Below are 248087 nucleotides of genomic sequence, written 5' to 3'. Positions count from 1 at the left end.
TGGATGTTTAATGAAAAATTCCTTGACCAGACAGTTCCTCAAATATGAGATAGTTATGCTCTCAACATTCACTCATAAACCTTTTGGATGGTGTGGTGGTTAGACCTGGGGACAGCCCACAAAATCCTCTTGGCTCGTAACATACCTGGAGACCTGGCCCCCAGCCCGGGCTGCTGCCACGAAGACAAGGCCAGCACGGGTAGAGCTTGGAAGGCCTGGAATGCCTTGTCCCTCTCCACCCCCCAACCCACCGTGACCCCGTGAGGGAAGGGCCTCCTGGCTTCTCTCAAAGGCAGGAAGAAAACAAAGTTTCAAGAGATGAAGGTGAGTGGAAAGAGAATTTTCAGGAACAGGATTGGAGGCTGCTTTAGGGAGAGGACTGAGCGCTCCAGGGATGGAACATTCTGTCATGCCTTTCCCATGGGCGTGGCGTGGCCTCTGCCTCCCTGGCCACACGGCGCCCCGTGCCCCCGGGACCAGCTGGCTCACCCCGACCGCCAGCAGCCTCCGGCCTGAGCCCCAGCTGAAACCGGGCACCTCAGATCGGGACTTGGACCCACGTGCCCGGACTCGAACCCAGCCTAAAGCCAGATTAGGACTTGAACCCGGCCAAAACCCACAGTCTTCCAACTGAGATCACACACCTGGTTTCAGGACTTAACGAAGCTCAGGTTCTTGATGTCTCATCGCAGAAAGAACTCAGCGGGAGACAAAGTGATCGGTTAGAAGTGGATTTATTTAGAGAGAAACACCCTCCACAGACTGTGGGCCGTCTCAGAAGGTGAGAAAGGCACCAGGGTGTGGGGTTCTCAGTTTTTATAGGAGTGGGTAATTTCATAGTCTAATGAGTGGGAGAAGGATTCCAGCTATTTTAGGAAGGGGCGGAGATTTCCAGGAATTGGACCACTGCCCACTTCTTGATCCTGACGGTCACGGTCGGTCTTGGAACTGTCATGGGGCCTGTGGGTGTGTCATTTAGCTTGCTGATGTGAGCGTATACTGAGGCTCAAGGTCTAGTGGACGTCGACTTGTCCGCCATCTTGGACCCATTTGGTTCTAATCCGTTTACGTCATGTCCTCGGGCTGTGTCATTCTTTCAAAGGTTGTGCCGTGCCTCCTTCCCTCCTGTTTCACAAGACAGAAAGCACCCCCCTCCCCCCTCCCCCATTCCCCAGCCTCTCCCCCAAGCAGGCACCGCCTTCTGGGGTTTCTCAGGGCTTCCCTCAGGCAAAGATGAGGAGACCAAGGAAACTGGCTTCGGGGCCTGCCTGAGAGATGAGCCTCTGGAGCTGCTGGGAGGGAGGGGGAGCCCAGGAGGAAGTCTGTAAAGAGGAAAGGACAAAGGGTGGAGGCTGGGGGAGAAGGAGCGCTCCAAGGACCCCGGGTCACCTCGCGGGGGAATGCTGCCCTCCTGAGTAGTGTGGGTGAAGTGTAAGCTGGGTGCCTAAGGGAAGACTTCCCATTTTCTGTGATGATGTTTGACACCTAACTGCAGTGATAACTTCCCTGTTTACAACCTGGAGAAAGCTTCCTGGTCCCTCTTTTTCGCTTATGGGCAAGTCTGGCCTAGAGCAGGTCAAGAAACCCACAGTCTAACACAAAATAATGTTAATTAAAAAAAATTAAAGCCACCAAAGGTTTAAGATATGAATGATGGCAATGATGAGGTTAAGATAATGTTTAAGAACCCAGAATCTTTCTAGCTACGTGAGAACCCAGAATCTTTCTAGCAGATCTTTCTAGGTACGTGAGAGGGAGAGACTTTATCAACCTACTCCCCATAGGACCCAGCCTAACCTCCAGAAGAACTGGGCTTTGTGTGGGGTTAGGCAGGGGTTGGTTTCTTTCCCCAGGCCTTTAAGAGAGCAGAGGCTAGAATACTGACCAGCCAATGGATTTGTACTACTCACACAGAGGAGATAACGAAACAAAATTAATGCAGTCATAGGTAGTGTGAGAATTATCCCAAAGTGGGTATGTTCATTACAATTTTGTGAGTAGATTTATTTTCCATAACATTAACAACTAAAAGATAGAATTTCCTACAACAAACCGATTAGACAAGCTTTGCCAAAATCTAACCTCACAAAGGTTACACGTTCCACAGAATTTAATTATAAAGACTTTGCAGAGAGCAGAATATGACAAGAGAACATCTTGCTCTTTGCAGTAAAATATTCAAAAACTCAATTTTATGATGACAAGGTACACTATAAATTAAACGTTTACCTTGATACAGATCTTGGTCCAACATGGCTAACACTTTCTAATTAGTAACTGGAATTACTAGAATATAAGTTCTTCAGCTTTCTCTTTTTTTCTTTATAAAAAAAGAATAGTGACCAGCCCAGTACTCTGGATTCTCTACAATCTTACAGCTTTCAAAGGATTCTAACTGCATTGTTGTCTCATTAAGATGGGGATGGATTGACCTATAGGTATAAAGTTCCCCCAGTGGCAAAGAACACAGAACTAAACTTTGCCAGTTACATAAAGCAGGAGACACACAAGCTGCCTGCTTGCTCCCAGCCAAGCACAGCTTTCAGAGCTTCCTAAGTTCCCCACAAGAACCTAGAACCAGCAAAGATTCCATCAGGTGGAAGAAGCTATTTTTTTTTTTTTGCCATTCTCCTGGTTGTTTTTTTTTTTTTAAACCTTCCTGACCCTCTTTCCCACCTGACACTTGAAGCTTTAATGCCCTGCCACCAAGTACAAAACACCCCAGTCGTCTTCTGAATGCATGTATTTTCACACACCATTGGCATGCACCTTCATTTGACCCAAGGGACATTATGTCACAGCCTAAAATAAATAAGACAGTTAACACTTGCATCATTTTAAAAATCAACCAAGGCATGCATGAAGTACTTACATTCATCTGATCCCTCAGCTTCATTCCAGAGCTGAACTTTACCCCGTCGCCAGTTCCTGGGGCGTAGGGTGTTGGGAGGCGGTATCAGAGGGGTTTGCAGAATAACAAGGAGGTCAGGGACAGGGGTAAGGGGCAGCCTCAGGAATGGGAGGGATGCGGATATGGTGCGGGACGGTGTTTCCGCAGTACCTGGGGAAGCTGAGTGTATGCATACCCCGTGAGCCAGCAGTCCCATTTCTCAGATTACACGCTGAGTGTATGCATACCCCGTGAGCCAGCAGTCCCATTTCTCAGATTACACGCTGAGTGTATGCATACCCCGTGAGCCGGCAGTCCCATTTCTCAGATTACACACAGCAGAGATGCATGTTTGTGTTCATCAGAAGACACGTGCAAATATGTTCATGGCAGAACTACTTATCATAGCCCCCAACCAGAAACATCCAAGTGCCCAACAACTGTAGAATGGATAAAGAAACTGCAATTTATTCATAATACTAGTAAACTATACAGAAGTGAAAATGGATGTTCAACATAAATGACTTATAAGGATTGAGCAAAAGAAATCAGACGGACACAAGGGAATTCCCTGACGGTCCAGTGGTTGGGACTTTGCCTTCCAGTGCAGGGCGTGTGGGCTCGATACCTGGTCGGGGAGCTAAGATCCCACATGCCTTGTGGCCAAAAAACCAAAACATAAAAACAGAAGCAATATTGTAACAAATTCAATGAAGACTTTAAAAATGGTCCACATCAAAAAAAAAAATCTGACACAAAAGAGTGCATACTATATAATTCCATCGATGTGCAGTTCAGAACCAGGCAAAGGAGCCTGTGGCATTAGAAGTTAGGATAGTGGTTGCCTTTGGGGGTGGGGAGAGTGACGGGAAGGACACTTCTGGATTTCTGAGCATGCTCTGTTTCTTAATCTGGGATGTATTATTCACTTGGCGAAAAATTCATTCATCCATATGCTTATGACTTTATCCACTTTTCTAAATAGATGTTACATGTTGATTAAAAGTTTACATTAGAAGAAAAGAAACAAGGAAAAACTTCCATGGTGCCTGTGGTAGTCAGATTAAAGGCTCCCCCAAAATACCCACATCCTAACCCTGAGAATTTGTGAATATGTTATGTTACACAGCAAAAGGGATTTTGCAGATGTGATCTAGTTAAGGACCAGGATCGAGATCGGGAGCCTATCCTCAATTATCCAGGTTGGCCGATGCAATCACAAGGGTCCTTATCCAAAGAAAGCAAGAGTCAGAGTCCAAGAGGAGGGAAGCAGAGGTTAGAGACGTGCTTTGAAGTTGGAGGCAGGAGCCACAGGCCAAGTAATGTGGGCGGCTAGAGGCTGGAAAAGGCCCGGAAACTCACCCTCTCCCAGAGCCTCCAGACGGAGCACAGCTACCCCCAGCATCTGGGCTTTGACCCATTGAAACAAAATTTTTTTTTTCTTATAAATTTTATTTATTTATGTTTGGCTGTGTTGGGTCTTCGTTGCTGTGCACGGGCTTTCTCTAGTTGTGGCGAGTGGGGGCTTCTCACTGTGGTGGCTTCTCTTGATGCGGAGCACAGGCTCCAGGCCCACGGGCTTCAGTAGTTGCAGCACGCAGGCTCAGTAGTTGTGGCTCATGGGCTCTAGAGCGCAGGCTTAGTAGTTGTGGTACACGGGCTTAATTGCTCCGCGGCATGTGGGGTCTTCCCGGGCCAGGGCTCGTGTCCCCTGCATTGGCAGGCGGATTCTTAACCACTGCGCCACTAGGGAAGTCCCTGAAACTCATTTTTGACTTCTGACCTCCACAACTATATAAAATAATAAATCTGTGTTAAGCTACTGTTTGTGATCATTTATTACAGCAGCTATAGGTGCCAGAAACAACTTTTAAGATCCTAATAATCAACTCTAGTAATGTAATTAATAATTTGCCAAGTTACATGAAACTATTTAATTCATCATTCAAAAATTCCAGACTCTGGAAAAAATACCTCTCTCTTCCCTCTCAGCTTAATTAGATAATTCTCAAAAGTAGGTTCAGCTGTGACTCCAAGGTATTTAAAGATGAATGATCAAGTTATTTCCATCTGGCCACTTAGTTGTTTTTCTGTTTTTTGGTTTTTTCTTTGTTTGTTTGGTTTTTAAGTTTGGGCTTCTATCAATAATCGGGGTTCGACCACAGAAAGCAAACGACTGGGTACGTAACAAGGATCTGACCTTCTGCAATTGTGGAAGCTGGTTAAACGGTCTCTGTAAAGCTATCCTCTTGCTTTCTAATGCTGGAGCCTGACGTCCACAGGGCAGGCAGTCGGAAAGAGAAAAAAAATGTACGTAAAGGGGGTAGAAGGAGGACAGACAAATCCACAGAGACAGAGGGGAACCGATGTCAGCTCACCGCCAGGCTCCAACTTTGAGGATGTGGTGTCCTGCGAGAGAAGGTAAAGCACTCTTTGTCAAAGAGCTAAGTCACATCTGGAGCATCTGGGGCGAGAAAAGAGTAGCTCCGGAGAGGCTGGGCCAGCAAGTAACCCGTGCAAGTGAACTCCAACAGCACCTGGGTGCCCTGCATAGGCCTGCTGAGTGTAAACCACCACAGGGCTCTGGCTCCACCCCGCCCTTCCCAATCGGATGCAGAATGTCTTTTGTAGCCCCCCCTACCGCCCCCCCCCGCCCCCGCAATGGAAACACACAGAGAGGAGAATTCTGGGAAATGCTGTTCAGCTCACCAGGTCGGCCGGCTCATTACAAAGCCACCAGTGGCTGTGCTCTTACTAGCTGGCATCCCTTGGGGAAAATCCCTTCACTTCATCTGAAAGATGGAAACTGTAATAATTTCGCATGGACCTTCTTGAGACTTAAAAGAAATAATATACGTTCTAGGCACCATGCCTAGAATATGACACTCAAATTTTTGTTGAATGAGTTCATTGATCCTATTACGAACTTAGATGCTCAAAGAATGTACTTTTGGTCTAAATGTACTTCTGGTCGCTCATAAAGATAATTAGCTCTTTGAAATGGTAAAAGAGAATTATTACATGCAAATTTAAGATTAGTGATAACATCATAAATCTTTTATCTATTTCTGTAGGACAAAAAGGTCAGAGGACGTGAATTTGACTCTGGATTCCACCTCGTACTAGCCATGTGAGCAAGTTAGATGAACATGGTGACTGTGCTGTTAGTGAAAGATGAAAGTGATAGTCTCACCTCGCAGAGTCGTGTTATCTTAGAAAATGTGGGTACCTGGCACGTAGCAAAGTGCACAATAAACCCTTCTTTTTCCCCCACAATAATGAAAGACTATTTTTGTGGGGTCAAATGCAATATGATGTGAAAACATTATTTTTTTTTTAAATTAATTAATTTATTTATTTTTGGCTGCGTTGGGTCTTCATTGCTGCACACGGGCTTTCTCTAGTTGCAGCGAGCGGGGGCTACTCTTCCTTGCGGTGCACGGGCTTTTCATTGCAGTGGTTTCTCTTGTTGTGGAGCACGGGCTCTAGGCGCACGGGCTTCAGTAGTTGTGGCACGTGGGCTCAGTAGTTGTGGCTTGCAGGCTCTAGAGCGCAGGCTCAGTAGTTGTGGCGCACGGGCTTAGCTGCTCCGCGGCATGTGGGATCTTCCCGGACCAGGGCCCGAACCCGTGTCCCCTGCATTGGCAGGCGGATTCTTAACCACTGCGCCACCAGGGAAGTCCCTGAAAACATTATTTGATCTTAGTATTTTCTTGTGTTTTTTTTGTTTTTTTTTTTTGTTTTTTGGCTGCATTGGGTCTTTGTTGCTGCACGCGGGCTTTCTCTAGTTGTGGCGAGTGGGGGCTACGCTTCGTTGCAGTGCGCGGGCTTCTCATTGCGGTGGCTTCTCTTGTTGCGGAGCACGGGCTCTAGGCACGTGGGCTCAGTAGTTGTGGTGCACAGGCTTAGTTGCCCCGTGGCATGTGGCATCTTCCCGGACCGGGGCTCGAACCTGTGTTCCCTGCATTGGCAGGCAGATTCTTAACCACTGCACCACCAGGGAAGTCCCTGTTTTTTTATATTTTTAATTGAAGTATAATTGCCTTACAATATTTTATTAGTTTCAGGTGTACAACAATGTGATATTTTTATGCATTACAAAATGGTCCCATGATAAGTCTAGTTGCCATCTGTCACCATACAAAGATTTTACAATATTATTGAGTATATTCCCTATGTTGTACATATATTTTGTAACTGGAAGTTTGTACCTCTTAATCTCCCTCACCTATTTCACTCATCCCCCCCAACCCCTCCCCTGTGGCAACAACCCGTTTGTTCTCTGTATCTGTGAGTCTGTTTCTGTATTATGTTTGTTCCTTTGTTTTGTTTTTTAGATTCCCAGAATAAACATTTGCTCATCATCATCATCATCATTTTTACTAATGTGTAGAAAACAGCCTGGAAGCAACCTAAATGCTATCCTCTGTGGTGGCATGTCGGTGGCTCTGTTTTCTTCCTGGTGCTTTTCTATGTCTTTAAAATCATCTACAATAAACTTTACACGTTATTTTTGAAGCAACCTTCCCCCCCAATAAAACCCCTTGTCTTTTTTTCACAAGCCCTTTCCTTTGACTCCATTTACATAGTTTCCATCGTGCTTTCTGCTCCTCCACATGTGAAAAAATACTTAGAATTAGATCCTTTCTGTGTTCCCAAGACCAAGCATGCATCTCACCCTCTCCATATAGTTTTTATCGTTACCCCATCTGTTAGATTCCTCTAGCTCCTCCTTTCCATAAGAGGGACAATTTCTGTCCTAACTCCTATTAGGTAAACAGCAAATGTATCTTGTGAATAGTTGTACTGTAAAATTCAAATATGATTAGCATAGGGAGAACATTTTCTTCTAGCCAGTAGGCAGGGCACACCCTGCCAAAATCAACTCTACCTTTTCAGCATCTGATTCAAAGGGCAAATATTTCTCCATGGCTACCCTGTAATCTAAATTTAGATGCTTCAGCAAAAATATCCACATTTTAAAAATATTTATTTCAAGATTCCAAATAAATGCAATGCCAAGTTTAACAACGTCAAAGCGCAAGTGTTTCATTAACCAAGTGATGCTCTTCTTTTACTGTTGTTTTGCATTCTTCCCCCTCAAATTTTTATCTTGACACTCACCAAGCCTATAGAAAAGTTGAGAGAATGGTACTAAAGAAATCTTGTATATCCTTTATGTAGTCCATCAATTGTTAACTTTTTGCCACACTGGCTTATATTTATTTCATCTGACCCATGTGAAACAAGTCATACACATCATGACTTTTCATTTCAAATAATTTAATATGTACCTGTAACTGGCTGCTCACCACTCAAAAGCCAATAAAGAGGCAAGGGTGGTGGAAAGGAAAGCTTGCTTCATTTTGGATGCCGGCAACGGGGGACCGGGGGAGGGCGGATGCCTTTCCGAAGACCGACTTCCCCCACTGACAATCAGTGGGCAAGAGCTTTTATAGGCTGAGGGAGGGGCTACATGCAGAAACAGCACAGGCAGCTCTGACGGTCATCTTTTTTTTTTTAATTTTATTTTTATTTATTTTTAGTTGCATTGGGTCTTCGTTGCTGCACACAGGCTTTCTCTAGTTGCGGCGAGCGGAGGCTACTCTTCGTTGTGGTGTGTGGGCTTCTCATTGCGGTGGCTTCTCTTGTTGAGAAGCATGGGCTCTAGGCGCGCGGGCTTCAATAATTGTGGCACGTGGGCTTTAATAGTTGTGGCTCGAGGGCTCTAGAGCACAGGCTTAGTAGCTGTGGTGCACGGGCTTAGTTGCTCTGCGGCATGTGGGATCTTCCTGGAGCAGGGCTTGAACCCGTGTCCCCTGCATTGGCAGGCGGATTCTTAACCACTGCACCACCAGGGAAGTCCCTGACAGTCATCTTGAAATGGGTCGTCGGTGGTCTGATCAGCATCATCTTGCTTGTTTTAAGTACAGTTAGTCTTCAGTTCCAGGGTCGGTTTGTTCCCACTTCCTTGAGGCCAATTCTTGGAACTGTGGCAGCTTATGTCATAGCTACAGTCTGGTCATCATGTAGTTAACTTCTTCCACCTGGCGGGGGTTTCATTATCTATAAGACAGCTCACAGGACATGGCTCAAAATATTATCTGTAGCCCTTAAGAAGGAACTAAAGTGACTATGTTTAATGACTACATTATTATTATTTGGTCTCTGACTCTTTTCCTTTGTTTCTGCATTTTCGCACTTCTCTGATTAAACTTATTCTTTGGCTAAAGTTTTTCCACAGACAAAAGGTAGGCAGAGGGCATGGGGGGCAAGGACCATAGCGTCCTGCTCCATTTCATACCTACTAAGAATAAGGACATTATCCCACATGATCACAGTACTTGATGACATCCAAGAAAATAAACAAGAATCTTCCAAAGTTATCTACTAGGCAGTGTATATTTAAATTTCTCCAATTGTCTAAAATTGTCAAGTATAACAATTTTTTTTGATCCAGGATCCAGTCAGGTTTCATGTACTATATTTGGTTTTATTTCTTTGGCCTCTAGAATTGTTCCTTCCCCAACCTTCTCCTCTACCTTTGTTTTGTTTTTTTTTTTTTCTTAATTGAAGTATAGTTGATTTACAATATAAGGTAAGTTTCAGGTGTACAGCATAGTGATTCAGTTCTCTCTCTCTCTATATATATATATTCCTTTTCCATTCTTTTCCATCATAGGTTATTACAAGATATTGAGTATAGTTCCCTGTGCTAAACAGTAGGTCCTTGTTGTTCATCTATTGGCTCCCACGTTTGTTTAGAAATGGACTTTTTGCAAGAGTCCAGGCCATTTGTCTTCTGAACTGTTTCACATTCTGAATTTGTGCAATTATTCTTCATGATTAGATTCAGGCCAAACATTTTGGACAAGATTGTCTCATAGGTGATACCATTTAGTTTTCACTGCTTCATATTAGGAGGGGCACAATATCACTCTGGATATTGTGAGGTGATGCCAAGTTTGATTACTTTTTTTTTTAAGATTTAATATTTTATTTATTTTTGGCTGTGTTGGGTCTTCGTTGCTTAGCGTGGGCTTTCTCTAGTTGTGGCGAGCGGGGGCTACTCTTCGTTGTGGTGCACGGGCTTCTCCTTGTGGTGGCTTCTCTAGTTGCGGAGCACGGGCTCTGGGCACGTGGGCTTCAGTAATTGTGGCGCACAGGCTTAGTTGCCCCGAGGCATGTGGGATCTTCCTGGACCCGGGATCAAACCCATGTCCCCTGCATTGGCAGGCGGATTCTTATCTACTGCGCCACCAGGAAGTCCCTGTTTTTTTTAACATAAATAAAATCATGCAATGATTAATTTGCTTGAGATTAAATGCAATTTAATTATTAAATTAATTTGCTTCTCTCTCTCTAACAATATTTTGAAAATCTTTGCTTTAGTAGATCCCCTGTGTTTTTCATTTTTTAAACTGTCCCGCTATTCCATAGGGTGGTGTATTAAACACTTGACAAGATCTGGGATGTCTCCTGATATAGACTGAGTGTTTGAGTCCCCCCTGTCCAATATTCCTATACTGAAACTTTACCCCAAGTGTGATGGTCTTAGGAGGTGGGGCTTTGGGGGGTGATTAGGTCATGAGGGTGGAACCCTCATGAATGGGATTAGTGCCCTTATAAAAGAGACCCCGAGAGCTCCCTTGCCCCTTCTGCCACCTGACAAAACAGCTAAAAGATAGCTGTCTAAGAACCAGGAAGTGGACTCTCAACAGACACCAAATCTGCTAGCACTTTGATCTGGACTTCCAGCCTCCAGAACTCTACTAAATAAATGTTTGTTGTGTAAGCCATCCGGTCTATAGCATTTTGTTATAGCAGCCCAAATGGACTAAGACAACTAGCCCAAATTTTTCTTAATCAAAATCCCAGTGAAAGATGGGGAAAACATTTGCAAATCATGGATCTGATAAGGGATTGCTATGCAGAATATGTAGAGAACTCTTAAAACTTAACAATAAATAACCTAGAAATTAGTCCAAGGGTTTTTTTCTGCCTCTGGGCTGTACCAACTAGCTTATTGCATAATGTTATGTTATGACATTTACTTCAGTCTCCTATGAGATTTTTTCTTTTTCTTATGTTTTAGCAGATCTGTCTGTCCCCCATATTTTAGCTTTTAAAGTTGATTCATGTAAAATAATTTATGTATTAAGTCATGAAGCCCAGTATTAAAATGAACTCCCTTGAACACACCATCCAATTAAAGAGTTAGACCATGATCGGGAATTCCCTGGCAGTCCAGTGGTTAGGTAGGACTCGGTGCTTTTGAAACCATGCACCTCAGATTGGGACTTGAACCCATGAGTCTGGGACTCGAACCCAGCCAAAACCCACAGTCTTCCAACTGAGATCACACACCTGGTTTCAGGACTTAATGAAGCTCAGGTTCTTGATGTCTCATCGCAGAAAGAATTCAGTGAGAGACAAAGTGATGGGTAAGAAGTGGATTTACTTAGAGAGAAACACACTCCACAGACAGAGTGTGGGCCATCTCAGAAGGTGAGAAAGGCACCAGCTTATGGGGGTTGTCAGTTTTTATAGGGGTGGGTAATTTCATAGGCTAATGAGTGGGGGGAGTATTCCAGCTATTTTAGGAAGGGGCAGGGATTTCTAGGAAGGGGCAGGGATTTCCAGGAATTGGGCCACCACCCACTTTTTGATCATTATGGTCTCCTTAGGACTGTCATGGAGCCTGTTGGGTGTGTCATTTAGCTTGCTGATGTGTTACAATGAGCGTATACTGAGGCTCAAGGTCTAGTGGAAGTCGACCTGTCCACCATCTTGGACCCATTTGGTTCTAATCCGTTTATGTCAGGTCCTCAGGCTATGTCATTCTTTCAAAGGTTGTGCCCTGCCCCCTTCCCTCCTGTTTCACTTTTACTGCCAATGCCCAGGTTCAATCCCTGGTCAGGGAACTAAGATACCAAAGCTGAGCGGCACAGCCAAAAACCAAAACAAAACAAAACATGATCAACATTGTTGAAGTTAACCTCCCAAATTTATTCCCTGCTTGGCCCCCAGAGGTACCCACTGGCCTAAACTGTATGTTTATCAGACACTGCTTTGGTTTTTAGTTATAAATAGTTTTACTAGGTATATAGGGTTCCTTCCATAGCATACTGTTTAGCATCCTTGGTTTTGAGCTTTGAAAAAATGAGATCATATGTAGTTGTATCAGCTGAGATCTCTCCCAAAACAAACATCCACTCTCATGGTTCAAAGGAAAAGATTGTATTGAAGGAGCTACAAGTTGGGGCCTAAGTTGTGGGAACCAAGAAGGACAAGACCAGAGCGGCCTTGCAGAGCAGCCAAAAAAAAAAAAAAAAAGAGGACAGAGAGCAGGTGGATGGAAACAAATAAATGAAAACCTGTGTATGCTTGGTTGAGATTTTCTTTCACTCCATACAGTATTGTTTCTGTTTCAGCCTTGTTGCATGTGACTGTGGTTCATTCATTTTTAAGAACTGTTTAATATGCTGTTGGATGGATGTACACCATTTATTAACCCATTCTCTTGTGGACGGACGTCTGGACTGTTTCTAGTGTTTTACGGCTATGAACAATGCATGCTGCTATGAAGATTTCTGGGATAGTGGGTGGAGGGCTTTGCCTGCAACCAAGAGTCTCATCGAAGCAGGGAAGAATCCTGGGGTTTTTACAACCTTTCCTGGAGCAGAGGTGACCCAGTCACTCCAGGGGGGATTCATTAGCAGGACAACTGTTTCTGTTTTTCATTGTGCTAAAATATATATAACACAAAACTTACCGTTATAACCATTTTCAGCGTACAATGCAGTGGCATTAAGTGTGTTCACAGGGCAACTGTTTATTAAAGTAGTAAAATTGAACAGCTATCTTGCATTACTGTTTTTTTTTTTTTAGCTGGCATTATTGTTAAGCCAAGGTTTCTCCCACAAATTTTACACACATAGTATGTTCAAATTTTCAAATTTCTTGATTTATTTATGAGAAAGGTACACACAGTTCTGGGTAGAATTTAGCTGAGAAGAGAATACAAGTTTGGGTTTTTAAAAAAATCTCTTTTGGGAATTCCCTGATGGTCCAGTGGCTAAGACTCTGTGCTTCCACTGCAGGGGTCACAAGTTCGATCCCTGGTCAGGAAACTAAGATCCTGCGAGCCGTGAAGTGCGGCCAAAAAAAAAAATCTCTTTTAATAGATTTTTTTTTTTTTTGAGCAGTTTTAGGTTCACAGCAAAATTGACTGGAAGTTATGGAGCGTTCCCTCTACCTCGTGTCCCCACACATGAATAGCGTCCCCTGATATCAGCATCCCCACCAGATGGTACTTTTGTTACAACTGATGACGCTGCACTGACACATCATTACCATCCAAAGGCCATAGTTTACATTAGGGTTCACCCTTGGTGTTGTACAATCTATAGGTTTAGACAAATACCTAATGACAGGTATCCATCATTATGGTATGACACCGACCAGTTTCACTGCTCTAAAAGTCTTCTGTGCTTTGCCTGTTCATCCCTGTCTCCTCCACTAAGAGTGCAAGTTCTTATTTTCATGTTTCCTTTTTTTTCCTAAGGGGGCCCCCAAACATTAAAGGTGTGGTGAATGTAAAGGAGGTCTTAGGCTTATGAAGCAGGATTTGATGAAGTTAATTTAGCCAATCCCCTACTGAGAGACACTGGGCTCTTATCAATTTCCGCCATTACTATCAATACAAACATTTCTGCCATTAACATCTTTGTCTTCCCTCCTTGTGCTCTCTTGTGTTTCTTTAGGGCAGGTACTAAAAAATGGCATTACTGGGACATGGGAAATGCTACATTTTAATTTAATAGGTACTGCTGAATTCCTCAGTCAATTATTGAAACTTCTAGAATGGATATATAGATAGAGATACAGATATAAAATCACAGTCATTTTCCAGAGCCTTGAAGATCTAAAAGCAGGTTTGGGCGGGTGTTTTAAAAATATATAATTTAGGTCATGTCTCTCCCAAGCCTTTTTGAGTAACGGGTACACAAATTTCTCATTTATTTCACCCAAAAAGTATTCATCGAGTGTTTATTATGTGCCCTGGTGCTGTTCTAAGCTCAGAAGATGAAGAGGTATGGAAAGCAGACAGCTTCCCACCTTGCAGTCAGGAGCGTGTATTCTCACTGTCGCAAGTTCAGGATGCTCTGAACAGCACCTGATCCATAACAGGGACTCAACACATGTGTTTGGTGACCTTGCTTTGAACACGATAAACTTTCTTGGTTTACTGGTTGAAACAAGCAGTTTTCCTAGTAATAAGAGCCACATTTTTACCTTTCTAAAAATATACCATCTCCAATTTAGTCCATGATTACAGCAACTTGGGAACTCAAAATTGTATCATGTTTATCTGTGAGAAGTGAAAACATGTCCACAAAAAGCCCTTTGTACCAGAATGGTCACTGCAGCTTTATTCATAATAGCCAACAAATGGAAATAGCCCAGCTGTCCTTCGATATGAAACTGGATAAACAAATTGTGGTATATTCATACACTGAATTTCTACTCAACAATAAAAAGGAATGAATAGGGTTGGGGGAGGGATAAATTAGGAGTTTGGGATTAACAGATACACATTACTATATATAAAATAGATAACCAACAAAGACCTACTGTATAGCACAGGGAACTATACTCAATATTTTGTAATAACCTATAAGGGAAAAGAATCTGAAAAAGAATATATGTATATGTATAACTGAATCCCCTTGCTTTACACCTGAAATGAAGACAATATTGTAAATCAACTATACTTCAGTAAAAAAAAAAAGGAATGAACTGATACATGCAATAACATGGATGAATCTCAAAAACATTCCTGAGTGAAAGAAGCCTGTTACAAGAGTACATATCATGTGATTCCATTTACATGAAGTTCTAGAATAGGCACAGCTAATCTATGGTGGATAAGGTAAGACTGGAGTGGGAGTAATGATGGAACAGGAAGGGGTGTGAGGGGATTTCTGGGGTGATGATGATTTTCTATATTTTGATAGGGGTTTGGGTTACACAGGTGTGTCTCATCAACAGTACACTTGAGATTTGTACATTTCAGCAGATGCAAATTTCACCTCAAAAGAAAAAAATAGAACCATAAACAAATATTGAACTCTAATTAATTATATGCATGCTGAAGTATTAGGGGGAAGTGTCCTGATGTCTGCAACTGACCTTGAAATAAATGAAAAAGACAAGATGAATTGTTGGATGCAGGGAGGAACGGGTAGATGGAAAGATATGGAATAAACAAGTATAGTGAAAACATCAATTGTAGAATCTAGGTGGTGGGTACATAGGTGTTCTCTATACAATTGTCAACTTTTCTGTATATCTGAAACTATCATGATAAAATTCTGGGACAAAAACTGTACCACAAATTGGGGAAACTAAACTTTTATTGGAAGGTTAAAATTGAGCCAGACAAAACTGCGTTCAAGTTCTAGCCACGCAGCTTCCTAGCTAGTTGCTTATCTGTGTCTGCTGCAGTTTTCCTGTATCTTGTATGGACGTGATTCTTCTTCTGTAGGGTTTTGTGACAATGAAATTAGGTAATATACTTAAAGTCTATTAAAAACATAGCCGGTAAACAGTGAATGGGTGCTTTTATATTACTCTTGGTGACTATAATGTAAGAGTTCAAAGAAGATGGCCCTCGATGCGGACTAGAAAAACCTAAGGAGGCTTCCTAGGAGGTGTGATTTTAAAGAAGAGTAGAATTCAGGCAGAGCAAATCAAGGGCTTTCCTGGTGGAAAAAAAGCCCGAGGAAAGGCCTAGAAACAAGAATGAGTTCACGTGGGCAAGTTTGGTGAGAGGCGAAGACCCTGCATTTTGTTTTTTTCAAAATAAAATTAACATATCTGCGTATGTCAACCTCCTGATAAAGGAAGACTTGAACAATTTACTAGGCACCCATGAACCCTTTCAGGGGCAGGGTCTTTACATGTGAAGTGAAGACAATTTTCAATTCCGTTGTCTGAGAGTAGAATTTTACTGTCTACTGCTTTACAACTTTCTGGAAACAAAATTTCATTCTCTTTACCCTCTTTGCCAAGAGATGCGGGACCTGGCAGGAACTGAAGCTGCCAACAAGAGTCCTTTCTCCGGCTTCCCTGGTGGCGCAGTGGTTGAGAGTCCGCCTGCCAATGCAGGGGACATGGGTTCGATCCCTGGTCTGGGAAGATCGCACATGCCGCGGAGCAACAAAGCCCGTGAGCCACAACTACTGAGCCCGCATGCCGCAACTGCTGAGGCCCACGTGCTTAGAGCTCGTGCTCTGCAACAAGAGAAGCCACTGCAATGAGAAGCCCGCACGCAGCAACGAAGACCCAACGCAGCCAAAAAATAAATAAATTAAAAAAAAAAAAAGAGTCCTTTCTCTACTGGGGCAACGACTCCAGGTCAATCTCACCCTAAAGGTGTGGACTGAAAAAACGCCCTCCAGAGACTTCCCTGGCGGTCCAGTGGTTAAGACTCCATGCTCCCAATGCAGGGGACACGGGTTCGGGGAACGAAGATCCCAAATGCTGCGCGGTGTGGCCAAAAACAAAAACAAAAACGAAAACAAACAAAAAAAAACACGCCCTCAGGGGAGGTGCAAACCATCTCCCCTCTCAGCCTCCTTTGCTGTCTCACTTCCACTCTTGTCCTGTGTAGTACGCAGAACGATGGCCCCCAAAGGTGTCCACGTCCAAATCCTGGAACCTGTGACTTCGTTACCTTACATGGCAAATGGATTTTGCAGATGGGGTGAAGTTACGGATTTGACACAGGGAGATTCTTCTGGATTATCCGGGTGGGTCCAACGTCCTTGTAAAGGGAAGTGAGGCAGGAGGGTCAGAGGCAGAGAAAGATGCGACGGCAGAAACAGTGGACAACGTGATGCAATCGCTGAGGGGCGGCACACAAGCCAAGGAATGCAGGCGGCCTCCAGAAGCTGGAAAAGACAAGGAACCAGAATGTCACCTAGAATCTCCAGAATGAACGCCGTCCTGCTGACACCTTGGTTTTTTTTTTTTTTTTTAAGAGAAATTTTTTATTATTTATTTATTTTTGCTGTGTTGAGTCTTCGTTTCTGTGCGAGGGCTTTCTCCAGTTGCGGCAAGCGGGGGCCACCCTTCATCGCGGTGCGCGGGCCTCTCACTATCGTGGCCTCTCTTGTTGCGGAGCATAGGCTCCGGACGCGCAGGCTCAGTAGTTGTGGCTCACGGGCCTAGTTACTCCGCGGCATGTGGGATCTTCCCAGACCAGGGCTCGAACCCGTGTCCCCTGCATCGGCAGGCAGATTCTCAACCACTGCGCCACCAGGGAAGCCCCGACACCTTGGTTTTAAGCCCAATGAGACGCATCTCAGATTTCTGACCTCCAGAACTGCAAGGCGATAAACTTGCGTGGTTTTAAGCCACCAGTGTTGTGGCAATTTGTTCCAGCAGCCAGAGTTAGCTTTTATTTATTTTTATTTTTTATTTTTTAAATAAATTTATTTATTTTTATTTTTGGCTGCATTGGGTCTTTGTTGCTGTGCACAGGCTTTCTCTAGTTGCGGCGAGCGGGGGCTACTCTTCGTTGTGGTGCGCAGGCTTCTCATTGCAGTGGCTTCTCTTGTTGCGGAGGACGGGCTCTAGGTGCATGGGCTTCAGTAGTTGTGACTCATGGGCTCTAGAGTGCAGGCTCAGTAGTTGTGGCGCACAGGCTTAGTTGCTCCGTGGCATGTGGGATCTTCCCGGACCAGGGATCGAACCCGTGTCCCCTGCATTGGCAGGCGGATTCTTAACCACTGTGCCACCAGGGAAGCCCCAGAGTTAGCATTTAAAAGTATAAACTGGAGCACATTGATCCCCTGTTCACAGTGTTTTCCCATCACACTTGGAACAAAACCCAGACTCTTTCTGTGATCTGGCTCCTGTGTACCTATTTCTCCTCAGCCCCTACTGCTCTTCCTAACCCTGATTAAGCCTGCCTTTACTTCCTGGACTAAACCCAGCTCATGTCAACCTCAGGGCCTTTGCACTTGTTTCTTCTGATCAGAATGCTCTTCCCGCAGACCCTCACATGGGGGGCTCCTTTCCTCTATGTCTCTTCAGAGATGCCGCTGCCCCAGGGCAGCTTTCCCTAAACACCCTCTGCAAAATATCATGGCTCCATTTTCTAGAGTCTTGCCCTCATTTTGTTTTTTTATAACCTGACTTCCTGAAATTATCTCATGTATGTAGTTTTCATTTGTCTCCTGCTGGCCTCCTCAGTAGAACGTAAGCGCCAACAGGGCAGGGAACTTGTCTGTTCACTGAAGTATCTCTCACCTTACCCAGACACAGGGGCCGTCCTAATACCCACATGTTGAATGAGTGCGTGACTCTATCTTCCTGATCCGATACCGTTGTTTTACCAGTGAGCCTTCCACTGATAAATCATTTTTCATGCAACATGAGCAAAGAGCTAGATGGTCAAGCATATTGGGTCACTGATTATTTTATTTCTAGTGCTTCCTGCCAGAGCTGGGGATAAAGCAGCATATAGTCCCCAAATCAGTCATGAAGTAAAAAAGGACCCTAATTCAAAAATATACCCCCTAGGGGACTTCCCTGGCGGTCCAGTGGTTGGGACTCCGCGCTTCCATTGCAGGGGGCCCGGGTTCGATTCCTGGTTGGGAAAGGAAGCCGTGCAGGGCGGCAAACAAACAAATAACCTCCCCTACATCATGCAGCTGAAGGTTTTTTTTAAAAAATTATTTTTGGATATTCAAATGCCTTGCCTCATCCTCAGACACTTAAGCCCTTTCTCAGCTTTTTGTCTATCTACATGGAGGTTGTAGACCTCTGTGAAAGGGATTTTTTGTTGGAGGGATTTAGGGAAGGGTAAAGGAGGGAGGGTGCACACAGCACTATAAGAGATGGGAATGGATTCTTTTCAAGTGACCGTCTTCTCCTTGAATGCCCCCAACTCGTCTTTTACGATATTTTTATGGATACTTGAAGATTTCTTTCCAGAGCCTTTCATCCAAAAGGAACTGTGACAGAGCAGATGGTGGAGATGTCCATACTGAAATGCAGAGGGCACACTGCTGTTTAATGGCAAACCGTTGTGAAGTATACTGTTCCTCTTTCCTGCCAAGGCATGTCTCACCAAGGGTTGACCGCAAGATCTTCTTCAGAAATGTCTTCAACTCATCAATAAATCGCTGACGCTGCTGGAATCTGTAACCTCCCATCAGCTGCCACTCAGTTCAGTTGTTCTGAGTCGGGTACCCTTCTCTCCTCAACCTCCACGACCCTGATTCTTGGCCAGTTCGGGGTGGGGTGGAAGGGAGGGGTTAAAATTACCCCGGAGGGGACCCAAAGCTCCGACTTTGTTCAGGACCCCCAGACCCACCAAGGGATTTGTCCAGTTCACCCTGAAGTGGGAACCCCAGCCTCTTGGTCCTTTTTTGAGACTCTGTAGCTAACCTCTAAAAAAACTGATCTGGACCTGGATTTCTTTTTCTCTCCTTGGTTTCAAAAAGTTTTTTACAAAAGTATTATGGACTTGTTTCAATAAATTCAAATCATATAGACATAAATAAATTCAAAAGTTAAATTCCCTTTCTAACCATTGCTCCCCTCTGCCTTGAAGCCCTCTCTCTGGGGGGAGTAGCCACGGTTAACTGTTTACAAGTGCCCTTATTCCATGCTCATCCAAATACATTCATGAGAACGGAATCATATTCTTTTGCAACTGGCATTTATTACTTACCCACATATTCCGGAACTCCTTCTCTGTCAACATATACAGGTCTATCATATTCTTTTTAGCCAAGTGCTATTCCATAATATGGAACAATGATGATATACTATAATCTATTGTTGGATATTTGGACACTATTACAAATTCGATTACATTGAACGTTCTTGTATGTATATCCTTGTGCAATTGCAATTTTCTTATGAGTAGATTCTTCGAAAGTAAATTGTTAGGTCAAAGGATGTATTAAACACATTCAGAGAAACAGAATGTGTAATATATAGAGAGAGATTTATTTAAAGGAATTGGCTCGCGCAGTTATGGAGGCTGGCAAGTCCCAAGTCTGCAGTTCAAGTCCCAAGACCACCTGCTGCAGAAAGCCCTCTTGCTCAGGGAAGGTCAGTCTTTTGTTCTATGCAGGTCTTCAACTGATTAGATGAGGCCCACCACATTATGGAAGGCAAGCTGCTTTACTGTAAGTTCACCATTTAAAATGCAAATTTCATTCAAAAACACCTTCAGAGAAACATCTAGAATAATGTTTGACCAGATATCTGGGCACCATGGACCAGCCGCATTGGCATATAAAATTAGCCATCACAAAAGATATGTTAATTTAAAATTTTGATAAGTTATTACCAAATTGTGCTCTAAAAAGGTCATTCCAATTTATACTTTGACCCAGCAAGTGTAAAGGCATGCCCTTAAACCCACATCCTTACCAACATGAAATATCATTCTTTTTCATTTTTTAACCAATCAATAGGTGAAGATGGTATCTGTTGTTTTTTTATTTGCACTCATCTCTAGTGCAGTTAAAACTATTTTTTACAGAAAATAACAAATGTTAACAAGGATGTGGAGAAATTGGAACACTGGTGCACTGCTGGTGGGAATGTAAAATGGTGAAGCCACTGTGGAAAATCGTATGATGATTCCTCAGAAAATTGAACCTAGAATTACCATATGATCCAGCAATTCCACTGCTGGATATATACTCAAAAGAACTGAAAGCAGAGATGTAAACAGATATTTGTATACAGACGGTCCCTGACTTATGATGTTTTACTTACGATTTTTGACTTTACAATGGTGTGAAAGTGATACGCATTCACAAATTTGAATTGTGAATTGAGATCTTTTCCCGAGCTAGCAACATGCTGCCTGATACTCTCTCGGAATGCTGGGCAACAGCAGCCACAGGTCCCAGCCAGCCCCGCAATCACGAGAGTAAACAACCGGACACCAACAACCACTCTGTACCCAGACAGCCATTGTTTTCCACTTTCAGTACAGTATTCAATAAATTACAGGAGACAGTCAACACTTTATTACAAAATAGGCTTTGTATTAGACGATTTTGCCCAACTGTAGGCTAACGTAAGTGTTTTGAGCATGTTTAAGGTCAGCTAAGATAAGCTAGGATGTTCGGTAGATTAGGTGTATTAAATACATTTTCAACTTAATGATATTTTAAATTTAGGATGGGTTTATCAGGATGTAACTCTATCGTAAGTCGAGGACAATCTGTACTCAAGTTTATAGCAGCGTTATTTACAGTAGCCAAGAGATGGGGGCAACCGAAGTGTCCATCAACAGAAGAATGGATTAAAAAAATGTGTTACATACATAAAATGGAATATTATTCAGCCTTAAAAAGGAAGGAAATTCTGACACATGCCACAACATGGATGAAACTTTGAAGTTATGCTAAGTGAAATAAGCCCAAAATGACAAATACTACATGATTCCACTTACATGAAGTACTTAGTCAAATCCATACAGACAGAAAGTAGAATGGTGGGTGCCAGGGGCTGGGGGGAGGAGAGAATGGGAAATTATTGTTTAATGGATACAGAGTTTCAATGGGGAAGATGAAAAAGTTCTGGAGATGAATGGTGGTGATGGTTGCAGAACAATGTAAATGTACTTAATGCCAGAGAACTGTACACTTAAAAATGGTTGAAACAGTAATGTTATGGTATGCATATTTTCCAATTAAAAAAATAACTATTTTTAAAATTTATATTTCTTTTGTGAATTGTCTTTTCATATCATTTGCTCTTATTTCTGTTGAGTTTTTTCTTTTTCATATTGACCAAAGGAATTCTTTCTATACTTTGGACATTTAACAGTTTGTTATATGTATTGCAAATATTTTCTCCCTAACATTTCTCAGATATTTGTTTAAATTAACACCAAATAAAAGTTAAAAATATTACAAAATCAAATATGCAGCTTTTCCCCTATGGCTTCAGATTTATTACTTTGTGGAGAAAGGCAGGCCTTCTCCATTTCATAATTATAAAACTATTCTATACTTTCAGAGTTTTTCTATATTTAGATTTTTTAATCTATTGGAATTTTTCGTTGTGTGTGGTGCAAGGTAGAGAACCTAATTTACTAACTGATAGTTTCCTAAATGGATAGCCAATTGGACTGAAACTTTTTTCTGAATGGTCTCTTCCTCAGTGATTTGAAATGCCACATTTATCATAAATTAATCTGTTTTGGCCTATTCTGTTTCATTGATCTTTTTGTTTATTTCTGCTCCAAAATCACATTGCTTTTATTTTAATTTTTTAAAATATTTATTTATTTATTTATTTGGCTGTGCCAGGTCTTAGTTGTGGCATGTGGGATCTTCGCTGGCGTGTGCGGGATCTTTAGCTGTGGCATGCAGGATCTTTGTTTTAGCTGTGGTATGCGGGACCTAGTTTCCCCGACCAGGGATCGAACCCAGGCCCCTTGCATTGGGAGCAAGGAGTCTTAACCACTGGACCACCAGGGAAGTCCCTCACATTGCTTTTATTACTGTAGTTTTATAGGACATTTTGATATCTGGTAGGGCAAGGCCCCCCTTATTCATATTCTTTTATCAAGAAATTCTTGACTAGTCTCACAATTTTCTCTTTCTGATGAACTTTAGAATCAGATTTCCAATTCCTGATGGAAATTCTACTGGCACTCTGATTGGAATTGCATTACATTTTTAGATGTAAAGAACTGACCCCCTTAAATATTGACTCTTCTTAGGAACATTGTATTCCTCATCTATTCAGATCTTTTACGTCCTTCAGTCAAGTCATATTTTTCTTTGTAGAGAAAAATGCCCATTTTTAAAAATACATTTATTTATTTATTTATGTTTGGCTGCATTGGGTCTTCGTTGCTGTGCGTGGGTTTTCTCTAGTTGCGGCGAGCGGGGGCTACTCTTCGTTGCGGTGCGCGGGTTTCTCATTGCGGTGGCTTTTCTTGTTGCGGAGCACGGGCTCTAGGTGCACGGGCTTCAGTAGTTGTGGCACGTGGGCTCAGTAGTTGTGGCGCATGGGCTTAGTTGCTCCGCAGCATGTGGGATCTTCCCGGACCAGGGCTCAAACCCGTGTCCCCTGCACTGGCAGGCGGATTCTCAACCACTGCGCCACCAGGGAAGCCCCTCTTATTTATCTTTGAAGCCAAAATGAACTAAATATTAAATTCAACTAATTTAATTGAGCTAATATGAATAAAATGATTTTTTTAGATGTCGGGATAAACAGAGCCTGGATACTCGGCAAGGGAGCACGCTGCTCTTCTGAACTTCGGGACTCAAAATGGGTCTTGGCCAGCATCAAAAATGGGCATTTTTCTCTGGGACTTCCCTGGTGGCGCAGTGGTTAAGACTCCGCCTGCCAATGCAGGGGACACGGGTTCAAGCCCTGGTCCGGGAAGATCCCACACTCCGCGGAGCAACTAAGCCCATGCGCCACAACTACTGAGCCTGTGCTCTAGAGCCCATGAGCCACAACTACTGAGCCCACGTGCCACAACTACTGAAGCCCCCGCGCCTAGAGCCCGTGCTCCGCAACAAGAGAAGCCACTGCAATGAGAAGCCCGCGCACCACAATGAAGACCCAACAATGCAGCCAAAAATAAAATTAAAAAAAAATAAGATAAATAAGAAGTGAAGCAAAAAGTGAGAAATCATGCTACAACAGCTAAGACTGTCTTTAAATATATTTCTTGTGAAAACCCAAATCAGCATTGGTGGAAATTATAATCTTGCATATTTTAATACACAGCCACATCCTTATACAGACACATCCAAGCATGCAAGACTTTCAGCTTTTCCTCTCTATGAATCATGCATAACAGATTAGTGTATTTAAATTTTTTCATGCATAACTTGAATGTATCATTAGTTTTCATACATTTTTCAACTTGAATTTTCTCTGGGTAACAAAGTGCTTTCAGAGATAAAATGTAATATTAACAGAATTTACAGTTATGAATTAAACCTAAAACACAACAGTAATCTTCACAGTTAAAGATGTAAGGAAACATTGCGGGACTTAACCAACGCCATAGTCTAGTAAGTACCACAGCCAGATCTTATGAGCAAAAGTTCTCATTTATAGCGCTCAACTTAAAGTTGGTTCAATCAAAAGTATTTTCTAAGGCTTTACCCAACAACATACATCGTTGTAAAGGGGAATAAATCCACTGAGAATCTAGTTACCGTAAGCTCTGCAAATCACTGAGGAATAGCATCAGATATTATATCAGGTACTGTGTGCAGGCACTGCTTTAGCTCCTTGGATCCCCTGGGAAAGGCATTATTATCACTCCCGTTAAGTCCTATTACCAATCCTTCGCCCCTTCCCTTGTGGGGTCACAGTCTTCTGCAACCAAAGGCGGTGAAGCTGCTGTAACCACCCTTGACTCAGATCTGCATTTGCACCATGTCCAGACTATCTCTTGCATCCCTGCACTGTGGCTTCCCTTCTTCCTACTAACTTTCTAATCACATCACTTTACATTTCCACGCCCTCCGAAAATTTCCAAACACCCACTTACTTTTAAAAAAATCAGTGTGGGAACTCCGCCTTGACGCAGAATGAGGTTCACCCCCCGGGATCCCTGCCTCTTGTGCTGCTGGCCTGCAGCCTCTCGTCAGTCCACGGTGTCCTGCAGAACTATAACACAGACTTAAAGTGTAAGTGCATCCGAGAGACCTTCAACTTTGTCTCCATTTTGCTCACTGGAAAGCTTCAAATCTTGCCCCCTGGGAATGGATGTCCAAACACAGAAATCATAGCCTGGATGAAGAATAAGTCAGTTATCTGCTTGAACCCTGGAGCCAAATGGACACAAAAACTAATGAGAGTGTCAAGAAAAAGTGCTTTTTCAACTTCACCAGCTCCAGTGTTTAAGAGAACGACTGCCTGATGCCAATATTCCCACCAAGAACACCTGCATTCCTCCTTCATTCCTGCCCTCGGTTTTAGTTTTGTTTGATTGGATCTTTTCCAGGAAAAAGATCTTCCCCATCTGCTCGAGCATGAGAATCTATGTGCAAATAACCTTGCAGAAGCTGATGGGGCAAACTTGAGATTTTTTTGATTACAGTACCCTACAAACTTAGAGTTTGCATTCTTAGTCATCAAGGAGGAAAGTTTCTTGAAGGACAGTTACTTACTTAGTTATAAATGATATAGGTTTCTTTCAATAATATACCTGTTGTTGAATGCTGAATTTTCCTACAAAATAAGGGAATGAGAATTTAAAACTCTAATCTGAACATGTGGCTTCAATTAAGGAGGAAATGATGGAATGCATTTCAGTCATTTTACACCCTAGGAATAGCAAGCTTCCATAAGAGATTTTAAAAGCTGCCTGGGAAACGCATGGAATTTCAGCCTTCTAAGAGACAGAGGGTTCACATAATAGATATCCTTCGTTTAAAAGCTCACTATCAAGAGGAATGAGGTCCTTCTTCTACTTTTAAAGAGTTCCTTTATAAGATTTATTGTCACAGATAAAAGCTAATAACATTCAAAGATTCCCCAGACTTAAATTCATAGAATATTCAGGAAAAGGATTTAAAGGGTGATACTTAGATGTATTCTTTTATACCCTGGCTTTGATGAATTTTTTTTTTACTCACATCTTTTGCACAGACTTTTATTTTTGGTCTCTGGTATTCAATTCTTTAATGCTTCCTATTAATCTAATGCTATTCAATAAACTTGAGCAAATGTTTTACTTAAAAAAAAAAAGTCAATGTGGAATCAGCATCCGAAGGTAATATGTTGATGCTAAAGATGGAACTAGCCACACTGGATTAAAAAAAAAAAGAGGGCTTCCCTGGTGGCACAGTGGTTGAGAATCTGCCTGCCAATGCAGGGGACACGGGTTCGAGCCCTGGTCTGGGAAGATCCCACATGCCGCGGAGCAACTAGGCCCGTGAGCCACAACTACTGAGCCTGCGCGTCTGGAGCCTGTGCTCCGCAACGAGAGGCCGCGATAGTGAGAGGCCTGCGCACCGCGATGAAGAGTGGCCCCGCTTGCCGCAACTGGAGAAAGCCCTCACACAGAAATGAAGACCCAGCACAGCCATAAATAAAAAAATAATAATAATAAATTAAAGAAAAAAGCAGCTTCTCGTTAAATTGAATCTGCATGTAACCCCCTGACAAAATGTGTAAAAGACCAAAGATAAATTAATAATTTTTACTACCTATGTAAATATCCGCTTCCTGTGCATTTTGTTCACTTTTAAGTTCCTATTTATAGATACTATTTTTAAAATATCCATCCTTATTTGCTTCAAAATAATAAGGATGGGCTAGATTAGCAATGGTTGGATGGCTTTGGGGACTGTTTGACTAGAACATGGGGATGTAGTATACTGTACTGCTTCTGAGTATGGGTAAAATTATCCTTCATTTAAAAAAAAAGCTGTAATGGCCAAATTATGGCACAGCCATACAATGAACTATTAAGCAAACATTAAAACATTTTACAAATAAAGAAAAACCCAAACATATATGAAGAAAATTCAACACATTGAAAATAATTACTTTCAGCTTCTGGGATTAAATGATTTTACTTTATTTTTCAGGTTTTTTTTTTTTAACAACCCTAAACATTTATGATCTGAAAACCAATTTGTTACTGAGCTGCTTCCCATCATCTATTTAAGACTCTTCATCACCTGTTTAAGCTTAATGTTTTGAAACTCTCAACTGTCTTGCAGTTACGTATTTTTACTGCAAACTCATGGAACAGCTGTGGACTGATAGGCAAATACATATTTAGGATATATCTGTATGCATTAATAGGAATCACCCGTATTTTAGTTTCACAATGCTTATCTTAATGGGGAAAATGTCTAAATGTCTGACAAATTACATTCTTGAAATAAAATAGTATGCAGTGCTTACAAATGCTATGTAAGTATACTCATTAACCTAGGAGAAAGTTCACAGTATGAGAAAGATTACAAACCAGGATGTAGCGGGAATTCCCTGGCCGGCCAGTGGTTAGGATTCCATGTCCCCACTGCAGGGGGCATGGGTTCAATCCTTGGTCGGGGAACTTGCAAGCCGTGAGGCTTGGCCTAAAAAACAAAAACAACAACAAACAAACCAAAAAACCAAAAAAAAAAAAAAAAAACGGATGTATAATGACACCAATTTTGTAAACTCGTAAAAACACAGAAAAGGATCTGAGAAAAATGCATCTTTAAATAGTTGCCTAGTGAGTGAATTATAATTTCGGGTGTTTTTAGCTTGTTTCCTGAGTTTTTCCCCCAGTGAGCACAGATTGCCCCTGTACTGAAATTACACACACACACACACACACACACACACACACACACTTCTCCTCCCTGCCCCCGCCCTCACACTTGTATACACACTTCCCAAACACCCAGACAACAGACTCTTTTCCCGGGCCCTCCGCGATTATCATGCATCTCCGCATCAGGCACCAGGTTCCATGCCTCAATTCCTCTGATTAGTCTACATCAGAAAGGTCAAATTCAACCTCAAACAAGCCAAGAGAATGCAGGGTTCTTGCTAACTGCCTTTTCTAGTTAACAAATGAGACTGTCTGATTTGTTAGCATCATTACTAAACAGTTATCTTCCTTGTCCTTCTAGGACGTCTGAACTGACGTCCACTCAACCATTCCTATCACTCAGTTCTCATTCAACTAGTTGTTGAAAGGGCAAGAAATTAACTTTTTCTAAGTACTGATCCCAGAAAAGATGCCTCAACGTGTTTTTTGGGTTTTTTTTTTAAAGTAATTGTTTTCTTTTGACAGCTGAAGAGAACACCCACTTGAGGGTTCATTTTATCATAAAAAAATCATAGAAGGATAATGCTTAAGGCAAGGATCTAGAAGTACTACGTTCCAATTTTCTACAAAAGAGGCAATTTCTTTTAGGTATCAATCTATACAACAAGAAGTGAAAAAACCTTACCTGTTGTGCTTTTTAGAAAATTAATAAATCTCTTTAAACATATTACTAGCAATGAGTTCAGAATAAGAAAATCTTTGTGTCTGTAAACATTTATCACATTCCTAGGGGTGGACGGTTGGGTAATATGAAATGAACACTGCCAGATGGGTTACAGGGTTAAAATTCACTAGTTTTTTTCCCCATTGGTTTATTTTTTAATTTTTAAATATTTATCTATTTGGCTGCACCAGGTCTTAGTTGCAGCATGGGGGTTCTCAGTCAAGGCATATGGGATCTCGCTCCCTGACCAGGGATCGAACCTAGGCTCCCTGCATTGGGAACGTGGAGCCTTAAAACACTGGACCACCAGGGAATTCCCTTTATTTTTTTAGATATCCCTTTAACTGCAACAAATAGCTGCTAGAAATTCTGGTACCAAAAAACTGCATGAAGTACCCATACACACAGCAAGAGAAAATGTTTCAGCTCCATTTAAATTTGCATATCCGAACAGTCTTAACAAAACTTAGAAACTACGGGCAAATCTACCTGCATCACTGTTTCAGGTCCTCCACCAAGAACTTTCCCACTCCCCAAGAGTTGCCAAAGCCCTCTTTTGGGTGTCATTTCAACCCAAATCAATGTCCTCTGCATTTCTTTCTGTAGTTTCACGTTTCACGATGCCACACCTCACCGCTCCCTGTGAGCTCTGTTCATTCCATGACACTGGTCATTCCAGCAGCACACAGCCCTTGCAGAGTTCTATGATCCCCCGGGACTCGTCTTTAATCTTTGGCCAGGCCACACAGCAACGTAGCATGTAGGACCTTAGCTCCCCAACTAGGGATTGAACCTGCAGCCCCTGCATTGGAAGCTCAGTCTTAACCACTGGACTGCCAGGGAAGTCCCCGCAAGGACTAATTTTTAAAGCATTCTTGCCTCCTACTAATCAAGTCCACAGGCAAAGTAACATCAAACGTTGAGTTCTAAACTTCGTTCCAAGGCCTCTCCCTCTTTAGCGGTGACCTTGGCAAGGTGCCATCTCTGGCTCCACTTCTGCATGTGCCAAATCAGCAGTGTCCAGTACCACCTCTAAAGACTATTTAGACGGCAAAACAGAAGGACAAGGACTTGCATGAAAGCGAATCTCGAAAATAATACACAAATACAAACCTACTAGATCTAGTGCTAGCTTATTCAGTATTTATAAGCTTACTTCATAAGAAGAGTGAATAATTACATATTTATTTTGCTTCAGAGAACAGGGGACTGATTTCCCATTAAACCAATTTAGTCACAAAAGCATCTTCAAAGTACACTGTTGAAGTATTATAGAAAAAATGAAGTATTCCACTCTTCCAAAATTTTATTGACTTTGGAAGAACAAATGTGAAAATTCTTTAAAATGAAATTTAAACCACAACTTAATTCATGTGCTTCAAGAAATTCTTTCATAATTGAGATTTTATTGGTTGTTTTGAGGATCAGTACACAGACATTTCAATTTGTACACAATTCTCAACATACGTACCAAAAACCTAAAAAATCATGTAGTTGTGATTCTTTTCTGAACAGTTATTCCAGTGACTTTCCAGCTTAAAATTTGGGGGCAAATTTTCCTTCGCAGGATATCAAGTACCAACATCTTCAAATATTGATATGCTGTTACATCGTAAGTCCCACTAATTCACAATTTAATATCATGTACACTACATACTCAAATTGTCAATCGTTCACAGCACATTAACAGTTACTAGAAGAACTGGACTACCACGACCAAAGTTGTTACATACAGAGTGCACAAAATTCTGCCCAGGTGAGCCAAGATCAAGGGGTGAGTGGTTTGCTTTAGGAAACAATTCTACCAAAAACAACGTGGGAAGAGAAGTAATTTAAAGTGTTTAAGACATTAAATGCACAACTGACTCCAAACTGCCATTTAGTATGCTTTGTATTATAGGATAGAAAAGCTACCCCCCATCTGTGGAATGTTCAGCTGACACCCAAGACAATCAAAGCCTCCCATATTCAATATCCCACTATTTTCTGGTTGTACCAAAAAATAAACAACCAGCAAATGATTTCACCTCTTAAAAAAAAGCATTTACACTTAAAAAATGGGATGAGGTGGGATTCCTTCCTTTTTAAAAATGTTTCTAGAGCTACTAAAAAACTTGCATTTACAAAATAGTTGATAAAAATATTCCTCTGGATTGTACAAGAAGGGAAACAGGGACCACTGATAGGACCAGGTGTGTGATATTAATCAGACTTGGCTTCTTTCTCTCCTGCTTCATCAGAAGCTGGGCTCTGCAAAATCAAAGGAAAAACAGTGATCGAACGTTTGACTTCTGTGTCAGTGTTATAACGTTAGAGATATTTAACACAGTGTAAGTTTTACTCATTACAACTATTATTAAGTCTTAACAATACATTCAATCCTCATTATTTGTAGATTCTGTATTTATAAATTTACTGACTCACTAAAATTTATTTGTAACCCCAAAATCAATACTTATGTTTCATGTTCCTTGGTCATGTATGTGCAGATACAGACCAGCAAAAAATATGAGTCACCTGACACAGACATTCCCAGCTGAGGCCCTTCTGCCTTGTTTCAGCTGTAACATTGTAAACAAGTGTCTTTTTCACAGTCTATTTAGTGCCACACATTTCACATTTTTTTGTGCTTTTGGTCAACAATGTTGACTAGACAAGTGTAGTGTTGTCCAGTACTATGTGCTGTGCAAGAAGGTTGTGACGTGCCATATGGAGAAGACACACGTTAGACAGCTTCACTGACGCACGAGTTATAGTGCTGTTTGTCGGCCCTGAGTTCAATATTAACTTACCAAAAACATACATTAAACAGACACACATAAAATAAGGTTATGGTTTGATCTGTTGATGGAAATGTTGTGATGAGAACATTTTGAGAATTTCCCCTATGAGCAACTGTCCAGTATACAGAGCAACCTTATAGAACACAACCATCATGAATAACGAGAATCAACTGTAGTTGATAAAAGGGATCAGAAGGCCTCATTCTCCCCTTGTAACTGGATTACTTAATTTCATCTTACTATCACATAATATTTGACTTGGGGTTAGATTTAGGAATTTGTGACTGCAAATCAGGGGAGTAAGTAGTTACTACTTTAAAATCTGATCTATAAATATAACAGTCCAAAAATTAATACTCTATTTATATTTTCTGCTTAGCCAATGTTAAAAAAAAAAAAGGCTTGGCTTAAAAAGTTATTTACCACAACCTTGCAACACACTTTTTTTTTAAGGTAAAACCTCTTTTTCTCAGAGCTTAAAAGGATAAAGATTAAGGACATCAATCTTTTTAATTGCTTAATCTAAGTTACTACTTAATCCTAGACAAGTGGCTTTTAAGAAAAATAAGCCTTCTTTATTAGAAAGTGGGAAAAATATGACAAACGAAGGGAATCGATTAAAAAAAAATTTAAAGCAATATCCAGAATATAAAAACCAAACAAGATTATTAACAGTTCTACAGATGGCAATTTGGAGGAAAAAAAGAAAAAAAGCCTAGAATATTTGTTTAAAGAAAACCCCTAGGTCATGTTAAAGAAAAATGTGTTATACCATTTAGTAAATTAAATCTTTTTAAAAACTCACACCAGCAATTAAATTAATGAACCCCATATACAATAAAGATCATGAATCTGAGTTTGAAATTCTGAATACATTACAATTTCTCGTTCACTCACTTAAAAAAACCCATTTACACATATATTTTCAAATATGATCTAATGCATAAAAATAATCTGTCCATTCACTTGGGAGTTACTGTACAAAACTTTGTTCAATATCATAAAGGATAAAGACTGCCTTATCTGCTACATAAAAATATACAGTTTATTATCCACTCTTCAGAGTCAAAATGAACAACACACAAACACGTCTGACCTCCTCATTTTTAGTTTCTCCATTTTCTGCAGGTAAGTCTTCTTTAGTCTCTTGGTTAGCCACTTCAGCCTGTTTTCCCTTTGCTCCCCTTTTCCCTTTTGTTTGCACTTTTTTGTCGGAAGATTTATCCTGTGACAGAACAAGAGTATATTTTAAGTATCAACTCTGCACTTACTAACATTTTCTGACTTGCTAGAGAGATTGCATCCACCGCAGTTGCAACGTTAATGAGGTCGCGTGTCACTCCGAGTTACAGAACACACCTTAAGGTCCACCCCCAGTAATCAGGACCACACAGCACACCGAGGAGACCCCTAACAGCACCTGCACACCAAGCGTCATCAGACTTACGACAATTAAACCTAATTAAACCTAAAGCGTCAGCTACAACCCTTCTCCACTTTCTCAATTACCCGCTATTCTCTAAAGTTCCCCATGAGAGAACAAATGAAGTGAAGAACCGCTGGAGGAATCTCTTCCCCACTGTAACCCTACCCACCCCCAAACTCTTTAAGCAGGAACAGTAATCAGATTGTCAAATAACCACCGTCTTGACGAGATGGTTACCCTCACAGTGAGACCATTCACCTGAGAAAAGCACCATGTTGTTACGGTCAGACTATCCTACTACAGTTCTGCTACAGTTAGTCCCTTGGTATCATATAATGAGTAGCTAAAAGGATCAATTTTGAGTTTATCGTTTTCATTTAGGTGTTTGAAGAACCTGAAAAGCACAGGTGTTAGTATGATGATAAAAGAGATTCAAAGGCTAAGCCGCTTTAAAGTAATATAAAACAGTATTTCTGGACACCATCCATCAACTGGGAAGGAGACACTTAAGTATTTCCTGTAAGTTGAGAATGTAGTTAGTTAACAGCCGACTTAGATAAGACCAATAGTGACTGAAACTTCTATAATGGCATTCCATACATGAATGCATGACAACTACTAGTAATTCAGTATCTTTAGAATAAATAATAAATTACCTCAACAAATATATTTGGGACAACACCACTACATACATTGCCACCATGAAGTGTGACAATCGTTTCTGTATTTAAAAATGACTCTTTTATAATCTGATTTCTTTAGAGTTCTCATTAATTTAATAACCATTATCACAGTAACATAAAAACGTAAAACCTGAAACGTGAAAACAGAATTATGCAATAGGCTGGACTGAAATAATACCATTTTAACTATTAACAGCTGGAAAGTGAGACAAAACAAAATAAATCAACACGTTTGTAGTATGGTAATCAATACATCAAAAGTTTCACCTTCTGTTTAAGGCTTTAAAATGATTCGGTTATGAAGACAAAGGTATATTATTGAAACTAAAAGGGAAAAAAGGCTCCTCCCCCTCCCCATCATTTTTCCTTTGGGAAAACTGAACTGACAGGTTTGTTTCTCAAGGAACACTGACGTGAAAACTTACCTGTTGATTATATCTGACGTCCCAAACCCAACTGGAGATAAAATTTGAACTGTTTTCATTAAAAAAATATTTTAGGGCAAATCAAAATACAGACCCAGGTAAATAAAGAAAGGAAGAACAATTTGGGCTTCCCTGGTGGCACAGTGATTAAGAATCCGCCTGCCAACGCAGGGGACACGGGTTCGAGCCCTGGTCCGGGAAGATCCCACATGCCGCGGAGCAACTAAGCCCACACACCACAACTACTGAGTTTGTGCCCTAGAGCCCGCAAGCCGCAACTACTGAGCCCACGTGCTGCAACCACTGAAGCCCGCGCTCCTAGAGCCCGTGCTCTGCAACAAGAGAAGCCATTGCAATGAGAAGCCCGCACACTGCAACGAAGAGTAGTCCCCGCTCGCCACAACTAGAGAAAGCCTGCACGCAGCAACGAAGACCCAAGGCTGCCAATAAAAATAAAAATAAATTTTTTAAAAAATTAAAGAAAAATTTAAGAGAAAACAGGCATAGTATTCCAGCCAATCAGTTTATTTAAAAAAGCAAATAATAAAACATGTGTAATAATAGCACACTGTTCAAGCAGACCTTTTGCAACAAGAGCCACTATTTTTCCCGCCTACTCTTATTTCTCGTACAGAATTATCCCATTATTTTCTGGTGTAAGAAATTTCAAGTTGACATACTACGCCTACACCTTACTTGAACCCTCTTAAAAAGGATCACAAAACAGAACGTTCTATTGAAAAAAACGTTAAGATTTTTACACTCAGCTCTGTACAATGTTTAAAGAAATGAAAGAAATCTTTGATTATGCAGTGTTTACCTTTCACCTACACTTTTAGGAAAGGGGTAATGATGATAAGGATTTTGGGGAGAGGAGACTTCTAATAGCAAACTCTCACTTAAGTTTTGAGTAAACAGAAATTAATCACACCATGAATTTCCCCTGAAGAACAAGGAAGAGCTTTACAGAGGGTGGTATCAATGCTAGATCCAAACACAAAGTTACAAACAACATGCACACACTTAGCTTTTCCAACTTAAAGTTTTCAAACCTACATATATATATCCAACAACTACCCAAAGACCGGCAATGTGAATAAAGCTATCATGAATCTATTCTAGAGCAGCAACCATCATGCTATTTACGATAAAGTAACTTAGTGAACTCCTATACATATAATGGCATATAAAATACTTTTAGAAGACTGTCAATCATGTTTTCAGAGAACACAGCTCTTGATCTACCCCTGGACATAAGATATGTCCCCCTACCTTGCCTCGAGCACCTTATATGCAAAAACTTACACATTCCCCATCTCCTGGCCTCAGTCCTAGCGTTGCTGATATTGTCAAAAGAGGAAGTACAAGCATGCAACCAACAGAGGACCACTAACCAAAACGTACACAACACAAAGAAGGGATTTCCCTGGTAAGCGAAACTTATTCTCCAATATTTTTAGCCGTCTTAAGTTTCCCAAATTCTGCAGCAGCATTAAGGTGATACATTATGTTCCCGTAAACCGGGAATAGGACTACATCTACTGTATTTTACCCAAACCAGAAAAAACATTGTTTACTGAAGTTACTATAACATAAAATTAAAGTGATAAATAAGGTAACACTACGACTTTTTAGGAGACTATGACATCAAACTGTAGTTGATTTCGAGATTCTCAAAGTCACGACCTCAGCTGCTGGCAATGCGCGTTAGGTAGCACTGCAGCATTTCGAAGACACCACGATCTCTTAAGGTGAGTGTGAAACCTACCTTTCCTGCCGCCTTTTTTGGCTTCGTTTCCACTTTTGCAGGAGCTGGTTTCTGAAAGGCAAAGGTAGGACTGAGTTTCTTCCCTGGGTACGATCCCACGGAAAAGAAAGGTCAGAGGGCTCGCTTTACTTACAGCTGACAACCTCGCCGATCTCCTCTTGGGCTTTGGGAGAAAAAAAGGAAAATGAGCAAGGAATGCGGGGTGCGGTGCAAACCGAAACCACCCCCGGGAGAGGAGCGCGGTCTTACCTCCTCCTTCGCCGCCCCCTCGCCGGAGCTGACCTGCGGGAGAAAGCAGACGGCGAGTGGACGCAGCCCGCAAACAAAAGTGCCCGCGCGCCCCGCGCCCGCCCGCCCGCGAGAACAATGCCCGGCCGCGTGACGTCAGCGGCTTCCCGCCGCCGCGTTCGAATCTCCCACCCTGCTCCTCGGGCCGCCGAACGTTCCAGAACGGCGCGCCCGGGGCCGCCGCGCGCCCGCCCGCCGCAGGTCCGGGCGCCTCCCGGGCCCAGCGCTGCCGAGAGCGCGGCGGGCCTGGGCCTGGGCCTCGCGGGGCGCCGGGGCCGGCTGGGCGGCGGAGGGGGGCGTGTGCGGGCCGCGGCCGCCGCTCACCTTCCTCTTGGGCATCGTGGCGGCGGGGCGGGCGCGTGCCGGGTGCCTGCGGGCCGCGGCGCGCCGAGAGCCTTCGCGAAGCTGGGCTGCCTGGCCGCTGCCGCTCCTCCCGCCGCCCTAGCTGCTGCGACCCGCGGCGGGGGCGGTGGGAGAACCGGATGGAACCGGATTGGGAGCCCGCCCCCTCCTCCCCCCCCGTCCCCCAGCCGCGGGCTCCCCCTCCCCGTCGGCCGGGCCGCCCCCCGCCCCCGCCCATTGGCTACGGGGCCCACCGCGCCGCGGCCCGCGCCCCGAATAGGTGAGGCGGGCCGTCACTCGACCACTGCGCCCCGCCCCCGCTCTCGGCGCCCCTACCCGCCCGCCGTCTCGCAGGGCCCCAGACCCAGGCGAGGGGGCGGGGCCCCCCCACAGGCAGCTCTCGCCTCACGGTAGTTTGTTTGAAGCTGAGCTGCAAAGTGCGGTCTGCGCGCCGATTGGCGGAGGCCCGCCACGTGGTCGCCGGGTGAGCCCGCCCACCACCCTGCTGGATACCTGAGCGCCCGTCAGCGCCCGGAAAGCCCCAGGATAGGGTCTCTCCCCTCTAGGGTCAATTGGGTCTCACAGACTGGGAAGGGAGAGACAACAGGTTCAAGTACGAACCAATTTCTCCCACCTCAGTCAGTAAGAAAGGCTATCTAATAGGTCTCCCGTCTCGCTGGCCTGCGGGAAGTAGGTCCTAGTGCGCAGGAGCGGGAAGGGAGGCCGTGGGAAGGAAAGTCGGCGCGGGCACGCGCGGGGCTCCACTGCGCAGGCGCAGGTCTTTGCGAAGGCCCTGGAGTTGCAGCCCGTCTACGATGCAAAGTTGCTCGCGGTCGGGCCTTTCTGTAGTTTCTTTTAAGTCATCCGTTCATTGGGGGGCCGGGGGTGCAGGCGGTTCGTCTCAGGAGCATAGTGGGCGTCTGAGTCCCGGCCCCCACCGCCCCTAGGACGCGGACCCACTCTCGGACCCTCTGGCCGGCTGATCCACTCCTGCGCAGGAGTGAAACAGGAAGCACGCCCATCCGGCTCCTGCCTGTTTTTTAACCACGTGTCTCACCTAAGCACCTTTCTGAGGTGGAAAGAGCTTCAGGCTGGGGGTCTGAGCTGGGAACCCCGGAACCTGTGAGGTCACATGTTACCCAGTTTCTTTAATGAATAAGAAAATTATGTTTAGAAGGACCGATTCAGTTGGGTTAATGCAGAAAAAGTTTTTAATCGGAAAATTGTCAGCTGGAATTCATGGAGAAGAAGAAACACTGGAGTACTTTGAGTCCGAAAATTTGGAAACAGACTAAATGTCCACCATTTGAAAGGCCCGGAGAAACTATGACACCTTCACCTTCACGTAGTAGATTAATGAGCTACGTATTCTAGTGATTCAAAAAAGAATGAGGCCGCTCTTCACGGAAGAAGTGAATTTTGAAAACCACTAGTCAGACTCTGACTCCTGATCAGTAACTCTAGTGCCTTCCCTTCTCATTCAAGAAATTCTTGGACTTCCCTAGTGGTCCAGTGGTTAAGACTCTACGCTTCCACTGCAGGGGTCGCGGGTTCCTGGTGGGGGGGGTCTACGATCCCGCGTGCTGCGCAGCACCGCCAAAAAAAGAAAATAAAATCTCAAGTCCTTAAAGTGGCTTATATACTCGTCTGTCATCTGGCCCACTTCAAACGGTTTTCACCGCTGCTACCCTCGGTTCACCTTCCCAGCCTCAAGTAGGCGGGGCAGTCCTGCTTCAGGACTTGTCACCTGCTGCTCCCTCTGCCTGGAATGCTTCATGCACTGCGTCAGACCAGTGCTGCTCTATTCCTCATCCCCTTTGGATCTTTGCACAGATGTCACCGTCTCATTGAGGCCTTTCTTGACCTTTCAGTTCAGGATTGCAACTCCCCATCTCCAGTTATCTGCACAGCATCTATTGAGACTAAATAGCTATATTGAGTATAAAGTTATACGTTCATTGTATATTTCAGGAAGATGCACAAGGACGTGGTGCCAGTGGTTGCCTTTGGGAAGAACAATTGGGGGGAGTAGGGTAAGATGGAAATTTATCCTTTTCTCTCTTTTTTTTTTTTTGGATGAGAACACTAATTTTTTTCTTTTCTTCTTCTTGAGATCCATTCTGGCAATCCTATCCCTCTCTAATATAATCTCCCCTTTTTCTGTTTCTTCCTTTCACATCACCTTGTATATTTCCTTTATGGCTCTGATCACATTCTGTAATTGCTTTATGTGTTTAGTTATTTGTTGCCTGTCTCCCTCACAGAAGTATGATTTCCATGAGGGTAGGAACCCTGTTAATCTTGACACCACTTCGTTCCCAGAAACTATTACATGTTTGTTGAATTAGTAATTTTTTTAAATTGAAGTATAGTTGATTTACAGTGTTGTGTTAGTTTCAGGTGTACAGCACAGTGATTCAGTTATACGTATACATATATTCTTTCTCAGATGCTTTTCCCTTATAGGTTATTTTTCTTTATTTTTCCCCTTTCCTATTTGCATTAAAAAATAATAGCATCAGAGAGTCCAAGTTTGCGGCACAAACATGTAGTGAGCACCTGCCCTGTGCCAGTCATTGTGATAGGCCCTGGGGTAGAGAGACTGAAGGCAGGACACTATTCCCAAGGACTTGGGGTGGTAGTTTAGTGGAGAGAATAAAGTACACAAATTGGCCTGGCCTAGTAAGGGAAAGGGGAAGCCAGAGGAAGAGGATAGCACATCTCAAGGCGTGCAGACTTAACAGAACGTGACGGCCATCCAGAGCCCTCAGAATGGCACAGATGGGCACATCGACGGTGGAAAGTGAAGATTAAAGAAAAGAGGCAGAAAAAAGAAGGGCAGCCTGCAGAAAGCATTTGATGCCAGGCTAAGGGGTTTGGCCATTATCCAAGGAGTGGGAGACATTGCAAGGTTTGGATTTGTTTGTTTTGTTTGTTTTGTTTTGTTTTTTTGCTGTGCGGTTTGCGGGATCTTAGTTCCCTGACCAGGGACTGAACCCGGGCCCTCAGCAGTGAGAGTTCGGAGTCCTAACCGCTGGACCGCCAGGGAATCCCGTACGGTCTTAATCAAGGGATGATGTGCTGAGATCTCAACCTCATGAAGATCTTTCTCCCATGACAACTGAAGATGCACTAGGCCAGAGGTGAGAGACTGGTGGCCTGCAGATGTTTGCTTTGGTCGGGACTTTTTTAAAGTTGCCAAAACAAGCACGTGGAGCAACCGGGAACACAGTAGGAAAACTGTTAGTATCTTTTAAAAGCTAAACAGATACTCCATGACTCAGTAATGCCACTCCTAGAAACATACCCAACAAAAATGCTTACGTCTGTTCACAAGAAGACATGAAATAGAATATTCATATCTGAACTATTTTATAGGCCCAAACTGGCAGCAACTTAAATGCCCACCAACAGGAGAATGGATGAATAAATGGAGACGTATGAACAATAAGAAAGAGCTGTCTGCAACGCCACACAAGAGGTGGCTGAATCTCACAAGAACAGTGTTGAGAGAAAGATGCCAGACCACAGTACTTGTGATCGTGTTCGTACACTGTACTAAGGCAGGCACAACGAATCTAGTCTGTCTGAAGTCAGGATAGTAGTGGGGGTAGGTGGGGGGCTAGTGACTGGAACAGAGCAGCGGAGGGCTTTAGGGAGCTGGCCATCTTCCACTTCTTGATCTGGATGTTACTTGTACTGTTGTGTTCGCCTTGTGAATATTCATCGAGCTGTGCACTTATGTATACATTTCTGGCTAGATATCAGCAGTAAAGTTTTAAAGACTTTTTTGGCAACATGTCAAAATCAGATGATTTTGCATCCCAATTGAGCTCTTCAGCTTCTCCTGGCCTCCCTCGTGTGTGCATTCCACAGGCTGCACTTGACCTTCTAACTTGCAAGGAGGCTTCCTTTCTCCAGAGTGCCAGGGTCCCAGCGCTGCTGATTTTTCTCACCTGTGTCTTCTGCCGAGCCTCCAAAGGCATTTTAGTTTGAGATGCCTGTGTGTGAGCGTGCATAATTATACATGCCACCTTTTATATTTCTGTTTACTTTTGGAAGAAATATTTATGTGGCTCAAAATTCCAAAAGTGCAAAATGATTGCCGGTGAAGTCTCCGTTCCACTTCTGTCCCCCCAGATGTCTGGTTCTCTCAAGGAGGAGCCAAAGTGGCTGCTTCTTGTGGATCCTTCCAGACGTTTTATGCACATACAAGCAAATATGTGTGTATATATATTTTTTTCTTCCTTTTTCTCATTTTTCACACTTTGACAACTTGCATTTTTCACTTAATGGCGTTTGTTTCCTATGAGTACTGATAAGATTCCTCCTCCTTTTTATTGCTGCACTGTAGTCCACTGTATAGATGTGCCAAACATTTTAAAACCAGTTCTCTATTGACTGGACTTTTCAAATTGTGCCCAGTCTTTTGTTCCCACAAAGGACGCTGCAATGAATAACCACGTATGTACACGTCACGTGGCACATTGTATAAAACAACAGAATGTTCTTGCAAGTCCTGACAAATTATTTCTGTTATAAAGTTCACTTAACGTCTTTGAAAACTTAAGATAAGGTTGGAATGTTTAATACTTAGAGGTTTTAAACAACTATAAATCTAAAACTAACTTTTGAACCCCAAAATCTCTACAAAACCAATAAAATTTAAACCAACAGCATTAACATGAAGAATGAGTTTTGCTAAAAGCAAACTGCTGCATGCCTATGGTGTTTGGCCCATATGATCTCTGTGGTGATTGTTCTGGCACCTTATGTGTACAATTGACAAGCTTTCATTCATTCAGCCCTTTGTGGTGTGACTTAGGTTTCATGTGATATAGATAACACTTTTTTTTTAAATTATTAGCACCTTTAATTATTTATTTATTTATTTATTTATTTATTTTTGGCTGTGTTGGGTCTTCGTTTCTGTGCGAGGGCTTTCTCTAGTTGCGGCGAGCGGCGGCCACTCACTATCGCGGCCTCTCTTATTGCGGAGCACAGGCTCCAGACGCGCAGGCTCAGTAGTTGTGGCTCACGGGCCTAGTTGCTCCGCGGCATGTGGGATCCTCCCAGACCAGGGCTCGAACCCGTGTCCCCTGCATTGGCAGGCAGATTCTCAACCACTGCGCCACCAGGGAAGCCTAGATAACGCTATTTATGAATTAAAATCATCTATAATTTTATAGATGCTTTTATAATTACCTGTAAAACTGTAGAAAGCTGGTCCCACTTGGGGCCAAACCTAAACACGCACCCAACACAGGCACAAAAGTAGGCAATGCTTGGTCAAAAGTAGCAATCTATGCTGGGTGATGCTGAATGTTGATGATCACCTGAACACACAAAATTTAAAAAAATCCCCAAGAACCTTCAGGACTTTTGTATACATTCACAGAAGTATGCTTACCACCACTCCACCCCGGGGTCCACGTGTCCCACTTTGGAAAATCACGCATTGATTCAGGCTGGTCGATGAGGAGGTGCTTGCAGGAATTTTAGTTTATTTTATTCATTTATTTATTTTGGCTGCGCCACGCAGCATACAGGATCTTAGTTCCCTAACCAGGAGTGAACCTGTGCCTGCTGCAGTGGAAGCGTGGAGTCCTAACCACTGGACCACCAGGGAAGTCTCTTTTTTTTTTTCCCAAGGGATTTTAGAGAAAAGAATTACAAGCATAATGTAGGGCAGAATTGGTGGTGATAGACAAAGTTAAACAGTTTGCCTACCCCGTGCCAGGTGCTGTCCTAGACCTAGGGATATAGTGGTGAACACAAGAGTCAAGCTGCCTGTCCTCATGGGGCTTCCATTCTAGTGGGAGTACAAATAAAAAAGGTAACGAGATCCTTTCACAGGGTGACAGTGCCTTGAAGGAAGAAACCTGTCACAATATAGAATGTGCTGGAGGCACGCCGAATGGGGCTAGTAGATGGGATAGTCAGGAGGGGTCTCTGGGGAGAGAAGTGAAGGGTAAGATGACCTGGCCTCGCGGGGATCTGAGGGAGAAGCCTCTGGACAGAGGAGACAGCTCCTACAAAGGTCCTGAGGTAGGATTGACCTTGGCGTGTTGGAAGGAGGGAAACGTGTTGTAGTTAGAGAAGAAAGCAGTGGCCAGGATGTGAGGGCAGTGGCGGAGCTACGAAGGGGGCTTATGTCACTGATCTGGACTCCAAGTAGAGGTCAGGCTGAGAGGCTGGGATGTGAAGTCCGGTTGCTGGGAGGAGGCATGGGAGACCAGAGGAGACATTTTAATGTTGTCTAGGCAACGAATGACTAGGATGTTGGCTGTGGGGATGGAGATCGGTGGAGGGAGGGAATTGGGTTGTGTTTTGGTGGAGGTAGCTGACGGGATTCTTCAGTGGATTGGGTGGGAGGGAGAGGAGAGAGAGTTTTGGCTAGGAATAATAGAAACCCAAATCAGCATAAACAATAAGAAGATGGATTATCTCCCATGACAGAATGTTCCAGACTGGGGGATTCAGCGGCTTACTGTATTATCACAGTCTCAGGTTCTTTTCTGCCTTTTGCTGTGCTTCTGACTGCTATAGACTCCTCCTTCTGAGTTGGCTTCATCCTCAGTCTGGAAGTGCAATTCCAGATGTCACATCCAGATTTATAGCATCCAGGCAAAGCGTGTCTCTTTTCCCAGAAGCCCTCACTCGATTGCCTTTACTTACTGGTCAGAACTGGGTCACATGCAAGGGGGGATGGGATTCTCTTAGAGCAAATCAAGTCCACCCCTGGAGTCGGGGGTAGGGCCAGAAGTAGAGGGCGTGGATGCCTGAACAAAATAAGGGCCCCGTGAGGAAGGACAAAGAGGGGAATGGGCTGATCATCATCTGTGTCCAGTAGGCTGTGTGGATGGGGAGCCACTCACCAGGTTGGGGACACAGGGGGCTTGAGGGGAAGCAGGTGGGTTTGGTGTTGACACATTGAGTTTGAAGTGCTTAGGGAACGTCCAGTGTTCAGCAGGCAGTTGGATCTACAGGTCTGGAGCTTTGGGGAAGGACACAGCTGAAAGAAGCGATGTGCTGTGAGGGCTGAGACCACAGGGATGTGGATAGTCAAATAGGGATTGGAAAGTGTCTACCACACTGACAACTAAGGATGTCACCAACTGTCCTGATGGAGCAGTTTCAGTGAGTGGTAGGGAGGGAACCAGACTTAAGTTAAAGAGACTAGAAAGGAAGGGAAGAAGTGGGAAGAGTTCCAGACCCTATTGCGCTGTGCTGAATTGTACTGTATCCCAAGAAGCCCAGTCTCTGGGCTAGTTTGTCCATGTGGTGAAGACGGAAGATAAACTAGGGCAGGTGTGAGCCTGTGAGCAAAAGGTGCGAAGGGAGATGATGGTCAGAGCACTTAAGGGAGATGATGGTCAGAGCACTTGAATGCCTATTGTTCACTACTCTGCTGGATATCCAAGTTGCTGCAGAAAGATGAGATGCAAAGGATGCAGATGAAAGCAAAGATACAGGCCCTGATACAGGAGCTCTCAAGGACCACTATGCTCAATGAGTTGGCCAGAAATGCCCCAACACAAACAAAGAGCCCAAAGATGACCAATAGACATAGAATTTACCATGCAGTGTATATTTCTAGCCTGCTTGCAAACTTTATGGATACATGACTATGTAAATACTTTTTATTAGATAAGATCATTGGAATTATTGTTATAAGCTTTCCCTTCCAGCAGTCCGTAGTATCGATTGTTATTTTAGAAAGAACACTAAGAAAAAAATTGGAAACTGGAAAATTGTCACATTATTCTTTCCTGCTCCCTAGTTGAGTTTGGCTTTCCAAATATGACAAGGAAATGTCTTAATCTGTTTGGGCTGCTATAACAAAAATGCCATAGACTGGATGGCTTATAAACAACAGAAATATATTTCTCACCATTCTGGAGGCTAGAAAGTTCAAGATCAAGGTGCTGGCAGATTCATTGTCTGGTGAGAACCCACTTCCTGGTTCATAGACTGCTGTCTTGAGCTGTGTCCTCAAGTGGCAGGAGGGGGAAGGCAGCTCTCTGGGGTCTCTTTTATAAGGGCACTAATCCTATTCATGAAGGCTCCACACCCATGACCTAATCACCCCAAAGGCCCCACCTCCTAACACCATCACATTAAGGATTAGGTTTCAACTTTTGAATTTTGGAGGAAGACAAATATTCCGTCTATAGCAGGAACACTCCCTGCATCTCTTCCAGATTGCTCAGCTTCTGTGGCTTCAAAAAAGAATCACCCCTTCAAATGGGCAGCCACTTTGTAATATTTGAGGCTTGAGCAGAAAGAGTCTACTCCATCATTAAGGGGCACTTGTTCTACCCAACTCTTGAAATCCCATGAAAGTGTTCAAGGTTTCCCTGGCTTGTGTGAACTCTAAAAACAGAGGCAAAAAAATAATAATAAATTAATTAAATAAAATAAAAGCAGAGGCAATGGTGTAGATGTGTTCAGCTGACACGGTTTGAGGGTTGCCCCATTCATAAACCTACAGGAGGAAGCTGTCTCAAATTTGGTGAGATGTTGCCCCACATCTGTGGTTTGGAGTGTTGGCTAGAATAACAATTAAAAGCAGAAAAAAAAAATGTTTTCTTAATTCTACTTTTACATTTTTCAGATAATAATAATAAAAAAGATTTCTTTCTGAATCCTTTCTTAGATTGTAACTGATGCATTGTAATTGATGAAGAACTCCCTTTGGCGTAATTTTCATTAAGGAAAAAATGGGAAGAGAGGGATCAGAACGTGACATTTCATTACAGTTAAATGATATAGAATGTGATTCCCATCTGAATGACCTCTCATTTTCCTTTCCATTCAGAGAATAATTAGCAAAAATAGATGAGTCTTAGATATCTTTTCCTGCTTTTTGAGCCCAAGTGTAATCCAGTTTAATTCTCTGACTTATGGTCTTTACTTCACATCATTTAGCATCATTTTCCTGTCGCTTGTATTGATCATATTTGCACGTCGTACAATGCTCTTTGCTCCTTTCAGTGATACTAGGCTATGTAATCAGCTCAGCCTACCACATTGTGTATGAAATACCATAAATTTAGGTTCGATCTAAAAAGAGCTTTCCTATTGCCAAAAATTACCTGTCCTGTTAGCTGGACCAGCAAAGTTATTCTTGCCATTAACAGCCCTAAGTGGGATGAGTGATCTCAGACTTGTAGATTCACTGAATCTACTTGTGTGCTTGTCTTGTATACAAGACATGGTGAAACTTGATGTGGAACCTTCCACCTCTCTCATCTCTGAGCCAACCTAAGGGAAAAGAGAATTGCCTCTTCCGGTGTAGTGCTAGTGAGTTCACGGTTGGTGGGAGGGCGGGGGTGGTGCAGGGGATCAGAAGGCTGTATTTTTCTCTTTTTCTTTTGGAAATTTCTAACAGAGACCCATTAATCAATCTAGTGTATTTTCCCAGGGGTGTGAGATGAAAAGAATGAAGTATATGAAGTCCTTCATTAGTTCTTACATGCTCAAGCCGCACACTAGATCAGGCCCCTTTGTATTTAATAGCATTCTGTACTGCATTTTTAAAGTTGAAGTATAGTTGATTTACAAGGTTGTGTTAGTTTCAGGTGTACAGCAAGGTGACTCAGTTATTTATATATATATATATATCTTCTTTTCTCTTATAGGTTGTTACAAAATATTGTGTACGGTTCCCTGTGCTAAACAGTAGGTCCTGTTAGTTATCTATTTTATATATAGTAGTGTGTAAATGTTAATCCCAAACTCCTAATTTATCCCTCCCTCCTCATACTACATTTAAAAAAAATATTTATTTATTTATTTGGTTGCACAGGGTCTTAGTTGCGGCAGGCGGGCTCCTTAGTTGTGGCTGGTGGGCTCCTTAGTTGCAGCACGCGGGCTCCTTAGTTTGTGGCATGCGAACTCTTAGTTTTGGCATGCGTGTGGGATCTAGTTCCCTGACCAGGGATCGAACCAGGGCCCCCTTTGTTGGGAGCGCAGAGTCTTATCCACTGCGCCACCGGGGAAGTCCCCCTCCTCGTACTACATTTTTGAAAAAAAATTTTAAATGGTGCACATAACATTATTATTTCATCCATAACCCTATTATATTTTATTTTATTTCTTTTAAAGGACCACTCTGACTGCTCTGGGTCTTAGGGGCTCAAGGGCAGAAGCAGGCAGACCAGTTTAGAGGTCTTTTATTTATTTATTTTTATTTTTAATTTTTTTGGCCGTGCTATGCGCGGCTTGGGGGATCCTAGTTCCCCAACCAGGGATCGAACCTGCGCCCTCGGCTGGGAAAGCACAGAGTCCTAACCACTGGACCGCCAGGGAATTCCCACCCTCTTTTATTTTATGTTCTTTACTAACAATCTAGTGAGCACCCATAAACCTGTCATCCAACCTTGGAACTAGGACAGAGGCAGTTGCTTAGATAAATCTGTGTGTCCCTTCTAAAAACTTCGCAATTATTGACAGTACTTACAGTTATTTGTTTAGTTAAGCCCCAGGAGAACAAGGACTGAGGACATTTTGTTCATCAACATATTATACCTTGCAGGGCTTCCCTGGTGGTGCAGTGGTTAAGAATCCGCCTGCCAAGGCAGGGGACATGGGTTCGAGCCCTGGCCTGGGAAGATCCCACATGCCGCGGAGCAACTAAGCCCGTGCGCTGCAACTACTGAGCCCATGCGCCTAGAGCCCGTGCTCTGCAACAAGAGAGGCCATCGCAATGAGAAGCCCGCGTACTGCAACGAAGAGTAGCCCCTGCTCACCACAACTAGAGAAAGCCTGCGTGCAGCAACGAAGACCCATCGCAGCCAAAAATAAAAAAATAAATAAATATTCTATTAAAAAAATATTATATCCTGCAGTTAGTAAAGTGTCTGACACACAGAAGCCTTTAATCCCTTTAAATTAAAAAACTTTTTAATCTTTAAAAATTGAAAAATAATTTTAATTGTGGTAAAAACCCACTGCATAAAACTCACCTGCCTTAAGTGTAAAATTCAATAATTCTTAGTAAATCTACACAGTTGTGCAATCATCACCACAACCAGTTTTAGAACATGTAAATCACCTGGAAAAAAATCCCTGCTGTCCTTTCTCAGCCAGTCTTGATCACATCCTCAGCCCCAGGCAGATTTCTGTTACTATAGTTTAAAATCTACTCCTCAAAAGACACCTCTAAAAGAATGAAACGATAAGCCACAGACTGAGAAAATATTTGTAAAGGATATACCAGATAGAGGACTTGTGTCCAGAATGAACTCAAAACTCTATACTAAGAAAATAAACAACTCAGTAAAAAAGGGGGCAAAAGATTTGAACAGATACTTCATCAAGGAAGATATAAGAATGACAAATAGGCATGTGAAAGCCTGCTCGATACCAGTAGTCACTAGGGAAATGCAAATATAGCAAAAAACTATAGTGAGATACCACTACACACCTATTAGAATGACTAAGATTTAAAAGACTGACCATGCGAGTATTGGCGAGAATGTAGAGGAACTGGACTTGAATTCTTCCAAAATGTTAATGTAATAAAAGACAAAGCAAGGCTATGGAAATGGTCCAGATTAAAGGAGGCCAAAGAGACATGTTAATTAAATGCAATGCCTGACCCTGGGCTAGATCTTGTAATGGAGGGAAAATGTTACAAAGGACATTATTCAGTCGACTGACAAAATTGGAATGAACACAAATGGCAGATTAAAGTATTTTATCAACGTCAACTTCACTGAAGTTGATGAATGTACTGTGATTATATAAGGGAACATTCTTAGTGATATTTTGAAAGAGATAAAGCAAATGGGCTAAAATGTTAACGTTAAAGTAGGTGAATATAAAAAAAGGGTATTGGGTGTTCTTGATACCATTTATATTTTTTGTAATTTTTCTCAGTTTGAAATTATTTTAGAATAATTTTTTAAAAAGAAAAAGCTCATGACAGTTTTATTTAGGGATAAATTTCTGGACATAGTAAAAGCCTGTGAAAATTTGAGGTCTAAATGAAATTTATTGCACTAATAACAATAAGAAGGTTAATTTTTAACCTGTGGAATTTTGCATATTCAGAAGGGCCTAGCATAACAAAGAGAGAAAAATAAAAACATTTTAAAGGTTATTTGGCTGTAGCAATATTTTTCTTAAATTGAGGTGAAATCCACATGACATGAATTAACCATTTTAAAGCATACAGTCCAGTAGCATTTAGTACATTCACAATGTTGTTCGACCACCATCTAGCAATAACCTCGCTGCTTTTAAAGATATTTAACATTTGCATTTTAAAATTTTGCAGAAATGCTTTTTTAAAACTAGTTAAACAAGTTTAACAAGTTTAAAAAACAACAAAATAGCTTGAATTACAATCTGTGATATTTTCCACTCTGATTACTTCCTCACACACCTACACACCACACACACACACAAGAATGCTTGAATATTCAACTACGCTAAAATGCAGTTTTCCAAGAGATCCTAATACTTCATTCATCGTTAGCTATCTTGGACCTAAAACTGGCTGCCAACATATAGACATGTCCAATCCTCTGACAGCCACTGAGCAATATGCTGGCTATAAAATTTGTGCAAGTGAGGTATCTGCCTTCACTTAGTTTGTGACAGCCAGTTACTGAAATAAACACCGCAGATTTTACCTAAGTTACTCTGAATATTGATGTACCCCTAGTTCCCGGTGGAAAGATTGTCAGTCTGTTCTTTGATTCAACCTGGTATGTGATCATCATCATCATTTTCATTTAGTAAAACCAAGGGGGCAAAGCTAAGAGGAGGTAAATTCAGTTCCCGCTAAATTGTTTCTTCTCTTCGTCCCCTCTGTTTTTCCTCTTTTGGGAATAGTTGAGGCAATCTCATTTTCACTTTGCATTTCAGTGTTGCCTTCTGGGTGTGCCTGTCTTGAGAAGACTCTGCCTCAGGTGGGCCACCCTCAGTCACTGGCCCTAAATCGCTCAGTTCTGGGCACGTCTCTGGTCCCTGCTGACACTCCTCTGAGTCTCTGACGGAGAGCTGGTCTCTATTAGAGTACTCATTTCTCCAATCTCAGTCGTGATTGGTTTAAAATCAACGTAAAAGTCACTGATATAGGGCTTGCTAAACACATTCTCTGAAGTCCTATGAAGAGGAATTGTTGTATTATGTTAGAGGTTCCAAGACCTGTTTGTTCTGAACAAGAAATGGTTTGATGAAAACCCCCAATGGTGTTAGTATTTTCTGCCAGTCTTGCTCTGGACTGAAATCCATTTGTGACATTATCACAATCTTTATTTTCTATGCGACGGATACTTTTTTTTTTCTTTTTAACTTGACGGCCTAGTGTGGTACTCAGATGGTGTTGGCAGCCTTTAATTGTTAGTGCTCTTCTTAAGAGCTGCCCAGATGGAGCAATAGGAGAGAGCTGAGTTGTTCACACTGGCCAGGTACTGCTGGTCCTCTCCTACCACTGTTGTACAGTCAAGGACATTCTCCAGGGTTTTTTGTCAAACTCTCGTCTCACTGGGAATTGGTGATCCTCCTCCTGGGGGGATGTGGCACTGGGATGGGGTGTGGTACGGGTGGGGAGCAGGTGATGCTCTCCTCTTCCGCCTGAAAAGCGGAGACTGGGGGCCGGGAGATGGAGGCTGGAGGATCTGCCATCACATTTCATGAGGTGGTTTCTACTTGCAATCCTTCCAAACCTTTAGTGGGTAGAGGAGCTAGTAGCCAGGCTGCCTCCAGCTGGAGGGGAAGGCTATGGAGGAGAAGCAGGCTCCAAGCCTGTCTTTTGTTTTGGTCAGTTCAGCATCACCTACCGGCCAAGAAACCTCTCCATGGAAATAATTCCCTCTACCGCTATCGAATAGTTTCGCTTCACATGTTTTCTTTAATCAGAAATTTGTAGAACCACAGCTCCTCGATTCATTCTGATTGGGAGTTAGTTCTCAGACTCCAACCAGGGCAGAAGAGGCAGCTAATCATCTTTTGCTTTACCTACTACACGTAACTGTGAGGTGGGATTCTTTTGCTGTAAAACCTCATCTTCCCATAAATGTAGGCTACTTTATTACAGGCTGAATGTAACCAGGACCTCAGGTATGCAGTTTTGTAAATTACTTAGATTTATTACAATGTTTAGTTTTGAAATGTAAACACTACTTACTAAAAACTACTTACAAAACGTTTTTCTTTTTACGGTTACTTGCTACTATCATTACCGTAGCTTTCTATTTACGGAAAGGTTTATTTAAAAATACATTTATTTAGGAATAAAGGGGAGTCAGTTTAAAGAAAGTATTAATTACATAATCACACAAGTGGTTTGCAGATACAACAAAACCAGAGACACGGTGGAGGCCGAATATGGAAAACAGGTTCCGCGGAGTGGTGGGGCCGGTGCGAGAACTCTACGGAAACCGGAAAGGCCAAGGCCAAGGCTGGCGTGAACCAGAGCCCGGAGCAAAAGACGGCCCCGCCTCCCCGAGTGCGGCGCAGTGCGCAGGCGCGGCGGCGCGCCTCCGCGGGGCGCTGGGCTCACTGCGCACGCGCGGCCGTCGGCTTGGTCCCAGGTGGAGCTGCTTTAGCCGAGCTGGCGCCGCCGTGAGCCTCCGAGATGAGCGCGGCCGAGGCCGACCGCTGGGCTTGGCTGCTGGTGCTCTGCTTCGTGTTTGGATGCAATGTACTCAGGATCCTCCTCCCGTCCTTCTCCTCCTTCGTAAGTGGCTATCTGGCCTTCCAGGGGCCGGTGGGGTCGCCGCCCCAGCGTGCCGTAGACACAGGGGTCTCAAACTGGCCGCCCGACGGCCGGATTCGGCCTGCAGAGGCGTCTTGGTTGGGCCGTTCTGTGTTTTAAGATGTTTTTGAGTGAGTTGCTAGCGTCAAGTCGCAACGCTTTACCCCCATATCCGGTTTTCTGGATTTTTGGGGAGAAAAAAAAAATGCCTGATAACGCTTGGCCACGTTTTCGCGTGGCAGCGGTCTGGAGTTCTCAGTGCCCTTCTGCCAGCCGCACTCATTTCCGTTATTCTCTGGTTCCTGGGGGCGTCGAGCAGCCTCAGGCTGCTGGGGTGGGGGCGTGGGGAGGGCCAGTGCCTGCAGCACGGCGTCCGGGGCTCCGGAAAGTCTCGCTTTCTCGCGTGCAGTGCAGCTGTGCAGGGTCCCTGGGGACGGGTCTCAGGATGCAGGGGCCCCCATTCTTGGGGCGGGAGGGGTTGGAGACAGTGTAGACTTAGAATCCCAGTGCTCTGTGATGTTTCCTGTACCCAGAGGAGCGACGGGCACTTGGGAGCACTCCCTGTGGGGCGTTGTGTCCATCGTGGGTAATTTCCTCGTGTCCAGTCGCCACGGCTGCTGTGACTGTCATGCCATCTTCCTGTACCTCCCAGAGGAGGTGTGTTTGATTCAGAGTCTAGTAGTTGTCCTAAGACATCCAGCTAGTGATTGCTGGGGTGGAGGTTTGATCCTTGGTTTGTGATTCTCCGAGGTCTGCCCCTCTGCCTGTTGGAGACTGAATAGGGGGTTTGGTGGCATATTTGATGGGAGGTGCCTGTGGAGAAGGTGAGGAGCCGGGGAAGGGCGCCCTCTGTAGGGCGACAGTGGGAGTGAGGGGCTGTCTGACTTAGACCGAGACTCAAAGGTCGGGTGCACACACTGGAGCAGTATCCTGGGAACTCAGTTCTGCTTTTCTCTCCTGGTATAAATTGGTGGTGGTGGGGGGGTATTTAAGACTAGACAGGGTTTCTACTTCTTTTTGTCCTACTCTACTGGTATCCATTGGGTGCCTGTTTTGTGTAAAACTCTATTCTAGGACCTTATCACCCAAGTTGTCCTGAGGCAGTTCTCTCTTAATCCCATCCCCCGTTCAGAATCTTTCCTGATGCTTCCTTGTCTTTAAGATGGTGTCAGAAGTACTCAGCATTGCATAAAAGACCCTTGAAGAGTAGGCCCCAGCCCACTTTTCTTTCTTCTTATTTTTTAAAAACTGTGGTAAAATATACATAACATAAAATTTACCATTTTAACGTATATAGTTCAGTGACATTGAGTACATTCACATTGTTGTGCAACTGTTCATCACCCTTCGTCTCCAGAACTGCAGCTTCGTAAACTGAGACTCTGTCCCCAGTAAACATGGGGCGTTATCCGCATGCCCCTTCCCCAGTCCCTGGCAACCACCATTTTACTTTCCATCTCTATGAACCTGACTATTCCTAGGCACCTCATATAAGTGAAATTATATAATATTTGTCCTTTTATGTCTGGCTTATTTCACTCAGCATAATGTCCTTAGGGTTCATCCCTGTTGTAGCCTGTGTTAGGATTTCTGTCCTTTTTAAGGCTGAATAATATTCCACTGTATGTATATACCACATTTTGTTTGTTCATTCATCTTTTGATGGACATTTGGATTGTTTCTGCCTTTTGACCATTGTGAATAATGCTGCTAGAACATTGGTGTACAAGTGTTTATTCAAATCTCTGCTTTCAGTTCTTTTGGGTAAATACCCAGAAGTGGAATTGCTGGATCATATGGTAATTCTGTTTTTAATTTTTTTGAGAAACTGCTGCACTGTTTTCCACAGCGGCTGCATCATGTAAATTCTCACCAGCAATGCACAAGTGTTCCAGTTTCTCCACATTCTCCAACATTGGTATTTTTAGTTATTATTTTTCCTTTTTGGATAATAGCCATCCTAATGGATGCAAAGTGGCTTCTCTTTGTGGTTTTGATTTGCATTTTCCTAATGATTAGTGATGTTGAACATCATTTCATTTGCTTATTGGCCATCTGTATATCTTTGAAAAACGTCTATTCAGGTCTGTGGCCCCTTTTCTAATGGGGCTTCAGGAGCTGTCCCTAGGGGAAGGGTGCTCTCTGGAGGCCCACATTGAGAGTGAGTGGCTGCGTTTTTGTGGTTAAGTTAGGAGTTCTTTATATAGTCTGGATATTAATTCCTTATCAGATATATGATTTGCAAACATCTTCTCCCATTCTGTGGGTTGCCTGCCCATCTTACTTGCAGTATCACTTTGATTCTTCCTATGTACCCCATCTCATTTCACCTTATATTGGAACCATACACAAAACTAACCTCAGTTGCTGAAAGAGGCTGTGTTGGTTTTGTATTCCTCTGTGAATTGTTCCTAGTTTCTCATAAGCTGAGGGGGAAGGAGGAGAGAGTTTGGGATATGGCAGCGGCTGTAAATAAGAACTGTCATCGTCTCTGGCTCCTTCACCAAGCTTTCACCAAACCCGTGCCCTGCAGCTAGCACACTCTCATAAGAAGTTATTGCTGCAGTCTACACATGCACGAGGTTTGTGCCTTATCAGGGTGGCTGTTTGTCGTTCAGGTGAATGAGCCCTGGGTTTGTCCTTGGACCTGTGTCACTTCCTTTGCTGCATCCTACAGGCTGAGTAACCTCTCGAACCTCCAACCAGTTAGCCTTCTTAGACCCGTTTTCCCTTGGTTGTAACACTGTCAGAATTGTTAGCCAGGTTCAGAAGGATAACATTATCCTAGCAGAGTACAGTTGCTGGTGTTCAAAACAGGGCGAAGTAATAAAGAGATCTGGTTTGTGTTGAGGGTCAGTGAAGAGCTGTAAGGAACGCACTGATCCCGTGTAGGGTAAAACGCTGCTCCGTCTCGACCATTAGAGGCCGCCCCATCGCAGGCGCTGATGTGAGGATGCACGTGGGAAAGACTTCAGTGAGGATCAGTTTGGGAACGGGCCATGCCCCTGCACCTCAGACTGTAGCCTTCCTTCCAGGGTTTCTGAAGCTTCTTCCCTTCAGCCAGAGCAGGGAAGGGGCGCACCTTCCCATTAGTCAGGAGAGGCCCTTGAGGAAGTCTCTCAAGTGTAAGAAGTCCTCTCCCAGCAGAGTGCTGCAAGGTCCTGGGATGGGACCTCAGCCAAATACTGGGGTGGGGGCTGGGGGCCTGGATGAGGACGCCCAATCCTTGGCATTGACTTGGTTAGAATTTTCCTGCGAGTTCTTTCTTGTTTCCTTTCCAGCTGGTCACAGGACGCACTTGCGATCCAGCACAGCCAAAGGCGGAGGCGGAGGGGACAAAGACCACCTTGCGGAGCGCCCCCCTCCGTGCCGGCTGCGCGGAGGCGCGCTGTGCAGGCGCCCCGGGCCCCAGGACTGGCGTGGCCGAGGGCGGGAGGAGCTCCTAGTTAGCCACGTGCCCTGCGCAGGCGTGCCGGGGCCGATGCGCTGGAGGGCGGCCTGCGGGTCCCGGAGAGATGCGTGCACTGCACAGGCGCCCTAGGACTGGTGTGGCAGAGGGAGGGGTGAGGGTCCGGGCGAGGCACGTGCCCTGCGCAGGCGCCCCAGGACCTACGCGCTGGAGGGCGGCCTCGGGCGCCAGGGGCCCCTTCCTCACAGATCCCCTGCTTTGCAGACTTTGAGCATAGGTGCAGCGCAGGCTGTCCTCTGGGATTTGGTGTGTGGGACTGGCCGCCACTTTTGTGTTTGACAACTTCAAAATCACACTTAACTTTCTCCTCTAAAAAGTGGCCGCTTCCCTTTTCCCTCTAGGGGCCCGGGCCACTGAGGTGAGGGGTGGACACTGCAGGGCCTGCCGCTGCGGGCCTTGCTGAGACCCTCCCCGTTTCCAGGGAGCACGGTCGCCTAGTGAGTTCTTGCTGTGGACCAGGCATGAGGATGGGCCCCAAGTGCTGGTTGAGGAGGGGACAGAGGCGGCGACGGGGGTTGAGTGCGCACGAGCAGGTGCGGCCTGGCGGATGCGGACTCCCACGTGCTGGAGACCAGGGCCCCGAGGAGTGGGCCCGACTTGGCCGGTCCTGGCTGAGGGGCATGTGGGGTTGTTCTGGGCCTTGGGCCCTTCCCGGGGTGAGGGGGTCTCCCTGCGGTGTTAGGGACACGCCTGAGCCGCCATTCCCAGGGATGCGTGCTGTGTTCCGGGAGGGAGGAGCCTTTGGGCTGTAAATGTCGTCGGGCACGATTTTCAGATGGGTCTGGTCCAGAGAGTTGCCAGCCAGTGAGCGGGGGAGGGAGGATTTGAACAACCCCAGTGCCACCGCAAGTCCTGGCATTTTGTTGGCAGAGGGAGTGTCCAACTTGGACAGGATCAGAGGGTGACTGAGGAGGACACTGGGATGTCACACAGGCAGAGGGCCAGCGTCTGGGGACAAGAGAAACGAAGGATTGGTTCTGCCCTTGTTTGCTCTCCAGATTTCCCACCGGATTTTTTTTCGTGATAAGCAAATGTTGTTTGTTTGTTTATTGATTGATGGCCTCCTCCCGCGGCTTGCGGGATCTCAGTTCCCTGACCAGGATTTCATCCTGGGCGGCAGGCAGTGAAAGTGCCAAGCCCAAACCACTGCACCGCTGGGGAATTGCTTCACTGATCTTTAAAAACTTATTTTCTTTTCTGCTTTAGAATTATTTGTGGACCTATCTCCAGGTCTTTGAAAAACCATACCCCACACAGCTTATCAGTTTCTGTCAAGTGGGAGATTTAATATGCCTTTGAGTACATAAAAACTTAAGGGGACTTCCCTGGTGGCACAGTGGTTAAGAGACTACTGAAGCCTGCGCGCCTAGAGCCCGTGCTCCGCAACGGAAGAAGCCACCGCAATGAGAAGCCTGTGCACTGCAAGAAGAGTAGCCCCCGCTCGCCGCAACTAGAGAAAGTGCGCATGCAGCAACGAAGACCCAGCGCAGCCAAGAAAAAAAACAAATTAAAAACCTGATAGAAGTTAAAAAAAAAGACTTCAGATTTTTTTTTTTAATTTATTTTATTTATTTAATTTTGGCTGTATTGGGTCTTTGTTGCTGCGCGTGGGCTTTCTCTAGTTACGGCGAGCGGGGGCTACTCTTCCTTGCGGTGCACGGGCTTCTCATTGCGGTGGCGCCTCTTGTTGCGGAGCACGGGCTCTAGGCATGCGGGCTTCAGTAGTTGGGTCACACGGGCTCAGTAGTTGTGGCTCACGGGCTCTAGAGCGCAGGCTCAGTAGTTGTGGTGCACGGGCTTAGTTGCTCCGTGGCATGTGGGATCTTCCCGGACCAGGGCTCAAACCCGTGTCCCCTGCATTGGCAGGCGGATTCTTAACCACTGCGCCACCAGGGAAGCCCCAGATATTTATGTTTTAAAAATTAATATTGGGACTTCCCTGGTGGTCCAGTGGCTAGGGCTACGTGCTCCCAGTGTAGGGGGCCCAGGTTTGATCCCTGGTTGGGGAACTGGATCCCACATACTGCAACTAAGACCCAGCGCAGCCAAATAAATAAATATTTAAAAAAAGTTAATATTAAGAACATTTTAAAAATTCAGATCTCCTTAAATCTTACATTTCAATTCATAATTCTAGTATATTTTAACAGTTATTTGTAAGGAGGTCTTGGATTAATGTTGGTACCTATTTGCAAACTTAAACACTTCCATATTTTCTTTTTTTGTACTTGTAGATGTGATATATTCATTTTTCTTCAAGCGCTGCATTTCCTAATTTTAACCACAAATCTCTTCAGTTCCCCTCAAGTTTATTCTCCTGCCCTCACTCACTTTCCACTCCTGAGTAACCATTTTTGGCCTTTCCAGTTTTTAATTGTTTTATGTACAGCGTACCTCGGAAATATTGCGGGTTTGGTTCCAGGCTACTGCAGTAAAGTGAATATCGAAGTAAAGTGAGTCATATGCAATTTCTGGTTTCCCAGTGCATAAAAAAGTTATGTTTACACTAGAGTCTATTAAGTGTGCAATAGCATAGCATTGTGTAAAAAAAGTGTACATGCCTTAATTAAAAAATTGTTTATTGCTAAAAAATGCTAACCATCATCTGAGCCTTTAGTGAGTTGTAGTAGTAACATCAAAGATCACTAATCAGGGAATTCCCTGCTGAGCCAGTGGTTAGGACTCTGCCGTTTCACTGCTGAGGGCCGGGATTCGATCCCTGGTCCAGGAACTAATATCCCGCAAGCCGCGTGGTGTGGCCTAAAAAAAAATCACTCATCAAAGATCACCATAACAAATATAACAATAATAAAAAAGTTTGAAATAGTACGAGAACTACCAGAATGTAACACAGAGACATGAAATGAGCAAATACTGTTGGAAAAATGGTGCCAATAAACTTGGTTGACGCAGGGTTGCTACAAGCCTTCGATTAAAAAAATCTGTGAAGCACAGCCTGTATTCTCTATAATGCTATGTACGTAATGTGTTTGCCGCTCTATTTCTTTTTTCTTTTTTTAATTTATTTTTGGCTGTGTTGGGTCTTTGTTGCTGTGCGAGCGCTTCTCATAGTGGTGGCTTCTCTTTTTGTGGAGCACGGGCTCTAGGCGCGTGGGCTTCGGTAGTTGTGGTTCATGGGCTCAGTAGTTGTGGCTCGTGGGCTCTAGGGCACAGGCTCAGTAGTTGTGGTGCACGGGCTTAGTTGCTCTGCGGCATGTGGGATCTTCCTGGACCAGGGCTCGAACCTGTGTTGCCTGCATTGGCAGGCAGATTCTTAACCATTGTGCCACCAGGGAAGTCCCCCCCTCTATTTCTTTTTAAATCCTACTTTTAAAAGTCAGGTTTATTGATGTGTAATTTGCATTCAGTGAAATTCACTTCTTGTACATGGGCAGTTTGATGAGTTTTGGCACACTTAATCAGGGTAGCCACCGAAACAAGGTAAAGAATATCTCCATCACCTCTGAAAGTCCTTTCCCCACCCTGCACCTGTTTTTTTAAAATCAAAATTTTTAAAAAATACACCTTTATTTGATTTTTTGGCTGTGCCGCACCGTTTCACATGGCATTCGGGAATCTTAGTTCCCGGACCAGGGATCGAACCCACGCCCCCTGCAATGGAAGCGCGGAGTCTTAACCACTGGATCGCCAGGGAAGTCCCTGCCCCTGTTTCTTGATTTACAAAGTTTAAGCAGCATCTATGAACGCCTCGCTCTTTAAGATGATTCTGTGATTTTTAAAGATAATTTGGTGCATTCCTGTTTTCTGCTCTAGGGGGGATCTGGCTAGAGTGTATGTCCTTTAGTTAGAGTGTTGGGTAGTGGGGACACGACAGTTGAGTTTGAAGACCCCCCGACTCCAGGAGGCTGCGCAGTGGTAAGCACACTGTGCTGCTGCACAGGCGCCCTCTGGAGACCGAAGGGCCTCATTGCTCGGGCGCTGGAAAGGGGCCTCAGCTGGTGTCCCGTGAGGCTGTGCGGGCGTCCCTGGGAGACCCGGAAGAGGGGCGTGGCTGGCCAGCTGGAACTGAAGAGTCACCCTACTGCGCACCAGGCAGGGGGGATCGGGGGCTAGAGGAACAGACTGATTTATTGTGCACCTGCTGTGTACCAGTACAGGGAAATATATTAATATAGTTTATTAATGTATCTTTATTAATGTATTTTTTAAACTGTGAAACAAACACAAACGTGCAGAAAAGTTATACATTCATTAGAAAGAACTGGTTTTGTTTCCTGAACCATTTGAAAGTAAGTTGTCAACCCGAGTGCCCTCTTTCCCCAGTACTTTAGTGTATAAACAGTGGCCTTGCCCGCAGTACAGCTGTCAGGTACAATCCTCCTGTCCCGTTCAGGGTTTCCTCGTCCCAGTGACGTCCTTTATAGCAGAAGGACCCCAGTCAGCACCATGCATAGCACATACTTGATATTTCTCTTCAGTCTAGAAGAAGTCTTGGTCTTCCCTTGAATTGCGAGGATGACATTTCCGAATATCGCAGGGCAGTGATTTTGCACATTGGCCTTCTGTGGACATCCTTGTCCAGTGTTTGGCGAGGATGTCACATAAAGGATGCTGTGTTCTCTTTGCATCTCACCAGGTACCGTGGGCGTTGATTTGGGGAGGTACACTCATCACTCCGGGTCAGTCCCTGAGGAATTCTCAGTCCCCTACAAGGTCGCCCGTGGACCTCCCTGCTCTGTTGCGAGGGTGGTCCCCTTGCTCTCCCGTCGCTCTCCTGGGACCTTCACCTGTCCCGGGGGGTTGTTGGGCGCTACCTGGCAGCCACTGCATGTGTAGCCCGGGCCTCTGGCGGTGTCCTGGCCGGTGTGTGTGTCTGTGGGGGGCGTCTGGGGACGGCGCGGGCAGGTGCCCTCACACTTGGGTCCCCTCCACTATCCGGGCGGCCAGGAGGGCCCCGCGGAGGGCGCCTGGGCCGGTCGTGTCCCATATGGGGCCTGGCTGTCAGAGGCTCCTCTTCACAAACATTTACGTCTGTTATTTCATCTGTCTGTGTATCTATGGAAAACCATGAGTTCACACCTGCACCTCCAGTTCTCATCCAGTCCCACGGGATTCATTCGGGTTCTCTCCCGATGCATGTTTCTCACTCCCTTTTCTCACAGTGAGAAAACTGGCTCACAGTATCTTCAGTAGGTCTCCGTGACTTGTTCAGTCCTTCGTAACTCACCCTCGGCCTCCACTACCACCTCCTCTTGTCACGTGTGCCCCTCCTGCTGTGGGACCCCGACTCTCATGCCAGGCAGCTCCTCTGCGGGAATGCCCTCTTCACCCGCCACCGCTTCATCCCTGACCCCCGGCACCCCCCTTGCTCTGCCCACCTAATTTAGCACAGAACTCTACAGGAACGAGGGGCGTGCACGGTCCTTGTCACCTGAATGAAGCTCTGGGGATGGAATCAGTTTTCACCCTGTAATCACAATTTTGCAGTACAAGTGAAGGATACATACATTTGTGCCGTAGCAGTCCGTGGGCATGTCTGCAGAAGGAAAAACGTAATTAAATAAAGACTCACGGGGCGGGGGGGGCGAGTTTTCGTTTCTGTGGTCGGGGGCAGCAGGACCGGGACCGGGCAGCAGAGCCTGGCCATGGAGGTAAAGGGCAGCGTGCCCAGCTGCAGGAGGCAGCAAGCGGATGGGGGGAGTGGGTGGGGGCGAAGGCTGATCCCGGCTGTCACCTCCACCAGATGTCCAGGGTGCTGCAGAAGGACGTGGAGCAGGAGTCACAGATGCGAGCAGAGATCCAGGGTATGAAGCAGGAGCTCTCCACCGTCAACATGATGGACGAGTTCGCCAGATACGCCAGGCTGGAGAGAAAGATCAACAAGATGACTGATAAGCTCAAAACTCACGGTACTGTTCTCATTTGTAGCGTGGGAAGCTTCGTATGAGCTGATTAATAGAGAAATCTTTATAGAAAGAGGCACGGCATATGTGCTTTGATCTTTGAGGTTCTGATGTTGACAGAGAGTTTTAAGTTGTCTAGAAGAGACCCAGTAATAATAATTGTTACTTTCTCCTTATTTGCTGGTGAACCTTTGCTTTCTAAACACAGAAGCCTGGGGACTTCCCTTGCGGTCTAGTTGTTAGGACTCGGCACTTTCACTGCTGTGGGCCCAGGTTCGATCCCTGTTCCGGGAACTAAGATCCCGCAAGTCGAGAGTCATGGTCAAAAAAAAACAAAAACAAAAAAAAAAACCACACAACCACACAGAAACCTCTAACATCTTTGATTTTCTTCATTCTCTGTAGGTTGACATTTTCAAATTCAACACTTTTCTGAGAGAAGCCTAGAAAAATCTCATGGTGGATTCCCAGGAGCTTTTGTGAATGCTCTAAAAAATGCCCAGCAGTGTCCTTACCCAAGTGTAGACTTCAGGCTGGGGATCAGGCCTTACTCAGCTTTATGTTTGCCACTGTTGCTAACAGTCTCCTTTGATGGATAGGAGGTCAGCTTGTGTGCTGAGAGAGTGCGTGGCTAGTGAAGCATGCAGACGGGCCTGCCCAGGCCTGAGACAAACCTGACTCCCACTTACAGATTAGTGTGCTGTGTGGCCTGGGAAATCCAGGAAGAAAAAGGTAGTCCTGTTGGTAAGTGCCTCATAAAAGAATCTCTGACTTAGATGAACAGCTTTAAGAGTTTTTAAAATGAAAGCTTCAAATCTCATAATCTGTGTGTGATTCTATTTTAAATAATGGCACAGTGGGTGACTTTTAAGAAATTCTAGTTTATATTTTCTAAGTGTGTGTGTGTGTGTGTGTATGTATGTGTATATATATTTTGTTTGTTTGCTTTTTGGCTGTGCTGCGCAGCTTGTGGGATCCTAGTTCCGCGACCAGGGATCAAACCCAGGCCCTCGGCAGTGAGAGCGCGGAGTCCCAACCACTGGACCATCAGGGAACTCCCTTGTCTAAGTATATTGAGCAGATGTTATGTACATAGTTAGAAAATAGTTTATGAGGAGAAATAACATTTCTGTGTGCTTGAATATCTTCTTCATTTTTTTAGGACTGATACCATTTCATCCTGTTTTTCCTTTCAGTGAAAGCACGGACAGCTCAGTTGGCCAAGATAAAATGGGTTATAAGTGTTGCTTTCTACGTACTGCAAGTAAGTGTCCTATTCTGTCACCTGGGGTCATTGAAGTTGGTAACGGAATGTCCTCCAGAACCATGTGGCCCAGAATCCGGGCCTGGGAATTCAGGCTTTTCCACTTTCAGCTGCTGTGCTGTGTGGTCCTGCTAGCATGTAACTCTGAACACTCTGTGAATTTCTAAGTTAGACTAAAATGAAGCCTTTGTTTCTCTTAGTCTCTTTTAGCCTTTCTCTTTTAGAGTTGTTAAATGTTGGGATTTTTTAGCAGATGCGCTTCTCTGGAGTTCTTTCATTTTGCCTTTGTTTCAGTGCAGCGTTGGGAGCCTGGGGGGGTATGGAGTGAGAGAGTTTATTTAGACATCGTACTTTCTAAGGTGGTCAGTGACTGTGGCCGTTGCTTGTCACCGGGTGTGCAGACGTGTAGGTGACGTGTAGATGTCTGCTCTCCAGGCGGGGAACACGTCATTCTCACCTCAGTCCAGGACCGTTGATTCCCGGCTTCCTTACCTGGGGGATGTTTACTTGTTCCATTTGCTGCGGAACAATCCCTGCTCCTGCTGCTGCTTCCTTCACCCGAGGGTGTGGATGTGCCGCACGCACACTTAGTGGCTGCTTTAAATGGTCTCCGAGTTTCAGTCCTACGTGTGATCTTTCCTGGGGGAAAAGATTTGCGCCCAGCCCCCCAAAGCCCAGGTGGTTTGGGTGTGTTTGAGGACGTTGATCCTGAGGCGTTGTCACTTTGGTACGAGCGAGGTCTCACGGGGAGAGGAGTTGAGCAAGCCGCGCTCTTTGAGGTCCGCTCCCTCGAGTGGCACGTTCAAGGCCACGAAGGGGGTGGAAGACAGCTGACCGAGCGCTGCTGGGAAAGGAGGAGAGGGCAGGCAGCGCGTCTCATCCCGCCACTTAACCTCACAGAGGGCTCACCTCTGCACTTGGGTGTGCGGGTGGGAGCGGTAGCTAGTTTTGCAAGGACCTGAGAGGCGTGAGATCACTTTTGTCACTGATGGGGTGTAGTTAGCGTAAGCTGGCTGCTTAGAGGAGGTGCTCGATGAGGAAGGAACACTCGCGCTGTGGGAGACCTTGGTTACTCTGTCAGCTAATTTGATGGTGTGTGTGTATCTGCTGGCTGTGAGGACTGGATGGGCAGGGTTGGAGGTCACTGATTTGGAGAGTTTCCTTGGCTTGTTTCCTTGTTTCCTCATCTTCCGTGGTGATCGGTTTTGTGGCTGGCAGGATGTTTCCACTCACCAGCTGTGTCTTTGCAGGCTGCCCTGATGGTCACACTCATCTGGACGTACTACGCTGTCCCTGTGGCCGTGGTGCCGAGTAGGTGGATAACTCCACTAGACCGCCTGGTAGCATTTCCCACCGGAGTAGCAGGTATGCGGGCGCTGGCAGACGCGGCCAGGCCGCCCTAGGGGCGTGTGGCGGGAGGTTCAGGCAGCTGAGCTCAGCCTGCCGCCCACAGTGAGCAGCTCCGTGTCTCCGCCTCACACAGGCCTTGCAGCAAAGGAACTGACGTCTAGAGAACTTACGTGTCCAGTGTCACCGAAATGTGAAGTAGTAGGGCTACAGCTCAAGCCAAGCCTGCCTCCGTAATCCAAGCCCAGTACCTGGGGTCTGATACCCCGTTTAGTGAAACACCACCTCTGGTTCCCAAATTCTGTGACTCCTTTTCAATTCACACTATGCTTAGCCCCTCTGCAGAATTTTCTGCTATCGGCCATTCTTTCACTTCTGAAAGAATTTCTTTTGGGTGTTAAAATTAGTACATGTCATCGTAGAATGATTAGAAATATAAGAAAAAACTTTTAAAAAGACTCAGTAGCTATGGATAACCCCTCTTAACATTGTGCTATATTTTTTCCAGTCTTTTTTTCTATTTATTTTTGTACGGTCACATACCATTTTTTACCCCTCTTATCATGTAAGCCTTTTCCCATATCAATACATTTCTTCAGATTAGGAGACAGACGTGCTGCTGGCTGTGCTGAGAGGGCAGCTTAATAAATTTCTTTATTAAGGAATTTTGAATAGCTGTTCTTCATTTGGATGTGTCATAATTTACTAATTTCCCTGTTAAAGGATATTTATTTAAGTCCCCAGTTTTTGCTGTAGAGATGATGCTGCAGTACACATTCTGGTCAGCCAGTCTTTGGTTGTGATTTGTGATCATGCTGGAGGTGAATTGCTAAGTCAAAGAGATGACCATGTCAAAGATTTCCAATTTAGCCAGGCCCCTTCCTCCCCCTCCCCCTCCCTCTTCCCGGACCCAGCCAGGATTGTATGGCTGGTGGCTCTCAGCGTTGCTGAGCCGAGGGGCCAGAGGCCACCCTTCCGGGCATCGTGTGGCCTCTCTTCCTGTCTCTCAGCATCAGTGGGGCAAGAAAGGTGTGGGTAAACATTCTTCCATGCTTATAATGCTTTGGTGGGAAGGGAAAAACAGATCATCTGACAGGGTGGTCTTACAGTCTATTAATATCATAAATAATGATGCACATCTCTCTGGCAGGAAAGACAAATTCAAATCATTGTTGTTTTGAATAATTCCTCCTTAGTAAAGAAGGCAGCTCTGTGAATCAGTAGAAAGTCTGGGGGCTTCCCTGGTGGCACAGTGGTTAAGAATCCGCCTGCCAATGCAGGGGACACGGGTTTGAGCCCTGGTCTGGGAAGATCCCACATGCCGCGGAGCAACTAGGCCCGTGAGCCACAACTACTGAGCCTGCGCGCCTAGAGCCCGTGCTCCACAACAAGAGAAGCCACCGCAATGAGAAGCCCGCACGCCGCAACAAAAGAGTAGCCCCCGCGCTCGCCGCAACTAGAGAAAGCCTGCGTGCAGCAACGAAGACCCAACGCAGCCAAAAAAAAAAAAAAAAAAAGTCTGATCAATTTGAACCCAGGAAACACAAACTTGGTGTTATACCAACACTACTCAAAAAGGATTGAAGTGCTCTATTTCCTAGAAGTCAAAGGTAGCAGAGGCAGGAAATGTGGGCGGAACTCCTGGCATGCTCTCATGTTGAATTTCTTTATTTTTAGGTGGTGTTGGAATTACCTGTTGGATTTTAGTCTGTAACAAAGTTGTGGCCATTGTGCTTCACCCTTTCAGCTGAAAAAGAAGATGAATTTGGCTACAGCACTTTCAAAAACGAATTTTCACTTAGGAGATTACAAATCTGATTTATACTGTTTTATTGTTTTTTGTTTTGTTTATTTTTGTTTGCTTGTTTTTTTAAAAAAGGAAACACAAGCCACAGGTTAGTTGTTGTTGAACGTGTTTGTTCTTGGACTTCATGTTGAGATTCTTAGAAGAATCACCGTTTTGTACATTTGTCATGAGCCATGGAAGTCAGTCTCGTGTGTACCAGCCAGCATGGCACCAGATTTGTGATAAGAAGTGTGTGACATTATGGGCTACATGTTGTTAACTTGTGATTTGCACTCTCGGCGTATTTTAAAGGTCACATTGCCAACTGGAAAGTCAAACTTTTCTAATAACTTAAGTACTTTAAAGACTTTGCGCTATTTTTAATCTGGATTAGAAAGTAACTTAATTTTAATACCACTACTAGAATTTGAAAATTTGTTTTTTTAATCTCATGCAGTACTCCCAGGAGAATAACACTAATTGACATTGCTTGTGCTTTTTCCTTCCTCTATTTAAAATGTCATTTGTTGGGCAAGCCTTTGGATAGTATTATCCACTTATTTGAAGCTGTTAACTTTTCATTACTGTGTTTTATAAACGTATTCATGAGCCCATAATGCATTGTTTTGTGTTTGAACTGTGTGTTTTATATTTAATGTATTTCAAATGAAGGGTATTTTTAAAGCATTTAATATTTATGCTCTGTAGAATGGAACAAACTTAAAAAACAAGCTGGGAAGCCTGATTAAATTAATTTCAACGGCTACATGTTTGTCCCATCAAGTATAATTCTGCCCAGTATTTTTAAAAACACTTTTTTCTAATTACAATTTTGCAAGTGCTTGTGTGACTTCCTTCCTTACGGCCACTTACTTGCTATGACCGATCGGTGGCAGAGGGCCTGAAACGATCACTAAGTGGGCCACAGCCCTGTAAAGCGAACTTCTAGCACGAGTGTTTAAAAGATCATTTTTGTATCCTTGTGTTCCCTGACGGTATGATAGTACGTTCGATATTATTTCTGGTAATCGAGCTATGTAGAGACGGAGCACTGTGCTGCTTTAGTTGATGGTCACCCGAGTGGGTTTTGGGTTCCCCTCATCACTCAGACTCACCCGGCCCCAGGCTGTTGCAGCTCTGGGAGAGGATGCAGAACTGGGAATGCAGCCGTATTTACAGCAAACACCAGTGTCCAGCGTCCAGTCACCTCACAGGTACGTTTTAGCCACAGAGGATGAGCAGCTGACCTGCTGAGGACATGACAGCAGCAGAAGGACGCTTCGGGGTCTTGGGCCCCTTCGAGGCCACAGGCCCTACGTGATTGGTGAACTGTGGCGTGAATGGCAGGTCACACAGTCAACGGTCGGGTGGCCAGGTACGCGCCCTCTGGACCGTCCTGGGATCACTAATTGGTGAAAGTCTCCCTGACAAGACCCTTATTTATCTCCTAAGGATATATTCTTGCACTTAATACTGCAAGACTTTTGACAGATCTCACTGAGGCTAGAGGAAAAGATTTATAATTCACAGCTGTTCACTCTTTCCACATACATTAATAGTTTGTGAATCATAAGGGAAATTTAAATGTCCATCACATTTCACATTCTTATGGTTTTTGAAAAATGGTGTTTGTTTCTATTTTTTAAGTTTTTATTATTTATTTATTTATTTATTTTTGGCTGTGCTGCGGCTTGCGGGGGATCTTAGGTCCCCGACCAGGGATCAAACCTGTGCCCCCTGCGGTGGGAATTCCCCGGTGTTTGTTTTTAAATAGGTAGTAAACGTGGCACTGAATTCAAAAGATACAGAAAGGGATGTGATGAAAGTACATCTTCTGACCTTCTACTGTCGTGTCACCCAGTTTTCCAGAGTTTTCCACTATTCCTAGTTTCTTTACGATTCTTCCCATGATATTCCATACATTTATGAATATCGATGTATGTGCTTTTAAAATAGCTTTTAAAAAGTAATACCTAAAAAAAAACCCCACAAGAACTGTTTGCTTTTTTTTTTTTTTAAATCCTACCTGGAAAGTACAGAAAAGGAGCAAGGAAGCAAAGTCTCCTGTGATTCCACAGAAGTGGGACGACTGGTGTTAACATTTGTGCTTTTCGCTCTTTTCTAAAATTTTATGGATAGCTGTAGGTTTTGTGTTTCTATTTAAAATTACTGGGTATAGTTTATAGTTTCATGTGAGAATAGACATCTGTTTGATTTAAAATACATCTAAAGTGGGCTTCCCTGGTGGCGCAGTGGTTAAGAATCTGCCTGCCAATGCAGGGGACACGGGTTCGAGCCCTGCTCCGGGAAGATCCCACATGCCGTGGAGCAACTAAGCCCGTGCGCCGCAACTACTGAGCCTGCGCTCTAGAGCCCGCGAGCCACAACTAAAGCCCACGCGCCTAGAGCCCGTGCTCCGCAACAAGAGAAGCCACCGCAATGAGAAGCCCGCGCACCGCAACAAAGAGTAGCCCCCGCTCGCCGCAATTAGAGAAAGCCCGCGCGCAGCAACGAAGACCCAACGCAGCCAAAAATAAAATAAAATAAATAAATTTATATTAAAAAAATACATCTAAAGCTCTCATCATGCCAATTTTGTTTGCTTTATATTTATGGTGAATCAAGCAGGGAAATCTTTATGTACAAACCCACAGTCATTTTTGTATGGGGTTGATACAGTTCTGTTGCCAGTGCAAGTGGGTGGAATGCGAACTCAACTAGTTTCCTCTTCCCTGACCTGGCCAGACTTTGTGGCCTCGCCTGGTTTTTCTTACACATACATAGCTCTCTGGGGGGACAGTGTGTGTGTGTGTGTGTGTGCGTGTGCGCACATGTACATGTGTGTGGTGCGCACACTGGCCCCTCCTGTCCAATCTATTTATATTTTATTGGACCTTTAAGCCTTCTCTGACCGCTTTAGATAATAGTGATTTCTTTTTTCTTCCGTTCCTCGTCAGAACATCTTAAGTAATATCAATATGACTGCTCTGTCAACTAATTTTGTATTGACTTGTGGTGTCTACTGTTGTGTGTTTTTGTTTCTAATGTTTTAGATACTTTTGTGATAAAGGGTTTTCTGTCGATGCTGCAAGTGCCTTTAGGGCCAGAGACTGTTCCTTAGACTGTTTTATACCCCTCCCAGCGTGTTAAGTCAGTACCCAGGGATATTTAACTTGAAAAAAAAAAACACATAATGGTTTTCCACTAGGGCCACATATACCTTTTACAGGGAGTACATTTTCATAGTTGGGGGGTTACCAGTTAACAGGGAAATTTTCTAGGGTGCTGTTTTCTTACAAGTCCTTCATGACAGAGCCTTTTGGTGGTGTCACAAGATTCAAAGCTCTGTGTGTAGTTGGTTTGCACACCATGTGGATCGCAGGGCAGACGGTTCATTTTCTCTCTGGGTTCACTATTTGTGTGGGTCAGCTTTTCTGCCTGCATGTTTGGAATGTAAAGTGTATGCATCCCTCTTTCAACACTCAGAATACTGACTCTTGCCGCTGAGTTCAATCTTTTTTTTTTTTTTAATTTTTAAACGTGTCACTTTAAAAATTTTTTTAATAAATTTATTTATTTTTGGCTGCGTTGGGTTTTCATTACTGTGTTGGGTTTTTGTTGCTGCGGCGAGCGGGGGCTACTGTTGGTTGCAGTGTGCGGGATTCTTATTGCGGTGGCTTCTCTTGTTGCGGAGCACGGGCTTCAGTAGTTGCAGCACCGGGCTCAGTAGTTGTGGCTCGTGGGCTCTGGAGCACAGGCTCGGTAGTTGTGGCCCACGGGCTTAGTTGCTCCACGGCATGTGGGATCTTCCCGGGTCAGGGATCGAACCTGTGTCCCCTGCATTGGCAGGCAGATTCTTAACCACTGTGCCACCAGGGAAGTCCCACGTCTCTTGTTTTGAAGCTATTACAAATGGGATTGTTTTAAAATTTCATTTCAGATGGTTACAAGTGTACAGAAATTGATTTTTGTACATTGATCTTGTTTTATGTAACCTTCAGAACTCATTTAGCAATTCAACAGTTTTTTAGTGGATTCCTTAGGATTTTCCATGTAAAAATCATGTAATCTGTGAATATAGGTAGTTTTACTTCTTCCTTTCCAATTATTGCCTTTTATTTCTTTTTTGCCTAATTGCTCTGGCTGGGATGTTTGGTATGATGCTGAGTAGAAATGGTGAGTGTGGACTTACTGCCTTTTTCCTCATCTGGTTTGGTATCAAGGTTCTGCAAGCCTCATAAGAATGGGTTGGAGAGTGTTCCTCCTTTTTCTATATTCGGGACTAGATTGCTTAAGATCTGAATTATTTATTCTTTGAATATATGATGAACTTGCTCGTAAAAACTTGCTTGGGTTTTCTCTTAATTTTATTGGAAGATTTTTAACTACTGATTTCAATGTCTTAATAGTGATTCTGGGGTTATTCAGTTTTACATTTCTTCTTGAGTCATATTAGGCATGTTAGGGTAGGGATTTATCCATTTCTTTTCAACTTTCAAATATATTGGGATAGAATTTTTGTAAATACTCTGTAGGTGGTGGAAAATACAAGTTTTAAAGTTTTGGGGTATGGCTTCTGTATATGTCCATTAGGTCAGACTTACCAGTTGTCTTATTCAAATCTTTATCTTTACTGCTGTTCTTTTATTTCCTGAGCTGTCCATTACTGAGAAAGGTATATAAAAGTCTGCCATTATGATGCAGACTTGTAGTTATGTCAATTTTGCTTTATGTTTTTAAGTTATTATTAAATGTATGCATGTTTAGAACTCATACAGCTTCCTGGTGGATTGAACTCTTTGTTGTGTTATAGTAACCTATGTTATCTCTAGCAATAATTTTTGCCTTCAGGTCTTTTTTTTTTTTTTTTTACACCAACTTTCATTTGGATGGTATTTGCCTGGCAGACCTTTTCTCACCCTTTGACTTCCTGTATCTCAGTGGCTTAGATATGTGTATAAAGAGCACATGGCTGTATTTTAAAAATCCAATCTATATTGCCTTTTAATTGGAACATATAGCCCATTTATACTTACTGAAATTACTGATATATTTGGATTTATGTCATATTATTTTGTACTTTTATTTTTGTTTGTATTCGTTCCACTTTTCTGTTTTCTTTTTCCTCCTTATTTGTTTTAGGAGAACCTATAGTTCTTTCCTCCTGCTGCGTTTCTCCTCTGTCCCCTTTACGACGCACACAGAATACTTCACTCCTGACACTTCTGGTCACCAAATGCGTGTGGGTTTTACCCCGTAACAAGCAGTTCTCTGGGACACCAGCTGGGTGTCCAACAGTTTAACTCAGTTCTGATACTCTTTACCTGGAGATGGCATCAGATCCCACAGGTTGAGGGCTCAGCCCCACAAGACTGCCCTCCTCCCCCCTTCCCCCCCCCGCCCAGTTCAGATGCCAGCCCCAAGTCCAGATTGTCACCTGTGCTTCTGACCAACCAGCTAGAACTCAGAGGTTCCCACGACCCCCTCCTCAGGTTCAGTTAATTCTGACCAACCAGCTAGAACTCAGAGGTTCCCACGACCCCCTCCTCAGGTTCAGTTAATTTGCTAGAGCAGCTCACAGAACTCAGGAAAACCATTTACTTACTGTTTACCAGTTCATTATAAAGGATAGGATAAAGGACACAGATGCACATCCAGAGGAAGAGAAGCATAGGGCAAGGTATACGGGGAGGGGCAGGAGCTTCCGTGCCCTCTCTGGGCACACTGGTCTCCCCAGATCTTCATGGGGTCACCAACCCGGAAGCTCCCCAACCCTGTACTTTTGGGATTTTATGGAGGCTCCATCATGTAGGCATGTTCAATCATTAACTCCATTTTCAGCCTCTCCCCCTCTCAAGACAATGGGGTGCGGAGCTACAGTCTAAGCTTCTAACCATGGCTTGTTCTTTGCCATGATCAGCCCGCATCCAGGAGCCATTCAGGAGCCCACCAAGAGTCACGTTCTTAGGACAAAAGACACTACTATCACCCAGGAAATGACAAGGGTTTTAGGAGCTCTGTGTCAGGAACTGGGGTCAAGGATGAAATACTAGAACAAAAGATGCTTCTGGTGATCTCATCACTCAGGAGTTACCAGGTTTCAGGAGCCCTGTGCCAGGAACTGGGGGCAGAGACCAATGCATACACTCTGTTATCTCACAATTACCTTTTGTTTTTCACATTCCTCTTGCCCATACGTTTTGAAGTTATTTGATTTTTGCTTTAGTGCTTATACTATAAAATTTATCAGTGCTTAAAGTTAATATTTTACTCTCCTCATCAGCAGTGTAAGACTCACAACAGTTTAACTCCAGTCTTTCCCTCCCGATGTATATGCTACTCTTGTCATAAACCTATGTGATAGATACATGATACTTTAGCTATATCTTACTTTTTTGTAACCCCACGAGGGATCAATTGTATAAAACGGTAATGTTCTCTTAGAATTACCAGTCTCCTGCATACGAGACCTTTTATCTCAAATCACTTTCCTCCTGCTTGAAGTTTATCTGTTAGAACAGGGTTAACAAACCACTATTTGCAAAATCAGGCAGCAGCTGGACTTGGCCTATAGGCTGAAGTGTGTTTATTTTATTGGAATATCCACCTCAGCCATATCCTGAGGTGTCTGGGCTTACTGAAATTATTCCTTTGATATGCATCTTTACTATCTAGGGCCTGTGTCCTGTTTTTCTCCGTCCTGAATCCCCTCAGCAGTCAGGGGCAGCTGCAGTGGCTGATGGTTTTCTGGCCACAGCATCCTTCGTTTACTGAAATGGCATGTGGCATTCTTTGTCCACAGTGTAATAACGCTAATATGTAAAGTCTTCGTAGAGCTGACCCTGATATCTGTTGTTCCTGTTGGTTCTCATAGCACCTCGTTTTCTTGTGTCTTTCTGTGACCTCTCTAGGAGAATTTCTTGAGGCGTGGATTAAAGGTAGTTTCTTCCGGAGAGGGTTTGCATCTCCACTGCCCTGGGGGTACTACCAGCCTAAATCGCTTTAAACTTTAAATTACAGAGACCGGGTAACCCAATTTCAGGCGCTCCAATAGGATGAGGGCTGATTATGGTTACAGAGTTTAAGTTTGGTAGCTCACTCAGGTTGGATGTCCCAGTTTGTGGGGGGGACCTCTTCTTAGGCCCCTACTTAGGCTGATTTTGTCCCCTGGGTTTTGTCCTGGAGGCTTTTTGGATGCTCAGCAAATGCCCTGTGAACTAAAAATGTCGCCTGCCATATCAGTAAACACAGAATGTTGCAGCCATCATGCCATCACAATACAGCCTCCCTGAAGGTGAGCCCTGAGGGAACTCAGGATGGAAACAGGATGCCCACCATCAAGCTGTCAGCCACTGCAGCTCCCCCCACCCCCCACCACCAAGGGTGCACCCTGAGGAGACTCAGGATGGGAAAACACAGGCTATTGGCCCCAGACAGAACAGGTGCACATCAAAGGAATGATTTCAGTGAGCCCAGACTTGCATCTTCCCGTATACAGAAAAGCACTAAATTCCTTAACTTGAGATGTCTGGTTTTCTTTAATTAACAGTAATCTTTTGATGTTCCTACCACCTGGTCTTTGCTGCAAAAACTCCTGTATATCCTGGCCCCCCCTTTGCCCCTTCAGAGCAGTCCCTCAGAGCCATCTGAGATGCTGTGTCCTGGGCTTAGGTCTTCAATTTTTTCCGCCGAATAAAACAACTCTCAATTTTTAGTTTGTTCATTTTTTTTTTTTTTTCAGTTGATAGCCCATTAGGTGAGCTGACTTCAGAGCTCTGTTTACCTGCCTCCCTGATGCCCACTTTCCTGAGTGTTTACCAGCTGAACAACTGATTAAAAAACATGTTTGTATAGTTAATATGGCATTTTTAGCTTTTTTACAGCAGGAGTGCCAGAGTACCTTGTCTACCAGACTACAGGAAATGGATCTCTTGTTTTTATTTTGAAACCTTTTTTCCTTCCTGATTACAAGGTTATGTTCATTATAGAAAATCATAGTAAAAAAAATTACCAAGGATAAATTTAATAATTGGCCACAATCTCATTCCTCAGAGATAAAAAGTTAGCATTTTAATTTATTACCCCGCAACTTCCTATGCATATAATTTTTTAAACAAGATGACCAGAAGGTAACAGGCTTAGATTATATTTTAATTGTTATTCCGTACAGAAGCACTTTTATTTTTTTATTTTAATTTTTTATTTTTTTTGGCCGTGCCCCTCATGGCTTGTGGGATCTTAGTTCCCTGACCAGGGATTGAACCCGGGCCTTCGTCAGTGATAAGTGTGGAGTCATAACCACTGGACTGCCAGGGAATTCCCCAGAAGCACTTTTAGACTGCTCTGATTTAATGTTACCGTTTGTGCTTCTGTTCTGAGTAGGCATAAGAAAAGATCCCTTGAAAAATCCTCCATCTGCTATAAAGCAGGAGTAGGCATTGCAATATTATAATATTACTCTGTACACCATTTCTAATAATCCTTTTAGTACATTTCTCTAGAATTTTGAGCTTGGTAGTTGTGTCGTTTCATGTGTATTTGTGTATCTCCCCATGTAAGCCTCTGAGAATTCTAACTCTCCTCCCTCCCTCTCTCCCCTTCTTTCCTTCTCTCTCTTTTTTTTTTCCACTGTGATTTTCATAAAGATCAAAGCTTATGTCAATTGTAGTATTTATCTCATCTTTGGTTTTAAATACAGTTTTTTTCCCACCATGACTTTCATTCCCTTTTGAAAGTTTACTATTCTCAATTTTCAAAAGTGTGTTGATATTAATGAAATAAAATTCACATTTTATGGCAAGACTTTAACCATAAAAATTTTCTCTGCCCATTTGGGCCTTCTCTCTCCCCTTTAGTGTGCGTTGTGCATCTGCATTAACCAGACCTCCTTAGGAGATAACATTCCTTCTTAATCTCAGGAAGGGTCACAACTTCTTAGGAGATGACCTTCCTTCTTAATCTTATAAGGGGTCATGATGATTCACACTACTCGCTTTGTACGTGTAGATCTGGATTGTGTAAACTGTCAATAATACATCATTTGATATATAGCCCTCCGCCTCAAAAACTTATATGACTGCACTTTGACCTCTAATGGGCGGAACAGTTCTCAGAACTTTCTGAAGGACTGCCAGGTTATAATCCTTAGGTTGGCTTGAATAAAATTTTCCATTTCTTTCTTAGATCAACTATTGATTAATCTTTTTCATTGACAGTATTACACACCAACCCATAAACATGTTTGGAAATAGTATGGTCTACATTGCAAATAAGTTGCCCTTATAAATAAATGAAAGTAAGTTAATTGACTAACATTGGGAGTACAGCCTCCTCTGTATAGTCCTAATATAAAATATTCTGAGTATAATGAATATATTCATTAGGACTGAGCAGCTAACTTGCGTGGACGCTGATTATACCAATGTGCTCTTTTTAAAGAGCAAGATTAACAGAAAAAGGGTCAGCGTACAGGGTGTGCCACAGATAAAAAATACTGAGTCTTGGGTGTACGTGAGGAAGGTGTCACCCACAAGGGCAGGATATTAGATGCCCAGTTTAGCTGAATAAGAGAATGCTCAAAAGTAATTTTCATAAAACCAAGTTTGGTAATTGCTGTGCTTTTCTTTTTTTAAATAAAGAGAGGCTTCTTATATTGTATCCTTTCAGAGCTGCTTCCATGTTTTTAAGTTACAATGTAATTTGATTCCTCATAAGGTGCTTACATGCATGATATGTGTATGTCTTAGGTTGACTAACTTACACTTACTAGCTATGGAATCCCTTAGTATATTGAAGCCATGTAATAAATCAGTCTTCCAAAAGATAATGGACATGTTTCAGTTGTAGAAGAAAAAAGATGTAATTTTGTATTTGAAATGTTGTCATTGGCTAATATACAATGAACTTTAAAAAATTAGATTAGCAATAAAACAAAACCTTAATTATTCAAAGTCACTTTAAGTACTGAAAACACACACACACACACACACACATTAAAACTACGAGATTAAAGGCACATAAAACCAGAATGTCAAACCAGAGTGGATTAGGATATTGGAATATATTTAAATAATTATTTTTCTCTTTCCTTCTGTAGGTGAAGATGACTTAATAGAATTTACCACAGTTACTTTAGAATCTCCAAAAGCATTGCTGGTGGAGGCCTGACTAGGGGGTAAATGATGCATCTTCTTACTCTGCAAAGTCTCCTCAGGCCCCTTCATAACAGCAGTGCTTGTTTGGTTATTTTTTAAGACATAGCCTGATCCAAAGAGTTCTTCCATTAGACTGCTTTTCTTCTCTCTGAAAGTTGTGTCTTTTGCTTTTGTTCTGGAAGGTTTACCAAAAGAGGGTTCATAGGTGACAGTAGGATGCTCCAGCCTCAGTTCTTCCCCGTGGCTGTGGTGCTTGCCTGTGCTATGAGTGTACCTCGTGCTGCCTGCATTGGCCAGCCCACCTGAGGCAGGAAGCCCATGATGCAAGTTTTCGACCGCTTCTGTGAATGAATAATGCTTTCTTTGTCTGAAGGGTATTTTGATATTTGGAGCAGCATTTTTAGCTGGCATTTCGCCCATTTCACTTATTTCTGGACTTCTTTTAGACTTTTCATTTACTGTATTGTCTTCCTGACCACTTTCCCCTTCGGGATGGATTACTTGAATTCTTTTTGGTGGTAGTTCCTGTTCTTCTTTCACTAAAGTGGTTTTCTTTTCTTGATCTTCTGTTCTCTCTCTCTGTTGTCCAATATTCTCCAGAGATGGCTGTGCTTCCAAATGTTTCTCTTCCTTTGATAAATCTGTAGTAGAAAAATAGTTAATTTACTGATGTTTAAAATTAATGGATTTCTATTTCAAGATGGCATGTTGAGCACAGTTATTTACACCTACTGACAAGCACATTACAATGACAAAAAGGAAAGAAAATACAGGGAAAGGTGCTATTAACAAGCTTGAAATGTTATCCTTTCCTAGAACATACCAGATAAATGAGAATTATGAAACCAAAAGAAAATGATATTCATAAACTTTGCCAATATGTTATTAATAGGTGTTCAACACCACCAGCTAGAATTAGTGCCCATTAAAACAAGAGAATATTTTTTACCCATCCAATTGGCAAATAATTTCCAGAGTTGGAGAGAATATGGGGAAATTGGAACTTTTGCTCCCCATTGGTGGCTTTGTAAGCTGGTATGTAGTTTGGATGGCAATTTGGTAGTATCTATAAAAATTTTAAGTGAACATGGTCTTAGACCCAGCAACTTCACTTGTAGAACCAAACCCTACAGAAATACACAAAGATGCGTCTAAAGATGTTCACTGCAGCCTGTTTTTTTCCCCCAATAAACTTATTTATTTATTTATTTATTTATTTTTGGCTGCATTGGGTCTTTGTTGCTGGGCGTGGGCTTTCTCTAGTTGTGGCGAGCGGGGGCTACTCTTTGTTGCGGTGCGCGGGCTTCTCACTGCGGTGGCTTCTCTTGTTGTGGAGCATGGGTTCTAGGCGCGTGGGCTTCAGTAGTTGCAGCACACAGGCTCAGTAGTTGTGGCTCGCAGGCTCTAGAGCGCAGGCTCAGTAATTGTGGCACACCGGCTTAGTTGCTCCACGGCATGTGGGATCTTCCTGGACCAGGGCTCAAACCCGTGTCCCCTGCGTTGGCAGGCAGATTCTTAACCACGGCACCACCAGTGAAGTCCTGTAGCCTGGTTTAGTAAGAGTGAAACATCCTCAACATCTGTTCAAGGATTCCTGGTTAAATGAATTAGAGTGCGTGGGACTGTGGAAACTGAGTTACTGAATGAGGAGGTGAGCATGCACTGCCAGGAGGAGATGATCGCAGAATACTGTTGTATGGAAAGAAGTCCCTTCCTCTGCAGATCCTTCCCCAGGCACCGAGGAAGCCCTGTGTGCAGCTCTCCCCTCCTCAGAGGACCAGACCCTCGCGGGTTCTGAGCAAACAGCGTCGCTAACAGCGAACCGCTCAGTGAGGCCATCGTTTGTGAGGGAGGATGGGGACAATATCGGGTGTGCAAAGAGTTGGAACATCTCCTCATGTGACTACATTCTGGAATAGAATTATTCACTTATACTCTAGGAAAATGAAAATAATACTAGCAGGAGAAAAGTATGTTTCAAGAATGGTGTACTCCAATATAAAATAAAAAGTTAAAAGAAAAAGTAGATGAAAAAAAGAATTAATGCTGAGCCTGGAAGCCAGTCAAACGTACAATTAACTCAAATAGCTGTTAATGTTCTGCCCTGTGATACTTGATGAGAATGTTAGCATTTGAGAACGTGGGGGAAAGTACTTATTTTCCACGACCTCCCCAGCCCCGCCTGGCCTCCCCGCTGCCGCCCAGGAGCGGGTCTGGTCCCTCCTCCGCTCCAGCTCCTTCCCGGCTCCACGGTCCTCACCGTGGCCGAAGCGCCCTGCCCACCGCCCCCTCCGACACGCCACCTCCTACTTCGTCGCCCCCTGTGCGACCCCTCCTCTGGGCCCAGCGTCGGTGGGACCTTCTCTTCTCGGGGTTCCGCGTGGACCACTTCCTTCTAGTCTCCTGAGCTGCCGTCAGCTCACCCTCAGCCCCTTCCCTGCCCCCTCCTCGGTGGGGACCTTCTTTCCAGCACCCACCTACCTCTTCGCCCCGTAGGTCTTCCCCAAGGGCACAGGCTCCCGAGGGTGGGGCATTTTGTTCCCAGGGCCCGGAGCAGTGCCTGACACAGTATATGTGCAGAAAATATTTATCAAGTGAATGAGGAAACTTTCTAGGACAGTAAGAATTACCAAAATGGGGCTTCCCTGGTGGCGCAGTGGTTAAGAATCCGCCTACCAAGGCAGGGGACATGGGTTTGAGCCCTGGTCCTGGAAGATCCCACATGCCACGGAGCAACTAAGCCCATGCGCCACAACTACTGAGCCTGCGCTCTAGAGCCCAAAAGCCACAACTACTGAGCCTGCACGCCTAGAGCCCACGAGCCACAACTACTGAAGCCGGCGCACCTAGAGCCGGTGCTCGGCCATCGCAATGAGAAGCCCGCGCACCACAACTGTGTAACCCCCGCCCGCCGCAACTAGAGAAAGCCTGCGTGCAGCCATGAAGACCCAACACAGCCAAAAATAAATAAATAAAACAAATAAATTTATTTAAGAAAAAAAAGAATTACCAAAATGGACTAAAAAATAGGTGGAAAACGTAAACTGACCAGTGACCACAGAAGGAACCGCACGGGAGCCAGCGGCTTTCCAGGGGTTCTGCCCACCCTCGGTGTCGTTTAAACCTCATTCTAAAGCCAGTCTGGCCTCACAGCTAAGAGGTGGCCCCTCCCGGCACGGCCCTGGGCCCCTCGGGGGCTGTTCCCGCGGCTGCTCTTTCCAGGGAGGTTGTGCTCGCCCAGCCCGGTGGGGTGTCACCCAGATGTCCCTTTAGCAATAACTTAACATGGAAACAATGGGGCAGTGTCTTCAACGTTCTGAGGGAAAATGATCTCCAGCCCAGAATTTTCTTTCCAGTCAATTATTAATCAAGTCTAAGTAGAAACATGACATCTCCAGAGGAAATGCACACAGATTTGCCTTCCACGCAAGTGTTCTCAAGAAGCCAGTAGAGATTGTGCTCGTAGGACATGATGGCGTTTACCAGGAAAGGGAAGGACACAGGGTAGGAAAGAGACCTGGTGGCGCAGGGGTGACAGGAACCAGCAGGAAGGGTGAAGGGAGGCCCCAGGACCGCAGAGGGCACCAGGCCAAGGGCTTAATCATTAAGGGCTGGCACCACCAAGCCCCTGCCCCGCTAACCCCGCAGCCTCCAGTGTCCTTGGTCCGACCTGACCACGCGGGGCCTGGCTGAGCCGTCGCCCTCCCTACGGTGCCTGCAGCCTGGGTGGGCTGAGGACCCTCATGTCACCGCACAGGGCCCTCTGCTCTCTCTGGGGAGCCCAGCACACAGGGTCTCTCCGCACACCCCACCCGCAGAGCAGCCCTGCCGCTGCCTGTCTCCGATGGGTCCCCAGCTCCCAGGACCCGGCCTGACCTTGGCCCTGGCTGGGCCCCGGTGCCTTCAGGGAAGCTGCGGCCAGCCTGCCTGCTCTGGAATCTTCTTTAGGGGCAGTGCTGCCCTTTACTCAGCTGGGTTTGAGACTGAGACTCAGTTTTTCAAAACTGAACATGTTGTTTAAGAATACACACGGGATCGGGAGTTGTGCGGAAAAGCTGGCATAAAATGGAAGATCGTGGTTGTTTGTGGTGGGCGGCGGGAGGGTTATGGTTATGAAGGGCCCGCAGGGTGTCCCAGGGGACGCTAATGTTCCGCGTCTTAAGCAGGTAGTGGAGTTCATTTTATAACAGTTCTTTAAATTGAATATATCTGTTTTATGTATACTTTTATACACACACTGAGTAATTCACAAGTTAAAAAAACAAAGTAAGAGTAAAGGAGAGGGGCTTCCCTGGTGGCGCAGTGGTTAGGAATCCGCCTGCCAATTCAGGGGACACGGGTTCGAGTCCTGGTCCTGGAAGATCCCACATGCCGTGCAGCAACTAAGCCCACTAGCCACAACTACTGAGCCTGCGCTCTAGAGCCCACGTGCCGCAACTACTGAAGCCCCCACGCCTAGAGCCCATGCTCCGCAACAAGAGATGCCTCTGCAATGAGAAGCCCGCGCACGGCAACGAAGAGTAGCCCCTGCTTGCTGCAGCTAGAGAAAAGCCCACGTGCAGCAATGAAGACCCAACGCAGCCAAAAAAAAAAAAAAAAAAAAGTAAAGGAGACTTTTGAAAGTTGTTAAAATTACCTTCATATTTTCTCTTGGAATCCTCTTGGTTTGGTAGTTTACTGATACAGTGAGGAATTGCATGGATTATTTCAATCGATTTTTCTTTATGACCAATGTTTCCTCTTGTCTTTTTACCCTGTAATTTAGAAAAGTGGCAAAAACATATTTTTGGCAGTAGAGGTAATTTTAAATTGTGTTTTATTTAATGAATACATATACTTTTTGTATAGAACAAGTGAGTAAAGCTTATTTTTGTAAAGATATGTTTAATTAGACACTGCAAGAATTCAAATTTGCTGTACCTTAGTTGTCAAAGATGGAACATCTTCCGATTTTTGGGTTTCCTGGTGTCGCATACTTGTAAATGAAACACTTTTCCTGTCTGCTTGTACTGACTTTGTTGAAGAAACTACAGAACAGGTATATTATATGTAAGAAACATATTTTACATTTGGAAGCAATATTGACTTTAAATATAAAAATAACAACTGAAGTTTGTAATGTAATAATAAAACAAAGTATAGTAGATGTTTTCTAAAGATTTTCAGTAAATATATAACATTTGCCAGTTGCACTTTTTCCCCTAGCATCCTGCCTGTTTTGTCTTATTTTGGGCCCCAGAGGTTATGGCTTTCACAGTGGTAAAGTACCAAAGAAGCAGGCGTTAGGATGGGTCGGCATTGCCATTGGAGGACACGGCTGTCCCTGCTGGCAGAAGGGATTCAAAACCTAGCCGTGCACTTGTGAGAGGGTGCGCCATCCTGTCTCCTGTGTCAGAGCTCTTGGTTATCGATGGTTGGATTGCCCATGCTAACGTGCATGAACGCTAAGCCCAGCAGTCACTTTCCTTGAAGTGTTATCCCATTTAAATGACCCCGTGTTTGATTTTATCACCTTCTCTGCTGGCTGTTGTTCTGGATTATAAACCAAAAGCAAACAAAGGCAGGCAAGGAAATCTGAGGTTGTTGCCTTGAAAAGTAAACACATAGTTACTTGTAGCAAAATGAGAGGCAAGTGTTCCTATTGTGCCTCTTCTGAGCAGAATCTTATGCTGGGAGATCTTGGCGGGGAGGGAATAAGTACATCCTGTCTTGAAGGAAAAGATACTACTCAGCAATAAAAAGGTACAAACTAATGATAGTAGCACAGCATAGATGAGTCTCAAAAACATGCTGGCCAAGAGAAGCCAGACACCAAAGAGGACCTGCTGTATGATCCCACTCATGAAGTTCTAGAACAGGCAGACTGAGCTGTTGTGACTGAGGAAATCCGAGGTTGTCTTGGGCTGGGGCTGGGGGACCCCTGACTGCCAGAGGCATGAGGGGCACCTCCTGAGGAGATGGGTCGGTGTTCTAAATCTTGAGGGAGGTGGTGGTTACATGGGTATAAGCACTTGTCAAAACCCATGGAATTGCACGCTTAAAACAGGTGCATCGTATTGGGGTAAACTGTACCTAAATAAAGTTAACCTTAAAAATACACACAGTGGCCAACAGATCTACCTAGAAAGTCCAGTATTTGGCAGACATTTTGCATCAAGTTGAAAGTTACCCTCTCATTCACCCGAGTAAGGACATAAAAGACCGAGTGGAGGATGGGAACACGGGAAAGCCTCCCTATTCTCTTCTAGCTGTTTCAACCATGTCACAGTTTGGTTATTCTAGAATCACAAAATGTGTCTCAATGCCTAACAAAACGATTTTTAAAAATGTCTGTTATCTTGGTGATATAAGTTAGAAAATCTGACTAGATACTCCAAAATAGATTTCGAGCAAAAATAATTAAAACATACCTTACCTTTTGGATAATCTTCTTTGTCACGTAAATTTCTAAGTATCTGGTTAGTATAGATGTTTCTAATTTCCAGCTCTCGACCCTTCTCCTAAAGAGAACCACAATACCAATATTTCTATAATTGTTTGCTTTCATCAACCTTGATTTCTTGTAAAAAAACAATTTAAAGTGAGCTCAGTGTTCTTTGAATAAAATCTATAGGTTCCAGCAGAAACAGAAATGGGCCAGATCATTACATATCATTCCAGACATCCAAAAGCACTAGCTTTAGAAAAAAAAAAAAAGCACTAGCTTAAAAAAAAAAAAAAAAAAAAGCACTAGCTTTTTAACAGAGTAATGAACCATTGTGACGTGGACAATATATATATTTTAAAATTAATTAATTAATTAATTGATTTTTGGCTGCATTGGTCTTCGTTGCTGCGCACGGGCTTTCTCTAGTTGCGGCGAGCAGAGGCTACTCTTTGTTGTGGTGCGCAGGCTTCTCATTGTGGTGGCTTCTCTTGTTGTGGAGCACAGGCTCTAGGCGCAAGGGCTTCAGTAGTTGTGGCACGTGGGCTCAGTAGTTGTGGCTTGTGGGCTCTAGAGCGCAGGCTCAGTAGTTGTGGCGCACAGGCTTAGTTGCTCTGCGGCATGTGGGATCTTCCTGGAGCAGGGCTCGAACCCGTGTCCCCTGCATTGGCAGGCGGATTCTTAACCACTGCGCCACCAGGGAAACCCCATTTTTGAGTTGGGTTATTTGTTTTTTGGTTGTTGAGTTTTTTCTCACAGTCTCTTTTAATCTATAAGTTCCCACCCTCATCTCTTTTTATTTGTTTCACTTTGATATTTATTTGTTGTGGAAACTGGGTAGTTTGTGCTGTAGAGTTTGCCACAGTCTGATGTTGCTGATTGCATCCCTGAGGTGTTGCTTATCATGTTCCCCTGCTACCATATTTCTCTTAAATTGGTTGTTAGAGCTAAATGTTTAATCAGATCTAGGTATGTTTTTTCTGGCAATAGTACTCCCTAGGTGGAGGTGTGTACGTCTGTCAGGAAGTGCATAGCATCGGATGGTTTCCCTTTGTGACGATCATTGCTCAGATCCACTATTTCATTAGAAGTTCCAAAATAGTGATGTTCTCATCCTTTCATTCCTTCTTCATTATTGATGGGAATGCCTTTACATGGAAGGTCTTCCCTTCTCACAAATTATTTGGTTACTCTGAGTATAGGAAAGGTAAAAGTAATTGTTTCTTTCCCTTTATTTACCAGTTTTTGAAATAGTGTGCTGGTTCCCTAGCATCCTCTAAAGGTGACTGAGTAATCACTGAGGTGTTTTGTTTTGTAAATATCCTTATGAACTTTCTGATTTCTGTATATTTGCTAAGTTTCAATCCACACAGTTATCTTTACTGATCCTAAATTGCCCCATCTTTGGCCAGTAAGAACCATCTTTGGCTCCTGAATCTCTTTGACATTACCCTAATGGTTCTTTGTAGTTTCCTTGCTTCTCTATATGTCCCAGGCTCACGTAGTATAGTTCATGCTCCAGACCTAGAATTTTTTTAAGGTGCCTTAGTTCTTTTTAGTGGGTTATGGATTTTGAAGACCATAGTATGTCATTAGGGGTATTCATTGTTAGTGAGTGGGTCACATTAGGAAATATGTATTTATTTTTAAAGATAAAATGTATCATAAAATCATACTTTCACTTCACTTCACAATCAGGACTACAGGATTTTTACTTGACCTTATCTTACCTCTGTATTTTCTTTCTTCCATCCCCCAAATCCCAGTTCTCAATGACACCAACATAGTTCATTATGTGCTTTATCCCATAAGATATATACAACAGTCTCAAAATAACCGTACCAACTCTGTCATCAAGCGTGTATTTCACTAGGCATATGCAGTGAAATTGACGTGTTTTAAGTCTCTTGGAATGGTGTCTCTCTGTGACATTATGCCTACACCGGAATACACAGTGGGCTCATTTTTTTTTTTCATTTTACTCTGGATTTTTAGGGAAAGTTTTTTGATTTTTTTTTTTTTTACATTTCATTCTGCTTCATAATTACACAAAATATTTACATATTTCCAAAGTCAAATCTACCAAAAAGATATTCAAGGAAATCTAGGTTCTATAGCTGTCCCTTCTACTCTATTTTCTCCCCATTTCCACTATTATCCTACTATGCTTTTTTCAAAATATAAGCAAATTTGTAGATATATTTGTATTGTCTCCTTTTCTTACATGATGGCATACTACACACTTCCCTCTGCCTTCCTTTTTTCACTTATCAATATATCCTGGCGATTGCTCCATATTACAATATAAAGAAACCGCATTCCATTTTACAGATGCACAGAAATCCATTGCGTATATTTACTTTTCTTTTTAAAAATAAATTTGGATCTTACTGTATATAGAATTTTGTATCTTTCTTTTCATTAAGCATTTCATTAATTATTAAGCTTTTCTCCTGTCAAAATTGTTTTTTAATGACTGTATAGTATATACGTGCACATGGCTGCATATGAAAGCACAAACTTTATTTTAAAATTCCCTGATTGTGTCTCCATATGTGTGTGTGTGTTTGCTTTGACCAGTGGATCTTGAAGCCTCTTCTGTTAGACTTCTAAGGTAGTTCCTATAGCCACGCCCATTTTCTGGCATATTCTTCTCTCTGAAGTTTCCTGAGGCTCCAGAGAAGAATGAAACAGAACTCTTTTCCCTGCTTTACAAAGGGAGAGTTTACATCCAACTTTCTTCCCTGTCTCTGAGTGCTCTCAAGGCTCCCGGGAAACCTGTATTTCCTGTTTGTCATAAAAGTTAAAGATTCTTGTCTTAAAGAATCATGCTTAAGATTTACTAACTGAGGCTTGAACACCTATATTTCTTAAGTATTTTATCTAGCTTTTCCAACTTGTTGCACATTTTAGAAATCTTGAAGGCAGAAAGAACAAAAGTCTGAAAAGTAAATTTTTTTTAATTTTTTTTTTTTTTCTTTTGGCCGAGCTGCACAGCTTGTGGGATCTTAGTTCCCCAACCAGGGATGGAACCTGGGGCCCAGCAGTGAAAGTGCTGAGTCTTAACCACTGGACTGCCAGGGAACTCCCCAAAGAAAATATTTTTAATTCTCATTTTTAGGGCAGATTTTTAAAAAATTGAAGTATAGTTGCCGTACAATATTATATGTTACAGGTGTACAGTATAGTGATTCGCAATTTTTAAGGGTTAAACTCCATTTATAGTTATTATAAAATATTGGCTATATTCCCTGTGTTGTACAATACATCCTTGTAGCTTATTTTATACCTAATAATTTGAACCTCTTACTCCCCTACCCCTATATTGCCCCTCCCCCTTCCCTCTCCCCACTGGTAACCACTAGTTTGTTCTGTGAGTCTGCTTCTTTTTTGTTATATTCACTAGTTTGTTGTATTTTTTAGATTCCACAAATAAGTGATATCATAGAGTATTTGCCTTTCTCTGTCTGACTTTTCACTTAGCATAATACTCTCCAAATGAGGGCATATTTTAAAAGACAGTTTTTAAGCATATTTGCAAGTGAGGCTTTAAAATGAATTTATGTATATATAAAGTAGATAAGCAACAAGGATTTACTGTACAACACAGAGAACAATATTCAATATCTTGTAATAAACGATAATGGAAAATAACCTGAAAAAAATATAACTGCATCACTTTGCTGTATACCCGAAACTAACACAATATTGTAAATCAACTATACTTCAATGAAAAAATGAATTTATGGGCCACAAAAATTACTCTAAATATTTTAATGTTATAAGTGAATTTTTTAAATAGAAAAACTTATTTTGGGTTCCACTAAAATGTTAACAAAGTACAATATTACTTCATGTGATGAGATAAAAATGATAATAAGAAGTCTTGTGAATGAATAGACAAGAGTTTTAATTTTTCTAATTACATATTCACCAGGCTGTTAACTGATTCTCATAATTTCAGATCCTCTGTTCATATGGTTGTAGGGAAAAAAGTTATTTTGAGAAAGCTATACTTGAAGTTAAGTAATTTAAAGATATATTAGGCATAAATAGCTCTGATATTTTGGGAAGCAGCATTTCATAAATTTTGTTACATTTTGTTTTAAAAGAAGTACCTTAAGTTTTTGTTGAAGGTGTTTTATTTCCATTTGCAGAGTCTTTGTAGCTGCTTGAGCTGCTGAGGTCTTCCGGTTCTCAAAGGCCAACTGCTGAGTAAAGGCTTTATTGTTCAGCCTCAGTTGTTTCTCCAAGCTCTGAAAATAGTATATATTTCAACTCTCTGGAACCAGTGTAGTATTACAAAAAACTTCGACTGTAATGGAACTAATTACATTTATGAAAAGTGCAAAATTTTAATACAATTTTAGTGGATGGCTTGTCTAGAGGACACATATTAGAACTAAATATTAACACACACACAAAAAGTCAAAAAATTCCAGATCCCAACTCTAGGGAATAAATATCATGTTTCCAGCCTAATGTTTTTTACACTCTGGAATTTAGTAAAAAAATTTTTGGAACAGATCCTGAAAAATCAATAAATAAAATCAACGTTATACTTTACAACTAAACCTAAGCAGTTCTGTTGAAATGAAGTATACCACTAACTTGGCATGGTGCACTCGTGAAAACCTTTCAAGTCTCTCTTGCCAAAGAGTTGACCAGCGTCAGTGCAGACCATCACGCTCGGACTGTGATTCTCAGATAACTGAGACGAAAAGTTATGATGGGGTCTCACACAGCCACACCACATGGATGGATTATAAGCCAATGAAACGACTGACTTAGCACAGTAACCATCTATAAATACGAAGGACTCACTGTTGCATATTCGCCTTCTCTGTGGAACGAGAACTGTTTTACTGGAGAACTGTTTGAGCGGGACTTTGACAGGAGCTTGGCCAAAAGGCCTTTTCTTTCCTTCTTTTCCATAAAGTGTGGTTTCCCTCATTACAACATTAATACTTTCTCATTAAAGTGGAAAATATGGTAAGCTAATAGGACGAAATAATCGCTAAAAATCCCATTTCCTAACATATTAACATTAAAAAGAATACCGACATGTTTTGGCCCACAAACTTTTTCTCCCACCAAATGCCCTACAACCAAATGAAATTTCCCATACAACCAAGTGCCTCCGATAAGAAAATAGCTGATTAGTTCTCAAATTCTTTTTGGTTTTGGTTGTAGTATAAAAACATGAGCTACTTAAACAAGTTTGTGTAAAAAATATGTAGATGAGATACAAATACATTTACTTTCACATGACAGACAGATGCTAAGATGGATCCAATCCTACCGGAAAGGCCAAACGTTAGAAGTTTGGTACACTATTTACATGAATGAAAAATGAGGTGGCTCATTATTTCCTGTAGCTCCCATATCCATTTTATGTGAGAAAATTCTCTTTGAAAATAGAGGAGGGTTTTACCAAAAAAGAAATAACAGAAAAAATAGTGGCTGAAATGAAATTCATATCTTATTATTATTTCAAGATCATTGAAAATACTTGTCTCTCACCATTAGGGAATTAAACAGTAAATTACTTGCATTTGTGTTTATGTCCATAGAGACCAAAACTACCTAATGTAAAATAGGCAGAATTTTCAATATGATCAGAGTGTTCTCCCAAATCATCCCTTGCAATGTAATCCCCAGGCTTTTGACCACCATGCACCCTTGAGGAATAGCTATCTATTCATTTCTAAAATTATTTAAATTCCTTTTCCCTATCTGTCCCCAGGAATATTACCTGGGGAAATTTCCTATTTCTAGGACATTAGAAATGTCTCGACAGACTGATGAGGGAGAGAACGAGGAGGGGGGTGGCGAGGAGACGCACTCAGGGTTTAGGGAAGTAGCCTTTGAAGAAGGCAGTCTGGAGTAGAGGCTTGCTTTCCAGGAGAGGTTTCCCACAACACAGCGCAGCACAACCCCTTCAGCATGTGAACAAACCCCCCTGACCTCAGCAGCTGGACTGCCTGAGAGAACGGTCATTTCCAGGTAAATGAGCCCAGCTGTAGCTGAGCAGAACCGCACGGGGCCTTCCCGGGACAGAACCCCTCACCCCACCCCCTGCAATGTCCTCCGCCTGCCTCTGGTCTGTAGAAAAACGTTATCCTCTTAGGCCTTTCCTGAGTTCCAAAGAGTAAATTTAATCAGAGAAATGAGAAAATGCAGAAAGAAAGGAAAATAGTCAAGAAAGACAAAATAATAAGTTTAGCCATTAAACAAAGTCAAGGACCTTTAGTCCCTCCTCAGGGGCTACAGTTAATATTCTGAGCCATGTCCTGTGAGCTGTCCTGTAGCTGTACTGAAACCCCATCAGGTGGAAGAAGTTAACTGCATGCTGCCCACCAGCACGGAGACCGCAGTCGGGTTGGAACCAGAAGGTTGATGACGCTGACTCCTGATTACCTCACCACCAACCAATCAGAAGAATGTCCACGAGGTGATCACACAGCCCACGTCCCCCCTCCCTCACCCTGTCTTTAAAAACCTTTCCCTGAAAGCCATCAGGGAGTTTGGGCCTTTTGAGCACTAGCTGCCTGGACTCCTTGCTTGGTGCTCTGCAATAAACACCTTCCTTCACTACAGCCTGGTGTCAGTAGATTGGCTTTACTGTGCGCGGGCAAGCGGACCCGAGTTAGGTTGGGTAACACAGCCACAGGACCTCTCGTTCAGTGCACAAGAGAAGGCGCTGTTTCTCTCTCTCCTGTGGCCCTCCCCTTCGCCTTCCCCGCCCCCTCCCCATCAGGCACCACCATCTGTGAGTTCTTGCTCAGCACAGCAGTTGGCAGTGCTTCATTCCACAGGCATATATGATGAATGCGCACCCTCTCTCTATTAACTTTGGAAACTTAACGTTTCTAGACCTCTGAAATACAGACCTGTATTTGTTTGTCATTTCCCTCCATTTTTGTTGTAAGAACAGACAATCTTTGAGTAAGCTCATCCCTCTCTGCAAGATTTTTGTCTTCAGAAAGTTTCTGCAGTGCCTGCAAGGCATCTTTAGTCTTCAACAGCTCGCTGTCTGTTTCTCTAAGTTTCCTAGACACGTCTCTTTCCTTTCCCTGGGATTTCCTGAGTAGCTGCCTTAAACTTTTTACTTCATTCTGATGTTTAACCATAATTTGAGGTAGATTATTTTGTGAATTCTCATATTTTCCTATAGCTTTCAGGTGCTTAAGCTGGAGTTGTTTCAGAAATTGGTTTTCTATGACTGTGGCCTCCAGTTTGCGGTGTAGATCAGCTAATTCATTTTTCAGTTCTTTAATCTTATGAAGCCTCGCTGAGAGTACGCGGTGAGCCATGGCATCTCGTCTCTGGGCAGCCACACTGATCTGAGAATTTAAAAATGGTGCATTCCAGTTGTGCTTTTTCTCCACCGAGATTTCCTTCTGGCCTGTGTAAGCAGATAATCCAGTTTGTTACTAGTAATGTGTATATAGATATGTAGATATGTAAATATGCAGGTGTGTGTAATACCCCCTGCCCCCTGCCCTCACACATATACATACACACAGGCAAACTAGAAGGGGAAGGAACTAACACTGAATGAATACCCATGCTTTAGGCTAGGTACTTTATGTTTAGGTATCTCATTTAATACAATCCTTTAAGGTCAGTAGTAGTCTATTTTATAGCTGGAGATTATAAGTCATTTGTCCAAGGATACATAACCACAAAGTGACATAAAATGAACTGAAAACCAGGTCTTCTCTGACTCTAAAACCTGTACTTATTTCTATCAGAAAAGGTATACTAAAACCCATAATAATCGATAACATTTACTAAGGGTTTACCATATGTGAAGCATTGAATTAAATGCTTTATGTAGATTATCTGATGTAATTCTTCCAACAAAACGTTACAAGGCAATTAGAGTGTAACATTAGAGCCTAATGTTATTTATGTGATGATCTCATATATTTAAAAAGAACCTTAAAAAGCCATTAAACTGCTTAGAATATTCATATAAGGATTCCATCTCTCAATAAACCCAACACAACCAATTTTTCCTCTGTTACTTTTGGGTGAGCACTAAATTAACTAGTTAGATGGTTTGTATTTGGGAGTCTATTTTGAACAAAAAGCATCTAAACGATATTACATGAAGCTTACGTAACTGAATTTGAGTATGTCAAATGTATGTGTAACCTCATTGTATTATTATCCCATTTTAAAGATGAAAAAACTGTGCTGAGTGATGTCACTTATCAATGGGCACACAGCTGGTAAGTGGTGAGACAGACCCACGTCTATGTGCCTTTGTCACTGCCCCATATGTATTGTATGTGCATCTGTATGATATTCATATGTGCATCTGTGTATGCAAATGTATGTGTGTGCATGTGCACATATTAGTATATCTATACTCTGAGAAAGAGAGACTGAAACTGGATTCTAGAATCTAAAAAAAATATGGTCCTCATCCTGGAGAAAGGCTCTTAGTGGCCAATGTCACTGGAGTCCTAACCCTAAGCTATTGGCCAAGTGTGGACACCTCATCTGAGACATGGCTTAGCGTGTTTGGTCTAGGTGGTGGGAAAGGCAATTCTGCCTGTGATGGAAACAATGAGTCAACAGAAACAGAAGATGCTTTCTGAGGATAAAGCATGTGAATCTTGAGCATGACAGACCACACAGATTTCACAATGATCACAGGATCCGTATCAAATCAATAACCAATGGACTGTCTTTACAACTATGCCTCCAGAGGTTTTTATTTTCCCACTGGGAACAATGTAGTAGGGGCTATGGTTGAATATTTGAGTATCTTGGAATAGACTTCTGAGCACACTGAAAACTGGGAAGCAGAGGTCAGACTCTAAGACACCTACTAGAAGGCCAGAGAAGTGTCTGTGGTTGTATCAGGCCGGACACTCTAATACCTTGGGCACTGGCTGGGGGAGTTCTAGACCCAGGCAGTGTGGATCAGGCTGGATGAAAACAGGGGTGGGTGAGGGCTCTCAGGCTCCACACCATGTCCAGCATGATTGAACTTGACCCCAACTTGTAATGCCTTCCAGCTCTTGGGTGGTGTGACCGTGGAGGAGAAAGAGATGTTCCTGAGCCTGGAGGGATGAGGGGTGGTGGGTTCCGTGGGCACTGGAGGCTTGTGTCCCCACCTCACGCTGGACTCGAGTGATGGGAGGGCAGAGTCAGCATGAGTGGGGACTAAACCTCATGGGCATGGGGCACTGGCCAAGGCCCCAGGTCGAGATGTGCACCGAGGGCCTCGGTGCTTCGAAAACGGGAGGTGTCGGCCTTTTAAAGATCACACGGGTCTGGACAAGAAACACAGACGTGGTGAAGATGGAAGGGCCAGAGACCCTTCGCCAAATGTCCTCGTCTGTGTAAGGCCCCCCATGCTCCCTTCATTCCCCAAACATGACTGAGATCCAATGTCTTATCTACCCTAGTGGGTGCGTGTGAGAGAATGAACCAGATTGCCTCAGAAAGGTAAATATCCCACTTGCATTTGAGTGATTAGAATAAATTCATACTGTATATGTCATGCATACTTGTATAATAATAAAGGTTAGGAAACTTGAAATAGGGTTTAATCCTTAAAGATTTATATCTCATTATCCTAACCAATACATAAGAATGGTAAAGCTTACAATTTCTGTCCCATTTCACACAATAAGGCAGATTTAGTTGAATGATTAAGCTACTCTTAAGATAACTAATTGTTAAACCACTAAGCTAAAACACTTAATTCACCAAAAACATGTACATTTAAGTCCATGTTAGCCAAAAAGGGACTCTTCTCATGGCTTAAGAGTAGGCGTGCTTCCACTACAAAGAGTGAACTGTGCTCTTTTGAACAGACCTAAGGACAGCCCCGCACTCGCCTCTTCACTGGCTCCAGCCCGTCCGTTTCCCCAGGTGCATCCTCACCCTCAGCCCCTCCTTTTAAAAGCACGATTGTCCTCCTGTCTCACTGCTGTACCCATGCTGTCTCTTCCTCCATTTTCCCTGGCCCCGTCGTAGCCCCGTCTCCTGGTCACTTTCCTCTTTGGTCTCTCGGTCCCATTCTGTTCCCGAAGTCGTCCACACCCTCAGTCTGGTTCTGGGCCTTAGCCTGAGCCACGTCCCTGCTGGCGCTGGCTCTGCCCTCTGCCGGGTTCTCTCTCTCTTCCAGGTCACCTTAAAAGACGTAGCTCACTTCCTTCAAGGACCAGGGTAAGAAGAGGTTCAAAGGCAGGCCTTTCCCCTTCCTGTTCTCCAGAGCCCTGGCATTAGTGTTGGAGAGGGCATCCCCTCAACCCCACCGTAGGGCTTCCACCTTCCCCCGACTAAAGACAACAGGGCAAAAGCTGTCCAGAGCAACTGAATGCAGTAAAATAACTTCTTTTTTGTATACCAGTTTTTGAGTGACTATCACATATTTTAGCATTGTATTGACAAAACACATCAAGGAAGGATATATAATTGAAGGAATTCTGAAAGTACATTTTTCTACAAAAGAAAAAATAACCATGTTTTGAAAATCAAATTATAGAAATATATTGCTCGCTATTTACATTGATTTAAGTAAATCTCCAATATCTGACCAGAGCAAATATCCTATCATATTGAAGTCCTCTTTTTATCCCTATAATTTTTCTCTATGAAATGTTTTTCTGCTATAAAATTTGCTTTTCTAAGATGGGAATTGAAAATAATCTCTGATGTTACTATTCTTGAGTGAATTCTGGGTCTGTAGTGGTGGTTCCTGATCCAGTGTTACCAGCCCCTGAGGGTCAGAGGTCTACTTTTACATATAAGAAAGCTGAACAGAAATTGAACCTTCACTGGAGAACCGACTGCACCGGCTAAAACGTAACGCCTTTTTGCTTTGGGTTAGAATTACATTACCCCAGCATTAATTCATCAATTACTTGCCGATTAAATTTTTTTGGCAAACACTTGCAAAACATGAGCTGGGAGAGAACAAAAGAATAAAAGAATAAACCAAGAGACACTTTCATCATTCTGTGACAAAGCTTGATGTTACAATGAGTGTTTTAAGGTCATCATACACCGGTACGAGGATCCTCAGGGACATATAATTTGGGTTAATGACGCAGCCAAGATTTACTTAAAATAATTTCAGAGTATTCATACACGAAAGCGTACCCAAGGGAGAGCAAGCCCTCAACTCGGATCATGGAATTTAGGCTCTAGTCCACTGTGAAGTGACTTCATTTAGGCTGCTCCCAATTTATGAACAGGTATCTTGCATAAAGGACACAATAAATATTTGTGGCATAAATAAATGAGGAATCAGTTTTTAAAAGTCAAATTATAAGGTGCTTAGAACTCAAAATACAGTTCGTTTCTTGTAGAAATGGTTTTATAAATGCTAACTGCATTCTCACGCAGTCCCACAAAAGCCCAGACTCCATGTAAGATGTAGTGTATCGTTTGAGGATTTCTTGTCATAAACCCCTGGGGCCAAACTGTTTCTGAATTTTGGGGGGTTTATTCTTCGTGATGCATATATAGTATTTTCCAAAGTACGCCCAGTAGGGCTGGGGACATCACGCTTTGTTTTCGTAGTGAATATTTTTGTAGTGAAATTTATATGATTATATTTCGCGCAAAGTGAAATAAATAAAGATCAGTCTCATGTCAGTTCAAATCAGGTTTTTGTTGCCAAATCAGTGTTGGTGCCAAAGATACAAAAAACGTTTGGTTTTCAGAGTTTCGTAAATTTCAAATGTGGCTGAGGGAGTATGACTGTAGAGCCTGTCCATGATGTATGTGCTGTTGTGATTATCTCTACAAATGCCCGAACAGACTTCCCATGACAGAGTCTTCTGCCCTGGGCCTTGCCAGGATGTGCGGACCTCCCACCTCTCCAGAGAAAGGGCTGTTAACCTTTCGAGAATCTGGATGAAAACTATGGGTCCTTCTCCCTAGAAAGTTCACAAAACGCAAATAAATACACACAAAAATGCAAAGGATTCCCTGGGGTTTGCAGATGTGGGTCTTAGATGAAGAATCCCTGCTCTATAGCTGGGAAGAAGGGCAATTGAAGATTCTAGATCTTCACTGGGGGTCCCAGGCACAGCTGGTCATGGCAGGCTGGGGATGGGAGGCAGGTACTGGGTAAATGTGACACTACATGTGCTCCAGTTAGAGTAGGCTCTTAATTATTTTCCAGCTACTGACTGGGCAGTTCTGATGGTCACAGCGGGAAAAGAGTTCCAGCTATTTCTACATAGGGAATATTTATAAGCCTAGGATTGCCTGCCTGGGAATAATCACCGCCTGGGCAGGGGGTGGGGAGTGAGGAGGTCTAGGGTGTTGCAAAGCTAATCCCAATTTGGATAGTTAGGAGCTGATGGAGTACTTTTAAAATCCACAAGAAAATGACATTATTAACAGCCTTTTGAACCATCCTTGTTTCTAAAGAGCATCTTTGCCAATATGCCTCACCGGACGCGAAGACCATCTTCCTGGGCTGCTGAGACAGATATTTACATTTCATTGGTGACTGAAACCTTGATTCTTCAGCTGAGATGAAAGGCAAGAGGCCAGTGAGTTCCAAGTACTGTGGTATTCTGTAACAAGTCCACCTGTTAACTAAAAACGGAACTAACCTCACTAGGGGGTTCCAGGAGGGTAAGCCGTGCAAGAGGGCTAGGCTTTATGTTTTAAGCCTAGCTTTCTGTTATTTTGTAATTATCCTTAATTTCTCTATTTCCCATTCCTTCTATAAAAATTCACTTATAATGTTTATAATTTACAATCTGGAAAAACAATAAAACTGAATATGGACCACTTCAGATAGTAGTGCATTAAATAATAATGTCATTATAACCAGAAATTTGGTCTTGGTTGGGAAATTTTGCTTCTTACCTTTAGGTTGGGAGATTTTAGAAACATTATACTTTTTCTTCTCCTTTTTTTCTTTTACTACAGGCTTCTCTAAATAATTCTTTTTAGCCGCGGTTTCTGAACATTCAGAGAGAAAGTCTTCTGAATAATCGTAGTGAGAACTTGAACTTCTGCAGGAACACTGAGATCTGTTGTAATCAACACTCTTGTCGGAATCGTTGCTGTTCCTGGGAAAACCTGGGCTGCTGCTCTGGCATTTTGCAGACCTCCTGCCGTTTTCTAAGGCCACACTGGGGAAATGTCCATCTAGATTTGTTTCTGTTAGACCAGCCAATGACATAGTAAACAACCTAATAGAAGAAAAGTATTTTTAGACTTATAGCTATTGACATTGAAATGAACCTGTGCTTTAATATATTTAACTATAAATGAATAATTAGGAATACAAAACAACACATTATTTTGAAGTATTTTCTGGAAAAATTTTCAGTTTGGTTTTTATATTTTTTTCTACCTAAAATGTAAGACTCCTGAGACTGGACTTTGGGGAGATTATATTCACAGGAAATATAAAGTTCACATCAGGTAACAACAATGACAACAATTTAAAAGTTAGTGAATTACAGTCTCATTCTCTAAGTCTGGCTGTTTTTTTTTTTTTTTTTTAATTGAAGTATAGTTGACTTACAATGTTGTGTTAGTTTCAGGTGTATAGCAAAGTGATTCAGTCATACATACATATATATATATATACATGCTAGAACAAAAAAAGAATGCTTTAAGTTCCCAAACCAGTTCTATTCCCGAATCTTTCTGTAAGAACCACTTTGAGTTTCCTTAGACTCAGTCTGAACTGTGTTTGGCTTTGGGAAAGGGTGACCAGGCATTGTCTGGAAGATACCAAGGCCTCTCCACTGGTTATCAAGAGGCAGAAGTAGCACCGCACTGTTGTCTACCAGATGCTGAGGGTCACCTAACTGCAGACATTCATTCAGCTGGGAAAACAACCAGGTGATTCCTCCACGTGTAGTCAGTCACTTTTCCTTCCCTAGAGAGTGATAAAGAAGGGAGTTATCATGCACCTTTCTGAGGCTGTCTTTGGAACGCACACAGCGTGGGGGGCAGCTTCTGAGGGCCTCTGCTGACCCCCACTTGCTGGTATAATCCCGTCCCCTCGAGTGAGACTCAGGTGTTGCTTCCAAGGTAAGGTAACTAAAGGATTCTGACTTCCTTCTTAATCACTCTCGCTTTTTCTCTCATTTGCTCACATTGATGGAAGCCAATTGCTGTGTTGTAAGCTGACCCACAGAGAAGCACACATGGCAGGAAACTGAGGCCTCAGGCCCACAGCCAGGGAGGACCTGAGGCCTGCCGTCGAGCGGGCTATGGAAGCGGAATCCTACCACCAACCATTCGGGTGAGGTTGGAACTTCCCCCCAAGTCTGGAGGTAACTGCAGCCCCAGCTGACATGCTGAAGTAGCCTTGCGAGACATCCTGAGCCAATGGACCCAGCTGTGCCCGGATTCCTGACCCACCGGATAAAAAACATTCGTTGTTGTTTTTCCAGCCAGTAGATGTTCATTTGAGAACGGGAGACAGACTTATAAAACTGCAAACTTCCGTGTGAATCGACCCCAGGAGGTTATGAAACCAACAGTGATCTTGCAGAAAAATGGAAGAACGGGATTTTATGCTAAACAACTTAGTTTATTTAGGTTAATAGATGCTTTCTAGAAAGTGTATTTACTTAATTTTGAAAAAATCTATATAATGCCATATTTTCTCTATCTCTAATCCATTAATTTTAATCAAATCATGATCTTATCAAAGTAGTTTTTTGGAGTGGTGGCCGACCACACTGTTGTTTTAAGCTGTTAAGTTTTGGGGTGATTTGTTACACAGGTGTAGGTCACTCATACACTCAGATGTATCTTCCCAGGGTGGTTCAGTTTCCAAAAGAGTTACTTGGGCTTAACACAAATTATACCCACCAGAGAGAGAAAACATTTTTATTTTTTAAAATTTTTTATTTATTTGGCTGCGTCAGGTCTTAGTTGCGGCTCACAGGCTTAGTTGCCCCGAGGCATGTGGGATCTTAGTTCCCAGGCCAGGGATCGAACCTGCGTCCCATGCATTGAAAGGTGGATTCTTAACCACTGGCCCACCAGGGAAGTCCCCCAAGAGAGAACATTTTTAGAATTCTGGAAGTCCCAGGACCCAGAACTGTTCTAAAATTTCTACCTATATAACTGGAATATGGGTTTGTTTGGGTTCACCTGTGAGAATTCCATTCTAATTCATGAAACTGAATCTGAGAGTCATCAGCAAGGTAAAAGCAAGTTTGATTTTTGGCTATTCCTAGTCAGCATGTACCTTGAAAGCATATATCAAGCAGTTCTCTGGAATATTCAGTCTGTTAAATGGTAGTTTTCTCATTGATCTGTTAAAAATTGATAGAGGACTAGTATCAGGCCTATAACTACCTTTAAGTTGATTAAATTGTTTTAGAGTATATTTGTATTAATACAAGTAGGCTACACCACATTGTTATCAATAAAAAAATGTAAGCAGGCTCCACATATATGGATTTCTGATTATGTAGTGTATTATTTAAAAATCTAGGCTTTAAGCCAACCATCTAATGTTCTTTTTAATTAATTGATTAATTAATTAATTTAAAATGTTCAGTCAAAAGTCATTTATTTAGTGTCTGCCAAGCACTGGGGTTAGGAAAAAGGCAAACTCTGCCTTCAAGGATTTGAAAATAAAGTTAGTAATTATGTAATTAATGCTCACTATATAGTGAGCATACCAGTTTTTGATATCAAATTTATGATAGTGTACAGTTCAGATTTTTGGCACCATTTATATTTTAAACAATTAGTGTTTACAGTATAACGGTGCCCATTTTATTGCACTTGAAGCATGATTTCACTATATTGCTATTATTATAGGGTTTATAGTAGTTTCTTTGCTGTTGTGTATGACTCAGGAATACAACCCACAATTAAAAACCTAATGGAAAAATGTGACCCTGTTGATGATATGTTTTTTCTGGAATGCACCATGGTGAAAAGGGGTGGCTGCTTATAAATACAATAAGTTTGTATATCACATTCATTTAATTATAGAATGAGAAATGAGAATGTTCAAGATCGAGATATACATCTGAATAATTCTGAATACTACAGTGTTGTGTAGTTGCCTTCAATTCTGCTTTTACAACAAGGCGGACCAAAAACTAAACACATGCAAAAATGTTTTAAAATGAATTAATGCGTACCTGCCGTTCTTTACCAAATGTTCCTAAGATGTATGAAAAATCAACTTTATGTCCTAAGCGGATGGTTCTTCACACTGTAATATTTATGAAGTTTCCAGGGTAGTGTTTTCTGACATTCTTTGGTCTCTTTTTAAGAAAATAATGTATTTCAGGGACGTCCCTGGTGGCTCAGTGGGTTAAGAATCCGCCTGCCAATGCAGGGGACACGGGTTCAAGCCCTCGTCTGGGAAGATCCCACATGCCTTGGAGCAACAAAGCCCAGTGTGCCACAACTACTGAGCCTGCGAGCCACAACTACCGAAGCCCACGTGCCTAGAGCCCGTGCTCCGCAACAAGAGAAGCCACCGCAATGAGAAGCCCGCGCACCGCAACGAAGAGTAGCCCCTGCTCGCCGCAACTAGAGAAAGCCCGCGTGCAGCAACGAAGACCCAATGCAGCCAAAATTAAATAAACAGATAAATAAATAAATTTATATTAAAAAAAAGAGAATAATACATTTCAAAAAACTTAGAATGATATTACAAAAGGGAAATGTTAAGAGCTCATCAGTAAACATTTATATAATAGGAAGTTAAAAGTTTTGAACCAGTATTAATTTATATATATTCATTTGCATGTGGATTGCTTTATACTTCACACACTATAAGGCTTTCTCTCTATCAAAGTGAATCAGTTATTGGCAGTTGATTGGGAAATTCTTGGTTGTAGTTATCAAACAGTCCTGCTGAAATAAGATTTGAAGGGGCCACAGCAGAGCAGTGCGTCTTAAAATTTGGGGCACAAAACAAAAGATCGTGTGGCCCACCTGCCTGTTCTTTCTTTCTAGTAAAAATTTGACCATGAATAACGAAAGTTTTTGGATTATGTGTTACTTGCCTGAAAGCAACAGGTACTACTACTGGTGGGCACTGGATCTTATCTTAGAAAAACTGATATTGATAGACTTTAGTATTATGTACTGAAATGTATCCTTCTGACTCAACAATCTGTCTCACAAATTGTCAGATTCTTGGCTTTTATTACAACCAGAAAATCCTAATTCTTAAAGGTAAATATTTTGTAGTGAAGTTATAATTAATTCATAGGGACCATTTAGTTTTCAAATGGTTACGGCTATGTTTCCCAACCCAAATTATTGTGTGGGTAGGTAACTGTACTCTTAACTGTATTCTCAGTCCTGCTTCGTGGGAAATGGTAGTTTGACTTACAAGTTTTCCCTCTTTTCTCACCCATTCTCAACACTTCCTATTCTCTTTCCCACTTTATATTTCCTCTTAGAACATATCACTAGTCTAATTTCATACATATTTTACTTATTCATCTGATTTGTTGCCTGACTTCTCAATTAAATTTTATGCTTCATAATGGCAGTATTTTTGACTGTTTTGTCTACTGCTGTATCCCCTGTGCCTAGAGGAGTTCCTGGGAAATAATGTGTTCAATAAAGACTGACTAAATAAATGAATGTTCAGGGTGCCTCTATGCTTCTTAAGTCCTTTCTCCATATCCATTACTCTGGAAAAACTTCTCACTAGTGCTGACCCAACTCAAAATGCCCTAAATGAATGCTTTCCCAATATGATAAAGAAATATTAATACATATCTCAAACTAAAAGCTAATCTCATGCTTAACAGTGAAACATTAATTTACATTGCTGTAAGGATTTAGATAAAGATGCCAACGATCACTTCTGCTAATTAATATTGCTCTGGAGGTACTAGCCAATGAAATTAGACATGAGAAAGAAATAACACATATAAATATTGGAAAAGAAAAGGCAAATCATTTATTATGTGCAGGTAACATGATTTTAAACTTATAAAACCCCATACAACAGTATAAAATAAAGGGAATTCAATAAAACTATTGGCTATTAAATGGATATAAAAATCAATATTTTCTATATGTTAACTGAAATGACTTGGAAAATAGATGAAAAGATCCCACTTACTACATATCAGCTAAAAATTTAAAACATCTGATACAGGTTTAATACAAATAATATGAAAAAAACTTTTAAACTACTGAAAGAAACAAAAGAAGATTTATGGAAGTGGAAAGACATATAGTGTTCTTATATAAGAAGGACCAAGGTGATAAAGATGTAAATTCTCCCTAATTTAATGTACATAATCACAGTATTCCTAGTAAAAATGTCGAGTAATTTTTTTTGGAAATTTGACAAGATCATACTAAATTCATATAATTATGAATATGAAAAATACATGAGAACAAAAGGATTTTAAAAAAATGATGAGAAGGGACTACCTCTATCAGATATTGTGATATAAAGCTATAGTCATTAAAAGAGCCTGATAATAGTGCTTGAATAGACAGAGCAATATAATGTAGTAAAGAGTTCAGAAACAGAAACAAATACATATGGAAACCTAGTATAAGATAAAGGTGGAGAAAAGCAGACTTTCAAGAAATGATGGTGTGGGGCAACAGGCTAGACATCTGTCTGGAAATCAGAACAAAGGTGAATTCTTATTACATTTCTTACACTTAAATATTAGATGAATTAAAAATGTAAATGTTAAAAACAAATCTTAAAAGAAAACATGGAGTGTGGTAAGAAATAAAGCTCACAAACCACAAAGGAAACAATTAGTAAAAATGGCTGCATAAAATTTCTAAAAAGTTTTTTTATTCAGGTATAGTTGATTTACAATATTATATGTTTCATGTGTACAACATAGTGATTCTCACAATTTTTAAAGGTTATACTCCATTTATAGTTATTATAAATTTTTGGCTATATTCCCTGTGCTGTACAATATAGCCTTGTAGGTTATTTATTTTATACATGATAATTTGTACTTACCACCTACCCCTCTCTTGTCCCTTCTCCACTCCCTCTCCTCACTCATAACCACTAGTTTGTTCTCTATATCTGTGAGTCTGTTTCTTTTTTGTTACATTTACTAGTTTATTTTATTTTTTAGATTCCACATATAAGTGATACCATACAATATTTGTCTTTCTCTGTCTAATTTTACTTAGCATAAAAACCTCCAAGTCCATCCATGTTGTTGCAAATGGCAATATTTCATTCTTTTTTATGACTAAGTAGTATTCCATGTATATATATATGTATGTGTGTGTGTGTGTGTGTGTATACACACACATATATACCACATCTTCTTTATCCATTCATTTGGTAATGGACACTTAAGTTGCATCCAAATCTTGGCTATTGTACATAATGCTGCTATGAACATTGTGGTGCATATATGTTTTTGCATATTGATGTTTTCATTCTCTTCAGATATATACCCAGGAGTAGAATTGCTGGGTCATGTGGTATTTCTATTTTTTGTTTTTTGAGGAAATTCCATACTGTTTTCCACAGTGGCTGCACCAACCTGCATTTTTATCAGCCATGCACAAGGGCTCCCTTTCCTCCACATCCTCCCCAACATTTGTTATTTATGGTCTTTTTGATCATAGGCATTCTAACAGGCATGAGGTGATATCTCATTGTGGTTTCGATTTGCATTTCTCAGATGATTAATGATGTTGAGCATCTTTCATGTGCCTTTTGGCCATTTGTATATTTCCTTTGAAGAAATGTCTATTCAGATCTTTTGCCCATTTTTTAATGGGGTTGTTTGTTTTTCTGACATTGAGTTGTATGAGCCGTTTATATATTTTGGATATTAACCCCTTATAGGTTATATCGTTTGCATATATTTTCTCCCAGTCCGTAGGTTGTCTTCTTGTTTTGTCAGTGGCTTCCCTGGCTGTGCATAAGCTTTTAAGTTTAATTAGGTCCCGCTTGTTTATTCTTGTTTTTGTTTCCTTTGCCTTAGGAGAGAGATCAAAAAAAATATTGCTACAATTTATGTCAGAGTGTCCCACCTGGACTTCCTTGGTGGTCCAGTAGTTAAGACTCTGCACTTCCTACAGGGGGGGCATAGATTTGATCCCTGATCCAGGAACTAAGATCTCACATGCTGCATGGTGCAGCCAAAAAAAGAAAAGCATCCCACCTATGTTTTCTTCTAGGAGTTTTATGGTTTCCAGTCTTGCATTTAGGTCTTTAATCCATTTTGAGTTTATTTTTATTATTTTTTTTAAAAAGATTTATTTGTTATTTATTTATTTATTTATTTGGCTGTGTTGGGTCTTAGTTGTGGCACATGGGATCTTCGTCGAGGCATGCAGGATCTTTCGTTGCAGCATACAGGCTTCTCTCTAGGTGTGGCATGCAGGTTTTCTCTTCTCTAGTTGTGACGCGCAGGCTCCAGAGCACGTGGGCTCTGTAGTTTGTGGCACACAGTTTCTCTAGTTGAGTTGTGTGGGCTCAGTAGTTGTGGTGTCTGGGCTTAGTTGCCCCGTGGCATGTGGGATCTTAGTTCCCTAACCAGGGATCGAACCCACGTCTCCTGCATTGGAAGGCAGATTCTTTACCACTGGACCACCAGGGAAGTCCCTTGAGTTTATTTATTTTAAAAATTTTATTTATTTTTTTATACAGCAGGTTCTTATTACTTATCTGTTTTATACATATTAGTGTACCCTTGAGTTCATTCTTGTATATGGTGTTAGAATATGCTCTAATTTCATTCTTTTACATGGAGCAGTCCAGTTTTCCCAGCACTACTTATTGAAGAGGCTGTCTTTTCTCCATGGTATGTTCTTGCCTCCTTTGTCTTAGATTAGTTGACCATAAGTGCATGGTTTTATTTCTGGGCTCTCTATTCTGTTCCATTGATCTATGTGGCTGTTTTTGTGCCAGTACCATACTGTTTTGATTAATGTAGCTTTGTAGTATAGTCTGAAGTCAGGGCGTGTGATATCACCAGCTCTGTTCTTTCTCAAGATTGTTTTGGGTATTTGTGGTCTTTTGTGCCTCCATACAAATTTTAAAATTATTTGTTCTAGTTCTGTGAAAAGTGTCCTTTGTATTTTGCTCGGGATTGCATTGAATCTGTAGATTGCCTTTGGTAGGATGGTTATTTTGACAATATTAATTCTTCCAATCCATGAACACAGTATATCTTTCCATCTGTTTGTGTCATCTTCAGTATATTTAATTGGTGTCTTATAGTTTTCCAAGTACAGGTCTTCTACCTCCTTAGGTAGGTTTATTCCTAGGTATTTTATTCTTTTTAATGTGATGGTAAATGGGACTGTTTCCTTAATTTCTCTTTCTGATAGCTTGTTGTTAGTGTATAGAAATGCAACAGATTTCTGTATATTAATTTTGTATCCTTCAACTTTATTGATCGATGAGTTCCAGGAGTTTTTTGGTGGTGTCTTTAGGATTTTCTATGTATAGTATCATGTCATCTGCAAACAGTGAGAGTTTTACTGCTTCCTTTCCAATTTGGATTCCTTTTATTTCTTTTTCTTGTCCGATTGCTGTGGTTAGGACTTCCAACACTATGTTGAATAAAAGTGGTGAGAGTGGGCATCCTTGTCTGGCTCCTGATCTTAGGGGAAACGCTTTCTGCTTTTCATCATTGAGTATGATGTTAGCTGTGGACTATATATATATATATAGCATTTATTATGTCATATATAGCATTTATTATGTTGGGTCTCTATACTCACTCTCTGGAGGGTTTTTTTTTTTTTTTTGTGATCATAAATGGATGTTAGCTTTCGTCAAAAGCTTTTTCTGCATCTACTGAGATGGTCATATGGTATTTATTCTTCAATTTGTTAATGTGATGTATCACATTGATTGATTTACAGATATTAAATCATCCTTTCATCCCTGGGATAAATCCTGCTTGATAATGGTGTATGACCCTTTTAATGTATTGTTGGATTTGGTTTGTTAATATTTTGTTGAGCATTTTTGCATCTATGTTCATCAGTGATATTGGCCTATAATTTTTTTTTTTTTGGTGATATCTTTGTCTGGTTTTGGTATCAGGGTGATGCTGGCCTTGTTAAATGAGTTCAGAAACATTCCTTCCTCTGCAATTTTTTGGAATAGTTTGAGAAGGATAGGTGTTAACTCTTCTCTAATGTTTGGCAGAATTCACCTGTGAAGCCATCTGGTCCTGGACTTTAGTTTGTTGAAAGTTTTAAAAAAATTATTATTTCTGATTCAATTTCATTACTAATGAAATTGTAATTGGTCTGTTCATATTTTCTATTTCTTCCTGGTTCAGTCTTGGGAAACTGTACATTTCTAGGAATTTGTCCATTCCTTCTAGGTTGTACATTTTATTGGGATATAGTTGGTCGTAGTAATCTTTTATGATCCTTTGTTTTTCTGTGGTGTCGGTTGTAACTTCTTTTTCATTTCTGATTTTATTGATTCAGGCCCTCTTTTTTTTTTTTTTTTTTTTGATGAGTCTGGCTAAAGTTTTATCAATTTTGTGTATCTTTTCAGAGAACCAGCTCTTAGTTTCATTGATCTTTTCTATTTTTTTTTAGTCTCTATTTATTTCTGCTCTGATCTTAATGATTTCTTTCCTTCTACTAACTTTGGGTCTTGTTTGTTCTTCTTTCTCTAGTTCCTTTAGATGTAAGGTTAGGTTGTTTATATGAGATTTTCTTGTTTCCTGAGGTAAGCTTGTACTGCTATACGCTTCCCTCTTAGAACTGCTTTTGCTGCATCCCATGGAATTTGGATCCTTGTGTTCTTGCTTTCATTTGTCTCCAGGTATTTTTTTTATATCTGATTTGATTTCTTCAGTGATCCATTGGTTGTTTAGTAGCATATTATTTAGCCTCCATGTGTTTGTTTTTTTGCCATCTTTTTTTTCCCTTGCAGTTGATTTCTAGTCTCATAGCATTGCAGTCAGAAAAGATGCTTGATATATTTCAATATTCTTAAATTTACTGAGACTTGTTTTGTAGCCTAGTACGTAATCTGTCCTGAAGAATGTCCCATGTGCACGTGAAAAGAATGTGTATTCTGCTGCTTTTGGATGGAAAAAGCACCCCCCCAAAAATATCTATCTATCTATCTATCTATATATATATATGTGTTCTAATATGTCATTTAAAGCCAGAATTTCCTTATTGATTTTCTGTCTGGATGATCTGTCCATCAATGTAAGTGGAGTGTTAAAGTCCCCTATTATTATTGTGTTGCTGTCAATTTCTCCCTTTATTTCTGTTATGTATTTAAGTGCTCCTATTTTGGATGCATATATAAAAATTTAAAACTTCTCTGTAACAAAAAAAATCATAAAGTTAAAAGGCACTTCAGAAACTGAGAAAACTATTTTCAACACATATGACAAAGAGCTAATTCCTTAACTTACAAAGAACTCTTACGATACTCCATAAGTAAAATGGGCAAAGGGTATGAACACATTACAGAACAAGCACATTACAGCAACATAGACAACCAAAAATATATATAAAATGTTTTTCAAACTTGCTCTTAATTAATGAAATGCCAATTAAACGAATTAGATTCCAGTTTCACCTATCAGAATAGCAAAAATTAAAAAATTGGATGAAACATTGTTATTTTACCTATGATTAATAGTAATGCTGATACTGCATAGTTGTTTAAAAAATAAAAGACTGAAATATATCTCTGTATGTGTGGATATGCAAAGATCTCCAAGTCATGTTCCTAATCATTGTGTACATGTTGCTCATCACCTGCCATAAAGAAAGGAGTTAAAATGCTAGTTTTAAGATTTAAGACATATTTGGTACTGTGTTAGGCTGAATACTGCCCCCTGCCCCGAAGGATGTCCACATCTTAATCCCTAGAAACTGTGAATCCCCAGGACCTGTGAACAGAATGTGATAACTGCATAGAGCAAAAGGAACTTTGCAGATGACCACTTGAAGGATATTGATTGAGGTGGGGAGATTATCCTGAATTATCCTGGTTTATCCATGTGGGCCTGATACAATTACAAAAACCTTTATAAGAGGTACACAGGGGGAGTCAGTCAGAAGATAGCAGTGTGATGAGGGAGGACGAGTCAGAGACAGATGTTTTCCTGCTGGCTTTGAGGATGGAGGAAGGGGGTCACAGGCCAAATACTGGCTTTTCTAGAAGCTGTTAAGAGGCAAGGGAATGGATTCTCCCCTGGAGTCCCTGGAAGGAACCAACCCTGCTGATATCTTAATTTTTAGCCTTATGAGACTCACTTCAGACTTCTGACCTCCAGAACTATAAGAGAATAAATCTGTGTTGTTTTAAGCCAGAGTTTGTGGTATTTGTTAGAGCAGCAACAGGAGACTAATAGAAGTTATCATGAAAAACATCATAAATCAAAATGAGACTAAAAGCAGGCTATTAAAATGTAAATGAAACATACTGTTATAAACTTCAAGAAGTCAACGAAGAGGATGACTTCACGTGCTTTGGTGAAATAACTTAACGCTCTCAACACCGTCTTGCTATACCTTGTCTGGACTACACCTAGGAAAAAGGTCACCAACTGCGGGGAGCTGGTGGGATTGTTTTGGAAAAACTAGCTGGAGAAACGAGCAAACTCTCTCATCAAGCACTCAGGGTGGGGATTTTAAAAAGCAAGAAGGCTGGTCCTTGCACAGGGGCATCGGTGGAGGCATGCCCGGAGGCTGAGAGGGCTGGGTGGGGAGGAGAAATGTGGCAGGGATGGGTGACAAAAGGTGACAGGTAGCTGCACGATCAGGAAATTACACAGAGCAAACAAGATAATTGAGGAAATAAATAAATGTATTTAGAATCATAGAAGACAAGTTTATTTCTGCCTGAAAGGGTTTTACTTACATAGAAAGGGGGAAGTCTAGAAATAACTCTGAGGTGTTCGATTAGAATAGGGAATATTGGGCCTATATATATATATATATATATATATACACACATATTTTATATATATATATATATATGTATATATACACGAGGATAGTTAGTTACCAATCTATGTGCATATATGCGCATGCGTGCGTGTGTGTGTGTGTGTGCGTGTGTGGGGTTAATTTTCCTAACTCTGCTGAAGGCCTAGAAGCAATGACACCCCGGTAACCATGAGCACACTGAGTATCATTCTCCACTAAATACCATCCTCTGCTAAAGGGAATCAGGGTTCCTCAGAGAAATGGATGATTCCAGGCTTGGGGCAGGCAAAGTACAAGATAAGGCTGGTATGTGAAAAAGGACACAGAAGCCAACTTGAAGTTTTCACTGATCAAACCTAGGACAATTTGAGCATCAAAATAAATAAGGATGAAATAAGATGACAACCTATTAAATAAGATAGGAATCCATGAGTCCATACTAACACAAATGAATAAATAAATAGAGAAAGGAAGAGAAAGCTCTTCCTTATGGTAGAATGACAGCTAATAAATGTACAAGGAATGGCTGAAGGGGACGATGATTGTTTGATGGCTATCAGAGAGGTAGTTGAAACAGGCAGGACTTGTCAGTGGATGCTAAAGGCCAGTGAACATAAGTCTGATAAGGAACAGGATCTGGCATGATACTAATCAAATACAAAGGGAAAGAGGGTGGCTTTGTGGAGAAACCTGGCAGACACCTTGACCATCACCAGGTCAGCAAGGCCTGCACCACCAGTGGGACAGGTGGACCTCATGTGCCTCCCGGAAACTGAGAGGAGCACAGGGTCATTCCTGTGGTCTCCCTGCCAGGATCGGGCCTGAGTCAGGTCAGGGGGAGACACTGACCAGACCCAGGTTGAGGGTCTTCCTACAGAGCAAAAGGCCTGAACTCTTTGACTTAAAGTTCAGCAGAATGTTAATGACCAGAAAAGCTCTTCCCTTAGCTTATAAAAATAGTTATAAAAATAGGCAAGATGATCACATACCTCAAGGCTTTCAAGAACACGATTTCTAACATTGTGTCCACTTTAAAGATGATGTGTCCCAATTTTTGGCTTCAGAAATGTGGTTGCTCTAATATTGAGGAAAGGAAGTTTAAGAATGAACACTGGGGGACTTCCCTGGTGGCACAGTGGTTAAGAATCCGCCTGCCAATGCAGGGGACACAGGTTCGATCCCTGGTCTGGGAAGATCCCACGTGCCGTGGAGCAGCTAAGCCCGTGCGCCATAACTACTGAGCCCGTGCTCTAGAGCCCATGAGCCACAACTACTGAAGCCCATGTGCCATAAGTACTGAAGCCCGCGTGCCTAGAGCCCATGCTCCGCAACAAGAGAAGCCACCGCAATGAGAAGCCCACGCACCGCAACGAAGAGTAGCCCCCGCTCGCCGCAACTAGGGAAAGCCCACGCGCAGCAACGAAGACTCAATGCAGCCGGAAAAAAAAAAAGAATGAACACTGGAATTAAGAAGAGAGGAAGTATGCTACAGAAGGAAAAAGGCTTGTGTGGCAAGACGTCTGAGTTATAATTCCAGCTCTGCCAGTACTAGCTAGCTGCCTGGCCTCAATGGTTTAATGTACGAAATTTGCTGTTTTCAATGACGTTTAAGGTTTAGTCCGGCACGAAAGTCCATCAATTAAATATACCTATATACATCAGAAATCTCAGGCTTTATTGGACAACATGGAATTGTGCCATTCAAGGTTTGGATGGTTATAGACAAGTTATGTAGGTTTTGGTTATTTAACTATTTTATATATTTAATTGATTTTTGACAAAGAGCTCAAATTCATCACCAGACTCAGCTTCCCAAGGCAGCGCCTTCAGGGTTAGAAGCTGTGCCTCTCTACTCCCACCAGGTGGCGGCAAATGCAGCTACTGCATGGGCTACAGGAAGAGTCCACGCTCTAGGGCTACATTCACAGACGCGTAAACTTTTAGCTCCCCCTCCCGGCCACTGCCACATTTCTTTTTAATTTACAGTGTTGGCCTGATTCTTTTTTACTAGAATTTTCACTCTGTCTATTTTAATAAAATTGTACGAAAATATCCCACATTTGATGTTACACATTCGAATGTCCATTTCATTCATTCTTTCAACACACATTTGAGTGCTTACCACGTGCCAGGAGCTGTGTGAGGTGTGGAGGGTATAATGAACACAGAAACGTGTCTGTTTTCGTGGAGCTAATATGTCGGTAATAAAATAATCACAACAGTGACTGTTCTAAGTGTTTTAAAGGAAAGAGCTACAACTCTGTGAGGATATATGGCAAAGAAGCCTGATCTAGACAGTGACCTGGGAGTTTCCCTAGAGCGGTGCATTCTAAGTTGAGATATGCAGGGTCAGCGGGAATTGACTGGGCAAAGAGGAATGGAGGGTGGGAAGGAAGAACAGCGCAGAGAGAGAAGGCAGTGCCAGGGCTGGCGGGTAGAGGAGGCCCCTGTGGCTGGGCCCCGTGACAAGGGCCAGCGGTTCCAGATGGGGCTGCAGAGGTCAGTGGGGTGAACAGCTGCAGGGTCACTGGAAGGCATGTTTATAGTCTGGATCTTTCATCCAAGAGGATCAGCCAGCTAGCAGTAAGCAAAAGAGAGAGAGGCTGGGGAAGGGATGATCTGCGCTGCCTTCCGAAGAGGTGACTCTGGCTGCGGGGTGGGAGAACAGAAGAGGGCAGAGTCAGACAGCAGCGGTTGCAGGAGGCGGGACGAAGGAAGGCGGGAGCTTGGACCAAGGTGCCCGTGACGATGTGAAAGATGCACAGGGGACAACGTCACCAGGGCTTGGTGACCCACTGGATGCTGGGGTGAGGGAAAAGGTCAAGGAGGAATCCTGGTTTCCGGTGGAAGGGGTCCCAGTGGGTGGGGCGGTGGGAGACTGCCAGGTCTCGTGCGTGTTGAGTTGCAGGGGTCTGAGAGGTATTAAGAGGCACTGCCGTCCAGTAGCTGGACCTATGGGAGCCGGAGGAGCAGAGGGCTGGGCGTGGCTGAGGGTGCAGAAGCCCAGGGAAGACGGTGCTTCGCGAGTGGGAGGGGAGAAGCAGCGTCAAACTTATGTGCTGCTGAGAGACTGAACAAGACGTGGCCGGGAACGTCTTATTAGTGGTTTTGGTGCAGAGATGAGAGTGGAGGGCAGACTGGAGCGGGTTGAGGAATGAGAGGGAATGGATACACTGAATATGGCAATTCTTTACCAAAGTTTGCCTGTCAAGGGGGATGAGAAATTGAGCAATAACTGGAAAATGAAAGGGAACTGAGGTCAAGGGAGTTCGTTTCTGTTTCTTTTGTGATGGGAGGTCTTGAGCATGTTTAAAATCCGAGGGAAAGCGCCAGTCAAGATGGAAGAGGTGATGACACAGGCGAGAGAACGGACAGCGGAGAGTGACAGCAAGTGGGAGGGGGTGAGATCCAAAGCACAGGGGGGTTGCAGTTGTGGCAGCTGAAGACAGAGGAGATTCCCCTAAGGTGGCTTTAAGAGCCTCTACGAAGTGACAGCACAAGGGGAGGCTGGAGAGCGGAACATCCTATAGACCCTCTGCAAGTTGCAGCTGCCCTACTGTTATACTTTGGTCTGTCAGGGTTTCACTAGATGGAAAAAGAGACAACGGAGGCTGGGGGTTTGCAACTGGCAAGGGGACAGGTGTCTGGGGCCATTAGCTCCCTGAGGGCAGGGACCTGTCATATCAATCACTGCCTCAGTCTGTGCCTGACTGGAGTATCAGCGCCCAGGTACTTACTATCAAAGTGATCAGCGTAGGAATGCTCACTTGTCTTCATTTCAATTTGCCTCTTTTGGTGCTTCTCTAAAAAACCAAAAAAGAAAATACAGAACAGACAGAGCGTAAATTCCTACGTGACTTCTTTTCTCACTTGGAAGAATTCTTTCATTCTTCCGTAAAGTCAGTTTTAAAGTTCTTGCCATAGTTCTATCCAGAGACACTGTCATATACCTCAGAAAGCTAAAGGGCATCTTTCAATTTTTAGCTTAATCGTAAGGTGCTTACGTAGCTTCGTCTAGTTTGTTTAAAAGTCGCAAAAATACATACTAAAAATGTTGTACTTTTATCTATGGAAACTATAAAATTCATATCCTTCAAAAAAAAACTTACATGAAATAACACAGAAAAAGAAAACAGCATAAGGCTGTCTATACTCAAGGCAGGGAGACCAATTAGGAGGCTACTGAAATAATCCAGGCCTGGACCAGGGTGCTGACAGTGGGCGTTGGATACGTTCCGAAGGATGTGTTGAGAGACTGAATGTGGGGAGGGAGAAAAACAGGAGTCAAGGAGGACACTAATGCCCAGACAACTTGGGAGAATGGCTTCCAGTAACTGGGGTGGGTAAAGGCACGGCAGGAGCAGGTTTGCGGGAATGTTCTGGACTTGCTGTGCTGGAGATGCCTTAGACATCTAAGCAGAGATATGGGCAGGCAGACATGCGTCTGAAGTTCAGAGGAGGGTCAGGACTGGAGATACACATGTGGGGGTTCACTCGCATTTAGATGGGTTTTGAGCCTATGAGACTGGATAAATTCACCTAGGAAGTGAGGGTAGATTAAGAAAAAAGGTCATGTGTGGCAGTGAAAAACTGGCCTGAAAACTTACCCGCTGGCACACGTGTGGCAAGGAAATGTTAAAGCACCACCGGGAAATTGTGGACAGAGGGCTCCAAGGCTGAGTTGAGCGGGTGAGGGACAAAAACACAGAAGACACTGCAAAGGATTCAGATTTCCCAGGGATGGGGATTAGGGAAATGTCAGCGCTAAGGTTAGAAGGAAAAAACAAAGCAAAAGCAAGCAGGCAGATGCAAAATTTAAGGTATCAGATTCAGATATAAAAGAAAATTGTCGGCGAAGGCCTGCAAGTTGGCGAAGAAGTGAAATCGGCCCCAGCGTGGCGGGGCTGGAAGAAGGCGGGGCTGGAAGGCGGGGCTGGAAGGCGGGGCTGGAAGGCGGGGCAAGGTGACTGGGGCCGGGCCCCGCCCTCGGGCCATACCCGGGCCAGCTCGGGGCCAGCTCGGGGCCGCCCCCTGCCCGAATGCCTCCAGCGGCCAGTCCGCGTGCGGGCAGGTCCGCGGGTCCCCGGGCCAGCGTGGGTTTGTGAGTGTGTTGCGTGGGCGCAGTTACAGTGTCTGAACTGGGAAGAAGGACGCCGAGGGCCGCTCTTCACCAGGCCGCGCTTTGCAGGAGGAAGCGGCCTGACGGCCCGCCTACGTTACCAACTACATAGCCAGGCAGCGAGGCCCGAGCTGGGCCGGGGCCAGGACTGAGGGACCGGGCGACACCGGAAGGCTCGGAAAGTTTAGCAGGAGGCTCGGCTGGGGCAGGGCGGAGACCTCCGGCTGCGGGGCGCGGCGGCAGCGGGTCTGTTACCTGCTCCGCGCGGCTGCCGCTGCAGCGCCAACCCCGCGGCCTCCTGGCTCTGACGCGTCGCCCTGGAAACCGGCGCGCGGGGCTTTCTGGGACTGGCCGGCCAGGAGGGGAGGAACCAGAGGCGGGGCCGGGAGGCCTGCGTGCACGCGCACGTAGGACCGCGTCTCTGGCCCAGGCCAGGTGTCCAGGGTCGGGTTGTGAGGCCTGCGTTTCCTGACTCTTCCGTGATGGTGAACTCAGCTGGCTGCATAGACGTTCGCAAACAAGCCTCCAGCCGCCCCTCCTCGGCGCCCGGGATCCCGCCGGCGCCCTGGCCGCGCCCGGGCCGAGCGAGCTGACCCCGCGATTCCTTCCCGCGCCCGGTCGCTCTCGCCCGCGCACCGGGTGTTTTGAAAATGAGTCCGATGCACATGTCCGGTTCCCAGCCTGGGAGGGCCTTGGACTAAGAGCAAAGCGCTTCTGTTAACCTTTATATAAAGATGGATTTCTTGGTGGAAGAAAATCTGATCACAAAGCAATGCATGTTTGGTGTAGAGAAGTTACCATGTACAGGGAAGTACCAAGAAAAGTAAAAATCACCTATAAAAATTATAGGTGATTTTTAGTGATTGCACAGGAGTTTTCAGTGATGCGTAGGCATACTTAACGAACATTAACATTATTTCTTTTTTTCCTCTTCCCTCCTCCTCCTCACCCTCCCATTGTATCAACGCCCTGTTGAATGTCCTTGTAGATGAATCCTAGGGGTCACCCCGACTGTTTTCTTAGGATAAATTCCTACATGTGAAGTTGAAGGATCAAAGGATAGGCCCACTTTGAGGCTTTCTGAAGGTATACAAAAGTTTGCCTTCCAGGCAAATGTCTCCAATCCTTAATCCACATTTGCGGATAATCTTATTTCTTTTAAAAATGTATGTCCATGTAGGGGCTTCCCTGGTGGCGCAGTGGTTAAGAATCTGCCTGCCAATTCAGGGGACACGGGTTTAAGCCCTGGTCGGGGAAGATCCCACATGCCGCGGAGCAACTAAGCCCGTGAGCCACAACTACTGAGCCCATGTGCCATAGCTACTGAAGCCCACACACCTAGAGCCCATGCTCCACAACAAGAGAAGCCACCGCAATGAGAAGCCCATGCACTGCAACAAAGAGTAGCTCCTGCTCGCCACAACTAGAGAAAGCCCGTGTGCAGCAATGAAGACCCAATGCAGCCAAAAATAAATAAATTAAATAAATTTTAAAAATTAAAAAAAATGTATGCCCATGTTATTGTCAAAAAGTGACACCTTACTTTGATTTTTTCACAACTTTGATTACTAGGAAGGATAGGCATTTTTGTTGTACTTTCAGTGACCATTTGTACTTATTTTGTGATTTGCCTTTTGCCCACTTTTTCAGTTGGTGTTCATCTTTGTAAAAATTGATTTTTTAGAACTTTTGACATTCTATAAAACTCGGACTATGGTATATGTTGCAGATATTTCCTTCAGTTTGTCAATTACCTTTAAATTTTGTTTATAGTGTATCTTGTATTTGTGTAGTTCAAATTTATCACATTTCCCTTTATGGTTTTTTCATTTTGTTTTTATGTAATAGGGGGCAGTGGGCATCTCCGAGCAGACCCTGTTTTTTCTTTTTTTAATTTTATTGAAGTATAGTTGATTTACAATGTTGTGTTAATTTCTTCTGTACAGCAAAATGACTCAGTTATATATATATATATATATATATATATATATATATATATATATATATATATACACACACACACACACACACATATATATATTCCTCCTCATATTCTTTTCCATTATGGCTTATCAAAGGATATTGAACATAGTTCCCTGTGCTATACAGTAAGACCTTGTTGTTTATCCATTCTATATATAATAGTTTGCATCCGCTAATCCCAAACTCCCATTCCTTCCTTCCCCTACCCCTCTCCCACTTGGCAACCACAAGTTTGTTCTCTATATCTGTGAGTCTGTTTTTGTTTCCTAGGTATGTTGATTTGTATCTTATTTTAGATTCCACATATAAGTGATAGCATATGGTATTGGTCTTTCTCTTTCTGACTTACTTCACTTAGTATGGTAATCTCTAGGTCCATCCATGTTGCTGCAAATGGCATTATTTCATTCTTTTTTATGGCTGAGTAATATTCCATTTTGTATATGTACCACATCTTCTTTATCCATTCATCTGTCGATGGACACTTAGGTTGCTTCCATGTCTTGGCTATTGTAAACAGTGCTGCTATAAACATAGGGGTGCATATATCTTTTGCCAATTATAGTTTTGTCTGGGTATATGCCCAGGAGTGGGATTCAAGCCGACCCCATTTAATTCTAGCTTTTTAGGGGTTGGTGCGGGGCAAGGCTTTCCTGTCCCATCACCACCTGCTCCTCCCTATCCTGTTAGAGTGCCCACTCTTAATTTTGGTGCATTATGTGTTTCTACAACCTTGGGTGGTGAGTTATTCATATAAGGTGGGTGGGGGTTTTGTTGTGGGTGAGCTGGGCACCATCTCCAAGTGGACATACATTAGACAAGTGTTGCCCTAGACTTGTCATTCATGGAAAGATGGCTGGTTCATTGCTGCTGGTGCTCCCAAGTTTATTATTATGATTATTTTTAATAAATTTATTTATTTATTATTTATTTTTGGCTGTGTTGGGTCTTCGTTGCGCAGGGGCTACTCTTTGTTGCAGTGTGCGGGCTTCTCATAGTGGTGGCTTCTCTTGTTGCAGAGCACGGGCTCTAGGCGCGCGGGCTTCAGTAGTTGTAGTGTGCGGGCTCAGTAGTTGTGGCACATAGGCTTAGTTGCTCCACGGCATGTGGGATCTTCCTGGACCAGGGCTCGAACCTGTGTCCCCTGCATCGGCAGGCAGATTCTTAACCACTGCGCCACCAGGGAAGTCCAAAAGTGGCTGTTTATTATTAAGGGAACATCCCAACCCTGGTTCTCAGGACTGGAGAAACCTGAAAGATGGAGGCTCCTCAGAACGTCCTTTCCCATCTGAACGGTCTCTCCCTCTCTTTTTTGCTAGCTCTTTCCAGTCTATAGCCTTTGTTTCTGCCTTGGAAAGAGGTGCTTCTTTCCTGTCTGTGTGTTATGGAAGGGGGAGAGGCCCTTACTCTACGAAGCTGAAGAACTGCCTTTTAGTAATTATGGTGGTCACCTCCATCACACTACATATTAACATAGGCCTTTATTGCTCTGTATGAGTTTCCTAAGGCTGCTGTAACAAATTACCACAGAGCTGATGGCTTAAGACAGCAGAAATTTATTCTCTCATGGGTCTGGAGACCGAAGTCCAAAATCAAGGTGTCAGCATGGCCGTGTTCCCTCTTAAGTCTCCTGGGGAGGATCCTTCCTGCCTCTTCCATCTCCTGGTGGCTCCTGGTGTTCCTTGGCTTGTGGCCACATCACTCCAATCTCTGCCTCTGTCTTCACATAGTGTTTTTCTCTGTGTCTCTCTGTGTGTTTTCTCCTTTTCTTATAAGGATATCAGTTATTGGATTTAGGGCCCACCTGAAATCCAGGATGATTTCATCTCAAGATCCTTAACCAATTTCATCTGCAAAGACCCTGTTTCCAAATAAGGTCACATTCTGAGGTTTGGGGGGGAACATGAATTTTGGGGGGACATATTCTACCCACTACTGCTACTATGGTGGTCACCACTGTTATAATAATAAAAATATAAAGAAATAATATAAATAAGGAAAATAAAAAATATAAATAAATAATAAAAATTAAAAAAGAATAAAAATCAGCCTTTATTTCTCATTTTATTTTACCTGTAAAATTATATAAATAAATCAAACATAGCATCTGGTATCATTTATTATAAGATCCCTTGAGGATCTCTGCAAAGTTTGGAGCCAATACCTCATACTTTTATCACTAAAATTATGTCAAATCGTCCTTTCACAATGTATGCACATATCAAATCATCACAATGTACACTTTAAATATCTTACAATTTATTTGTGAACTGTACCTCAATAAAGTTAAAAAAAAAAGAGTAAATTCTGTTAAAAATTATGTCAGATCTAAAAGTATTGTTATTTGACTTTAACATCAAGGATTAGAGATCTGAAATAATTAGCCTCTTGCATCTTCATTCGATTAGACAACTTATTTCTGAATTGAATTTTCAAAGTCGGAGATTCATTGAGCTTTCTTTTAAGACTCATTTGGAATGTTTTGTATTCCTATTAATTATCTTGAAGCTCACTGATGTCACTGTAACAAAAGATCTGTCAGCTGGAGTTTTCAAATTTCTGATTTGTACATTTTCATGGTCATTATTAAAAGGATAAGCTTCTAAAAGTAATTCATAGTGAAATAAAGGAGCACTAGGAATTTGAGGGTAGGAAATCAGGAGTTTTTCTGGTGCGGTGTGAACATAAACGGGGTTGGGTTCAAATCCTGGATACACCGTTACCTTTCCTATCCTCTCCCATTCTTTTATTTATTTTTTTTTTGCCGTACCTCGAGGCTTGTGGGATCTTAGTTCCCTGACCAGGGATCGAACCCCGGGCCCTCGGCAGTGAAAGTGCCGAATCTTAACCACTGGACTGCCAGGGAATTCCCTCATCTTCCATTCTAAGTCCTCACCAGTGAGGACGGATAGTAATAGAACCCGGTTTTAGGGCTGTTGTGTGGTTTAAGGGAGTGGTTTATGCAAAGCCCTTAGAGCAGGTCTGGCTTGGCAAACACCTCAAAATTGTTAGCTATTATTTCAAGTAGGAAATTTGTTTCTCCCTAGGGCAGGCAGCTGGAGGGGGTGTCAAGATTGAAGTAGGTTTTGCCCTGTTGTTACCAATATTGGGTCCTCTGGCCTTGTGTGCAGTAAAGCCAATCTACTGACAATCTACTGGGTTGTGGTGTGCAGGTGTGAAGGAATGTGCAGGGTTTATTGTAGGCACCAAACAAGGAGTGTGGGCAGCTGATGGTCAAAAAACCCGAACCTCCTGATGGGTTTCAGGGAAGTGTTTTCAAGGGTAAAGTGAGGGAGGGGGGGGTGCTGTAGGGTGGGTGATCAGCTTGTGCACAATTATCTGATTGGTTGATGGTGAGGGAACCAATCATCAGGATGGTGTCATAGGAGTTAACGTCGTCAATCCTCAGGCTCCAGTTGGTCTGGGGGCTACGTGCTCACCATCATCATGCAGTTAGCTTCTTCCACTTGGTGGGGTCTTTAGTATCTGTAAAACAGCTCGGGAATGTGCATCAAATACTGTTATCTATGTCCTTCAGGGAGGAACTAAAGGTTCTGTGACTGCCACATGGCTGATTTACTTTTTAAATTGTTACCTGTTCTCCTGGACCAACTGATACTTTTGTCACTACATGTTCGCATCCTTTCAATCATTAATTCTTGAGCCAGGCTTTTGTGACTCAGGGGAGGCCTGAGATAACTATAGGTTTTCTACAGACAAGAGGCAGGTAGAGGATATGGGGTGAGGGGTCTGTCCAGGGAGGCCCCATAGGGTCTTCCTCAGTTATACTATATGATCAGCAGATGTATATTCTCTAGGGCACATGAGCTACAGTTTATGTCACTAACTTACAAAGGCATTAAGAAATACACAGAGCTTATTACTTTCTTAAATAATATTTGCAGCAAAATAGTATGCTCATGTGGTAGATTTAAGACTAAGGTGTTTGAAAAAATATTTCGTATGACAAAAATAGTATATACTCACTGTAGAAATTTTGGAAAATACAGCAAAGAAGAAAAGCAAAAATGACCTATAATCTTTGGTGGGCTTTAAAATAAAATTTACTGGGATGAAGTGAGAGAGTGGCATGGACATATATACACTACCAAATGTAAAATAGATAGCTAGTGGGAAGCAGCCGCATAGCACGGGGAGATCAGCTCCGTGCTTTGTGACCACTCAGAGGGGTTGGATAGGGAGGGTGGGAGGGAGAGGCAAGAGGGAGGGGATAGGGGGATATATGTATACGCAGAGCTGATTCACTTTGTTATATAGCAGCAACTCACACAACGTTGTAAAGCAATTATACTCCGATAAAGATGTTAAAAAATAAATAAAATTTATAATGCTTGTGACTTAAATTTGGGGAACCATGAGTCATCTTCACCTAATTTGGGGAGTAAACTTTGCATGCCCTAAGTTAAATTGTTGCGGGGTCATCTCAACCATTCATCCTGATCTAAATGAAGCTGAGCTATATTCTAGGGTCAGGGTGACCTTTCGTGGAGGGCACCTACCTGAGGGGAAGGGGAGCAGGCCTCCAGACCTCCTGGGCTCTGGTGAAGGGGCTGGAGGTCAAAACCCACCAGATCCCTCCCCGCTCCCGGGATCTTACAGCCACGACCTTCATGAGCACCCAGGGACTTAAAATAAGAGAGAGACTCAGCCATCTTAAGAAGACTAAATATACCCTCTCGCCTTTGCCCCTAACGCCCTTCATCTTGACTTTGAAACCCCCCAGGAGAGTGGGGTGGCTACCATTTGGGCTTCTTAGTAGATTTTTAATGCCTCTAACGTTTAACACAATTCAAATTATCTGTACAAATAAGACAGAGAGAGAGCCTGTTACAAACAGGTCATTCATTTCTTCCCCCCAACGTCTCTAAAACAGTGGAAGCAATTTGCTTGTAAGCCAGCCCTCCCTGCCTGGTCGGGGATGTCAGCGAAACCTGACACGGTCCTCAGCTTGTCAGCCTTTGTTCTTTAGAAGAAACAGGTGGTAAAGGGGGAAAACTGGGAACAGGCCACTCCTAAAGGAATCTGTTGTATGACAGTTCATTGAATTTTGTTTTTTCAATGCAAAACAATCATTATTTTTACTTTTTAACTCTATCCATAGGAATTGTGTTTGAAGGTTTCATTAAGTTTCCAGGTATTCCTCAGAGTAGACTTGAATGTGGTAAAAGGTGAGTATTCATAAATGATAATGAACAATTATTAAGTATTGCTTAATTAGCATGCCCCCTTCTCTGATTAAAATACACGCTTTGTACATTAGGTGCCATTGCTGAGCGGTTTAAGAATAAAAATCATGCACCCTTTAAAAACACTCTTTAGTAACAGACCGTTATTGCTGATCCAGATGGCCTATCATTTGTATTAATGACAAACTTAATTTCTTGAGTAAATTTTCACCCACTGTGCTCCCTTGATTTTTCTTGCTCAGTGAAATTTATCTGAAGCAAAATATAATAAAGCATGACATATGCATCACAGAATTAAAGTGGAGATTAATTAAAGCTGACTCCAGTTGAAGGTCATTGAGTTTTCTTAAATCTGCCAGAAAATTTTAAAGTAAGGAAGCCGCTCTTCATTTAGGTAAAGGCTTCTGTGGCTGTTCTGACCCGTGCTGTGTGTTTGCCAAAAAACCCTGTAAACAAATCCTCCTCCGGCACCCGAGCTGGTGTTTTCTGGGCTTTTCCAGCTCCGGGGAGCGCCTCCCTCCTCTTCTCGCCTCCTCTGCTACCCGGGCTCCACCTCCTTCCGCCCGAGGCATCTCCCCGCAGGTCTCTGATTGGTGAGGAGCGCAGCCTTGCCTTTTAGGGACTGTTGTCGGGCTTTCAAAGTGATAAGGGAAAGGGTCCAGCGGCTGCTTATATCAACCAATCAACTGTTGTCCTGACAGATCCCCAAATATTCCCTGGCCAATGGCGGGGAGAGCCCGAGGTGCCTGGGCCGCTCCTGGGAGAGGCAGGGCTTCAGTTGAGCTGAGAGGCGGGAGCTCAGACAGCCTTGGGCCCCTGGCCAGTCCCCACCTGGCACTTGTCTGTGTCACTTTCAGGATTTGTCTGACTCTGCGCTCCCTCGCAGGGGTGTGTTGGGGGGAGTCCTCTTGCGACTCTCAAAATGGTTATCAAAGTGTTTGTTGCTACATCATCTGGGTCCATAGCGGTAGGTGTCTGATGGAATTTGGGGGCTTTCTTCCTGTCCTATTTTCTGAATAACTCAGACTTGGAAGTAGAAGGAGCGGGTATGGCCCAGCGCTGGCTTTACATGTCTTTTTGGAGCGTGTGTAAGTAAGCCTGTGAGCCCTTTGCTTTCTGCCTTGGTTTGAATGGTGTTGAAGAAGTGTGTGTGATCTGGGACAGCTGGGTGTGGAAGGGGATTCAGGGAAGGGGGTGTGTTTGATACTAGAACTTTTAACATGTGATTTGTGTCGTGTTGTGTCGCATATATGATAGAATGGGAGGCTTTTTTTTTTGGTGGAATGTTTCTGCCATTCCTTCTGCAAGACTTAGACTAATTTAAAATTGCAAATAAATGACACTTTGTGTAACAATATTTGGAGCATATGATGGGCCAGATTACTAAAACGACTCCTGGGTGTAATTACTTGTGTATGCAATGTAATCCTAATGAAAGCGTAAAGTTAGCATGTGTAATACTATTATTTGAGAATAATGATGTCACAGTGACAAGAACAAACATCTCTAAGGCTAAAGATTTAAATGCTCTAGGAATCCAAACAGACCAAAAATAGGTACTAAAAGCCAACCTCCAAAACACTGCTTTGTCTGATTTCCTTGGGACCAGGCTGGGAACCACCCATCCATCTCTCTAAGTCCAGCTTTCATTCTGTGCCTTAAATAGGGGTAAGGGAGGGACTCGTTTATCCTTGGAAATGATTCAGGCTTTGATTTTAGGCTTGAACCTGCAGTGTCTATCTGGGACCGACATTTCGACCAGCATTTTAGCATCTAGGAGGCTGTGGAGAGAAAAGAGTTTTATTAATCCTGAGAGTTGAAGACCAGCAAAGGGGCTGTTTCCTTTTATATCTGATTCCTGGAACTTCTCGGGTTGCAGCTTGGGTTTCAGTGGTCCCTCAGCCAGGGATGATAGCCTAGACAAATGGTTGGCCCAGGGAACTGTCCTAGTGGCAGCTCCTGAATACCACCCGCGGCGCCCCCGCCTCGCCCCCTCCAGCCCTGAAAGTTCACGCAGTTTCTGGAGAGGACGAGAGGAAAACACGAGAAAAGAGCCTGGTCATTCCTTCTGAGCACAACTGGTGGGCAATTGTTTAGTGATCTCTTGAACATCTTTTAACAGAAAACGATGAGGAACAATTCCAAATGCAAAACTGCAAAATCTTTTGTGGCTGTTGATGACCTCAGAAACTTTTAGTTGATCTACAAAAAGCACATTTTTGGATTGTTTAGATTAAAAAAATTTTTTTTTGTAGAAAATAGCTTTCGTGGGCTTCAAATATGCTGTTGACACACTCATTGCTGGAAACTTTTACCACTAACCTGCCAATCTTCTGCATGTTCCATAGATCAGGTCTGAGTGGCCCCATGCATCTTTCTGGAGACAATGAACAAACTGATGGATCTCTTAGGATTATCTGATGTCCTACATTTCTTGAAGTTTGGGAGCATGATTTAGTTAGCCTGTGGGGATCTGGAGGGGTACTGTTTATTCCAGGATCTTAGAAAATCCAAGTTCATTCTGCTGCCATAAGCAAATGTTTTGGTGCCACTTGGGACTATGTGACCTGAGGAAAGTTATTGCACCTTGCTAAGCCTCAATTTCCTTATCTGTAAAATGAGGATAAGAATAGTACTCATCTCATAGCGTTGTCATGAGGACTTAGGAAATAAGCAAAGGGTGCCCAGCAGAGTGTCAAGTGCTTAATAAATATTATCATTATTAGTTTTTATTTATTTATTTATTTATTTATGGCTGAGTTGGGTCTTCGTTGCTGCGCACGGGCTTTTTTCTAGTTGCGGCGAGCGGGGGCGACTCTTCGTTGCGGTGCACGGGCTTCTCATTGCGGTGGCTTCTCTTTTTGCAGAGCACCGGCTCTAGGTGCACGGGCTTCAGTAGTTGTGGCTCACGGGCCTAGTTGCTCTGCCGCATGTGGGATCTTCCCGGACCAGGGCTCGAACCCGTGTCCCCTGCACTGACAGGCAGACTCTTAACCACTGCGCCACCAGGGAAGTCCTATCATTATTAGTTAATGTTATAATTATCAGCTATGGTTAGTTAGTATTATAATTATTATAACTATTGGTTATTAGTTAATGTTAGTTAATATTAATCAATATTTTTGTAGTTATATTTATTAGTTAATATTAGAAGATCTGCATCTGTGATGATGTTTCAGAATTGTCTCAATCCACATAAATGGAAGAATTTCTGTCTTATCCTAAAGAATGAGAACTGATTTTTCCCACGGTGTCAGTGCTAATGATTTTTGCCGGCTGGGGAATTTCACCCAGAAACTTCTTTGCAGGACGACCCCAGAGCAGCTGCCAGTACTTACGCTGTGTGTGTGGCAGTTGGTCTTTGCTACTTACTTCTTCAGTCTGTATACTTTAAAAACAGGTTCTTGCCTGTGACCTCATCAAAGAGGGCATTATGACTTCTGTTGGATGAATGAAATAAATGAAAAAGGAAAAAACCAATTGTAATCTCTTGATGAGGTTTAGGCATGCAGCTGTGTATCACATCTTTATTTTAACAGTTGATGCCAAAGCGTGGTTCCGTGTTTTACCACTTTACACACAGATTTGGGTGAAGAGACCCTGGGAGTAGGGGAGAAAGTTGTTGTATCTTCGTGGATGACACTCCTCTCCTCCTGAAGGCCATTGCCACAGGGGTTGGGGGACAAAAGGAGAGAGGACGGTCCTCCCTGTTTTCAAGATGCACAGCCCCTGGACCACCATCTTTAAGGACAGACCCTAATGGTGGCCCCTGGATTTCACAATCCTTTTTCCAGTCTTGACTGAGTGTAAATATAGAGGGAAAAACATGGCTCTTGAATTAGACGGATCTGGATGTGAACCTTGGAAAATTCTTTAATTCACTGGCACCTCAACTTTGTTATCTTAAAATGGTGATCAGAATTCTTGCTTGGCATGGCAATCAGGACGAGTCATGCCAGGGTGCGTGACTGCACAGCTTCTCGACTTGTGGTGCAAAATGCTTTTCCATGCTTTCCTCATTTCTCACCAGCACCCAGGATGAAGGCGGCGTTCTATCCATTTTGCAGATGACGCAATGGACGGGCAGAGCTTGTGCTCAGATAGCAACCTTCCCAGCCAGGATGGAAATGCAGGTCACCTCTCACTCAAATGCAGCGTGCTTTTTACTACAATACAGTGAACTTGTTTGGAAAGGTTCCTAACTGTACAAGACAATAAACGGAACATGCCAAGTGAGTGACCCAAAGATCACTCAGATGCAGCACAGTCACCAACAGTGGCCGGTGACTTCAGGACAGAGAATGAGGGTTTTTTTTTTTTTTTTTAATTATTTTATTGAGGTATAGTTGATTTACAGTGTTGTGTTAATTTCTGCTGTACAGCAAAGTGATTCAGTTTTCAGATTCTTTTCCATTATGGTTTATCACAGGATATTGAATATAGTTCCCAGTGCTCTACAGGAGGACTTTGTTTTTTCTTAAAAAATTATTTATTTATTTATCTATGGCTGCATTGGGTCTTCGTTGCTGTGCGAGGGCTTTCTCTAGTTGCGGCAAGCGGGGGCCGCTCCTCATTGCGGTGCACGGGCCTCTCACTATCGCAGCCTCTCTTGTTGCGGAGCACAGGCTCCAGACGCGCAGGCTCAGTAATTGTGGCTCACGGGCCCAGTTTTTCCGCAGCATGTGCGATCATCCCAGACCAGGGCTCGAACCTGTGTCCCCTGCATTAGCAGGCAGACTCTCAACCACTGCGCCACTAGGGAAGCCCCGGACTTTGTTGTTGATCCATTCTCTATGTAACAGTTTGCGTCTGCTAATCCCAAACTCCCAGTCCGTCCCTCCCCCACCCCCCTTCCCCTTGGCCACCACAAGTCTGTTCTCTAGGAGAATGGCACATTCTTGCGAGTCAATGTAACAGGATAGGAAGTGAAAGCACGGAGTCCTAAGCACTGGTCCGCCAGGGAATTCCCATTGTAACAGGATAAGAAAACAGAACTCTCTCAGCCTCCACTGAGGTCCCAAAGCCTCCAAGTGACACACACCCCAAGGACACTGGATCCTCCAGAGGGGCTGCCCAGAAGGACGGTGCAGCCTGTGGGACCAGCAATGGCCATGGCGCCCTGGAGAGGGGAGAGGGGGTGAGAGGTGCAGGGGGGAGTGCATCTGTGGTGAGGGCTACTGGGGTGCTGTGCACACCCCTACCCTTGAAACCATAAAGGGGGGGTGACCTTTGGGGACTGATGCGTGTCCCTAGGGTCAGCTCAGGAGGCCACACGGAGAAAGGCTGTACTTTGTGGTGGGAGCGGCGTCTAGTAGGGACCCTTGAACAAGGACCACCGGGTGGGGGTGGGGGGTGCGCCCCGCTCAGGTGGGCATCAGAGTGCGGGCAAAGGCCACGTGCCAGCCAGGTGAGCTCGTGCGCTCCCTGCTCCCCCTCTCCCTCCTCTGGGCTCATCCTAAGACCCTTCTCCAGACCCAGGCAGAAGCCAAGCGCTCCAAACAGCCAGGAGAGCCATGCTCTTGACCGAGTTTAAGTTGCTGGTGTTTGGGGAATCCGGAGGGGCAGATTTTATTTTTCTTTTCTTTATTTGGGGGCGGTGCTGAGAAATAAAATGTAGCACAATACCGTGCACCCAACAGTCAGTCAACTTCCTGTAGACGTAATAGCTTGTCTTGAGAGAAATCATAATAAACAGATTCTTTTTTTTTTTTTTTACATCTTTATTGGAGTATAATTGCTCTACAATGGTGTGTTAGTTTCTGCTGTATAACAAAGTGAATCAGTTATACGTATACATATATCCCCATATCTCCTCCCTCTTGCGTCTCCCTCCCTCCCAACCTCCCTATCCCACCCCTCTAGGTGGTCACAAGGCACTGAGCTGATCTCCCTGTGCTATGCGGCTGCTTCCCACTAGCTATCTGTTTTACATTTGATAGTGTATATATGTCCCTGCCACTCTCTCAGTTCGTCCCAGCTTACCCTTCCCCCTCCCCGTGTCCTCAAGTCCATTCTCTAGTAGGTCTGCCTCTTTATTCCCGTCTTGCCCCTAGGTTCTTCATGACCATTTTCTTTTTTCTTTTTTCTTTTTAGATTCCATATATATGTCTTAGCATATGGTATTTGTTTTTCTCTTTCTGACTTACTTCACTCTGTATGACAGACTCTAGGTCCATCCACCTCACTACAAATAACTCAATTTCGTTTCTTTTTATGGCTGAGTAATATTCCATTGTATATATGTGCCACATCTTCTTTATCCATTCATCTGTCGATGGACACTTAGGTTGCTTCCATGTCCTGGCTATGGTAAATAGTGCTGCAATGAACATTGTGGTACATGACTCTTTTTGAATTATGGTTTTCTCAGGGTATATGCCCAGTAGTGGGATTGCTGGGTCGTATGGTAGTTCTTTTTTTTTTTTTATAAATTTTATTTATTTATTTATTTTTATTTTTGCCTGCGTTGGGCCTTCGTTGCTGCGTGCGGGCTTTCTCTAGTTGCAGCGAGCGGGGGCTACTCTTCATTGTGGTGCATGGGCTTCTCATTGCGGTGGCTTCTCTTGTTGCGGAGCATGGGCTCCCAACACACGGGCTTCAGTAGTTGCGGCATGCGGGCTCAGTAGTTGTGGCTCGCGGGCTTAGTTGCTCTGTGGCATGTGGGATCTTCCTGGACCAGGGCTTGAACCTGTGTCCCCTGCATTGGCAGGCAGATTCTTAACCACTGCAACACCAGGGAAGCCCGGTAGTTCTATTTTTAGATAATAAACAGATCTTCCTCTCCTGTTTTCTCCATCTTTCTTTGACTTTCCAGCAGAAGAAACGTAAGTCAAGACTTTGGGAAATGTTCATCTGTGTAGAAACTGTGGAACAAAATGAAATCCTTTTCCATCCCACCTCAGGTCCTGAGACATGATTTTCTTTTAAAGTTCTTTTTTTTAATTGAAGTATAGTTAACTTACAATGTTGTGTTAGTTTCAAGTGTACAGCACAGTGATTCAGTTAAGTCCTGAGGCATGATTAATAGAGATGGAAATAACGCTGGTGAGGGAGTGGACCTCAGCCAGGCTGAGGCTCCCGGGAGGGTATTTGAGGGGGAAGGAAGACAGGGTTTTGGACAGAATAAAGGATGTTGCCTTCTGAATATTTAATTAAAAGTAAATCTGCCTGAGTGGTTAAGAATCCGCCTGCCAACGCAGGGGACACAGGTTTGAGCCCTGGTCCGGGAAGATCTCACATGCTGTGGAGCAACTAAGCCCATGCGCCACAACTACTGAGCCTGCGCTCAAGAGCCCGCAAGCCACAACTACTGAGCCCACGTGCCACAAGTACTGAGCCCGTGTGCCTAGAGCCCGTGCTCTGCAACAAGAGAAGCCACTGCAATGAGAAGCCCGTGCACCGCAATGAAGAGTAGCCCCCTTCGCTGCAACTAGAGAAAGCCCGTGCACAGCAACGAAGATCCAACGCAGCCAAAAATAAATAAATAAAAAATAGATAAATGTATAAAAAAAATAAAAGAGGGCATCATTCATTCTGGGAGTGAATTCTTTGACTGAAGAGAGAAAATTGTAATTGTTTCTGGGGAAGGAGTTCTAAGCTTTCAAGATGACCACATTCACAAGAAATGGCATTTGGTAGATACAGTCCTTGTACGTGAACCAAGGGTAGAGAGAAGGGCCCTAGGATGTTCTCCCTTAGGTGTGGCTGGCACTCTGATCTCAGTTGCAGAGCTGGGTGTGAGTGGGAAAGGAGAACAGGGTTATTTTACTGCATTACTCTTCAATATTCTGGGAGAAATATCCACCAGCTTTTCTAGCTTTTTTTCTCTCTTTCTCTTCTAATAATCTCCATGTGGGCTTTTCAGTTTCCTGTATTATTTCTAAAACTGCTTTTGTTCAATGTGACTCGTTCCTATTTTCATAACTGTGAATAAAGTGCCTTTTAATGTGAGTATACTTGGTATTTGAGTTTCATAGTAAATTGTCTTTTTTTCCTTCTCTCTATCATCTTTTTCTTTGTAAACAATTCTTACTTATTTTTTGGCATTAAAGCTTAGCAGAGAATTAAAAGTATTTTGAAGGCGTCAAACAAAAGCTATTATGAGAGCATTGCTATTTTTATTATGTCAATTATACATCAATGATTTAAACATTGATGAGATTAAGATTTCAGAATTTAAATGATGACCCTGTTGATCCTATGGAATGAAGAGCTGTGATTTTATGGATTTCCTTGTTTAAATATTTAGCGATATTATTTGTGTTGTATGGTATAGTTGAAGGAAGGGCTTAATTTATGTACATATAAATAAAATGGTTTTTTACAAACTGTCTAATAGTAATCTCTCTACTCTTGACCAGATTAGGAAGAAACAGCAAGAAGTAGTGGGCTTTTTGGAAGCTAATAAAATCGATTTTAAGGAGTTTGATATTGCTGGAGATGAAGACAATCGGAGGTGGATGAGAGAGAACGTTCCTGGAGAGAAGAAACCTCAAAATGGGATTCCTCTGCCCCCACAGATATTCAACGAAGAGCAGTACTGTGGGGTGAGGTTTGATTTTTTGGAAAAGTCTTCTGCATGTGTGTTTATCAGAAGTCATTTAAAGCAGATCAATTTCGAGGCAGCATTTGAATTTTTTGACATTTTTCAGGTCATGATCTATTTCTACCATTCAGTACCTGGATGGTAGATCCATGGTGAAGGATCAATAGTTAAGACTTACAAAATGATGGAAACAATAAAATAATGATTCAGAAGTTCTTGGGATTCTTTTAGGTTCCTTAATTTGTTTTGAAGAATTGAGGTCCCTTGTTCAAGCAAAATACACAATTAGTTGGAAAGAAATTCTGGTCAACCTTGCAGGGTACACATACATGCTTCCACAGGGACACTGGGTATGTTTTCAATTTTGTAAAGAATAATTTGCAAAAGTAGAGTTTGGTGTAAATGTATCTAAACAGTTTAAAAACTGTTCTGGACACCCTTCCTCCTTGTGAGGACACAGCAAGAAGATGGCCATTTATGAACCAAGAAGGGGGCTCACCAGACACTGAATCTGCTGGTGCCTTGATCTTGGACTTCCAGAACTGTGAGAAATAAATAGCTGTTGTTCATAAACCACCCAAACACAAAAAACAAAAACTGTTCTGGACATTTAATTATAATAGCAATTTTATTTTATACACTTAGTAGTCCATTTTACCATAAAATCACTTTTTCCTCAGAGTTTATAGATTCTGCTTAGTAAATCAAATTGTTGAAAGGAAACATTTAAAAATTCAAAGGGCTTTGGAGCATGAGAACTGGAGTTATCTTAGGGGTCATCTAAGTCTTCTAGGCCGTTTTTCAGATGCAGCAATCAGGGTTCTGGAAGGCAGAGGGAATCAATTGCCCAGAGCGGACTACTTTTTTTTAAAAAATTAATTAATTAATTAATTAATTTTTGGCTGCATTTGGTCTTCGTTGCTGCGTGTGGGCTTTCTCTAGTTGCGTAGGGGGGGCTACTCTTTGTTGTGGTGCATGGGCTTCTCATTGCGGTGGCTTCTCTTGTTGCAGAGCACGGGCTCTAGGCGCCCAGGCTTCAGTAGTTGTGGCTCGCGGGCTCTAGACGGCAGGCTCAGTAGTTGTGGCGCATGGGCTTAGTTGCTCCGTGGCATGTGGGATCTTCCTGGACCAGGGCTCAAACACATGTGCCCTGCATTAGCAGATGGATTCTTAACCACTGTGCCACCAGGGAAGTCCCAGAGCTGACGACTTCTGAAGGCTGGAGCCAGGTGTAGCAATCTTCACTCACCTCTTCTCTTCTTGCTGCACAAAACTGTTCGTCCTTTAGCTTAGCTTCTCTTTACTGTTACGTTTCTCACCTAAAACAGGTGTCATCAAGCTATAGCCAGAGGGCCAAGGACTGCAGCTGCCTGTTTTGGTAAAGTTTTATTGGACACATCTGCACTAATTCACTTACCTAGTGCCTATAGCTAATTTTGCATGATGGCAGAGTTGAGCAGTTGCAACAGAGACCATATGACCCACAAAGCCAGAAATATCTATGATCTGCCCATTTACAGAAAAGCTTTTGGGCCTTTTATTTGAATCATGAATTGTTTTGTTGTTGGGGGTTTGCATTAGTTTCCTAGGGCTGATGTAACCAAACACCACAAACCTGGTGGTTCTTATGGACTGTGTGTTTGTGTCCCCCCCAAATTCATATGTTGAAGTCCTAATGCCCAATGTGATGGTGTTTGGAGATGGGGCCTTTGGGAGGTGATTAGGGTTAGATGAGGTGCCGAGGGTGGGGTCCCCATGATGGGATTAGTGCCCTTACAGGAAGAAGAAGAGAGAGAGAACGGTTTCTCTTCACCATGTGAACAAACAGCCAGAGGCAACTGTCTGTAAGCCAGGAAGAGAGCAGAACCCAACTATGCTGCACCCAGGATGCATTTCTGTTATTTAAGCCACCCAGCCTATGGTATTTTGTTATGGCAGCCCGAGATATTACAGTGTCTTAAAATAACAGAAATTTATTCTCTCACAGTTCTGGAGGCCAAAGTTTGAAATCAAGGTGTCAATAGTGTTGGTTTCTTCTGGTGGCTCTGAGGGAAAATCTGTTCCCTGACTTTCTCCTGGCTTCTGGTAGCTGACAACAATCTCTGGCATCCCTTGTCTTGTTGACATATTATGCCCATCTCTGCCTCCATCTTTACATGGTCTTCTTGCAGGTCTCTTTGTGTCTTCACATGGCCTTCTTTTTAAAAAATAATTAATTAATTAATTAATTAATTAATTAATTTTTGGTTGTGTTTGATCTTCGTTGCTGTGCGTGGGCTTTCTCAAGTTGCAGCGAGTGGGGGCTATTCTTTGTGGCAGGGCGCGGGCTTCTCATTGCGGTGGCTTCTCTTGTTGCAGAGCACAGGCTCTAGGTGTGCGGGTTTCAGTAGTTGTGGCACACGGGCTCAGTAGTTGTGGCTCACAGGCTCTAGAGAGCAGGCTTAGTAGTTGTGGCGCAGGAGCTTAGTTGCTCTGCGGCATGTGGGATCTTCCCAGACCAGGGCTCGAACCCGTGTCCCCTGCACTGGCAGGTGGATTCTTAACCACTGCACCATCAGGGAAGTCCCCACATGGCCTTCTTATAAGGGCAAAAATTCATTGGAATAGGGTCCATCCTAGTCCAACACAGCCTCATCATAACTAACTACATCTGTAAATATCTTTATCTCCAAATGAGGTCACTTTCTGAGGTCCTGGGTGGACATGGCTTTATAGGCGACAGTACAGGCTGTGTGAATTTACATGGCTGTGTTAGGATTCCTCAGAGGCTTAGCTCAAAGTCCTGTGGATGTGGGAGTGTCTTCAAACAGTCTTAACGTGGCAAGCAGTTATTTAGTGGAACATATGGTCCAGTCCAGCTCTCCTGGGATTGAAGCTGGGGCTTCTCAGAGTGTAGAGAGCACTTGCTCTGTGAGGAAGAGTCCCTCCCCTCTACCCCACACTCCTCTCCCCACCCCCTCCAGACCTCCTGGCCTCCGGACATCCCTCAACCCTGAGCTGAATTTTTTTTTTTTGAATTTGACCTTATGTTTATTTATTTATTTATTTATTTATTTATTTATATTTTTGGCTGCGTTGGGTCCCTGTTGCTGCGCGCGGGCTTTCTCTAGTTGCGGTGAGCGGGGGCTACTCTTGGTTGCGGTGCGTGGGCTTCTCATTGTGGTGGATTCTCTTGTTGTGGAGTGCGGGTTCTAGGCGCGGGGGCTTCAGTAGTTGTGGCACGCAGGCTCAGTAGTTGTGGCTTGTGGGCTCTAGAGCACAGGCTCGGTAGTTGTGGCGCATGGGCTTAGTTGCTCTGCGGCATGTGGGATCTTCCTGGACCAGGGCTCGAACCTGTGTCCCCTGCATTGGCAGGCAGATTCTTAACCACTGCGCCACCAGGGAAGTCCCTGAGCTGAAATTTTAAGAACTGCAACTCTTCTTGGATAAAGAAAGGGAGAATAAGTTCTTTTGGGGGAGGTAGTGGTGGTGAGCAATTTTTATTTTTCATAAAATTTTTTAACAATTGAAAAATTAATAGATGTGCACACAGAAAAATTAAAATAGTTCCAGAGTTGCCTGCAGTGAAGATTCTTCTCCCTCCCATTTCAGCCCCCTCTAGTTCCTTCCTCTCAGGTGGGCCAGCTTCATGGATCTGCCATCTGGGAAGTCACACCAGACCCCACTCAAGAGAGCTCTCAGCTTGGTTTAACGCTCTACTGGTGCTGTCTTGAAATTCATAATGATTTTTGAACAAGGGAAGCCTTGTTTTTATTTTGCACTGGGGCCTGCAAATTATGTAGCCGGTCCTGCTCTGACCAACCAATGCTGGCAATTTCTTGTTTGGCCTTCCAGGAATTTTCTATGTGCATTAACAATTGCATATCACTTAAAAATGGGGGTGTACTCTGTACACTTTGTTCTTTTCACTTAATAACCATATCTCAGAGATCATTGCATAGCTGCACATACTCTTTTTTTAAAAACAGTTTCATTTTATATTGGAGTATAGTTGATTAACAATGTTGTATTAGTTTCAGGTGTACAGCAAAGTGATTCAGTTATACATATACATGTATCTATTCTTTTTCAAATTCTTTTCCCATTTAGGTTACTACAGAATATTGAGCAGAGTCCCCTGTGCTATACAGTAGGTCCCTGTTGGTTATCCGTTGTTTTTTTTTTAAAATTAATTAATTAATTAATTTTTTGGCCGCGTTGGGTCTTCGTTGCTGTGCGGGCTTTCTCTAGTTGCGGCGAGCGGGGGCTACTCTTCGTTGCAGTGCGTGGGCTTCTCATTGCGGTGGCTTCTCTTGTTGCGGAGCACGGGCGCTAGGCGTGTGGGCTTCAGTAGTTGTGGCACGTGGGCTTCAGTAGTTGTGGCTTGTGGGCTCTAGAGTGCAGGCTCAGTAGTTGTGGCGCACGGGCTTCGTTGCTCCACGGCGTGTGGGATCTTCCTGGACCAGGGCTCGAACCTTTGTCCCCAGCATTGGCAGGTGGATTCTTAACCACTGAGCCACCAGGGAAGTCCCTGGTTATCCATTTTAAATATAGCAGCGTGTACATGTCAACCCCAAACTCCCAATCCATCCCTCTCCCTTACCCTTCCCCCCTGGTAACCATAAGTTCATTCTCTAGGGCTGTGAGTTTGTTTCTATTTTGTAAATAAGTTCATTTGTATCATTTTTTAAGATTCCGCATATAAGTCATAGCATATGATATTTGTCTTTCTCTGTCTGACTTACTTCACTTAGTATGATAATCTCCAGGTCTATCCATGTTGCTGCAAATGGCACTATTTCTTTTTTTTTTTTTTTTTTTAATCCCTCCCTCCCTGTCCCCTTTGGTAACCATAAGTTTGTTTTCTATGTCTGTGAGTCTATTTCTGTTTATAAATAAGTTCATTTGTATCATTTTTAATTTTTTAATTTTATTATTTATTGATTGATTGATTCATTATATGTCATTTTTCAAATGGCATTATTTCATTCTTTTTAATGGCCGAGTAATATTCCATTGTATATATGTACCACATCTTCTTTATCTATTCATCTGTCAGTGGACATTTAGGTTGCTTCCATGTCTTGGCTACTGTAAACCATGCTGCAATGAACATTGGGGTGCATGTATCTTTTCAAGCCATGTGTTTCTCCAGATATATGCCCAGGAGTGGGATTGCTGGATCATATACTGTTTATTTTAATGGCTGCAAAACATTCCATTGGATGTGACATAATTTATTGGCACAGTCCTCTAATGGAGAACATTCAGGTTGTTTCCAGTCTTTCTCAGCTACAAACGATGCTGCAGGAAACCTCTTTATGGGTACAGTGCTTTGTATTCAGTCTGAGTATATGTATAGGATAAATTCCTAGAAGGTGTGCTGAGTTACAGCATATACGCTTCTCACCCTTCAATAGATATTAAACCTGGACTATAGTTGCACCAATTTACATTTTCAAACGTAATTTGAGTGTGGCTGTTTCCCTGTGACTTTGACAACACTCTATATGCACACTTTTGGATCTTCGCCAATCTGTTAAGTGAAAAATGTGTTCTCATTGCTTTGACTTGGATTTCTGTCTTAATGGGTGAGGCTGAACATCTTTTTCTCTGTTTATAAGCTCTCTGTGATTTTTTCTATGACTTACTAGTTTTCTATTTGGTTCCAGGTAACGTTTACTGGTTTGTAAGAGTCTTTACTTTTGAAGGAAAGTAGCCCTGTCACTACCATTGCAAATATTTTCCCATGTTTCTTATTTGTCTTTTGACTTTTTAAAGAGATTTTTTTGGAATGCAGGACTTAAAATTGTTTTGTGCAGACAGATCTATTAATCCTTTTTAAAAAAATGGTTCCTGTCTTGTTTAGAAAATTGTTCTGCACTCTAAAATTATCAAAGGAATCATCTCATGTTTTCTTCTAGTACTTTTCCAGTGAAAGTAGGATTTAAAACCTCTTACTTTTGCTTATTTTAGCTGTCCTTTTCAATCAAGGCTAGTTACGGTAGAAACAATATTGAAGCATTTTCTTTCAACCTATGTTAATTTCCAGGGTAAAAGTTCTGCAGTTATTTTCTGCTATAAAAATAAAACCTCAAAGGCATTTTAAATTCTGTTTTGCTGTGATCTAGCAATGCTTTTCATTTTAATTGTGGAAGAAGAAGAAAAGAATTCCCAAGTAAGAAAAAAGGCTTCTATTTTTAAGATGTATTTTCCTATTACAAGTATGGCTCTAATGAGACAAGCATACAAATTATTTTATGTTTAACTGTTTTTAATTCTTTTCAGTTCTGCCTTCAGAGAGGTATTAGAAGTTTTTTTTACTAGCAACTTTGCTAAATTTGCTTTTCTGCAGTCTGTGGATATTCTTAACAAAAGTTCATTAATGAGGCAAAGGACTTTGTTTTCAGAAAGTAGGTAAAAATGACTATTTGTATTGTAGGTTCTGATTTTGAAAGGAGACTCAAAGGTTATGAAGGATATGTCAGGTTTAAAATGGCATAAATCTACTCAATATTCTGTAATAACCTATATGGGAAAAGAATCTGAAAAAGAATGGATATATGTGTATGTATAACTGAATCACTTTGCTGCACACCTGAAACTAACACAACATTGTAAATCAACTATACTCCAATATAAAATAAAAATTAAATAAAAAAAGAAAGTGATAAACCTGCTTTAAAAAAATAAAATGGCATAAATCTGGATGGTCAATGTATCTTTCCACACGATTGAAATGTGGACTGTCAGAATAATGCTACCATTTAAGTTGAATCACTGGACTCTGGATTCTTTTTTTTTGTTTGTTTTTAAAGGAATTCCTTTATTTTTTAAAAATTATTTATTTATTTATTTATTTTTAGCTGTGTTGGGTCTTCGTTTCTGTGCAAGGGCTTTCTCTAGTTGCGGCGAGCGGGGGCCACTCTTCATCGCGGTGCGCGGGGCTCTCACTATTGCGGCCTCTGCTGTTGCGGAGCACAGGCTCCAGAAGCGCAGGCTCAGTAGTTGTGGCTCACGGGCCCAGTTGCTCCGCAGCATGTGGGATCTTCCCAGACCAGGGCTCGAACCCACGTCCCCTGCATTGGCAAGCAGACTCTCAACCACCGCGCCACCAGGGAAGCCCTGGACTCTGGATTCTTGAATGGTCACCTATATGCCATACCTGATGATCGCAGCAGGGAGAGGGGACCTCAAGGGCAAGCAGTGGCTTTCTCTGCACCAGGACAGTGAGAGGGCTGGGTGTCACAGGTAGTTCTGAGTACCATCGTGTCCCTGCCAGCTTGAACCCCTGCTGCTCTGGGCAGAATAGATGAAGATGTTATCGTGAGGGCATGGCAGACAACTGTTGGCCACAGAAAGGGGACACCACCGGGAAGCCAGCACAGTGGAGGCCGGGTCACCCGCCTGGCAGAAAAACACTAACAGGAAGTAGTCAACTTGTCTGTTGATGCCAAGTTGGAGTCTGTGCATTTTCGCCTAGGTGAGGGCTGGGGTGCCTGCCTGGGCCTGGGCGCAGCAGCCAAAGGGGACCTTGACCATTCAGCAGAGAGGCAAGTATCTGTGGGGACCCAGGACTGCAAGGGAGGATAGGATGCCTGCCCAATTAGGGCAGGGGGAGGGCGTTCTCAACACACTGATGTTACTGAACAGGCTATTTTATTTTATTTTTTAATTAAAATTTCTTTTTCAGTATGATCACAATTTTATTATATCTTATATATAACTTTGACAGTACATATACCAACACGTTAATAAAAGTTACTTTTTGTTTTGCCATTATGGGCAATTTTTCCTTGCCTTTTAAAAAAAAATTTATTGAAGTATAATTTATTTACAATGTTGTGTTAATTTCTGCTATACAGCAAAGTGACTCAGTTATACATATATATTCTTTTCATATTCTTTTCCATTATAGTTTATCACAGGATATTGAATCTAGTTCCCTGTGCTCTACAGTAGGCCCTTGTCGTTTATCCATCCTCTGTATAATCGTTGGCATCTGCTAATTCCAACCTCCTAGGCCTTCCCTCCCCCACCCCCTCCCCCTTGGCAACCACAAGTCTTGAACAAGCTATTTTATGTTATTAAAATTTTATTATGAAATGTGCCATAGATGATAAAAAATATGTAGTTTAAAGAGGGATAATAAAAATGAACAACTATGTGCACACCATCGGTTTGAGTAGCGTGATATCTCCAGAAATTTAAAAGCATACTGCGTGCTTCTCCCTGATCGTGTCCAGCTCCCTTTGCACGAGAGGGAGCCAGGGTAGTGAATTTTGTGTTTACCGTTCCTTTCCTTTTCTCCCATCTCCCATGTATACACACCCAAGGAATACATTGTTTTGTTTTGCCTATTTTTGAGCTTTTTATAAATGGACTCATACTATCTGTATTTTTTGAGTTGCTTCTTTCACCAACATATTTCAAAGATACAACCATGTTGATTGGTGTTGTTCCTAGTTTATTCATTTTCATTGCTTCAGAGTGGACACTGGTGTGTGTCTTAGTCCGTCCGAGCTGCTATAACAAAATGCCACAGACTTCGTGGCTTATGAGCAAGAGAAATTTATTTCTCATAGTTCTGGAGGCTGGAAAGTCCAAGATCAAGGTGTCAGCGTGGTTGAGTTCTGATAAGGGCCCCCTGTTTCACAGCTAGTGCCTTCTTGCTTTGTCCTCACGTGATGGAAGGGGTGAGGGAGCTCTGGGGGGGGGGTCTCCTCATAAAGGGCACTAATTCCATTCACAAGGGCTCCACCTTCATGACCTAGGTCATCACTCTCAGTATGTTTAGCTCTAACAGACAATACAAAGAGTTTTTTAAAGCTGAGCTGAGGGATGGTCACACTTCGGAACTAAAGATGGCAGTGATTCCAGGAGAGGGAAGACAGCTTCGTGGATGTTTGAAGCACTGGTGAGATCACCCCCACATTTCCAGTCACTCTAAGAAGGTTTTTGTTGTTGTTTTGATCTGACCTTCCCTCTAGGTCCTGGGAGTCAGGACTGGGGTCAAGTGGAGTAGAACCTTTGTGCGTTGCCCATTTTTACCACTTTTTTTTTGGTAAAATATATTTTTCAATTTCATGAAAAAAGATGGTGACAGTGGCTGACAATTTAAAAATATTTTCCTCCTTAACAAAATAATCCATCAACTCTATTTCAACCCCTCTCCCATTTAAAAAATGTTCTAAACCATTTGCTCTGGCTCCCTGTGGCAGCTCAGGGGAGGCCCCACAGGAGACATCCTTTAACTGTGGCCGTTAGTAAAGAGATTGTGTAGTTCTTCATGTTTGTGTGTCCTCTTCTGTATATATTTAGAACATTTTTCTATTGAGTTTTTGTCTTTTCCTTATGATGGAAAAAGGACAAGCATAATATATATTATATATATGTATATATATATACACATAATTAAGAAGAGCATAAAAAATGTGAAGTCCCTCCAAAAGAATCTAACAAGAGATGTCTGGAGAAAATTTAAATGTTACGCAAGACTTAAATAAATGATGCTATAGAACATATCCTTGGGTTGACCATCTTTATAAAAAGGTAGTATCTTAAAGATCCTAATTCTTCCCAAATTGATCTATAGATCCAATACTTTTTCAGTCAAAATCCCAGAAAGAATTTTTGTAGAACCAAGCAAGATAATTTACCTAAAATGAAAAAGGAAAGGTCTACGAATAGCAAGAAGAAGCAGAAAATAAGCAAGTCTCATTATAAAGCTGTGATCATGAAGACAGTGTGATATTGAAGGATAAATAGACAGGTAGACCTAATGTCCGGAAATAGAGCCCCACACAATACACAACTGGTTATGACAGTGCTGGCATGGCAGATAGATGGGGAAAGAATGGACTTTTTAATAAATGTGGATGAAACAATTGGATGAAATAACTGGTGATTTAAAAAAATTAAAATAATTATTAAAAAATTTACCCTTATTTCTTTTTTAAAAATTGAGATGTAATTGACATATAACATTATATTAGTTTTAGGTGTGCAACACAATGATTTGATATATGTATATACTGCAAAATGATTACCACAATAAGTTTCATTAACATCTATCACTTCATGTAGTTACCATTTTTTCCTTGTGATGAGAACTTGTATGATCTAGTCTCTTAGCAACTTTCAATTTTTTTTTCAATTTTTTTTGTCTTATTGATTCTTACTGATCTCTATCTATATACAGCTCTATCTCTATATAATTTTTTTCCTATTTGCTAAATCTCTGCTCTTTATTTTTTCCTTCCATATTCTTTGGTTTCTTTTTTCCCCCAACTTTAATGCTTGACTCACTACTTTTAAAGCTTTTTTCTTTTCTAATGTAGATATTTAAGGCTATAAATTGCCCTCTGAGTACTTCTTTAGCTCATGCCATGTATTTTGATATGCAATATTTTCATTGTTGTTTCTAAAACATTTGTAGTCCATAATATGATTTCTTTTTTGACCCATGCATTGAGATTTGGATATATTTGGAGTTACTTCTATTATTTTGTTATGTACTTTTTATTTTTCCAACTTTTGCAGTTTCTTTCTTTTTTCATCTTTTCTTGACTTTATTTTGACTAAAGTCTTTTTTCCTAATTATGTTTCTCCGTTTACTTAATATAAGCTATCTGTTCTCTAGTGGTTACCTTAGTTATTTTAACAACCATACTTAATTTAAATTAGGTAAGATTGTATCTTTACTTTAACCCTAATCATGTGTTCGGTTATTTTAGTATTTTAATTTGTTGGCCATTATACAACCTCACAACATTTCTACTTGTTGTTTTTATAGTCAAGGTTTGTTTAGATTTAGATTTACCCACATATTTATTAATATCTTTGCTCATTATTTCTTCTTGCATCTTAGATAATCCACCTGGAATCATTTTCCTTCTGCCTAATTGCGTCCTATAAGAGTTTCTTTAAGTGAGGGTCTGTTGGTGGTAAATCCTCTAAATTTTTTTTTGTTTAAAAAAGACATTTTTCCAGACAAGTGTCTTTATTTCACTCATGTATGAAAAATAGTTTCACTAAGTCTAGAATTCTGAGTCAAGGGTTTTTTTTTTGTAAGCATGTTGAAATTATTTTACTTTCTTCTGACTTCTGCATTGCTATTGAGAAGCCAGTTGTCAATCTAATGCCATACTTTGTGGGGGAAACTATTTCCTTTTCCCCTCCCTTCTACCCCTCCCTCCATGGGCTGCATTATAATCTTTCTCTAGGATGTGTCTAGATTTAGAGGTTTTTTTTTTTTTTTTTTTTTTGCCACGTGGCAGTGAAAGCGCCAAGTCCTAACCACTGGACTGCCAGGGAATTCCCTAGAGTTCTTCTTAGTTATCCAGTTTAGGATTATTTTTGGGCTTCCTGAGTCTAAGGGTTGGTATCTTCAGCAAGTCTAGAAGATTATTAGTCATATATGTTTGAGTATGGCTTTCCCCCCATTGTCTCTGTTAGCTTCTCCTATAAGATGTGTGTTAGACCTTCTCATTCTGTCTTCCTATAATAATATTTCTTCCACATTTTTCATCCTTTTTCCCCCCTCTCCAGATAATGTCTTTGGTTGAATCTCCCAGTTAGCTAAATTGTTTTCTTCTGATGTGGTCTAATTAGCTATTTAATCCACATTTTCATTGTTAGGAGGACTTTTTGGTTCTTTCCAAATTTGCTTAATTGTTCTTTCTAGTTTGTTTCTTGTGTTTCCAAGCTTTTCTTTCATTTCTTTATGTATATTAAATATAGATATTTGATATTTTCTGCCTGATAATTCCAGTGTCTGATTCTGCTTTCTATTATTTCTGCTGGCTTTCACTCATGGTATATTTTTATTTCCTTATTTATTTTGTGATTTTTGACTCTGAATTGCTCATTTAAAAAAATGCTATTTGCAGATACTCTTTGAGCCTGGAATTTGTTTCTGCTAGTTTCCTGGGAGCTCTATAAAAGTTAGAACCCTTTCAACTTGATTTCCTTTGAAGATTTTCTGGACCACACATGTCATGGGAATTTGGATCAAAAACTCTCATGAATTTTGGTTTGTAGTTATAAATTCTCAGAGAATGTTTTCTCTTTCACTGAGCACCAAAGTTGAATCAAGGAAGTTTTCTTCCATTCTGTTTTTCATGGCAAAGTTTTTTCTCATTTATATTTACATTGAGGGTAGAGCCCTCAGTGGGGTTCTGGTGTGTGTGCCTGTGTATATATGTATATATGTGCATGTATGTGTGTATCTATGTATATGTGTGTATGCATGTGCATATGTATGTGTATGTATATATATATGTGTCTGTATGTGTATCTCTATACATCTATGTATATACGTGTATGTATGTGTTTATATGTGCACATGTATGTGTATGTATGTGTGTGTCTGTATGTGCAAATGTATATCTCTGTGTGTGTATGTATGTGTGTGTATGTTTATGTGTGTGTGTTTTATAGAACTCCCCACCTTAAGGAGGCCCAGGCTTTATCCACTTCCCTCTTTTCTCTCTGTGGCATCAGAGTGGAAGATAAAGTTTTCCTGGTTTTGTAAGAAACTCTCAACGTGGATGGTGGCCTTGTTGTGTGCTTTTTCTTAGGATTCTTGATCTCACTTGGCTATACTCTTTTTTTTTTTTTTTCCCAGTACCAGCTTAGCAATGCACTTATACTTTTTTTTCTTAATCTGGCTTAAAAATTTTTTTTTCAAGATGGTGTTTTAGGGCATCTAATCTGCCACACTAACGGAAGAAACCATTTCATACTCATTATTTTCTATATCTATTTGTTAACATCAAGTAAAAAATATGGACAAACTGTTCTTCAGTCCTCTGAAATTCTGAAGAAGCTATATGGACTTAAGTTGAAGCAAAACACGATCTGTTCAATTATAAGAAAACTTATCTTGACTTGAAAGCTTCTAGAGTTGACAACTAGAGATTGTCAGATATTTATCTATGGAATTTTAAGAAACTGGCATAAATTTACTTTATTACCTTTTACCTACTTACTAGTACTATACTACTAATGAATTCTATCATGTAATCTTTAACAACCACCTAGTAAGTGTGTGCTCTGGGAATTAGTGAGAATTTCTGATACCAAAGAATCACTTACCATGCTATATTTCCCTCAGCTAAGATTTGAGGCAGTTTACAAAAATACATTCAGTACAAAAGAAGAAAATTAATCACTGAGAGAATCAGGGCTACAGGTAGGAAAATAAATCTTAGGCTAAGATGAACACATGAGAAGTACATAACATTTTCTTCCCAATATAGGTGGCCTGTCTTTGGTTTTAAGCTCTTAACACACATAAGAGGAGGGTAGGCAATAACATGACCATGTTGGTTTGAGTGTCCTGTTCAGTTCAGGCCAGACTAACCCTGTACCTTCTGAGCCTTTTGGCACCACTGTTGAAATTGCATCACAGCCCCAATGACAAAGATTGGCAGTAAGAAAGTGGCCAGGGAGTATCTTTTATGTTTAATGATAAAAAGTGAAACTCTTCTGAGCTATTGACAACTACACTACTGGAGAGTTGGTTTAGGGCTGGACCCACCTGGTGAAGCACTGACCTGGATGTGGTCTGGCATGGGGATGGAGTTTCACTGAGCTTCCGGTTTCTATCTGCTACCAGGTTTCAGATCACTGTGCAGTTTTTCCCATTTTGGCAAAACAAGCACCTTTCTAAACCCTCCGTAATCTTGTGGCTCCTGATTATCAGAAGGGCCTGAGACAGGTCTGGGCCCTTAGAAGCTACTATAATAACAGCAGAGAAATCCTGTGTTGGTTTAATTGTTTTAGTCCTGTGTTGTTTGGACCCTGATTAGGGTCCAAATCCATAGGGTCAAATTATAAGGAAACCAGCTAAAGATGTGAAACTTTTAGAGAAGTCTTCCACTATGTATGTTTTTTTTTTTCCTAACATCTTTACTGGAGTATAATTGCTTTACAATGGTGTGTTAATTTCTGCTTTATAACAAAGTGAATCAGCTATACATATACATATATCCCCATATCTCCTCCCTCTTGTGTCTCCCTCCCACCCTCCCTATCCCACCCCTCTAGGTGGTCACAAAGCACCGAGTTGATCTCCCTGTGCTATGCGGCTGCTTCCCACTAGCTATCTAGTTTACATTTGGTAGTGTATATATGTCCATGCCACTCTCTCACTTCGTCCCAGCTTACCCTTCCCCCTCCCCGTGTCCTCAGGTCCATTCTCAACGTCTGCATCTTTATTCCTGTCCTGCCCCTAGGTTCTTCCTCAGTATGTATGCGTGTTGTCAGCAATTCCTGAGCAGGAACAATTTGTGTGTGTGTGTGTGTGTGTGTGTTCTCACTGTACTGTAATAGGCACAATGCAGGTGTGTAAAAACAAATGTAAACTTCATGGTTCAGTTTCCTAAATTTGGGTTTGATCATTTTGGCAAAACAAATGGGGATAACATTTTGTGTTAGCGCCTCACTTAATGACTAATAAATAAAAAATATTAACTTAGGTCAATATACTGGCTCACAAGTGTGCACTGGGTTTAATCATTCTTTTTCTTTGATTCAAGGATTTTGACTCTTTCTTCTCTGCAAAAGAAGAGAATATTATTTATTCCTTCCTTGGCTTGCCTCCCCCTCCAGGCTCAAAGGTAAGCTTGAACACCCCCTTGGGGTCCAATATAGGTCATAAGAAGTGAGGATAAAATCAGCACCGACACTGTTTAATAAGTGATGATTTTTAAATTAACATGATTTTAATACACTTCTTATTCTGATGAAGTCTTATGCATAGAGATAATGCATGGTTTCTACTAAAGCATGTTTCAAAACTATGCTTTTATTATTTTTGCTCTGTTTACACCTTGTTATAGTAAGCTTTACAATACCTAAGAAATATCATTGCATTCAATAATCTTAAGTGCATTAATTAAATATGTAAAAATATAAATTCTCAGGTTGTGTCTGTGAAATTATTTTGTTATGAATTTCTCATGACAGCTTATGTTAGTTAATTTTATAATGATATGTACTCCTATATTAATTATTTCTATTTAAAATGAATTGAATTTTGCTTTTTTTGTCTGATGAGGAGGGAAAAAGTAAGATCTAGACTCAAGAACAAGATAAATTTCATCAGGTTTCTTTTCCCCTCTGGTGTTGTTTCATCTTTGATTATGTATAATTATATCAATTAAATAAAGAATTATGCTAATAAAGCAAATACCATGAATTTGAATGTCTGGTGGAGATCACCTGGTTTTATTCCTTACCTTCACTGCATTCCTCACCTCTACCGAGCATCTCATACATGACTCTCCATAGATACAAGACAAGCACACATTTGTCTAATTCATTTATTTCTTAACTAATCTGTTTGTGCCCAGCTTCATTTCAAAAGAGATTTGTGATGACTGAGTCCCAACTAATTCTCACCATAGGAGACACAACTAAAAATCCTACCTTATAGAGATGGGTGTGTCTCAGAAGCATGTGGATGTGCTGTCTTCCATGTGTCCGCATTCTTCAGGTAATGACACCTGAGGTCTCTTAGTGCTTAGGTTAACACATGCAGGTGTAACACGAATTCCTTCTCCAAATGGTAACACGTAGATTTTACAGTTGGTTAATGTTCTATAAGGGGATAATGGTTCTATACGGGGAAATAAAGGTATTTCCCTTTTAATGAAATACCTTTCTGGCTTTGGTCAACTTAAATGCAACATATCTCATACACGTTATTAACCGTTTAAAAAAGTGCTAAAAGCTATTACATGCAATTTGATCTTTTTAATTTGGTATAGGAGTTTGTTAACTGGGTCACGTTAGTTTAGCTATCATGTTTAAGAGATGGTACCTTAGTGTTAAGGTATATTTCTTGGTGGGGACACTCAGGTCACTTGGGTCTTGAAGAAGGAAAGGAAGGGTGGAGGGAAGAGTGTTTCAGGCAAAGGTAAGAGCAAATGCAAAGACCCTGAGGCAGGAAAGGGCTTGGAGATTCCTAAGACCTGCCATGACTGCCCTGAGGCCCGCGTTGCTGGAGTGAAGAGGGAAGGGGTACCATGGGAGGTGGGAGCAGCAGGTGGGCGGCCCATGGGCCACAGCAGTGCTCTGGAGTCTATCTTAGGTGCCGTTAAGACATTGTAAGGGTTTTAAGCAGAGGAGTAATTTTATTTCCTTCTCTAGAACTCTTTTTGGCTACAGTGGGATGAATGGATTGAAGTGGTACAAATTACTATAGTAAAACGGATGAGATGTCATGGTGGCGTGGACTAGGGTGGTGGAGATAGAACAGTACAGAAGTGGACGATTTTAGTATCTGTTTTGGAGGAAGAATTGATAAGAATTGCTGATGGATTGAATCAGCAATGAGAGGGTTTAACCTCCTTGATTTTAGGACCATCAGATTCTATTTTACAATTTGGTTTCTGGTTCTGTTGTGCTCTGAAGAGGGACTGTACTGTGATGAGTTTTTATCTTAAGTGCATCTTTGTACCCCAATGCGTATCTTCATTTCTCATGAAAAGACTGTTTTTTGAATATTAAAATTTAATTTTTATCCAATTAATATGTGTATAATTTTGAAAAGGTCAAGTAGTGCTACAAGGGTTATTACAGAAAATGGTAGGTCCTGCCTTCATCCCTCATGGATGACTTTTCTTTGGCGGTGTGCTAAGGTGCAGAGTTCCAGGCCAGACATCACTTCTGCTCAGGACTGAAAAGCTGTGGGTCCATATTCTTAGTAGTTTCCAGGGCTGTTGTTGAGAAACCTGGTGCCAGTCTGTCTACTGACCCTGTATTTGTGCCTGTTTTTGGTTTTCTCATTCCTGGGAGACTTTAGGGTCCTCTCTTTTGCTTTGAAGTTGTATGATGAGGTGCTTGGAATGGTCTTTTCTTCCTTGTTTGTGCTGGGCACTTGCTGGGCCTTTTTTTAATCTGGAAAGTCATGTCCTTCAGCTCTGGAAGATGTTGGAGGTACTGTTTCTGTGGTCATTCTTTTCCCATTAGTTTCCATTTTCTTTTCTTTGCTCTTTTTGAAATTCCTCTTATTTGACTGCTGGGCCTCCTGGACTAATCATACAATATTTTGTTCTTTGCTTCTGGTTCTTTCACTTAGCATAATGCTGTCAAGGTTCGTCTATGTAGTAGTATGTGTCAGTACTTCTTTTCTTTTTATGGCAGAATGATATTCCATTGTATGAATAGACCATATTTTGTTTATTGACTCATCAGTTGATGGACATTTGGGTTGTTTCCACTTTGGGACTATTATGAATAATGCTGTTATGACCATTTGTATCTTTTGTTTAATTTTATCTTAAATATTAGTATTGTATTATAGGCTGCTCTGCAAAAGAATCACTTGGACAGTTTTTAAAAAATTAAGATGCTTGAGTTCTGCTTCAGACCTACTGACCCTGAATTATAAGGGGAGAGGGTCAGGGATCTTCATTTTTAAAAAGTTCTTTGGTTGATTCTGATGCACACTCCTGTTTAACAACCACTAAGTTAAGGACTCATTTAACAAATATTCATAGATATGCCTTGCCAAAGTGAAGGTGATATCATATTTGCTTTAGTTAAAGAACTCACACATTACAGAGAAACAATGAGCTCACTTTGTTTCTCTCCCCATCCTTGTTTCCCTCGCTCCTTAGGGGCCACTAACATCATGGGTATTTTAAGACTATATATAAAACTATGTATTCATCTCCACAAGCAGTACATGTGTTGTTTTGTATTTTTAATGCTTAATTGGTATCATATTTTTTTGGAATTTTCTGCAAGTTGCTTTTTTCATTACGTTTTGAGACACAGCCACCCTAATATATGTAATTCTATCTCACCCTCTGCTCTGCGTCATCTTGTCCCATTAAAAAAATTACCTAATCTCAGATTTTAGATCTCACCCTGGTTTGTGCTTAGGTTTTGTCCTATTGCATGAAATTCTCTTTGACTAAGTAGAAGAAAGGGATGGCCATGGAATTATAGAGCTCAGCCTAGAGGGACTTAACATCCAGTTCAGAACCTTCTCTTCCCAAAGGGGGAACTCGAAGCCCAAGAAGTTTAGGTGATTTGCACAAAGATACTCCACTAATTAGCAGCACAGGCCATGCTAGAACCTTTGGTGCTGTCAACATTGCTCGGGTTTATAGGTGTTGGTGTGTACTTGGGGCAAAGTCCTTCAAGTATCCTTTGGGAAGACAGACACTTGATGATTTATGGAAGCGATATTATTTGTCACAGTATCGTTTTGTAGCAAACAACATCGTGGAGAAGTGTCAGCAGGGAAATCAATCTTGTTCAAGCTAAAAAATAGATACTCTTGACTATTATGAAGAAAATGTATGCTTATAAAATGATATTAAGCATTATAAGCAGCATTATTGCTTGTAGAACAGTTTTCTTATCTTAGGCAGGCTGTACCAGGCCAGTTTTCCCGAGAGAGCTTTGTAAGTAAGCATTGCCTCCATAAAATCAACCTTAGTTCTTCACAAGCATCTGGTCATATCTGATTCAATGAGCATCATTATTTTATTTTATTTTTCTTATTGAAGTGTAGTTGATTTACAGTGTGGTGCCAATCTCTGCTGTACAGCAAAGTGACTCAGTTATACACATATAGACATTCTTTTTTTATATTCTTTTCCATTGCGGTTTATCCCCAGATATTGGATATAGTTCCCTGTGCTATCCATTCTAAATGTAATAGTTTGTATCTGCTAATCCCAAAGTCCCAGGGAAAGAAAAGACAAAAGAGCAAAGAACATAAAATGGTGAAAGGATAGACTCTTCATTAAATGTTATTGGGACAACTGGACAGTAAGATGTAAAAAAATTGAAATCAGACCACCATCTCACACCATACACCAAAATTAACTTAAAATGGATTAGAGACTTGAATGTAAGACCTGAAACCGTGAAACTTCTAGAAGAAAACCTAGGCAGTACACTGTTTGACACTGGTCTAGCAGTATTTTTTTGGATCTTTCTCCTCAGGCAAGGGAAACAAAAGCAAAAATAAACAAATGGAATGACATCAAACTAAAAAGCTTTTGCACAGCAAAGGAAGAGATCAACAAAACAAAAAGTCTACTTCTTCTCCCACCTACTGAATGGGAGAAGATATTTGCAAACAATATATCTGACAAGGGATTAATATCCAAAATATACGAAGAACTCATATAATTTGACATCAGAAAAACAAACAACCCAATTAAAAATGGGCAGAGGACCTGAATAGACATTTTTCCAAAGAAGACATACAGATGGCCAACAGTTACATGAAAAGATGCTCAACATCACTAATCATCAGGGAAATGTGAATCAAAACCACAAAGAGATATCACTTCACACCTGTCAGTAGGGCTGTCAACAAAAAGACAACAAGTAAAAAGTGTTGAGGAGGATTAGGAGAAAAGGGAACCCTTATACACTGTTGGTGGGAATGTAAGTTGGTGCAGCCACTATGGAAGACAGTATGGAGATTCCTCAAAAAGGAATTCAAATTCTAAAAGATACATGCACCCTGATGTTTATTGTGGCATTATTTACAATAGCCGAGATATGGAAGCAACCTAAGTGCCCATCAATAGATGAATGGATAAAGAAGATGTGATACACACACACACAAACACACACACACACACACACATGCACTCACACACTGGAATACTATTCAGCCATAAAAAGACGAAATCTTGCCATTTGTGACAACATGGATGGACCTTGAAGGTATTATGAGAAGTGAAATAAATTAGATGGAAAAAGACAAATACTGTATGATTTCACTCAATATGTGCAACATAAAAAACTAATGAACAAACAAACAAACAAAATAAATGAACAAACAGAACCAAACATGTAGATACAGAGAACAAAGTAGTGGTCACCAGAGGGGATGGGTGAGGGAGAGGGCAATATGGGTAAAGGTGGTCAACTGTATAGTGATGGATGGAAACTAAATTTATGGTGGTGAGCACGTTGTAGGATATACAGAAGTAGAAATGTAATGTATACACGAAACTTATACAATGTTATAAATCAATGTTACCTCAAAAAATTTTTAAAAAAGTACTCAGTGATAGGTTAAAAAATTAGGTTGTTTCTGTGGCATGCAAAATGAAGTAATAAAGTCACTCCAAAAAAGTTTTAGGCAAAATATAAATGTAATCACTAAGTCTATTTTCAAAGATAACAGCAATCATTCTATCTTATTTGTAAAAATGGATGAATAGAGGAAAAATCTTGATACAACAAAATTATCCAGAGAACTATACTGTGAATATACCAAGCATATGTACCATGCAATATGCTATGAATGACAAGCATATTCTTACCATATATGGTAGGAATATATCAAGAATATCAAGTAATGAGATTCAGTCGGTCTGGAGTAGATCCTGAACAACTATATATTAGTAAAACTACATGAGTATATGATGGGAATCTCTAATTGAAAATTACTGCCCTAGATCATGCTAGATTGAAATTAAAGAAGTAAAGGTATGACCAAGTTAACATTTAAAGCAAATAACTAGTTAGGATTGATAACCTATACCATCATTGTCAAATATCATGCAAGGAACCACTAGGATCAACGTCTTCTATATGTTATTTTAGTCAGGGGAGTATTATTAAGACACCAATGGAAAATATCCAGTTTTATATATGTATATATGTAAATAGATTTTCTCGTTAACTGGTAGAGGTACGTATAGTCATCACAATGACAAAGCATCACATTTACAGAATGCTGTCAGGGTGTGACTGTTCAGTGTCAGAATCTGAACATCCCAGTGGGGACCGTCGTCACGGCAGCCACCACAGGACGTTCTGACATTTCCCACAGTGACACTGACATTGCTCAAGAGGGTTCCAATCGTCTGATGGGGTCATGGTCGCATCCTGTAGCAGAAGATGGATTCTCTCTTAGGACGCATCCAAGTCTGGTGAAGAAGGTGCAGATAATATGTCTGGATAATGTAATTTGGGACCCAAAATGACGTGTGATTAAAAGTTTTGATCCTCATTTTCTGGTGTGACTAGTGAGCTTCCATTGAAAGCAATTTTGAGTCACGGCAAAAATATTTCAGTAAGTGCAGGGATTCCCAGTAACCTGAAGGAGGAAGACCAGACTGAACAGATGATCCAGGTGCCTTCAAAGGAAGGAGCGTGAAAGCAAGAAGGAGAGGGAGACAGAAACATTTGATGAGGACTGTAAAAGACATGAATTTGGAGCAGAAACAGACATTCTGAAATTTCCTAATTTAAAACTGCAAGATGAGCGGCGGAGAGAGTGGATGCCATTGAGACCCACGTGTGGTTCAAGATCAACAGGAGGAAATACCTCCAACACAAAATAAAATGCAAAGAAATAGAAATCATTTGAGAAAGCCAGAGCCTGGAAGTCAGCCACAGGAGACCTAGGACAGACATGAATAAGAGTAGTTCCAGAAAGAGCGAAGATTATCATACTAGGTGAAGTAAGTCAGACAGAGAAAGACAAATGTCATATGCTATTGCTTATATGTGGAATCTAAAAAAATGATACAATTGAACTTATTTACAAAATAGAAAGAGACTCACAGATTTAGAGAATGAACTTATGGTTACTGGGGGGAATAGTCGGGGGGAGGGATAGATTGGGAGTTTGGAATTGACATGTACACACTACTGTATTTAAAATGGATAACCGTCCATCAACAGAGGAATGTGTAAAGAAGACGTGGTACATATATACAATGGAATATTACTCAGCCATAGAAAGGAATGAAATTGTGCCATTTGCAGAGACGTGGATGGACTTAGAGACTGTCATACAGAGTGAAGTAAGTCAGAAAGAGAAAAACAAATATTGTGTATTAACGCATATATGTGAAATTTAGAAAAATGGTACAGAAGAACCTATTTGCAAAGCAGAAATAGAGACACAAATGTAGAGAACTAACGTATGGATACCAAGTGGGGGAGGTGGGATGGGTTGGGAGATTGGGATTGACGTATGTACACTCCTGTGTATGAAGTAGATGGCTGGTGAGGGCCTACTGAATAGCACAGGGGAAAAAAAAGAAGGTACAATCTGTTTGCCGGAAATATATTAAAATGTAATATATGCGTTAAAATGCGTTCCAGTATACGTTAGGTGCGGACAAATACTGTTTGATTCCACTTATACGAGGTACCTAGAATAGTCAAATTCATAGTCAGAAAGTACATTGGTAGATGCCAGGGGCCAGGGGGTGGGGAGGGTGGGGAGAGGGAATGGGAGTTAGTGTTTAATGGGGACAGAGTTTCAGTTTAGGAAGGTGAAAAATTTGGGAGATGGATGATGGTGAGAGTTGCACAACGATGTGAATGTACTTAGTGCCACTGAACTGTACAGTTAAATATGGTTAAAATAGTATGTTTTAGATTATGTGAGTTTTAGCACAGTAAAACAAAATTAAAAAAAATAAAATGGATAACCAACAAGGACCTACTGCAAAAATAAATAAATAAAAAGCGTGAGGAGAAAAAAAAAGAATGACTAAGAGAGAGCAGAGGGCCCTCCACTTGAAGGTGATACTGCAGCCTCCCCTCCAGCCCCTTGTCTCCTGACTGGGCAGGAAAACCAGAGGGTGCTGTCTGAGGACCAGAAACCAGGCAAGAGTCCCTGCACGATGGAAAGCAGAAAGGGCTGGTTTGAAGGAGGAACCGAGCCCTGGTGTTGGCCAAGGTGGGCGCAGCTCTCAGGCCCCTGCAGGCCCCGATGGGTCATTCCCACTGCAGGAGGGGCCCTGGGCAGTGATTTGGAGCAGACTGGCAGCTGGACCCCTCTCACCGCACCTCCATCCTGCCCTTAGTCCCGGTGGTGGCCCACAGAGGGGTCTTCCCTGGGAGAAGCGGTGAGTGTGAGCTGGATGGGGGCAGGGCAGGCCCCCGAGAAACCTGGAGCAGGCAGACCCTGGCAGTCGGCCTCAGCCCTAGATGCACAGCAGAAGCACCAGGGGGGCTGTTAGTACCAGGAGATGCCACGGCCGTAGCCAAGAGGGGCTGAATGGAAATCTCTGGGCGGGGAGGCCCCAGGGGACTTTAATGTGCTCCTAAAGCTGAGAACCACCTCTGTAAAGGAAAACCTTGTCAAAATAGGGACGTCAAGAATTTTAAACAACCTCAGAAAAAGCCAGGAGTTGTGGAAGGCCATATGGGAACAATGACATATGTGAGAATATCCATTCTGGTTTGGGGATGTGGAGAAAAGAAGGGAAATACCGATGTTCTGAAGGTCTGGGCTCAGTGCGGGGCAGGGGAGGTAAATCATTTTGTTGGGGATCGTTCATATTATGTAACTGTGATTTATTAAGAGAGAACTGTGAGTTTTATGAACAGAAAGGTAAGCAATAGTGAAATAGAAAAACATTTCAGAACCTCTAGATTAGCAGGACGGGGGCAGAGCTGAGGAAAACAGAATGGAGAGAAACTTAAGTCAGCAAAATGAAGGGAAGGAAAAACATGAGAGAAGACAGATGAGCTCTAATGAATTAATATGGTAGAAAGAATCTAACCAACTCTATCAGTTGTTCTAAAAAATTTGGAGAGGCTGAAATTTCCTAGCCTGGATTCTTGAATAGTTGTTGTACAGTTGATGAGAAAGGGGTGTTAGATCTCCAGTTATGTGAATTGTCTGTTCTTCCCTTTAATCTGGCTAATTTATGCTTCATACGTTTTAAAAGCACAATCATATTTATGATTATGACTTTCTAATGAATTGACCCTTTTATTATTATCAAATATCTTTTTAAAATCCCTGGTAATACTCTTTGTCTTTTTTTATATATATTAAAAATAATATATATATTTTTATATATTATGATCAAAAAAATGTATATTATATATACATATATTTTATGATTTAAAAAAATCTGTATATTATGATTTTTTAAAAAAACTGTTTTAAAAAGATGTTCCAGACTTCTTATGCTTACTGTTTGCATGGTATATCTTTTTCCATCCATTTACTTTCAACTTACCCATGTAGACAACATAGAATTGGATCTTGTGCATTTTTTATTCATTCTGACAATCTCTGTTGTCAACTGGACCATTTAGTTTATTAATATTTAAGTAATCGTTGAATTAATTGTGTTTAGATTTATCATTTTATTACTTGTTTTTTATTTGTCCCCTCTCCTTTTATTCCTCTATTCTATGTGCTTTTGCTTTGTTTTGGGTTACTTGGATGTACTTTAGAATTCCCTTTTAATTTATTTTTTGGCTTTTTAGCGATACTTCTTCCATTTTTTTTGTAGTGCAAAACTATTTTTGGTTGCTCTAGTGATTGTAGTGTACATTCTTAATATTTCATGGTCTATAGTTAATCTTATAACACTTTATAATATGAACAAACATTGCAATCATATATATCCATTTACCATCCCCCATCCTTTGTGCTATATGTATCATGTATATTACATTTTTGTATATCATCACCTCAACTATACAGTATTATAATTCTTGCATTGGACAATCCTATGTATTTTTTTTTAAAAAGAGTAAATATAACCTTTTACATTTACTCAGACAATTTTTTGACACTTTAAATATGTTGTTTCCTTCTGTCTTCTGGTCTTCATTGTTTCTAATGAGACATGAAGATTATTTGAATCCTTGTTCCCTGTATGTAATATGTCATTTTTCTGTGGTAGCTTTCAAGATTTTCTCTTTATCTTTGATTTTCAGCTGTTTGATTATGATGTACCTGGGCATAGTTTTCTTTCTGTTTATCCTTATTGGGATTTGCTGAGATTCTGGAATCTGTAAATATATATGTCTTTTACCACATTTAGGAAATTTTCAGCCATTATATTTTCAGATATTATTTCTGCCCCATTTTTTCTCATCTCCCCTTCTGACACTCTAATTACATATGATAAGTCTTTTGTCATTATCCCATATTTCCCTGAAGCTTTTTTTTATTTTTAAAAAATCTTGTTTCTCTCTGGTCTTCAAATTGGATAATTTCTGTTGGTCTATCTTTAAGTTCACTTATTTTTTCCTCTGTCATCTTCATTCTGCATCCAGTCTAGTGAGTTTTAAATTTCAGATATTGTATTTTTTCTGTTATAGAATGTCCCACTTGTTTGATTTTTATAGTTTTTATTTCTCTGCTGAGATTTCTAATTGTTTCATAATCATATGCATATTTTCCTTTACATCTCTGAGCACAGTTATAATAGCTGCTTTAAAATTTTGTCTGCTAATTCCAACATCTGGGTTCTTTCTGGATTGGTCTCTATTTATTGTTTTTTCTTTTGAGGATGGGTCACATTTTCCTTGTTCTTTATACTTCAAGTGTTTTGGATACTTGGAGATAGTGAAGGTTGTGTTGTGCAGACTGTATTTTGTTACATTCCTCTGAAAAATGTTGATTTTTTGTTTGTTTGTTTCAGTAGGCATTTACTTTGTTGTACTCAAACTGCAAACTCTATGTTTCTAGTAGCAGCTTAAATCTGAGTTGAGCTCTTTTTTCTTTAGCTGAAACCAGTCCCATGCACACATTGTTCTGGGCTCAGCTGGAGATTTTGGCAGAGTTTATAAACAGAATTTGGGGCTCCCTCCATCTGCCTCTCTCCTGTCCAGGATTCTGTCCTCATTTTCTAGGGGCTGTGGGTGCCCCAAATTCTGTTTTTTTGGATTTTTCAGGCAAAAAAACTGTGGGTTTGCTGTTGTGGTTTTATGTCTCTCACAAGATTTGCTTATTCTCAGGCTTAAGCCCTGAGAACAGCAACTCACCCAGTGCCATTCTCACTTGTTTTTTAAACCATTTTCAAAAAACTTTACTGTTCAGTAGTGTTAAGTATATTTACATTGTTGTGCAAAAGATCTCCAGAACTTTTTCATTTTGTAAAACTGAAACTCTATACTCGTACAACTCCTCATTTCTCCCTATCCCCAGTCACTGGTAACCACTATTTTACTTTCTGTTTCTATGAATTTTTCTATTTTAGATTCCTCATATAAGTGAAATCAAACAGTATTGTATTTTTGTGACTGGCTTATTTCACTTAGCATAATGTACTCAGGGTTCATCTATGTTGTAGCATGTGTCAGGATTTCCTTTCCTTCTTTTTTAAGGCTGAATAATATTCCATTGTATGTATGCTCATCCATTCATCCACTGATGATATTTGAATTGTTTCCACCTCTTGGCTATTGTGAATAATGCAGCTGTGAACCTGAGTGTGCAAATCATTCTCATCTTTTAAGTCAGCTTCCTCTTGAATCTTCTTACTTTGGTTCATTCTCCTCTTGTTTTTCCTTTACTTCTGTTTTAAAGAAAATTTATTTTTAAAAATTCACCCAGAGTTTATAGTCATTATTTGTTAGAGAGTTTATAGGATATTACTTGCCTACACTGGAATTGGAGTTGTCAGTGATATTAGATTTTAACATAGATTGAGACATATGTTATTTATAACAATAAAACAATAATTCAAAGAAAAATGGAAATGAAGGGCATAAACAAACAAAAAGAAAGCTGGAGTGGCATTAATAATATTAGATATAGAGGAATTCAAGACCAAAAGCATTAACTAGGTAAAAGAGGTATTATGAGAAATGGTAAAAATCTATAAAGAAAATATAGTAGTCATGGATCTTTATGGATCGTACTACATGGCAGTCAAATACATAAATCAGAAACTCCTAGACATAAAATGAAAACTTGTTAAAAACATACCTTTCAATAAATGTATTGTACTTATTACATATCAGGCACAATTTGAAGCATACAAACAGATGTAATCAGCCAACTTAATTTTTAAAAGTTTAAAAATTAAAAATTTTTCTTCTAGCTTTATTGAGATATAAGTGACATACAGCACTGCAGTTTAAGTTATACAGCATAATGATTTGACTTACATATATCATGAAATGAAGTTTAGTGACCATCCATCATCCAGTACAGATACAAAATGAAAGAATTAGAAAAAAAATTTTTTTCCTTGTGTGAGAACTCTTAGGATTTGCTCTCTTGACAACTTTCGTATATAACACACAGCAGTGGTAATTATATTTATCATGTTGTACAGCACATCCCTGGTACTTATTTATCTTGTAACTGGAAATTTGTACCTTTTGTCTACCTCATCCAATTCCCCTCTCCCCACCCGCTGCCTCTGGTAACCACAGACTTTTTTCTATGAGTTTGTTTGTTTTTGAAGTATAATTGACCAACACTATGTTAGTTCCCGGTATACAACATAATGATTTAATATTTCTGTACATTTCAAAATGGCCACCATAAGTCTAGTTACCATCTGTCACCATACAAAGATATCACAGAATTATTGACTGTATTCCCCATATTGTACATTTCATAACAGTGACATTTATTTTGTAACTGAAAGTTTGTATCTCTTAATCTCCCTCACCTATTTCTTTCCTCCCTCCATCTCCTTCCACTCTGGCAACCACTCTGTATTTACAACTTTGTTTCTGTTTGGTTATGTTGGTTCATTTGCTTTGTTGTTTAGATTCCACATTTAAGTGAAATCATACAGTATTTGTCTTTCTCTTTCTGACTTATTTCACTTAGCGTAATACCCTCTAGGTCCATCCATGTTGTTGCAAATTCCATTCTTTTATAAGGCTGTGTAATATTCCATATATATATATATGCCACATCTTCTTTATCCACTCTTCTATTGATGGGCACTGAGGTGGCTACCATACCTTGGCTATTGTAAATACTGTTGCAATGAACATTGGAGCATATATTTTTTCAGATTAGTGTTTTCATTTTCTTCAGATAAATACCCAGGAGTGCAGTTGATGGATTGTGTGGCAGTTCTACCTTTAATTTTTTGAGGAATCTCCATACTGTCTCCTCTAGTAGCTGCACCAATTTACATTTTTATCAACAGTGCATGAGGATTCTCTTTTCTCCACATCCTCACCAACGCTTGTTATTTGTTGTCTTTTTGATAATAGCCATTCTGACAGGTGAGAGATGATATCTCATTGTGGTTTTGATTTTCATTTCCGTGATGATTAGTGATGTTGAACATCTTTTTATGTGCCTGTTGCCCATCTGTATGTCTTCTTTGGAAAAATGTCTATTCAGGTCCTCTGCCCATTTAACATTTTTTTATGTTGAGTTATATGAGTTTTATTTTTTTTAACTTTTTAAAAAAAATAAATTTATTTTATTTTATTTATTTTATTTTTGGCTGTGTTGGGTCTTCATTGCTGCACATGAGCTTTTCCCTGGTTGTGGCAAGGGGGGGCTACTCTTCGTTGTGGTGTGTGGGCTTCTTATTGTGCTGGCTTCTCTTGTTGTGGAGCACAGGCTCTAGGTGTGAGGGCTTCAGTAGTTGTGGCATATGGGCTCAGTAGTTGTGGCACACGGGCTTCGTTGCTCTGCGGCATGTGGGATCTTCCCGGACCAGGGATCGAACCCATGTCTCCTGCATTGGCAGGCGGATTCTTTTTTTTTTTTAAAACATCTTTATTGAAGTATAATTGCTTTACAATGGTGTGTTAGTTTCTGCTTTATAACAAAGTGAATCAGTTATACATATACATATGTTCCCATATCTCTTCCCTCTTGCCTCTCCCTCCCTCCCACCCTCCCTATCCCACCCCTCTAGGTGGTCACAAAGCACGGAGCTGATCTCCCTGTGCTATGTGGCTGCTTCCCACTAGCTATCTATTTTACATTTGGTAGTGTATATATGTCTATGCCACTCTCTCACCCTGTCACATCTCACCCCTCCTCCTCCCCATATCCTCAAGTCCATTCTCTAGTAGGTCTGTGTCTTTATTCCCGTCTTGCCACTAGGTTCTTCATGACCTTTTTTTCCCCTTAGATTCCATATATATGTGTTAGCATACTGTATTTGTTTTTCTCTTTCTGACTTACTTCACTCTGTATGACAGACTCTAACTCCATCCACCTCACTACAAATACCTCCATTTCATTTCTTTTTATGGCTGAGTAATATTCCATTGTATATATGTGCTGCATCTTCTTTATCCATTCATCCGATGATGGACACTTAGGTTGCTTCTATGTCCTGGCTATTGTAAATAGAGCTGCAATGAACATTTTGGTACATGACTCTTTTTGAATTATGGTTTTCTCAGGGTATATGCCCAGTAGTGGGATTGCTGGGTCATATGGTAGTTCTATTTTTAGTTTTTTAAGGAACCTCCATACTGTTCTCCATAGTGGCTGTATCAATTTACATTCCCACCAACAGTACAAGAGTGTTCCCTTTTCTCCACACCCTCTCCAGCATTTATTGTTTCTAGATTTTTTGATGATGGCCATTCTGACTGGTGTGAGATGATATCTCATTGTAGTTTTGATTTGCATTTCTCTACTGATTAATGATGTTGAGCATTCTTTCATGTGTCTGTTGGCAATCTGTATATCTTCTTTGGAGAAATGTCTATTTAGGTCTTCTGCCCATTTTTGGATTGGGTTGTTTGTTTTTTTGTTATTGAGCTGCATGAGCTGCTTGTAAATCTTGGAGATTAATCCTTTGTCAGTTGCTTCATTTGCAAATATTTTCTCCCATTCTGAGGGTTGTCTTTTCAACTTGTTTATGGTTTCCTTTGCTGTGCAAAAGCTTTTAAGTTTCATTAGGTCCCATTTGTTTATTTTTGTTTTTATTTCCATTTCTCTAGGAGCTGGGTCAAAAAGGATCTTGCTGTGATTTATGTCATGGAGTGTTCTGCCTATGTTTTCCTCTAAGAGTTTGATAGTGTCTGGCCTTACACTTAGGTCTTTAATCCATTTTGAGTTTATTTTTGTGTATGGTGTCAGGGAGTGTTCTAATTTCATACTTTTACATGTACCTGTCCAATTTTCCCAGCACCACTTATTGAAGAGGCTGTCTTTTCTCCACTGTATATGCTTGCCTCCTTTATCAAAGATAAGGTGACCATATGTGCGTGGGTTTATCTCTGGGCTTTCTATCCTGTTCCATTGATCTATATTTCTGTTTTTGTGCCAGTACCAAACTGTCTTGATTACTGTAGCTTTGTAATATAGTCTGAAGTCAGGGAGCCTGATTCCTCCAGCTCCATTTTTCGTTCTCAAGATTGGCAGGCGGATTCTTAACCACTATGCCACCAGGGAAGCCCATGAGTTTTTTTTTTATTTTTATTTTTTGGCCATGCCACGTGGCTTGTGGGGTCTTATCAATAGTTCCCCAACCAGGGATCGAACCCATGCCCCCTGCAGTGGAAGAGTGGAGTCCTAACCACTGAATTCCCTATATGAGTTCTTTGTATATTTTGGATATTAATCCCTTATCAGATGTAGTATTTGCAATATCTTCTTTAATTCAGTAGGCAGCCTTTTTGTTTTGTTGATAGTTTCCTTTGCTGTGCAAAGTCTTTTAGTTTGATGTAATCCAGTTTATTTATTTTTACTTTTGTTTCCCTTGTCTGAGGAGACAGATCCAAAAAAATATTGCTAAGACTGATGTCAAAGAGCATACTGCTTATGTTTTCTTCTAGAAGTTTTATGGTTTCAGGTCTTACATTTAAGTCTTTAATCTATTTTGAGTTTATTTTTGTATATGGTATGAGAAAGTAGTCCAGTTTGATTGTTTTCCATGTAGCTGTCCAGTTTTCCCAACACCATTTATTGAAGACACTGTTTTTTCCTCATTGTGTATTCTTGCCTCCTTTGTCATAGATTAAGTGACCCTAAATGTGTGGGTTTATTTTCAGGGTCCCTATTCTGTTCTGTCGATCTGTATGTCTGTTTTTGTGCCAGTACCATACAGTTTTGATTTTGTAGCTTTGTAGTATAGTTTGAAACTAGGGAGCATAATACTTCCAGTTTTGTCTTTCCTTCTTAAGATTATTTTGGCTACTTGGGGTCTTTTGTGACAGCAAACAATTTAATAGATATGTATAGATATATGTATACACACACAAGAATAAGAATATATTAGATAGATATTAATAGAATGTATTCTTCTATTACACTTATTAAACAATTTCCAAATCTTTTATGTTCTTGGTCACAAAGGAAACGTTCATAAATTTCAAAAAGGGATGATTTTACAGGATACATTTTTATCCCAAGTATAGAATTACAATCTGGAAGAGAAATATCATAAAAACTTAAGAAATAAATATATGCCATTTCAAATAACTCCATATCCAAGGGAAAACAAAACTGATATTACAAGTCATCAAATAATAAGCAAAAGGTATTATTTCATACACAAACCCCAATATACAGCCAAATCTCTATACAGAGGAAAATTGTTAACTTTAAATATTCTTTAATTAAAGCAGAAAGGCAAAAACTTAGTAAATAAATATTCAACTTATAAAATTATGAAAATAGAAAAAAAAGAGTAGTCAGTGAATCAATAAAAAGAAAAACCAAGATTAATTTAATACAAAAGAGAAAGTGTGTGTCTGTGTGCCTCTGTGTGTGCATATATGAATACAATTTATATATAATTTGAATATATATAATTTGAATACATTTATATGTAATTTGACTATATATAATTTGAACAGACAAATGAAATAGATGAAGTCCCTGACCAGTTGATATATTACTTAGAAAACTTTCAGTTATATACCTAGATCAATTTCTGTTATGAATTCAGATGGGAAGTCTAAATAATATATTAGCAAACTGTATCCAGCAATGAATTAAAGGTAATACACCAAATTAGAGCAGAATTTTTTCTATCAAAGTAATTCATTACATGAACTTATTGATGGAGAAAAACTGTAAGATTGTGTCCATAAATACCAAGAAGATATTTGATATAATTCATCAGACATTCCTAGTTAAAATAAACATGAATTAAAATATAAGTAGAAGGAAACTGAGTAAATATGATAAAAACCAATTATCAAAAGAAAACTGTATCCTAATGAACCATGAAATACTGAAGCATTTCTATTAAAATCAGAAGAAAGATAGGCATGCCTGTCGTCACCATATTATTAAACATTGTTTTAGAAGCTGTAGTTATTACAAAAAAGTAAGAAAATGAAATATCTCATATATATGTAGCATATATGAAATATAAAAATTATCTTTATTTGTGTATGATGTAATTGTATGCCTAGAAATCTCAACAAACTCCAATAAAATCCATTAGAATTGGTATTATAGTTTATTAAGTTTCTGGATTAAAAAAATGCAAAAATTAGTAGCTTTTATTTATATCAACTATAATGGTTAGGAAGTTAAAATGTAAAAAACATATCTCACTCACAATGGTGGTAAAAATCTCTAAAATGTTTAGGAATAAATTTATCTGAAAGACACCAACAAATACTAAAGTAATGGGGAGACCTATGATGCCCTGAGTAGGATGACCTAACAATAAGAAGTGATAATTCCTAAACTAATAAATACATTTAGTGCTATTTCAATGAAAAGCCTATTTAATATTTTTGACACTAGGAAAAATGATCTTAAAATGAATTGGAATAATACATGCCTGAGAAGAGCCAAGAAAATTTTGAAAAAGGAGACTTTGTGTAGCAAAGTCTTGCCTTTCTGAATATTGAAATTTATGTTAAAAACTACAGTGATAAAAGCTGTATATTGGCGTGGGAACTGATAAATACATCCATGGATATGTTTATATATTTATATATAGACTAGTGTGTTAACAGATCCAAATGTATACATAGAACTTTATAAACGACAAAAATAACATCTCAGTTCAAGGGAAAAATAATGGTATGGGCATAATTTGTCACCTATCTGGAAGAAAACAGAGCCCTACTTTATATCATATACAAAATTAGATTCCAGGTGGATTAAGTCTCTAGATGTTAATAATTAATACAAAATAATAGAAATACATTTCAGAGAATAAAACTTAGATAAATTTGTGTATATAAAGGGCGGCAAAACAAAACAAAAAAACCCAACAAAATTTGTAAAAAGTTATAGACTGGAAAAAAAACCTTGTAACCTGACAAAGGACTAATATTTCTATTGTATAAAGAACCTCTAAAAGTTGATAATAAAACACAAACAACTCGTAAAAATGGGCAAAACATATGAAGGCATTTATCTGAATAGCAAATGTAAGTGGCTAAAACTCGTGAAAAATATGCCTTTCCTTTCCAGTAATGAGGAAAATGTAAATTAAAACAAAAATGAAATTCCATTTTCTCCCAACAGGTTGGCAAAGATTAAAAAGAGCAATCATCTTCATTGCTCATGGAGATAAAGGAAAAGGGGCCAGGCACATATTACGATGGGAATGTAAATTGCTACAATTTCTTTTTTTAGAAAGAAATCTAATCCTCCCCACCATTTTATTCATTTTAATATAGCGTTGTTTGTATAGGCACAAACGTGTGAACTTTCTGAAAAACCATCAACTGGGAAATATTTGAATAAGTTGTTATATATTTAATATTAAGCAGATGTTAATAACAATGAGTTACAGCCATATGAATTAATCTGGACAAATGTCCACGATGTACTAAGCTAAAAAATCAAATTGTGCATAGTATGTTCCCATATCTGTTAAAAAAAAAACACAAAAATGAAACAAAAATAGCCTCTATATATGTATTAAGGTAGAGTTAGGTACATATAAAATTTTTAATATTGAGTATCATAGAAGCTTGGGACTGGAAATTGTGTATATGGCTTAATTTTTTCCTGTGAGCTTGAAGTGCCTTTGTAATAAAAATCACCGAATCCTACCCCTACCCCATTTTTACTAAGATATAATTGAAATGTAACATTGTATGAGTTTAAGGGGTACAACCTAATGATGTAATATATGTAGGTGGTGTGAAATGATCACCACAATAAGTTAACATCCATCATCTCACATAGTTACAATTTGTTTCCTTCTGATGAGAAAAATAACCTAATATTTTAAGAGACTGGGAACCACTGGTTAAGTCGAGAGAACATAAAGTAGAAGGTGTATCCTAACCCTGCCCCTAACTTGCAATGTGACATTTTTTGCCTTTATTTCCTTGCCTCTAAGGTGTGAGTGGTGGTGACTGCCCTATGGAATTAGGTTACAGTGTCATAGTGAAGATAAAATGAGGGATGAAGACAAACATAATTTGGATAGTTAAATGGTATTGAAATGCAAGCTATTTATCCTCAAGAAAATTCTCAGACATTCTCAATTTCTATGACGCAGGTGACAAAATTGCCCGAGGAAGCATCTTCCCTTCCCAATGGTGATGTAACAGGAGAAGCACAGAGCACCACAGAGGTAAGAGCTGGTATCTTGAACCATATCCTGGAGACCCATTTACTCAGAATGTCTACTAGGTTCTAATCTTTTCATATCTGTTTGTCTATCTGTCTACCTCATCTATCTATCTATCTATCTATCTATCTATCTATCTATCTATCTATCTATCTATCTATCATCTATCTTTCTATCTTTTTTAATCTCTAAAATTATAAAGCCTCTTTCCACACAAGCAATAGAAAATAAATACTCCCTAAATATGGAATCCTTTGGACTTCTCTTCACAAGCCTTAAATGGGTGAATTAACTCCTATTAGGGTCTTTATTACTCTACCATGCACATGAGTCAGGTCTATGGACTTATACCGACAGATCCAATCAGCAAAGTCGAGGGTTGGTGATCCCATACTCTAGGGGTTAGGTGACTAATACACAGACGTCCACGTTTGCTTTGTTTATGTATTGTGTATCTAAATAAGGAAACCACAGCACGTGTGGTCTGGTGTTGCCTTAGAAGCTTATCCAAGGTTAGTGATACCATGGGTTTCCTTTATGACCAGGGAACAGAGAAGGCTGAAGAAAGTGGACAACACGAGGCACAAAAAGAGGGCAGTGAAGATGCGGGCGACCTCACCGGATCCCCAAAGAATGTGAGTGTTTGCTTCTTTCACTGTAGTTTCACTGGATTCAGTTCTGTTCAACAAGCATTTATTTAGCTCTGCCAGATGCCAGGAATCTTTCTGGGCACACGAGACTGGGCGTGAAAGTAAGGAACTGAGGGTTTAGCCAGGAGGCAGCAGGTAATTTTCACTTAATGTGTTAACTGCTGTGTTCAAGGTGGGTAGAGGGCTGAAAGGAAGCCAGAGGCAGGACCCTGAACCCAGGCCTGGAGTGACAGGCTACGCAAGGCTTTAATGATTTGTCATTGTGTTGTTACGGTTAGGTTGGGCTCATGTTCTTTCTAAAGCAAGGGACCTTATGCCTTGCTCATGCATAGTGATGGACTCCTATCACACTTGTCGACTTAAAAATAATGTACAACGTGAGCGTTGTGAGTTAAGTTTTATTTGGGGCAGAATGAGGACAGCATCTCAGATGGCTCTGAGAAACTGCTCCGAAGAGGTGGGGGGAAACGTCAGTACATATGTGATTTTGGTAAAGGGGAGTCCATGCCATCAAGAGCATATTTTTTTGCAGAAGGTTGCTGCTAGTCTCGTGAGGGTTACTGTTAGTCACGAGGAGCAGACGTCACCATGAAGGATTTTAGTGCTTTTCTAGATACGAGGAGATGCCAGAATTGGGCTCATAAAATCTTCTCCTGAAAGCTTCTAACTATCTGAAGACCTGTTCTGCGAGTTTTTCCCGGAGCACAGAGTGCCTCATTCCTGATCTCCACCCCGAACTCCTTTCAAGGGGTGTCAAAAGACAGCAGCTGCAGCAGCGCATGATTTAATCCTTGTAGAGGCAGATGGCAAGTGCCAGTTTGTAGTTGACGTACTCCACCAAGAGGATTTGTGGGAAGCCAATGGGAGCTGAGGATAATAGGGTCCCTGGGGGAGGGAAACTGACACCAATTCAAAGCCAATCAGGGGAATCTCAGGGCCCCGCTGATGCAAGGCCTGTGAGCTAATTCTAAAGCGTTCCAATGCAGGGCCCACAGGGTAAAGGGCCGAGGGGAGACTGTGGTTCTGGAAGCACCAAGCTAAGATAATGGTGGATCAGATGGGCTACTTATTCAAGGAATTCTGAAAATGTGGTTGGGAAGCCAGGCAAAGGGGAAACCCTGGAGCCACCGAGGGAGCCCGAATGGGCTGAGCCTCCTCTTGGGAGAATTTCAGTGGGCTTCTGCCTTGGGCCAATTGTAGCAAAGACTACTTACCAAACCCCGATGGTATGCATTTGTACCTATTTATTGATTCCAGGAGAGATGTGGACAGCTTTTAAGATCACTGGATTCTTGTTCCCAGCAGATGGAATTTGACTAGGAAAGGGGCCAAGACTGACAACCACGTTGTGGAAAATGGGGGTGGCATCAGTTTGTCTTTATCATAAGGAATTTAAATTTGGGAGGAACCAAGGCAGTAAATTCCCTTATGTTTGAATACTGCTATTTCAAAATGTTGATGATTTAAGACCCTTTGACGTTTCTGTTTTGAAGAAAGATGAAATCTTCAGTCTTGACCTAGAAGTTAGGTGGGGTTTCATGGCAGCCTGTATAATTCAGAAATAATCAATTTAAGGTGAAATAGAGTGACAATTTAATTATCCTGTAATTTATAAAAATCTTTAAAAACGTTTTATAATTTGAACTTTCCATGAATTGCCTAATGCACTGGTACAGCATTATTGATTTACATGTTGAAATTCAGTTTGCTCCTTTTAAGACAGAGAGACAAAGGTAAAAACATTACACCCCAATCCCTTTCTCCCATGAGACCAAGAAGAAGACAGCATTTTAAAAATCAGACCCTGACTTCTACAGCAAGGGCAGGGTTGGCTTCAGCTTCTTAGCCGCTGGGCTGGTTAGTTCAATGAAGTAATAAGCCATCCAGCTTGGGGATTCTCTTTGCTAATATTTTTAAAAATTGTGAGCCCTTTACAAAGTAAATTATAGTCTTGTGAATCCTAATAGGAAATAAAAACATTGCTGTGTTACTTTTGCTTGGGCTGCGATGAAGAAATGACTACATAGAAGACATTTTTATTTTAGATGAATATAGTATTAACATTAATGATCAACTCTTTAATAATATTTATTCTACATAAAGAGAGATTTTGACTTTTTCCCATTTGACAAGTGATACATGCTCTTTGACTTGTTGTGATTCAGTTAAATAAGGAAAAAACTATGATTGGTCAGTGAACATTAAAAATGACATAACATGATTAGCTTTGGGACTCAATATATAGGAAACTCGATTGAAATTTAAAAAAGAGACAAAAACTATCTGATATTTGGGATGCTTGCATTTTGTGCTTCAAGAACCTTCTGTCTGTTTTTCTGGTTTTTGGGTTGTTTTACAAGGTTAAGATGGGAAGGCCGTCTTGGCTATTTGACATCACATCTTTCCCGGCTGTGCACCCAGGCTTACGTGGGCTTATTTGTGATGAACAGAGGGCCAATTAGATCATGTGTTTTAGCTCTTTAACACGATTTTTTATTTTATTTTATTTTTAAAATTTTATTGAAGTATAGTTGATTTACAATGTTGCGTTTAATTTCTGCCATATGGCACAGTGATTCAGTTATACCTATTATATATATATCCTTTTTCATATTCTTTTCCATTATGGTTTATCACAGGATATTGAACATAGTTTCCTGTGCTGTACAGTAGGACCTTCTTGTTCATCCATTCTCTATATAATAGTTGGCATCTGCTAACCCCACACTCCCAATCCTTCCCTCCTCCACCATCCCTTCCCTTTGGAAACCACAAGTCTGTTCTCTATATTTGTGAGTCTGTTTTTGATTGTAGATAAGTTCGTTTGTGTTGTATTTTAAATTCCATGTATAAGTGATATCATATGGTATTTGTCTTTCTCTTTCTGACTTACTTCCCTTAGTATGATAGTCCCTAGGTCCATCCATGTTGCTGCAAATGGCATTATTTCATTCTTCTTTATGGCTGAGTAGTATTCCATTGTATATATGTACCACATCTTCTTTACCCATTCATCTGTCGATGGACAGTTAGGTTGTTTCCATGTGTTGGCTATTGTACTAGGTTGGCCAAAAGGTTCATTTGGGTTTTTCCCTAAGATGTTATGGAAAAAAGCCAAATGAACTTTCTGGCCAACCCAATAAATTGTTAATGCGAATTTTTAAAGTACCAGTCACATCCAGTAGACTCTTCTCAGATAAATCCAAGGCTTTTAGATAAAATCTCTGGCTCTGTTGAAACCATCTTGGGGAAATCTCATGGATTTGTACCTTTTGCTCCTCCAGCCCATTGTATCTAAACAGCAGCTCCCTGTGCTTCCTTCTCTAACCAACATTCCGTGAGGGATATAAATAACATAATCTTTGTGGCTCTAGATTTGGTTCATAACACTTCTGGCCGTGGACCGTCAGCTTCACTAATTTCTCTAGACACCATCATATCTGCTGTATGCCCCCACCTCCTGGCTGGCAGGAGATTCAATCTGGGTGAAGCGTTTCGGAGACTCACTCCTCCTTGGGGACTTAGAGTCATCGTGGGGTCTTCAGTGGTGACTGGAGGGGAGAGGGCCCTGGTTCTTTGTGGTGGTGACTTTGTGATGTGGGTTTCCTGCTGCCTCTTGGCAGCTGTTGACGCTGGTCCCTCAGCTTGGATCAGGCCCTCTGCCCTGGCTGGACGTGGCCATGCCTCTCACAGTGACCAGTCGTATGCTTCCTCGTACATCGTGCCCAGGTGCTACCCAGATGCCCCAGTGGTCCCTGGTTCAGCGTCTACATCAAGCAGGGCCTGGGTAGCGCCACCTGGAATACCCACCTCCTTCTGCCCCCTTCTCTCTTCAATCTGGCTGCTTCATCTCCTCAGCTCCAAGCCCTAAGCTCCAAGCTCGTTTTTCCAGGGATTATCTAGCTTCCTCGCCTCTTTCAGCCCAGGATTTTGATAAGCAAGGCTTATAACTTCTTCCCTAGAGGCGGAGAGCCAGAACAAGTATGAGGCTGTCTTCTTGGAGTGTGGGGAATGACAGTAACTCTATTCCCTCCCTCTAATTTTGGGTAGTAGGGAGAACAAAATGAGAATTCTTATCCTGGTATATACAGCCATACTATTCATGACAAGGAATACAAATGTATTTTAACCTCTTATTCTGAAATGATTACAGACTCACAGGGACGTAGTACAGAGCCCTGTGTGCCCTTTGCCTGGCTTCCGCTAATGATGACATCTCAGATGGCTGCAGTAGGAGATGGAAACCAGGAGTATGACATTCGTGCATCTCTGTTAAGTAGACTTGCAGACCTTATTCACGGTTGGCCATTTTTTTCAAACCTTTCATTTGTATGTTAAAAGTCATTCCTCTGTGTGTTAAGAACCATTTTCAAGTGTGCAGTGGTAACAGCTCCCTGCAGCGTCTGGCGGTGTTAAAACGAGTGACAGACCAGCTAAGTGAGTGTCTGAGTTGTGTTCATCTGATCTCAACTATCGCACATGCTTACTCAGTACACACTTGCAAATGTTCAAAGGATGCCATTTTAATGGGGAAAATATTTACCGAAGAATATCACATTGATTTGAAAAAAAGAGATGAGGACAGAAATTGTTATCTCCTTTAGCGAGATGGATTTCCCCTGATCACCAACCCAAGCCTCTGGGGTTCTTACACACAAGATGCCGAGGTGTATATTTCCTACTTGCTGACAGGTTGGGGCAGCGTTTGGGAGGCAAGATGGTGCACACTGAAAAGATCATTCATTCCTGCCTCAGAAGATGTCACCTGTAGCTTCAGTCCCCCTGTAGAGAGGGGACTTCATGGTCCCCTTCCCTGATGACCCAGGGAGGGATGAGGGGATAAGGAGGAGAGGGGAGGCTTGTGAACAGTACCAGAGGAGTAAAGGAAGAAAGCAGGTCACCTCAGCTTCTGGGCACACTGAGAAGGGGACTACAGACTGGGGGTGTCATGAGAACATTATGAAACCCTGGAAATGGAGAAGACGCAGCTTGTTCTTCTTGGTGTTTGGTTTCCATCGAGGTCAAAGTATTTTACATGGTATTCTTTGCTAACTCAATGGTCCTCTCCAAAATCTTCTAAGACCTTGGCTTGACTGACTACATGATTATGGTCTATAAATCTTCCCCACTTTGCTTCCTCCAATATCTGTCTTGAGGATAGTTTCTCAACCAAGGGGTGGGCATTGGTTTAGGTCCTCCACAAGCTCGTGAGTCTAGGGCTGTGTCCCTGTACTGTCTGCAGATGGAGAGAACCCTGCTCTTGCCCCTGACCTTCAGCCTCTCTGAGGCTGGCTGCCCTCCTCAGGTCCCTCTGGACTGGCCCCCGCCCTCCTTCCACACCAGCCACTTGTCATAACCAGCCACTGCCTGACACTCACCGTGGCTGACACCTGTCCTTAGTCCTGGCCACATGCCACATCAGCAGCCTGCCTCCCTGGCCAAGTTCCCAACAGAAATAGCTGTTGGTGAGGTTCTAAGACTTTGAAGGCTTCCTCTGATTAGCTTTCTTAGAAGAACAACAAGGTAAAATGATTTTAAGTTGTAGCTTCGTCAAGTGAATGATTCATACCCTATCCTAAGATCCTGCAAAATCTCAACTTAATTGACCATATGATTATAATTATCTATTTGCCAACCATAAAAATCAGTCCAAGCATTGTATATAGATGACTTTTAAGGATCTACCTAATTCTGACACTTTATAATTCTGTGAGCTAAGGATGGATGTTTAAGTTTTTATTTAATTAATATATCCCACCTCCTCCTAAGAAAGATTTGAGGCATGAGTGGCATACATAAATACCTTCATTCAACATTTTATTGACAGACTGAATGCTGCCATATGCCGGGCAGTCCAGGGACTGAAAGTGAGCTTCTATTCTGGTGGAGCTGGTGATGGTCATAGCCAAGGTTCTTCAAAGCTTACCTGACCTTTTGAGGCTAAGTATTTCTATAAATTCTCTGAGCAGTTACTTTCTCTATTTAATGTCTCTTTCAAGAAATTAAGGTCAATTCAGATATTGATAAAGCCCTAGGTCCCTCGGTAATTGCTGCTAGCTAACCTGTAAAAGTTGAGATTAGCACTTATTCCTGTAAGAACCCCTACTGCCCTCCAGCTTAGCTCTAAGGATAATCCCATTTTTAATAGTGTGTTTTTTGTTAATTCATTTGTTTCAGCTGTACACAATTAATAAAAATAATTGGATTTAGAAAAGTGTAAAACTCTACATAGCTAACAATTCTGTGTTGCATATAGTGAATTTTAATTTGATCTCATGTGGATAAGAAGAAAATGAATGTTCTTTGAGATCTAAAGAGCTAATAGGAGACTTTATAGGTTCATTTATCTAGTCACTTAACACATTTATTGAGCTTATACCTTGGTTCCAGACAGTGGCTGGGTCCTGGAGATCCTAAAATGAATAAAGACACAAGTTGTGCCCCAAGGAGTACACAGACTAGTTAGGGAGACAGAAAAATAAATGATGATTATGGTAGCAAATAAGGGAGTCCCCTAACTCAGGCTTATGGGTCAGGAAAGTCTTCCTTGAAAAGATCATTTTAAACAGTGTCCTGGAAGGTGTCGCTGATGTGAGAAAGTTGTATGTGACTGTTAGCTGAAATAAAGAATCATGAGGCTAGAGAGGTGAGCAGGGGCCAGATCATGGCGGTCTTTCAACCGTTCTAAGGATTATGGATTTATCTTGAAAAGATGGAAAGTTTTCAACACGAGGGCAGCATGGTAAGGTGGGTTGTCTTTTAGAGTGGTATTTCTGGCTACTGTGTGGAGAACAGGTTGGATATAAGGAAGACTAGAGGTGATGTAACCCCGGTGAGAGAAGATGGCGGTCCTGGCAAAGGAAGGACAAGGCATGGGCAGAATGAGACAGTATTAAAGAGGTGCAATCAACACATCGCTGAGAAACCAACACCCGGATTTTGCAACAAGTGCAGGACTCTCTTTTCCTGGACTTCATTTTAGCTTTAAAACTTGCTGTGTTGCCAGAATTAATTTGGAGATTCCCAGTGCTGAAGAACCTCTTGGGCTGACTCAGTCTTGGCTGGCTGGATCAGGTTTTCACATTTTGTATTTTCTTTGCCAGTCTCAGAAATCTGAGAGTATTGCTCTGGAGCTGGCCAAAAACGTGAGGCTGGGCCAGAGAAGGTGGCAGTGTGGTGGGTCCTCCACCACTTGCCTTCCATGAGAATCTTGAGAGGCAGCATGGTAGAGTAGGAAAGAGACTAAATTAGGAACCAGGAATCTTGAAGTGAGTCCTGATTATGTTACTTACTTGTGCTCTGATTCTGGGCACATTACTTAACTCTGTGGTCTTGGTGTCCTCATCTGTCCATAGAAGGGACTGGGTAAGAGGATGTAAGCAAATATGAGATTGCTTTCAACTCCCTCAGTCCAAAATTCCATGATCTCAGGGATGGGAAGTTTCTTATTTCTTTGCAATTTTAGGAGATATCGCCTGGTTCTCCCACTTTGATCTGGGGGAAATAGAAATTCCAGTGGGTTGGCAGAGTGGAGACCTGTTTGAGCCCAGGATGGCCTCACCCTTTCTTACCTTAAAGTTTCTTTCTTTAACCAGAAATCAGTGTTTAAATATTACGTGGTTCAGAAATGTTATCATTTTGTTCTGATGCTGAAAAAGTTTTTGATCTGTTTTTATTAATTGGTTCAGAACTGAAGTAAAGGCATGCTTATAAGGACATAAAAGCCAAAAAGCCATATTTTGTTCAAATTTTCTAATTGCTTACGTATGTGGTTTGAAATTTCCCTGATAGCTCTATAGGTCTGCAATATGCTTTAGATATAGATACAGAATCAAACATATAATTAAGCAGTATTACTAATTAGTTATATTTTCTCAGGAGTACGAGTGATGAAAATATGTCTTTAATTTCATAATACTCCAAGGGCTTGAAATCTAATGCATGAAATAAGTAGGCATTGCTCAGTTATCATATCTTTGCTATTGGTATGTTTTCTCAATAAATAGATGTCTTTCATTTTGATAAACATGCATTTTATTATAGTGTGCTTAATTTTCATTTATTTTTTAAATTAAAAAATTTTTATGTGTTTTAATTTTTTAATTTTTATACAATTTTTAAAGGTTACTTTTAATTTACAGTTATTACAAAATATTGGCTATACAGTTTGCTTAATTTTTAGATTCAACTTAAAAACTTATGCAAATTTATATTTTTCTTTCATTTCTGTTTATGGACTTAAGGAAGAAGAGGGAGAGACAGCAACAGAAGAGGTACAGTAGCATATTTCACAGTCGTGTTGTACTTAACAAAAGCATCTTTTAGGTGAGAGAGTTGCAGCTTTAGCCACATTCTCCTTGTTCTTCATGATACAGAGAAGCGGATGCAACCCACACTCCCAGAAAGTCCTCCTTTAGCCTGCCAAGAAGAGAAATAAAATAAGATGGAGATACATTTATCAAAGGGAGATTGAAGGGGAAACAGGGTGTGGCTTTGGACTCTTTTCTGAGCCTCCTGTGGTGAAGGTGTCGTCAGTGAAGTCAGGCCAGGCTGGACCAAGTCCTTCAGTGGAGATTTCTTCTCTATTTTTTCTTCCCACCCCATTGAGTAGCACACACTTAATGCAGCTTGCATGGTGCTTACTGGTGTTGTTTGATTGCCTCCTATTCACTTTGTTGGTGAGGGAGGGATTCTCTCCCTCTGGTTACAGGAATGGCACAACACCTGCCACTGGACAGGTGAGATGGACAGTGGTTTATTAGTCACATGTTCTCCAAGCCCAAGGGATGAGGCTATCCACGCATGCAGGGCCCCACGGGGGGGGGGGGGTCACTTGGGACCAGAGTGAACAATTGGGGGCAGTGGGAGGCAGGCTTTGTAGTATCAAGAGGGTGGGGTGTCCCCTGGTCCACATGGAGGATGTGATTGGCCTGTTTGCATAATTCTGGGGGATAAGCAGGCACTGTGTCTGGTCCCTTGATAAGGAGGGCTGCTCGGGTGGGAGACCCAATCTGTGGGAGCAGAAGGGGAGGTGAACCAGTCAGGCCATTTTAAGTCTTCCCGATTTTACCAGATGTTAAGGCAGCAGATAATACTGAGTCTTAATTTTAGGTCTTGCACCACAGGTGTGTACCTTAGACACCATGAGGTTTAAACATGCAGCTCATCGCTTAGCATCTGGAAGATATTTGACGTTAGGTAACCTCATGGTTCCAGGATTTCTAGTGGGGATCTACCCAGGGGGAGCATTATTATTTGTATGTGTGTGTGGGGGGCTTTTTTTTTTTTTGGGAGTAGAGTTGATTTACAATGTTGTGTTAGTTTTAGGTGTACAACAAAGTGATATATATCTATATATATACACATAGATATAGATATATATTCTCTATATATCCATATATATTCTATACATAGAATATATATGTCCATACATATATTCTATATATTCTATACATAGAATATATATATCCATATATATTCTATATATTCTATATATAGAATATATATATCCATATATATTCTATATATTCTACACGTAGAATATATATATTCTACATATTCTATATATAGAATATATATTCTACGTGTAGAATATATATCCATATATATCCTATATATAGACTATATATCCATATATATCCTATATATTCTGTACATAGAATATATATATATGCATATATATATATTCTATGTATTCCAGACATAGAATATATATCCATATATTCTATATATTCTATACATAGAATATATATATATTCTAAATATTCTATATATAGAATATATATATTCTATGTATAGAATATATATATCCATATCTATATTCTATATATTCTATATATAGAAAAATATATATCCATATCTATATTCTATATATTCTATATATAGAATATATATATCCATATCTATATTCAGTATATTCTCTATATAGAATATATATATTCTTTTTCAGATTCTTTTCCCTTATAGGTTATTATAAACTATTGAGTATAGTTTCCTTGTTATACAGTAGGTCCTTGTTGGTTATCTGTTTTATACATAGTAGTGTGTATATGTCGATCCTGAGCTCCTAATTCATCCCTTCCCACAGGGGAGCACTAGCGACTTGAGAAGAATTTTTGTTTTTTTAACCCTGTTTGGGAGCATTTGCCCTTTAATTTACATTTAAAATCAGTTTCTTTAAATATTTTATTTACAAATTCTGAATAGTGAAGACATAGGAGATGCTGCAGGCACTCAGTACTGGCTCCCACCCCTTCCCCCTACCCCAACCCCCAGGCCTTGCTTCTTCGTTCAAAATGCATATGGGCACCCTGCACTAAATAAATGGCTCCCCGTGTCAAGTGTCAGCAGCCTCAGGACTGGATGCAGTTGGATACGAAGCGATGAAGCCCAGTAGCTTTCATGACAGGATGTGTGCATTTAACCATGCTCCGAAGAATTTCAATGATTGTGCCCAGACCCAAGGCAGTACCTCAGAGGTGACATTTGCCATTTCCCCACTGTGTGGGAGCCTCAAGTTGGCTTGCCTGTCGAATCTGCACTTTATTAGCTGGATGTTGGGGAGTTTTAACTTCAACCCCTAACAGGGACGGCATCATGTCAATGTGTGGATGAATCTTTTCCGAGGATGTTAGTGGATTCTGGGGGCAGGTCCAAAGTGACATTCTCAGATTCTCCCTACTTCTATTCCATCCTCTCATGTTAGCCAAATCTCAGTGACCTTTATTGTAATCAAGACTTTTAAGAATATTGTTTTTGAACATTTTTGGGTTAATCATTTAAAAATGCTAATCAGAGGGCTAAATTAAAAATGAAAACTCAAGGACAGAGAGAATATTTACCAAAAGTCACATGTATTGTCTAGGTATTTCAGTGGAAGGTCATCAACATTAAAGAAGGTCCCAAATGTCAAAAGAAACTCCTTCCCAAAACTTTTGTTGATTTTTGAAATTACAAAAAATTCATAATCTTTATAGAAAATTTAGAAAATACAGATAAAAACAGAAAATAAAAATATCTTATAACCCCGTTACCCAGAGAGAACCACTAGCTACATACTCACATACACATACACATATTTATCAAACTTTGATGAATACGCTTCTGTAATCTACTTTTGTTCATGTAATTAATCTATATATTTTTTGGGGGGATGGTAAATATAGATCTGCTTCATTATTTTTAATATTATTTTATCAAACTAATCCCTATTCTTAGACCTAAAAGTTATTTTTAGCCTATTCCATACAGCGACTTTTCATTATCTATGTATCTTTCCAATAATAATTTCTTTAGTTTCTCTCTTACTAGACAAGCTTCCATTTTTTAAAATCCCATTTTTATATATAAAAATAAGACAAACGTATTATTAATTTGAAAGTAGTTTCAGATTATATATGTAGGTTGCTGATAACTTTGGCTTCAAGAAATTAGCTCACTATAACAAATATAACCAGCTTATACATTTAAAACCTTCATCCTTTCTGACAAAATTCTATTTGCTGAGATTCTTTTTGTATTTTATTCTTCCAACTGCCTTCTGAATTTTTAAAGGCAACAAGATGAGAGCAATCTGTTAATATGAGTAAAGACTCTATGCTTAAGAGGAGTCATGAAACTTGTTAGAATTAATGTTTTGCCCTGCAGAACTATCCCAGATTGTGGGGTCTGTGTTTAGGAAGATGATGTCTTTGTGTGTGTGTGTGTGTGTGTGTGTGTGTGTGTGTTGTATGTGTGCAGTGTGGGGTGTGTAGGAGGCCCTCAACTCTAGTCTGATGTTTTACACTCTTTTCCTCACTGTATCTGTTGACCCTTACACTTTTCAATAATAATGTAATTTTTGTTAAAATAAGATGGAAGAAATAACCGCGGAGGGTGCAGAAGGGGAAGCAGAGGAAGAGGAAGCTGAGAAAGGAGAAGAGGAGGGGCCAGGAGAAGAAGAAGAAGGAGAAGAGGAAGAAGATTCTTAGGCCTTTTCATGCTTTATTCTTCCACTTGTCCAGGTAGCCACATCGCTCTGGGGTTGAAGGTTTGTTTATTACCGTCTGCCATGTAGACCACATTTCACTTGGTGATAGAAGTGGATTTCAATTCGATCTATTTGTCTGTCTTCCCGAGGCCCTGGGCTGCTCCTTCCTGGAGCCGCAGGGCTGGTGAACTCTACCGGACCCGTTTCTTGGGCGCTAGGGCGAGGAAGGCCTGTGGTTGGTATGATTTCTAGGAAAAAGCATAACTTCGAGGTGAGGAAGAGTTTGTTTTGTACTTGCTCCCTCCTCTTCCTCTTTATTTAAGTGAAAGCACAGGACGTGTTCTGTTATCAGCGTTCTGTCACGTGGACTCCTTTACTGACCAACATACTTACGTATCCTTAGGAGAGTTTACAATCGATGTTCATAACGATGGCAAGAAATTACAACCTAAAAATACCACAAAGCTGGCTGCTCATGAAAAAAGATATTGCTACTAGAGATTCAACGATAAGTGCTTGATATTACATTTATTCAATTATATTCATTGATTTATATCAAAATATTCATTTATTCAATATTAGCCCAAACACTCATGTAGAAACACTTTGGAATATGGTGAAGTCACTTGAGGTAACTTTGACAAGTACACTTGCTGCCTTGTAATTTTTTTTTTTAACATCTTTATTGGAATATAATTGCTTTACAATGGTGTGTTAGTTTCTGCTTTATAACAAAGTGAATCAGCTATACATATACATATATCCTCATATCTCCTCCCTCTTGCATCTCCCTCCCACCCTCCCTGTGCCACCCCTCCAGGTGGTCATAAAGCACCGAGCTGATCTCCCTGTGCTATGCGGCTGCTTCCCACTAGCTATCTGTTTTACATTTGGTAGTGTATATATGTCCATGCCACTCTCTCACTTCGTCCCAGCTTACCCTTCCCCCTCCCCGTGTCCTCAAGTCCATTCTCTACATCTGCGTCTTTATTTCTGTCCTACCCCTAGGTTCTTCATAACCTTTTATTTTTAGGTTCCATATATATGTGTTAGCATACGGTATTTGTTTTTCTCTTTCTGACTTACTTCACTCTGTATGACAGACTCTAAGTCCATCCACCTCACTACAAATAACTCAATTTTGTTTCCTTTTATGGCTGAGTAATATTCCATTGTATATATTTGCCACATCTTCTTTATCCATTCATCTGATGATGGACACTTAGGTTGCTTCCATGTCCTGGCTATTGTAAACAGAGCTGCAATGAACATTGTGGTACATGACTCTTTTTGAATTATGGTTTTCTCAGGGTATATGCCCAGTAGTGGGATTGCTGGGTCGTATGGTAGTTCTATTTTTAGTTTCTTAAGGAACCTCCATACTGTTCTCCATAGTGCTGCCTTGTAATTTTAAACTTATACTGACGATGAAAAAGAATTATGTACTTCTTAATAGTCTGGTGAGTGCCACATAAATATATTAATAAGATAATGATAGTGGACATTGAGATCACAGGGGAAATGCTCAAATATTGTGGGCCATACAGATAAGACGGTAGGTATGAAAACATCGAAAGATCATTAAGAGCTATAAAAATATCTGGTTTAACAGACAGTTAGCAAATACCCATGTAAATGTTATGTTTTTATTGACATTATTGGACCTTGCAACCAAGGCAGCTGTTTATTCTCTAGGGCAGTGAGGCTTACAGTTTGCTCTGGTGCCATAAGTGTTCTTGTTAATTTAAATTAAAAAAATTTTTGTCTCCTTTCTGTCCATATTATGCCTCCACTGATACATGTAAGATAGATTTGGGGGCTGTTGATATCAGGGGAGCAGGAAGAAGAGGAGAATGAGGGAGTGAGCCCTGGACACACAGCAGGTCTTCAGTTAAGGTCTGCGGTCACACTTGGAGCCTGTCTAGTGAAGGGCGGACAAAAGGGTTCAGCTGGATAAGGAAAAAGAAATCCCCAGTGCTTGTAAATATCGGCTAACAAACAGCTCTGCTCTATGTACCAAAGACCAATTTGAATATTATAAATCTCCCCTCTTAATTTACTTACACTTATACATAAAATACTACTATTAAAAAATGAATATATTTTTAGGAAATCTTGGAGCTGGTGGGAGTAGCCATCACATTTTATTATCGGACCATGAAAGTTTCATCACTCCTTTATTCAAATTACAAAGCAAATCCAGCCCATCATTTGATGTTTTCCCAGGTGGTTTCTTTCATGTTGTGGACACATAGACATCTATTTTAGGGCCAAATGATTGTCTTTTGGGAAGTGATCCCATTTCCTTTCTTTATTTTTTATTTTCTTCTAAATAAAATAAAATAAAACATTACTATTGAGCAGTCTGTTGTCAGTCTGATTAGTGTCCCTAATCCCATTTCTAAGGAATGAATAGGGGCTCAGTTTTGGAAAAAAAGAAAAGTGGCGAGTTTACTTCTAGAAATTTTATCTGAAGAATGATGGGAAAGGAAAATATGCCAACATTTATCATTATACCAACTCCCCCAACAATCAAAGACTCATAAATACTGTTTAAATTCATTTCCATTCACTCCGTTTGTAATGTTCTTTTAAAATTATTCAGTTTTAATGTACTTATAAAAAAATATTGAATGGGAAATGACACAGCTGAGAGGGAATCCTTCATGTAGCCAGATGGCTTTATAGGCTGATTATGGAAAAAAGAAAGGCAAATATCGCTGTGGCCAGCCCATTTTGACTGTTTCTCTGATGGCTTCTAGTTTGGAATTACTATATTTGCCATGAGGTCAAAATGCGTGACAGTGAAGGAGGGAATCAGACAGCTTCCTAAATCCCACTCCCGACCCCCGGAGAGATCCAATGTCCTTCTTGAAAATGCAACATGGCAGTGCAATCATGCATTTCACTGGGCAGACCATTCAGTGTCTAAAGACAAACCCATCTCATGGCTCATGGATCTGCCAGGCATTTTATTTGAAAAGATGGTTCTAGGACTGTGGCAATGAATGGAACTATGAAACATTTCTCATTTCCTGTGTTTGAAATTGATGCTAAATTGATGCCCCAGGAGATACAGTGTATAGTCTGAGACTGAGTTCTGTCTCCTAACAGGCTGATGCTTAATACTGTCCTCTAGTCTAGCTGTGGACCATTTCAATTTCCTGCCCCAGGACTAAGCTGTAAATTCAGCCTCTCCATTTTCCATGAAAACGCAGTGGGGAAACTATAATTGAAGATGTCAACTTCCTTCTTTTTTTTTTTTTAATGTTGAAATCCAATAAATCCAATTTATTTCCAAAGGCTGTTATGTCTTTATTTTTACATTCTTACATTTTCTTGCCTTAAGCAATGGTATTTTATGACTATTTAATTTCAAAATTATAAGAGAAACGGCCCACAGACATTCCTACCAGTATTAGGAGACAATGTCTACGTCCCTTTTACGATAATATCTGCTTAGAATTTACTTAACACTTCCCTTTTAATCATTCTCAATTCCTTTTGCATTTAAAAAATTTTAAATTTTTTATCAATTTTTATTGGAGTATAGTTGCTTTACAATGTTGTGTTAGTTTCTGCTGTACAGCAAAGTGAATCAGCTATACGTATACATATATCCCCTCTTTTTTGGATTTCCTTCCCATGTAGGTCACCACAGATCATTGAGTAGGGTTCCCTGTGCTATACCGTAGGTTCTCATTAGTTATCTATTTTATACATAGTAGTGTATATATGTCAATTCCAGTCTCCCAGTTAGTCCCAGCCCCCGCTTCCCTCCTTGGTAACCATAAGTTTGTTCTCTACATCTGTGGAAGGTATCAACTTCCTTCTATGTTTGATAGTTTGGCACAGAGAAAGGATATAAACATCATTTGGTTTTCCATGAGAAAAATTTAATTTCCTTTCTTTGCACTTGATGAGTAGTGGTTTCTAGAATAAAAAGCAATACTTCCCTTGATTATATGTTGAAGAGTTCAGTTTTTGATAAACATTCTCTGTCTCTCTTTAACAGTCTTCTCCCTAATATTTCCCCTTTCTTTTAGGAAACCCAAGCCATGAAGCACCATTTCAACTCTCTTCCCACAAACCAAATTCAACAAAATGCTTTGGCCCAAAGCTAGCACACGTCTGTCAGTACATCCAGGGTTCACCGAGGAATTGTATGATCCGACACGGTTAGATCTCCATGCATATACCTGCTTAATCATATCAACATGAAATCAAATGTGAAGACAACACATGCATACCTTCATGGGCCTGACATTTGTGGCCTTTGCTTAATTTTTTTTTTTTTTTGGCTCTGCATGAATAGACCTTCTAATACCCTGAAAAAAATTTCAAAATATAGAACTTCTCTTTGTGATATGACAAAAGTATTTCTTTGTATGTGCCTTATGCTACTTTTCTCAGAATTAGCTTTGAAAATGAAGAGATTCATAGAGAACAATCATACTAATAAAGATGAATAGCAAATATCTTGTCCCAAGGAGGAGATTTCTTCATTTCTAGTCTCTCTGTGTATAACCTGAACTCAATCTGTCTCTTGCAGAGTCTGAATGCTCAGCAGAACTTTTCTGTCTCCATTGGGATGGATCCTTTTTGTTGCACTGATTATTTGGTCCATGTTTTCAAATGTTATGTCTTGTTATGTCGTATTTTATATTATTCACACCGCTGCGTACATTGTCTCCGAAGCCTTGTTTAAATGTCACTACCGTCCACATGTGTAAGGGTCATGATGCAGACAAATAAATTTGCCACCCCAGTGCCCTTTGCTCGTTTCTACGCTGCAGGGAGTGGCTGCTTCTGCTTCTCTTGCGTTGGTTGATTTGCAGTCGTGGCTGCTACGTGCAAAGCCCGTGACTGTAATTTTGCCTCTTGATGCTGAGTGTCTGTTCAGCGAGAGCTGGTCCGGCCCCATGACTTGTTCACCAGGTAGGTTTGAAGCGATTCTCTGCTCACCTGCCCCATCTCAGTGTCTGATAGCTATGTTTTTCTTTATGGTAAGGTGTTGCTGACATCTCTCCCCTATCTGCGTATGTGCTGCTCCGTGTATTTTTCTTGCAGCCGACGTTGCTTCTGTGCTCTCAGAAGGGCCCTTCCCCGTGCTGTTTTCCTAATTAAGGACAATGATGGCCATCAGCTTGGAGTGACCATAAACTTTTCCTCCTTCTGAATCTGCCTATTGATTTTGCAGCTAAGCCTGTTGGTGTCTTTGGGGAATGTTGTCTCTGGTGGCAGAAGTCGTGTGGCTCACAGCACTCTGGCAAACAGCTCTTTTCTTGTTACCCTGGTAACAAAAAGAGGCATTTTGAAGAGAATGAAGATGATTTTATTCCAAATTGTTGAAGTAGACTACTTTGAAGACATTTCTCCCTAGTTAAAAATAAGGTGAGAGACTGCAGTGGGATGGAAATTCATATAATTAAAAATTAGTTCCTATTTTGTACTTCGTTGCATTAAATTATATCCTGTCTAAAAAGCATCACAATTTTATAGCACCTCCACACCCAAATAGGCTTTAAGTTTTTGCTGTTGCTTGGGCTGACTCTTAGCCCTTGTGGTAGAGTAGGATGGAGATAGATTTATTTAGCTAGGTGCCAATTTCCCTCCTATTTCTCATATTTTTAAATGAAGATAAATATTTGTGCTAATAATAAGCAGAGTAGACCACTTATTTAAATTGAATTAATTTTTTCTTATGTTGTCTTTCTGTAGTTAGGAAATTAATATTCTAGTAAATATTCTTTGGTCACTCACATTTCATTTTCTATTAAATATTATTAAAATGCAAAAATCACTTAGGTCAATAATACCATGTAACTAGTATCAGTTCTCTTCCAGATTTGGCTTCACCTATAACCTCCAGTGGCTAGTGGGTCCAGTGGCACAGTGACAAATATGGGCTGTGTGATATCAAAATATAGTTTAAAAAATCCACATGTTTTATCAATATAGGAAGTTTCTAGAAACTAAACAGCATTATAAATATGCAAAAAAGAATAACTCAAAAGAAAAACCCAAGTGAATAAGCAAAATCCGTCTGCAAAAAAAGAGAAAAGACCAGAGACACGGAGCAATTCTATGGTGATCTGAAGCTAATAGAGTTTCAAAGAGTTGATTAGTCAACAGAGGGCCTGAACATTCTAAGTAACTGTTTCTTTTTTATTCTTTAATTTGAAAAGCAAGTACACAAAAATTTGAGTGCGTTTTTTAACCACTGAACAGTAAATACTTCCTTCTCCACATTTCCCCTTTGGGGTTTCCTTGCATTTCTTTGGATTGTAATCTTCCTTCGGTACAAGGATCCAAGGTATGCAATAAGGAGGGTTTATCGTTGTCATCGTCTTTTCTAGATTAAATGTGAGAGGTGTAGAAAGGGAGTGGAATGTTTTGCCTACAAAGTTCCTTGAGGAATGTTTAGAAAAGTTTTCTTTAAAAAACAATGTTAAGTGTCAAACCTGTGCAAGGGTGGTGAGGGTAAGGTGACCCTAGTGAGTTGTAATAATAGAGAAGAACCAGTAGGTGGTGATAAAAGACAAGCTCCTTGATACAGCATTGCTGTCCTGGAGCCCTGCTGGCTACGCGTGCGGGTCAGTGTACCGTTGAGATCAGAAGGTGGGCATACATCATTACACTTACAAATAATTTTATGACAAACGTCTCTGTATGTAAAGCATTTGATAATGGAGTATTTTCTTATAATACATGCCAAGGAATAAAGTTATTGGATTAAAGCAAACACACACACACACACACACACACACACACACACACACACAAAAGAAGGTGGGCATAAAGTATTTGTCCACCAGACAGAAGAAAAACAAACAAAACCCCTCCAAACCCATTGGTCAATTAATCAGTATATTGTTTATAATGCTTTTATCCAAGACAATTAATTTTGGGCAAAATGTTGTGCATTCTTAAAAGCCATTAAAACCAGTCATTGATTGTTTGAATTTCACACCCTTGCATTACATAGAAGGAGTCTAAAGTCGGTCAACAACTGATTGCCTACTGACAATTCTGATCAAGATACAGGATTGTCCTTTAGCCTGTAAATGGCTCTAGCTCCTCACTGAAGTGTAAACAGAACCCCGATTGGCCAAATGGCTGATTGTCTTCTCCTGTTTTAATTAAGCCTTTTAATCCTAATACAACATATTTCCAAATGTTTGGAAGTAGACTCATGATCCTTGCAAAAGCCTTCTTTTCACGGGTTCCTGAGATACTCGGCTTTTTGACTATTTGTTTTGGAAAGACTTTCTCATAAGTAGAAAAAAATGAGTTGTGAAATCTCTAAAACACATCAGTCGGTCGGACAGATCTTCCAGAACCAGACATCTGGAGATTGTTACAGATGTAGTAATGCTCTTAGGGGTGGAAGATTCAAATTGGGGAAGGGCTCCGCCAGGTGGGTGTGAGTAGCGTGGAGGGTGCGGGGGTCAGGGAAGAACGCGGGGGGAACTCGGTCAAGTCCAGCAGACGCATCTTGTCAGCTCAGGAGGGTGACGCCTTTCTTCACCGACTCACGGGAAGCAAACTCACCGTTTAGGATTAAAATTAGGCTGCTGGATATTGTGTTTCATAGTACTTTTACTTGCTGACATTTATGGGGTGCCCGCTGTGAGTCGGGCTCTGTATCAAGGGCTCCACGTGATCCCTGCAGTAACCTGGTGAGGTGGACACGGTACCCATTTCACGGATGAGGAAACTGAGGCACGGGGACATCCAGTCCTCGTGTGAGGTTACACAGCCTGAGAACGGCCACACTGGGACGGAGGTCTATGTGTGTTCTGATCCAAGGCCAGGACCAGCCTCCCAACAAACACTTTCCTCTCTGCCCTTGACCACTGCCACGCCCCTGGCCGGGCGGTGGGCAGTGGGGCCTTGCCCGCAGAGCTCCTCCTTCCCTGGCCTCCTCTGATCCACATGTTCTGTCTTTAGACTCAGTGCCAGGCCCCGGAGCAAGGTGACTCGTACTTGTTGGCTGTGATCCACTGTGTGCTGGTTTCTTAGCTAAACCATCAAAAAAATAAAATAAAATAAGATAAAATGGGAATTCCCTGGTGGTCCAGTAGTTAGGACTCGGTGCTTTCACTGCCGGGGCTGGGTTCGATCCCTGGTTGGGGAACTAAGATCCCGCAATCCGAGTGGCCGAACCAACCAACAAACAAAAAACCCCCAAAAACAAACAGAAAAAAGCATCATAGGGTAATTCCATTCCCCTTATTCTCAAGTTCTGGGGCTGCTCACTGTGACCACCAATGCCAGCCCCAGTTTTAGAGGGATTTGAACCACCGTCAGCCGACAATACTCTAGAAATTGACTGGTGGCTTTAGACCCCAAGTCTTAGGTTGCAGAGGGAAAAACTAAAAATTGTCATCTGTCTTTTCCAGTCTGGTTGTCCTCGGGTACACTCCACTCACTGATGCTGAAGGAGTGCCCAGAAGTCCTCTGGGGCTTACCTGTCAACCACCGTCCAGTGATGCACCCATAGCAGCCAAACCCTCACGGTAGTTGTAGCTGAGGGGATGGTTCCTTCAGGCTCCTAGAATGACTTAATGAGGTAAAGTATACCTTAGTCCCAGGACATGAATTTTAGTTTGCTTGTTTTGTAGCAGGTCACTTTTCTCTGTGGTCTGTTATAAAAAATGTTTGTTTTCTTGGTCTACCCCTGGAATGAAGCAAAAGTTATCTAGGGAGGAAAGTAAAGCTCCTACTAGAAAACATCGTACTCATAAACTAATTTCTCCTCAGACTCTGCAAAAATAAAGCAGAGAAATGCAACCTGGCTTTATTTTTCTCTAAGGACTACTCCTTAGATAGATATCTCTATAGATAACTTTCTCCAGCCTTTAACTACATTCAGAGAGATTTAAACCTTGAAATACTGGTAGGTCAAATCCACTAAAAATGTACCTGATGGTGTTTCACAGTGGTTACAGGAGGATTTCCATGGTATGTGGAGATTATCTGTAAAATATCTAGGTAGGAGAATGGGAGTTTTGCGTGGTTTCTGAACACACCTGTTGATGGTTATCCACCTGGCTTGAATTCCTGGAATGTTTCTAGTACAATGATGGCATTTTCGACTCACTATGAAGATTCTTGGTGGGGTCAGGCACCAAAGTATTTTTAGAAGCTCCTCAGATGTGAAGCTGGGTTTAAGAAATGCTGGCCAGGAGGCATTTAGATCCTGGGAAACACCCAATTCTTTCTCCCGCACCTGTATGGGACAATAAAGTTGATCACTCCTCATGGACTTTTACAAAGGAACCAGTGGTTTTCAAATATATATATATATATTTAAGCCATGGAACGCTTTGTTTAAACAGATCTCCACATAAAAATCAGGTGGAAGGAGAGCTGCTCTGAATGTAATTACAAGGACCTTGACCCCCAAGGGGACTCATTCAGAGTACAGTTTGAAAACCCTTTGCTTGGTTGTAGATATTTCTTTTTAGGTCAACTTCATTGAGGTTAATTTACACAATAATATGCACTTGGGCTGTTTTTCCAACACTAGCCAATTTTCCAATTTTCTGACACTAACTGGATATCTTCCAAATCAATTCCGACACTATCTCTTGGGGTTAGCTCAGTCCCATAAGACTGCCCCGACTTCAGACACCAGCGGAAAATGGGGTCCTCAGGCTTTCTGCATCTCTGTCCGGTGGACTACAAATCCAGAGGCTCCTCCTCCCCACCCCACCCCCAGGTTTGACGATTTGCTAGAATAACTCATAAAACTCAGGGAACCACTATACGTATAATTATAATCTATTATGTAAGATACAAAGGAACAGCCAGATGCACAGGTATGAAACCCAGCAGGACCCTGTGGGGCTCCTGGTCACAAAAACCTTCTGTGTCCCCTGTTTCTTGTTTGTAGGAAATAGGTTTCATTCAGCCTCCTTGACCTTCTCTGAGTTCCAAAGGGTTAGATTCAAACAGTTGCTAATCAGGGAAGGGAGGGGATGGGGAGACAAGGGAGGAGCAGTCAAGGAGCAATAGTGCAGCCTTGGGGCAGGGTCCTGGCTCCTCCTCAAGGGATACAATATAAATAACAATACCTTTGAGTTCTTCTGTAGAACCAGAGCTCCCACCCGGGTGGAGGATGGTAACTTCAGGCCGAGGGTAAGATTCTTGGAGCCCCGCCCTGTTACCTCACCAGCCAATCAGAAAACAGCCACACACCCTGCAGCCCTCACCCCAAACTTTGCCTAGAAAAACTTTTCCCGCCAAACCATCAGGGGGTTCGGGGTTTTTTTTGAGCACCCATTCTCCTTGCTTGGCCCTGCAATAAACCTTTTTCTGCTCCAAACTCCGATGTTTCAGTTTATTTGGCCTCACTGTGTGTTGGGCACACAAACTTTATTTGGTAAATGGTATATGGGGCTAGGTCCAGAAGGGTCTTGAGTACAGGAGCCTCTGTACAGGAGCCTCTGTCCCTAAGGAGTAAGGCAGCACCACTTCCAAGTACATCACCGTGTTCAGCAACCAGGAAGCTTCCCGAAACTTATCTGGGTTGTTGTTTTTTCTTAACATACACACACTACTATATATAAGATAGAGAACCAACAAGGACCTACTGTACAGCACAGGGAACCCTGCTCAATATTCTGTGACAACCTATATGAGAAAAGAATCTGAAAAAGAATGAATATACGTATAGGTACAACGGAATCACTTTGCTGTACACCTGAAACTAACACAACATTGTAAATCAACTATACTCCAATAAAATTAAAAATAAATAAATAAAATAGGAAAATTAAGGTTTCCTTATGTAGGCACAGTTGATTAAACCATTGCCACTGGTGACTGAATTCAATCTCCATCTCCTCTCGCTTCCTGGGAGGTAGGGTGGGGAGCGATGAACGTTCTAACCTTCTAATCACGTGGTTGGTTTTCTTGTCCATCAACTCCCATCCTGAAGCCATCTAGACCCCCCCCCCCACTCCTCAGTGAGTCACCTCATGATTCAAAGGGGCTCTTTTGGATCCACTTTTATCACTAAGGAAATTCCAAGGGTTTTAGGAGCCCTGTGCCAGGAATTGGAGACAAAGACCAGAAATATTTCATATTATACCACAGCACCCATTTTAAGGGCGCAGTTTGATGAGTTCTGACAAATGTGCATATCCATGTAACTAACACCCCTGTCAAGATACAGAACCTTTCTATCACCTGGTCGAATTCCCTTGTGCTCCTTCGCTGCTAATCCCTCCCTTCCAGCCCATCCCCAGGCAACCATGACACTGCTCTCTGACACTATAGATTTCCCTTTCTAGAACTTCATATCAATGAGTAAAACAACTCTTTACTCTTTTTTGTCTGGTTTCTTTCCCTCCTCAAAATGTTTCGGAGATTCATCCATGTTGGTGCTTGAATCAGTAGTTTAGAAACTGTGCAACCCAGACTGGAACTTGAACCCATGGTCTTTTCTTTTTTTATTTTAATTAATTAATTAATTTTTGGCTGCATTGGGTCTTCGTTGCTGCACGCGTACTTTCTCTAGTTGAGGCGAGCGGGGGCTACTCTTTGTTGTGGTGCATGGGCTTCTCATTGCGGTGGCTTCTCTTTGTTGCAGAGCATGGGCTCTAGGCACACGGGCTTCAGTAGTTGTGGCACATGGACTCAGTAGTTGTGGCACATGGACTCAGTAGTTGTGGCTCGTGGGCTCTAGAGCGCAAGTTCAGTAGTTGTGGTGCACGGGCTTAGTTGCTCCGTGGCATGTGGGATCTTCCCGGACCAGGGATTGAACCTATGTGCCCTGCATTGGCAGGTGGATTCTTAACCACTGCACCACCAGGGAAGTCCCACCGTCTTTTAATTAAGATCACACACCTGGTCTCAGGACTTAATGAAGCTCAGGTTATTGATGTCTTGTTGCAGAAAGAATTCAGTGAGAGACAATGTGATAGGTAAGAAGTGGATTTATTTAGAGAGAAACACCCTCCGCAGACAGAGTGTGGGCCATCTCAGAAGGCGAGAGGCCCTGAAATATGGGGTGGTTAGTTTTTATGGGCTGGGTAATTTCATAGGCTAATGAGCGGGAAGATTATTCCAGCTATTTTGGGGGAGGGGCAGAGATTTCCAGGAATTGGGCCACTGCCCACTTTTTGATCTATGATGGTTGGCCTCAGAACTGTCATGCTGCCTGGTGGGTATGTCATTTAGCTTATTTTAATGTATTACAATGAGTGTATGAGGCTCAATGTCCACTGGAAGTCAACTCTTCTGCCATCTTGGACCTAGTTGGTTCTAACCAGTTTTTGTCATGTCCTATGGCTATGTCATCTTTTTTGTTTTTTGTTTTTGGCTGCGTTGGGTCTTCACTGCTGCGCATGGGCTTTCTCTAGTTGCGGCAACCAGGGGCTACTCTTCGTTGCAGTGCATGGGCTTCTCATTGTGGTGGCTTCTCTTGCCACAGAGCACGGGCTCTAGGTGCATAGGCTTCAGTAGTTGTGGCACTTGGGCTCAGTAGTTGTGACTCACGGGCTCTAGAGCACAGGCTCAGTAGTTGTGGCGCACGGGCTTAGTTGCTCTGCGGCATGTGGGATCTTCCCAGGACCAGGGATCGAACCCGTGTCCCCTGCATTGGTAGGCAGATTCTTAACCACTGCACCACCAGGGAAGTCCCTATGTCATTCTTTTGATGGCTGTGCCCTGCCCCCTTGCCTCTCATTTCAGTTTGTACCCTTCTACTGCTGAGTATGGGATTACCAGAGTTTGTTTATTTATACATCTGTTGATGGACATTTGAGTCATTTCCAGTTTCTGGCTATTTTGAAGAAAGCTGCCATGAACATTTACAGACAAGTCTTTTTTGTACACAAATGTTTTTTATTTCTCTTGAGGAAATACCAAGTAAGGGAGTTTCGATTGTAGGTTTCGGTTGTAGGTGCATTATAGAATGCATCTGTCATTCACCTTTGTGACTCAGAGCACAGCGCCTTGAGCCCAAGCATTATGTGAATTTCTTGGTCAGAAAAGAGAACTAATACTTAATGAATGTTTGCTAGGTGTCAGATAATCTTTAAAGGAGTTTTCATTGATTGCCTTACTTAATCCTTCCAATGACTGTAAGACCTAAGTGTTATTTTTACAGAATTTTATTTCCAGCTGGGGAAATGGAGGCTCAGAAAAGTTAAGTGGTCAGCCCTGGAGCACACAGCTAGGAAATTGTAGAACTAGGATTCAAACTCTCTTTGACTCCAAAGGGCAGGTTTATTTGTTCCTACTATTTTTGGTCCCTCCTCAAACAGCTAAGGCAGTTTAATTTGTGGGAAAATCCTTAAATTCTCCAGAGAGACTCTGTGGGATCAGTAGAGCCTCTCTGGCCACAGATACAAGTCAGATCCTGCTGCGATGGCTCCTAGGGGTTAGCCCATAACCCTGGGATGCTGTATCATTTACTGTTGTAAATGATATACAGTTAAAAATAAGAGAATCATCAGTTGGGTTTAACATTTTTGCCTGCATTGTCCATGTTATCAATGTTTGGCTATTAAACGAATTCTCCATTGCCATCTTGTGGAAATTTAATTATCTGGCTCTTCACATGTTGATTCACAATAAATAACACTTCCACCACGTTCACTGGCTATTCTGTATTCTGGAGCCTTTTTCTTGAGCCGTGGGAATCTTTTGGGGGAAAAAAGAGATCTTTGTGGGATCCAGGGTTCAAGATTTTATATCCATCCATCTCCTTCAAGTGGGCGTGAAATATAGGAGGGCAGTTGCTACCAGAGTTCAGTGTGGCACACAGGGCCAGGATAAGGACAGGTGGGCTGGAAGTGGGGCTGACCTTGCTGGGATGCACTGGTTTGCTCCTATTGATGAACAAAATGTTGAAACACTTCTGTGGCCGTAGGTAAATAGCATACTGCTCTGGGTTCTCCCCTGGGACACCCTCCTCTCCACTGCCCCCCAATCCAGCAACTAAAGGGTTAGCACCCGTCTCCACAGGGGGCCCCCAGGACCCTGTTCCAATGTCTTGGCCACTGTCCATTCCCACCGGTTGGCCCCATGACATGAAATTGTTAAGAAGTTAGAATATAACTCCTGGCTAAAAGTCATTTTCAAAACAGAAATGTACAGGCATTGGGTCAATCATATTTTTACCCCACTTTTCATTATTAAAAAACCCAGCAACCTGTTGTTTTATCCCTTCATGATGCATGCATGTGCTTTAGGCATAAACAATTGGTTAAAGTCTATTTCCAAGTTTTTCTGGCTGTGCCAAAGCACAAGCAGACATTATAACACAGCAGTACAAGCACTGATTTTGGGGTCAGACAGCTTCACTTTTTTATTTTTTAACATCTTTATTGGAGTATAATTGCTTTACAATGGTGTGTTAGTTTCTGCTTTATAACAAAGTGAATCAGTTATACATATACATATGTTCCCATATCTCCTCCCTCTTGCCTCTCCCTCCCTCCCACCCTCCCTATCCCACCCCTCTAGGTGGTCACAAACCACCGAGCTGATCTCTCTGTGCTATGCGGCTGCTTCCCACTAGCTATCTATTTTACATTTGGTAGTGTATATATGTCCATGCCACTCTCTCACTTTGTCACAGCTTACCCTTCCCCCTCCCCATATCCTCAAGTCCATTCTCTAGTAGGTCTGTGTCTTTATTCCCGTCTTACCCCTAGGTTCTTCATGACCTTTTTTTTTTTTTTCCTTAGATTCCATATATATGTGTTAGCATACGGTATTTGTTTTTCTCTTTCTGACTTACTTCACTCTGTATGACAGACTTTAGGTCCATCCACCTCACTACAAATATCTCAATTTCGTTTCTTTTTATGGCTGAGTAATATTCCATTGTATATATGTGCCACATCTTCTTTATCCATTCATCCGATGATGGACACTTAGGTTGCTTCCATGTCCTGGCTATTGTCAATAGAGCTGCAATGAACATTTTGGTACATGACTCTTTCTGAATTATGGTTTTCTCAGGGTATATGCCCAGTAGTGGGATTGCTGGGTCGTATGGTAGCTCTATTTTTAGTTTTTTAAGTAACCTCCATACTGTTCTCCATAGTGGCTGTATCAATTTACATTCCCACCAACAGTTCAAGAGTGTTCCCTTTTCTCCACACCCTCTCCAGCATTTGTTGTTTCTAGATTTTTTGATGATGGCCATTCTGACCGGTGTGAGATGATATCTCATAGTAGTTTTGATTTGCATTTCTCTAATGATTAATGATGTTGAGCATTCTTTCATGTGTTTGTTGGCAATCTGTATATCTTCTTTGGAAAAATGTCTATTTAGGTCTTCTGCCCATTTTTGGATTGGGTTGTTTGTTTTTTTGTTATTGCGCTGCATGAGCTGCTTGTAAATCTTGGAGATTAATCCTTTGTCAGTTGCTTCATTTGCAAATATTTTCTCCCATTCTGAGGGCTGTCTTTTCAACTTGTTTATCGTTTCCTTTGCTGTGCAAAAGCTTTTAAGTTTCATTAGGTCCCATTTGTTTATTTGTGTTTTTATTTCCATTTCTCTAGGAGCTGGGTCAAAAAGGATCTTGCTGTGATTTATGTCATAGAGTGTTCTGCCTATGTCTTCCTCTAAGAGTTTGATAGTGTCTGGCCTTACATTTAGGTCTTTAATCCATTTTGAGTTTATTTTTGTGTATGGTGTTAGGGAGTGTTCTAATTTCATTCTTTTACATGTAGCTGTCCAGTTTTCCCAGCACCACTTATTGAAGAGGCTGTCTTTTCTCCACTGTATATTCTTGCCTCCTTTATCAAAGATAAGGTGACCATAGGTGTGTGGGTTTATCTCTGGGCTTTCTATCTTGTTCCATTGATCTATATTTCTGTTTTTGTGCCAGTACCATACAGACAGCTTCACTTTTGATTCTTGGTTCTGCCACTTCCTAGCATGTGTGATCTCTGGTGAGTTATGGCAAGTCACACAACTTCTCTATGCCTCAGTTTTCTCATCTGTAAAATGGTTATGGTAATATCTACCTCACAGTTGTTGTTAGGGAGTAATGAGTTAATGGGTGCAAAGACCTCACACCAGGTGCTCCCAAAGTGTTGGCCACTGTATTTCCATTGAATTCTTGTGGATTCAGTCAGTGAGTGCTCCTTTCAGACATTTGAGGCTGTAGCTGTGAATTCCAAAAGAGCTTATTCTATGGCTTCAGACCAAATTTGTTGAAGTTGATTTTGGCTCCATGCTTGTCTGTCTTCATTTTTTGGTCAGAGATTCTTTTGCTAAGGATTAATTGATTCAAAATAGTAGAAAGTAAAGAGAAAACAGGCTTTAAAAATGAAAGACAAACATAATGCTTGAGTTTTGCATTTTGGTCTTTACTCTTTTTGCCTATAGATTTGGAAGGAAGCAGGCAATCACTGTGGGCCTTGCATCTAAAATCAACTGAAGGCAAAGAAGTATGGCTTCCTGGGCAGAAACCCTGCAAATTCCTTGGGGTTTGAACCTTTGATTTTAAATCATTAATGACAAATATCGAGATTCCTATTCTTCCCAGCCATTCTTTTCCTTGGTAAGACCGTATTTCTGAATTGAAATGACAGGCACAGCTTTTAAAAAAATTTTTATTTTATTGAAGTATAGTTGATTTACAATGTTGTGTTAATTTCTGCTGTACAGCAAAGTGACTCAGTTATACACACACACACACTTACACACATATATATATATACACATTTTTTTGTATTCTTTTCCATTATGGTTTATCACAGGATATTAAATGTAGTTCATTGTGCTATACCTTGTTATTTATCCATTCTATGTATAATAGTTGGCATCTGCTAATCCCAAACTCCAATCCATCCCTCCCCCACCTCCCCTCCCCTTGGCAGCCACAAGTCTGTTCTCTATGTCCGTGCGGCTTTTTCTGTTTCGTACATAAATTCATTTGTGTCATATTTTAGATTCCACATATAAGTGATATTGTATGGTATTTGTCTTTCTCTTTCTGACTTACTTCACTTAGTATGATAATCTCTAGGTCCATCCATGTTTCTGCAAATGGCATTATTTCATTCTTTTTTATGGCTGAGTAGTATTCCACTATATAGATGTACCACATCTTCTTTATCCATTCATCTGTTTATGGACATCTAGGTTGTTTCCATGTCTTGGCTATTGTGAATAGTGCTGCTATGAACATAGGGTTGTATGTATTTTTTCGAATTAGAGTTTTCATCTCTTCTGGATATATGCCCAGGAGTGGGATTGCTGGATCATATGGTAACTCTATTTTTAGTGTTTTAAGGAACCTCTATACTGTTCTCCATAGTGGCTGCAGCAATTTACATTCAATTTACATACCAACAGTGCAAGAGTGTTCCCTTTACTCCACACCCTCTCCAGCATTTGTTATTTGTAGACTTTTTGACAGTGGCCATTCTGACCAGTGTGAGGTGGTACCTCATTGTAGTTTTGCTTTGCATTTCTCTAATAATTAGTGATGTTGAGCATCTTTTCATGTGCCTGTTGGCCATCTCATGTGACAGGCACAGCTTTAAGGGCAAAAGCTATATAGCAGCTTTCATTCTAAAAGTGTCAAGAAATAAGATGGAAAGATAGGCTTTGTGGTGTGTGTGTGTGTGTGTGTGTGTGTGTGTGTGTGAAGAAAAGAATAACACCAAAGAAATGGAAGCATTGAGCAAGAAATGGAGAGCAGGGAGCTTCCAGATCAAATGCACAGTCCTCATGATGTCAGTGCATTAAGCCACCGCTTCTTCCTTCATCCACGCACAGACCCAAGGAGAAAGGGCTATAGATGGTAGATAAGGTTTTCTAAAAGATTATGACCATTTTCATGTAAGAGTGCTTCCTTTGTGAACATCTATTCTTGGTTAAAAGTTCATTGGATGTATCTTGGGGAAGACAAAGGAAGAAACTAGAAATATACCTAAGAAAAGGAAAGATTTTTTTTGGTAAGTGATGATGATGGGAGATTATTTTCAAAGATACAATTGCAAATAAGGTTTTATTTGTTTTATGAAAAACAGTAATACAGTGGAGGTCCCAGAGTCCTCTTTCCTTTTACCAGTATAATCTCGATGTCAGCTAAGGGTAGCTGTCCTTTAAGATCTACTTAAATTTGGTTCAAACCCCTGTTTCATTCATAGAAGAAAACCCATCCCCCATTGGGAAGTTTTCAAAGCAAAAGATTATCTTGATGACATGTTAGTTTAGTGGAGAGAAAAACTACAATGATTGTATGTTTCTGTATACATATAACATGCGTATATACACATATCTGTTATAGTTGCTTTCACTCAATTGAAATAATTTTTAAGTTAAAAAGAAGGACTCAGCAAGGATAGGTAGGCAAACCAACCCTCTTAACATGGGTCTTTTTCAAAATAATTACAGCATTCATGTGGCTGAATTTGGACTGAGTTTGTGGCTGAAATCTCATCTTGTCAGATTTGGCTCACTGGGGTGTATTTGTTGTGTCAGTATTTATGCTCTTCATATTAAGTAAAATTGGTCCAGAGGTGGGACTCAAATCTGCATATTATGACATCCCAAAGTGGCACACTCAGTCAGTCCAAAGTCATGGCGAGAACTGTGAATTTTATCTAAGTGCCTTTCCTCTGGTCTTGCTCATGTTCAATCCATAACCATCAGCCACATCAAACCTTATCATGTCACTTCCCTCCTTGAAATCCTCCCTTTCCTGCCTGTTGCTTGTAGCATGAAGTCCAGACTCTTCTGTGTGTCTAAAAACGCTCTACAATGAGGCTGTGCTTTCCAGGGCTGGTCTTCTCTCTGCATTCCCCATCACACTTGAGCCATAGTTAATTGCTTTTTTAAAGGGTCCTACTGAGCCATTGTCCGTGGTATTCTTTCTCCTAGGGTGCTTTGGCTCATACCTAGAAAAACCTTTTTGTTCAGATCTTAGCCAAGATCTGACAAGACATCATTTCCTCAGTGCAGCATCACCTGACCACAGCTCCCCTGCCCCCATCTCTTCTGTGTCCAGTGAGCCTCCCCTAGCTGTTCACACACTCCATTTGTTTAGAACTCTGATCACCCTATTAAATCATAACCCAAGGCTGTCCTGGGAAACTGGGTGACAGCCACAGAAATCAAGACTTCCAGGAGGAGTGAGTGGTCACGCCCATCAGGTCACTCTTTAGTTCTCCTGTTTGACCAGCACAGAAGAAGAGGTGATCCAGGAACTGTAGTGACCGCCGTGGCAGCCTGCTGGGGTCTGTGATCATGCAGCTGTTCCTGAACTTTCACTTGGTTTGCTTTGCCAGGGCTGGGAAATGGTGGGCACTACCAGAACTTGGTGGTGGGCTTTCCAGTTCACTTTCTTTACCCGGCTGGGGCAGCGGTGTACCTCTCCATGCCACCCCCGAACCCAGAGACACCTCTGTAACTGAGTCTTTGTTCTATAACCATTGTGCTCTTATATTATGCATATTCCTTGACGAAACGTGTCAGGAGAACACAGAATCATGGATGACACTGGACGAAATGGGAATCAGTCAATTAAGGAAACTCTTGTGAATATATTGAGGCAAGAAATTCAGTTCATGAGGCTGGACTATGTGGCCCCATTTGCTCAAAAATATCTTAACAAGTTGTACTCAAATGTGATATTTCTAACTCGGTGGTTGGCCCTGTAGGTCAGTGTGTGGTCTCCTTCTTGTTCTATCTCAGCCACATAAGTGTACTTGGCTGTTGCTCAGACACACCGCGTGTGCTCTTGCCTTCTCTCTTTCTGTTCTCTGCCTGGCATGTCCTCCCTCCGTCTCCATGTATGACTCACTTAGGTCACCACCTTCAGATGTCTGCTCAATGTCATCTTATCCATAAGGCCTCCCCTGACCACTCCATTTAAAATGGAACTCTCTCCCTCAAAATTAAACATAGAGTTACCATATGACCCAGCAATTCCTCTCATAGGTCTATCCCCAAGAGACAAGAAAACATATGTCCATGTAAGAACTTGTACACAAATGTTCACAGCAGCATTACTCACAATAACCACAAAGTAGACACAGCCCAGATGTTCAATCAACTGAGGAATAGATAAATAGATGGTGGTCTCTCCATACTGTGGAGTATTATTCATCCACAGCAAGGAATGGAGGGCTGACGCAGGCTCCAACACAGACAAGCCTTAAAGACATTATGTGATTGAAAGAAGCCAGACACAGAAGGCCACATATTGTAGGACTCCATTTATATGAAATGTCCAGAACAGGCAAATCCAGAGACAGGAAGGAGATCTGTGATTGCCAGGGTCTGGGGAGAGGGGGTAAAGGCGATTGGCTGCTAATGGGTATTTTTTTGTTGTTGTTGTTGGGGAGACTGGGTATGAAAATGTCCTGAAAGTAGATTGTGGGTTTGGTTGCACAACTCTGTGAATACACTAGAAACCACAGAACTGGGCAGTTTTAAAGGGTGAACTGTATCACAATAAAGCTGTTATTAAAAAAAAAAGTGAACTCCCTGTCCTTCGGATACTCATTATCTCCCTTTCTTGATTTATTTTCCTGCTAATCTCAACTTACTATACCATTTATTCTGTGTACTGTCTGTCTTACCTCACTGGGTTATAAACTCCATGTGATTAGAGATTTTTGTCTGTATTGTTCACTGTTGTATCCCGTGAGCCTAGAATAGTGCATACAGTAGGTGCTCAGTAAATATGTGTTGTCTAATCTATATCTAGGAATTAGCTAGCCCTGGGAGGGGCAATCTTTCAAGGGTCAGCAAGATCCCAGGTGCCAAAGCATCAGGACACAGAAAATGTCATGGTTAATACACTTGAAGGGTAAATAGCACTAGATCTTAGATCTTGGAAACCAAGATAATCCTGAGGTGTCTTGTTTTGAGAATACAGAAGGGTTTGGGGGTCAAGTATATACTGGAATGTGCATGGAGGCCATCTATAAAGGGGTTTCCAACAGTTGGGGTGGCCAAGCATTGAGGAGTTGGGTCTGAAAAGCAATTATAACAGCCAGATGGAACAAGCCAAGTCTATGAGAACCTTGTCTATGAAGATGCTGAACAGATCCTGGAAGGTGCCAGGGACCTGTGTCCTAAAGTGGTTGTAATGTTCACAGGGGCTTATATGTTATCAGTTCCAGGCACACCATAAAATAATTGAACTGTTATGAGCTCTTCACTAAACTTTTGGCCAACACCCAGACATTATTACTCTATATAACTTTAGACTTGTTCAAGTCGTTCTGTTGGAAGTTGAGAATGTATACCATACTTTATTATTCTGGCCAGCTTGTATTTTTATCAAACAAAGTGTTTGTTGTGTGTGAAAACTGAGAGTTGATGTCTAACAATTTCTAACTGTTAATTGTATTTCAAATGCTTAGGTCACACACACACACGCATGCACGCACACACTTTGCATGCATGCACGCACACACACAGTTGGATCTGCCACTCCAAATTCCTAAAATGGCACAGCTACCCTGTTCTTGGAATCAGGGAAATAACTCTGCTTCTTAGCTTGAAATATGCTGGGGAAATGTCTCAGCGAAAGATGAAAATCAGCACAGCATTGTTTCCCTAAGCCTTGTTTCTTTGGTAATCTTTACTCTCTGCCTCCCAGGCCCGGTTCTGAAGCCAACAAATGTTGCAAAAGGCAGCAGACGACCTCATATAGTTCCTGCTCCTTGAAGTCCAGCTAATACTTGATTTTACTGCTCCTTGTTGCTTGGTGGCACTTGGAGGGGCCAATTTTATGAGGACGATGGTTAAGTGGCCCCAACGAATTCTGAGTCACAACCCAGTCTCTGAGGCTTCCTCCTTAGCTATGCTCTGGAGAATGGACATTGGGACAGAATGACTGTTCTGCAGAGAAAGTGGGTAAAACTGAGAGTTTCTTAAAGCTGGATCCTTGTTTTATCTTCTAAATAATGTTCTTGTTAAAGTTGGGGGTGGTTGGGTAGATTCTTTCATTTAGTTAAACTATAAGCAGAAAAGTGAATCTGTATGGTCTGAAGGGAAGGTGAAACAAATAGAGATGTTTCCAGAGTCATGAATATATACACGTCAGAGTCAGGATTCGAACCCAGATCACTCCGTACCTCAAGGCCATGACTCACCATCTCCATCCCTGTTTATACATGACAGATACTGTAAACATTGTAAGCATTGTAAATACTTGTTTTCTGAATCTTCTTCCTCTTTCTCTCTTATTCCTCCTGCTCAGGGCTCCTCCTTCCATTGCCCCCTCTCCCTCCTCCCCCTCCTCCTCCTCCTCCTCCTCCCGGCCTTCTTTCTTCTCATTATTATTATTATAGCCACCACTTATCAAATGTTTACTATGTTGTGTCTTGAGTGTTGTATCAAGCATTTCACCTACAGTGTCTCAATACATTTTCTCATACAACTGGTGTCATCATTCCCATTTTGCCACGAGGAAATTGACACTGAGAAACATTACGTGGCTCACCTAAGTTCTCAGGGCTAGCAAGGGGCTGGGATTTGACCCCAGATTTCCCTGAGTTCATAGCTGGTGCTCTTAAACTATCATTAAGCACAGTGCCTTAATATCCACTTATCTGTAAATCTTAATTGAGCCAAAAAAAGCACACAGCCTTCCCTCTTGGCATGGTTCAGTGGTGCTCAGGCCTTGTACATTTTGTAAAATTCCAAGGTCAGGGGCTTCCCTGATGGCGCAGTGGTTAAGAATCCGCCTGCCAATGCAGGGGACAAGGGTTCAAGCCCTGGTCCGGGAAGATCCCACATGACGCAGAGCAACTAAGCCCGTGCGCCACAACTACTGACCCCGTGCTCTAGAGCCTGAGAGCCACAACTACTGAAGCCCACGAGCCACAACTACTGAAGCCCGTGCTCCACAACAAGAGAAGCCAGCGCGATGAGAAACCCGCACACCGCAACGAAGAGTAGCCCCCGCTCGCCGCAACTAGAGAAAGCCCGCGCGCAGCAGTGAAGACCCAACGCAGCCAAAAATAAACAAATAAAATAAATTAATTAAAAAAAAAATTCCAAGGTCAGTAATAACGCCCCTGGCATTGTTTTATACTAGCGTAGATTGGGTTGACTGAACTTCATAATGACAGTCGGGACCTGGTGCCCATATGGGCATGTGCCACCCTCACCTTGGCTGGTGTGTGTGGCCAGCTTCCGGCAGGTTCTCTCTGAGAGAGCCCTCCTGGAGCTGCGGCTGCTGAAGTGATGCAGACAATGTCCCCGAGATCTTTGCTTTCCTCTAGGGCCCAGTATGGTCCATCCGTGCTTCACCTTAAGTAATTCTGACCACTGGGAAAGAACTTATGCCTGCAAACCATAAACGATGGTTTTTAGATGGTCACTGCAATTCGTACTTTATTATATCAGTAATACATTTTTGAAGAGGAGTGTTTCTCTTTGTTTTCTTTTGCTTATTGAAATAACTCATCACAGGATTCCCTGGCAGGAAACCCCACCAAGATGTGAAATAGACATAACGTAAGGACGTTTACATAAAGGCATAAATTCCATTTGTCCAGCCAAGCAGCGTGCACCATGGTTGATAAAACCACATGATGCTCACAGGCTCTTGAGTACCGGAACCGAGATGGATTTTTCTTTGATGTCAGAGGGTCACGATGGTTTTTCATCCAAGAATAAAACAGTGGAAACTGTGTGAACGGAGACCAAGAAGCCAGTTTGTTTTCAAGCAATATCTGTAATCTGGAAAGTACCCTAGGAGGGCCTGGTAACTGTGGCAACAGCATTGCCACATGAAATGGCTCTCAGAGCTCAAGGGGCTCAGGCTGGGAGGCTAATTCCTACAACAAAGTCTTTTCTGTGTTCAGGTGGACCCAGGAAAGCCACAGGCTGTGACAGTGGCTATGACAAGCCTTCAGCCCGAGGATCCGTGAGGGAAAAATGTGTCTTAATTGTTGCACCGTTAATTATTTTATGAAAAGATGAATGAAAAATGCCAGCAAACGCGATGAATGTGCCCATGTGATTCGGGCTCCTCTCCTAAAAGGTTATCTTTGCTTCATTCGACGTTACCACATAAACGCATTTGATGGTCCACAGAGTCTGGATGTGTTCTTTAACTATTTCTCATTTTATGTACAAATTGCACAGTAGCCAAAGCTGTCTCGAATGTCTAGAAGGGACTGTAAAAGCCATCGTCTCTCAGAGTTTGTTTTAAAATAACTCCCACTATTAGAATATTATGCTTCCATTAGGTGCTGCTTTAGTTGGTTTTGCCACTAGTTCCCCACTCAGAAATGAAGTAGGATTAAAAGTAGTATCTTTTTCACTTTGCTGTACACCTGAAACTAACACAGCATTGTAAATCAACTATACTCAGGTAAAAATTAAAAACAAAGTAGCACCTTTTTCATGATGTGTGATTCCCAAAGTTGTCTACTTTAGTCCCATTGTTTAGGGAGTTTATTGTCAACTAACAGATAATCAGTGTGTTACAAATTCAAGGCAAAAATAGATCTCAAGTTAATAAAATGTTTGGGATGGGAAGTATTGAGCCTGAAAAAAGGTTTAATTTTGAATTTTAAAGAAAGAGAATTGCTAAGTTTGGAAGTTTTAGTGACAGTGAAAATGTGTCTGAATTCCAGTTCATTTTGATCAATGACAACAGCTATGTTGGAAGTTACAACGGTAAATCCTAGGCTTTGTGGTTTGCTCTTGTTTTTTTAATCTTCCATGTGTAAGATTTTGGATTAATTACTTAACCTCTTTTTAGGCGACTTCTTTTTTTAAAAAATTGAGGCAAACTTGGTATATAACATTATTATCTTTCAGGTATACAACATTATAATTTGACATCTGTGTACACTACACAGTGATAAGCACAATAAGTCCAGCTGTCGTCTGTCACCATACAACTGACACCCTTCACCCATTTCGCCCACCTGCAACCCCCTTCCCCTCTGGTAACCACCAAACTGTTCTGTGTATCTATGAGTTTGTTTCTGTTTTGTTTTGTTTGTTCATTTTTTTTTTAGAGTAAAAAAAATTATGAGTAAAATCATATAGTATCTGTCTTTCTCCGTCTGACTTATTTCACATAGCATAATACCCCCGAGGTCCATCTTCATTGTCACAAATAGCAAGATTTCATTCCTTTTTATGGCCCAATAGTTTTCCATTGTGTGTGTGTGTGTGTGTGTGTGTGTGTGTGTGTATACCCCACATCCTCTTTATCCATTCATCCATCAATGGACCCTTACGTTGTTTCCATACCGTGGCTATTGTAAATAATGCTGCAGTGAACATGGAGGTGCATACATCTTTTCAAATTAGTGCTTTTGTTCAAGTCTTAATTTTTTGAGGACTCTCCATAATGGCTTCCACAGTGGCTGCACCAATTTACATTCCCACCAACGGTGTGGGGTTCCCTTTTCTCCACATCCTTGCCAACACTTATTTGTTGTCTTTTTTATGACAGCCATTCTGACTGGTGTGAGGTGATACCTCACTGTGATTTTGATTTGCATTTCCCCAATAATCAGTGATGTTGAGCATCTTTTCAAGTGCCTGTTGGCCATCTGTATGTCTCCTTTGGAAAAATGTCTTTTCAGATCTTTGGCCATATTTTAAATTGGGTTGTTTGGTTTTCTGTTGTTGAGTTGTATGAGCTCTTTATATGTTTCAGATTCTTGAGTTCTAAAGTGGGGATAAAAATAACACTACCTTTCAGAATATTGTGAGCATTAAATGAGATAATCGATGTGATGTGCTTAGTTCTGTGACAGTAAGGGTTCAGCACTGCTTTATAAAATCAGTACATGCTTAATGGATCAATTATGGGTACATTCATCAGATCATGTGTGCATTTCTTTGGAAACTATTATGTAGTAGAGAATGTGGTGGTGGAAGGGTACAGTAAAAGTTAGCCGATCTCTTGGCTTGGATTGGAAGTTATTCAAGATGTTAGCTTCAACTTCTGGACTTCACAGCTCACCATAGGATTCACTATGGGATTGGAAAACCATTCTGCTCCTTATACAACATCCTGCCCTGGTAACGGGAAGGAAGTTCCTTTTCCAACAGGCAAGGGTTAGAAATGCACTGTGTTCCTTGGACAACTGCTGGCCTGGGGTCTAGAGCAAGGAAAAGGGGGCACTAAGGGGAATTCTAAGGACAAGGAATCATAGACGAGGGTCCAGCCCATTTCCATCCCTGAAGGCTTGAATTGTGGGTACAAATCCCTGACAGCAGAGTATCCTGTGGATCTTAAATTCAAGCATGAAAACAGTTGGAAGTCAGACTGTGTCTTGCAGTAGATGGCTTGGGTTTTGGTTCCTCAATTCATAAGGTCCTAAGAATAGGATCTGCCAGGAGCCCGTGTGTAAGGTCATGAGTCTATGGCTCTGTGGGGGGAAAGGGCAGGCCTCCCGGCTCTTCTGTTTTGTGGCTGTGTGGCCTCCAGAAGCCTTGGTTCATCAGGAGAGCTGTGAAGAATACTAGAACCTAACCCACAGGGGTGATGTGTTGATCATATGAAAATATACTCCAAGTGTCCAGCACAACTCATGGTGCCTCCGAAGCCCTCAGCTCAAATTAGGCATAAGGGCTTCCTATTAGGTGTAGGGACTTCTAACTGCCTTAATGCAAGGGCTTCCCTGCAACTTCCCCTTGTAGCTCCAAATTAGGTGAGTTCCCTGTGGGGCTGGCATGGGGTGGGCAGGGACTTGTGGGACTCTGGGCTGTAGACACAAGCGTTCTGCCTGCCCCACCACCTTGGGGTGCAAAAATTGATGGAGTCTCCATGGGCAACATGTTTGGGAAAAGTAACCAGCTTGCCAAAGGCTGTTGGCTCCTAGAGCCTTCAGAGATCACTGTGGCAGGACCCAACACCTCTGCAAAGCTGACTGGGAATAGAGAGGTAGTTCTCTCTGTGCCTGTCTCTGTCTCTGTCTCTGTCACTCTCAGTAAGACAGCAATAGAAGCTACAGGGCAGGGCAAACCCTACCACACTCCAGAAGACCAAATTAACTGTACACATGTAGAGTAACAACCCAAGGAAAGTCAAGAACTTTCTTGAAGGGGTAAAGGCCCCAAAGTTTGGGTATAAAATATGTTGGGATATCAATAAACAAGGACTTACAGGAACAAAGCCTAGAAGTTTGCACCAAGTGCCCTTGACTTACAAGGCGAGCCCTCCACCATCGGGATCCCCTTCAACATTAGCGTCAGTTTAAAAAAATTATAAATAGAATACATGTTCGTGGCAAAAAAAAAAGTTCAAACAGAAGAGAAAGTCAAAATTCCCTTTGTCTTGCTGATCCTTTTCCCAGTCTTTAGAAGTAACCATTTAATAATGGCTAATATTAGTAATTTATTCATAATGAATAAAAACTATTAATATGGCTTTTGTATATTCTTCTGGAATTCAAATATATATTTTCTATAAGTGAAAAACCAAGTTGTAGAATGGTTAAGAAGACTATATATAGTATAGTAAATATAGTATATTATGGGATTTACATTCTTTTCTGACTTCTTTTCTTTCTACTTAAAATATTCTGGCAATCTTTCCACATCAGCATATATAAATTTTTCTTATTTTTTTGAAAAACCATATAGTATTACTACACTGACTTAACCAGGCATACACTGTAGAATTTGGGGGTAGCTTCTACTTATTTGCTCTAACAAATAGTGCTCTTACAAACATTTTTGAGCAGTCATTTTATATATTTATGCAACTATCCATAGGCTAAATTCTTTTTTTTAAATTTTAAATTAAAAAAAATTTAATTGACATCTAGTTGATTTACAATGTTATGTTAGTTTCTGGTGTACAGCACAGTGATTCAGTTATACATACATATATATATATATATATATATATATACATATTCTTTTTCATATTCTTTTCCATTATGGTTTATTACGGGATATTGAATATAGTTCCCTGTGCTATACAGTAGGACCTTGTTGTTTATCTATTTTATATTATTTAAAAATTTTTATTGGCATATAGTTGATTTACAATGTTGTGTTAGTTTCAGGTGCACAGCAAAATGAATCAGTTATACATATACATATATCCACTATTTTTAAGATTCTTTTCCCATATAGGTCATTATAAAGTATTGAGTAGAGTTCCCTGTGCTGTGTATTAGGTCCTTATTAGTTATCTATTTTGTATATAGTAGTGTGTGTATGTTGATCCCAATCTCCCAGTTTATCCCTGCCCCCCCCCACCTTCTCCCCTGGTAACCATATGTTTGTTTTCTACATCTGTGACTCTATTTCTGTTTTGTAAATAAGTTCATTTGTACCATTTTTTTTAAGATTCCACATATAAGCGATATCATATGATATTTGTCTTTCTCTGTCTGACTTACTTCACTCAGTATGACAATCTCTAGGTCCATCCATGTTGCTGCAAAAGGCGTTACTTCATTCTTTTTGATGGCTGATATGCCACTGTATATATGTACCACATTTTCTTTATCCATTCCTCTCTCGATGGACATTTAGGTTACTTCCATGTCTTGGCTATGGTAAATAGTGCTGCAATGAACATTGGGGTGCATGTATCTTTTGGAATTATAGTTTTGTCTGGATATATGCCTAGGATTGAGATTGCTGGATCATATGGCAACTCTATTTTTAGTTTTTTAAGGAACCTCCATACTGCTTTCCATAGTGGCTGCACAAACTTACATTCCCACCAACAGTGTAGGAGGGTTCCCTTATCTCCACACCCTCTCCAGCATTTGTTATTTATAGACTTTTTAATGATGGCCATTCTGACTGGTGTGAGGTGGTACCTCATTGTAGTTTTGATTTGCATTTCTCTGATAATTAGTGATGTTGAGCATCTTTCCATGTACCCATTGGTCATCTGTATGTCTTCTTTGCATAAGCTAAATTCTTAAAGAGTATTTTAAGAATTTAAACTGTGTTAGTTTGTACATTTTAAATATATATTGCCAAATTCCTCCCCAGATATTGTACTTACACTCCAGCCCATGCTGTATAAGAATGCTTGTTTCCCATACCTGACCTTTAAATTTTTGCCAACATTAAAAGGAAATAATTTTTATTGTTTTTGTCTTAGTTTCTGTAATTATGTGCCAGTTTGAGACTATTTTCCTATACTTTTATGTGAACTACCTATTTAAATTCCATTTTTTTCTGCTATTGGGTGACTCTTTACTGATTTGTAAGACCTCTTTGTAAAGTGAAGAAACAGGCTCTTGTGTATATACACCATGCTTATTGAGAACAGCTTAATCATTTGTCATTTGTCTTGGTTAGGATTTTTTTTTTTTTTTTCTTCATACAGAAGTTCGGAAGGGTTACAGAGTTAAATTACCAGCATCTTTTATGGCTGTTGGGACCAGCAGTCTTTAACTAGCCAAGGAGGACCCTTTCTTGAGGTTGACCTTGTGCTATAGCAGTGGCAGTGTTTTATTTATTGAAGGTCTTGAGGTTGGAGAAGCAGCTGAGTCATTGTAGAACAATGGCTGCTTTCCTCACTTTGTGACCCTGAGGAAATTTCAGGAAGTCTAACCAAAATATCTCCACCCTACTGCTCCCAGGAATGCTTCTGGTCTCTGGTTAGCAGCCCACTGCAGGGGCACACCTCTGTAGATGTCTCCTATGGGAACGAGATCTTGCTCTGCCTGATTTACTGAATGGCATGGGATGTGGGCCTTTGGTCCCAGTTCATAGGGTAAGCTCTGCTTGATCCAGCTCCCGAGTTTTCTGCTGAGACAGCTGCTTGGGTGAAAATCCCAAAGAATAGATGCAGGGTGTGTGGCAACCAAAATATCTTCCTTTTCCCTTGTAGACATCCCTTGGGTTTTCCAGAGAAAACCCAAGGGATGTCAATTAAGACAAATCCAGAGACATTAGTCCAGTTAGTGACTCGGTCAGACTCTCTCTTGCAGACATGGAATGATGGGTTAGCAAACCACAATCACCAAAGTTTTCCAATTTTGCATTATTTTTTATGATTCTTTCAGATTGTTTGCTTATGAAGTATTTCCATGATTCAAATAAGGTTCATGTCTCCACATTTAATTTAACTGTATTAGTTTCCTAGGTAACAAGTTATCACTTGTTGGTGATAACTTGGTGATTTAAAACAGCAAAAATTTATTCTCTCAATTCTCTCATAGATCTGGGGGCCAGAAGTCCAAAATCAAGGAGTCATTAGGGCTGCTTCCTCTGAAGCCTCTAGGGAGCATTCTTCTTTGCTTCTTCCAGCTTCTGGTGGCTTCCAGTATTCTCTGGCTTGTGACCGCATCACCTTAATCTTCGTCTCCATTTTCATGTGGTCACCCTCCAACCCCCATGTCTCTGTGTGTCCCCTCCTCTGATAAGGAGACCAGCCATTGGATTTAGGATCCACTCTAAATCTAGAATCATCTCATCTTGAGATCTCTAACTTAATTATATTTGCAAAGACTCTATTTCCATATAAAACAACATTCTGAAGATCCAGGTAGACATGAATTTTGGGGATTTAGTCCATTTGGTTCACTACATCACTATTTAGTTTATTACATTAATTGAGGCAAATAATCTTAAAACTTTAGGTAAATGTAGACTCATTTCCAATACTCTAATCATCTGAGAGCTCCAAGTAGCTGGTACAGAATTGACAATTGTTGATGGAAATTTGAAATAGTATTGCAAGCCGAGCCATTTTGAGAAGAAACTTATCACCTGCAAAATTTTCCACAAAATGATAATGCAAAATCAGTAAAGATCTTGATCAAAGATTCTTGGTAACGTCCCATAGATAAGTATAATCTTTATTGACTGGGTGATCTTGACAAGAGCCTTAAAGTCCTCACTAATAAAATGAGGATGGCGATGTGCTTTATTTATTGGAGTTGTGTGAGTTAAAAAGGAAAAATGCAATTGGAGTGTTTAGGTGCTTAGTTGGAATATCATAAAGGTTCAATATAGGACAGCTTTACAACTCTTAAGAACTGAGAAAAGACTCCAGCAAAGCATACACAATGAAAATGATTGGTGATATAGGTGTTTCTTAAAAGCAAGTCATTAAATAAGCCCATTTGAGGGCCCAGGCATACAGTTATAGAGAGCTGGATCTTATCATAACGATAGGGTATCAAAATCAGTCTGAGTCCCTGCAGGAAGTACATCAGACAGGGCCAAGTCAAGAAGGGCTTAATAAAAGCACAAGGTACAAAGGTGTGGAGGCAGGGTATAGGGAAACCATTAGGGTGAGTGCAGTAGTAAGAGCAGGAGGAAGGTGTAATAGCTGTTGCCACACTAGGATCAAAGAATGAGAAAGAGGAAGTGGTCCAAAGGATCAAGAAGGGGAGAGTCTCTCTCCTAGAATGATTAATCCTGCCTTAAGGAGAGCAGTGACCAAGTCACCTTGCAGGAGGCAGTCAAGAGAATTAATGCCAAGAAAGTACTGTTCTTCCTCCCTCCAATCTCCTGTGGGGCTCCCCTTTGCTGAATCAACTTTGAAGCCAGAGAGCAAGGGGGCTTGTTGATCACCAGGGCTGTGTGTGTGGTCAACCCAATCCCCATGAAAGCCATGGCGGAGAAGTCTGGGGAGCGGGTCTTGAGGAGGCACGTTGAAAGGTACCTGACTCACTCTCTTTATCGTTTGGGCTCTTGGTCAGATTGTGGCACATCCTCTCTGTAGAATAATATTCAAGAATACTCTCTTGAATAAGAGGCAGATGGTGGCTTAGCATCATCTATAATGACCGCACATTGGCATAGCTTCTGGTAATAACACCAGACCTTCACCGAGGGGCTTATGGATCCTGCCACCTCTGGCAAAGGATGAAAGAATGTGGGAAATATCACTTTAGGAATGGTTGCAGACACTTCCATATCCCTAGGCAGCTCCTCCTGGGTCCTCTGGAAAGATACAACTCTGGGCTTACTGTCATGTGAGTAATCAAAATCGCCCGTTGCCAGGGATGTGACCTGTTGTAACTTCCTGGAGTGCAGCAATCCAGGGACTAAAGGATTAGTTTCTGGCATCTCGAAAAGCAGCTATCTCACTGGGTGGCACCTGGGCAGTACTGGTTTATTTCCGCTTCCTGCATCCCAGCCCCTGATCTACCCCTATTTACCTACAGTGTGGGTTGGTCTGGGACTGGATTCAATATGACTTGATTCTTTCCTGTGTAAGTTTAGTGCCCATATTCCCAGCCCTTGATCTACCCCTACTTACCTACAGTGTGGGTTGGTCTGGGACTGGATTCAATATCACTTGATTCTTTCCTGTGTAAGTTTAGTGCCCATATTCCCAGCCCCTGATCTACCCCAACTTACCTACAGTATGGGTTGGTCTGGGACTGGATTCAATATCACTTGATTCTTTCCTGTGTAAGTTTAGTGCCCATATTCCCATCCATTTGTTTATCCAGAGGTTTCCAGAAGACAGTTTCCAGAAGATGTGGTGGCTTAGCAGGATCTATCTCCGAAGCAGGGTAGCTGGTGAGTGATTCAAATTCTACAACTCGAGTTTGGGAAGTTTGGGGCATCACCACTGAGCACACCTCAACCCCAGTGTCCCAGGCCACTTCTAGGGCCAGTGTGAGTGCTTCCTGGGTCCATCTTCTTTCTTTCTTTCTTTCCTTCTTTCTCTCTTTCTTATTTTTGGCTGCATTGGGTCTTCGTTGCTGTATGCGGGCTTTCTCTAGTTGCGGCGAGCAGGGGCTACTCTTACGTTGCGGTGCACGGGCTTCTCATTGCAGTGGCTTCTCTCATTGTGGAGCACGGGCTCTAGGCGCATGGGCTTCAGTAGTTGCAGAACGTGGGCTCAGTAGTTGCAGCACGTGGGCTCAGTAGTTGTGGCTCACGGGCTCTAGAGCACAGGCTCAGTAGTTGTGGCACACGAGCTTAGTTGCTACGAGGCATGTGGGATCTTCCCAGACCAGGGATCGAACCCGTGTCCCCTGCATTGGCAGGCGGATTCTCAACCACTGCGCCACTGGGGAAGCCCCCATCATCTTCTTTTTTTTTTTTTTAATTTTTATTGGCGTATAGGTGATCTACAATGTTGTATTAACTTCTGCTGCACAGCAAAGTGAATTAGTTACACGTATACATATATCCACTCCTTTCTAGATTATTTTCCCAGTGCTTTCTTTGTTTTTTTTTTTTGGTTGCACCACGGGACATGAGAGATCTTAATTCTCTGACCAGGGATTGAACCCGTGCCCCCTGCAGTGGAAGCACAGAGTCTTAACCACGGACCGCGAGGGAAGTCCCATGGGTCCATCCTCTTGAAGGCAGACTACACTGCCAGTGTGTCCACCTTAGAGCCAAGGCGGGGTGGAAGGCTGTTTGGACCTGGGGCCTGGTAAGGGACAGAGCTACAAGGAGAAGGGAAGGGGTGCAGGTTGTGAGACTGCTGTCCTACCTGCTCCCTTGATCTGGTCCACAGTGTTAGGGGCCATCTGCCTTGATGGCATCTCGCTCCCTCCAGCCCCCTCTACACACCTCTGTCAACCCTGCACTGTATTGTTCTAAAACCTTACTGACCTGGCATTCAGAGGTCAAGTTCAAGCTCTTAGTCTAGCCCCAACCTGTGTCCCCTGATTTATCTCCCACTCTGGACCAACACAGACTTTCTACTTGAGCCTGGATGCCCAAGTAACACCCCCCGCTTCACAAGCACACCTGCTCATATGCACACCCCCGCACCCCACACGCTTGTTCACCACCATCCATCTCCAGGACTTTCCCATCTTCCCCAAGTGAAACTCTGTCCCCATTAAACGCTAACTCCCCATTCCCCCTCCCCCAGCCCCTGGCAACAACCATTCTACTTCCTGTCTTGATGAATTTGACCTCTCTAGGTACCGCATATAAGTGGGATCATGCAGTATTTATCGTTTTGTGAGCTGCTTATTGCAATAAATATTTCAAAACACATCTCCACCATGGGCTGTGTAAGAATTTCTACACCTGGGATCAGAATTGTTGGGTCATCTGGCTTAGTTTGGCTAAGCTGGGGCCAGCCTGTGCCCCAGAATGCACCCCAGCCTTTACTCTCACCAGCAGAGCCGGCACAAGGTCCCAGGTACCCCACATTCCTGCCAGTTCTTGGCATCAGTCAGGTTTTGAATTTGTGCCGGGCTGACAGATGTAAAGTGATTTTCCGTGGTATTGATTTGCATTTCTCTGACTACTAAGGATTTTGAGCACCCCTTCCAGCACAGGTCACCTTTCACAGCCTCCTCCCTGTAAATTGCTTTTAATCCTTTTTCTGTCAGGGTTGTTGAGATTTTCTTGTTGCTCACAGACATTTCTTGTTCCACATTTTGATACCTTGTTGGTTTTATTTCTTGCAAAATCTTTTCCCACTTTATCATCTATTATCTTAGTCTGTGGTGATCTTTTTTGAGCAAAAGTCCTTCATTTCCTCCCTCCCTCCCTCGCTCTCTCTCTCTCTTTCTTTCCTCTCTTTCTTTTTCTTTCTTTCTTTCTTCCTTCCTTCCTTCCTTTCTCTTTCTTTCTTTCTCTCTCTCTTTCTTTCTTTTTCTTTCTCCCTTCCTTCCTTCCTTTCTTTCTTTCTCTCTCTCTCTCTCTTTCTCTCTTTCTCTCTTTCTCTCTTTCTCTCTTTCTTTCTTTCTTTCTTTCTTTCTCTTTCTTTCCCTCCCCACAATGTGTGGCTTGTGGGATCTTAATTCCTTGACCAGGGATTGAAACCATGCCCCCTGCAGTGTAAGTGTGGAGTCCTAACCACTGGACCACCAGGGAATTTCCAAAAGTCCTTCATTTTCATGTCTTCAGACTTACTAGTTTTTCCGTGCACCTGAAGTTCTGTTTAAGAAGTCCTGCCCTACTTGTCAATCATAAAAGTATTCTCTTATCTCTCTCTATTAACTTCATAGTTTTACCTTTCTCGTGTGGGTATTAAATCCATCTGGAGCTCACCATTATTTATGTGTTATATAGAAAACTCAGTTTTATTTTGCTTGATATACTTAATTTCCCCAATGCTATTTGCTAAACAATCTGTTCTTTCCTAAATGGTTTTTGCTACCACTGCTACCATATATTAAATTCCCATACAGACCCAGATTTTACTCCACACTCTCTATTCTGACCCCTGACACATTTTACTTTTTTATTACTCTAACTTTGAGGTGTGTCTTGGTACCTACTTGGACAAGCCCACTACTTCACTTGGCTTTTTCAAAGTTGACTTAGCATTTACAAATCTTTCTTCCTCCATATAAATCTTCAAATGGTTGTTGAGTTCTTCAAACACCCAGCTGGAATTTTCATTGCCATTGCACTGCATCTATAGGTTAATGTAGGTAGAATGACACTTTTTTTGTCCCCTAGTGTTTTCCCATCTAAGAGTCATCTTTCATGGCTTCTTGACTCCTTCACACCCAGTGATAAAGGTTGAGAGGGAAGCCTGAGGGCTTGAAATGGGGCATCCCTGCCCCGGAAGAGGAGCACGGCTCTCTCGGTCTGTATAATCCACCAAAATGGGTTTCAACAGGCCCCAGCGGGAGCCTCAGATGCTGTTCTCTCCCGGAATCCTTGCCTCCATCTGGGCGGGTTGGGGTGGAGGGAACCTGGATCTTGTACCTCTTTCACCTCCCAACACCCACAGCCTCAACAGACACTGGCCTGTGTCCCCCGTGACTCATGTCCGTGTGTCTTTTAGTTTATTTGTGTCAGTCACTGCCAGGTGCCCTGGAACCCCAGCTTGTTCCTGCCCCCCTCATTCCGAGCACACAACAGATGACAAGTAAACCTCTGGACAAAAACACAAAAGCAACACACGAGACTGAGAAAAAGCACACAATTCAGCATTGACCCTTGAAAGATGAGAGTGGCCTGGGACAAGCTCCCCATTTCCATGGCGTTTAGTCTGGCAGCAGGCCAAGCCCTGTGGAGAAGACAAAACCCCAGTAAAACCCCCTGTTCTTTCTTTCCTGAAGGGTCAGAGGACAGAGTTTGGTGAAACTACGGGCACTGGAGAGTGAGGGGTGATCCTGGGAAGGAGGGGACTAGAGGGAGGGTGTCCCCAGTTCTGGGTGGAAGCTTCACCATCCTGCCTGATTCCCTGGACTGAGCAGAGATGGGGCAGAGCCCAGCTAAGGGAAGGGACGTCAACTGAGAAACGAGCTCCTGCTGGAGAGACAGAGTGTGTAGTCTGAGTCCAAAGAAATGAATTACCTGCTCAACAAACAAACATTCACACCCTTCAGAAGACTCAGTCTCCAAAACGCAAGGCTCACCACGTCCAGGAGGATATGATATACACTCCTTTGGGGTATGTTTCTTTCCCTGGCTATATTCTCACACACTCTTCCCCATATCACCTGAGTTTTTCTGAGGTCGTTTAAAGTTCCTGACGTCACTATTTTATTTATTTATTTATTTATTTATTTATTTATTTATTTATTTATTTATTTATTTATTTTTGGCTGTGTTGGGTCTTCGTTTCTGTGAGAGGGCTTTCTCTAGTTGCGGCAAGCGGGGGCCACTCTTCATCGCGGTGCGCGGGCCTCTCACTATCGCGGCCTCTCTTGTTGCGGAGCACAGGCTCCAGACGCGCAGGCTCAGTAGTTGTGGCGCACGGGCCCAGTTGCTCCGCGGCATGTGAGATCTTCCCAGACCAGGGCTCGAACCCGTGTCCCCTGCATTAGCAGGCAGATTCTCAACCACTGCGCCACCAGGGAAGCCCCTGACGTCACTATTTTGACAAGGTTTTCCTTTACAGAGGAGGTTCTCAGCATTAGGAGCGCATTAAAGTCCCCTGGGGCCTCCCCGCCCAGAGATCTCCATTCAGTCCATCTTGGATGCAGCCCTGGCATCTCCTGGAACTAACAGCTCCCCCAGTGCTTCTGCTGTGCATCTAGGGCTGAGGCTGACTGCCAGAGTCTGCCTGTCCTCCTCCGGGTTCCTTGGGGCCTTGCCCCCAGCCCCCCAGCTGCAGATCACACTCACTGCTCCTCCCAGGGGAGGCCCCTCTGTGGGCCACCAACCACTGCTTAGATTCTGGCCATTTGTTAAGATTTCTGACTAAAAAGGAATGCATGGAACTAAACGTGTCCACCAAACAAGCCAGCACACAGGAAAAAAAGTGAAGTGATGTTCCTTTTTCAGTAAAAGAAAGTAGTGTAGCCACATGAGTCATTTTGCTGGCCCCTTCCGAGCCCTTGCTGAGATTTTTCTGCCCTGCTTCTCCCACCACCAAGAAGGAAAGGTGATCCCAGCGGGTTGACATGTGCCTGCCTATCCACTGCCTACCAGCATCCAACCAGAACCTCTTTTGAGCCCATTTGAAAAAAGGAATGCACCGGGTCAGACAGAGGTGAGCCAGGTCTGTAAGGTCGAGTAGCCCAGGGGCTGGTAACCACTGGGAGCTCTGTATAAACCAACACTGAAGCTGGACGGTGAATGAAGCAGACGTGCAGAAAGGAGCACAGATCAAAATCCTTGGGGTCTCAGAAAGGGAGTGGCTCCTGAGATGTCCTCAGTTCCTGGGAGGCCCAGGCATATTTCTAAACCACCTTTTTACTGGATCTGATGTTCCTTCCAACCAAACTGCTTGAGATGAGAAAAAAATTCTGAAAACAATAATGCTGCTTACAATGCTTAGAATCATATTATGAATATAAATGTTCTATTCTTTTTTAAAAATTGACTTTTTATTTTAAATAAGTATTTTAAAAACATATTTAAATTCCTGTGGATTTAAAAAAATTATATCTCTTTTGAGTTTTTTTTCTTAGTGGTTGAGCTAGGGATTACAATATGACTGTTAATTTATCATAACCCACTTCAGACTAATACTAACTTAATTCTGGCAAAAATGTAGAAATTTTGCTCCAATATAGTTCCATTCCCCTCTTCTTTTATTCTCTCCTCCAATTGTACTGTTATTGTCTTATATATTAAATCTATAGATGTTAGAAATCCAAAAATACAGTGTTGGAGTTATGGCTTTGTAGAATCTATGTCTATTGAAGAAGTTAAGAGGATAAATGAGAAAAAAATATATTTATAGACTTTAACCTCCATATTTACCATTTCCTGAACTATTAATTTCTTTCCCTGGATTTTTTATCATCTGGTACCATTTTCTTTCACCCTGAAGGACTTCCTTTAGTATTTCGTGTAATGCAGTTTTGCTGCAACGAATTCTCCTACTCTTTGTTCATCTGGAAATGTCTTTATTTTGCTTTCATTTTCAAAGAACAGATTTGGTGGATATAGAATTCTTTTTTCCCCACCAGTTTTTTTTTTTTTAAACATCTTTATTGGAGTATAATTGCTTTACAATGGTGTGTTAGTTTCTGCTTTATAACAAAGTGAATCAGCTATAAATATACATATATCCCCATATCTCCTCCCTCTTGTGACTCCCTCCTACCCTCCCTATCCCACCCCTCTAGGTGGTCACACAGCACTGGGCTGATCTCCCTGTGTTCCCCACCAGTTTTACTGAGATATAATTGACATCTAACAGTTGTATTAGTTTTAAGTGTACATGGTGATTTGATGTATCGATATATTGCAAAATGATTACTACAATAAGTAGAATTCTTGATTGATAGTTTTTTTTTTTTTTTCAATTTTAAACACACTGAATATGTCATTCTCCAGCTTTCTGGTTTCCACTTGTTAGATGAAAAGATACCCATCAATCATACTGATGCTCCTCTGTACATGAATTGTTTTTCTCTTGATACTTTCAAGATTTTCTCTTTGTCTTTCTACAATTTGACTATGCAGTGTTTGAATGTATCCTACTCAGTATTCATCGGACTTCTTGGGTATATAGATGTTATTGACTGTATATTTGTTGAATAGTGACTGAATTCATATGTTGAATTCTAATTTCCAGTGTGATGGTATTTGGAGGTGGTTTGGTCTTTGGGAGGTAATTAGGTGATTAGTGCCCTTATTAGAAGAGGCCAGAGAGCTAGCGTGCTCTTTTTCTGCCATCTGAGGATACAACAGGAAGTTGTATCTCATCAGAACCCAACCTTGCTGGCACGCTGATTTGGATGCCATCCTCCAGAACTGTGAGAAGTAAATGCTTGATGTTTAAGTTACCCAGTTTATGGTAATTGCTTTAGCAGATTGAACTAAGATGGTAGATTAATGCTTTTTCATAAATTTTGGCCATTATTCCTTCAATTTTTTCCTGCTTCTTTTTCTCTCTTCACCCTTTCTGAGACTCTCATTGCATGCAGATATTATACTTGATGGTTTTTCATAGGTTTCTGAGGCTCTGTTCATTTTTACTTAGTCTTTTTTCTCTCTATTCTTCAGATTGGAAATTTCTATTGATCTACCTTCAAGTCCATAGAAACTTTCTTCTGCTCTCTCATATCTGTTGCTGGGTCCTCCTGGTGAAAGTTTCATTTCAGTTATTGGATTTTTCACCCTCAGAATTTTTTAATTTATAATTTTCTATCTCCTTATTGAAAATGTCCATTTGTTGATTCATTGGTCTCATAATTTCCTTTAAATTTTTTACATGTGGTTTTCTTTAGTTCCTTGAATATATTTATAATAGCTACTTTGGAGTCTTTGTCAGCTAAACCCAACATTTGGGGACACTCAGTGACAGTGTTTATTGAATTTTTTTTTTCTGGAGTATGGGTCACTGTTTTATTTACATCTTGTAATTTTTTGTTGAAAACTTGATCTCTGAGGTTGTATATTGTATCAACTCTCAATTCTGATTTTCCCCCAAATGTTTTTGTTGTTTTTTTTCCCTTGTTCCTTTGTTTAGTGACTTATTTTGGTTAAATCTGCAAATCGACATTTTTCCCCTGTGGTATCCAGCTGTTGTTGAGTATGCTTTCTTTAAAAAATTTTTTTGTGTGTTTTGTTTTAAAGCCTGGTTTCCTAGGGCTTACCTCTCCATCTGTACAGCTTAGTACTCAGCCAGTGAGGTAGCACAAATACTGAACTACATTCACGGTAGAGTGGGACTTGGATTCTGTCTCTGAAAATCTGTGTTGAAATTCAAAGTTGAGGAAAAAAAGTGTTAGTGAGGGCCAAAGTAGGAAATGGACCAAAAAAGGCACACACTTGAAAAAAATTATTGACATATAATGTACATTCAGAGAAGAGCAGTTATCCTAAGTGCTCAAGTCAATGAATTTTCATAGACAGAGCACACCTATGTATGAGAACTCAGATTAAGACTCAGAGCATAACCAGAACCCCAGGTGTGCCCCTCAGGCCCCCTTCCATTCACTCCCATGCCACCAGGGTGACCGCTTTCCTGGCCTCTAACACTGGAGGTTAATATTGCCTTTATTTTTGAATTTTGTGTCATTAGAAACTTACTGTAGGTCTTCTTTGCTGTCTGGCTTTTCTCAACATTATGTGTGTGAGATTTCATCTACATTTTTGCATGTTGTTGTAGATAGTTCATTCCTCTTGTTGTATGGACCTTCATTGCTTGAATCTGTGGTCTGCTAAGTACACAGTTTCCTAGGCACTCTCAAGTTTTACAACAGCAGAATATGCAATTTTGCTCCTTGAAACTAAATAATGTGCAGATTTTGGTAACAGGCACATGAAAATATGCTCAATGTCACTCATCATCAGGGAAATGCAAATCAAAACCACAATGAGATATCACCATACATCTGTCAGAATGGCTATTATCAAAAAGACAACCAATAACAAGTGTTGGTGAGGATGTGGAGAAAAGGGAACTCTTGTGCACTTTGGCGGGAATGTAAATTGGTGGAGCCACTAAGGAAAACAGTAGGGAGAGTCTTCAAAAAATTAAAACTAAAACTATCATATGATCCAGCAATTCCACTCTTGGTATTTATCTGAAAAAAATGAAAACACTAATTCAAAAAGATATATGCACCACTATGTTCATTGCAGCACTATTTACAATAGGCAAGATATGGAAGCAATCTAAGCGCCCATCAATAAGTGAATGGATAAAGAAGATGTGATATATGTGATATATAAAAATATATATGCCATAAAAAATGAAACCCTGCCATTTGCAACAACATGAATGGATTTAGAGCATATTACGCTAAGTGCAATAAGTCAGACAGAGAAGGACAAATACTGTATGATTTCACTTATATGTGGAGTCTAGAAGACAAAACAAATGAACAAACATAACAAAAGAGAGTCATAGATACGGAGAACAAACAAGTGTCTGCCAGAGGAGAGGGGGGTTGGGGGAGGAGAGAAATAGGTGAGGGAGATTAAGGGGTACAAACTTCCAATTACAAAATAAATGAGTCACAAGTATGAAATGTACAGTGTGGGGAATACAGCCAATAACTATATAATATCTTTGTATGGTGATATATCATAACTAGGGTTATCGTGATGATCATTTTTGTTAATTTTCTTTTTTAAAAAAATTTTTATTGGAGTATAGTTGCTTTACAATGTTGCATTAGTTTCTACTGTACAGCAAAGTGAATCAGCTATACGTATACATATATCCCCTCTTTTTTGGATTTCCTTCCCATTTAGGTCATCTTGGTGATTTTTATTTTTATTTATTTATTTTTTAATTAATTTATTTATTTTTGGCTGTGTTGGGTCTTCGTTTCTGTGCGAGGGCTTTCTCTAGTTGCGGCAAGCGGGGGTCACTCTTCATCGCGGTGCGCGGGCCTCTCACTATCGCAGCCTCTCTTGTTGCGGAGCACAGGCTCCAGACGCGCAGGCTCAGTAGCTGTGGCTCACGGGCCCAGTTGCTCTGCGGCATGTGGGATCTTCCCAGACCAGGGCTCGAACCCGTGTCCCCTGCATTGGCAGGCAGACTCCCAACCACTGCGCCACCAGGGAAGCCCTATGGTGATCATTTTTAAATGTATAGAAATATCAAATCACTATGTTGTGTAACAGGAACTAACATAGTGTTGTAGGTCAGTTATACTTCAAAAAGAAACAAATGCATAGAAAAAGAGATGAGATTTGTGGTTTTCAGAGGTGGGGGGAGGGGGTTGGGGGAGAGTGGTCAAGAGGTACAAACTTCGAGTTATAATTAACTACTAGGGATGCAACATACAACGTGATAAATATAAGTAACACTGCTGTACATTATATATGAAAGGTGTTAAGAGAGGAAATCCTAAGAGTTCTCACACAAGGAAAAAAAATTTTTTTCTCTTTCTTTAATTTTGTATCCATATGAGAGGATGGATGTTCACTGAATTTACTGTGGTCCTCATTTCATGATGGATGTAAGTCAGATCATTATGCTGCACACCTTAAACTTATACAGTGCTCTATGTCAATTATATGTCCATAAAACTGGAAGAAAAAAAAAAAGAACTAAGGAAGGCACAGAAAGAATAAATGCCTTCTCCTTATGGAGAGCATCTCACAGCTCTAATCAGGGATTCAGGGAAGAAGAGGGCACTTGGAATTTGACAAAAGACAAAGATGAGTGGGGAAAAATGCTCCCTCAGTACATTGCTGTAATTTCTTTTCAAGCAATTGAATTCCTCCCAAGTCCCTCAGAAGCTGAGTACCATAGGTGCACATCTTGTAGGGAGAGGAGCTAAAGAGGGTAACTTGCCTCTCCTCTCAGCACCGCTTCTTTGCTCTCCATTTCTATCTTGGAAATGTTACAGACCAGGAGGAGAGGATGGACGGTTGTGGGGTGGGGTGAGAGAGAAGTAGATGGGGAGAAGAAATTTAAATATTGGTGAGAAAGGAAGGAATGACGATTTTGGCTAAATTTAGAATTTTTTGAAGTATGGTTTATATTTATTGTTTATTAATACATCCTGAAAAAATATGTACAGACTTTAAAATCAGTTGATGACCATGTTTATTTTAATTTTGGGTGAAAGCTCAGAACTCTCCAGGGAATAGCTGGAAGCACATAGAAACCGGTCCTTGGGCGAGTGGCTGGCCCATCTGCAGACGGCACAGAGCATCAGTCCGCTAACAAAGAAAGCCTTGAGTTGAGACTACAGGAAATTGAATTATGAACTATTCTGGAACCCACTAAATGGATTATAAAACGACTGTTTTATGCCCTCAGCCAAACTTCTCTCGTGTTTGGGCAGCTCCCCGGCTCTGTGGCATGAGGGTGGGTGGGTTTCCCTCACACTCAGACAGGTTTCTACATTTGCATGGTAACATTTGCATTTTGCACATTGATTTAATTCACTTGGCAAGTTTATGCGAATCATAACAGAAGCCTTTATACACTGGTGGAGGAAAGAGAACCATAAACTGCTGCTTGAGAAATTATACTTTAGGAAATAGCCTTTTTCTTGGAGAAAAAAAGCAAAATTAATGACTTAGTAGCCTTATCGGAATAACGCACAGAAGACAATATGGTGTTCTTAAGCCTGAAATACCCTTGCAGGTTGCAAGCCCAGAGTCGGTCATGGCTATTTAAGTGGGATAGAAATGGATTTTTAAAATGTGGAGAGGCAAATTCTAAAACATTATTGTGAATATTAAAACCAAGCCAAGAATTTAATATGCTTTCTTTTATAATGTAGCGGTCCCTTCTTTTTTAAAATAAATTTCTTTCTTTCTTTCTTTAATTTATTTTTGGCTGTGTTGGGTCTTTGTTGCTGAGCACGGGCTTTCTCTAGTTGCGGTGAGCGGGGGCTACTTCTCACTGCGGTGCGCGGGCTTCTCATTGCGCTGGCTTCTCTTGCTGCAGAGCACGGGCTCTAAGTGCACAGGTTTCAGTAGTTGTGGCGCACAGGCTCTAGGCGTGCAGGTTTCAGTAGTTGTGGCACACGGGCTTAGCTGCTCTGTGGCATCTGGGATCTTCCTGGACCAGGGATCGAACCCATGTCCCCAGCATTGGCAGGCGAATTCTTAACCACTGCGCCACCAGGGAAGTCCTGCGGTTCTTTCTTAAACAGGTGTGGTTATAAGCTCTCAAAGGGCATCATTGAAAAACTCCCCCAGTGACTAGACTCAGCATGGAGATGCTTCTCTTGTAATGGCTACCTAAGTAATTTAAGAATGGATGTGATTCAATAATTCACAATTAGTTAAATGAAAACATATGCAATTATTTACAAGTCTCAGAACTTTGTTCATGGAAACAAAATATTTTGGGGATATGAAAGAAAAACTGGTTCAGCAAATACCTGCAAAATAAATTGTTGACCAAAGTATGGGAAAATTTGCAATTTTAGAAGATCCTAAGGGAAGAGCAGTCTGCTCTGCTGACCTTCTCAGGCCCCACTAGACGTGGCTACAGGGTCCACACAGGAAAGGGGAGAAACTTGTCCCTGAGCCCCAAAGTCACAAAGTCTTAATCAAAACATTCTCTTTGCCTTTGACTTACAACACTACTTTCTGAAGGGGAAGTAGAGGAGGCACTGGGTTCCCTACATCCTCCCACAAAGTTCCCCTGGTTCCCTCCAAGCCTCTTCCCCAGGCCCCAAGCACCATCTCTCCCCTCCTTCTATAACTCCAATGCCATTCCCCGCCCCCAATTAGCTTATGAAAATGGATGCCTGGGTGGGGTGGAAGGAACCAGAGCCCTACGCCCCATCAACACTCAATCTCCACTTAGACTCCCAGTTACACTGAAATACAATATTTAGCACAGTGCCTGGTCCAGAGCAGGAGCTCAATAAATACATGTTGGCATGTAGTGGACCAACGCTTGGGTTGCATGTAGATTCACTCCCGTATCCTGCGACGCCCTCACCCACATCTACAGTGTGGAAGGGATCTCAGTGACATTGAATGATCTACACAACAATCTAGTTGGTAGGCTACGACTGTGACCTTGTAGGTGTGAAACATGGCAGCTAATGACCCCGAGTGCCTGTACAGGTCTGGATGGCGGGCGCGTGGAGTCCTTCTTGTCTGCTGTCAGGGCCCGGGGTTTCCAGCCACAGGCATGGCCGACTTTGTTTCCCAGAGAGGGATTGCATGGATGGGCTAAACAAACAGATACTCAGCAGCTCCCTCTGCAACTCTCACCCTGCTTGGGGGACTTTTCTCTCCTGTACTTTTCTTTCCTTTCCTATTTTTTTTCCTTTCTTATGTCTCCTGTGTTTCTTACTCTCTTGGGAAAGGCTGGTTTTCCATAGATACTCAGCCAGCTAGAACATGGATTTCTACAAGAACTGGGCATAGTCTTTGGAGCCTTGGTTCTTCTCAGCTGATTTTGTTGTTTGTTGCTGAAGAGCTGCTTCTTTTAGATTAAAGTGACTTTCAGGGCAAAGGCTGGAGGCGGGGGTGTTTTACGGGCTGAACTGTGTAACCCTCCTAATCCATATGGTGACGTCCTGACCCTTAGTGCCTCACAGAGTGGCTGTTTTTGGAGATGGGTTTTTACAAAGTTAAAATGAGGTCATTATGGTGGCCCCTAATCCCATATGACTGGCATCCTTATAAAAAGGGGAAATTTGGAGACAGGCTTGCGGATGGGGATAGTGCCATGTGAGCATGAAAAGAGCCATGAACAAGCCAAGGAGAGGCCTGGAACAGATCTTCTCCTCACCGCCCTCAGAGGGAACCAACCCTGCCAACACCTTGATTTCAGACCGCTAGTCTCCAGAAATGTGAGACAACACATTTCTGTTGGTTAAGCCACCCCGTCTGGGGTACTTTGTTATGGCAGCCTGAGAACATTAAAACGGGGTGACTGACAGATTCAGAGCTATTTAGGAAACCTCATGTTCAAGAGAAGTATGATGGCAAGAAAGAGGGATGTATATGTACATATGTATACAGATACAGATGCAGATACATATGTTTGTATAGTCTCATTTTATTTATGTATGAGGAATGGGGCATCCTTTTAAATAGGAAAATATGCAAACTCTTCAGTAAGTGTATTTGGCTGGGGGCTAAGCTGCCACCCTCTGTCCTCCAGGGAGGGTGAGTTCTACAGCAACATTATGAGCGGCTGCTTTAGAATTTCACCTTGGGTAGGTGCCCTGAAGACTGAATGACTTATTTAGAAATGATTTTGTCAGTTTGGGTTTAGAACATCCTGTTTGCTAAACATTACTAAGTCTGATGCTTCTGATCTCTCTGCCATGAAACCTCATTTGAATCTTCAGGTTCAATAAAGACTGTCTTGAAGAAATCCTCACATCTTAGGAAGAGACATACAGAATTGTTTACTGTGGTTTGTAACTGGGTAGTGATCATGGCATTTGTAGAACTTGGTGCAGCTCTGGAATGTCTGGGTTCTTCCACAGCAAGCACATGTACTTTTGATGTTTTTAGCACAAGTATGGGAAAAACCATGTGCTTCTTTGCTTTCATTCCCAAATATCCCTTTTATGTTCCGATAATAACTAAAGTGCCTTCCTACTTTTGACATTCTTGTATTTGAAATTTTGAATGTGATCTTTTTTCATCAGCTACAAACTTCTCAAATTATTTTCTTGGCATCCTCTCGACTTAATCTCTTGCTTGTACACAACTTTCCCTACTTTCTGGATTTTTCTATTCTCTTTATTTTAAAAGGATGTTAAGATTCAGTGATCTGACTACAGACGCTTAAAAGGGATATTCATCTGTAAGGAATAGAAGCTTTGAAAAAAAATAAAATGATGATTTAGAACTCACAAATACTACTAAAGGGAAAGACATCTAGAGAAGACCGAAGGCTGCATAAGAAGGTCTTTGAGCTCAACTTTATGAAATAATGTACAAAGGATGGAGGGGGAGGTGCTCTATATAAATAGAATAAAACTCTTTGGCAGGGACCTGTAAGAAGAGGGTCAGGTGACCGAGAAGTGTAAGACCTTTCTATGAGGAAGATGCTCTTGTGCCCTAGTTGGAGGAAAGCCAACAGACTCACTCAATCTATGGTCTTCCAAAGGGGGTCTTCTGGTTAGAAAGCATAGAACAACATATAAAGGGAGGTAGACACAGGAAAAGTGAAAAGATAGTCGGAAAATTGGTCGAGCATTTAAATGGCAAGTAGATGCTTCAGCTTCAGACCAGTCACATCCCAGAGCATTTCTCAAAGCTCCCACCAGGCACCTTTGAGGAGTCACAGTCTTTGGAAGGGGCTCCAGACACTGGACTCATGTGAGTCCCTTCAGAAAAATAGGAAAATGGAGACTCTGAACTGGTGAACTTCAAGTCAGTCCCTGGTAGCCTTGGGAATGGTGCATGAAACAGATGGCGTCTGAATATGTACAAGAGGAGATAACAAACACTGGGTGCCAGCTGAGGTTCCTGATGAACAAAATCATCACTATTAGCCTCATTTTCTTCTTGCTTTTAATTAGTGAATTTAGGAATACTGTATGCATGTTTTCGTCTCCTTAAAATACTTGATGAAGTTTCTCATAGAAATGTTCTTTGATACGGTGGAGAAATAAGGAAATATGGGCTAAGGTCCAGGAGGTAGATTCTGACCAGATGAAGGACTGTCTTCAAATAACGTTGATGAAGGACACAGTCTGGAGGTAAAGAGTTGTAATCTTGGGCCACAAGTCTCTGCCCCGGGGTGGCTTTTGTTGTCAGTCATACAAATGAAGACTTAGACGTGCTTGTTAGAGTGCAAGGTCCCTGCAAACAGTCATTGTGTCTTGTAGAAATTCATGCCCCACATGAGGGTTTAGCTAATGACTTGCACATGGTGGGTTATCAGTGTTTGTTGAGTGAATAAATGAAGAAACAGAATGCATGTGAATTAAATTTGCAAATCACAAAAAGCCGAATGGAAATTCCTATTGGATACTCAAGATTAAAATATTTCTCCAATTCCTGGAACATTTGCCAAAAGCCAATATAAGATGTTAAAAGAGTGAACATAAATTTCTGCACTGAGTTTATTGTCTCCCCCACCCCCTCCAACTACAGGTGCTATGCCTATGAGAAAAAAGCGGACTGTGAAGTAACTGACAATGAGTTAAAAATGGGACAAAACTTGGGGCCATGGAAAAATGGTGTCCATCTGGTCTCATTATGGCCTGTGGTGGGCAGATCATACATAGACTATTGAATCCATTTATATGTGTGACATATTTTTGGAAGGAATGTCCAGATTAGACTAAGTACAGAAGAAGGCAACTGGAGAACATCACTTTATAGACCCAGTTAAAAGGATGAGGACTGTTTCACTGAAGAGAGGAGAAATTTGGTGGAGAATTTGTTGCCAGAATAGTGACCAAATTAGTGCTGGCCCATGAACCAATGGCATCCAAAGCCACTGCGGAAATTCCAAAAACTGACCCAACCTCAGATCCTGTCCAACTCTAAGAATCTATTACAAGATAAGGGAGAGGTTTTTTAAGATAGGTTATCATGCAGAATCAGGTATAATCCTAGGAAGCATTACTGCAAGGGCATTTTCAGACAAATAAAATGGAAACCAGATGGAAACCAGTAGACCTTCACTGAATTCACTGAAGAGAACAGCTATTAAAAAAAAAAAAAGCATGGACTATATAAAATAACAAAAATAATGATGACTAGTTTGGGGCTCTAAATAAAGGGAATGAGAATGCAGGACAACAAGGCAGGGAGATACAGCAGGAAGAGGGCTGGAGACTCCACATTGTAGGGTCTGTGCTGCCCGATGGGATGAGAGAGTGAATTAACTATGGGCGTCTGCCATGTATGTCTAGTCTAATTTTAAGGATAACCACCCAAAGAATAGAAAGGGGAAGCCATAATTTCCAAATGTATATAGAGAAAACTTGATTTATCGAATAATTATTTTGATATAAAATGTTCAAAATCATATTGATCCTCTTCTCTTGGGGTTTTACTATTGGATGTGAGTTTAAATGTGACTCCCCTGTTGAGAGGTAGGACACAGGCCTTTGCTGAGTGCCTGCTGTATGCCAGCTCTTTGGCTTACGTTGTCTGAGTTCATCATCAGAGGATGCCTACAAGGGAATGAGTGTCACCCCCAATTTCCAGATACAGAAGCCAAGGCTCACTCATAGAGTTTTCTTAACTTGCTCACAATCACACAGCTTTTATGAGGCCAGATATAACTTTAAACATGTCACTCTGACTCAGAGGCCAGGATGTTTTCCCCTCGTTAGGGTTTCCAAACTCCTGAGGAGCAGAGAGCTTTGTAAAGGGACTTTAAACCCATGTGTGTGCCATTAGCATTGTGCATGTCCTGGATAAAGAGTTTTCCTCCTACGTGTTCTCTGTTGTTCAACTATGTGTAGAGACACTTGGGAAACAGAAGGTGCAAAATCATTTAAAATTTATGAGGCTTTTCAACAGTGTTTACCTTCCCAGGCAACAGACGTCAGGAATGCAGGATGTCTTTTTTATGTCAAGAAAAAAAACCCCAAAAAACAAGCAGTCCTCTCACTAAATATGTGGGAATCCCTGAACTTGGCTTTCTACGCAAGACCCTCCAAGACCTCAGTGCACTGCACTGAAAAGGGTGTCTTCCGCATCCACATTGATCCTGCTCTCAGGGGTGTGGAGAGTTCACTGCTTTCCTGACAGAAAAACATATACTCCTTTTGGTTTTAACTCTACGGGTCTTGGCCAGCCTTCATACAATTTTAGTTAGCAATAAAAGATTTAAATAAAATTTTACCTATTTTTTTTAACACCTTCGGCTCTGGACTCAGCCCATCCTACACTCATTCACTCACTCACTCACTCACTCACTCCTTCATCTAGCACTTGCTGGGGTCACCGTGTGCCAGGCCCCACTGTTACTGAATCTGGACAGCCCTGAGGTCTGACAATGTGTAAGAGGCTTGCCCAAGGTTATGAGCTTGTATACAGAAGGGCCTTGCCTTTAGATTCACTGTATAGGGCTGTCTCATTTTATTTGTACATATTTCTATTTAATCTCCTTTCTCTACTCAACAGATCTTTATCTAAATTGTTGCTTGTTCGATATTTCCTGTACTTTTTCAAGGGAGTGGTAAAATTTGCTTTTCCTTAACTCTTTTTTTTCCGGATGCAATCTGATCTGCTCTGTTTCTGGCCGAGCACTGCGTGGATTAAGTCAGTCCAGGGCTGGGCAGGTGGGGTTCCCAGACAATGTGGGGGAACGGAGAGCTCAGGCTGGCTTCTGGCCCTGGCAGGGACACAGCTGTAGGGATGTCTTTGAGGACAGAGATTCATGCCAGATCTGGAAGGATAACTAGGCTCGGCCACTGGGCAGCCTGAAAGCCTGTGTCTGAGGGAGGCGATTGGATGAATGCACTTGAATCTGAATAGAACTTTCAGCCTTCAGACCTGAAGGGGGTGATGAGATATGAAAGGAAATGCAGTCCAGACGTCCTAGTTTTGCCAGCTCAGCCCTAGTTTATGCCTGGCAATGTCCTGCCTGATGGAGCATCTGGGCTCTCTGTAACGCAGTTGAATTTGAAAGATGACCAGAAATACACTCTCCCTTTCTTCCTGACCTTTCTTTTCAATGACAGTATAAGTGCAACTGGGCAGGTGGGCCTGGGGGTTGTGACCCACCTCTTGGGAGGTGCTGGCAGAGTTGTTTGATGCTGCTGCCCCTGCTGGCCACTTAGGGTATTAGCCAGTTGGCCAAGGTCCCAGGCAAGACCTCTGAACAGATAAATGGGACCCCTATGCACAAGCTGGAGGGGCCCTGGGAACGTGGGATGTTGTAAGTTAGATCTGCATGAGGGTAATATTTTCTCTAGTCCACATTGTACTACTTTAAAGTAGTCACAGAACAATTACACTTTACAAATAGGGGAACAACTATTCAAATGACTACAGATTTGTCACCTGAAACCATGGAGGCCAGAAGACAGTGGAATAACATCTTTAGGTGCTGAAAAAAGAATTGTCTACTCAAAATTCAACATCCTGTAAAAACAGTCTTCAAAATTGATGGCAAACTGAAGACATTCTCAGATGACTGGAAACTAAGAGAGTTTGTCATCATCAGACCTGCTCTAAAAGAAATGCTAAAGGAAGTTCTTCAGGCTAAGGTAAAATGATACCAGAAGGATACTTAGAACAGGAGCAAAGGAAGGGTAACAAAAATGGTAACTATCTGGGTAAATATAGTAGACTCTTCTTCACTTCTTAGGTGTTTCAAAATATGTATGGCCATTGAAACAAAAAAATAATAACACTGACTGATTATATATGAAGATATAATCCATATGACAACTATAAAGTTTATGATATAAGCCATATAAAACTATACGGTTATAAATCATCTTCTACATTTTACTTGAAGCAGTAAACTATTAACTCTATGTAGACTGTGAAATTTATATTTTATATATATATACATATATATGTATGTATGTACACACACACACACATTTCATATTATAATGCCTAGAGCAACCACTAAAAAAGTACCATATATATATATATATACATATATATATATATATATAAAAATATATGTAATATGGCCAAAAAGCCTAAGGTAAAGTAAAATGGAAACTCAAAACCATTGAAATAATCCAAAGGAAGACTGGAAGGGGGAAAACTGGAACAATAAGCAAAGGGATAAAAATATTTAATAAAATGGCAACTAACCATATTATTATATGAGATGTAAATGATCTAAAAATGTCAGTTAAAAGCCAGAGATGTCAGATTGGCTAATAAAATGTCAGTAAAACCTAACTGTATGCTGACTTCTACAAACCAATTTTTAAAAAATTGAAGTATAGTTGATTTACAGTGTTGGGTTAATTTCTGCTGTACGGCAAAGTGATTCAGTTATACATATACATACATTCTCTTTCATATTCTTTTCCATTATGGTTTATCACAGGATATTGAATATAGTACCCTGTGCTATACAGTAAGAAATTGTTGTTTATCAATTCTACATATAGTAGTTTGCATCTGCTAATTCCAAACTCCCAGTCCATCCCTTCCCCACCTCCCCTCCCCCTTGGCAACCACCTGTCTGTTCTCTATGTCTGTGAGTCTGTTTCTGTTTTGTAGATAAGTTCATTTGTGTCATATTTTAGTTTCTACATATAAGTGATATCATATGGTATTTGTCTAACAAACCAATTTTTAACTGTAATGACATAAGTTAAAAAGATGAAAAAGATGTGTGATAAGAATTCTAATCAATAGAAATTCTAATCAATAATCTACACTAATATCACACAGAGTAGACCTTAGAGCAAAGAAGCTTACCAGGGATAAAGAGGGGCATTATACATTGATAAATGGTCAATCACCAAGAAGAATTACAATCCTAATATGTGTATACACCTAAACTTGAAAATACATGAAGCAAAATTGAAAAGAATTAAAAAGTAGAAGTAGTTAAATCCATAGTTATACTTGGGCACGTCAACACTCCTTTCTCAGTAATCGATAGAACAAATGAATCAGCAAGGATATAGACGACCCGAATAACACTAAGAACCAGTTTGACATAATTGATATTTATAGAACATTTCACCCAAATATACATTGTTTTCAAATGCACACAGAACACTGACCAAGACAGACCACATTCTGGGGGACAGAACAAACCTTAACACATTTAAAAGAATTGAAATCATTAAAAGTATGTTCTCTCATCATAATAGAATTAAACTAGAAATCACGAAGAGAAAGATATCTGGAAAACCCCCAAACACTTGGCAGTTATAAGCAATCCATAAGGATTACTGAAGTGACAAGGGAACTTAGAACACATGTAGAGCTGAGTGAAAAGGAAAATATGACCTATCAAAACTGGTGGAATTCAGCTAAGGCTGTGCATAGAGGAACTCTTCTGGAATTAAATAGTACAGAACTAAATGCTTTTAATAGGAAGAAAGAGCTCTCAAGTCAATAATCTAAGCTTCCAGCTTAAGAAACTAAACTAACAAAGCTAAAAGTACATATAAAGAAAAAAATAATATAGATTATTCTAAAATTTATATGAGAAGGCAAAAGACCTAGAATAGCTAAGATAATTTTGAAAAAGAATAAAGTGGGAAGAGACAGTCTACTCGATTTCAAGATTTATTACATAGCTACAGTAATCAAGACACTGGTATTGGCAGAGGGGTGGACCCATAGATCAATGGAACAGAACAGAAACCTAGAAATAGACTCACACAAGTAAGCCCAATTTGTTTTTGACAAAGGTGGAGCAATTCAGTGGAGGAAAGATAACCTTTCCAGGTAATGGTTCTGGAACAATTGGGTAGGCATAAGCAGAAAAGTAAGTCTTCAAAAGTCTCACACTTTATACAAAAATTAACTCAAAATGGATCATGTACTAAAATGTAAAACTATACAACTTTTAGAAAGGAAATATAGGAGAAAACCTTTGGAATCTAGGACTAGGCAAAAGCAGAATCCCTAAAAGGAAAAACTGATAGACTGGACTTCACTGAAATGGAAAACTTTTGCTCTGTGAAAGAGGATGAAAAGACAAGCTACAGACAGGGAGAGAATATTTTCAAACCACGTATCTGACAAAGGACTAGTATATGTAAAGTAAAAATACTGGTAGGACTTCCCTGGTGGTCCAGTGTTTAAGACTCTGTGCTTCCATTGGGGGGCATGGGTTCAATCCCTGATCAGAGAACTAAGATCCCACATGCTGCATGACGAGGCCAAACAAAACAAAACAAAACAAAACAAAAAACTACTAAATTATATACATATACAGACACATATATAAAGAATTCTCAAAACTCAACTGTAACTGTGAAGGTATTTTTAGGTGTGATTGACATTTAAATCAGTGGACTTTGAGTAAAGCAGATTGCCCTCTGCAATGGGGGAGGGCCTCATCTAATCAGTTAACGGACTGCCAGCCCACCCTGCAGATTCTGGACTTCCAGCTTTCACAATTGCATGAACCAATTCCTTAAAATCTCTTTCTCTTTCTGTCCATGTCCTGTTGGTTCCGTTCCTCTAGAGAACCCTGGCCAACACAAGTAGTTGTTTGAGGGAAAAATTCAGGGGGTTTTAAATGCCAGAAAGGGAAAGTTCATAGTGATTATGCTAATGAAGAATCTTCTGGATAGGATGAAATGACTACATAGGTCTGTACACTGTTGGCCAAAAGAAGTACCATTGCTCACTGTTTAGGAAAGTGTCTTCAATTAAGTCCAATGGGTCTGACATCCCAGGTCCCTTCAGCTGGTTTGAGCCAGTTGAGAAGAAACACAACATCTGTTTTGATAAGTACTTGTCAACTGCTGCTGTAAAGTGGGAAGGTTTTCTTTATACATGTTTGAAGCCCAGTGTCCTGCATACATTAGTTCTCAGTAAAAGTTTGTCCAGTTTTTCCTTTAAGATTCAAGCCATAAAATTGCCACACCAGAAAAAGAAGACTAGATCAAAAGGAAGGCAAAAAATAGACATCAAAGAAATTGAGTAAGACTTTCCACTCTTTCCCCTTGGTATGCTGATGTTAACCTTGGTCAGAAGCAAGGACTTCATTCCTCTAACTTAATTCTGCCAGCAGCCTGAGTGAGGCTGGAAGTGGATTCTCCCTCAGGGCTCAGTTCTGGCGACACTTTGATTTTGGCCTTGAGAGACTCAAAGCAAAGAAGCCAGCAGAGCCCACTGGACTTCTGACCTCCAGAAGTGCAGGATAATAAATCTGTGTGATTTGAAGCCACTAAGCTTGTAGTAGTTCGTTTCAGCCACAATAAAAAACCATACCCTATCCATTTCAGCATCTGTGGGCCTTTGCTGGTGCTTACATTGCTGCCAGGAACACCTTTTGTCTATTTTTCCACTTTGTTTGAAGTTCCACCTGTCCCGGGGGGTCCAGTTTTCCTGGCAGTTCCTCTGAGTGGCACTTCCCTCGTCCCAGTGGCCCAACAGAATCAATCACAATCTATGGCGCAAAGTTCTATCTCGGCTCCTGCCTTGATCCGGCGCACACTGTCACTTGTTTGTATCATGGCCACTCCTTGTCTCCTCTGACTTTTAATGGTTGGTGCCCTTGTCCCTAGGCTACTGCCTGATGGTCTGTCAATGAAATATTTATTGAGGAGCTATGCTGTGCCGGGCAGACGTGTCTCAGGTGGCGGCGGACACAGTGATACCTAAATCAGGCCCGAGCCCTATCCTCGTGGGGCTTACAGGCTACACACAGTCAGCGCCCAGAAACATTTGCTGACTCAATTGAACCAATACATCCTGGGAACAAGGAGGCCACAGTCACCAGAAAGCAGGCTTGGCCAGGTCTCTCTGTCGGGGCAGCCACATGCATACGCATCTCGAGCCATCCTCCTGCTCTGTGCACCATCTGCAGGGCTCGTGTGGGACCAGGATGCTTACTATAGGGCTTGGTAGAAGTTGGTCCAACCGCGATTTGCCTGGGGCATAGTAATCAGAGCGTTGCTTTTCTTTTTCTTTTCAAACTTCCTTTTTCATATGGTGACTAAAATGAGAATATTTGTGCATATATGTTTTAGTTTCCAAAAGGCTTTTTCACCTTTACCTTGACACTGAATCCTCATGACAAACCTAGGATTATATGAACCCCATTATACAGGTGAGAAATCTGATCCTTCAAGAGAATTTCCGGATGGACCTGGAAGGTATTATGCTTAGTGAAATAAGTCAGACAGAGAAAGACAAACACTGCATGTTATCACTTATATGTGGAACCTAAAAAATAAAGCAAACAAATGAATATAACAAAACAGAAACAGACTCACGGATATAGACAACAAACTAGTGGTTACCTGTGGGGAGAGGGAAGGGGGAGGGGCAAGATAGGGGCAGGAGACTAAGAGGTATATATCACTATGTGTAAAACAGATAAGCTACAAGGATACGTCACATAGCACAGGGAATATAGCCAATGTTTTATAATAACCTTAAATGGAGTATAATCTATAAAAATTTTAAATAACTATATTGTACACCTGAATCTAATATATATTGTAAATCAACTATATTTCAATAAAAAAATTAAAAGTAAAATTTGAAAAAGGATTTCTGATAGAGACTTCAGCCTTCCACGCAGCATTTTAAGACGTCCCTCACTAAAGCAAAACAAAGCAAAACAACCAAACCTAGGTCCCATGATCGAGATTGCTGGAGGAGTGGCCCAAGCCAAAGGAGTAACGGACCACAATGGGTTATATTGGTGACCCAGGGAGAGGTGAGCTTTGGGACAATCCTGGGAAGAGAGAGGAAGGTGGAATTCACACTGTAGAGTGAGCCCATGATTAAAATCGTAACTGATTGTAAAGGTAAGGGTGGACAACCTCCAGAGTCCATCAGAACTGAGCAGTGATTAAACTGATGGCAAGACTTTGGGGTATAAGAAGGAGCAGGTAACCTACTTGGAGCCGTTCTCTATCTGAGCGGGAGAAAACATGGGCGGGAGGTAAAGTAAGGCAGAAGATCCTGGCTACCTCCATCTGCCTGGCCAGCGGCATCCTGCGCCATGTGTCACGGGGCGTCCTCTCCAGCGGGTGGGCTCCTCCACTCATGCCTGTCTCCCCAGCATCTAGAGCATGGTCTCCTGGGGACAGGGTTCGAATTCCATCTTTTTCTCAGATGGAGGAAGGATGGCCAGATGACAAGGCCCAAGAGTCTGGGCCTGAGAAACAGATTTTCCGGGGGTCCCTGGCACAAGAGCAAGAGGCAGCCTTCACCCCACCCCTCATTTCATGCATGCAGATTGCTAAGGCTCTCTCTCACCAGCCAGATCCCCAATTTATTGATCAACTACAGGAAAGAGACCCGTCAACCAGCCTGGATGCTGGGATCCACGGGCCCAGTGTTCTCTCCGGGTGGGGCAATTCATGGCCTGATTGAGTCAGCTGACCTTGCTGGTAGAGACTTTTACAACATACATCAGAACTCTTTACTTCTTTGCTGTCTTTACTTCTTAATGTGCACGACTTTTGGCTCATGTTTTCACCCTTCGCTTCATTATTGTAACAGGCAACGGGAAGCTCTCATGTGAGTCCCGAGCAGAAGCGTTGCCTCAGACGCGGAGTCCAGCGGCCTTGCTGTGCCTGAGGCCTCTCCATCCTGGATGCCAGCTCCTTTCTGGCCACAGGGAAGCCCTGGGAAGGGTTGAGGGCTCCAGATCCAAGACAATGGCTTCTGACAACTTGGTAGAGTAGCTGGGAAAGTTCTTCCCGTCAGAGAGCAGCAAGCCAGCTCCAAAGATAATTCAGGAGGGCGTGTCACAGCCTCTCATTTTTGTATGAATACACATTTAGCCCCTAGAGGGGCCTTGCCTCTCCTCTGTCATTGTTACACTCCCAGGAGGAAAGATGTGGAGATTTATACCTGAGGAAAGGTTTTCTAAGGTTCTATAACATGGTCTTGTTGTTTTGGGAGCTGAGGGTGATTGCCAAGAATGTCCGACAAAGACATTCTTGCTTCATGTGTTTTCAAGAGGAAAGGTCTTGTGCAAAGACTGTGAGAATGACGGTTCAGTCCTTGCTTGCTCTGTGGAACTCCACCAGGAGGAACTGGGCTATGTAAATTATTGAACAGCAACTTCTTTCACCAACGGGGAACTTTTGCCAATTTCAGAACAGCTATTATTATCACTAAAAACATTGATGTAGTGAAATTTATAGTGCTCCATTTTGAGACTGGAAAATCTAGGTATCAAACGCTTAAACCATTTTCTATGCTACAAAGTAAGATTAATGATGTGTCTTTTTAATGATCTTTTTTCTAAGATTAAAACCTTTGATGTGGAAAAATACTGGTTACTGTCTCTATTTTGAGACCTGGCTGAATTACATTAATTTCTCTGTCCATGACAGATCGCCCCTGTCCACTGCAAATTCTACCTTCCCTTTGTTTAAATAAGTAAAACTGATTATTCAGTTTTCCACGTTTTCTAAATTATTGATTTCACTCCAGTGGTTCAATTCATTCCAGAATTTTATTCACTAACGGCATGACACTGCACTTTCTTGCATGACGAGGTTCTTTTATGGTTGGCAATAATTCTGTCGATAGGAACACATGAAAATATCCTATTTACAGCTCTGTAGGTGGAACCTGGCTAACATAACGCATCCTGATTTGTTTGTATGTGGCTTCCAATAGGATGTAGAGTTGAAATATTAATTGTACAATTCTACTGTTTTTGAGCAGATGAGCAAAAATGAATAATTTCCAAAAGTCCTTTCGCTGTGACCAGGGCTTAAAGTACATGGCAAAATGAACAAAAACAACATTCCCCAAATATGGACCATGACCAGAGTCAAAATGACGAAGCAAGACATCCCTCCTGGGCCCCCATCACTGGCATCCCTTTCCCTCCTGGTGTCCCAGCCCAGCAGCCTGGGCACCCCAGGGACTTCACTGTGGCCGAGGCTGTCATCCCCAGTAGTGCCAGGCATGGCCTGAGCGATGGTCTCCTATTGAAATGTACCTACCTTGAGTCCCAGCACACATCCTAATGTGCCACCCCTTCTGCAAACAACGCTCTAGTTTTCAACAAAGCTCTTCCATATTTTAGCCTGAATGACTGACAACTGGCCGTATCCTGCGACAGGGGTGAGAAACCAAGAACAAAGAGATGCCACCTCTTCCTCCTCTTTGGTCTGCATGATGCCATGGGCAGGCTTCTAGGGGGTCACAGCAAGACAGGAAGGGGTATCCTCAGTGTCTGCTAGTGCATGACTTAACACTTATATGGCAACACCACGTGCAGGTCGGGGGCTTAAAAACAAATGATATGAGGTCTCCGTTCCCAAGTGACAAGGTGACAAACATGTGAGCCAAGAGCCAGCAGCCCCAGCAGTGCAATGTGGCGAGTGGGGCTGCAGAGGCAGGGACAAATGTGGCAGGAGGCCGAAATCACTAACTCTGAGCTGGGGAGAGAAGGGAACATTTGATGTGGGTTCTGATGGCTGAATAGGAGTTCTCTAGGGACCTGGGGAAGGGAAGAGTGGGCAGGAGAGTAATAAATAATGCTAGAGTGTTATGTCACAAGTGGCAGACGGTCAGCATGGTTGGTAAGAGGCCTCTAATGAGGCTGGGTGAGCAGTTGGGGTCAAATTATGAATGGTTTTTTCAGTGTGGGCATGCGTCTGGCCAGAAGCAACCACTGTTTTCAAGCAAGGGCCTGATTTATTTAGGTCAGATTCTTCTAAGAGTGGAGCTCAGGGGGAGGCCAAGCATGGGGTGGTTGCAAAGCACCAGCTAGAGATGGGGAGGCCTGGACTGGGATGGACGTGCTTATGGAGAACTGACTGGATTTTGTGAAGGGTGAGAGGAGGGGCCTCAGGCATCCCACCCGGGTGTCGGGCTGGATGATGACACTGTAGATCCACAAAGGGGGTCACAGTTCCAGCTGGTTGGTGGGGAAGCTTGTGAGCTCAGTGATGACGTCTGCTCTGATGGGTCCTTCCCTCTCGGACGGAAAGGCTCTTCTCAAATGTATCTGTCTGCCCTCTCTGCCTCTCACCCCTTGCCCTGCCTACTTCACAGTCTTGGGAGCTTTGGCAATTGTTACGGAACAAAGAGATGGTGGAACCTTATGGAGAGGCAGAACCAGGGTCCCATCCCTCCACAGCATGCCTGGACTCTAAAGAGATGCAGCAGAAGGAGGTGTGACATGGCTGGAAGAAGCTTGCCCACAGATGTCTGTTCATGGCACGAATTTTGGCTCGTGTTGGCATTTTCATGCCTGGGCATTCTATAACGGGAGTCAGCCCATTGATGAGAGACTGGGTCTCATCCAAGTGAGTAGATCTGGAAATTCCTGCTTTATCACTTGCTTTTTCTAGGACAAAGCATATAAGAGCTCCATCCTTCCTTGGCTGCATGGGGTCAGGGAGTATGGCAAGGCAGAAAGTGCTGAGAAAAGCATGTTCTCCTGATTCCAGGGAGAGAAGGACCCAGTACTTGAGAAAATTTTACATAACCATAATGCTTTTATAACACTCAACCCTGTTTCCAAGGGTACCCATTGTTTTCTGCCCTGTGGGCTTTGGGGACAGTGTGGTCCATGCACGAATGTCAAAAACCAAGTTCACTTCTCAAAGTGCCTCAACAAGCTTCCTTTCATCTGTGTTCATGAACTTAGACAGCATGTTGCCGAATGGACATCGTGTAATAGACAGAAAGGACAGACGTATCGCGCCATTATTTATTTCCCTTTGATTTATTTTGCTTTAGAACATCATTCTCCAAAGTGAGGACCTTGGAACAACAGTCCTACAATGTGCTCTTTGAAAAATGGGTTACATTATTAGATACGTTTGGAAAAGCCTGCATTCCTCATGCCCCTCTTGAACATTCACAATTCACCATAAAGGCTCTGAGAAGTCCTGCACTAAAAAACTGTATGGACCAGGTTGTTAGTACATGAGACTCTAGACACTGTTTTTAATTTTTTAAAATACACTTTTAACGCCCAGGGGACAGACTTTTGTAAATGCTGCCCTAGCACACACAAACCACGAGAACCTTAAAAGTCACGTTCTTAAGTCCATAAAAAAGGAAGAGGGACTTCCCCGGTGGCGCAGTAAGACTCAGTGCTCCCAATGCAGGGGGCCCGTGTTCGACCCCTGGTCAGGGAACTAGAGCCCACATGCATGCCTCAACTAAGAGTTCACATGCCGCAACTAAGGAGCCCGTCTACTGCAGCTAAGACCCGGCACAACCAAATAAATAAATTTAAAAAAAAAAGGAAGAAAAATGGAAAAACCATGGGTAATGGAATGCAGGGCTGGTCCTGGACATCTAAAGAGGATCTTATCATTTTTTGCATGGCTCTTCCTTTTCCATTTTTTACCTCATCTCTAATTAATTTTTCTTATTGCTCTCCACCTTATTCCTGGATGTTTTGCCTCAGAGGGAAGCAGGGTAATTGGCTTCCTATCTCTTTTTTAAAGGTTTCTGATCCAGCTTGCAGCCCAGGCACTAATGATGGCTTCTGGGGTTTCTTCTTTTGAAACAAATATCTGCTAACTCTTGCCAGCCTTCCACTCACATCAGGTTAAAAGTGATGGACATACATGATTACTTTAGGTTATTTCTAGTTGGCCAGAGACTGTTTTCTGGGGTCCAATTATTTGACCTCTCTGTGGTTCAGTCTCCTCATCTGTAAAATGGGGATAAAACAGCACTCACCTCACACAACTGTAGTGAGAGAAAGAAACAAATTAATGCTTGTAAAACATTTAGTGTAATGATTGGCATGGAGATTTGATAATAGTTAATAATAATTTTACCTCCAAAAAAGACAGTGAGTTAGTCACACTGACTATGATTAATTCTTTCTCCCAGGCTTCATTCAATGAAATCAACAATTAAAAATTCTGGATAACAGAGCCTTCACATCACAGTGTTGTTCATTCATTCACCAATAAATAAATGCTAACACTTTTTACTTTCTTTTGGAGATCGGAAGTGCTTCTGTGCGGACTCAAACAACCACACAAAGGGCCCTGGAATAGCAGGACTAGGGAGGGCGTTCAAGGGGGGACTCGGAGGCTTGGGTCCTGGTGCTCAGCCCCCCACCTCCTAGAGATGTGTTCCTGGGTCACTGACCCGGCCACCAGAGCTGCCATGTCCTGAGGGCTTGAGAGGTGCCAGGCAGGCACAGTTCAAAACACTTTTCCTGGGGAGAGACTTTCAAGATGGTGGAAGAGTAAGACGTGGAGATCACCTTCCTCCCCACAAACACATCAGAAATACATCTACACGTGGAACAACGCCTACAGAACACCTACTGAACGCTGGCAGAAGACCTCAGACTTCCCAAAAGGCAAGAAAACCCCCACGTACCTGGGTAGGGCAAAAGATAAAAGAAACAACAGAGACAAAAGAATAGGGACGGGACCTGCACCAGCGGGAAGGAGCCGTGAAGGAGGAAAGGTGTCCACACACCAGGAGCCCCTTCGCGGGCGGAGACTGCGGGTGGCGGAGGGGGGAAGCTTCGGAGCCACGGAGGAGAGCGCAGCCACAGGGGTGCGGAGGGCAAAGCGGAGAGATTCCCGCACAGAGGCTCGGCGCCGAGCAGCACTCACCAGCCCGAGAGGCTTGTCTGCTCACCCGCCGGGGCGGGCGGGGGCTGGGAGCTGAGGCTCGGGCTTCGGTCGGATCGCAGGGAGAGGACTGGGGTTGGCGGCGTGAACACAGCCTGAAGGGGGCTAGTGCGCCACAGCTAGCCGGGAGGGAGTCCGGGAAAAGGTCTGGAGCTGCCGAACAGGCAAGAGACTTTTTCTTGCCTCTGTGTTTCGCGGCGCGCAAGGAGGGGGGATTCAGAGCGCCGCTTAAACGAGCTCCAGAGACGGGCGCGAGCCGCGGCTATCAGCGCGGACCCCAGAGACGGGCATGGGATGCTAAGGCTGCTGCTGCCGCCACCAAGAAGCCTGTGTGCGAGCACAGGTCACTATCCACACCGCCCCTCCCGGGAGCCTGTGCAGCCCGCCACGGCCAGGCTCCCGTGATCCGGGGACAACTTCCCCGGGAGAGCGCACGGCGCGCCTCGGGCTGGTGCAATGTCACGCCGACCTCTGCCGCTGCAGGCTCGCCCCGCATCCGTATCCCTCCCTCCCCACGGCCTGAGTGAGCCAGAGCCCCCGAAGCAGCTGCTCCTTTAACCCCGTCCTGTGTGAGCGAAGAACAGACGCCCTTAGGCGACCTACACGCAGAGGCGGGTCCAAATCCAAAGCTGAACCCAGGGAGCTGTGCGAACAAAGAAGAGAAAGGGAAATCTCTCTCAGCAGCCTCAGGAGCAGCAGATTAAATCTCCACAATCAACTTGATGTACCTGCATCTGTGGAATACCTGAATAGACAACGAATCAGCCCAAATTGAGGCAGTGGACTTTGGGAGCAACTGTAGACTTGGGGTTTGTTTTCTGCATCTAATTTGTTTCTGGTTTTATGTTTATCTTAGTTTAGTATTTAGAGTTTATTATCATTGGTAGATGTGTTTATTGATTTGGTTGTTCTCTTCCTTTTTTTAAAATATATAGATGTATATATATTTTTCCTTTTCCTCTTTTTGTGAGTGTGTATGTGTATGCTTCTTTGTCTAATTTTGCCTGTATAGCTTTGCTTTTACCATTTGTCCTAGGGTTCTTTCTTTCTGTTGTTTTCTTTTTTTAGTACATTAAAAATTTTTTTATTTTTAATAATTTTTTTTATTTTTTATCTTAATAACCCTTCCTTCCTTTCTTTTTTTCTCCCTTTTCTTCTGAGCCAAGTGGCTGACAGGGTCTTGGTGCTCTGGCCAGGTGGCAGGCCTGTGCCTCTGAGGTGGGAGAGCTGAGTTCAGGACATTGGTCCACCAGAGACCTCCTGGCTCCATGTAATATCAAACAGAGAAAGCTCTCCCAGAGATCTCCATCTCAATGCTAAGACCCAGCTGCACTCAATGACCAGTAAGCTCCAGTGCTGGATGCCCCATGCCAAACAACTAGCAAGACAGGAACACAACCCCACCCATTAGCAGAGAGGCTGCCTAAAATCATACTAAGGTCACAGACACCCCCAAACAACCCACTGGGCGTGGTCCTGCCCACCAGAAAGACAAGATTCAGCCTCATACACCAGAACACAGGCACCAGTCCCCTCCACCAGGAAGCCTACACAACCCACTGAACCAACCTTAGCCACTGCGGGCAGACACCAAACAGTGGGAACGACAAACCTGCAGCTTGCAAAAAGGAGACCCCAAACACAGCAAGGTAAGCAACAAGAGAAGACGGAGAAACACATAGCAGATGAAGGAGCAAGGTAAAAACCCACCAGACCAAACAAATGAAAATGAAATAGGCAGTCTACCTGAAAAAGAATTCAGAGTAATGATAGTAAAGACGATCCAAAATCTTGGAAATAGAATGGAGAAAATACAAGAAACGTTTAATAAGGACCTAGAAGAACTAAAGAGCAAACAAACAATGATGAAGAACACAATAAATGAAATTGAAAATTCTCTAGAAGGAATCAATAGCAGAATAACTGAGGCAGAAGAACGGATAAGTGACCTGGAAGATAAAATAGTGGAAATAACTACTGCAGAGCAGAAGAAAGAAAAAAGAATGAAAAGGATTGAGGACAGTCTCAGAGACCTCTGGGACAACATTAAACACACCAACATTCGAATTATAGTGGTCCTAGAAGAAGAAGAGAAAAAGAAAGGGACTGAGAAAATATTTGAAGAGATTATAGTTGAAAACTTCCCTAATGTGGGAAAGGAAATAGTCACTCAAGTCCAGGAAGCGCAGAGAGTCCCATACAGGATAAATCCAAGGAGAAACAAGCCAAGACACGTATTAATCAAACTATCAAAATTTAAATACAAAGAAAAAATATTAAAAGCAGCAAGGGAAAAACAACAAATAACACACAAGGGAATCCCCATAAGGTTAACAGCTGAACTTTCAGCAGAAACTCTGCAAGCCAGAAGGGAGTGGCAGGACATATTTAAAGTGATGAAAGGGAAAAAACTACAACCAAGATTACTCTACCCAGCAAGGATCTCTTTCAGATTTGACAGAGAAATTAAAACCTTTACAGACAAGCAAAAGCTAAGAGAATTCACCACCACCAAACCAGCTTTACAATAAATGCTAAAGGAACTTCTCTAGGCAGGAAACACAAGAGAAGGAAAAGACCTACAATAACAAACCCAAAACAATTAAGAAAATGGCAATAGGAGCATACATATCAATAACTACCTTAAATGTAAATGGATTAAATGCTCTAACCAAAAGACATAGACTGGCTGAATGTATACAAAAACAGGAACTGTATATATGCTGTCTACAAGAGACCCACTTCAGACCTAGGGACACATACAGACTGAAAGTGAGGGGATGGAAAAAGATATTCCATGCAAATGGAAATCAAAAGAAAGCTGGAGTAGCAATTCTCGTATCAGACAAAATAGACTTTCAAATAAAGACTATTACAAGAGACAAAGAAGGACACTACATAGTGACCAAGGGATCAATCCAAGAAGAAGATATAACAATTGTAAATATTTATGCACCCAACATAGAAGCACCTCAATACATAAGGCAAATGCTCTCAGCCGTAAAAGGGGAAATCGACAGTAACACAATCATAGTAGGGGACTTTAACACCCCACTTTCACCAATGGACAGATCATCCCAAATGAAATTAAATAAGGAAACACAAGCTTTAAATGATACATTAAACAAGATGGACTTAATTGATATTTATAGGACATTCCATCCAAAAACAACAGAATACACTTTTTTCTCAAGTGTTCATGGAACATTCTCCAGGATAGATCATATCTTGGGTCACAAATCAAGCCTTGGTAAACTTAAGAAAATTGAAATCGTATCAAGAACCTTTTCCAACCACAACGCTATGAGACTAGATATCAGTTACAGGAAAAAATCTGTAAAAAATACAAACACATGGAGGCTAAACAATACACTACTAAATAACCAAGAGATCACTGAAGAAATCAAAGAGGAAATCAAAAAATACCTAGAAACAAATGACGATGAAAACACGACGACCGAAAACCTATGGGACACAGCAAAAGCAGTTCTAAGAGGGACGATTATAGCAATACAATCCTACCTCAAGAAACAAGAAACAGCTCAAATAAACAACCTAACCTTACATCTAAAGCAATTAGAGAAAGAAGAACAAAAACACCCCAAACTTAGCAGAAGGAAAGAAACCATAAAGATTAGATCAGAAATAAATGAAAAAGAAATGAAGGAAACAATAGCAAAGATCAATAAAACTAAAAGCTGGTTCTTTGAGAAGATAAACAAAATTGATAAACCATTAGCCAGACTCATCAAGGAAAAAAGGGAGAAGACTCAAATCAACAGAATTAGAAATGAAAAAGGAGAAGTAACAATTGACACTGCAGAAATACAAAGGATCATGAGAGATTACTACAAGAAACAATATGCCAATAAAATGGACAACCTGGAAGAAATGGACAAATTCTTAGAGAAGCACAACCTTCTGAGACTGAACCAGGAAGAAATAGAAAATATGAACAGACCAAACACAAGCACTGAAATTGAAACTGTGATTTAAAATCTTCCAACAAACAAAAGCCCAGGATCAGATGGCTTCACAGGCGACTTCTATCAAACATTTAGAGAAGAGCTAACACCTATCCTTCTCAAACTCTTCCAAAATATAGCAGAGGCAGGAACACTCCCAAACTCATTCCACGAGGCCACCATCACCCTGATACCAAAACCAGACAAAGATGTCACAAAGAAAGAAAACTACAGGCCAATATCACTGATGAACATAGATGCAAAAATCCTCAACAAAATACTAGCAAACAGAATCCAACAGCACATTAAAAGGATCACACACCATGTCAAGTGGGGTTTATCCCAGGAATGAAAGGATTCTTCAGTATGTGCAAATCAATCAATGTGATCCATCATATTAACAAATTGAAGGAGAAGAACCACATGATCATCTCAATAGATGCAGGAAAAGCTTTTGACAAAATTTAACACCTATTTATAATAAAAACCTCCAGAAAGTAGGCATAGAGGGAACTTACCTCAACATAATAAAGGCCATATATGACAAACCCACAGCCAACATCGTTCTCAGTGGTGAAAAACTGAAACCATTTCCTCAAGATCAGGAACAAGACAAGGTTGTCCACTCTCACCACTATTATTCAATATAGTTTTGGAAGTTTTAGCCACAGCAATCAGAGAAGAAAAAGATGTAAAAGGAATCCAAATTGGAAAAGAAGAAGTAAGGCAGTCACTGTTTGCAGATGACATGATACTATACATAGAGAATCCTAAAGATGCTACCAGACAACTACTAGAGCTAATCAATGTATTTGGTAGAGTAGCAGGATACAAAATTAATGCACAGAAATCTCTTGCATTCCTATACACTAATGATGAAAAATCTGAAAGGGAAATTAAGGAAACACTCCCATTTACCATTGCAACAAAAAGAATAAAATACCTAGGAATAAACTTACCTAAGGAGACAAAAGGCCTGTATGCAGAAAACTGTAAGACATTGATGAAAGAAATTAAAAATGATACAAACAGATGGAGAGATATACCATGTTCTTGGATTGGAAGAATCAACATTGCAAAAATGACTATACTACTCAAAGCAATCTACAGATTCAATGCAATCCCCATCAAACTACCAATGGCATTTTTCATAGAACTAGAACAAAAAATTTCACAATTTGTATGGAAACACAAAAGACCCTGAATAGCCAAAGCAATCCTGAGAAAGAAAAACGTAGCTGGAGGAATCAGGCTCCCAGACTTCAGACTATACTACAAAGCTACAGTAATCAAGACAGTTTGGTACTGGCACAAAAACAGAAATATAGATCAATGGAACAGGATAGAAAGCCCAGAGATAAACCCACGCACATATGATCACCTTATCTTTGATAAAGGAGGCAAGAATATACAATGGAGAAAAGACAACCTCTTCAATAAGTGGGGCTGGGAAAACTGGACAGCTACATGTGAAAGAATGAAATTAGAACACTCCCTAACACCATACACAAAAATAAACTCAAAACGGATTAAAGACCTAAATGTAAGGCCAGACACTATAAAACTCTTAGAGGAAGACATAGGCAGAACACTCTATGACATAAATCACAGCAAGATGCTTTTTGACTCGCCTCCTAGAGAAATGGAAATAAAAACAAAAATAAACAAATGGGACCCAATGAAAGTTAAAAGCTTTTGCACAGCAAATGAAACCATAAACAAGACGAAAAGACAGCCCTCAGAATGGGAGAAAATATTTGCAAATGAAGCAACTGACAAAGGATTAATCTCCAAAATTTACAAGCAGCTCATGCAGCTCAATGTCAAAAAAACAAACAACCCAATCCAAAAATGGGCAGAAGACCTAAACAGATATTTCTCCAAAGAAGATATACAGATTGCCAACAAACACTTGAAAGGAGGCTCAACATCACTAATCATCAGAGAAATGCAAATCAAAACTACAATGAGGTATCACCTCACACCAGTCGAATGGCCACCATCAAAAAATCTACAAACAATAAATGCTGGAGAGGGTGTGGAGAAAAGGGAACCTTCTTGCACTGTTGGTGGGAATGTAAATTGATACAGCCACTATGGAGAACAATATGGAGGTTCCTTAAAAAACTAAAAATAGAACTACCATACGACCCAGCAAGCCCACTACTGGGCATATACTCTGAGAAAAGCATAATTGAAAAACAGTCATGTACCACAATGTTCATTGCAGCTCTGTTTACAATAGCCAGGATATGGAAGCAACCTAAGTGTCCATCAAAAGATGAATGGATAAAGGAGATTTGGCACATATATACAATGGAATATTACTCAGCCATAAAAAGAAACGAAATGGAGTTATTTGTAGTGAGGTGGATGGACCTAGAGTCTTTCATACAGAGTGAAATAAGTCAGAAAGAGAAAAACAAATACCGTATGCTAACACATATATAGAATCTACAAAAAAGAAAATGGTTCTGAAGAACCTAGGGTCAGGACATGAATAATGACGCAGACATAGAGAATGGACTTGAGGACACGGGGAGGGGGAAGGGTAAGCTGGGACGAAGTGAGAGAGTGGCATGGACATATATACACTACCAAACGTAAAATAGATAGCTAGTGGGAAGCAGCCGCAGAGCACAGGGAGATCAGCTCGGTGCTTTGTGGCCATCTAGAGGGGTGGGATAGGGAGGGTGAGAGGGAGATGCAAGAGGGAGGAGATATGGGGATATATGTATACATATAGCTGATTCACTTTGTTATTAAGCAGAAACTAACACACCATTGTAAAGCAATTATACTCCAATAAAGATGTTAAAAAAAAACACGAATGCTTAAAGGAACAAAGATGTATGAATTTAAAAAAAACCAGAAAACTACCCCCCCCAACTTTTCCTGCACCTCCCTTATGGGCACGGGTCACAGCGGTGACAAGAGGGCACAGGGCTGGTAAGTGGCTTTGGAGCCCGTGATCTCAGTCACCACTGGGTCAGTTTCATCTGAAAAATAGTAAAGCCTCCCACGCACTCCACCTGGGGTGGAAGTGGTAGAGGGGTGGAATATCGGAAGCTTGAATGAAACGGTTTACAGACACGGCGCTTTCAAAGTAGGAGAGTTCGGACAAAGTAAGAGGCCCTCCAAACTGCACTGTAGCTTTTGCTTTTAACGTGATTCCACCCCGCGGAAGGGAGCGGGCAAGAAGTCACGGCTGATTAATGTCTGATTTCCTTGCCCTGCCCTGGCACACCCACCTGTGGGCTAAAGGGAAGGAAAGGTCTGAAAGGCCAGAGCCGAAGGGGAGGGCCCCAGCATACAGCTTTGGAAACAAGTGGCCAGTGTCCTGACTTCCTTAGCCTCCTCCCTGCTCTGTACTTCTCCCCCTTAACCGACATGATGGTTAGAATCAGAAGGAAACGTCCCTGTGCTCAGGTCTAGAGATGCTGAAGCGCTTGGGCAAAGTCCTAGGGGTGTAAGATGGTATCCCTGGGACGATGGAAGAGAGCTGTTGAGTGGGCTGGGGGTTCCCACTAACCTCCTACAGAACAACTCTGACCTAGCTCGTTTTGGGGTATTGGAGGCCCAGACACATTCCATTTGCAAAGAGAGTTTCTAGTGCTAAAAATAGATGGAAAACAATGATGAAGTCTTGATTCTAAATGGTGACTAATGCTGGGTAACTGTTATGAGCTTAGTTGCTATCTGTATATCTTCTTCAGTGAGGTGACTGTTCAAGTCTTTTGTACATATTTACGTTTAGTCATTTGTTTTCTTACTATTGAGTTCTGAATGTTCTTTATATATTCTGGATACAAGTCCTCCTTCGTCCCCCACTTAGAACCAAGCGGCTCTTCCTTGTTCTCCCACCACGTTCTGTTAAACTTCATTCACGTCCAGATCCAACTCCTGAAATGGACAGTTACTGACAAGTTGGTCTCTCTTCTGCCATGGGGGCTCCCTGAAGGAGAAAGATGATGACTTTTATCTTTTTTTGTGCCCTCTTCAAAAGATGATCAATATATGAAGTCAATGCTCCAGAGTTTATATGCTGGAAATGAATGTCCTCTCTTGCAAATGGTCCCCGGGACTCTCTTCAACACCTCTCTAGGAGCTATTAGCAGAGCTCAGGGCATGTGACAGTCTCCTCAATCGTAAAAGAATCTTTGAGTGTGGAGTTGATTTCAACACCTCAAAAAAGAGAAGGTAGATAGCTTCTCTGACAAGGATGGTGCATACCTCTGAAGAATGGGTTTCTTGAGAGGGTGGCCAATGCTCCTGCAGGCAATGCTGAGATAAGGGTTGGTGGCTCTCTTCCACATAACCCTCCGTCCTGATGTCCACTGTTCAAATAAGGGAGCTGGAGGAGCCAACGTCCAGAGCCAGAAGCTTGCAGAACCAGGATGACTGGCCCTGCCTCTCTGTCACCTCCCTGGCTTGGAACTTCTACCTTTAAGATGCAAGGCAGGACTTCCCTGGTGGCAGTGGTTAAGAATCCGCCTGCCAATGCAGGGGACACAGTTTCAAGCCTTGGTCTGGGAAGATCCCACATGCTGTGGAGCGACTAAGCCCGTGCGCCACAACTACTGAGCCTGCGCTCTAGAGCCCACGAGCCACAACTACTGAGCCCACGTGCCACAACTACTGAAGCCCACGTGCCTAGAGCCCGGGCTCCGCAACAAGAGAAGCCACTGCAATGAGAAGCCCGTGCACCACAACTAAGAGTAGCCCTCGCTCGCCGCAACTAGAGAAAGCCCGCGGGCAGCAACGAAGACGCAACAACGAAGACCCAATGCAGCCAAAAATTAAAAAAAAAAAAGAAAAAAAATTAAAACGCTTTAAAGAAAAAAGATGCAAGGCAAACACCTATTTTTAGACTTTAGAATCCAGTTAGGTTTATTTATTCATTTATATATTTATTATTTTTTTGACCACGCTGTGTGGCTTGTGGGATCTTAGTTCCCCAACCAGGGATCGAACCTGAGCTCTTGGCAGTGAAAGCTTAGGACTTTCTCTGCTTGGTTAGCCGCTGGACCACCAGGGAATTCTCCGGGTTAGGTTTAGATGCTCCAGCACTCGCTGGAGATGTCAAGGGGAGCATGTCCTTCCGTGGGTGATGTGCACTATGCTGAGGAGTAAGTACAAATAACCACCCCAACAGCTGAAAGTCAGGGGTCTTTTTCTGAGTCCTTGGGTTTTCATGTGCCATAAAATTGCATTATGATGAAAAAATCCCAAAATAAAGCAAAATACTTACATGAAAGTACAAAATACAAAACTTACTGATGCGAGTTTATACACTGTTTACTACAGTCCGGCTGTGGCCTAAGGGCTGAAGGGCTCTATTTTTTCAGAGGTGGCCGGGGTCATCGGAACTCAGCTCTCCTGCCTAACCCGACCCTCTTTAAACCAGGGTAGACTGCCCTTTCTGGACCCACTCGGAGTGTGAATCCCTTCATTGTCTGGGAAGGTGGGGTCCCATCTACTTAAAAGAATGAGGGGCCGCCCTATCCCAGTCTGTAGGGCGTGACTGGTCACAGCCTTGTAGGACCGCATGGGCCAACCTGGCTGTAGCCAGAATCTCCTCACTGAGGCCTCACACAGCCGGCACATACACCAGATCCCGAGCCAATTTCAGCCACTTCCTCTGAGCTCGGGATATCAACTCCCACAACCCTTCACCTTGGTCCCTGAGAGCTTTGCTTAACGCTTCAGAAAACCGCTGCTGGCCTGAAATACTTCCCCGGCACAATCATTCTAATTAGTACAGTGGATGCCCCCAGGAGCACCATTTTCCAGGCCTCAAAGAAACTCTGGTCGGTTCTCTAAATTTCCATGCGGGTCCCCGGGACTGTCTGAGCCACGGTGCTGGTTCCACCGGGTTCTTTATCGGAAGTGCAGGACTTCCCGCTTGTGGCAGCTCTCCCCTCTCTGAGATGAGTGAGAAGTAGGCACCACCTCCACCCCCTGTGATCACCAAGGGGGGAACGGATTGCCCCCTGCTTCCCATAACCCCCGGACCCAACCCAACGGCATAAGCGGAGCTTTCTCCACGCCCTCTAGCCCCTGCGCACATCTCTGCCCTTTGTCCATCCTCCCACTTGTCTATCCAACAAGTACTGTTCAAGCGTCCACTCTGTGCCAGGCCAAGCCTCTGCTGGGGATGAGGTGGTCTTCCCATGGATGTTCGGCAGAGGAGCATTCCAGACAGAAGGAAGAGGAGGTGCCCAGACCCTGCCATGGAAGGAGCTCGGCCTGTTCAAGGAGCACAGGAAGGCTGCTGTGACCGGACGAAGTGGACTTTGGCCAGGGGCCCCGTTCTGTAGTGAAGGCTTCCAACCTGAGAAACGGCCCCTCTCCATGGGGCCATCACTGATAAATACGTGTTCTGCAGTATTTGTGGGGCGCTGGGTCCCCTTCCTTCTTATTAGAGCAGTGCTTCTCCATCAGGGCCAACTTCGTTCCCTTTGGGACACGTGCCAACGTCTGGAGACAACCATGTGTGTGCGCGCGCGTGCACGCCTGGCATCTAGTGGGGAGAGGCCAGGGTTCCTGCTAAACATCCTGCAACACACGGGACAGTCCTACAACTCTGATCCCAAACGTCAATCGTGCTGAGGTTGGGAACCCTTGTTTTGGGTCTCAGCAGCCTACGACTGGCAGTCACGGGTCCCCTGCTGTGGAGAGGGTGTGGGGTGGAGGTGGGGGACATGGGGCAGAGCTGCCTCTGCTTCTGCAAAAGCCTTTCCTCAAGGGGAGCGCTGTGCGTGACTCACAGGTGAGACCCACCCCACGGTGAAGGGGACAGAGCAGCCACTACCCGGGCTCCTCCCGGAGCTTAGCAAACACCAGCCAGCGTCGGTGAGCTCTGGTCCAGGAGACCGTGCTTTCCCGACCTGTGTATCCAAAGCTACGCGACTTGTGCACACTGACCCGCATCATCATACGGTAGTACTGAGCCACGGGCAGGCAAATTCCTGTCTCAGCCTTCCCTCTGTCTGGATGGCTTTTCATCATTCCAATCTCAGGGGACACTGGCCTTCCACCACTCAGTCCCATCCTCCCCAGCCCCTTTCCTCTAGGTCTTGGACCCTCCTTGCTCTCCTCGATTAAAAAACATCTGCCCTGTGTCACAGCCCCTCGGGATACCAGAAGCGAGGCCTAGAGCCCTCTGAGCTGAGGTGAGCTGAGGTGTGTGTGGGTGACAGGCGTGGCTTGGTACCAACGCCGGACAGAGGAGGCACAAGAGACGGAGCGCGAGACTGGGAGGGGCTTGGGGGAGGGAGAGGACGGGGGTGCCTGGGGAGGCCAGGCATTACCTCACTCACCCCTGAGCTCTGGCCGCCTCACCTAAAGGCTGTGGAAGCTGCATCCGCCTGGCTGTGCCGGACCATCAGCGCTCAGCTGCGAGGCTCATTTGGTTACCCCAGGAAACGAGCTGCATCAACCGAGTGAGGTTGGTGATCGTGCCACCCTGCTCCCAGCGCTGACTCTTATCTGATCAGCCTCTTCACGGGGCATTGGCCAGCCACCCACAGCTCCGCCCACTGGATCCCCGGGCTGGGGTGGGGGTGGGGGTGTCTTCCTTTCTCTCCAGCTCAGCAACGGTTCTGCACCTTTCAGGCTTAGGCGCTGTAGCTCACCAAGTATTAGGGGGTCTTCGTCCTCGCCCCGAGAAGAGCTCACTTCATCTTTGCGCAAGAAGGATCACATGCTAACCGTGGCAAAAGAAAGGCCTGGCATTGTTCTGAGGTTACTGCAGGTATGAGATTACGGAAAAGAAGTCAGTTCCTTTGGCCTGGGGTAGGGCCTGAGCGTTGGGAATTTTAAAACTTTCCCAGGCAACTTTAATGTGCGGCCAGGGTGGAGAACCCCTGAATGAGATGATCTATGACGTGTTCCCAACTCTTAAAAAGCGTACATGTATATTTTCGCACATGAATCTCTAGCTAGCTATTTTTTCCGTGCCAGAGGGAGCTGGGGGCCCACTGGCACCTTCTCATCCATCTCACTGCTCACCCCCTCAGCCGCTGCACGCTCCTTAACTTCCCCGCGCCTGTTTTCCTCATCTGTGAAGTGGGAATGGGGATACTGCCTACTTTGCTCGGCCGTCCTAAGGATTTAAGAGCCCCCGTAACTCCCCATTCCGTCGTCTGACCTTGACTCTGCTCATAACCAAGTTTGCTATGAAAATAGCATCTCTTTTCTGAAAGCGGGGGGGGGGGGGGGGGTGGGGGGGTGGGGGAGGGACTTCGTTCTGGAGGCATCTGGGGTTTGGGGAGTGCGGGACCGCGGGGCTTTCCCCCGCACGGAGAGCGTTTTGGAAGTTAACTTTGGGACCGTCCCCTGGGAGGGCAGGACGGTAAACGCAAAGCCCCGGCCTAAGGGGCATCGGAGCAAACTCCACCGTCGTGAACGTCTGGTGCTCCGTGAAAGATGCTCTTCCCCTGGGGGCGACCAAAGAGGAACAAGGCAGACCGTGCCTGCCGCCTCCCCTGGCGCTCGGCGCGGGGGTCCCGCCACTTCCCGGAGCCCGCGCAGGGCGCTGGCGGGGACTCGGGGGGGAGGGGAGGGGGAAGGGGGAGGGGAGGGGGAAGGGGGAGGGGAGGGGGAAGGGGGAGGGCCCCCCGGAGGGCCCCCCCCTCCAGCAGCTGCAGCAGCGACCCGCGTCCCCGCGCCCGCCCCCCCCCCCCCCCCCCCACGCCGCCGCCTCCTCCTCACCTATCAGATTTCCCGTGCGCACGGCGCGCCGCTCCTCCCACCTCCTAAATGCCGAGCGGAGGGGACAGCCGCGCTGGGCCTGGACCCGCTCCTCCACCGACGGCCGCAATGCGGCTCTGAGCTCCGGCGGCTGCACTGGCTGCGCGCGCGGAGTGCTGGGCGCACGGTGAGGGCCGGCGGGGCCGAGCGGGCGCGCGGGGAGCGCGGGCGGGGCCGGGGGAGCCGGGGGCGCCGGGGGCGGCGGCCGGGGCCGGGCGGTTTTGCCCGCCAGCGCACTTCCGAGGACCGCCTACGGCGGGCTTGGGCTTGACCGCTTTCTTTCTTCTTTGCACATTAAGGCAGTGGTTACAGACTAGATGTGATCAAAGTTGGTCCAACAGTGTATTCATTTAAAAGATTCACCTTT

At 42.1% G+C, this 248087-nt stretch overlaps 4 protein-coding genes across 6 annotated transcripts; 2 read left to right on the top strand and 2 right to left on the bottom strand.

Moving 5' to 3' along the window:
• Positions 1-29291: 29291 nt before the first annotated feature.
• Positions 29292-35781, bottom strand: HMGN1 (high mobility group nucleosome binding domain 1). Of its 2 annotated transcripts, XM_061192861.1 has the most exons (6): positions 35613-35781; positions 35250-35282; positions 35134-35163; positions 35001-35051; positions 31795-31923; positions 29292-30165 (listed from the first exon to the last, which is right to left on the bottom strand). In XM_061192861.1, the coding sequence occupies exons 1-6, from the start codon at positions 35625-35627 to the stop codon at positions 30118-30120; spliced, it is 306 nt and encodes a 101-aa protein (XP_061048844.1). In that variant the 5' UTR covers positions 35628-35781; the 3' UTR covers positions 29292-30117. The 2 variants fall into 2 exon arrangements, with proteins under 2 accessions (XP_061048844.1, XP_061048845.1); XM_061192862.1 differs by lacking the exon at positions 35134-35163 and having other exon boundaries at positions 29293-30165; positions 35613-35780.
• A 14364-nt stretch (positions 35782-50145) lies between these two features.
• Positions 50146-64690, top strand: GET1 (guided entry of tail-anchored proteins factor 1). Of its 2 annotated transcripts, none has more exons than XM_061192859.1 (5): positions 50146-50325; positions 59517-59682; positions 60873-60940; positions 62191-62305; positions 63965-64690. In XM_061192859.1, the coding sequence occupies exons 1-5, from the start codon at positions 50224-50226 to the stop codon at positions 64036-64038; spliced, it is 525 nt and encodes a 174-aa protein (XP_061048842.1). In that variant the 5' UTR covers positions 50146-50223; the 3' UTR covers positions 64039-64690. The 2 variants fall into 2 exon arrangements, with proteins under 2 accessions (XP_061048842.1, XP_061048841.1); XM_061192858.1 differs by lacking the exon at positions 63965-64690 and adding an exon at positions 62424-62684.
• Positions 64691-74137: 9447 nt separating this feature from the next.
• On the bottom strand, positions 74138-109336 carry LCA5L (lebercilin LCA5 like). The gene is made up of 8 exons (XM_061192857.1): positions 109271-109336; positions 93510-93838; positions 87545-88059; positions 84770-84907; positions 80643-80727; positions 79148-79254; positions 78864-78981; positions 74138-74868 (listed from the first exon to the last, which is right to left on the bottom strand). The coding sequence occupies exons 2-8, from the start codon at positions 93826-93828 to the stop codon at positions 74138-74140; spliced, it is 2013 nt and encodes a 670-aa protein (XP_061048840.1). The 5' UTR covers positions 93829-93838; positions 109271-109336.
• A 9303-nt stretch (positions 109337-118639) lies between these two features.
• On the top strand, positions 118640-177580 carry SH3BGR (SH3 domain binding glutamate rich protein). The gene is made up of 8 exons (XM_061192860.1): positions 118640-118809; positions 126203-126388; positions 140910-140990; positions 160497-160571; positions 161114-161203; positions 169462-169491; positions 173071-173220; positions 177233-177580. Exons 1-7 carry the CDS (start codon positions 118765-118767, stop codon positions 173185-173187), a joined length of 624 nt encoding a protein of 207 aa, XP_061048843.1. The 5' UTR covers positions 118640-118764; the 3' UTR covers positions 173188-173220; positions 177233-177580.
• Positions 177581-248087: the final 70507 nt, after the last annotated feature.

Source organism: Eubalaena glacialis, chromosome 6 (assembly GCF_028564815.1).
Source record: "Eubalaena glacialis isolate mEubGla1 chromosome 6, mEubGla1.1.hap2.+ XY, whole genome shotgun sequence".
NCBI classification, from domain to species: domain Eukaryota; kingdom Metazoa; phylum Chordata; class Mammalia; order Artiodactyla; family Balaenidae; genus Eubalaena; species Eubalaena glacialis.
The sequence above is the reverse complement of the archived record's forward strand: the minus strand, read 5'-3'. Positions and strand labels throughout refer to the sequence as shown.

What these genes read in the sequence shown, in the direction of transcription:
- HMGN1 (XM_061192861.1), bottom strand. An exon ending in AGGGGGCGGCGAAGGAGGAG is followed by an intron (nt 35,164 to 35,249) that starts GTAAGACCGCGC and finishes TTTCTCCCAAAG; the next exon opens with CCCAAGAGGAGATCGGCGAG. An exon ending in GATCGGCGAGGTTGTCAGCT is followed by an intron (nt 35,052 to 35,133) that starts GTAAGTAAAGCG and finishes TTTGCCTTTCAG; the next exon opens with AAACCAGCTCCTGCAAAAGT.
- GET1 (XM_061192858.1), top strand. Translation starts at nt 50,224, where the DNA reads ATGAGCGCGGCCGAGGCCGACCGCTGGGCTTGGCTGCTGGTGCTCTGC. An exon ending in TCCCGTCCTTCTCCTCCTTC is followed by an intron (nt 50,326 to 59,516) that starts GTAAGTGGCTAT and finishes CACCTCCACCAG; the next exon opens with ATGTCCAGGGTGCTGCAGAA. An exon ending in TGATAAGCTCAAAACTCACG is followed by an intron (nt 59,683 to 60,872) that starts GTACTGTTCTCA and finishes TTTTCCTTTCAG; the next exon opens with TGAAAGCACGGACAGCTCAG.
- LCA5L (XM_061192857.1), bottom strand. Translation starts at nt 93,828, where the DNA reads ATGTCATTGGCTGGTCTAACAGAAACAAATCTAGATGGACATTTCCCC. An exon ending in TAAAATCTCCCAACCTAAAG is followed by an intron (nt 88,060 to 93,509) that starts GTAAGAAGCAAA and finishes CTGCTTACACAG; the next exon opens with GCCAGAAGGAAATCTCGGTG. An exon ending in ACCTTCAACAAAAACTTAAG is followed by an intron (nt 80,728 to 84,769) that starts GTACTTCTTTTA and finishes GGTTCTCTTTAG; the next exon opens with GAGAAGGGTCGAGAGCTGGA.
- SH3BGR (XM_061192860.1), top strand. Translation starts at nt 118,765, where the DNA reads ATGGTTATCAAAGTGTTTGTTGCTACATCATCTGGGTCCATAGCG. An exon ending in CTCCCCCTCCAGGCTCAAAG is followed by an intron (nt 140,991 to 160,496) that starts GTAAGCTTGAAC and finishes TCTATGACGCAG; the next exon opens with GTGACAAAATTGCCCGAGGA. An exon ending in TCACCGGATCCCCAAAGAAT is followed by an intron (nt 161,204 to 169,461) that starts GTGAGTGTTTGC and finishes TATGGACTTAAG; the next exon opens with GAAGAAGAGGGAGAGACAGC.